Genomic DNA, 240278 nt, shown 5'->3' on the forward strand with positions numbered 1-240278 from the left:
TTAACTTGAATGATTTATAAAAATTCACAAATATTAAAACCTAATACAATACTACCTACATCCTTAACGTCAAAAAATATTTTCAACAACCTTAAAACTGAATTGAACAAAATAATAAAATTGACAAACTTTAAAAATTTTCAAAATAATTACATATGCATTTTCGTTAAATTTATACAATTTTTTTTTTCAAAGTATTTATTTTTAAGCAGCAATGTAAGCCCTTGAGTAAAATACATATAACTTTGAAAATCGATCGTAAAATGCCCCATAAACAATTTCATGCAATCGCACAAAAAGCCTGTTGAATTTTTATCACCGATCTCCATCAAATCTAATCTGTCACAATTTTGTGCTGCGATATAAAATTATCAACTTCATAGCGTCACTATGCGCCATTAATGACAAACACACAGAATTTATTATGTCATTTTAATTACCCACTGAGATTGTGTCTTTATCTCGATTGATTGATCTTTTTCGGTTCCAATCGTCGGCCGACGCTACAATAACGACGGCAGCCGTTGAAAAATTTAAAATCTCCTATTTATCCTGAGTGATGGTGATGGTTGCAGCAGCCGGCATGCAGCATACCAAATTCCAAAGCCTTTAAGCTGTACACACAATAATTTATAATTATTAAAAGCGATTCGGGATTGTTCCAATTTTATACTATTACTTTCTATAATAGGCCAGTGTAACAGTGCCCCAGAGCAACATTTGCATTATAAGATGAACGTACCTCGCTGAATCCAGTTGCTGGGACAAGAGTTGTTGGCCACTTTTTTTTGTGTTGCATGCGCGGTCTCCCAAGTAGGGAAAACAACACGAACAAGTATCCACACCGTGCAAGCAACACAAAACAAAAAAAAAAAACGTGTGTGTACTATGTACACGCGACTGAAGTTATAACTCTCACTCAATCTCGGAGATGGCGATCGCGAGTGGTCAGCTGATAAATATTTGGCTATTTTTTATTTTGATTTCTATTCGCGCGATTATTCAGCTTGAAAATAAAATAAATTTGCAAGAATTAAAGTTAGATCGATTGTGCAAGTACTATGCAACAATAAAAAACAGGAATTTGCTCAAAAGAAACAACTTCCTCTTTTCAATATTTTCATATTTTTTTTGTAGCTGCTTTGGCAAGCTATCTGGATAGCTTTTCGTTCAAAGAGATATTCCAGATACGGGTATCCCAGATAGCCTATCCGATAGGTCTTTGAACGTGCCCATTAATTATAATAATTAATATTTTTTTCTTTAACGTTATATGAACAAAAGAACTTTGTTTTGAGAACTAACTTGTTACTTCCACCTTGGATTCCATCAACACAAGAATCTTCATCTAATGCACATTGTAATGCATCAGCATCTTTTTTGGCCCGACATTCGTCTTCATCATGTACAATTTGTAATATTTGTGTAGCTCTGTCTTCTGAATAATTAACACTTTCTAGAGCCATGGATATTATTCGTTCAGCAATTTCTTTGAACTTTTCTTGAAGTCGAATTTTCACTTTAGTTTGAGGGCAAAAGAAATAGTTAATTTAAATTTTAACATTTACCACAAGTGAACAAGAATATCTACTTACTTTGGTTCTTTTCTTCCTCGGTGTATACCATCGGGCGCAATGGAATTATTTTATTACACTCTTCATCTCGTTTGACATAGCCCATCGCAATAAGTGTTTCCGAAGCCTTTTGGACATTATTGTCAGAATTGGCAAGAATATCGAGAAGCAAAGTCTCATCAGCTTTTGGGAATACATTCTTCATATATTTAAAAGAATAGGATTTGATAAGTAGATTTATACTGTACTCTTTTATGGTCATGACATGCGTTGATTTTGAAAAACAAAAATAGTATAAAAACTAACACAGAAAATAAATTCTATCACTCGACTCGAATGACAGCTTTTGCTGTCATTCTTGTCCTTCTTATTCATTGGTCGGTTCAAACTGTGTTATCGACGCACGACAGGGTGACTCTAATTTTTTTTGTTTCTGTTTAATTTTTTTAATTGTGGATGGATTATTTAAAATTTTTTTGGAGCTTGTGAGTAACAATAATTTTGTTAGTTTTTCATACTTCAACGCTCCAAAAGAAGTAAAGCGGTCATTTTTATAAGTCTTTTACTCATCTCAATTTTTATTTGGCACGTAGACATTGGGTTTGTTTTCTTTATTTCCCAGTATTAAATAAATTCTTATTTTTACCCATTTGACTCCTTTTGACAGTTATTAGTGTTTTTCTTTTTTAATTCAGAAATGAAACCCTGGAGTCAAACTACGGCATATGTTCGTTAACGTTTTGACTATTGCTCTCTCTCTCTATTTAATCAGAAGAAAATGATAGAGAAATAAAATGTCAATACGTTAACTTACGTATGCCGCAGTTCGACCTCTGAGCTGTCAAAAAATTGTGTTCCTTTTTATCTCATTTTTCGTTCTGAACATGTTCAGAGCGCGCTCTGTGTGCTCAAAAATAGCTGAACAGACCGATTTGAATGCTGAAACCAAACATTTGTGAAATATGAGGATGCTCATTTTCTTCAAAAACTAAAAATCTTTTTTTCAATATAACTAAAATGAGATAAATTCGCAAAACTTTCTAACTTCGAATGTCAAATCTTTGAGACAATTTTTTGTTCTATACGATTTGACATTCAAAATTAGATAATTTGCGAATTTATCACATTTTAGCTATAGTGAAAACAGCCTATTAATGATCATTTCAAGATCAAGAAAAAATTAAAAATTTTATCGAAATTCAATGTTCTTCAAAATAATGCAATGGAACATGACTGGAATATTAAACAATGTAAACCAAGTTAAACGTTTCATATGTCATCCCTGTGATATTACTTCGACTGTCACTATTTCGATTGTCAATTGTCATGTACTGTTTGCCGTTTGCGCACCACAAACAAGAGAAAACCTACCATGTTTGTTTAAAAAGCATTTTTCGTGAAAGAAAAAGTGTGTGTTATGCAGGGTTGGTACGAAGCTCAAAAGTGAGCTGAGCTCAGCTCACAGTTCAGCTCAAATTTTGAGCTAGCTCATTTTTGAGCTAAATACCATAGCTCAGCTCATTTGAGCTGACTTGAAATTGAGCTGAAAGTGAGCTGATCTGAAAGTAAGCTGAGCTGAAAGTGAGCTGAACTGATGGTTGAGCTGAGCTGCCGAACTAACATTTCAGCTTCGGTTAAGGTATTACAAAAGCTACATTTCAGCTTCTTTTAAACTTTAGTAAGGTTGTTGGCCATGGAAAAAGGAGAACGTTATACAAGTTTGATCTTCTATAAGAAGTTTAAACGAAGCTTTACCGAAACTCTACCGCAGCTTTGAGATTTGACAGATAGTTTCGGAAGAGCATGTATAGCTCTTTAATACATGTCTTATCGAAATTTAAAAAAAAAAAAGCAATCACAAAAAATAAAACTGGTTTTTATTTGATTTTAAATCATGAATTTTATCTTTTGACCTGTGCCTACGTTCTGTAACTTAGTCGAGAACTTTTCGCATCGAAAAATTGTGAAACAAAAATTCCATACGTTTCTATTTTATAACGTTTGTCATCAACAAACGAAAGTGGTGGAGGAGAAATTAAAAGTGAGGTTGGATATAAAAGGAGGGGAAATAAAAGGAGGAGAAATAAAAAGAAATTAAATTGTGTTGCATTTATACTGATTTTTATTTTAGTATTAACTTATTTTTATAAACCAAGTTTATCTGAGGAGCTAGGTTGATACTAATAGTATAAAAGAGAAATACTCTAAACTTTACACCAATTTTAACTGTTTTTATATTTTATTTTAAACTATTTAACACACAAAATAATTACAATAACGCACTTGAGAATTTTTAAGTTTGAATAAAAATCAAACACTTTCCAACTAACATTATTGTATTATGACACTGTAAGCACTTCCCAACATCATTATAGTGTGACACTAAACAGAAGTCCAGCGAAGCTTTATACAATGCTTACAGAGAATTTTTCATCGCACCTATAATCCCACTATAAGATACTCCTAAAAAGTTTCTTAGAGGTATAAATATCAGCTTTTACTGATATTTTTTTACCGTGAGTAGTATACCAGTTTTATAGGTGCGAATAGCCCTTTGAGCTCGAAACCCGTAAGCAAAAATGTTAGTTGGGTTGTGCTAGTTGGGTGTCGGTGAGCTGAGCTGTTGGGTGAGCAGAGCTGTCGGTGAGCTGAGCTGTTGGGTAAGAGTGAGAGGTGAGGTGTAAAATGTTTATAACGCGTTTGGTCCATGTCGTGCAAAATGGATAGGATGGGATATGAAATGGATAGGATGGGATATTACTGTCACGCGTTTATTTTTGATTTTTGAATGCGTTTTGTGGTTTCTCAAACAGGTAGTTCGATAGATTATAGGGGTTGAAATATTAAAATATTATGTTATTTATTATATCATAAACAAATATATTTTGTGGTTTCTGAAAACAGGTAGTTTTAAGTGTGTGGGGGACCCAATACCAAAAATATATTTGTCTTAATAGGTGTGTTTTTTTGTTTATCTATATAGATTTTGTGCAAAAAAACGACATCGAGATTTTTGAAATGAAAACAATTTACGTGTTAATTACAACAAAAACTTTATCTGTATAGATTTTTGAAAAATCCAGATAATTATCCAGATTTTACTTTCTCTCGATAGAAAACAGTACTGCCAAGGTACATTACACTTATTAAATGTCAGATTCCAATAAACGACAGCTGCAGTTGACAGATATATGACAAAAAAAAATTTAATATTTAAAATTGAATTCAATTAGGAATAACAAACAACACAAATCAATGTAAGTATAAGCATATTTTTTGGAAAAAGATGAAAATTGTGCGATAAACTTTGGTTTTTTTTTTTAATTTAATAATTTTAGGATTCACGTATTTGCATGAGTGCGATATCTTCCCCAAAATTAAAGAGAAAAACCGGAAAAGGAGATGGAAAGTAAATCAATTTATTCTTACAATGAGCTAGCGTATTTATCTTTTTTTTCTAGGAATTATTTCACAAAAGAAGAATTCTGTGTACTGTGCGATTGGGTCTTAATCGTGTCGGTACCTTCAACCCTCACAGTCAAAATGTAATGTAAAATGTTCTTGGAATGCCCGCTCGTTTGCGAAAACGTCTATTCTTAGACGATCAACATGAATAAATGATAACAAAGCTCTTGTTGTTAATAAATTGCCTCATTAGAATGCCCACCACAAAAACAGTCTCTTACATTTTTAAAATGATACACGTCATGTATGTGCGCTGCGAAGAAAAGCAAATACAAACATACCTCCCGAAAAATATTCCCCCAGGAAACACTTTTCATCCCAAACAGCAGACAGCAACAAGCAAGACAATCCTAACATTGCATTATGCAGCTCATTCAACACCCAAAAATCCTTCAGCTCCCGTTGATGAAAAACCATTTTATAAGAGATCGCTTCACTGCGTTCAAACTTGTACGACATGTGCATGATAAGTGAAGTGTGGAAACAAATGGCATGTGAAAGTGGTAATTGTTTCAGAGCATCATTTAGCTCCCCAATTGGTTGCAGGTAATATTTTTATTGATTCTCCTTTTTTGGTTCGATATATTCCTTATGTACTCTGCCTGCATTGATGTCGTTTTGTTTCTGTAGGACATGTCTTCTACAAATGGGTCTAAAGCCCCCATCGAGATCCCGAGAAAATCTGCATGAATCTTCTTCGCAATTGCTTTCCCCTTCTAAACAGTTATGCAGAGGGAGGAATTAAGGCAAAACACATGGATTCCCAACCCAACTTAACCAACCCTACAACTGGACATCCGGGTCTGAACAACTCGAGTACAGCAGACTTTTTAAACTAAGTTTATCCATGTATTATATTTGTTTATATTTTATAACTTTGTCATTATTATTTAACGTCAGACCCCCTTTGTGCCATCAAAATTTTAAATGTATCTTAGAAATAAGTTATTTAATTATTAAATTGCAAATTGCAAAATTAAAACGTAATCCGTTCTGCTTTTTCTCATTAAGATTTATCTGACAAGTTTCCAATCCGATATGAAAATTAATTGAACAAATTTGTGCGCGCCTCACTGCATAATCTCGGAACTGCAACATCAGACTTACAAAATGTTTCCATAAAAAATTCAACACATAACTTTGTATTAGTTTTTAGAAATAAATAACATACTCAAAGAAAGAATTACTCAGCTTTTGACTAAATTTACCTATATATTTATTTAACATTTAACATTTTTGTTTCATGTTTTTTTTTTTCATAAGTAGGTACCTACTCAGTAAATACTCTTTTACTAATTTTCATTATCATACATACACAAAAAAAAAAAAAAAAAAAACAATCACCGATGCCGAGGGCACTTCGGTATTCCATAAATCAAGGCGACCACTGCCGTCGACAGAAGCGAACAAGGCGGGATGAATTGGAGACCATAACATAATTTGAATTTTCTTCAAATGAATATAATGGTTTAGTGTCCTACAAGTAAATACAAAAAATGTAATACATATTGGTCGTTATAGTAGATATTAAATTTCACCTTAAGACTCCATAACTTAATTGTCCAATCAATGAACGATGTAAGAAACAAATCATCAAAATCTGTTGTAGATTGATTTGGATGAGTTGATATTCCCGTCACTGGACCCAAATGTTTCTCATAGACTTCAGACACACCCGAACGTATTCCATGTCGATAAGCTTGAGTAGAAACAACAATTTATTTATAAGCAAATGGAAAATCACAACAAACTTTTACCATAATAAACATTGCCATCTTCACTACCCATAACCAGATTGTTAATCTCATTCGATGGAAAGGACATGCAACTGATAGCAATTGGGTTCGATTGCCGTGGCTGCAATTCCAGTGTATCTTGCGGCATCGACAACATATCCAAACTCCATGAGCAAAGCTTGCCATCGGCTGAGATCGATAACACATTGTCTGCATTCTGTGTGCCAACCATTTGCAAACAATACACTGGATGCGTATGTGCAGTTGCACTTAGAGGTGTCCTCTGGTCCTCTGTGCGCTTTTCCACTCGATTATTCCATAATACAATATGACCGGAATACGTTCCACCGAGTATAAGGTTTTGATTGAATTTAGCAAAGCATGTTGACATAACGGCACTTTGACAATGGAATATATCTTCGGGTGTTTGTTTTTTATATTTTGTGTTCCAGACCATTACAACACCATCTGGTTCATTGTGACTCTCCTTAAAAAAGTTAGTGGGTTTTAGATAGAATCGTGGAAAAAAATACAAATGCAAACCTCATTATTGTGATATGAAACAACAACCAGTTCAGGAAAATGTGTTGACCAATCCATTGAAGTGATGCATCGATTCTTAGACCATCGGTCTTCGTGGAAATCTCGATTCAATGACAACCTAGCATGTGTCCTCTCATCGTTTGACTCCTATCACCACCTCCAATGTATTCGGTGTAGATGTCGACATTCTCAGATAGAGCCCTTTCGATGACACGTCCAGCGGGTAAAACAAACCTTTGAAAGTCCGCCGACAAGATGATCATCTGTTTTTGTTCTTCCGATAGTTCCTTAAGTGAAAGCACAAATGTTAAATTAATGTAAAGAGAGGAGAGAAAAAATTCACTTACTTTATTTTTCTCTTCAGGTTCTTTTTTGTATTCAAGTGGTGTTATGGCTGATGCAACTTCCTTCATAGTGGGCAAACCATGTGGTAGAATTCCTGGTGGTAGTTTGGAATGGAAACCATTGTCGATGTGTGGCAGCGATCTCTGTTCGTCATCTCCTTGGGCATCATAAGTAAGCATAGGTAAAACAGGAACAATTCTACGATTTTTTTTGTTTGTTTTTTTTTCTCTGATTTTGTTTAGAGCTTTGTTTTATTAAATTTTAATTTTTTAAATAAAAAAGCAAAAGCAAACTTTTTGACAGACAGTTGTCAAAGTTAATGTTCAGTGCTGCCAAACTTTAACACGGATTCCAAAAATCCCGATGTCGTTTTTTTGCACAAAATCTATATAGATAAACAAAAAAACACACCTAATATCCAGAAGTTTTTTCGCGCCCCCAACTTCCAACGCCTATATCTCGGAGTTTTGAAAAAAAAAATGAAAAAAATGTTTGATGCCAAAAGGTAGCGGGGACTGTAACCTATATTTGGGTACAATTCCCATCACTGTAGGTTCACGCGTTCTCAAACCGGGAGAACTTAAAGGTAAAAAAAAATTTAAGCCCGATTCTGAAAAAATAGGCATGATGTGGCGGTTTAACATGGAAGATGATCTTTAAAAATCTGACAATGTGCAAAGCGTAGGCCCATGACACAAGCTATCATTTGGCATCACTCCCAAAAATTGCTCTCAAGTGGTTTAGCTTCCAGGAGCGTTCAAAGATTCGGGGATTTTTCGAAAAAAAATTTTACCCCAACTTTCAAACGCGATTTTCTCGGAATTTTGAAAAAATCCAAAAACAGGATTATACCCCTATCGGGTAGCTGAGTATATTAACTTTCATATGAAACCACTCCCATGTCTTTAGGACAAAGCGTTCAGCTCCCAGAAGCTTTTTCGCGCCCCCAACTTCCAACGCCTATATCTCGGAATTTTGAAAAAAATGAAAAAAAAAAATTTTGATGCCAAAAGGTAGCGGGGACTCTAACCTATATTTGGGTACAATTCCCATCACTGTAGGTCCACGCGTTCTCAAACCGGGAGAACTTAAAGGTAAAACAAAATTTAAGCCCGATTCTGAAAAAATAGGCATGATGTGGCGGTTTAACATGGAAGATGATCTTTAAAAATCTGACAATGTGCAAAGCGTAGGCCCATGACACAAGCTATCATTTGGCATCACTCCCAAAAATTGCTCTCAAGCGGTTTAGCTTCCAGGAGCGTTCAAAGATTCGGGGATTTTTCGAAAAAAAATTTTACCCCAACATTCAAACGCGATTTTCTCGGAATTTTGAAAAAATCCAAAAACCAAATTATACCACTATCGGCTAGCTGAGAATATAAACTTTCATATGAAACCACTCCCATGTCTCTAGGACAAAGCGTTCAGCTCCCAGAAGCTTTTTCGCGCCCCCAACTTCCAACGCCTATATCTCGGAATTTTTTTTATGATAAAAATTATCTGTTTTTTTCTATAAAAATATCCATGTGTTAAAATAATTCCATTAATAACTAGAACCAAACATCTTAAGCAATGGTGTTTTATAAAAGTTTAAAATATCTTCATATTTCACTATACTTTCCAAATAAAAATCAATGTAACCTGTCACCCATCACAGCTCAGCTCACTTTATCTTAGGTCACCCAACAGCTCAGCTCATTTTCAGCTCAGCTCAGCTCACTTTCAGCTCACTTTTAGCTCACTTTCAGCTCACTTTCAGTTCACTTTCCTGTGCTTTTAATTTAAAGAGAATTTGGTGTGGAAAGTTATATTTCCAAAATAAATAGTAAAATATTTTGTTTTATTATTCTACAATTGAAATTTTTGTCGTAAAAAAAATAATAACAAACAAAATTTTGTAGTAGGTACCATCTAATAAGCTAGATGACAGTTAATCCTTGTGAAAGTTCTTTACAGAAGAGTATATTTTCATCCGTCGCCGCTAAATAAGTGTAAAGGCTTGGCCACACCGAAGGATGCGGTAGCGGTACGAAATTTATTTCATACAATTACCCGTACCGCTCCCGCATGTACCCTCCGGTGTGGCCAAGCCTTTAAAGGCTTGACCACATCGGAAGGTATTTGGTAGCGGTACGGGTAGCGGCAAAGATATTCCACATCTGAACGTTGATGTGTCAGTTTGGATTGGAATTTTTTTCATACAAAGTATCCGTACCGTCATGCCGACTTTTCACGAGTCGATTTTAGCCGCACGATATGTCGGTCGAATAGGATTTTTCTATAAGGAATGTCACTTTATTCGCCTGCGACTTACGTTCACACGAGTCGAAAAGCTTCGCCGCACAGCAAAAATCAAGTCGTGAAAAGTCCCCATTACCCGTACCGCTACCGCATACCTTCTGGTGTGGCCAAGCCTTAATTTCAAAAAGATTATTTGAATCACCCTATGTTACTACCTTGCCGACAATTTTTTGTGTTGATTTCATGTGATTAGAAGCACCGTTAATCCCTTTGACATTTCTTGTCAAAAAAGAAATTTTTACTCCATCGCCGCTAAAGAAGTTATAACTTCAAAAAAAAAACAAAACAAAAGACACAAAAAAAAAACTTATCCACAAGATACAAGATGATGTACCCTCCGTGTTCAATGGTGGTGCTGAGAAATTATGCCAGCCATAGTTAGATTGCATAACTATCGAATCGGCGCATATTGAGACAGAGAGGTTAACTCAACGCCAGCACCTCGGAGTAATTCAACCTACTCCAACCTCCAGAGTTTGATTTTTTGTTTTGTTTTGCTGCCAAATAGTTTTCTCATCGAGGAGCTCTGGCTCCATATTGGCATTACTACTCCAATCCACTCAGGTTAGGTATAGAAATTGTTGTAGGTGTTCAACACTAAACAAGGCTTCGTCTGGTTCGTTTATTTTAAGGTCTAAACATAGATTTCATCAGCGCACCAGCACCATGCACCAGCTAGAGCTACACAAATGGCAATAAAATCAAACAAAAGCTGCCTAAAGAACATCATTTGAAGATTTGATTGCAACTGTGTGCTGATGATGGTTGCAAAGTAAATAGGAGGCAAGAGGATCAACCAACTTCATCAATATAACATCGACTTTGGAATCGATTGAGTGCTAATCAATACCGAGATCATTTATTTATTTTTTTTACATTTTGGAACAATTGAAATTCTTCTTGAGATATTTGCAAGACTGACGAAGGCTGTTGAAGTTAGTTGAAGATCTTTTGTTGGAGGAGACCTGCTAACAGTAAGCAGCATAGACAAGCAGCTGGTGTTTTGACGCATGTTAAATGAATGAATGAATATTAAAGTTAAATGCCAGAATTATGTTTTTTGTGAGGAGATTATTTTATTGAGCAGTTAATTATGAAGAAAAATAAGTTTTTTTGTAGGTCAAACTAGCTTTTATGATTGTCTTTAGTTGTTTAAATTGCAAAAAAAAATGTATGAAAGGAATTCAATATGAATGCGTCTAACCTTATGACACTTAATTAAACACGAACCCTTAATGGCAAATAATATAAATGTCAGTGTTTTTAATGTGGTTGATGTGGATTGTCTACTGAAAAGGGTATTTACAGGATCGCCCACACACACAAAAGATATTTAAGGCTCCAGGCCATCAAACCATCTCAACAACTGCTATCTCAGGGTCAAAATGCCGAAAACCCTAAGACCGAAATCCCGAAATCCAAAATCTAGAAAACTAGAAATCCAGAGAATCCTAAAAAAATCCACAAAGCCCATAATCCCAAAAATCTAAAGCCAGAAAACCCAAAATCCGAAAAACCCAAAATCCTGAATTTTGAGATCCCATTCAGGACTTTGGGTTTTTCAGAAGAGGAAAAACTTTTCGAGCAGTAAAATTGTTGTTAACTTTTAAAAATATGTGTGTAAATAAGTTTTTTTTAGACATCAATAGAACAACGACATACTTTTTTTTAACAAATCTTTGTCAAAATATTTTATACCAAAATACGTGTATTGGTAAAATAAATCAATTCCACTAACTAAAGGACGTTTAAAGACAATATCCAAAGATCCAAACATCTGGACTAACAAGCTTTACCATCATTGACATATCGACTGATTGCATTATATTGGCCTTATCTTTTATAACTTAATACATTACAGCAAAACTTTAAAACTTAAAAACGATTTTTTTTAGCCATCTGACAGATTAAATTATGCAACAGTGTGGTCACGATTTTCTAACAAAATTAAGAGCTATATCCACTTTATCTAAACAAGAATTCAAGAAAAAAAAAACTGTCCAGACAAAGTCCGTTAAGCCGACAGAGTTGTTTTATATGTTCCGAGAAGAGTTCCACCAAATGACATCTAAACGGATTTGTCGTCGGTCGTCGTCGTAGTCTCATTGCATACTATGATTATTTTGTATCCTCTTGTTCATTTACTTGAATCACGATCGACTAAAGATCATGATGTTTTATTTTTGGTTTTTTGTTCTCAATGCACGAGATACATAATTATATTGGATAAAGTTCACAAGTTAAAGAGTGGTTTCCTGCTGGTATTACCAATGTCATCATCGTCTCTTTTATAGAGTACAAAAAGCATACATGAATTATAACAAATATGCCAGATGATAAATTTGCATACAAAATTAAATTCACAATAAACATATTCTAATAAATGTAGATATATCGTTGAAAGCGTGACCTTAGTTCCATTGAATTGCTAGAAATAATATTTGCTGTTAAGTGAACACAGCTGATTTTTATTACAATTTAACAGGCTCGTATTTAATAGCCCTGTTCCATTGATGGTTGAAGTTTACTCATGAGTAGATCTAGTACTACAATTAACACACGATCTTCTACTCGATTAGATACGAAAGTGTAGTTGTTGTACTAGATTTCTACTCACGAGTAAACTACCATCTCCAATGGAACAGGGCTAATATTCGTGTTCCTTTGGAAGTGGTAGACTACTCATAAGTAGAATTCTAGTACAACAACTACTCTTTCCTATGTATTCTAGTAGAAGATCATGTGTTAATTTTAGTACTAGAGCTAGTTATCTACTTCGACTAATAGTGCCGTTCCATTGGAGGTTGTAGTTTACTCATGATAGTACAACCATACATACATAGTACAACCATTAACACATGATTTTCTACTAGAGGAGGTAGGAATGTGTAGTTGTTGTACTAGATTTCTTCTCACGAGTGTCAAAATGGAAATGAATACATTCCACAATAAATCTGAACATTTAACTATAACTGTCACTTTTGGTTTGATTCTTAAAAAAGTGAGACTAAGACGTTCATAACTTAAGAGTAGACGAGACCACACGTTATATCAATAGTAGCCCCGTCCCGTTCTTTTGGAAGTGAAAAACTACTCAAGAGTAGATGATCTAGTACAATTCCAACGTCTTGACTCCGTGACGTGTTTCTACAAAAAAAACACTCTATCAACGCGCTGTCAATGTCAAATACCAAAATTGTGTTTCAGCACGAATGTCAACGCATTAGTCAACGCGTTGACCGATTTCGTTGACCTTGTGATCCTACCTTAAATCTGTCAAAGTCAAGAAAGAATATTTCTGAAGTATGTATTGAAAATATGAAGACAAACTGCAATTGTCAAATATGTTAATTAAGCAATTTTAGTTTCCTCTATTTTAATCAATGTCAAAAGTAAATCCTTTAAAATCTCTTCCTCCTATAAAACATTTAAATGACAATGCCTGTGTATAGTTTATTTTTACGATCAAGTTGAAAAAAAAACCTTAATGATTTATATAATAATCTTCTTCACACTCATAACTTGCATGCAATTCTACTTATAACTTAAGGAAATGCTTTAAATAATTGCTAGCAATTTGAGTTGACTTCTGTAAGTTAATTATCGTGACTATAAACAACTATTAAAAAATAAATGACGGTTAGTTAACCATCATTTGGCTTCTGGTCTTGATGATTACCCACGTAATGTGTAAGCTTGTTAGTTCATATAACCTGAAAGTATGGATGATAATCAAAGGTAATATGAATGTAATTAATTTCAATTTAGATATAAATTGCATACGCATTTTATATACATAGGTATATGAAATTTTTAACTAAGAAGATCGATCGGATTGTCAATGCAATGCTTGTGGGTTCCGTGTATAATACTGTCATTGATAGCAGCGTTCCTTTGAAGGTGGTAGACTACTTATGAGTAGATGAAAAGTAGACTACTGATCTTCTTCTTGAGCATATAAGAATGTGTAGTTTTTGTAGTAGATTTCTACCTCCAAAAGAACGTGGTTAACATAATATATTCTTCGAATTTAACTTTTTCATTAGGGGCATTCATGCAACGGTGTTAACTCTTGGTAAACCTATTAAAATGGTAAATGTGGTAAACTAACTGTCAAACCCATACCAAATTTTGACACATTTACCACTTTCATGAATATCCATATTGGCATTTAGCTTCACTAAGCTTCCAAATAATCTATTAAGCAATGAACTATTTTCGCATGCCTGAACGCAGCCATTAAAAGCCGTAAAAAGTGGTAAACTACTCATGGGCGGATGACCTAGTACATTTACTACTACTCATGCTCTTGTGCCTAAAAAGATGTGAACTTCATCGTTTCATCAAAAGTCCATCCCATTGAAAACCCTAGTAAATTACCAGCAGTAGTTTACCTACTCCAAAGGAAAGATTTGTTTACCTCGAGGCATTTCATTTTTAACCACATAAGTTAGGTATGCAATCACGGAAATAGCACCTCATCTATCAAATCAGTGACATCATTAACTTCACTTTTTTAATTGTCTTCATTACCTTAATGACCAATTCATGGTAGGCTGTGGAACTTTTTAATATGAGAATGAAAAACACATTTCTCCTCTTTTTGATGTGCATATGACTTTATATAAAAGACTGTTTGACAGATTGTCTTGCAGTTTAATAAAGTTATACGTAAGAAAAGTCAGATGATTTGCCTGAACGCAGACATCATATAACCTATGAACCTAGGTGTGTTCATTGTACTGTCAAGAACTGCTGACTGCATTAAATTATTTCTAGTTAACGGTCAAATAATGTTAAGAAGTAATTTCAAGAACTGGGCGTGGTTGAATTAAACACCAAAGCTTGACAATAGATACACAAAATGGCCAATTTAAGTAAAGTTTGTAGAACATTTGTACTAAATCAAAATGTCAAAAAAGGAAAAGTTAAGTTTTACAAAACCATTTAACCTACTTTTCCATATCTTTTGACATTTAAACTGATTTCAAATCTCTATAATAAACCTCTCACTCAATCAATATAACCAACTCAAAAAAAAAAATATATAAAGACCAAAATTAAGATAACAACCAACGCACTTTTGCTCTCAAAAAGTAGTTATTATCCACGCAATAAATGGTGGTATAGAGAGGCTGGTTAACCAAACTAAGGCGGCAACTTTTACGGTCCTTGAATTGACTTCTATTAAATCAAATCAATCTATCACACAGCAACCTCAATCTTTTTTTTTTAGTTAAAAGACCTTTTTGTATAGAGCCTCAAGAATACGGTGACATATTGCTTAGGACTTGTATATAACTCGTTAGAGTATCGAACAGTTCTTTTTTTTTATCTCGGTTGCAGTTCATATCTTGTTGTAGCACTCTTAATGATAGGCTAATTGCAAAGTTTTCTTGATTATTTAACACAGATAGGTGGATACCATGATTCTCCAAATAAATCACCTTATACATGTGAAAAACCTAGATTAAAAAAAAAGATAAGCCTCATGGCGTATAACGACACACGATGTTGTCGTCGTACCCACACTTTTAATATGTATCCAATTCGAGTGCATTAACCTAAAAAATATCATTTTGGGGGCTCTACTGAAGTTGGCTTTTTTCCCACACATTAAAGAATAGATATCTCTGCGAGGTGCACTGTATTGTGCAGCCTGGAGGTAAAAATGAGCTACATAACCATGGATAGAGAGTTACACAGTATCTGAATGGCTTTCAATTAACAAAGTAACCTACTAAAATTGATTTACGATCCGTTCAATTTATCGGGGTCCCCCAAAAGACTTAGCGCACAAAAAACCAATATATACCTTCCTCGAGTCGAACGACGACGGCCGATCTACGATGGTAGAAATAGGTATGGTTTAGGCTTATAAGAAAAAAAGTTCAAAACTTTTGCGATCGTCTATATTCCTATACGTAATCAAGTGAGTATCTTTGTGAGTCTATTCCATTATGTGAATCAAATTGCAAACAAGCCTTTAAAGAATGAACAATCCGAATGCGTTTGGAGTTTTAGTTCTTTTTTTTTCGTGCAGTCTTTTTTGTGTTGGCCCAGATTAAAAGTCAAACAGCGGTACATTTATATGGACTTTGCATAAAGTGCATTTGAATATTTTTTTTTTTTGTATTTTGCATTTGACACATGTAGAGTGGCCCACTGCGAGACCAGATTTATGGTAAATGATTTCGCTGTTCGGACAAATATGGCATCGAACTGTACCTGATCTAGAAAGAAACAAAAAAATATATATTCACATTAAGATTTAGCTTGAGCCGGATTGAAGGTACGCACTTTTGTGTGGTTGGTTGAGGAGCCTAAGTAGAGATTTGCACAGCGGGGCTTTTCGAAAGGTTTCCGTTGGTTTTTATTCCATCGGGGCTATGTCAAAGAATGTCAGTTGATTGTTTGCTATTTGTGAGCTGCAATTAAAAGAACAAGAATTACATGATGGCCTTTGGTTATGGCGGGCGAAATAAAGGTTAGGTTTTCTAAATAGAAAAAAGTGGCCATGAAACCATCACGAAAAAAATATTTATAGACCCATTTCGATATCCATATTTGAAAGTACATTAATCTTTGTACTTTTATTTTATATGCCTATACTCAGAGGGCAGTCTTATATTCTTGCTTCTATAAAGCTTAACAGATGGTACAGAAGCTCCTATAGAGATTTATAGAAGCATACTTATTAGTTGGGTGTCTTAGATTTCATACAAAATATCACAGGAAATTAGAAAAAACTTGCAAGAAAATCAGACAAAAACTTTTGGAATGGGAGAAGTGGAAATGTGCTACCGGTAGTAAAAATTTGTATTTACCTTCATATACTCGAAGAAATTTTTAACACAAATGACTGTCAACTGAGTTCGTCATTTTACGAGAAAGCTTGCACAAATTACGTAAACAGTGTAAATAAAGCTTATTTAGAAATTTGACAGCTTCTGTCAACGCATCTTTCAATTTTAACCTAGAAACAAGTTGGCTTCAGTGTAAAGACTCAAAATGGTAAAACTAGCTAATATGATAAATAAAACTTGAAGGAAACTGTAATTTCGTGAAGCGTGTTTGTCATTTACATAATCATGTTGGTTGTCAAAATTTTGTGACTGCAAAAAATACCAGTCTTATCTCTTTTACCAAAACCAATCTGACAATTGATTATTTGCTTGTATTGCTATCTGGCACCAGCGTTTTAATTGAATACAACCATCAGACAAATGACACTAATCAAAAAAATATGTGAATTAAAGTATTAGTATGCCTTTAATTGATTTCAATTAAGATTTAAAATAATGTTATTTTAAATCCCTATCGAATGAAACCAATCGAATAAATCCCAATAAGGCGTTTGATTGCTTTTGACCTTTTTAAACAAACAGTACTTTCAAGTTGAATTTAATTTATTCTGCAAATCAACCATCCAATAGATGATTATGCAACACGCACAAATGTGCTGTCAAATGTTTTTTTTTTGTATTCACTGCAAACGAACAAACCTTCCACCATAATACTAAACAAACACAACCACCTGTTCAAATTGATTAACGCAAAATCGAACAGTAAATTCCTTCTAATTGCCAAGTTGTACATAACTCACATCCTTCGGTGCGTCAAGTCTAATTGACAGTTGTAAATCACAGTACACAATTCCCAGTCAATACCCAATTCTAGGATCTCAGCGGATGCCAAATCGGTTTTTAAACCAAAAAGCTAAACCGAAAAATTCCAAAAATGGCTTCAATCAAACAAACCTACACACACACATCTGTCACATTCTGCTCTGCTTCACTCTTTGCGTGAACTAGGTCATGATATTTCTTCAGTTTTTTTCATTCCAAGCCGAATTATTTAACTTTACAGATCAATGGGTGCTTAGAGAGATCACTTCAACGCGTCCATATTGTGCGCGACCCGTGCGACTTGAGATTCCAAAATTAAGTCATTATCCAAGTTTGCGCGAGAGGTTGTCTTTTGCCAGGAGGCCTTATGTATACGTCTGCAAAGCTTATTGACGCATTCTTATGCAGATTTGCTTGGTGTTTTTCAGACACTTTTTTTTTGTAACTTCTACCTAACGGTATGTCTTGTAAAACACACAACTGACAGAAGCTGTTTTCGATCCTTTTAATTGGCACATTGTCCATATTCAGATTCAAATGCAAACTGTCATTTCTCACATTTGGGCTGATTGCACATTCCTGACGTAAACGTTTTAATTAAACGTCAAAGTGGCTGTGCGTTGTGTGTATGACAGCAGCGCTGTTGCTGTAAATATCACACAGAGCTTAAAGTCAAATTGAGAAAATATGTGTAAATTAGAAAAAAATTAGGGCTTTTGGTTATAACTTCATATATTTTTGCACAAATCGAGGGGTTGGAAATAAAATTTAGTATACGCACACCACATGACAGTGCCAAGCAATTGGCTTTAATCGCCCACTTAAGCCTCTGGCACATACACGCATGTGAAGTATATCTAACTACAGAAACAGTACACACCATACAGATCAAATGGACCAATTAATTGCAATTTTAATGCGCACCAGCTTGTTTTATGGATAGGCTTGTGTAAGAACCCGACCGACCCAAGTCGGAGTCGGATTCGTAGTATGCCACGCTGCTGCGTGATATATTTAACTTATGGCTTTTCTCGCCATTTAATTGCAAACGAAATATCATTTGGGTTGTGGTTGTTTGTGATAAATAAAGTGATTCGGCACTTAAAAGCAAATACCACTAAAAATGTGGTGCTCCGTTTTTGTGGTTTGGTTAAAAAAAAATATGCTTTGAACAAAAACGTTTATTTTGATGATAGATTGCAGAGTAATATGGAAGAATGTATAACAAAAAAACATAATTGTAGTTTGAGAAAAGAATTACTAAACAACTTGTATAATATAGTTGATATAATGCAATTGCACAAAAATGTCATTTTATTGGGAGTTTTTTGTGTGAATGGTAGAGGTGTTGAAGGTCATTTTTTTTTTTTTTTTTTTTAGTGCTGAATGCACTCATTTAAGCTGATTTAAAAAACTTAATAAAAAACTTGTTGTTTAAGTGAAACACAATTGAAATTTTGTAAAAAATTAATTAACAAATGCCTCAAGAAATTAATCTTTCACGGACCAAAATACATAAGGTTACTATAAGTTTTAATTTTATTTACAGTTAACTCACTAAGTGCGTTCCACGAAAGGAACGCGGCGAATGTAAGCAAATGTCATTTTGAAATTTGTCAAAAAGTGAATTTTCAATCTGATTTAATGCCGATGAAGAAGTAAAACTTCAAAAATTAGCAAAATTGGACCTAGAACATCACCTTAGGGGTCATATCAAATTGTAAAGACGCACAGTGTGTCGTCCCCTTATGATAAATCCTTAGAGGATATAATATATGGAGTGCTTGTTCCTATACCTAATACATTGTAACGCCATATGCATGGATAGGGGTCGCTGCCTTCGTTTTTCAGTGCGAGTCCGGTTCCGCAGCTGTAAATAAACACGCTTGTTGATGACAGCCATCAAATGAAAATAAAATGGAGGCATGCACTTATCGAAAAACTTAAAGAAACTAGAGCCCTCTATAAAAGCTCACGGAACTAACAGCACAAGCACTCCATATATTATATCCTCTAAGGATAAATCACATTTTTTTTTTGTTAAAAATATTTTTGCTATTAAAATATAATTTAGAAGTGTCAACTCATATGAAAACATATTTATCTTAGAAAATAACCCAGGTTATGTATTCAAAATAAGATCCGAAACATGAGTACCTCGGAAATCGAAAATATTTTGAGAAATTTATGCAAATCTTTGAGAGTGTATATTTCACGTTTGGTAAATGTTTGAAAAATTTTGTTAATGTTATTTTGTTTATTTGAGTGTTGTTGTAAAACGTATAACAAAAAAAATTTAAATTTATAAAATTATATATGTATGAGTTATTAAAATTTCTTTGATAAATGGCCAAAAAAGAAAAAAATTAATTTTAAAACTTAATTTAAAAAAAAAAAAACATATAAAATCATATCTATAATTTTTTTATATTATTTTGCCTAAGGCCTATACTTAATATTGGCAATGTTTGGTCTGCTTCTGTTTGCGATTACCAGAGATACATATTCACATTTATGTGCTACGAGTCAAGTACTCAAAATAATTCATTTTTTGAGAAACAGCTTCAAGGGGATCACAAAAATGAAAAAATCGATGTATTTAATAATATTTAACCATACACAAGTAACAAAAAGCTAATTATGTAATTAAAAATATTTTAAGTATTGTTTTCAACACGAAAAAAATTATATTTTTCTGCATACTAAATTTTAAATATAATTACTTGACCCGGCCACGCTCTACTGTGTATGTGTATTATAGCTGTATTTACCAACCTCACCGATAGAAGAATTTACGTAAATACAAATAAAACGTTGTTTCAAAATTTGAAAGCCATTGACAAAAAACTATTCGAGATTTGCTATGAAACGCAAATATACACACGATTTTTTTGTATAGAGAAGATAAACAAAACAAGTTGACTTCAACTTAAGTTTTCTCAAAGTTGAAAAAAGATATTGAAAAGATTTAAACGGGCTTTAAAAGAAAACATTTAGTTCTTTTAGAAACTGTCACAAATTTATTTAAAATTAATCACCACATTCAAGAACATAACCTCAAAAACAGTTAAAAAACGACATTTCAGATTTCTAACTAGAATATTTCAAAAAAGTGATACGATTGAATTTTTCTGACTTCGGATTCGAGTTTAGCACACCGAAAACCTTACGAAAAGTATATTTTTGTTTATATAACAAAAAAAAAATTATTTTGCTCACAAGTGGCTTCTTCAATAAATGTTAATTTCATAAATTATACTAAAAAAAAAGTTATAGGTTGTTTAATTTGTTAATTTGTAACTTTTTTTCTATTCCTTCCATAAACATACAAAAAAAGATATAAAAACTCAAAAAACTTAGCTGCAAGTATTTATGATAAACTTTTGTATGGGCTCGACACACTGTGAGACAGTTAGATTTAAGTTTTTCAACTTTTAATCACTACCTCAGTGAATATTGTATATAATGAATTTTCAACTAAACATAACCTTTACAAAGTGGTTCATGAACTACAAATCCACATCTCTCATGGTCGGCTTACCACCTGCACATTAACACCCATTAATCTGTACCACCTCCTGACTACCGAACAATAGAAGAATTTTTTCTCATAAAATTCCAGATGTTTCTCTTGTTACCTACCAGCCATGCTGAACTGTGCCATCAAAAGTTCAATTCCATTTGTTCATTCAAAAATTTTTTTTAGCCATCAGCATGGTAGTTAAATTTTGTTTAACTCCCATGAGCCTTTACATTTATGCATTTGGCGGCAGCTTGTAAATATTTTAATTACCCACGTTGTAAAATCTATTGAATTCGTATATCCTCTATAGATCATCAATATGTTGTGTTCATTATATAGCTGGTCTTAGTTGTCTTGTGAAGGTAGGTAGATGTGTACCCACCTCCTTTAGGCTCTCTGAACACACAAATGGAGATAAATTAAAATCTTTTGAATTTTCGATTGATTGCATTTTATGTGCAAATCGAATTTATTGCATCTTTTTGAATATACTCGTACTCGTACCTATAGGCTATGTTTTTTTTTTTTTTGTATATCTTTTTGCAAATGCCTATATTGCTTACAGCGGTGCCTATTGAATAGATTTTTTGAATTAACGAAGCAAAAGAAGAAATATGACAAGACAGCTGGACATATAGAAGATTTATGAGAATTTTTCATCGATGTTTTGTTTGGCTTTAGTGAGACACGCAGATAGTTTTTTTTGGATTTGGTTATTAACTTTGTGGCAATGGGTGGGTATATAGGGTTAGCGAGTATGTTGACAAGCAACATAATAAATTTAATTTGAACCAAGTGTATTTTTGGATTTGAAATTTGAATAAGTTTTAAATTAAATCATTATGAAATTTATTGAACATTTTTGCTATGCTGCGTCCCCATCAGGGTTAAAACCTTTCTCCGATCGGAGCAAATTTGCTCCACTTTTGAGGGAAAAAAATAATCTACTCCAACGCTCCGATTGACAAATTGTTTCCTGAACTAACTTTGCTAACCATATTGGAATGTTTTAAATCGAAATTGTATTTATTTCAGAATTGCAAACACATTTTTGAACCACCACTTGCATTAATGAGGCTAATAAAAGAATATAATTTGGTCCAAGGTGAATTTATCACAAAATAGTTCTTTTTTATGAATTGAATTGACTTTAATTTAAGACTTATAATTATTTCTTATTAAGGCCGTGTGTGAATTGCGTTAAATAGTTAACACCGTGTAAAATTTTTGACACTATTGAAGTGAACAAAAAAAATTTCAGCTGTATGGCTTATGTTTAATATTTTTCTCTGCCTCTTTTCTGCCATAAAACTACTTTTTAATAAAAAAAAAAAACCAAACCATCTGCAAAAAAAAATTTAACTCAAATTTAACCAGGTCCCAGAGCCCAATAAATTTTTAACAGCTGAAAATTTTTTATTCACCTCAATAGTGTCAAAAATTTTACACTGTGTTAACTATTAAACGCAATTCACACACGGCCTAAAGATTTTTTTTTTGTTTCAAATCTACTCCGGAAATTTTGCATTTGCTCCACTTTTTTTTTCAAATTTGCTCCAAAATTTCATGACCGAGGTTCGAACCCTGGTCCCCATTTTGTTGATCAACACTGTTTTTTTTTTGTATTGTTAAACAGCATGCTACTCGTTTACACTCTCAGTTAAGTGTTGATTTTAAATGTCAATGCAGTGTCAGTTTTGAATTCAACAGCCGTTTCACTATCAAAACATCGCACTCATCGCAACATTCTTTGATCTTTATACCGCCTTCAATTGGTTTGCATTCGGGTCAAAAAAAGTTGAGCAGTGCTATGATCAACACGTCAACATTTACCCCACTTTGTTGATCAAACGAGTTGATCATTACAAATCAACATAATCTAGACGCAGCCTAAGTCTTTCAGTTTTTGTTGAAAAAAAAAAACTTTTATTAGGGATCTCCAAAACATGAACATGACTTTTAGTTATTTCTGAAAAGTGAGGGATCTCCAAAATATGAACATGGCGTTTATACTATAAAGGCGGTGTTCATGTTCTTGAAATCTCTGAAAACTCACTTTGATCATCATAAAGTGAGAAATTTAACGCCCAGAATTCGATGAAAAAATAACGGTAAGAAGTTTTTCCAAAAACTCAGCTGTCAAACTGCGTCCCTTATGAAACTCAAAATCTTGTTGGAAAAGCCCAGTTCAGTTTTTTGCAATCTCAAGAAACTGCTTTCAGGAAAACTTAGTTGAATTATTTTACTTGTTTCATATCTTTTATATAGAAAAGAAGATTACTGAAATCTTTTAAGCATGATCAGGATAATAAGCGAATTGATTGGAACACCCATTATTAAAGATTACCCCACAAGCTGCTCACCAAACATGTCCCATTTATTTTTTTTTTGCCTCATGTTCCCTATGGCGCCATAAAGCCTCTCGTGTGGTTTGACTGATACATATTTTTGCTTTCATAATTTTTCTCGGACTTATGGATATGGAACTGTGCAGCACAAACCTACAAAACTACTATCACCGTGTCTATACAGCCAACACCCAGTCGTTGACAAGATTCTTTATCTAATGGCAACGCAGGCGATTACCTCAAATGGCATGCAATTTGGGAATTCAAAAACTCGTATATGTCTTGAAACTGTGAGTGTCTGGACTGAACTATATTAAAGCTTTGCGCTCTGATGCGAGATATCTTCTACAAATGTTATGTATACACACAGCCAGATACCCGACATACAACATGCAGCAGCGACGACGACGCGAGAGATACCACTTTCGAATTGCAAACCAAAATGATTGCAACATGTAGGTGCACATAGAAATGCACATAATTCAATTAAAAGTTGCTCCAGAAAAGTGGATCAGATTTAAATATATTTTTTTTTACAACAACCTATTTTTTTTTTTTTTTTTTTCGTTAAACCACTCTTTGTTTTTTGTTGTTGGTTGTAAATATATTTAAGGCAACAGCAGCACCGTGCACGACTTTTGATTATTTCATCCCGAAGTCAGATAGAAAGACTAAATCGCAATGGTCAGTCGTGTCTTGAGGTTTGTATCTTTTACGGATTTGCTGACTTTTAGTTTTCAATGTATCTTAAAGTCTTTTTTTAGAACGATGTATGGGAAATATAACTAGGACTACACTGCACCAGATAGAGATAAGATCTTCGTGGTTTGTCTATTATCTCAAGTCAATCAGGGCACTTGTTACTATATCGTTCGAAATGGATCTTAATATCATGAAGACATTTAAATTTAGATTTCTTCTTAACTTCCGACTTTGGTAAATGTCTGATTTATTTTAACTGACTGAGATAAGTATCGTTCAAATGTTAGTGGTTTGGATCTAAAGATATATTTAAGTAACAGGTTGCTTTAAGAAAATTTTAAAGATATTTATTTTAAGGTTCACAAAGTCATGTGCATTATGTAACGATGATTTTATCGGAAGAAACCATGATGTGAACTTCTTACTCTGTAAATATGAGCCTGATGAATTAATTAGGAAGTCATTTTTCTTTGTTTGTATAAAATGTATCGAAAGAGCAATAAGATATTTCAATATAAAAAAGTTACACATACGCCACAGTGGCCCACAGTTAGAACGCAAACAAAATAATCAGTTCACTTATGTTTACCATTCAATAAATAACAACACTTTACATACCTATGAGATGCTAAGATTTTGGAGGCATTAAGTATCGCAAAAGAAAATGGGTAAAGTATTTTTTACCCATTACCTAACTCATGCAGAAAACAAATCATTAAACAAAATGGCGGAAGTTGACGGAACTGTTTATTTCCTTAACTGATACTATGAAAATTATGAAGTACTAAGTTTTTAGGTGCCAAGGGCTTCTATTATACATACCTAATTTTTTTCTTTTTCAGCTTTCGTGAAAAAAAAACACTTTGAACTCTCACCTTTAATGATCAAAAAAGAAACTCTCTCAGTTAAAAAAAAAAAAAAACAAATAATAAAATGCACAACTGGGTCACACGAACTTGTTTAAGGTACTAAAATATTTAAGACTTTATATATAAAAATTTGGTAAATCCATATGAAAAATAGAAAATTAAAAAAAAAAACTCAAAATTCGTTTTTTAAATTAAATTTAGAACATCAACATGTTGAAATTGAGCTCCAAAATAAGAAGCATCTTTTTTTTTTTTTTTTTTAAATTAATGAAATTGGTGTGCAATTTTGTAGCTTCTATTAATCAACACCTAAAACCAAAATTTCAAACAAATTCATTGTCACGTTTTCGAAAATTTGATTTTTCAAAACAAAAAATTCCCATTTTTTTTTTTATCCAAAAATATTACTTCATCAAAATATAACAAAAACAAAGCAACGGCACGTCACGTACAGACAGGAAATGTTTTAAATGTTTGGAGACTTATTGTTCCAGCAAATCTATAAGACTTAGATGTCTTAATAAGTTCTATTGTAAGCCATATTCACAATTAAGTAAAAAAAAAAAACAATTTAAAACACATCATAGTGCATCGTTTTCCAGGTCTCTCAGTCAGTTTTGCGCGAAAAATTTAACAAAAATTCTCTGTCTTACATTTTAAAATAAAATAATAAAAAAAAAAGTTTGGTACAAGCAAAAAAATTCAACAACTTTTGCAATATGTGATTGTGACATGTAAAATAATTTAAACCACTTTGCTTGTTTTTTTTTTTTTTTTTTTTGCTTTTAACCCCTCTCATGCACTTACTCCTTTGGATTATATTTTCTGCGTCATATTGTGATTTAATTTCAATAAATATTTTATTACGTGATTCCATTGGTTTGCTCCATAAATTTGCAGTAACAAAGAGACTCTATACGTTTAGAGCATATATAGATAGAGACTACAGTGAAGACTTTTTTTCCAGCTTTCCCAGTGCAGCTGTTTCATAATAAAATAGTGCAAAACAGTGTCCATCTTTTGAATGTGTGTATGCCTCACAACTTGCCATAGCACACACGCGACCAACTATAGACTAAGCATTTATATATTATTCCTTTTTGAACCCAATTTATATTGTCTTGGGGCTCACAAACAAAAAGTGAGAAGCACTCCAATATTTTCGGTATGCGAACGAACTCACTGAACCGTGACGAAATGCGATTTACTTCAGTCTCAGTCTGTCTGTCTGGTCTGGTCCAAGGCCGCTAAATCTGTTGGTCTAGAGCTACTGGACTCTATAGTGTTTGATCCTCTTATATTTTTTTTTTTCTACCAACTACTACAAAGGTATAAGAGAGACCATGATGCGATATGTATAACGACTGTAGTGACAGTTTTTGTAAGCAATGGTGTTTATTGATGGATCATAATTAAAGTTGAAAGAATAATGAGCTTTCAATGGGTTTGCTAATAAAGTTGAACATTAATCTACTGACGGAAATGCTTATTTGCTTGGAAGCGTTTTGTACATAAGTCAAAGTGGGTATGTCAAAACCTCTTTCAGGTCTTGAAGGATTTATAAAAAGGTGCCATAAAAAAACTAAACGTATTGATACCGAGAAACACCTTTAAAAATCACAAAATGTTATTTTAAAGTTCGTACCTCAGCTCTTTTGTTTTCTTTCTTCAAAAATGAAATATCTCTCTTAAAGCATTCTTATCTGAAATTTCTCATGATTTATGACCCATTCAATTAAAATGTTGACTATTATAACATTTCCGGACTTTATTTATCTTAAAATCTTAAAAGTCACGCTAATAATCTTCGACCTCTTCACTGCTATCATCATCATCTTTCTCCTGCGATTCATTTCTACTCTCGGATGATGACTTCCCACCATCATCACTGTCATCATCTTCTTCTTGATACTCACTAGCATCTTTTGAGTTTGAAGATTCATTGTTTATATCTTCTGTCTTCTTCGGTCCTGCACCTTCTTCTTCATGCGATGTCTTGTCTGGGTGCTGCACTTGAATATGATGATTGGGACGTGGTTCAATCTCGTCCTTGGCGTTCACTTGATGATGTTCATCATCACCACCACCAACAACACGACGACCATCATCACTTACTAATTGCTGCGGATCCGGATGAACAGCAACAAGTGGATTATCTTGACCATGATTTGTCGAGACTCCATTTGAGATGACCTCAGCTTGGAATCCATTAACATTGTCCGCGGTATACTTAACCACTCGCAGGGAGCCATCAGGGTCGACCACACTGCAATGAAATACACGCATGTTTTGCATTAATGACGGTCAGCGGTAATACGTCAAAACATGAAATAAGATCCAAAAGAACAACAAAACGGCACGCGTTTCGATTACCTTTGGCGAAGCCATCATGATGAGTTTATGCCCACAGAAAATCAAATTCACAAACACACAGATAACAAACAAAAAAATGTAAACAAAAATACGTAACAGAAAAAAAATCCTCCCATCGCCATCACAGACTCAGATGACTATATGGAAGCTCAAGCAAGATTACCCAATTTACCTGTAGACACCTTTTACAGCATCGCCATTACGGGTCTCCCGTCGATTTTGCAACACTCGTGTCTTGGCATCTTCGACTCCATACGCGAACTGGTACTCTGGTCTGGCGACGTAATCCACACGTCCCCTGCCGTCGTACCGGTCGTGAACGATGATTTGCCTCTCCGGTCCACGAACGGGTCCAATAAATCTGGAATACGAGTAACCAAATGCTTGGACCATCAGCGTTTGTTGGAGGAGGAGGAGTACGAGGAATGCGGTAAGGACTTCGAATGCCAACAACTGTGAAATTAGCAGATTGAATTTTTGGTTAAGTTTTTTTGTTAGTTTTTTGTTAGTTTTTCTTTTTTTAAATTTAAACACGAATTAAAAAATTTCATGTTAACATACGCGATGTGTAATCATGATGATGGCTATTTTTTTTCCCTGGATGGTGTTTCTTTTTTTGAAAATGTAAGCCGCACGATACGTTTTCGGAAAGAGCACACTAACTCAAACAACTGTCATCTGAAGAATATTTATAGACACCAGTTGGATGGAATAATTGTTTGTCATGTTTCCCTGGAGGAAGTAATTTTTGTCACGCTGTGACGCATTTATGCAACTCTGAAAACCAACCGCATCGACATCGAACAACTACAACAACTAAATAGCCGGGTATATAGATTAAACCACAAAAATTCAAAAAGTTTATGAACCTGGACCATGGTGGTAAGCTAATTTGGTTATGGTGGAATATTGTAATAGATACAATGTTTCTACAGGAAACCAAAAATCAAATCAAGGCAAGTTGAGTGGTTTTGAATTTTTTATCAAGAAATCAAAGATGATGGAACATTAACTTACAACAGACAGACATTTGTAAGTGTTCAATGGAGCTTCGCAAAAAAATGGTGTCTGCATCAAAAGTCTATGAACAAAAAAAAAACAAAGATTTCGTCTACGAAAAAAGGCGGCTCCAAATTAAGCATAATATTTTGTACTTGTACATTTTCTAAGCAGAAGACTAAATTAAAAAAAGGTTCCTTAAATGTCAGGACAAAACTGAGACATTTTGAAAATCGACACAGAAATTGGGAAAACAAACTAATGACAGGACTTTGTCGCATAAAAATCGGGACATCCCAAAGTAACAATTTGGCTTACATAGGGTTCATTTTTGTCGATTTGTCAAGCTATAGTATGTATAGGCTTCCTTGCGCAAGTCTCCCATTTTGGAAAAAAAAGAAGGTCCTTGAAGGCTTTCTAGAAGTGGTCAGAGGACGCCTTGTAAATTTAAGTTAAAGTTAAATAAAATTCTGATAATTGGTCAAATAACTTTCTTCTAAGAAATTTGTCAGGAGACACGTCCGGGACACGTCCGCGACATGTCCGGACATGTCCTGGACGTATCCCGGACATGTCCGGGACATGTCCGGGACATGTCCGGGACATATCCGGGATACGTCCAGGACATGTCCGGGACATGTCCGGAACATGTCCGGGACATGTCCGGAACATGTCCGGGACATGTCCGGAACATGTCCGGGACATGTCCGGAACATGTCCGGGACACGTCCGGGACATGTCCGGGACACGATCGGGACACGTCCGGGACATGTCGGGGACATGTCCGGGACATGTCGGGGACATGTCCAGGACACGTCCATTACACGTCCGGGACATGTCCGGAACATGTCCGAGACACGTCCGGGACGTGTCCGGGACACGTCCGGGACATCCGGGACATGTTCGGGACATGTCTGGGATACGTCCGGGACATCCGGGACATGTTCGGGACATGTCTGGGATACGTCCGGGACATGTCCGGGATATGTCGGGGACATGTCCGGGACTTATCACATGTCCGGGACACGTCCAGGACATGTCCGGGACATGTCCGGAACATGTCCGAGACACGTCCGGGACATGTCCGGGACATGGCCGGGACATCCTTGACATGTTCGGGACATGTCTGGGATACGTCCGGGACATGTCCGATACATGTCCGGGACATGTCCGGAACATGTCCGGGACACGTCCGGGACATGTCCGGGACACGATCGGGACACGTCCGGGACATGTCGGGGACATGTCCGGGACACGTTAGGGACATGTCCGGGACACGTCCCGGACATGTTCCGGACATGTCCCGGACATGTCCCCGACATATTCCGGACATGTCTCAGACATGTTCCGGACATGTCCCGGATGTCCCGGACATGTCCCGGACGTATCCCAGACATGTCCCGAACATGTCAAGGATGTCCCGGACGTATCCCAGACATGTCCCGAACATGTCCCGGATGTCCCGGACGTATCCCAGACATGTCCCGAACATGTCCCGGATGTCCCGGACGTGTCCCGGACACGTCCCGGACGTGTCTCGGACATGTTCCGGACATGTCCCGGACGTGTAATGGACGTGTCCTGGACATGTCCCCGACATGTCCCGGACGTGTCCCGATCGTGTCCCGGACATGTCCCGGACGTGTCCCGGACATGTCCCGGACGTGTCCCGGACATGTTCCGGACATGTCCCGGACATGTCCTGGACGTATCCTGGACATGTCCCGGTCATGTCCCGGACGTGTCCCGGACATGTGCCGGACGTGTCCCGGACATGTCCCGGACGTATCCTGGACATGTCCCAGACATGTCCCGGACATGTCCCGGACATGTCCCGGACGTATCCTGGACATGTCCCAGACATGTCCCGGACGTGTCCCGGACATGTCCCGGACGGGTCCCGGACATGTCCCGGACGTGTCCCGGACATGTCCCGGACGTGTCCCGGACATGTCCCGGACGTGTCCCGGACATGTTCCGGACATGTCCCGGACATGTCCCGGACATGCCCTCTCCTGACAAATTTCTTAGAAGAAAGTTTAAGTTATTTGACCAATTATCAGAATTTTATTTAACTTTAACTTAAATTTACAAGGCGTCCTCTGACCACTTCTAGAAAGCCTTCAAGGACCTTCTTTTTTTTTCCAAAATGGGAGACTTGCGCAAGGAAGCCTATACATACTATAGCTTGACAAATCGACAAAAATGAACCCTATGTAAGCCAAATTGTTACTTTGGGATGTCCCGATTTTTATGCGACAAAGTCCTGTCATTAGTTTGTTTTCCCAATTTCTGTGTCGATTTACAAAATGTCTCAGTTTTGTCTCGGACGTGTCCCGGACATGGCCGGGACATCCGGGACATGTTCGGGACATGTCCGGGATACGTCCTGGACATGTCCGGGACATGTCCGGGACACGTCCGGGACATGTCCGGGACACGTCCGGGACATGTCCGGGACACGTCCGGGACATGTCCGGGACACGTCCGGGACATGTCCGGGACACGTGCGGGACATGTCCGGGACACTCCGGGAAATTCCGGATTTTGGCCGGATTTTGTCCGGGACATGTCCGGGTTATGTCCGGGACATGTCCGGGTTATGTCCGGGACACGTCCGAGACACTTCCGGGACACGTCCGGGACTTGTCCGGGACATGTCCGGGACACGTCCGAGACACGTCTGAGACATGTCCGGGACACGTCTGGGACATGTCCTGGACACGTCCGGGACATGTCCAGGACACGTTCGGAACACGTCCGCGACGTGTATGTTAATTTTATCTTGGCTAAAATTTAGCTCGATATGCGTACCAGGCTTAAGGTTTGGCCACACCGAATTGTACATGCGGTAGCGGTACGGGTAATTGTATAAAAATTTCCACATCTGAATTTTGATGTGTCTGTTTAGAATTTTTTTCATACAAGTACCCTCCTATGTGGTCTAGCCTTTAATATGGAATTTTTCTCTACATCGGTAGTGCATTTCAATTTAACCAATTCCCTATGAATATCAATGGGTGCGTTCACGTACGCACAGATACCCTATCCAAGATACCTAAGTATCCACTACGTTTGTGAACATGAATAAGCTGTTCTTCAAATCTCCCATAAGATACACAAGAATCCAGAAATTTTTTGGATACCTTTTGATTTTTTTGCTTTTCAACACATGTGTTCGATCAGCTGAGATTTTATATGGGATTACAACAACACAAAGGTATCCGGATATCCTTGGATCGGTACGTGAACAAACCCAATGAAAAAAAAGAACAGTGTGCACATACCATAAGAGTGAACACAAATGTCAAGATAAAATTTTGGTTTTTACTGTACACAAATCTGACAGTTCAAAAGATGTGTTCAAACTGCTGCAAGATTTATAAAATTTAAATTTTCATTTTTGTTTTAAAAGTAACCGAATTGTATGTTTTAGTATGTTTTTAGGAATGTTGATTTAATAAAATAAACATAAAACAAATTATCTTCATAATTTCAATAGAATACATTTTAAATTGCACGCATTTAAACACCTCACCCAAAACCACAATCCTCACCGCAAATCTGTGATAGGAAATAGCATAAAAAGTCAGTTATATGAACTGATCTAAAAAATCAAACAAAAAATTTAAACAAAACTTCGCGCAATTTTTGTTTAAAAACAGAAAGAAACAACAAATAATTCATGTCTACTAATCTTTTGTGTTTGCTAAATTATTAATCTTTCTAACAAAATACTTGTCTTTGTTTATTTATCAACAAAATCGTTATCTTTTTAAACACATTAAAAAAAAAACTTTCCAAATGGTAAGAGCAAATCCACTTTTAAGCAATCTATTTGTTCTTATTTAAAATTTAAACAATTCAATATTTATCAATTAGAATCATTATGTCTCAAGAGTCCCCCAAATCTAAACCTAGTCCAACAACTTCTCTAAAAAACATAACAAACACTCAGCCACAGCGGCAAACAAAACGAAATTGCGTTGTAAAAATGCAAAAAATCGATATGCTCCAAACAACAAACAAACCAACAACCAAATTGTTAAAACGCAAAGCCAACAAAAAATCCGATGAAAATGTTGTTGCGCCAAAAAAAAAACCTCTTGTCATTGTCCAACCGGCAACAGCAACTCCCTCGACAGTTGTTCGGGAGCATTGCGTTGAAAATGTGATAAAGAAATATGAACAATTGCAAAAAGTTATTAGCAACAAATATGTCACTGTTGTGGATCGTCTCAAACTCAATTATGTTCCATTGTGTTGTGAGAATTTGGAGTTCTGTCACAGGAAACATTACAAAAAAGCTCCACCTCCTAAATTACCAAGTGTCAATCAAATGAATTTTATTAGGAATTCCCTGCAACAATCAAGGTACAATGTCTTCATAAGTCTCGTTTGGGGACTGTGTCATAAGGAACAATTCCCTGGGGACATTGTTTTAACAAATATTGTTAAATTGCTTCTTGTAAGTATAACGACTAGGGCGTTTCAAAAAAATAAAATGATGAACCAAGCTCAAAAGGTGAGTTTAGTCCGAAAAACATGTCCCTGAAAATTTGAGCCCTGCATCGCACTTCTTTATTTCCCACACACAGGAATTGTTTTTTACTTCTGATTCTTATAAATAATGAAAGATTAATTCCACTGTCATGCGGATGAAAGACTTTTGTAGAGAATTGAACGCTCTACAAAAAAGGTATACGGGTCAAAATCATGGAGGTTGAAAATTTGATGTCCAGTCATTTTTTTTAAAATCAAAATAACATTTATTTAAAGGTTTTTTCTCCTTGACCAATTTAAATAATAGGCAAACATCTAGGAATATAATTATATCGGCCCTATTCTGCTATTCGATTCACGTGAAAGTCTAAAATAAGAATCCTTTAAATGGGGGTTAGAATTAATTTTAAAGCTAATTTGTTTTCCTTAGAATTTCTAAGATAGCGGGACACATCGCTTTGCTTTCGAATAGTTGAGATTTTTGATAGCCTGTTTGACGTGATTAAGGAATAAAATCTTTCGATTCACGTGAATCGAAGAGCAGAGTAGGGCTGTATGTTTCGGTTAGAAAATTTTGACACTTTCTGAAAATTAAACATGAAATATTAAATTTATTTTTTTTTGTTCATTTCAAATTTTTTTTATTTTGCATAGATATAATAAATGCTTTTACTAAGCAGTCCCAATCTTTGACCTTCCTTTGATATTCGTATTACCATTCTCTTTACTTATTTAGTTCTTTTTAATTTGTTTTTACCTTCAAAAAACACTAAAAAGTGCCGATACGATAATCATCCGCAAATGACTTCGTACTCGGTGAAAATGGACCCCAGCGCGTGCGGTATCTTGGGGGGGGGGGGGGGGGGGGGGGGGAAAGAGGCGTGGGAATAAAAAAAAAAAAAAAAGTTTCCATATCTTTTTTATTGCATCTCAAAAAAAAGCGTTCTCGGACATGTCTATAACTCAAAAACTGAACTTCAAATTGCTTAAAAAAACATACTAAAATCAACTATTTTTTAGTATTTCTTTTCTTAACACCACTCATACAATATACATACTCTGTACAAATTGTACATATTTTACAAACAAATTAAATTGTATTATTTTTTATACATTGATAAAAGTTGTCCCAAGAAAAATTACCCATAGATATTACCAACATTTCTAAAAGTGTCAATATTTTAATCATCTAACGTACAAATGGTGGTGCAAGCAGTTTTTAAAGTTGACAGTATATGATATACTGTCAATAAGTCAATATAAATGTAGATTACACTGGTTTACAAGGGTTTTGTTGCCGAAACAAAAATATACTTTTCTGAAGGTTTTCAGTGTGAACTCGAATTCGAAGTTAGAAACAACAAATCAGCTCCCGTTTTTGAGATATTACCGTTAGAAAATGCAAAAAAAAACGTTTTTTGAGTACTTCGGACCTTATTATTTTGTATAAGGAAAATTGTTTGAGCATATTTTTTTTCTATCTTTTGATACCTGTTTAAATCTTTTCAATATCTTTTGGTCACAGAGAGTACTTGCAGTTCTGCTTCATAACAGGTGTTATAAATGGATCTATATCATGTCCATCAATTCTAGATCGAATATGTTTCAATGCGAGTCAGACTAACTTAAGAAGGAATTTACCACTTGGAACTATTTTCAGCAGATCAAACAACGGCGCGAATAATCCTCTTAATCAGTTAATTAAAAATTTTAATAAATTCTTTATTCTCATTGGTTCTACAAATGATAACTTTAAATCTGTAAGCTTTAAATGTAAAGTTTTTGCTCTGAGTAGTTAAAATTTAGTTTTAAGTATTTTTTTTTTTTTTTTGTAATTTTTCCATTAGTATTTAACGTATTGAATAAATAATAATGATAAATATATTAAATGTTTGTTATAAGGTAGTTTAATTTTTAAGTAGCGTACATCAATTAACCGTCATTCTGGGAACGCTTATTTTGGGGTATATTTAAACAAAAATTTATTTTTTTTTTGGTAAAATTATGATCAACAATCAAGGCCACTATAATTCTCAAAAATGTTTCGTTTCAATTAGAGTGAGTTCTGTTTTGAAATCAAGAGGAGAATTTTTATTCTGAGAAGCGTTCTTTCTGTCATGTTCATGCGAATAAAACATTTTCAGAAGGCTTCTGAATGATTCCTGACGCTTCCGGAGAGCCAATCAAAAACGACATTAGTGACATAAAGGTAAAAATAAATTAAAATCAAAACGTCATTTCCCGGAACGTTCTTAGAATCTGAATAAATAATGTTGTCTTAAACACATAGTTCTGCATTTTTTGAGACTAAGTATGGCTGTATTATATACACTTTTATCAAAAAAGTTATCAAAAAAGAAAAGAAAAAAATTACTTATGGCCTAAGTATTTCGGACATGCATAAAAAATATACGTTCCTGAACCGAAAAATTATAGCTTAAGCGAACATTTGAGCATGAAATTTTTAACATAAAAAAACTAAGTTGATTTTTTAATGATTTTGACCCATACAGTGTTTTTCATTTAATCAACTCAGTCAGAAGTTATTTGAGGTCAAAGGTTAATCTACTTACTTCAACCGTTTTTTTTTTTCTAACAATACTCCAAACTTTATAAATCTATGTATACATGGTGCCCTATATTTAGATAAAGAAAATTTTAGGAATGATTTTTGGGTATATTCTAAAAAAAAAAATTCTTAAGTAACGCTTTATCTGCAAAATGGATGATTTAAAAAAAACTCTTACTTTAGTGTACTTTTACTAACTTTACGGATAATTTCTCTGTTAATTCTAATAGTAGAAATTTGAAGAAATGTTAATTTTGGAAATACGTTTAAAAAATGTTGATATCATTTTTGGTTGCTCAGATATTCAGCCCTATCGTGAGTTTCACGTGGAATTTTTTCCGCCGTTAACATTTTCGTTCTCACGGAAAAGTGGAATTCAATTTTTCCGGGTGGAATCTTTTTCACGTGGAACTCACGATAGGGCTGATTAATTTATTAAGGACGTTCACTCCCATGATAATTTTTGACTTTGAGGCCAATTTTCTTTGAGAAATGTGTGATAAACATAGTGTTTTATGAATTAATTTTTATGAAGAAAACAATTATAAGCGAAAAAGTTATTAACATGCAAATAAATTATATAATTGTACAGAAAACAATTGAATTAAGAATAAATAAACTTTCGACCTCGAATAACTTTTGACTGAGTTGATTAAATGAGAAAACTTTTTTGTAGAGCGTTCAATTCTCTAAAAAAAATTTTTGATCTCCATGGCAGTGGAAGTCATCCTTAATTAGATGTATAGGAAATAAAAAAGTGCGATGCGGAAGTACTTAACATCAAATTTCAGGGACCTTTTTCTGGGTCTAAACTAATCTTTTGAATCTGGTTCCGAGAAAATCAAACAAATTTTTAATTTTTTTGAAACGACCTTATAGCCACCCTCCTCGTAGGAAGCTATTGATTCTCATCCTCTCTTTTAAGACTTTGAACCCGGAAAGCAAACACAATGCCTTCCTGCAGAGTATCATTGACCAGCTACTCTGCCTATTCGATGTCATTCTTAAAACCTTTCCACCATGTTGGTTGGCATTGCGAGAGAGCTACATTCGTTTCCTCCGCAATACTATGGAAATATCCAGCCTCCTTCCCGACAAACCTCTCAACGCTGAAAATACAATCTTCGAAATTGTCCTCATGCTACTGGAAGACAATCTGGCCGATGAAAATTCCAAACTGAATCGCAGTGCCAAAAGAAGGAAAGGTGCAGCTAACACTTCCGCCTCGGCATCGTCGTCGTCCTCATCGATTCTAACTCATTTCGACAATGAGTACCACAACATGCAGCATTGGGAGAAGAACGACAATGACGAACAGACTTTCTCGGCTTTGTCAAAGACCACACGAATTGAAAGACTTATGCAAGTTTTACATTTTTTGGCCAAAATGCTGGAAATGGACATGGCCATGTGGATGTTGCGTTATCACAAGAATCCTACCAAACATATTTATAACCCATCGGATCAACCGTTGGTCATAGAACTCTTCTCATTGTCCGAGTACAAATGCTCCTCGGTACTGGTGAAGAAAGTAATGTCACTGTTTTCGCTGTGCGTCGAGAAGAATCTCCATGAGAACTATCTTAATGTGATGGATGTAAGTTTTAGATTCTTTCTTTTCAAGGAAAGTTAAATGATTTTTCTTTTTTTTTCAGCGTTTTATCTCACTTTTGGCAAATGTTCAAAACCTGTGTGAAGTTGAGAACACTTCGGCAGGCATCAAGTATCCACATGTTGGACCAAGGACGTCGGCATTTACGATGGATCTTTATAAAACCGCTGAAGGTAATTTCACTTATGAACCTTCTTTCTATTTAAAATAAATTGCAACTTTTAATTCTAGTTAATATGAAAACCAGTGTTGTCACTTACATGCGGTTAATAAAGCATCTAAGCTGCCCATTTGTGCGATATGAGTACATTGATATGTTTTTGAAACGTTTAAACCCAGCTGCGGGCAAAATGAGTCCTCAAAAGATATTCGAAAACTTCCGAAAAAGCCGATGGTTGGAGTGTGAGCTTGATGAAGAACGTTCCGCGGATGATTCGCATTCGAAGAAAAAGTCAGTAGTTTATCGTCAAGATTATTTGACGTTCATCTTGGAAGCCCTACGAAGTTATTGTGATTATTTTGCTTTGGAAGTTTTTTTTAAAGAAATTGTCATATCCTCAACTAACGAGAAAGAAGACAATAATAACATTTCCATAAATCAAAATAAATCGAATGGAGATCAAATTGATCTTTCGAAAATGACAGAAAATATCGTAGAATTGGAAAAAAATTTGGATATGTCTGTAAAACTTCGTGTTGAAAAAGTAGAAATTCCAACTTTAAATATAGCCGTTAATGCCGAGTTACTGGCTCAGTATCGAAATGATTTGAAATATGTTGCAAATTTGCATTCGTATATTTCAGCATTGCAACGTGAACATAATGAAGATTTCTCAGAAATGATTGAGTTTCTTAAGAAATTTGCACCGAGCTATTGAACAACTTATTTGTTTTCTTCTTTTTGTTTTTAAATCTTTGCCGCATGTATTATATTGATATTCCAGGTTTTTTTTTTTTTTTTGTTTTTAATAATCAAGAAGATTTGTTTTTTCTTTGTTCTTTAAGTGAAGTTCCTTTTTTCGTCTGGAATTTGAGATTCGGTTTTATGTTATTTAATAGTTGTTTTTATGTTAAGAAATATTAATATATATAAATCTTCTCAAATACAAACTTGTATCTCAGTTGGATCGAACAAATAGATTGATTGTTTTTTTTTTTATAAATAAGTAAAATTTTCTTTTCCTTGCTTAATGAACTTCAAAATGTTTTTCAACGAAAGCAATTCTTCCATTCATATCAGAAATTTGCTACAAACTCTGCAAAAAAAACAATCATAGAATCCGTTCGTAGAGACATTTGTCTGAAATTTTCCGTACGAACGGAATTTGTGATAGGTTTTTTTTTGTTGGGATTCGTAGGAAATTTCTGATACGAATGCAATCGTGTAATGGCCGTGTATGAAACAGAGAATATCGAAAAGAGCGAAAGCGAAGGTGATCTCCTACGACATCAGATGCAAAATTGGAGACCTATAGCTGGAAGAAAAACTGATAAACAATTTTGACGCACTTAGAGCTGCAGTGCCATAACTAGTAAGTATTAATTTCAAAGGAATGAAATGTCGTATAAAATACCCTCCCTAATCCAAATTATATGTAGACCAAATCGCCCACTTGAAAAGTTATTGCCAATACCCAGAGCTACCTTACAGCCTCTTAAATAGAGTTTTAACTCCAATTTTTTTTATTGTCCAAAAGTGCCTCTTTTACCTCTTTTTTTGCAACTATCTATTCTGTTACCTCTGCTTATATTTTTATTTTTTGCGGCGAATACATTAACCAATAATCAAAATTCTTTAAGAACTGAACCGTTAATGTAAATTATTGAACAGTAAATTCTAAGCAGAGATTCTTATAAACGGAATTTTAAGTGAGCGACTCTATTAAAAAAATAGTACTATTAGTTTGCAGCTCAAATTAATTCATTGTTTAAACACTAAAAAGTAAATTTAATCATATTTTATTAAAGCAAGTTTTTCAAATCATGGATAGATCGGTTTGAATATTTGAAGAGTTCAAAACCTTCTAATATTCAAACAACAAAATCCATTACACAGGCAGCATCATTGCAAGTATAAAAAAGATTTCTTAAAAAAACCTCTAGTTATGAACGTTTAATACCAGTGTTCAGAAAATTTAATCGTTTTCAGATTTTCAAAGTCTCTACTGTCTATTCCCATAATAACGATATTACTGCACCGATTCTTGATTTAAATATTTCTGAAAAGTATTTGACTATACCTGTTCGGGATTCTTATTGTTAATCTCGGGCAAGTTCAGAAAAGTTAGGGACTAAATATTAAGTCAAGGGTCGCTGATTAGTTAGCTATCCAAGAAAATCCTTCCAATTTAAATAGTTTTATTGGAAAGTTGACTGGAAAGTTAGGCTAAAAAAATCCCCTTAGCTCGATTTACTCGTCTACCTAAATTTCCGTTTAGAAAATGACGTTGACTTAATATTTGGTCCCTAAATTTTTTTATTATGCTACATTCTTGTAATTGCCTTTTACACTTTCCATTTGTAAACGGAAATTTTATGAAGATCGGTAGATTACTTCATTGAAAATTTGAAAAGACTGGTATATGTAAGTGTCCAATTAATTCTCCAACTTTTCGTTACTTGAGCAAACAAACATACATATTTGCTATATAAAACTGAGTAAAGTTTAGCAACGCAAACAAAATTTTAAACTCTAAAGTTTGTTTTATATATTGAAATTATAAAAATAAAATAAAAAATAAAAATTGAAAAAACAACCTATTGACATTTTTCTTACAAACATATTATATTATTTTTCTGATAATAATATTACAAATAATAATAATAATTTTATTTTGTTTTTTTTTTTTTTAAATATTATAATAGTTAAATCTCCATTTTACATCATATCATCATCAGTTTCATAAATAAAAAAATTATGTTTAACGTTTCTTGTTTTTTTTTTTTTTTTTTTGTTTTGTTGTTCGTTTATAATCATCAATTAATTAATAATAGTTTATTGTTTTGTTGAAAACATCCTTTTTTTTTCTTTTTCTTTCTTTGTATATATATATAATGTTTATATAGATTAAGAATAGCTTGCTTCTAAAAAGCGCATTTAATGTTTTTTTGTTTTGTTTGTTTTACTTTTATACACATCACTTTTGTTATTTTTCGCTTTAAGTTATTATAATTATAATTTAATAATATAATTATTATTAACTTTTTTCTTTTGTTTTTGTTCATTGTTATTTCTATATATATTTATTATATATAATTTACCGCCGTTTGTCTCACTATTTAAAAATTTTTATTTTTTCAATTTATTGTTTACACTAAAGAAGCAAGTATTTTTTTGTTTTTTTGTGTGTTATGTAATTTATGCTCTTTCAACGAATAATAATTACAAATTTTTGTTTTTAAAATAAAAGAAATGGTTCACAGAACTTTTTTTTTTGTTTTGTTTTTGTATTATTTTTTTGTGTTCTATTTTTTACGTTACTTTTTTTTTTTTTTATTTGTTAATTCTACTAAACTTAACTGCTATTTTACTAAAAAATAAAACAATATTTATTTATTTTTTTTTTCTTATCTTGTTTTTTTTTTTTTGTTTTCTTGTATTTTGCCGCACATGTGACGCCCTGTAATTATTATTTTTTAAATTTTATTTTTATTTTCATACGCTAAATTTTTTAATTGTATATTCATATATAAATATATATATTTTATATTTTAAATATTTATAAAAAAAAATCGAAGGAAACAAAACAATAGTTTAAAGTCTTACGAGCTATCCTTTTTATTTTCAAAGGCATTATTCCACCTTTATCCTTTGATTTTAAGTTTATTATATTTTTTTGCTTTTAAATTTTTTGTTTAAAATTTATTATTATTTTTTTTTTTTTCTATACAAAGATTTCTAATCCATCTAAAAAAATTTTACAAATTAGCGCCGGGCGGAGCAGTATATTTATTCTTTTTACTGTGAAAAGTTTTTACGTGAGCTATAATTTTATGTTTTTCTTTTTTAACTTGCACAACTGTTTGAAGCTTTAGTTTAATGTTTTTTTTTTTTTGTTTATGTCGATTTTATTTGTTAAGTTCGATTTAATTGAAAGAGAAAATAATTACAAAATTCAGCTTGGCTGAGGTTTTTGAATTATTTTCATCATTTTTTGTTTTACTTTTACGTCTCTTTTTTTTTAGAAAATCTTCAGTTCGTATACTTAAATATTTGTTGAATTATTTTTTTTTTAAGACAAAAGCAAGCAAAGTAATTTTCTTTTTTTTTTTTGTTTCTTTAAGAAATTATACAAAATGTGTTCTTGGGACATTAGAATATAAAATATATTATTTTAATTAAAAAAAAAAAAAAAGTGTCTACCATCATTTTTTGTTTTCTTTATGGCAAAACAAAATATTAATTAAGTATGTATTTTTTTTATAGGAACTTCTTTTATTATTTATTCTAATGGCACACATTAAGGATTAGTAGCTGTGTTTGATGTTTTTTATTTTTTGTTCTTTTCTTTTTTTGATTTTATTTTTTTTTTTTAAGATTTTGGAAAACAGAAATGATTTTTTTCTTCTTTGTTGTTGTTTGTTTTTTTTTTTTTTTTTTTTGTTAAAGCAGCCCAAGTTTTGTAGAGATTTTTTTAAGAAAATTATATTAGAAGTTTAATATATGTGTTTTTATGATTTTATTTTTAATATTTATTGTTGTTTTTTTTTGTTGTTGTTTTGGCATAAGACATCTCTTAAAAAGGATAAATTAGTTTCGAGGGAAATCGTACGAAAGAAAGAAACAGTCAGTTTTTTTTGTTTTTATATTTTTGCTTGGAATCCAAGTTTTAGGTCGTCGACTTTATTATTTTTTTTTTTTTGTGTGTGAGAGCGTTGGACAAGTTCATGCATTGTATTTTGCTTAAGCTTCATGCTGGCGATCAACTTCAGGTGGTGTAAGTAACTTTATAAGCTGCAATTAAAGAACACACGAAGCAAGTTTTGTTGTTATGTGTCGGTGATTAAAGAAAGCAATTTTTTTAAAGACTTAGTCTAAAAAGGTAGGTAATGTGTTAAAATATTAGTTTTCTTTTGAAAATAATGGTATTTAAAAAGGTTAGGGTTTAAAAATGAAGTTTTATATAAGTACTGAAAAGTCAAATGTGTTCAATGAGTTACTTATTTTTTAAAAAATATTAGTGAATCGAAGGTTAAGGCTTAAAATATCACAAGCATTGTATTATTGTTATTGGTTCAAATAAAGCATGGATGGGTCTGTAAATTATACCCTAGGATACATAGAACTTAATGTTAAAACAAATGTTGCGGAGTTGGTTTATCTAACAAAAATATTACCTAAAGAATTCTATTTATTCACAAAATATCTGTAAACTACAAAATCTTTACTCAATCAATTACTTATCGCATTCTATCAACTAGTGCTAGTTTTATACTTACTTGGCTGTTTAAAAGAACTAACTACAAAATACGAAGAATTCTTTTAGATTTCGTTCTCTTTTTTTAGCATAACAATAAAGAAAAAGCTCAAACTCAAACTAGACAAAATTAAAGAAACATTTTTGGTAATGATTCTCAAATTTTACGCGTCACTTGAATAGAAACACCAATTTTGCTTAAGAAAAAACAGACTAAATCTTTGGTCAGGTAACTAAGCACGTTTTCGGTTTGCATTTTCAAAGAGGCCCTATTTGGACTTTCGAATCGCTACAAAAAAATAGGTGAATGAAATATATTGGATCGATAGGCGTGTTTTTTTGGCAAAGCTATCCGCAGTAGAATTTTCCAATTATCAACACTGAACAAAAATTTATATGCACGAACCAAGAGAAAGGAAAACGTAAACTTATACACATCGTCAAAATTCTATGCCAAATTTGGTTTAGCTTCTATTCCTATCGGCAGCTGCGTGTTGTTTCTGTAATGCCAATGTAAACGCCAACTGCAGATACGGATAGCAATGCCAAAAAAACACAGCTCATTGATGATATTGATGCATCATTATTTTATTTTGGCTGTATTACGAGGAGAACGTCGAACGTCTGATCGGAACACTAGTTTTCTAATCATTCGACTTGAGTCAAACATTCTACTCGAAAGCCATAATACGAGTAGGACCATCATTCGACGAGTCATGAACTTCCATGTTTGAAACAATCGAAACATTTTCAGATTCCAACAACAAGGACAAGAATCCGAACTGGCTGGACTACTTGTATAAAAAACACTATTGAAAAACTATTCGATTTTAACGAAGTTGGAAAGATATGATTTTAAACTCATTTCGTTCAAGTCATTTTCTAGCTCATTTCGTGCAGATGAAATCGAAATTATCTCATTTTCAAAATTTAAATTTGTTTGGGTCCGAATCCCAGTCTCGACCACATAAACATTTACAAAAATCTATTTATCTAAATTTAAAAGTCCTAGGCCTTTATCACTATTGGGTACCTTTGCAAGCAAAAGTTTATCTGCCAAATAAGTTCCTGACTAGTTGGCCAAAACAATTAGGCTTCTGTCAAATATTCTTTTTGGACATCGATTTTGATCAAAATTTTTACGTCTTTGCATATTTTCAGTATGTATTTGTTTTTTCTTAATTTTTCTATTGAAAAGCATTTTATATAGAAAAGCTGATTTTTGTTGTTTCATCAAAATAGGTACACATAAAGAATGATGAAAAACTAGACTTTTAAATAATCTTAACCGTTGCTTTTTTTAACAAAATAAATTAAAATATTATTAGGTCAAAAGCCACTATTAGGTATAAACAATCAATGAACATTTGAAAAGTTGTGTCCCTATTTTGTTTTAAAGGATTACTGGTACAAGTTGCGTTACACAACAAAATTATATTTTAAAATGTTTCGAAATTGCTGCAATGAGTTTTTTAAATGAGGGATTAGAATAAGTAAAGTATGAGTTTTAGACATAGAAACCGTTCTTTAGGTTAAATATTAAAAAAAAATCCTTGAAATAGCAGGAGTAAGTTATACAAATTCCAGAAAGAAATGGTGGAAAGAGAATATCAGAAACTAAGTAGGTTCACCTTGGACGTGGGAGAAGTGCATAGGTACATTTTTTTATAATAATATAATAATCTTACAAAACGATATTGAATTAAACTTAAACTCAGTACTAGGATAATTTTGACCTTTTACAAATAAGATCTCCAAATGCATTCAGCTGACTTGCCTAAAAAGGCAAAATCTACAACAGATAACGTGTCACTTTGCTTATTGAAGATTTATTTCATTTTATTTTTTTCAAGATAAAAGTATTTTCAGCTTTTACATAGAATACTAGATTTTCACTTATTTTTCTTTGCATACAAATTAAGATTTCTTCTTTAAATAAAAGAAACAAAGAAAATCCCCTAAAAAATTTGAAAAAACTCAAATCAACTCAATGATGAATTCGATGGAATATAGATATATGGGTAGAAAAATAGCTTTTCAAAAGCAGTTCAACTGATAAAAAATTAAAAGAAAAAACAATCAAATCAAAGGGATAAAGAAAAAGTGTATTTTTAATTATTTTTTGCTTGCTTTCACTTTAGTTTACTTTCAACAAAATTTCTATAGGTACGTTTTTATCTATATAGGATTGTTTTTTCATCTTCTCTTCCTCCTCTTTTTCCTCATCGTCATTTCTATACATACACAGCTTTTAAGTCTTTCTGATTATTATTTTTAGGAGTAAAGCCAAAAAGGATATTTTTTGTTTCTAAAAAAAATAAAAAAAAAAAAAACAATATTCAAAAAAAGGAGAAACAAATAAACTATTGAATACAACTATACACTACACATACATATAAATACTAAATAGTAATAAGTAGTAAGTAGGATAACTGATTGCAAAAAAAATATTATAAAATGTCTCTAAAGACTCATCCTTCACCTGGAAATTCGCAGTCCGATTGTACGCTATTCACCTCGATCTTCACCACGTCAGCTGCAGAGATTATGCCCTCGGCTAATTGCGTTGCATCCAAAACAACTTGGTGTGTTTGCGTTTGCTGTTGTTGCTGTTGTTGGAGCTGGAGCGGAAGCTGTTGGAGTTGAGTTTGGTGATTTGGCGTGGTGACCGGTGTCTGACCATCGGCCACCATTTCTAGTCATCCCTCTTCCTCTTCGGTTTTGATCTTCACTGGTATATAAACCTTGTCCATGACATGGATCTTTATGTGATTGTTGAGCGTACTCGATTGGCGGAATTGTTTCTTGCAAACGGCACATTCGAATGGTTTCTCGCCGGTGTGGATTTTGAGGTGATTTGTGAGTGTGCTCAGCTGACGGAACTGCTTGGGGCAGAACGAACAAATGAATGGTTTTTCGCCGGTATGGATTTTCATGTGATTCGTTAGGGTGCTCGATTGTCGAAAGGTTTTGTCGCATATCGTGCATTTGTAGGGTTTCTCGCCGGTATGGATTTTGACGTGATTCGTTAGTGTGCTTAGCTGTCGAAACCGTCGCTCACAAATGCTGCATTGGAATGGTTTCTCCTGACTATTGGCTGGATAACGATCCAATTGCGGCGGTAATGTCCCGGCCGCCGTTTGCACTTGCTGCTGGATGGCTTCGGTTTGCAGCTGCAGGACTTGCTGTTCCGAGCTTTGTTGCAGTGGCGCGAGGTGATGAGTGGTAGTTGTGACACCAGTGGCTGAAACTGTTGCCGCTGAGGTTATCACGTTGAAGGGAATTTGAATGTCCGTTGCTGGTTCATCAGTTGTCGCAACGATAACAATTTCACAATTAGTCATTGTGCAGGGAGAATAGCGAAGAGGTTAATTCTGTAGTTTTGTGTATTTGAAAGAGAGTGTCTTGTTTTGTGTGTGAGTGTGTGTTGTTGTGTACGTCTCAAGTTTGTCTGAAGTTTTATGAACTTCAGAAAAACAAGGAGAAGTTGCGTTCGATTCGATTAATTTGTAAGGCAACAGCCGCAGCATTTGGTAATGGCAAGCATTCTGTCGTGATGCCTGTAAAAGAAAAAAGATGTTCGATGTAAGTATTTAAAAGTTAAAGAAAATAAATAGTTTAAATAGTTTTTCCAAGAATTACATTTTTAGAAAAGGTAAAATAGGCATTAAATAAAAAAAATTATTACCCTCATGAAATTTGGCAGAAATGTTTCTTTTGTAATAAGGATGAAGGATCAAAAGTGTTTTTTTTTTTCGCAGAAGAGAAGGAAAGGTGCAGAGTAAACAACATTATTTATGGCATATAATCATAAGACACATATTTTTTTAAGTTAATTTTTGGTGCTGAATCTAATGAGAGCAAAATAGAAAAAGTCAATACAATTGGTAAAATATAACCAAAACCCGGTGTCGGCCTTTTCCCTTAATCGTTATCGTTAATGGTTAAACCAATTTTGTTTGTATAATAATAAAGGTTAATGGTTAATGATAAACTAATAAAAAGGTACTTTGAACTACAAGAGCAAGTTGGTGCGACCCAGTCGTGCATTTTATTTTTAACGAAAAAATTAAATTCAGAGTTAGTTGTACCCCCAAAAACTATGACAAAAATGATACCCCAATGAAAATTGGGGACTAAGAAGTCTGTATAAATATTCCAAAAAATAGAAAAAATCCGCGAAGTCCCTCAAAAGCAATAAATAAATCAATACAAACAAAATAAGTTTACACACTTTTTTTTGGGTGAAATGGTGTTTTTTGAGGTGAAGAGAAAAAATAAAACTTATTGCAAAGACCAGCAATTATGTTACATTTGAAATTATAAACAGGAATGACTTTACATTATGTTCTATCCAATAAAGAATAAAGAGACTTTATAAAAATATTTTGGTGAAAAAGTGTTTTTTTTTCGAGGAGTTACACCCTCTTTCTGTTTTCAATCCTAAAAAAAAAATGGCAAAACTTTTAATAAACTTTTTGAGATCGAAACCATGTTGCGAAATAATGGTATACTGAAAAAATACTATGTCTGTTTGGGTACTGCCTAAAACAGAAATATTGGCAGATTCTCTCCGTGAAAATCATGGCTTTAAGTTTTTGGAATAGGGAAAGCGTTTTGTTAACCGATAATAAGGTTAGGTGTCATTATATATTATAAAAGGCTTCAATTTTTAAGAGCCAATTTGAGACGACTGCTTTACAGAAGTTTGGGTTCGGTAAAACACTTGGCTCTTCTGATTATATTTTATCCCAAAACCTAAAAAAAAAAAAACCGAAGAAATTTAACGACCAAGAACAGGAGAGGACAAACAATTTATTATATTTCTACTTTATTAACTCCTTGACAAATGTTTGAAAAGCATTAGGTTTCGAAGAGAATACCAAGATTGTAAAAGAAAAATAAAAAAATGTTAAAGAAGAATGCCCAAAAAAAAACAGAACAGATTAAAATGAGACCTACATTATATGGTTTGAAATCATAAATAACAAATATTAAATTTATTTCTCATAAAACCATCCCCGGAAGTTGCTATGACGATTCTTATTTTCAAATTCTAAACTGTTTTTCATGCAAAACTATTTTCAGGGAAATCAGATTTTCAGCATCCAAAAATACCCTAAGATGATATATGCCATGAGCTAGGATTATTTATTAAATTTTGTTTGCTTGTTTATATGCAAAATGCACAGTATAGACTAGCCCACAGCCATTATTTGGATTTGGGTGATAACATAAAATAATTGCCTAGTAAGGTAATTCCAATGCAATGCATTGCATTTTCTTAAATAAGAATGATATCTAATCAAAATTGTTGCCACGTGATAGATCTTCCTTAGTATCGTTAAAGTTTAACGAATGCAATGGTCTAGTTATACTTGTAGTTGAAGAAAAGCCAACTATAACAACGGTGAATGTATTTCTGGCAGCTAAACCCGGGACAAAAAATTAGTTTTATAAAATCTTTAAATTTTATAATAATTATAAGATAATTTATAAGAAGAAAGAAATAACAAAAAGTCAACAACGTAACAAACTCAAAACTAAAGACAACAAAATGTATTTAAGCCTTTTATGAAATAAGGCATACAAAAATAATTGTATTCTTATTTTATAAGAAATTTTAAAATCATAAAAACATGATTTTGATATTCAATTGAAATACCTACGCCATTTAATTATTTCTTATTTAAAAAATTAAAAATCATTGGAGCTGGTTATTAAAGTAAGTTTTTTTTCTATTTACGAATGAACGAGTTTACGAATGAACATTGTACATGTACATAAAGGTTTAAAAAAAAGTTGTTATGATGTTCTTAAGAAAAATATAAGCTAACAAACAAAAAAATTTGATTTTTAAATAAAATAATTAATTTTTCTTTAAATTAATTTTCTTAATTATTCCTAGTGTATATCAAGGTAAACGTTTCTATGGGTAACATTTTCGTTGTAATATTAAGTCGGTTACAAAATAGTCAGAAAAAAAAAAAAAAAAAAAAGGTTCTGCTGTTAAAAAAATATTTTTTTTATCAAAATCGCGAGATCTTTAGCTTTTATTTTATATGATTTTGAAATTGTGAAGCCTTAAATTTTAATTAATCTTTTAATATATCCTTGAAAGCTCTTAAAAGAAGCTGGTTTCTTTATTCGTATTGTTCATTATTGAGAAAAAAAAAAAAGACTTTTTCTGGTGTAGCTTTTCAAACTAACAAAATTAAGCTGAAACTGGGTACCTAATTGACGAAAATTTATTTAAACTATTACTTTAATCTGAAAAATTAAGGAAACTTTTATTTCCCAACCACTTTATTCTTGTTCTCCATACAAAGTATTTAAAATTTTGAATACAAAAATCAGAGAATGTGCAAATACGGGACAGAAACAAGACAGATTGCAAAATACGGGACACTTATACGTCCCGGGTTTCTTAAATAAAAACCCGGGACAAGCTACAGAAATACGGGACAGTCCCGTGTAAACCGGGACGGATGGTCACCGTAGCTATAACCTTAGCTGCAGCTTACAATTCAAGTGCTTTTGTATAGATTTAAACAGTACTACAAACTACAGGTACATTTCTTTGCCGCCGGCTACAAAGGGGTTAAGTCACAAAATTGCACTTTCCGGTTTTCGATGAAATAAGAATAACTTCTTTTTTCTCTTTTATTTGGTATCAAAAATATAAATTTAGAACAACTCTTTTCTATAAAAATAAGAGGATCAATGCTCAAAAGTTCATCGATTAGCTCAACTTCACATTTTCAAGCAAACTATCAATTATGACTTAACCCCTTTGTACCCGGCGGCAAAGATTTATCCTCTTATATTGAGCATGTAAAGAATGATTGATGAACAATCTGAATTTAAAAAAATGTACTTATAGATTTCAATGCCCAATAATTTTGTTTATATAAAATGAAGCTACTTGGTAAATTTCTTAAGGGCACAGTGCTAAAGTATTGTGTAAATTCCTAAAAATCTACCAAACCTTTAGCATATGAAATGTAAACGTAGCGCATATCAAGCCGCAAGAGCCAAGGTCGAATGGCTGAGGTGGCTTAAATAATAAAGAGTAAATAATAGAAATTAAATCTCAGGTTCAGACAATTAAATCTGTCCCCGAAGCAACACAATAAAGAAAGACTATGAGTCAGGAAGCGTAACTGGTGGATCAGAATGATGTAGCTGTGGCTGTAGAATTGAACTATTTATTTTCAAAACTTGATAAGTCTATAATTTCAAATTTTTCAGGAGAGGAAAACAACGTTCTCATTTCTTATTTAAGTGTAGCAAAATGTATAAAAAATACATATTGTAGAACTTTTTCCTAGCTACAGAATATTTACGGACCGATACACTGTGTAGGCTAGAACGCTATTTTAGCTGGAATTAATTATAGAAATTCACGAAATCGTCTAAAATTGCAATTTAATGCATTAAAATGGTGTCGAATGATATAATAATGATAATTTTATGGCACAACAGATTCTAATGGTAAGAACAACACCAAAAATAAGCGAGTTATTACGTAAAATGAGGTTTTCAAATTTACAACACATAGCATTGGTCTAAAAAACAAAAAATTGGGTTCTTTGAAGTTTGAACGCATCAAATTCGAAAATGGTATCATTGAAGCGAACAAAAGTTGTTTTTGCTTATTATGGAATATAAAATGTTAATGGAAATAACAAAATCGTTATTTGAAAACATTCAACTCGTTTTCTTTTCATCGTAAGTAGTTTTTCTGAATATTTTGCTCCCTATACTTTCGGAGTTACAGCGAAAAAAGTTTGCTCTTGTAGGACATAGTTTTATATAAAACATACAGCCATATAGGCTAGCTACTTTTTAAAATTATTTCTAGAGTGTGCCTACGCGTGTCTTTTTTTTAAAGCTTAGGAACATTCGTTTTATATGAAATCGGTGCTAGTAACATACTTTACTTTAAAATGTATACACAAAAGTTCAATATAATAACAATTTATTAGCAAATACTATATTAAGATACATCACTCATTGATAAACTAGCAAAATTTTCACAATCAATTCGTTAAAATAAACTCAGTAAACGAATATCTGGATAGAGGAAAAAGTGGCCTTTTTCGTTTTTTTTTTCGAAAAATTGCTTTCGACTGTGTTTTTTAGGTAGCCAATGAATGTTTTGACCTCAACTTTTAATGAGAAATTATAACTAGTCCATTTATCTATCGAATGAGACCAAAATTATCAATTTTGGAAGAAGTTGACATTTTTAATTAATTCCAGCTAAAAAAGCGTTCTAGCCCACAGTGCGATAGTTCAAAAGATAAAAAATTAAAACGCTTTTGGACTTATCATACTTTGAAAACAAACGAATGTGAAATTAGTTTAAAAATGAATATAAAATTTTTGTAAAGCCTAAGTCTATCAAACAATTGCATTTGGGAATAGAATATAATGTTGCGAGTATTTATTTTACTTGAAAGACGCTTTCAACTCAAGATTTTGAGTCAGTAGTCAGCTTCATTATGTGTAGTCAATTACTCATAAAAAAGTTGCTATTTATTTTCAAAAAATGATGAGTCCAGGACTTTTATCATGTTTTGACGACAGTAAAAAATTTTTTTCGCGTAGCTGTAAAATCGAATCTAGACTGAGTAGATGCTTCATATTTCGAAGGCAGGTGTGACCAGCGTTGCCAGATTCCCCGATTTTTCGTATTTCTCCCGATTTGTTGAGCTATTTACGATTGCCCGATTTTGTGTTTAAAAATTAGGTTTTCTCCCGATTTTCAATTCAAAAAAGAATGTGCTACCTTAACATCGTCACTTTTTTCATAGAAACATTTCAAATTTTATTTTAAAGTTGGCAGAACTTCACTTAAATGTTTTAAAAATTCCTTTCGTCTTATTTGTTTCCTTTTTTTTTATTTGTTGGTTTTAATCTATCAAGAGAATACCTGAGTAACAAAAAGGATCATTCCACAATTCATTATCGACAGACGATATCGTTATGACGGTATTCTTGCTTCACTTAAAAGCGATAGTTAACTTTTATCAGACGACATCGTTTTGACGATTGAAAAATTTTTTTCTGTCTGGTCAATAATATTTAAAAAAATGTCTTTAAAACGACAGCGCTTATTGACGATAGGTAAAGGTCTCGTTTTCATTTATTTGTTTTTTTTTTTTTCATGGATATTTTATATTCGATTTAACCGAAGTTTTTAGGATTGTATTTCATTATTACACCAGAGCGGGTTTTTAAAATATTTTTTATAAATGCATTTGTCTTCCATTATAAAAAAAATTGCATTGAAAATAATTTTTTTTTGCAAATGAAATAAAATTGCGTTAAAAAAATGTTAATAAATTTAAATTAAATAATTTAAATAATTAAAATTTAAATAATTAAATAATTTAAATTAAATAATTTTTAAATTTCTTTCAAAAGAAACGTTTTAAAATCGTTAGACAATTCAAAAAAAGCGACAAATTTAATTAACTTTTATTCTACTAATGCAAACAAGAAAATTCTCATTTTCAAGGACTATTTAATTTAGAAATTTTTTTACACATACAACATTACAACATTATTAAACTTTTTCCTGTTTGGGTATTCAAGAACTTTGAAGTTTTAAAGATTTCAAATATTTTTGAAGGTTCTCAAACTGTGATGTGGCAAAAAACTTTTTGTGAAGCAAAAAAACGGGCAACCACGTTAAAAATAATCGTTTTTTTTCGATTTTATCAATTCAAAAATTACGGAACGACACCCCCCAGTTTAAAACTCAAAATATTTCAAAACGACAAGCAAGGTCGAAAACAACAAAGAATTCATTTTACTCTAGTTAAATCTTAAAACAAAACCACATCTCAGCCTTTGCTCATGAAATAAAAAATGTCTAGGCCGGAATTTGATGATTTATTGTTATTCAACTCAGAACTTGATGACAATGCTATACAGGAAGTTTTCTATCGAAATTAAAGATTCTGTTTTATTTAAAATCTGTTTTATTTAAAGTCTTGATTTTTTTTAAATTTTTACTGATTCCCCGATTTTCCCCGATTTTTAATGTGGTAATCTCCCGATTTCATAAAATATTTTATGGCAACACTGGGTGTGACTATCCCCAAAGAACATATTCAGATAAGAAAACGAATTTTGAAAAAAAGTGGACTTATCATGTTTTGAAAATAAACGATTCAATTGTCAAAGATAAAAATATGAAATTAGTATATTGGTGCCAGAATACGTAGCTTTGGCTGTAGCAAGGAAATTCGCTGTGGTACAAGTCAAGTCAACTCTTTCTTCAAGCTAAAAGCTCAATGACTTTTGACGTTTCTAATCGGGTTGTTTGGTTAAAATATTTTTATTTCATCTGTTCATCTTTTCTACATTTTGAGCGATTTTATTTGACATGCTGTACATCGGCGATTTTCTTTGCTATTCTGTTTCACCAGCAAGGAAGTAAATCGGAACAATAGTCCCATTAGACCTAAACTTAAAAGAAAAAACTTCACAGCAAAAGTTTGCATATATGAAAACAAAAAAAATGTAATTTAAGTTGTAATCTTATATTATTATGTAATTTACACAATGATTAGGCAGCAATGTGCTCGAATGTTTAGTTATTTTCTTAATTCATTCTATCTATGAACCTCAATCTGGATGTCAAGAAAACTACTCACATCATGTTGTTTATTTAAGTTTTATTGAACTTCGAACACGAGGCATTGTAATGAACACCGGTTAGGTAGGCCCTCAAAACATATAAGTAGCTTAGCATATAGATACACAAGAATATGTAATCCGCGTTAAGCGAAGCCTCAAATGAGTACCCAGACTCAATTCAAACACATTTCTGTGGTTTTTCAATATTCCCATTTTTTCAATCATAAAATAACTATCTACAAAACATGTGAAACTCTCAAAGCAAAATCATTAGACCAACAAAATGTGGAGATATACACAATTGCCTTTCCTATTTTCCTAACCATATTGTCCATCGACAATTCATTGCTCGAGCATGTCTCAAACTTTCGTGTTTAAAAATTCGCTTTTTCCCGATCATTTAAACACGCGAACGAATGGATTTTGACTAGAAAAAAACACATTCCCAGTTAGATTCGACCAAAAAGAGAATTGAGACTTCTTCGTGCTAGCCTGGTTACTGGCTGCTGCTTCCCGATCCGATTCGATCCGCCCCAATGAGGTTAGGTTGCTTTGCCTAGTGCCTGCCTGCTGGGCGAAACGAATACGAAGAAGAAGAAACTTCGTGTCTATCTCATTCGATCGAAAATGTGAAACAGAAAAAAAAAAAAAAAAGAAAAATTCCAAATCGCTGCCGTGTGCAACGTCAGAGATAAAAATCACACAAAATCACACTCGGCTTCAATCGACTTCGCATCGATGCGAGGGCGATTTGCGATGTCGCGATGATGGGTTCAAGAAATTACATAAAAATCACTGAGTAAACAAAAATTTTTTTTTTGTGTGTGTCCTTATTTGCCAAGTTGAGCAGAGAGCACTTTTCACCTTTGACCTACCTAAGGCATCCCTTTGGTTATTTCCATCTTTTTTTCATTCAATTGTGTGGCCGAGGTAATTTTTTGTGTCCGAATTTTTGGAAGCTTAAATATTCACCTTTCGTTTGAGTGGGATTTTGTTAAAATAATAAATTCCAAATGTGTGCGAATTATCCAGTTGAAAGTAAAAAAAAGTGACGATTTTTTTTCGTGAAAAATCAAAATGAATTTTTTTTTGTAGAAGTTTTTTTTTTTTTTTTGAGAGAACACGACTTTTGACAGTTGTTGTTTGTTTAACGCCTGTAAAAGAAAAGTGCTGCATGCGGAAAAAAAAGATGGAACATGCTATGGGATTGTAGTAGATTTGTGCAGAAACAGAAGAAATTTGAGTAGTTTTTGTGCGCAAATTTTGGAAACAAGTTGGGATTGTACAGCGGTGGAGTTGCTAAAAATGAGGGGATGTGTTCGGGAATGTTTTGGATAATTTTGGGTTAAGGGTTAAGCCTGGTACGCAGCTCGAGCTAAATTTTAGCTCCCATACAAATTATCGAAAATTTTTATCTGAGCTAAAATGGATCCCATACAAATTATCGATAACTTGTATGGGAATTTTATCTCAGCTAAAATTTAGCGCGAGCAGCGTACCAGGCTTAAGTTTAGATTTATATTATATTTTTTTGGAATAGTTAAGGCTTGGCCACACCGAAGGGTACATGCGGGAGCGGTACGGGTAATTGTATGAAATAAATTTCAAACTGACATATCAACGTTCAGATGTGGAAATTTTTTCATACAATTACCCGTACCGCTACCGCATGTACCCTTCGGTGTGGCCAAGCCTTCCCAGCAAACGTAGAACTACAGAAAAAACCGACGAAATATGTACGTCAAAGAAGTACTTCTTTTCCACTGAAAAAAGATAGGAGCTCGGGAAAAAACTCAGTTATATACTTTCTGTATATAAGAATACGTGAAGCATCTATCTCTTTCTTGCATGCAAGATGAAATGAATTTCCCCTCCTATAAAAGTACAGACAAGTGTACTTCAAAACTACATCAGCGAAGCACATCTGGAAGTGCTTCTGATGTACATTTTCCAGTACTTTTTTAGCTACAGAAAAACTACTGAAACTCCATATGGCTCCTTGAATCTAGAAGTACGTAATTAAGTGGTGAAATATGTACGTAAGAGAAGCAGTAAATCTAAACCTTTTGAAACTACACATGAAATTACAAATAAACTCTGAAGTTAAAACTTTGGTTAGAGATTTAGATTTATTCAGTCGAATTATATATCAAAACATGAACGTCTTGTGAGACACTTTACTTCAGACTTCTATGAGGAATGTTGGCGTTGAATTTCTCTTAAATCTTACATCTACGTCAGGAATTTTGGAAATTCTTTTTCACTAAACGAAGGAGAGTCGCTTCATGCACACAACTGTTGAGGGGAACAAAATGCTTTCCTAGCAATGTATTTGTAATACGAACTTGCACATCTTGATTGCCACTCGAACGGACTGCATCCAATACTGTGGCGAGCAAGGAGTCTCTGACGTCATTTTTATACTCGACATTATTGTTGAATGTTGGTTTTGTCTAGGATTAGAGCGAACACATCAACAAGTGGTAGGAGGGTGCAGACCTGAGAAAAAAAAAAATAGTACCATCAGCTTCACAAAGAGCAGAAGGGAATCTCTTTAACTTACACTACAAGTCTGTGAAATGTGGATCACACTCAAGTTTTGTAGTCTATACTAAACATTAGATTCGTTTCACTCGTTCTGGATGGCGTGGAGGAAAATTTCGAACTGTAAACTCAGTCATTGATGTCTGGAATTGATCTCCACTAGAAGACAGAAAAATCAACAATTATATAATTTATTAATTTTAAAATAAGCATACCTTTATTTTCCAAATCCATTGGTGGTGGTTTTGTATCATTTTTTTTATTTTAATTTTTCTAAATGCACAAGGCTAAGGTTGTGCATTTTGATGATGGAAAGAAATGGTGGTGGAATTTTTGTGGCGTGCCGAAGAATTTGTGCTACTACACATTGTGTATTGAAAATAATTTTCACAAATAACACTGATTAAGACGATATTTATTTTTTCAAATTAAATTGTTTTATTTTGGAGCACAGAAATTTTTTTTTTTGCTTAGCTAATGTTGCTGTGGCTATCAAGGTTTCACTAGAAATGCAGGAAAATGGCGAGCCACCATTACAAAAGAGAGAAAACCTTGAGCATTGCATACATCGCACTCTTTTCCTCCCATTTACCAATGAGTTTATTTTTTTCAGGAGAAACAAAACTACAATATTTTGAGGGGAGAGGTTTTGGTAAATAAGGAAACACATACATCTACAAAGTAAAGACTTTGTTGGTGGTTGTAATTTCCCCTAAACTACTGAGGTTTGGTTTGCAGGGTTTATTAGAGGTGTGTTTTTTTGACCCTACAAAGCTGCAATGAGAGAAAAAACTCCACAGTGCTTATATGTAGTAGTTTTCCCATGCATTTTAAATGGCAACAACACATTCGACTGTGGAGTTTTGCTTAAAACAATTTAAGTGCCCAATAAGATGAATAAATGCATAAAATAATAATAAAAATTCAAAACACGAACCTTTATTTTTATTTTTGTACATTGAAAGGTGTGTGCATTCAGTGAGTTATTTAAGCTGTTCAAGTTCATACACAAACCAAAATCATGTTTAAATTCAAAGCACAAACCTGTATGCGAGGGCATCAATTGGAGAAAGAAAGGAATTAATCGCATTATACCTTTCACACGTATTCACAGATAGGAAAAGAAGAAAAAAATAAGAGAGATGTATACTATCTGAAATTAAATTTGATGGTGTTTTAGGCAAGGGGGTACGAGTCGGCCATCTAGGTATTCCTTCCTCTACGGGTATAGCTGAGATATAGCTTAAAAGTGAAGTAAGCGAATCTGTCAAAGACATATCTGACAACTCCCACTTTGATGAACACGACAAATAGGTACCAATTTTAAATTTAACAAAACACGGGTATTAAAGGCTTTAGACCACACCGAAGGGTTTATGCGGTAGCGGTATGGGTAATTGTATGAACAGCGCGTAGCGGTAACGACAGTGGTTGTTGCTACAAATTATCGAAAAAATTTAGCTGAGCTAAAATGTATCCCATACAAATTATCGAAAACTTGTATGGGAATTTTATCTCGGCTAAAATTTAGCTCAATCTGCGTGCCAGACTTGACTGTTTAAGGACTCTTGTTAAATTGATTTTTTTATAAAAAAAAAATTTAACATTTCCCATAAATGCTTTCTAGTAAAAGCCTGGTACGCTGCTCGCGCTAAATTTTAGCTCCCATACAAATTATCGATAACTTTTAGCCGAGATAAAATGGATCCCATACAAGTTATCGATAACTTGTATGGGAATTTTATCTCAGCTAAAATTTAGCGCGAGCAGCGTACCAGGCTAAAAAAACAAATGTAAGGACTTTACTACATTCACCTATTTTTGAAAAAGTACAAAAAGTGAAAATATTTTTTTCTCGCTAGCGCAAGTTTTTGTTAAGAAAGAGTTTACAAATTGATTTTAAAAAAACCATACCAAAATGCGTTTGAAATTTTTCACTTTTGTACTTTTTCACTCTTTGAGTTAAGACTTAAGGCTTGGCCACACCGGAGGGTACGCGGTAGCGGTACGGGTAGCGGCAACGATATTTGTATTAACAAAATTCCACACCCGAACGTTGATGTGTCAGTTTGGAATTTTTTCCATACAAATACCCGTACCGTTACCTGTACCTCTACCGCGTACCCTCCGGTGTGGCCAAGCCTTTAAGTGTCTTCAAAGTGGACAGTTTGACGTTTGAGCACTTCTTGCTTAAAAGCCCTATTCAAGGTTTATATATGTGTAAAATTTTGAACAAATGCTTGAACCAGAGCAAAAATACATTTTGCCAATTGCCCCCTTTCATTGGAAGTAGTAGAAGTTTAAACGTGTTTACATGATCTAGTACATTTTTCTACTAGAACTACTCATATTCTTCTTTCCGAGTAGATGAGAACAGCATTGATCTCGTTGGAAGTGCTTTCCATTGAAAAACGCTAGTAAATACTAATAGCCGTTGTTTTATTATTCATGTGGACCCGTAATTGGATAAATTATATACGTAAAACAAAAACAACACGTGATTCTACTTTCTATCTGCAATCCGTTATCTGTCTTTAAGCTGTTATCGGTCTTTAAGCTTCTCTACAAATTATCGAAAATTTTAGCCGAGCTAAAATCTATCCCATTCAAATTATCGATAACTAGTATGGGAATTTTATATCGGCTTAAATTTAGCGCGAATAGCGTACCAGGCTTTAAAGAGTTTTTTTTTTGTGTGTTCGGTCGTCGTTGATTTGTCGTTGCTACAGAATTGAGTTGGTTTGGGAGTGCTTTAAGCTGCTACTGCTAACTTGATGAGCACACTACCTTAATTTGTAGTAAATCAATTGTACTAAACTAACCGCTGTATTGAAATTTTTTCTTTATCATGTTGGCAGTTTGGCATCTCTTGTCACTTTGACGTTTTGTAAAAAAAAGTGTTCAAAAAGTACAAAAATATATTTTTTGTTTTGTTTATTTCTTCAAATAAATTATTTAAAAACCACATTTTTTTGTTAAATAAAAATAATAAATTTATTTACCCTCGAAAGGTAAGTTAAAATAAAAAACTTGTCTACATTTATTTATTTTTAAGACAATACATAAATCATCACTAAATTAAATTCAATCAATAAAAAAAATTTAACGAAAAATTTATAATTTAAATGCTTTTCTTTTCTACAAAATTGTGCAAACTTTCGAAGTTGCATCTGGTTGTTGAGCCAATTCATCTACCGGTGTGTATTTTGGTGGTTCATCTGCAAAAAATAAACAACAAATATGTTTGTTAACTATTTAATAATCTTAAAGATTTCACCTCTAAGAACTACCTGCAACTCGAACTGCCTTCTCATCTCGACACGAAAAACGTCTTCCTTTTGCTTTGATATCGCTGAAAAATTTTGCTACCCTCCCCTTGCCACTTTCACTTGTTGTTTTTATCTCATCACTTATTGTTTGTTTTACATGTTCAAAATCTTTGCCATCCTCATTCTCATTGTCATTGTCAAAAGGGTTTCCTGTTCCATTTAAATTCGAGTTGACGGAAGCAGTTGTCCTTTCGTCATCATCAATTTTAGACCCATCCTTTGGCGTGTAGGCTTCTTCGGTTGTCACTGCTGTGCTAAGATTTGAACTAAGATTTGGACTTGGTTCTTTGTGACCGGTTATAAAGTTTGTCAAACTTTGTTTAGCATCGTCGACTTTTGTTGATATCTTACTTGTCGTTGTGTTGACTTTTTGAGAAACCGATGAGATTGTATTATCAACGCCTTCGGAAACCGTCGAAGCTGTTGAATCAAATTTCTCAGAAACCTTGCTAACTGCACTATCAACTTGAGTGGAAACTTTTTCCACTCCTGAACTGACTGCAGTCGATATTTTGCCACCAATTCCTTCGGCTTCGGCTGTGACTTTTTCAATTGCTTTATCTTTTTCGGCAAATAGTTTTTCAATTGCTTTATCCTTTTCTTTGGACAGAGTTTCAACAGTTTCTTCAGCTGTTGTGATGGCAGAAGTTTTTGCTGCATCAGTAGCTTTATGAATTGCTTCACCTGCTTGGTCGAGAATTTTTGTAGGTTTCTCTTTCACCGGAGTATCTTCTGCCAAAGCCTTTTTGGAGATGTCTGTGACATCAATTCCATTGTTAATAAATCTTATTTCATTTACGACTGTTTTGTCTAAAAGTTCTGTGGAACTTATTTCAATTGCTAATTGTTCATCTTCTTCGCTTGATAGTAATGCTTCGTTATTTCGAACAATTGGAGTTAAGGCTCGTTTTTTTGTAGACGCCTTGCTTTTGGAACTTCCGCTTCTCAGTTTGGTTTCTGAAATAAATGGCAAACAAATTTTGTTATATTTACAATTAAATAAAAAATGCAATTAAAATTAAAACCAGAGACGAATAAAACTTTAAAATACTCAAACAAAAATCCTAAGTAAAAAAAATTCTACTCGTTTTAGTAAAAATAATAAAATTTTTCGTAAGTTTAAATTAATTTTTTTTTTGTTTTCAAAATATGAAAAAAAAAACTTCACAAAACCAATAATTTTTCGATGTGAATTCGGGGAAAAATAGCACATATCAACTTTAACCAATTTTGGAAAATACCCAAAAATAAATTTAATTCCACATACAGTGGTAGAAAACTTATTAGAAAACCCCTTCTTGTTTAGAAAATGCTAGTTATTTCTTAATATGATTTTTTTTTAGCAAATCCCTGTAAAATATTAAGAAAAGAATGTAAGAATTTATCCAATAAAAACAAAATATTCCAAAAATCCAAAATATAGTCCCATTTTGTGTGTTATTTTGTTGGGTTATTAAGAAATAAAGGACATTTACCAAACATGGGGAATCAATTAAACGTTCAATTAAAACCAAGAACTAGTACGAACAAATTTCTATAAGTTAGTTTATGGGGTTCAGTCCTCAAATTCATGTTTCGAACAAAAAAGTCCTTAACAATTCCTGGTAGTCCCTTATATTCAGGATGTACTGAAGAGCAGATCCGAAATAAAATACAGAGTTAGTCAAATTTCGTTGGTTAGAAAATATACCTAATATTTTGTATTTATATGAAGAAAATACTGAACATAATATCGCACATGTAGTACAAAAGTGTCACAACTCAAAAATCTTCATTTTTCAATAGAGGCGATAAACCAATTTACCGAGAATAGAATGAGTATATTTATTAATTAGTTAATTTTTAGAAGAGGAAATATACTTTTAACCAAATTCAGACAACCAGCATCATTTAAATTATCTTAAACCTTGGAAATTCACGTTTTTAGAGTTGTGACAATTTTGGTGATCTTTGTACACAAAAAATAATGTATTATTTTGAGTTCAGCCACTTTAGACAAATTTTTTTTGAGTTGTGACAGTTATGATGTACTTGATTCTAAATAATTAAATCAAGTTTTTTCACCGCTTTCATATTTTGTTAAGAATAAATTATTGAATATTATTTCAATACAATGTCGTTTATTCATCACACCTCTTTTGGAGCCTTTCCTTCTCTTAAACTGAAAACTTTAACTTTATTTGGAATAGGATATTATTCAGAAATTCTCTTTGGTAGCACCGTCGTAAAAAAAACATAGGTTTAAGAAAACTATAAGACCGAAGCACAAAATTACATTATATAAGAGATTTCGGTGAGATGAATCATAACAGGGATTTGAGATACTCACGTTAGGAAACCACAAACATTTCTTTGAGACTAGCTTCATAACCTATAAGCCATTGAAATATTTTATTCATCTAACTCATGTCAAAATATTGTTTAGAACACAACGAACGAAAAAATTTTATTTTGGATTTTTAGGCGAAGTGCTAAAAAATTTCAGACTTATTTGAAGTCAGCATGTTTTTTGTAGCTAGAAGTTTATTCGTCTAAAGTGTCATAACTCGAAAAACATAAAAAAATGTATGAAAATAGGATTTGTTTTGAGTTGAAGTGTTTGTAAAATATCTGCACTAGCTAGCTTAAGGTTTGATAAAAAATTGGAAGCATTTGGGATTTAATTGAGCTTTAAAAAGCAATATTTTAAAATAAACAACAAAACTGTATTAACTCTAAATTTCAACTTTTCATTTATCTAAAGTGTTGTAACTTAAAATAATACAAAGGGGATACGGTAACCTCAATCAACTAAAATGTCACAATTAAAAATGAAACAAATGTTTTGCCCAGAAAATTCAGCAAAAGTGTTTCAATTCAAAATGCAACACTAGATTTTCTTGAAAATGGTACAACTAAAATGACACAATTCAAATTAAGACACTTTTAATACTTATGAAACAACTTTTTCCATCAAGAATCACGTCGCAACTAAAAATAAGTCATTTTTGTCAAAGGACTTTTTATTTCAAATGAAACATCTAAAACGACATTTTACCTCCTGGGATAAAAACTATTCAAATTATATCAATGGCAACTAGATAGATTTGTCCGGGAAAATTTCAAATATTTTTTTTTATCAAAAACTAAAAAAACGTGTTTTTTGAGTTGTTACACTTTTGTACTACATGTGCGATATGTTAATATAATAATATTATTATTTTTTGTTTGTTTTTTGAACGTGCTAAATTTGGTTAATTTTTTTTTTTTTGTGTGTAAAATTTAATGGGGGATAAATGGTAACATTGTTTCAGAATAAGTTCTAACGAGTTAAAACTAATCCGTTTATTTAACCCTCTGTCGGCACACGGGTGCGAATTTGGCAGGACAAAAATAAAAAATTACGATTTTTCAAAAAAAAAGTGGTCACAAAAAAGTCTCTTTATTAGGGTGAAAATATTTTTTTTCGGAATTGTGAAAACAATATTCGAATTCCTCGGAAGATTCTACATCAATTTCATGTTAGATTCTCTATAAAATATTGAGACTGAAAAAAGTTGTAGCGAAATGTATGCGAACAAAAACTATGAACTCACGGCTTTGTTCTTATTTGTATTGCATTTTAATACCTATTTTGACCATAAAAAGGTCTTAAATTCCAGGAAAAAAACATTTTTTAGTCTTTTCATCTGGAGAACAAGATAAGCAACATTTATATTTATTTGCAAAGACACTTTTCAGTATTTGATAAATAAAAATGTTCAAAAAAATCCTGTTTTATTGGGTCCGTTCACTTATATTTTTGCATAACTTTGATTCAGATGGAGGTTTTGTGTTTTACAACAAACGATGTTTGCTTGAAAAAAAGGTATTTGTTTGAAAGAAATGAAAAGTTAGATTTTGTAGGTTTAATTTTATTTTGGAACAATGTAATCGTGGTGTGCGTGATTACATGGTATTTTTTGATTTTTTTAGATGTAGACTTTTTTTTTTAAATTAAAAAAAACACACTTAAATCATGTACTATATGATCCCATTGCTCTGAAATTAAATTAAAGTTATAAAATTCAACTTTTCATTTTTCTCAAAAGAAAATCCTTTAAATTTGTTTGGGTTGTAAACTCTCCCATTTCCAAAATTTTCACACATTTTTCAAAAATGTTTTGTTTTTTGTTGAAAAATTTAAATTTAATATTAATACTATGGCTTTATATAGAAACTTATGTGAAAATCGGTATTTACGAGAAAGAGAGGGAGCGAAAAAAACCGTTTTTTGACAAAGTACGGATGGTAAAAATGTAAAACAAAAAACGACTTTTAAAAATGAAAATAGGGAGATGTCATATTTTGTTTTTTTTTGGAAGATATTTAGAAGATATGTATGATGTATAAAACATTTGGTTAGGCTAGACTTCATAAGCTTTTTTTCACTTTGACATAGATTTTTTTTAAAGTTCAAGTGACCTCAACTCCAAAGCGTTTCGCCCAGGTACGACATTGGGCCCACTGAACTTTAAAATTGAATTATATTCAATCGCTTCACTTAAAATAAAAATAATTTTTGTTTGTTTTTTAATTATTTTTTCTTCGTTTTGTTATTTTTTATTTATAACAATAAACAAATTCAACTTCTTATAAAAATCGGTTGAGAATAGAATGAGAATAAACAGGTAAAACCACTAAAATTAAAACTCACCACTTGGAGCCGTCACCACAGCTCCTGGTAAATTTTCCAAGCTATCATGAAGAGCAGGACTTGTTTTATCCAGTGAATCATCTTCGTTCTTTCCAATCGATTTTATTGGTGTTCCATCTGGATATGGTGTTTTGGGTCTTGGTTCACGCCCAGCAGAAGTCACCTTTGCTATTGACTTCTCATCAAATCGAATTGAACGAGAAGAACTTATCCGAGATTTCAACGATGACGCTGGTGTAGAACTATCTGCATTTGCTGTTAAAACAGTTTTCTTAGATGGTGTCGAATTATTGCTATCCCATTCGGAATCGTCTAAACGACGATATGTGGATGACTTCATTGAATTTGTGGGAGAATTATCATCATAGATATCTAAATCCTTTGATGATGAAGATGATGATGGACGATTGCCATTTAATTTTTCTGATTCTTTTACAGGAAGGTCGTCCTTTTTTGTTGTTGAGTCTCCTTCTGGTTTTTTATCTTGAGTTTCTTTAACTTCTGCCACTTCTGTCACTTCTTTAATTTCGATATTTTCTTCTTCGACTTTTTCTTTTACTGGAGTATTGGGCTTTATTGTTTCCTCATGATTACCATTTTCCTCAATTTCTTCAGATTCTTCTGGAATATTCTGCCCAGCGACTATTCGACCAACATCCGATATTTGATGTCTATTCGAATTCGAATCTGGTCGAACTACAAAAGTCTTATTGAGCACTTTATTAGCTGATCTTGGAATGCCATGGACCAAGATATGTTGATCACCTACAACCATGTCCAGAGTACGAAGATTTTTAAATTTGGAAATCTCTCTAAAAGTCTTCAAATGATGACCACTCTCTGAGAATGTTGTATAAAACTTATTTGCCTTTGTGAGGGCAGCAAAAAATGATGTCCCACGTAAAAGTTTTACAATTTGGCCATTCTCCTCGCTATCGTAATCATAGAATCGCTGAAATATCAAACTATTATGCCGGGTGGATTCGAGACTTCTATAAATGCCACCCTCAGTGGTCACAATATAGATTTCACTTGCTTGTGAAATATGCATAAAAAGAATCTCTTCATGAGCTGAGAGATTTTTTTGAAGTTCAGTGAATTGAGGGAATGTAAATTCACTTAGTTTCCCAGTTAAATAGAGATTTCCGTTTTCGGTTAGAATCAAAGTCGATGATGGACCACAAACAAATTGTTTGACTTTTGAATCCAATTGAACTTCATAGGGTTCAGTGAGGTCAACATTATCCGAACCTAGTTGATGATGTTGGTTAGATCCCCAGCCAATTAAACGACCAATAGCTGGAAAGAGAGAGGAAATAGTTAAAACCACAAAAACAAATTATGAAACCAGGAGTGATTTCTAAATTATTATGACTTCCAATTTGAAACACATGATTAATTAATATCATCGACCAACTGTTGTGACCGCGGATCGATGAATACATCCTTCCTAGTCACAAAAACCATAATTTTATCCATATAATAATCAGCCTATGTTTACTTTTAGGTTTTGCACACATATCCGGAGGCCGGCAAAACGTGTGGCGAATAATAATTATATTGCTCCCGAATCAATCAAATATTTCCCGCCCTCAAAACACATTATATTCTAAATATAATTTGTGTGAGGCATTGGCTGCTAATCGTCGACAATAAAAATGGAATATACTCCTGTTGGCCCATAAACCACCCTCCCTTATCCACACGATGAGACAGGACATGAAGCTCGATTAAATCACATTTTCATGTCAACTGCCAATACTAATCACGCGATGTGCACGACAGACAGAAGTGGTTATACATTTTGTTTTTTGCTTCCTTAAAATTCCAACACACTATAAAGCGATTATATTTCATTTCAACTAGTAGCTTTATAGTGTGTATATCCTGAAGGGACAATTTGGAATAGAGAAAGCACGATATATTCTCGTTACTTTGTGACAATTCCAATAGTCCCAAGAGGTGATTCAGTTATATTTTCTAAGAATTTGCATTTTTAGATAGAATATTTTCATACTTACATGTCATTATGGCGAAATGGTCATTTCCAGCTGAAATACTAACAAAATTTTCTGGGTCTTCACTGGTTGCAAGACAATCATCAAGTTCATCTAAACGAAATGGTTTACGAATGATTGAATACTTTTCGTTGCCAATGGTGGTATTGGTGAAATTTTCAGCAACTTTTGTGCCAGTGGAGAATATATTGCGACCGGTGAAGAAGACTTCATTGGAATCTGAAAATGTTGTCATAAATTAAATTGATGATAAGTTCTTGTTTTGCGGAAGCTTACATGTTAGAATTACTGCCCAACCATGTCCAAATGCTATGTCGGCAATTTTAAGACCAAGTGTTTTTAATGACTTGACACATGTTGGTTTTGTTATTATATCATTGTTATTGTTGTTTGTTCCAACTCCCAATTGACCAAATTGATTTTCACCCCAAACAAATAAACGTCCTGATTCTGGGTCGGAAGAAAGGAAAGAAAAACAAAAATTAGGGTAATTTTATTTAATTTGTATACATTATATAAAAATCAATATAATTTACTTTAATTAACGGTAATTATTTAGTGTTTTTTTTTTATTAATTTTGGAAGTTGATACAAATTCATTGAAAAAATTGGTTTGAACAACATAAAATATATTTGGATTTGAAAACCATTAAAAAACATTATGCAGCTGGGCCCTATGTTTTTTTTTTTTAGAATCTGCTTGTATCGGAATGATTTTGTTGAAAGTTTGAATGCAATCCAAATAGAAACTTGTGTGAGCGTGTGAGAACAAAGGATCTTTTGATCCTTTTTGAATAGAAAGGTAGTTTTTTTTGGGTAGAGGGTGGTATGTACATACATATAATAGGATGGGTAAAAAAAATCGATTTTTTTTTGACTTTATACTCCCAAAAATCGGTTGCTAAACACCTCTCAAATATACACACCAAATATGAGCTCTTTATATTAATGAGAAGGTGCTCCACTTCGCAATTTTCCATTTTTACATCAAGCTTTTACTAAAAAAATAATTTTTTTATATATCGACTTTTTAGCAAATTTCTTTACATTATGTATTCTTGTAGGAAATTGAACGCTCTACAAAAAAGGTTTTAAACGCTTATTTCGTTTATCTAACCATGTAATAGATATGTATTCGAGGTCCAAAAATCGAGAAAATTTTTAAAAAATCATTTTTTTAATTTTGTACTAATTGAAAAATTATAATAATCAAAAGTGCAAGACATATTCTTGTAGGAAACAGATTGCTCCACAAAAAAAGTCTTGTATACTTTTTTTTTTATTAATCTAACCATTTGAAAGATATTCGAGGTCAAAGTTAAAAAAATTATAAAAACATTTTTTTATTTTCAAAATTTTCTAATTCAGTCAAAATTCATTTTTATCAAATAAGCAAGATGTATTCTTGTAGGGATTTAAACGTTCTACAAAAAACTTGTTGGCATTAAATTGATTTCTTTAACCTGTTTAGAAGATATTCGTATATTTTTAATTATCATAAAAAGAAATTTGATGAAGCGAAAAAACATTATTTTAACATATCGTCGGCGTAAAGCAAAATTGTTCTAAATCCACTTTTTACCGAAAATGAGTTAATGATGCAGTTTTACTAATTCGAGGGTGCTCTTTCCGAATTTGAAAACCGTTTTTTGTCAAAAAAATTTCATTCCGCAGATAATATAATTTAATGGGACATAGAACAATAAAAACAGGGAAGTAGCCTTTTGAAAATGAGCCCAAGTATTCTTTATTGTCCTAAATTTTGTGACTTAGATCAATTTTGCTTTACGGCGACGATATGTATATTAAAGTGAAAGAATATTAAAAAAAAAAAATTAAAAAAAAATACATTGAAGTATAATAAGATTCAAGCTTTGGGTAGATTGTGCAAATAAGTATGAAGTACTAATAAAATAAAGTTCTAATACAAAAATGCCAAAAAGGGAAGCCTAATGCAAATTGGTACAAATGTTTGACTAAACATAAAAATTAAAAGTTGCATAATATTGAGTATTGCACGTGTAAGTTCTGTATTGCGCCTTTATCAGTTTGCGCAGTAAAATGTGTAATTTTAAAATTTCCGAATAATTTTGCAAACAGGGTGCCCGACATGAAAAAACGATGGGTTTGAAAAACTTATGATGTAATTTTTTCAAGGGTTGTTATATTTAAATAGCTATATCTTCGCAAATTTTGGTTAAAAAGAAATTAAAAACCATTTAAAATTGTCTTGAAATTTTTATCAAAGAGGATTTTAAAATGTTTTCTTCTTTTTTACTTTTACATATATATCTAGTTAAATGTATTCCTGAGCCAGTTAAGAATTCCTTAAACAAAAATCGAACTTGAAATGCCAATGAGACATGAAATTACGATGAATTAAATGAAAATGAGAAACAAGTGGGTTCCGTAACTGTGTCTGTCTCTATATCAAACTATAACCAAACGACTGAGGTGATTTCCTTCAAACTTTGTAGTCAAGGGTTTTGAGTGATTCCCTAGAAGAATTTTTTTTAGGACAAAAATTAAGGGTAGGTACTTGCTATAAGACAAAAATGCTTTCCCAAAAAAAGGCTTTGAGTGAAAAAAAAAATATAAAATATGGTCCTTCTTTTTAAATAAAAAAAATGTATGAACTGTTATTTACGGTACCTGCCATAGACCAACTTCAAAAATATAGTTTGTTGGAAAATTGTCTGGAAAACTTTAAATTTTACTTTCTACGTTTTTTGTATTTTTGGCAATGGGCAGGTTCAGAAACGTTAGGGACTAAATATTTAGTCAAGTTTCGCGTCTCTGATTGGTTACCAGTAAAAATTTTATTGATAAGTTGACTGGAAAGTAAGGCAAGAAAAATCTCCCTAAATCGATTATCTCGTCTACTTAAACTTCGAGTCCATAAACACACGGGTTGTTTCGATAGGTTCATTGATTAAATAACAATACATATCTGAAATAGCCGATAAAGTTTCTCTTTTTTACTCTCGTAATTCCGAGTGGGAGGATCTGAAATTCATCGCGATTCATATCGACGACATGCCATCTACATCAGACAGTCTTATTTCCTATTTAACCTTTCATTTACCCATGCGATGACTTTTCGTCTAAAAAATTGATTAAAAAATGATGAGGTTCTAAACGTTTTCTTCAGGTTAGCAAGTGATTCAAAAAAGAATCCATTAAACTCTTAATGACAGCTTTTACACGAACATGTTGAATACAAACCAAAACAACAAAAAAAAAAGAAACGAAAGAAAATCTTTTAAGATTATAACACATTTTGTAGGTCTAAATATTTAATCTAACTTAATCACGAACAAAAACAAACACAGCGTCTGACCCCTGGACACAAATAAAGCTCTTAAGTGTATTTTGTGTTTATGGCTTTCGGCTTTCACTTTTCTTTAAGGAATCGCACACGTGAGGGGCGTACAACATAGCTCCATTTTCTGTTGTTCCTCAAGGAGTCATAGAATTTACCCCATGCACTTCGTGTTCATTAAACTTTCATTTTTTTCGTGAATTTCATTTGCCTTTACGTTCGATGAAAGTTGTTCCTTTTTTTATTCGCTTCGTTTTTTTTTTTTCTGATTTAACATTTCACTGTGACCTTATTTGCGTTTTTTTCTTCATTTCGTTTAAAAAATGAAGTGGTCGCAGGCCGACGTCCATTGTTGGTCGTCGGTTGTTCAGTTTTAAAAGCAAAGGACTTTTCCTTTTTCCATTAAAAGAAATTACATTTTTAATCGAAAAAGAGTATCAAATAAAAAAAAAAAAGTAAAGAAAATGAAAAATGAATAGAAATGAAACAAAACTCTCTTGCATAGCTAAATGATTCAAAAGGATTGTCCTCCTTTTTTCTCTCTTTTTCCGTTTTAATGGAGACGATGGTGGAATTAGAATTAAAGTGGTTTAAAGGACAATAAGTAAAGAATACTGTTAATTGGTGTTTTTATGTAATTTATTGGAATCAAATTGGTATTTTACCAAAGGATAGTCTAGAAATAGGGTCATTATCTGATTTTTTAATCTTTTAAATGACTTTAATAAATGCAATTTATGTCCATATTTTAAAAGACTTTTATAAAATAAAGATTGAAAAGCTAATTAGTCAAAGAAAGTGGTTTGAATAAGAAGACAAAGCCACAAATTTACTATAGGTTATGCCATACATAATGTACAAAACAAAGCAGAACGCTTGAGAAAAGTTACTTTATTGATTGAATACAATATCGTTTTTGCTTGGCCGTCCAAAAGCGTCGGATCGGAAGCGTTCAGAAGCCTTCTGAACTGAAAACCGACCATTGTTGCCTTTTTCTCATAAATTCACCAATGGATTTAGTAGCATTTGTTCATATACTTATAGGAATTTTTCTTTGTACAATTTTTTTCATTTTTTATTATTTTCGGGACCTAGATTTATGTATGAATTTTGAGTTTTTGGGATTTTTGGGTTTTGGAATTTAGGGTTTTTCGGATTTTGGTTTTTCTGGATTTAAAGTTTTCGGAATTTGCCTTTTCGGGATTTTAGGCTTTCAGAATTTTGGGTTAACGAGATTCTAACCCCCAAACCGTTTTTTTTTTTTCTTAAGTATTCAGAGTGTTCCAAAAATAAGACTGCAAACTGAAAATGATGAAAGTACGTTTTTTCATTTTGTTAAAACCAATCATTTCCAGTCTGATAAAAAGGAGTTGTTCAGTTTTTAGCCCCAAGTAATTATTCAAAAGCAAACAATAAAACGGGTTGGGGTCAAAATTCTTTTGTCAAAATTCTGCTTTCAAAATTCTGCTTTTCAAAATTCTGCTTTTCAAAATTCTGCAAAAAATTAAAAAAGGGTTTTGAAAATGTTAAAAAGCGCGCGCTTTTTAACATTTTCCAAACCCTTTTTTAATTTTTGCAAAATTCTGTAAAATCATCTTCTTGGAAAATTATCTACTTATTTGATTACTTACCTACATAATTTGTCATTCTTTGAATGCATATTAATTTTTGTTTTATTAATGAATAAATTTGAAAATATTAAGAAAAGTTTTTTAATACTAAACATTTCCGAAAATAATTCAAAATTTTTTAATTTATCAAATAAAGATGAATATTCAAAAATTTGTGTAAGAAAAGGAATATTTTGTATCAAACAACATATCGGTTCCAATAAGTTATAGATTTTATTTGAAAGAAAGTCAGTCTATTCATTTTAAAAAATATTTGCGACACTTAAACAAAAAAATTTAGGAAAGTACCAATGTTGAATAACATTAATGAGGTGTATTTTTCTTTAGTCAGCGCATATGCCAAAAAAAAAAAAAAAATACAGAATTGGCAGAATTTTTTTGTTCAAGCTAGCATTATGCTAGCAGAATTTTGAAAAGCAGAATAGAAAAAGCAGAATTTTGAAAAACAGAATTTTAGTTAAGAAAACCAGAATTTTGAAAAGCAGAATTTTGAAGCTAGAATTTTGACCCGATCCCAATAAAAAACTTTATTCTTCAACCCAATATTCGCACATTTAACCATGAAAACCATTATCCAATAAAGAAAACCATCTTAAGCACAATTATTGTTGTAAGAAATGTTTAAAAAACAAAACATTTTTTTCAAAAAAGCTAGAAAGATATATTTAGCTTTAATGTCAACAAAATATTTTGGTGGTTCGCACCCAGAGGGCGGTTTTTGGATTTTGGATTTGATTTGGATGCATTGTAAAATGCATCTGCAAAATTAACTTAACCTATCCCTTAAGTTTACAAAAAAAATAGATGAAACAAAAAATAACAAAAAAAAAAAAAAAATCAAAAATTATTTAATTTTTTTTAAACTCCGCCATGAAATTTTTTACCAAAATTTGGTTTATCTAAGACCAGTTTTATAGTGTTGATGAGTTAACTCCAGGTTAATTGAAACAAAAAAAATAATTTTTTACGTGTTTGTTGGGCATTTATGCATTCCCAACTGAAAACCCGCTCCTTGAGTTCACTGAAGCGAAGTACATTTGCAGGATTAACAAAATAAGATTAACTGAAAAATTGGGACTTAATCAGCCCTATTGTGAGTTTCACGTGGATTCCACCCGGAAAAATTGAGTTTCACTTTCCCTTATTGTGAGTTCCGGGCGAAAAGTTGTTCACGTTCGGACATTTCCTTGTATTTTCAGGTTATTTGCGAGGTATTCGACAGCTCTTCTCTTACTAAAATTTTGGTGCCGAACAAGAAACTAGTTTAGCGGTAAAATGTTAATTCCCTTCAGGTGAAACTCATGATAGCTTTTCAAATTCCGGGCGAAGAAAAATATTCCACGTGAAACTCACAATACGGCTGAATCTATCAACATTCCGTTCTAAGTTTTTTTTTATGACAGGATTTGTCCAATAAAATTTTGTCTTATAAAATTTTAAGATCAAATTTTGTAATTCAGAATTTTAAGGATCATAAATATATCATTTCAATGAATTGAAAGATCCGGCAAACTATTCCTTAAACATACAAACAAAATTCAGCTCATTTTAAGAATTATTTCCTTGAATTCGGCTGTCTTAATACTTAAAAGAATACAAAAAAAATAAAAACAAAATATTTTAGAGCCCATTTACTGCAATAATTTAAAGAATGAAAAATTTCCAAAAAGGAAACGTTTAATTTGCAAAAAGAAGATATTTTCTTTTTTTTTTTTCTGGCTATCGTTCTGAATCGGAATCCCTTAATCCAAAAAGGATTCCATTAAATAAATAGTTCAACATAGTTTCCACTACCTACTTAAAATTACTAGGTCTGTTTTTTGTTCTTCTTTTATTTTTTTAAATCCCCCCATTGTTTACCACAAATAACGGCACTCTGATTTGCACCGGAAGTCAACCTCCTAACCGGGTCATTCTTTATGTAGAAATAGCTTTGTGTATTCTCTGCTAAATGGGATTTCCCCAGAGTAAAAATGGCTCCTGTATTTGGTATATCCATAATCTTATCCGTTTTTTTTTTGTATCTTTTAAGTTGATTTATAAATTGAATGAAAAACACAAAACAGAAACAAAAATTATCCTATTTTCGTTTTCACTTAAACAATACGTTTTTCGTTTTGTATTGTTTTTCACACCAAATATCTATGCCAACGATTTGTATATAGCTGCTCTAGAGCATTCTACATTCTTTAACACTCGACACGGTGACGACGGTATATCCTTTCACAATCGTTCAAATATCGATTTTAAAAAAGGCTAAGAGAAGACTAAAAGTTAATTCTAATTTGACTGCGAGGACTTGACTTCGGCGGAGTTGGTTCGCGAGGACTTGTGGTCAGTTACCCGGTTACTCGAATACTGGTCAAACAATTGCCGCAAGCAGGTGCTGACCATTCAGGCTATACTCGCGGCGCGGCGGCAGTCATTCATCCTTCCAAGAGGGTGCATTAGAAAGTTCCAATTCCATAGTTTTGTTGGCCGAGTCGTGGTTGGAGTCGAGTCGAATCGAGCCATGTCGAGAAACGATTTATGGGAATTTCATTACGATCCAAGGAATTCGCGCCGCTAAGTGTGCAAAAAGGATTTGTAGTTTTATATGCTTGGTTTGGCTTGGTGATGATAGTTGTTGTGTGCGTGTTTTTAACTTTGGTTACAAAAAAAGTTCTCAGTTTGATTTGTTTGGACACAGTGAGTTATATTTTCAGAGAGTCCTTTTTGAAGAAGGGACGGTTTTTTTTTTGATAGATTGATTTAGTTTTGTTAACTTTGAAGTTCGACAAATTTAATGCTTGCTTAGTTGGGAGGTAATAGTGCCTGTGAGTTAATTAGTTCCACAAAATAAATAACAGAGCGAGAATTAAGTGTAGTGAGTGTATTTATAATTATAGAAGCATTTCCTACATAATCCTAAATTAATATATTTTACTCTTAATTAAAGGCTAAAGTTGACAAGCTTTCATTCAACTTTTGTCCATGTACGTCATGGATGTGCTGTTGTGCTGTGTGAAGTCAAGGTGAGTCGTTGGCTGCCATTTATTTTAATTTGGTGATTTATTATTGTTTTTTTTTTTTGTTGTATTTCGTTGGTTGACGGGGATCGATTGGATTATAGCAAAACTCTATTTTAACAGCTTTGTTTTATTGTACACATAATAATAGCCTTTTTGTGCGATGTAGGTTAATTTATTCAGAGTCGATAATGTCGACATAAGCATAAGCTACCTACTCTGTAGAATATGTTAATGGTTTGCAATAAAGTATATTGACATGTAATATTTGTTAAATATAGTAGGTTTTAGAAATTTACATTGCGGGTAATTATTTGAATGTGTTGGGGGTTTTCCGAAGCTTATTTTAGAAATAAAATAAAATTAGTCATTAGGGAAGAAGTTTTTGTTGGTCACAAAATATTTATCCCTATTCAACACATACAATTTTGCTGATACACGTTTTGCTGATGAAGGTTTTGGAGACGAAATTGAACAAAGTGAGAATGTGAAAAAATTTTAGAAGAATTTATGTGTTCTTCGATGTACTTAATCGCTTATGCAGCTTTTTCAAAGTTTGTTGTTAAGAAATTTGAGCCATTCTAAATTACACATACTTTCTCATCGAGAATCTTTTTGGGTCGGTATCCTGTATAGGTATAGGTCATAAACATAATATACTGTTTTTAAAACACTGTACCTTTTTCAGCAGTTGGAAATAAATACAGAACTTCAAAAGGACATTTTTATAAAAAACAAAATATCATCTTAATTTGACTTCTACTACAGCCGACCAAAACGGTCATTTAAACTTCAATTGCAAATATGTACATATTAAAGTCTTTGAAAAGATACAAAGATACAAAAAATCCTATTTTTTTTTTTTTTTACCATAATCTTTTTACTTACCAATGTACATTAATTTGTTCAGTCACCAACTCCATTAAACTGTATGACCATTGAAAACTTTCACGAGTATTTAGGCATTTTGTTAAGATTCTTCGGAATTTTGCGAAAATGCAGCATTTTTTTTATCACAAAATTTCAAAATAATGAATTTTGAAATACGGATTTTTTCCGTATTTTTCAATTACAGGATTCTGCATTAACAGTATCTATGTATTTTAAAATACAGAATTTTGTACAGTTGTACAGTCTTATGATCATACAGTATCGTACAGCATTATAGAAAATTTTGATCATACAGAATTTTGAAATACTTTAATACGACCCGCTCTCAAAATAGTTAAGATATTTTTCACATTTCAGTTTTGAAAAAAAAGCGAGATTATTTTTGCAAAAAATTTCTAACTTAGGAGGAAAACTGCAGCCAAATAGATAGGTCAAATTTTGGTTCATATTTTCAGACTCCAAAAAAAAAAAAAAAATAATCGTTAAAAAAAATCATTTGGTACTAGTTTACAGAAAAATAAAAAAAAATTGTACACGAACTAGCGTTTTACATTTCGTACAGATTTTAACTCAAAAAATAGTGAAAATTATATCGACTCTTTTTGTTACTTTTCGACCATCCGTCCCGGTTTACCCGGGACTGTCCCGTATTTCTACAGCTTGTCCCGGGTTTTTATTTAAGAAACCCGAGACGTATAAGTGTCCCGTATTTTTTAATTTGTCCCGTGATTGCCCCGCATTTCCACATTCTCTGATTTTTGTATTCAATATTTTAAAAACTTTTTTACGGAAAACAAGAAAACAGTGGTTGGAAATTAATTTTTTTCTAGTACGCTGCTGAAGCAAAACGAAAAATTTTCTAAGTCTCCAAAGTAAAAAAAAAAAAACGATTAAAAACTCTCCATATATTCTAGCACAGGTAAGAATTTCGTTGCCTAAGCTGCGTACTGTGCAACGAAAAGCAAAATTTTCGTTTACGATTTCGTTGTTCTGGTTTTGTATGAAAATTTTCGTTTTGCCTCTAGTTTTAGGCTTTAGTTTTTTTTTTAATGTTCGTCAATTATTTAGTTCCAGCTTCTGTTTGTCAGGTTAGTACACCAGGAAAAATGTTTTCGAATAAAGAACAACATAATGGAAGAGTAAAGAACCCATATAAGTTTCATAACTTTTAAGGACATGTTAAAAGTTTTCTTAAGGTACAATTTCAAAACCATTTTTTAAATAAAAATGTTAAAAAACAGATCTCCCGATTTTGATTAAAAAAATATTTTTTTAGAAGTTATTAACAGACATTATTAAAAAATTATTTTCTTGATTTCTGATTTCTTAAACGACTTAAATGATTTCAACAAAAACGCTCCCATAAAATCGTTTAGGAAATCTTAATATCAAAAAAAGGAAAAACTATGAAAACTCATTTAAAAATATTGTAAATTTTTTTTGAAAAATCAATACTTTCAAAACGATCCAACGAATTTTTTATCCGTCCCGGGTTTGGCTTTCAGAAATATGGTCACCGTACTTATAATAATCATGCACTGTAAAGTAGCTCTAATGTTAAAGCTTTTTTTATAAAAAAAAATGGGAAAAATTATATTTTGATTATTTTTAAAAATTTCATATGTAAGTGTTGTGAAAAATATAAAATCTATTTTTATTATTACCTTACATAAACGAAACGTCGTTTTAAACAATTTTGACCACGAAAAAAAGAATTCCATTTGATTTCTTCTTAATCAACACTTAAAAAAGAGCTTTGGAACAATTTCATAAAAAAAATTTCAGAAAATTGAAATATTTAAAAAAAAAAAAAAATTTTTTTTTTTTAATATTTTTTAAATTTATATATTATAGGATTTTTTTTGTATGATTTCTGGCAAAAGAAGGTGTCCTTCCGGAAAAAAAGCTTTATAAGTTGTAGTAAGTTAAAATTCTATAACTTTCAATCTTGGTTATTTTTTACATAACCTCAGAAATATAGACGAAAATCCAAAACAAAAATTGTTGCTATTTAAATCTTACTTTGGAAGAAAAAAAAATTGATTTTGATAGAATGTACTTTCTTATATTTCAAGTACCTAAGCTGTATCATTCTTTGAAGCAAAATTATAACTTTTCAATACAGTGAACATTTTTAAAATATCCTAACTAACAACGTAAAACTGGTTTGCCGCCGAACTTTTGCTTAAAATATTCATACAAAAAATAACAAAAAATGTCCGTGTAGGGATTTTAATGATTACAAGATATCATCTTCGTTTTTAATAAAGATATTCAGATATTATTCAAACAAATTTTTTTCTCACCTAAGTGCATCGACTTTAAATTTTGTATTTCTTGAGAGAAATCAGTTAAACGATGTTTAAATCGTTCCACACTTAAATTTGATTGCCCAATCAGAAATTCAATGCACTTATTTGCAAATCAATTTGAATCTTAAATAAGGGAAATGAACAAATTGACCCTAATTATTTATACACAATTTTATAAAATAAAATCCAACCGGACGCGAGGGCGGAAAGTAACATATATCATAAAATTAAATGAAGTCAACATCGTTTTACCGTTCCCAACAAAACCCATCTATCTATGAATATATAGTTACTTTTGTGGTTAGACTAGTGCACTATAGAGAGTCAGAAAAAGATACTAACTCCGTTGTATTTAGACCACCAGCCAGTAGTTGGTTATATTCCTCCTTTTATCCTTGTTTTCAGTATTTGCATAATAATTTTTATTCATTTTTTTTTTTTCAACTTTATACTTGGTAGCTGGTAGCTTACTGCGGTCATGTCATGAATTTAAAACTTAACTAGGACAATGTCCTAACGTGACCACTGTATAACCAAACAAGACTTTTCCAATCTCAATCAACACACTATACAACACGACAGGCCTATAAAAGAAAACACATGCTACTACTAGCCAAATGCACATCGCTCTATTGGCCCAAACAAGGTGCAAGTAACATGAATAAATATAGACAAGAGGAATAGGTGCAATGTACAACAAGTGTAAGCCAGGGAAAGTGGGAAACCCCTATGTGTGTTTCGACTCCTTCTCAAAGCTATAGAAGACGAACAAAAAAAAAAACACTCTCTCATGTTGTCTAGTTGGAGTTTGATAAAGTGGATCGTATGTGGAACATATACAAATTATGAAAGGACGAACGAAGAAAAATGTGTACTCGTTTATTATTCTAATCGATAGGGGACGGAATGAATTAGCAGACTTGCGAACGGGTGGGTTACTCCCATTCCCGTAATAGCTACAATTATTTACAAGAATTACTTTGTGTTGTGTTGCCTGTGTGGCAGTTGGACACACGGACATGTCTTAGATTTTTATCAAGAAAAAGAGCTTTCAATAAATCTATGAAAATGGATAAATATATGTTACAAAAGGGTCTGACCATAAAATATTTTTTTTTCCTTCTAAAAAAAGAACAACAGAAAATAAAGAGTGTCTTCTGACACATGTCAATTGGTGTCTGGACAGAAATGTTCTTTTTCACTTAATAGAAACGTTCCAAGTAGTAGGAGTAGGGTTAATTTTAAATCAGGTCAAAAACCTTTTAAACTTATTTAACCCTCATTATCTTTAGTTGTGTGCCAGTTGGTTGATTTTTTTTTTTTAGTGCAGTTTGACATTTAGAATGAAAGATATACTCCATTATAAGCACATATCTATTTCTATATTTTAACCTTGCAGAAAAGTTAATTTATGGTGATATTCTTGGAAGTTTATATGAAGGAATATTTACTTTGATTCAAAGATTATGATCAGAATTCAAATACTTGATGGTGGATTTTACAAAGGGAGAAAATAGTTTCCATAATTCCATGAATATATAGAGGGTATAGTAGGTATAATGTCACAATGTCATGGTCAAGTTATTTTAATGATTTCTTCGAAATTTGGAGGTTAAGAATATAAAAAACATTGTTATACACGCAAATAATCATGAATTTTAGGCTTTAAAAAATTAAATAAATTATATTCAAATTACGACAGAGTGTAGTAAAAAAGAAATAAAGTTTTAGGAGAAATTTCCGTTTTAAGGAGTCTCGATTGTTTTATTGACCTTAGGTACCTATACCAATAAGTCTCAAGGACGTTAATAAATAAATATTTCTAGAATATGTTTAGGAAGGGTGTTGCGATAAAAAGTATCAACATTTTTACAGCATTTTGGTAAATTTTTATTATAACCTACTATTATTCTTCGGAAAAATTCCGCCCCTCTGAAATTTGGTACACCTGTTTATATTGTTATAACACGAAAGCTGGGTTAAATTCATATAAATCTGACTATCATAAAATAAAGAAGATTTTAATTTCAAATAATGTGAATTTAATACGGAAGTTATCTTGTCAAAAAACCATTCAAAAATCCGCTTGTTTTTTGTTGTTAGGTCTTTTTCTTTGTGTAGATATTGTATTCTTCAATAAAAAAAAATTAAGTAAAACGAACCCGTTTATTTTTAGTGTTGTAAGACTTTTTCAAAACAAATATGGAAACAAAAATTTTCAGCCACATCTTTTTACTAAGCGGTCACTGTGGTGTATGCGTAACATTTTTTCTACAGAAAAAACTTTAAAAATAATTTATAGGTATGACAATTTTCCAATCTTTCAAATAATATTCATAACTGGTCGTTCATGCAAAAGTTATTTAACTTGTGTAAAAACCCTTGATAGACCAGGGCCGAATCCTTCAAAAACCATTAAAAGTGAAAAAAAAAAAATAATAGTAGGATGAAACCCTTTAGAAAAGTTAGGGAATATGATGAAAATGAAAGTAGTTTTTAATAGTTAAAAATGGTTTATCTCAATTTCCGGCAAAACTACAAGTCCTATTGAAAAAAGTTACATAATTGGAAATAATGTTTGAAGGTAATTAAAAGATCTACAACTTTTGCGTTGACAACTTTTTCACATAACCTCAAAATTTATGTGAAAAATTCAATTAACCAAGTTTTTGGTTTTTTATTTTTATCTTATTAAAAAATAATTTTTTTTCTACGAAATTTGGTGAAAACTTACCTTATTACGTCCCAAATATACTGTTATTTATTTGATTTAAAATATTTATTTTTTTCATCTTATTTTGATTTATAATATCAAAAAACACCCTAATTTTAAATCGAAAATTCTTAAAAAAATATCAGCTTTTTTCAAAAAGTTGGTGGGCATTTGTTCTTTGAAATCTTTATTTTCTGATACTATACTATATTAAATGTTCTCAAGAAATTCAAACAAAGAAAAAATCTTGAATTCGAAAACCGTAAGATTTCATGTAACATTGATAAATCTTACGGTTTTTGAGTAATTAAAGTGTACATTTCAATTAAGAGCTCAAAATTGTACATACATAATGATAAAAAAAATGTTCAAGATATTTTCAGTACCTTTTACTTTTTGACAAAGATTGGAAATGGATTGTTCGTGAATTTTATAAGTAAGGATAACATTTTAATAAAATAAAAATATTGAAAAATCCCCTGAAAAAAAAATAAATTTAAGTTACACGGTGCAAGTTTTTTCAAAAAAATTTACAAAATAAACAAGAAAATTGACTTTTAACTGGTAGCCCAGGGAAATTAGTAATTTAAATCGCATTTTTCGCGGGACAAAATTTTTTTCATGGAATGTGTTCGGGTGGTTGTCCTTATCATAAAAGTCAATTTGTTGGGATAATTGGAGGTTGGGAACAGCCGCCATCTTGGAAAAGAAATTGGTATCGTTTTTATTGAATAGCTCCATTGTTATTCATTTTAACAAAAAATGACAAAGGTAAGACTTATTAACAATAAAATTATCTAAGAAATGATATACAAAACAATTCCGTGAGTTGATTAAATAAATTTTATAGTTGGTCAAAGTGCGGGTTTGTATCGCAAGGTTGGGACAAAATGACATTTTTTCATATATCTGACGAACTTTTGATTTGTTTGGATAATTCTTTAAGAATGAATTGTAGTACTTATAATTACCTATAAAATGAGCCCACAATCGTTATTGTCACCATCGTATTGTAGAAGTAATCTAACTCCGAAAATCTCCATGTACTAGTCAAAAGTAAGAAAAAAGCTGTTTTTTTGCTAGTAGGCCGAGAAAATTTTGGGAGTAGAGGTATAACCAAAATATAAGTACGCAGTTTTGCAGCCATACGCGTGTTAATGTCGATTTCAAAGGTCTGACAACTCTAATTTTGTGCTTTATACGGTTTTTGGGGGGTTAAATAACGTAAGTTTTCCAGTTAATGTGAATGGGCTAAATTTATACTATTTGAAATTATAAATATACAAGCTGATGCTCTATTATTTTTCCTAAATCTGAACACCCCAATCTTGAGGATGTGACCAATAAAACTATATATAAGCCGTTTATACGATTATGTTTTAGAAGCTTTTTTTTTAGATTTTTGTTTGTTTATTTGAATTGAAAAGCCTGATATGGTTAGTTAAAAAAGCTTATATCGTGAGTTCTATTAACCCCATAGCCGAGATTGAGGTGTCCAGATTTAGGAAAAATAATAGAGCATCAGCTTGTATATTTATAATTTCAAATAGTATACATTTAGCCCATTCACATTAACTGGAAAACTTACGTTATTTAACCCCCCAAAAACCGTATAAAGCACAAAATTAGAGTTGTCAGACCTTCGAAATCGACATTAACACGAGTATGGCTGCAAAACTGCGTACTTATATTTTGGTTATACCTCTACTCCCAAAATTTTCTCGGCCTACAAGCAAATAACAGCTTTTTTCTTACTTTTGACTAGTACATGGAGATTTTCGGAGTTAGATTACTTCTACAATACGATGGTGACAATAACGATTGTGGGCTCATTTTATAGGTAATTATAAGTACTACAATTCATTCTTGAAGAATTATCCAAACAAATCAAAAGTTCGTCAGATATATGAAAAAATGTCATTTTGTCCCAACCTTGCGATACAAACCCGCACTTTGACCAACTATAAAATTTATTTAATCAACTCACGGAATTGTTTTGTATATCATTTCTTAGATAATTTTATTGTTAATAAGTCTTACCTTTGTCATTTTTTGTTTAAATGAATAACAATGGAGCTATTCAATAAAAACGATACCAATCTCTTTTCCAAGATGGCGGCTGTTCCCAACCTCCAATTATGCCAACAAATTGACTTTTATGATAAGGACAACCACCCGAACACATTTCATGAAAAAAATTTTGTCCCGCGAAAAATGCGATTTCATGCCCATATTTTGACTAATTTCCCTGAGCTATGGGCAAAATGCTTAAAATTATTGATAAAACTTCCGAAAAAAATTTGGCCGATAAATCGAAAAACTAATGATGCCAATCGATTTCTTAGGTCAGAAATTGGGGCAAACAGTCAAAAGTCAAAATCTTGCCTAAGATTTCGACTTGCACAGTGTTATGTACTTGCATAATATTATACTTTAGAAACCAAATAGAGTTTTTGAGATAGTCTTAAATGAAAAAGGATTTTTTTAAAATATTAATTAATATTAATATTAATTAATTGAGTAATTTTCTTCTCATTTTCCCAAAAACCTAAGTAAACATATTCTATTGACCCATCGAAAAAGGTCTTTTTTGTGAGCATTGAAATTAATTGTATTAATGTTTTGTTTTAATTGCATTGAAACTGTGTTTTTTTATATCAAAAGTCAGGAAAACTGCAATCTTTGAATGATTTTTGTAGGAGCAAAATTCGATTCATTTTCGTTTATAGGGTGAACCTATTTTATTGACCGCAGTCTACTTCATAACGCTTGAATAATTGTTATAGCCAAGTTCTCTCATTGTTGAAAAATCTCCATTTAATATTTCTCTAAAAATTAAATGCATTTTATGTTTAAATTGAAGTAAAATAAATATGCCACCTCAGACATATTATAATATTCAATTGAATCTCGAGTATTAAGGTCGTTCACTTCTATTGATTTCGGTATACAAAAAAAAAAATCAAAATTAACAATTCCTTAAATTGACACAAAAAAAAAATCTTCCCAATGAAATGTTATTTAACTGATTTGATAACAATTCAATAAAATATCTCTTCTTTTTTAATATCATGGTAAAATGTCAAATGTCACGAGAGAAGCTAAAATACTTGACTTACACCTGCCTTTTTTCACTATTGAAAAAGCTGTTAAAGAAAATAAAAAAAAAAATAAATACTTTCTGTCGTTAAAAGGAACTGATAGCTAAATAAAGACATATAGATAAAAAGGTTTCATTTCTGTGGAATTCTTAATTTTCACAGTCTTGTATCAATTGAGAAAATTTTTCTCTGACGTAGGTTTTTGGTAGAATGATTTTGATAAAATGGCAACTTGTTTAAATTGGGTTTAGTTTATTTAACCCTCATAACATTTTCAAGGCCATAAGAGAGAGGGAGAATGCTGTTCTAAGGGCAAATTGATGGCTTAATTTCAAAATGTCAGCATGCTATCTCATAGGTTATAGAAATTCTTTGAAAAGGATTTTAATGTTTTTTTGTGTTGAGTTTTACTTACTTTTCTGTTAGATAGCCAATATTGATATTTACCGGACATTTCAGTTTCGTAGTTTCAACAATTAATTATCAGAAAGTTTATTTTTCAAGGAACTAAATGCGACCTATTCTCTTTTTTCCAGATATGTCAGCACGAAGATGAGTGAACAAGAAGTAACTAACGATATTGAATCCGAAACTACATCAGTAGATTCTGTAGAAATTGACGAAGTTGAAAAAGCTTCTCCGGAAAATATTCAAAAAGATGGTACCATTACTGTTTCTTCCGAGAAAAATCAAAATCCTTCCTCACAAACAATAGACGATAGTCTATCGAAAACGCCTGAAACTGAAACTTCTTCAAAAACTGAAGAGTCTCTAATTAAAAGTTCTGAGAAAAATCCAGAAGCTACCGAATTAGAACCAAGTAACCCCTTGACCTCTATCGACCATGCAAGTGCATCGAAGGAAAAGGACGAAGAAAATCCTTCATCCAAAATTGCCATTAAAACGCACACGACAGCTCCTGGTCAAGGTTTGTTGCCAAAAACAAAAATTCCAAAAACCACTACCTACCCAAAAATCAAAGTACTCATAAGCTCAATAGACAAATTTGTCGATTCTGCGAAAGAATTAGCCAAGGACTCTTCAAAAGATTCAGTTGAAAACGAAAAACCCGATGATGATGATGCTCCTACTGCAATATCCCAATTCCAACAACAAGAAATTAAAAGCTCTTCTAATGAAGCTGAAAAAACAACCCAATCAGACGAGCAATATGCCGACCATGTAACGTACACCGAAGATGGCACAGCCATCTATGTCGATCCGAAAACTCAGCACAAATATAAATGGTGTCCAGCAAAAAACGATTGGATCGCTTTCGATGGTGAAACTACAAATCCTACTGCCAACGACGACGAGAACGAGGAGACCAACAAGAAAACAAATCCCTATGAAAATGAACATTACCGTTGGTGCAGTGAAACAAATCAATGGATTCCGAAAAACACCTCCACCTCATCCTCATCTAGTCTAACTGAAACCGAACACTATCGCTGGGATGCGGAGAAGAACGAATGGATTATGAAGAACCAGGTACCGTCGCTGGATGATGTAACCTATGGCTATGAGGATGGAGTGCGAATATACACGGACAAAGATGGAATGGTATTCTTTTGGGATGAAGACAAAAAAGCATGGTTTCCGAAAATCGATGATGATTTCTTGGCGAAATATCAGATGAGCTACGGATTTATTGATAATACTTCAGCACCTGCATCTGATTCTGTGGATGCTGAAAAGGTGAGGAAAGAAGAGGAGGAAATGAAAAAAATTGAATTGGAAAAAATGGCAGAAGAAATAAAAAAGAATGATGCTGCTGCTGTTGCTGCTGCTGGCGGTGGTGTAAAAAGAAAAGCTCCACCAGAACCACCAAGTAAGTAAATATTATTTATACTCTGATGTATGTATTTTGGATTACAAATGTTTTTCTTTTCTCCTTCTCAATTTTCTCTCTGTCAATATTAGAATGGTTTGAAGTAGATCCAACACAGAACACGAAAGTTTATGTGTCCAATTTGCCATTGGACATAACAATGGAGGAATTTTCAGAGATTATGTCCAAGTGTGGGATGATAATGAAAGATCCACAAACTCAAAAGCAAAAACTTAAATTGTACGCTGAAAAAGATGGTCAGTTGAAAGGAGATGGACTGTGTGATTATATTAAGGTGAGTTATCGATTTTATGCTATAAGCAAGACTTTTATTTTGTCAACTTGAAATACATGCATTCCGAATGGAGTAGGTATTTGTTGCTATAAAGATGAGATAATTTGAGATAGGATATTGTTAAAGACAAATCTCTGCTTTATGAATATTCCATTATTAAAAATAATTATCCATTTTTGCTTTCCTAATGGTTCTTCATATTCAATAATTTTCGGTAGGATTTAAAGCTTAAATAGGTAGGATTTAATGCTTAAATAATAACTCAATTTATTAGTTTATAGAGTCTTAAGTTCCATTTTTCGATTGTAAACGGCAGTGAACTTCTTTTTCTATTAATCGATTCGATTTTCCAAATTTATATCTATCAAGCGAGAGTTTCGCTTCATTCAAACTTCATTGCAATTTGAGATAATTCTTTGATACAGCCCAATACTCATAATCGGATCACCATGGCGTGTACGCATCTTTTTTTGTTAATATTCAAATTTCTTGGGACATTACCTCCTATAAATAGTTTCTTACACATGTAAGAATGGTGGGGGAATTAAACCAACATAAATTATTGTAACTAGCATCATTTTCATCCAAATTGGCATGACATCATCGAGATTGTAGTTTGATTTTATCGATAAATCGAAGATTTAAAAAACAATTAATTTGATGCCTTACATTTTCCGTTTTGAACCACACCAATTGATTAAAAATAAAAAGAAACAATCGTTTTGACGTGTCTAGTTTTACCAGCGTCTCCGATCTTGAGAAAACTATGTTAAACTTGCTTCAGTAGGGTTAGGATTTGTTTCGGTTCGCGTATTGAGTCATTTTGGACAACTCTATTTCTGTATTAATTTCTGGGACGCGTCTTCAGGATGTTTATGCTCTGAAAAATCTTAATTAATTTAATTAATTAAAGTAGTAGTATTGATTGCAGACTAGTTATCTATAAATATTTTATTAATTTCTTTCAAACTTGAAGAGATATTTTGACAAAGAAAAAAACAAAATATCATCAAGTAGCCAAAATTTGCAAATATTTCATTCTAACAAAGTAACGAAATAAAACCATTGCACTGAGCTGATTAGTATAAAATCAAGTCGGGAGCTTCAGAAGTAACCGTAATAGGTGAAACAAAATTTTGAGACTTTTTTTAGTTTTGAGCTTCAAAAAGTTGCAGGCACCAAGTTGAAGACGCTTTGGACCTTACTTCTGTAACAACATCAAATTAGCTCTGTGCAATTTGTTGCGACCTAAGGCGATTTTTTTTTGTCTAAGTTGACTGGCTTTTTTATTAAAAAAAAAATTGAAACGAAATCAATTTTTCTTCATTTTTGTTTGCGGTCTCTAAAACTAGAGAAACAGTACCTAGCATTAATGTCAAATGATTGTACAGAACATGTAAGAGAAATTTTTTGATGATTAAAAAACTCTATCTGGACTTAATCCTTGACTTATGTACCTATGTACATACAATTAGCAAGATCTGAACTGATCTGGTCAATATCGAATATAAAGCGTCTTAAATTGTGGATATCTATTAAAGCTTTTACTACGTTCAACAATGTGGGTGAACAAACGTCAAGAGCATTAAATAATTGTAATGCCCAAAATCATAACGCAATTTAAACAAAACAGGTGCATACCGGATCAAAACGAAAGGTCACTGTACTTATGTACATCATACTCCTCGAATGTAAATGTTATGGAAAAGTTTATTTTCTTAATTTATAAGATGTTACACCATACATCTCAGGCACTTTTGCACTTTTCCATTTTGGTCCAAGATTGCTTAGTGGAAGTGCATTTTCAGTGCAAGCCAAAATATCTACAATGCCTAAATAATGTCGAAATTCCACTTTTATATATGTACTTAAATAAATTGTTTGGAACTCATATATGTAGGTGTCAAACTATTACAGTAGCGAGCAAAAAAAAATGCAAACGAAAGAGGTTTAAAGAGTTTTGAACAAGAACTAAGTTACCAAATTTGGTATATTGAAACTGTTTTATTTTCATTAAACAGAGTCAATTTGTGGAATATTTTACTCCAAAACCATTATTTTGTCAAAAGTCTACCTAAATATGCGTTTTTAGACGAGCAAAAAAATGCAAATGTTTTTATTGTTTGCATTTTTTTTTTTTTGCTCGCTACTGTATGTTCTTTGTTGTTTTCTAGGGTCAAGTCTATTATTGGTCCTTAATATTCATTGCCTTTTTTTAAGGCGATCATTTTTGTTGTCATTCCGTTTTCAAAATTTTGTTATGGAATTACCTTACAAAAAAATTCCCTTAAAATATGAGCTCTTAAAGTTAATATTTAGTTCTCACCCGCCGCGTGTGAAGATTTCCCATTATTTTTTATATTTATATAATTCAGCGGCATTTTATGCAAATTACTCCAAGAGAAGATAACAAATATTTGAAGGCAATAAAATGTAGTTCTCCCAGGTTGTTCTTTATATTCAGATTCAAACAAATAAAATTCCATTTTTTAAAACAAATTTTTGTGTTAATTGTTTTTTTTTTTTTTTTTTTATTTAATTTCTCTTCTTTGTTTTGTCATCTTTTATTACATTTTAATTCATTGTCACTTATGAATGAACTCACAATTGAGGTAATTAATTACATGTTTTTTTTTTATGTATGTTAATTTTTTTTTTCTAAGTTCTAAATGTTCATTTTATATTTTTAATATATATTGCTTATTTGCTGGTTATATTTTTAAATTTTTAGTTTTTTAATTTAACTTTATTATGATTTTTTTTTATTAAGTATTAACAATTTATAATCGATTGCATGTGATATGATATTTTTTTTTATTTTTTTTCGAAGTGTATATGGTGTTTGATTTGCAGTTTCTTCATCTATTTTGTAAAAAAAGAACAAATAACAAGCATTTTATAACTGTTGATGAATTATGTGTGAGTTCTAAGAAGAAAAATTATTTAAATTTATATAAATAAAACTTTACATAAGAAAATATGGAAAAATTAAATCTTCTTCCTTATGTGCACTTGGTTTATTAATGTTTATTTGTATGTGTGTGGTTGACAAAAAAATAATTAAAAAAAACAATTTCGTTTTGGCTTCTATATTCACAAGAAAGTAATACAAAAATATACAATTTATACTTCTAGTAATATTTTTATTTTATTTTTTTAATTTTCATTTTTTGCATTTGTTAATATTTTTTTAATTAAATTCTTATTTATAAAAAAAAAAATACAAGCATTCAAATTGAAAATACAACTTAATTGTAAATAAAAAAAATCCTACTTCTATATTTTTAAATATTATATATTTACATTTACATATAAATCATAATATTTCTTTTTTATTTTATTTCTCTTGAATATTTTTTAAATAAAAATACGACTTGAGCGAGGACACATGTTTTTTTAATATAATAAAAAAATAAAGTCTAAATAATATGTAGAGAAAATAACAGGGTCAAAAAAGGTGGAATATTTGAGCAAGGAACTTTTTTTAGCGAAGAACTTTTGAATAATAAATTGAGCTTGACAGCTAATAACAACGTTAGTTACGTGTAAATATAGAAATACTGCTATGAAACAAAATCTTTTAACGAACTTCTTAATGATTTGACATATTTGGGATTCGTTAAGTTTTTGACAGTCGAACAGTTTAAACAATTTTCATCAATTAAGTCATTCTGTACCTTAAAATTTATATTTTAGGTAAAAATATCTGTGAAAGGTTGGGTTAGATTTCTTTCGTTAAGTTAGATTCTCATCTTTTATTTTGTTTATTTTTTTTTTTTTCTTCTTTAAAACTATTTAGGTATTTCTAATTATCATAAATAACTTACTGATGCATGAAAAACGTAAAAAAATATATAATATTATGTTTGAATTGATGAAACAATACAAAACTTAACGAAACATAAAATATCAATTTTTAGCAGCACAATGGTTATTGGCAGAGGAAATACATAAATGAAAATGATTTTTTTGAATTCTAAAGAGAGAGAGAGATACATATATAATATTTTTTTAAAAACTTAACGAAGAACTAATTTTACGTACATTATAAAAAAAAACTTAAACATCTCGCATTTTATGACTCGATAATAATATTAATTAATTAATTAATAGTAAAAATAATTTATAAAATTTACTTTCGCTCTGGAATGGACGCTTCGTTATCAGAGTTCTTATTCTTCTTGCGATTGCGTCGTGCTTCGATGAATTTCCTTTGCATTTCTGGTGATAATCTTGAAATGCGTTCGGCATATTTTCGAATTTTCTCTTTGCGTTCTTCTTTCTTTTCTTCTTCCAGCTTTTTAGTTTCACTATCGAGTTTTTCTTTAAGTTTTTCCACCTTCTTTCTGCGTAGTTCTTCTTTTCGTTCAATTTCTAATCTCTCTGCTTCTTCTTTTCGTTTTTTCTCTTCAATATCACTCTGTAATTCTTGTTCGTGCATTAATCGATCTTTTTCTTCTTGTTGCCTTAATTCTTCTTCGAGACGTTTCTCTTCGACCAGTTGAGCTGCTAAAGCTTCTTCACGGCGACGAATTTCTTCTTCACGAGCTTTCTGGGCAGCTATACGCTTAAGATTCTCTTCTTCCAGACGAGCCAGCTCTTTTTCTTGTCGTTTTCGTTCAATTTCCATTCGCTGAAGTTCCAGTCGTTTTTCGTCTTCTTCTTGCAGACGTTTGAGTTCTTCTTGACGGGTGGCTTCCTCCTGCTCTGCACGACGACGATTTTCCTCAGCTACTTTTTTCTCTTCCTCCAATTTTCGCTCGCGTTCAGTTTGTTGTTCCTTAAGTCTCTCTTCGTATTCCAATTGTAGACGATTTTGTTCATGGAGACGTTCTTTGCGAACACGTTCCTCTTCTTCTTCACGTTTTTCCTTTAATATTTTCTCCTCTGCCTCTTGGCGTTCTTGTTCTTTTTTGGAATTTTCTAGTTGAGATTGTAATTTTTGGCGTTCGGCTAAGGCTGCCTCTTCATCTTCCTTAAACTGTTTCTCTTCTTCGGCTTGTTTCAATTTCAATTGATCAATTGCGACTTGTTCTAGCTTCTTTCTCTCTTCTTCTAGCTTCTTACGTTCCTCTTCTTGTTTCTTCAGTTCCTCTTCTTGCTCCTTCTTCTTACGTTCTTCCTCCTGTTGCTTAGCCTGTAGACGCATCTGTTTACGGCGACGATGTTCGGCACGTTTGCGTTCTCGCTCTTGTCGGCGTTTTTCTTCGTTAAGTTTATCAAACTTGGTTTTAACTCGTTTGCCGCCTTGTGGTGTTGTTCTGGGTCTTGTCTGATCGACAGTTTCGTTATCGCTTGATGGGGCGTTCGTAGGGTTTCGAGGTCGCTTGGTCGTTGTGTCCATATAAGCCTGGGCAGCCTGCACATTACCATTGTCAATAGCCATATCGGCAGGTATAAAGTCCATTGTTAGTGGAAACATGGTAGCTGGAAGAGAATTGCGATAGCTCACGTCTCCATTGATATCGTTTGTAAAGTAATTGGGAATGAACTTGACGTTGATATCGTTGCTGGAGGTTTCCTTTGGTGGCACGTGGGGTCGTCGACGTTGCTTGATTGGTTGAGATGAACGTCTCGGAGGCATTGGGTAGTTCTCTCCACTGTCAATTGGTTTTACTCTTCGATTAGTTCTGGAATTATAAAGAGAAGTAATAATATGTAATTTTTTTTCTCTTTCAGGTAGAATCAGTAGATTTAGCTTTGAATCTGTTGGATGAGAGCATAGTTCGAGGAAATAAAATCAAAGTACAACGTGCCAAATTTCAAATGCGTGGTGAATATAATCCGTCTTTGAAGCCAAAGCGGAAAAAGAAGGATAAAGAGAAGCTGATCAAAATGAAAGAGAAGTTAGTAGCGAGAGACATTTTTTAACGAAACTCTTTTGGTAACTATTTTCGTTATATTTTTTTCAGACTATTTGACTGGCGCCCGGAAAAAATGAGAGGAGAACGATCGAAGCATGAGCGAACGGTTATCATAAAGAACTTATTCACCCCAGAGCTATTCGACAATGAAGTGCAATTGATAATTGAATATCAAAATGATTTAAGAGAAGAATGTTCGAAATGTGGTACTGTTAGGAAAGTTGTGATATATGATGTAAGTTAAGAATTTATTCTTCTTTCTGCCAAAAATAACCTTTTTATTACAACTTTTCCAGAGACATGCCGAAGGCGTTGCACAAGTCAATATGGCTGATCCTGAAGAAGCTGATTTGGTTATTCAAATGATGAATGGGCGGTTTTTTGGTCAAAGAAAGCTAATAGCTGAGACTTGGGATGGAAAAACAAAATACAAGTGAGTTTAGTTTGAGTACTGGAGAAGCAAATTTAACGAAATATTTTTTTATTTATTAGGGTTGCTGAAACGGAAGAAGAAATTCAAGCAAGAATCAACAAGTGGGATAAGTACTTAGAAAAGGGTGGAGTCAAGGAGGAAGAAGAAAATGATGAAGACGATGATGAGATTTCTAATGAAGCAATTAAGAATAAAAGTGATGGAAAAGAACAATTGAAAGTTGTACCAATTGCGTGAAATATTGAACTTGTATCTGAGATAAAAAAAAAAACTAAAATAAAATGAAAAGTAATATTTAACGAAAACTCAGTTTTTTATAATTATTATCAGTTTAATAAGATTATAAGAATAAGATTTAAAATGAAATGGGACAAAAGGGTAGGGATAAGCATTAGATCTTTCATGATGTTTCAGCTAAATAAGTACTTTGGAAAGAAGTGCATTAGATTTTTCATGTTAACGAAGAAATTTTAAAGTTAGAAGTGTTGAGAAAATAACTAGAAAACCTTCGGAAACATAGTCACAATTAGAATCAACGATGGATAGGTTTGGATTCGATGCTGATGTCAGTAGTTTTTCACAGTTACCCAGGCCTAGTTCAAAAATTACAAATCTATTCTTTTTTTTGATTTTCGAAAAAAAAAAATTCAAGGTTAATCTCTTGCATTTTAAAAAATTTCTTCCAAATCCATTTTAGACATTAAAAGAAAGTAAATTTGTTCTAAGCAGGCTATAGGTCTTTTTGCTATAATTTCGTAAACGTTTCGCGCGGGTTAATAGCAAATCATCAAATAAAGACTGCCTGCTCAAAAAAAAATTATTTTATCCAAAAAGGTCACGAAAATAGGAACATCATAAGAAAGTTTCTTTGAGGTCCAGTTGCTGAGTTATTTGCTTTGCAATCGTAATGTTTTGTTTTACATTCGGAAGCAGAAATCTTTGGATCAAAGTCTCAAATATGTTTTGGTTTAAAGGTGTCACAGTGAAGAGACGACGACGTTATAAGAAAACGTGCGGTAGAATTTTTTTTAAAAACATCAATCCAAACAATAAACAGTTCCAAGTTTTATAGAAACACGCCGAAAATAATTTGTATGGTGTGAATTGCTGTTTTCCAAAAATTTTAAAAGTTTCCAAAGTTTAGTTGGATGGAAAAATATTAAAATTTGAATTTAACAAAACAGGGTTTTTCAGAGCAAAGTTTTTTGTTTCAAAAAACAAGAAGTGTCAAAACTTCTATCACAACACGTTTTTGAGAAATTCATGTTAGAAAATCAGAAATTTCGATTTTTAACAGTTGTTTTTGAATTTATGTCTTAGGCCGAAGTTATTTTAATTTAAGTTTAAATAGTTTCTAAAAGAAATAAATTGTTCCTTTTAAATCTTTTAAAGATTTCTATTTGTCTTTCAGAAATCTAAAGTTGAATACAACTTGTTTGGTATAATATCTTATGTTCATTTGCGTTTAATAGAAAATCTCGAAAAGTTCTTTATCGATTACTTTCAAATTTTGAAAAATTTCCATTTGCATTCTCGAAAGTTTTTACAATCAGCCCTATTCTGCTATTCGATTCACATGAATCGAAAGATTTAATTCATTAACCACGTCGAATTGTCTTCGATAAACTTATGTCTTTCGATAAGTAATACGTTGATTCTGCTTGTTTTAGTAATCCTTAAACACAATTTTTTTGTGAAAATTTAATTTTAGCCGCCATTTAAACGCATGTTATTTAAGACTTTCACGTGAATCGAATAGCAGAATAGGGCTGATTGTTTCAAACAACAAAAAAAATATATTTTTCTAACTAGCAATTTTTTAATTTAACTATCTGACCAGCCACGTTTTGACTCGTCGCGCGTCGCCGATACAAGAAATTACGGTAATGCAAACAGAATGTTATTCAAAAATTTGAAAGTGATCAGTAAAGAACTTTTCGAGATTTGCTATTAAACGCAAATGGCCGGGCTTAATTTTGGATTCAAGCTCAGAACGTCCAAATCCTTTAGAAAAGTATAACTTGCTGTAACAGAAAAAAAGTTTAATTTTATTGACCCAATGTTATCTAACTTTTTATGACAGCTGACCAATCAGGAGAAAAGAGTTCCTAAAGTTAAGTACTAAATGTAAAATTCTGTCTACTAGGATTGATTCAGTTAAGAACAATCTAGCGGTTAAATTTAACAAAATAGAATTTTTAAAATTAAACGAAAAAGCAAGAAGAGCTTTTTGTCTTTTTCGGTTGTAAAAATGCTTCCCTTCTACTAGATTTATTTTTTCGTCAAACTTAAAAAAAAAACTCATGCATTTCCAAAGCTTTAAAAATAGATCCTTTACTCACCTCTTTCCATCTTTTGTTTTAGTATCAATAACTTCCATTTCCACTTCATTGGCCATTTGATTTGGATAAGTTTGATTCCAACGATCGTAGACTTTGAAGCGATTCTTTTCGCTAACTTTTGGCATTTTGTGTTGGCATATGTAACGATGCTTGTCAACGCATGAACGTGCCGACCATCTATAAGTTTTATCAAAAATAAAAGAAAAAACAAACTATTAATTCAACTATCATTCTCCTTTGAAATGTTAAAAAAAAAATTAATTTGCTGAACGATGAATGAATATTAATAATATATAAAAAGCCAGTGGTATTTATGTTTTGTTGCGTGCAGACAGTGTGACAAGTGTTTTTCAAAATCTACTTGCATTATGCTTTGTACATTTACATGTATTTTTTTAAATAGGTAGGTAGGTCTATGAAAAGGGAAGTGACTTTCCCTTAGAGTGTCTATGTCTACTAGCTACGTTTTGATTTGATGGCCAAGAAGACCATCAACTTGCATTGAACTGTATTAAATTAGACATTTTGTGTCAATCAAAATAAAGGTGTGTTTGGAAGGAGAAAGAGTGTGAGATTCTTTATTAACAACCTTTTAAGTGCATATGAAATAGAAACTATTATAGTGTAGTAGAACATACAAGAAAAAGGGTGTCAGTAGTGTGACAGGTACAATAAATCTGCATATATTTACAAACCTGTGTGTTGTTTTTGACGTTTTCAGTGGGATACCGCAGGGTTCCACTTTAACGTTTATACTTTTTACTTTTCTTTTTTTTTCTTTTCTGGTGTATGTATGTGTTTGTTTGTTTATGTATAATGGAATATAGATGAATTAGATTTGACAAGTCACATTGGCTTACCTGTATTTCAAAGATGGATTAAGCACGGCACAATGATATTCCAGATTTTGTCTGCTCCTGCAAAAAATGCTCATAAGAAACTATTCGAAATGTTTAACTTACTATTTTTATTAGTTTTGAGTAAAAAAAAAAGTTTGAAAATAAACATTACTCGGGATCCAGTCGGCTAAAAGCATCGTAGCTTAAATTCTTGCCACTAATACTCCATTGCCAAGTATTTATGTGCCAATCGAATGTTGCACCAATCCAGATTTCATCAGTATCTACAAAGGAAGTTATAAATAAGAATCATGTTTAGAGGTCATGAAAAGACTATTGCTAACCATGATCCATTCGCTGAAAGAAAGCCCTCAGCTTTCGATCTGATTTATTATTTGGCTCTGCTAATTTACTGTTTTTATCCTTGCACTGGAAATGAGCCTCAAGCCAATTGGCTGGTTGATCTGAGATTGCGTAACATTCGGAACCGATTCGTTGAAATTTTGGCGGACACATCGCATACATGCGGCGTTTTATGCGAATGTATTCTTGTGATTGAATTACAGTGAATACTGGAAAACAAAATGGAAATATTTTTAAAATTAATATTTGGAACTCTAACAACATTAGTCAGTTCAGGTTTCAAAGATCTAAGAAGCCTCAATTGATATGTTATATAAAAAAAGGTTACTTACACACTGTTAATGTGACTAAAGTTACTGCCGCTGTGAATAAACCCATTTTGAAATTTTTGCGATTTCAATAATTTTTCTTTTTTTTTTAATGTGCGGAAAATTGCCCTCTAGTGTATTTATATTTTTATGCTGGCTCGATTCTTTTTTGGAATCGATGTTGCTATCTGTAGTTTTGTCGGATTGACAAAATTAATTTAGAAAAATTTGCGGGTGCCGCAGTGTGATAGACTAGCTGAGTCCATGGCAGGCGGGATAAATAATCTGCAAGTAAAAGAGAAAGAAAGTTGTTATAAATTTGTATTAATTTATTTTAAATGTTTTAGAATTATAGTTTTCTTCATTTTAAGCGAGTTAATGGAAAAATGTACAGAATGTACGCAATTATGTAGTTTTTGTTTAAATTAATTTTTTATTTTGCAGTAAATTTCACTATGTACGTAAATATGAAGAAAAGGTTCAAGAAAAAATTTCGTGGATTTTTTACAAGAATATTTAATTAGTTCATTTACTAATGTACTCATACAAGAATATGTAATGAGTTCATGTACTCATCACATCGGTTTTTTTTTAATAGGGTTATATGTGATGAGTACAAACAAACGTACTCTGTACGAACAACATTTATTTCTGAGTACAGATTTTTCAGTAGATATTCAGCAATGACTTTTATGTACTAATTATAAAGTTTTTATGCACTTAGTGCAGACATATTTTTAGTGTTTACTCAGTAAAGGTTTTTATGAAATCGGACTGAATACATAAAATCATATGTATTCATTTCAGGCAGCATGACTAAACTTCATTTTTTTTTCTGTAAATCAACAGATTTTTACTTGCGATATAGGATTTTAAAAAAAAATCGAACTCGAGATAACAATTTTACATGACATTACGATGATGGAGAATGCCAAAAAAGTGGGTCCGGCAATTCTGTCTGTCTGTCCGTCTGTCTGTCTGTCTGTGTGTACCTCGAGCTACCACATAAACTAATAATAGAGGACAAATTGAAATTTTTTTTTTAGGACCAAAACTAACGGTACCTTTGATATAACGGAAATAGAGAAGTTAATTTTTTTCAAAAACGGTTCTAACGATTTTGACTAAAATTTTTGTGTATTTTTGGAAATAAAAAAAATAATTTTTGAACCGTTATTAACGGTACCTGCCATAGAATGGTTTTTTGATTTATGAATTTCTCGTAAACGACAAAGCATATTTCGACCAAAATTTTTGTACAGAAACGTTTAAACTATCGTTATTTAAAAAAAAATTTAAATTTTTCAAAAAAACACATTTTTGAATTTTTAAAAAATATTTCAAAATTTTTTTTTCAAAAATCAATTTTTTTGGAAACGGGTTGGTAAAAAATTTTGAAATTCCGTTTTTATGTGTAAATTATTTATTTCTTAAAAATGGCATACCAACTTTTTTTTTGAAAAATGTTAGAAATTTCTCTAAATAACTCACGCAAATATTACTCAAATCATTCATAAGTATACTCAAAAGTTGCATCTAATGATTTTCTACTTGCACACAAAAATAATTCCAGATATTCCATTGACTTTGGCTGGTGAATGAGAATGTACCTATGTTTTTTGGCTCAAAAAGTCAACTTTTTTTTTTTTTTTCAAGATAAAAAGTTAAGTTAAAGTTAGAAGTAAAAATAGTTAACATTTACTCATACAAATTTTATTCAAGTTTGTCAATATTAAAAAAAATTTAAGCTATCTTGTGGTTAACAAAAGTTATTTATTATTAATTGTGAAAAAACGTGAGCGGGAGACTTGAACCATTTTTTTAGGATAGGAGAGACTTGACCATATGGCAATAACATGCTAATAATTAACTTTTTACTGAAATACCTAAAAAATAAGTTATTTATTCATTTTTGTTATGATTTTTATGAATTTTTTATGTTTCGTTTACTTTTTTATACTTTTTTACTTACTATGAAAGATATTTATGTGTTTTTGAGTTTTTTTAAAATTGTTTTTTTTTTTTTATTTATAATAAACATTAAAAAGAGTTTTTGTGTTCATTCAAAACACCTCAATATATTAAAAATTAGTTTTAACAAGATATGAACTGATTTTTTAAACTTTGTTTTTAAAATCATGTTTTTTTCTGTAGAAACAAGCATCGATGTGAACATAGCCTAAGAATTAACAAAAATTCTTCTCTTTCCACTGCGACTATTTATTTCCGTGGTTGCCATTCAATGTCAAAGTTAAGTTATCTCAATGTGACACATTAATCAATTGGCACATGGCAGTCGGTATTCTGTGTGTGTTTCTTATATAAAAGTCACTTTAATTAACGCTCACCAACATGTTTTTTTTTGCAAACTATTTAGATATGTTAATTTTGGCAAATCGAAGGTATTTAAAACTTCTTATCTGCGGGCCTTTTTGCATGTTGATCTTTTCAATCAAAGTCAAATGCTGATTACATGTCAAGCCAGTTAAGCTTAGTTAACAAATTGATAATTAAGCACGATACCTAACGAATTTAAAAAAAGATGAGAGTACTAAAGGTTGACAAGAATTAATATTAAGCTTGAAGATGTCGTTCTGCGATAGTTAAATGTGACCTTTTCAAATAAGGTCTTTGTACTTGTTGTAACTCATGATTTTGTTTACTAAAAAGATTTTTAATTTTGTTGTAATTTAAATTAATTAAAACTTTGTGCTCACAACAACATAACTTTTCCATTGGCTTGTGCAATTTTTTTTAAAAGCTTTTACGATTAAAAACACTCTTGTCAAACAAGTACTTTGTGTAGTTTTTTATTCAAATTGACAGATTGGAGGTATTGGTTTTTCTAAAAAAAAATAAAAACGTCATAATAAAAATAACAACCTTTTTAAAGTGACATTTGACAGGCAGTAAATCAATTTGAATGTTAGGTTGCTTTTAAAGTTGTTCTTTTGAAAGCGTGAATTAGTTCTTAATGTTAGCTTTGGTTTTTATCACGAACCTTTATATGTAGAAATTTGCAGTTGGGCGCCATTTTGCTTTTAACGGTTTTATTGAAAAAACATGCTCTTAGTTAAAAGATTGTGAAATGTGAATGGCTAAGCTTGTCAATTTTGTATTAAAAAAAATAAACAAGGTTTGATCTTGAATCGTGATCCCGTTTTGAAAGCTGATCATAAAGCCTTTTTAACTTCATTTTTCTAGTTCCACTTCTCAATGGTTTTTTTTCTTCACTTTTCATGTTTTTTTGTACCGTTAATAGCTTATCATTAAGCAATAAGCTCATAATGGTTAGCATTTAATTAGGAAAACTAATCAGATATGAATAACGACGCGTGGTTACAAGATACTGCCACTGCCTGCTCTGTGCGATCAGTGTCTTGTAAGCCAATAATGTAGTTAAAAGAAGTGGTCAAACACCCTGTTGTGGTGGTCGATTGGTATCTATCGCATAATTGATAGTAATTACGCGACTTTGAAGTTTCGAATTCAACGTCAAAATGTGACAAATAACTTGAAAACCATCGAGAGATAATGGGCTTTGGGTTACGCGCTGAATTAATAATTGCAATTCCTGTTTGGGTTTTTAAAAAAGAACTTTTATTTAAATGAACTTAGATAATAACCTAAACTACAATTTTAGAACCGGTTTGCTTGATGAGTATCTATGAACTGACCATATCATCCACTTGATGTCGATGGATGATTCAGCTGATGGTTGATGATCGATGATCCATGCTATACGTTCTCATTGGTATCATATTACCATGAGAACTGTTGAAGATGTTTATTTGACGGATGTCATATTTCCGGTAAATTTTAATAACACTTCAAGATGATTCATCTTGAATAGAATCGAAGTGTTAACTCCCCCCTTACTTCTATAGTGATCGTCCCGATCGCTCTTCTATAGCTTTTCTTGTTGCTGTTAAACATTTAATTGTTGCTTTCTTAAATGCTAAATTATTTTTCTTTTCTTCGTTTCTTTTATAAATTTTCAACATCTTAATAACTATTACAATACTAAATATTAATATTATATTTAAAGTTATTCCCCACAATATTGGGTGTTCTTTTATATCTTCAATATAAGGTTTAATTAGATCAATGTTTCTGAATTTTAATTTTTCATTTCTTGATTCTAAATATTTCAAAATATTAATTTCTAATGGTACATTCATTTTAAAATGTTTTACAATTTTTGTTTTTTTATTTTCATACATTTTAGAATTAATAGTTACATTATTTTTGAAATTAATGAGATATGTACCCTTATATATTTTCCTATTGATTGTGGTTTCTCCACTTACAAAAATTATACCATCTTTAATTATTTTAATGTCTGGATTCTTCTCCTTTATTTTATGACAGTTTGCTTTCTTGTTATTTAATAAATCTGTTAGACAATTAGTTTCATTACTTATTTTACAATACATATTGTTTAATTCTTGTTTACAATTTGCCATTTTATATTTTTCTTCGTACAATACAATTTGATTTGGGATTTGTAACTTGCCATCACCTATATTAATGCTTTCTACAATGAATTTAGTGTTTATTTCCTTAACAATCGGGTATTGAATGTATAACATGATTATTTCCTTATTTTGAATAATTTGAAAATCTGATGCATCTAAAACATCTGTAATTGAAACTGGCATTGTTTCTGTTTTTATTATTTTCTCTAAATCTTCTATATTTAAAATCACTGTATTTAAAATGCCATTTTTTCTTAAATTGATGGTATTGATAATGTCTCTTAAATCTTCAATTATAAATTTTAAAATTAGTTCGTCTTCTTTGTCAATGTTATTGTCCTCACTGGTCAGTTTTTCTATTGTTTTAAATAATATTGAATTTGTTTGGTACTGTTTGTTGTTAGATTCAATTAGTTCCTGTAGTTTTGTTTCTATCTTTATTTTGTCATCATGGTCTGGACTTCCTGATATCCATTTCCATAGAGTACCGATCTCATTTATTCCTCGTCTAAATCTATCTCTTATAATAAGTTGATTAATTAATTTGTCTGCAGTTTCAAGATTCGTCTTAATTAAACTGGTTACCCTAGCACCTTTACCTCTTATATCATTTAGTATATTTTTGTAATGTGTTAAATTTATTATGTGATAAACATCACCTCTTTCGTAGAATAATGCAGCAGGTCCGTCCTCTATAAGAATGTATTCCTCTGTACTATAGTTTGTTATTTGCACTTGCGCAAATGTCGTGGCTAGTAATGCCAAAAATACTAGTATGATACTGTTAGTCATCTGAAATAGAATTGGTGTTGAATTTGAATATATTATTTTTTCAAATTATCTTTGTGTATGATCCTATCCTTACTGTCTAGTATAACTCTTCCTCTATCTTCTTTTACTATTCTTTTTTTATACAAAGGTTTTACTTTCCCTTGCCTTCGTGTCGATTTTTCGTGTACTTTTTGTCCTGGTCTAAATTCTATTTCTGTCCTGTTTTTGTTAAAGTACGCAAGATCCTTATCTTGTTTTTCTTTTAATACATTTGTCAAACTAATATGTTTTTCAAAGTTATGAAACACGTCTATTGGTCGGAAGTTAGTCACTGAATGAATTGATTCATTATATTTTTTAACGACAAATGGCATTATTTCATTTGTTTCCGCATGGATATCTGTTTTCGTAATTCGTATAATTTCAGTCAATGTGCTGTGCACTCTTTCTATCATACCATTCGTTCTACTATGGTTTGGAGCTGTTCTCTCATGTTTGACGCCTAGTCTTTCTAATTCTAGTTGTGCTGATGGTGTGCAAAATGTCTTTTCATTATCAGTTACAAGTGTTTCAACTCTGCCAAATATTGGTATTGTTTCAATGAGTTTATCCTTAGCATCTATTTTACTTTCAATATGTCTTACTATGAGAAATTTTGAAAAAGAATCTATCATGGTTAAAAATTGATCATTGTCTATATAGTATATATCAGCATGTATTCGTTCCCCCCCTTTCTTTGGAATTGGAGCCTCTCCAATCCTATATCTAACTGGATGTCTATCATATTTGTTTTCTTTGCAAACAGAGCAATTTCTTGTTAGATCTAATAATTGTTTAAAGCATTCAGGCCAGTAATATTTTGTTGTAATCTGTTTGAAATTCTCTCTTGAATCACGATGCGCTCTATTATGTTCGTTTTTTAGAATAGTTATTTGTGTGTCTTTGTCAACAATGTCTTCTACTATATTTGTTACATATGCAAACTGAGTAGTGGGGTATTCACTTAATAACTTTGGTTTTAGTTTAAATAATAATTCCTCGCTGGAATGTATTGCATTAATGCCTTTCCTAATAATTTCTTTAAAATCACTAAATATATTTTCATCTTTATATATTACTGTGTGTCGCCAGTATCCTTTATGTACTTGTTCACTACTAATACTATTGTTATTTCCTTCTTTAATGATTAACTGATTCCTAAATCTATTAATTATACCTCCTAATCTTTTTATTTCTTCAACTGGACTACTTTGAGTACTATGTACTGTTGCAACGTCCGAGTCCATCATATTTAATTCTTGTCTGCTTAAAGCATCTGCTACTACATTCTCTCTACCTGGTTTGTATTTTATAATAGGAGAATATTCTTCTACAAATTCCCTCCATCGTTTCATTTTTGCGTTGGGGTTTTTATCTGACATAGCGAATGTTAATGGTTGGTGGTCCGTATATATATGGATGCCGCTTGTTCCATAGAGGTAGTTCCTCAAATTTTTCAAACTCCAAACAATTGCTAATAATTCTTTTTCATTTGTTGCATAGCCTTCTTCGGTTACACTTAATCCCCTACTTATGAAAGTTATTGGTTTGTTATTTTGACTAAGCACTGCACCTATGGCTGAGTTACTTGCATCAGTTGTTAATTCAAAACCTTCTTCAAAGTTTGGCTGGTTCAATATTATATTTTCTTCTAACTTGTCTTTTAAAATTTGGAATGCTCTTTTCCCCTCATTATCTAATTCTATCGGTATAAATTTACTTTTTGTGTTTGCGTCTTGGTCTCTTAAATACTTTGTTAATGGCTTGCTGATCATAGCGTAATTTCTTATGAATTTACGATAGTAACCGCTTAGTCCCAAAAAAGATCTTAACTGTCTTAATGTCTTAGGTTCTGGGTATTCCTTAATAGTTTTTACTTTCTTTGGATCCGTTTTAATACTGTTGTAGGAAACAACATATCCTAAAAATTCTACTTCCTGCATAAAATACTTGCTTTTTTCACTACTTATCTTCATGTTGGCTTCGCTTAATGCTTTAATTATGATTTCTATGTGTTCCAAGTGTTTTTCTTCCGATTCAGAAAATATGATCACATCGTCGATATATACGTGGCAAAATTTCCCTATGTAAGGTCTTAGAATATCATCCATAGCTCTTTGAAATAAAGAGGGTGCATTCTTCAACCCGAATGGCATACGAAGGAACTCGTATTTTCCATTGTTTACGCTAAAAGCTGTTTTTTCTCTGTCTTCCTTTTTCATCATTATTTGGTGGAAACCACTTTGTAAGTCTAGTGTCGTGAAGAATTTAGACTTTCCTAAATTGAACAAAATTACTGAAGTATCTGACATTGGATACTTGTCTGTCTTAGTGAATGAATTTAGCTTTTTGTAGTCTATGACTAATCTGTGTTTTTTGGATCCGTCTTCATTAGTACCTTTCTTATCAACTACCCACACTGGTGAATTATATGCAGATCTGCTTGGCGTTATTATATTATTTTCCAACATATTATTTATTTCATTGTTTACAAAATTGCTTACTGCTTGCGGATATGGATATGATTTTGACCATATTGGATCGTCTGTTGTAGTATCTATAGTCGCTACTATGTTCGTATTATATGGAAGATAATTCGGTTTTTCTGTAAAAATACCTTGAAAACGTTTTAAAATTGATTTCAATTTTTCTATATAGGTTTCATCTGTACTCATGCAGATTGCCAAATTGTTCAATAGTTCGTCATTGAATAATAAAGGTACTATGCCTTTTTCGTATTCTAATGTACCATCGACTATATTTATTTTGCCTTTAATTTTCCTGAGTGTTCTTATTCCTACAATTATATCATAATCTTTTAATTCTTTAATTTCGTAAAAAATATCCTTAATTCCTAACATATTTATCTCCTGATACTTGTTTATAATGCTTGTCCCATGGACGCTTCTGACCTTTGTAGTCCTTTCTAAATCTTTATTTTTGAATAAACCTGGTTTAACGTAACTATGTGTTGCACCTGTGTCAATTAAAATTGTAAATATACGGCCTGTCTTTGGATCTGTTCTTTTTATAAAAGGCAGGTCGTTCCTTATTCTAAAAAATTATCCCCTTCATCTAAATTATTTAATCTCGGTGTTTTTACCGGAATCTGTTCACTTCGTGGCCTATCGCGCTTGAAAGGGTTGTTATTGTTTCTTATTTCGTTATTAAAACGTTGGTCCCTATATGGATTGTTATGTAAATATCTGTTTTGATTGTAATAATTGTTATTTGTTTGGGGCTTAGGAGGATGGTAGTTTCCACTTGCTAAGTCCATTCTTTGCGGTGGTGGAACAAATTGATTATTCTGTCTCGGTATGAAATTCTGTCTGTTATTATTATTATTGTTATTATTTGTGTACCTTGGTATAGGTGGAAGCTGAAGTTGAGGTATTCCTCTATTATAATCCATTCTATGTGGATTTGGATTTATATCCCTTAATCTTTGATTCTGGTTTACCTCAATTTCTTGAGCTCTGGCCAACGCATTTGGCAGATCACCAGGATTAAGAGAGAATACGATGTTACTCATGGGTTGATTTAATCCCATTATGAACACTCTCAAAGCGTTCTCTCGGGCTACATTAATGAGCACATTAGTTTCGGCCGTTCTAGGCCCATAACTCATTATTGTTTTATTAGTTATTAATGTCAGTAACTGACTAACTTGATCATAGAACTGTTGCAAAGTTTGTTTCCCCTGCCTAGCACTCGATAGTTCGGTTTGTAACATGTGTACTGGTCTTTTATCTTCGTAAGTTAGGTCTAATCGTCCTATTATTGCATTGACATTCAATGGCGTACCATGAGATGTCAGCACGTCATTAGCTTTCCCTATTATTTTGTTTCTTAATATGTTAACTGCTGTAAAGTAACTTGAACTACCTTTACAACATTCATAAGCTTTCATGCAGTGGATTACTGATGTCCGCCAGCTAATATAGTTTTCCCCATCAAACTTTTGCAAACTTTTAACTAACTCTAAACTTTCTGTGGTTGTTATAAGTGGGTCTATTGTAACGTCCTCGTATGGTTCAATGTTATCAATGGGAGCTAATCTACCTAATAATTTCGTCAAGTCATCTATTTTCTTATCTAGTTTGTCCGTACTTTCGGCTACTGTCTGAGAAATCAACGTATGTATCTGATCCACTGTTAATGCCATATTGAGTTTTTTTGTTTTATAGATATTTATATAAAATTTAATTTTATAAATAAAGATTCTTAATAATAAGTATAGTAATTTTTTTTTTTAATTTCCTTAATTAATTAAATATTTTTTTTTTTAAATAAAAATTTTCTTACTATATAATTATTGTTGATTTGTTGATGTAGAGTTGAATCTCTGCTTAACACTGATCAATGATGACTTCGTAAAAATATTTGTTTATTCTTCACTTCCTGTCTTTCTTTATTATGAGTACTGAATATATTTTAAAAAATTTTTTTTTATTTTCTTTATTTCATTTATTTTGTTTTTGTCTTTCTTCTCTTTCACTCTGTTTGTCTTTATAATTGTTCAGTTTCACTTCACTGAATATATGTTTATAAAAAATATTTTATTTTTTTTGTTTTAATTATTTTTCTGATTTTCTACTTTATAAGTATACTTCTCATGATCTGTTGTAATTAAACTTTTTGCCTCTCAATGTTTTATGTTGAGTAGGACTACTGAGTTTTTAGATTTAGTACGCAAGTTAAAATTGTTGAAAATTTTTCTGCTGGATTTAAAATTAAAAAAAAAAACGTCACTGCTTGATTTTAAAATTAAAAATCGTCACTGCATTACAAAACTTATTTTGTTAATTAAAACTTATTTATTCACTTTAAAATTTCACACGCGGCTAGAGGATACTTTGTACTGTTCTCCCCTTTGGATGCACTATAGCTTAAAATTTTGAATAGTAAAATTTTTCGATGCTGGGTTTTAATAACCGTCACTGCACTCTTAGCAAAATTAAACTTCAATTAAAAACTATTCGCGTGTCCCTGCTCGGGCGCCAATTAATAATTGCAATTCCTGTTTGGGTTTTTAAAAAAGAACTTTTATTTAAATGAACTTAGATAATAACCTAAACTACAATTTTAGAACCGGTTTGCTTGATGAGTATCTATGAACTGACCATATCATCCACTTGATGTCGATGGATGATTCAGCTGATGGTTGATGATCGATGATCCATGCTATACGTTCTCATTGGTATCATATTACCATGAGAACTGTTGAAGATGTTTATTTGACGGATGTCATATTTCCGGTAAATTTTAATAACACTTCAAGATGATTCATCTTGAATAGAATCGAAGTGTTAACTCGCTGCAGTGCGTATGGAATTCCATTCTCCATACCCCATTCAAACTATCTCCATTTGTTTTTGCGTCTTGAATGGCCATACACCAAAGAGTGTGTATAGCATGCATGATAGCCGCCAAAACAAGTTTCTAAGGCTCTGTTCAGACTCGGAGTAGGCACTACTTTGATTTGGATCCGCATAGGCCGTGTTGTGTTGTGTGGTGTGTTTTATTTTGTGGTGTGTTGTAGACCACATGTCTGCACAAAAAGATCACTATCGGTGGCACTCAGTCACTCAATCAGAATTCAAGTGCACCGCGCATGGTGTATAGAAAGAGACTCTCCATACATTCAAACACGAGTAAAAGATCAATGCGATAAACTTAAGAAATCTATTTGTTTATTTTATGTGTCGACGATTGACTGTCGTCTGTCCAAGTCAATTTACATGAAAGGTATTTTTTAATTGGCCTAAAGTGTGCTTTGGTGCAGAATTAATTGCATTGTTTTTGTATTTGATGGTAAATCAATAATATGTAGAACTCGTAGGCAAGGGACAGTGCAATTGATATTACAGGGTTTTCAGTTCGAAACGATCGTTACGATTGATATATTTGCATTCAATTGATCGAATACATTTACCTTCTCTGAGGGGGAATTTTTATGCTAAAAGATTTGTTTTATTTTTTATGGTTTATTATTATGACCCACGGTTTTAGTTGAAGGTTGAAATCAGAGATATTAATTGAGAAAAAAGTTGATGGGTAAACAATTAATATAAGTTGACATAAGTTAAAAATACTTTGTAGCTGAATATTACTTTGTAATGAGAGTGTGGGAAGTTTTTTTCTTATAAGAGATTTTTTTTTTTTTGTTAGATAGTAGCAGGTGTCATGTTGTGTGATTGTCCACAAAAAATACTATCAACGCCTTATGTGGCATATTTTTTTAGGTAAAAAAGTTCACTATAAAAAGGTATGTTTTAGGATTTATTTTTTAAGTTATAATTTTGTATGTGTTTGTATCAAAGTTCTTGAGACCAATTTACCCTATAATAACACCTACATACATATACAAAATATATTAACTCACAGTAATTTATTTGTAGAGTTCAGACTTTAAGTTAGAACTTTTGATACCCTTTTTGAATACAAAAGCGTAAAAATAAATTCTTTTTACGAGTCTATTTTATCGTAAGAGGTCTCAAAAGCTGCGTATTGAAGAGAAGACTCTGAAAGTATACTTACATTTTAATTTCGAGATAACTTTTGGGCCTCTGACAGCGATTAGGGTAAAAGCGGATGAGATGGCATACCTTTTTTGCTTTTGGCATATTTTTCAAAGTCAACCACATTTCACATTTCTAACAATGCAAAAATCTTCTATATTCAATATCCAACATATTAATTGTTTTACAGAATTTTATATTTTTAATCACAACAAAAACATTACTGTTAAAAAAAGAGCCAAGTTCCCCTATGTTGAAGTTATGCTAGCACAAAAAGTACTGAAATGTAAAAGTGTACCAAGTTCTAAAGCTTGGCTTTAAATTTGTATAAATAAAATGTCGATTGTTCTCTTGACAATTTTTTTTTTAAATTACCGATTTTTAAAGCTATTTGAAAAGTTGCCAAGTAAACAATCAACATTTTATGTATACAAATTTAAAGCCAAGCTTTAGAACTTGGTACACTTTTACATTTCAGTACTTTTTGTGCTAGCATAACTTCAACATAGGGAAACTTGGCTCTTTTTTTAACAGTAATGTTTTTGTTGTGATTTCACTACTTTTTGCAAGGTATTGCTCAGAGAAAATGGGCGGTTACCACTACCCTTGTCTAAAATTGTCAAATTTTAAATTGTTTCTTTTGTATAAACTACCAGGTCTACCATTCTACCAAATTTTAATGTTCTACGAAAGTTAGAAATGCTCTAAAATATTTAATGAGAATTCAGCGGAAATAGGCAGTTGCCACGCCCCCCTGGCTAAAATTCTCAGATTAAAAATGTTTTCCTTTGTATAAACTACCAGCTCTACCATTCTACCAAATTTCAAGATAATCAGAAGTGCTCTATAATATTTGATGAAAATTTAGCGGAAATAGCCGATTGCCACGCCCCCTAGCTGAAATTCTCAAATTTTAAATTTGTTAATTTGTATAAACAACCAGCTCTAACATTTTACCAAATTTCAAGATTCTACGATAATCAGAAGTGCTCTATAATATTTTATGAAAATTCAGCGGAAATGGGCGGATGCCACGCCCCCTGAATTGAAAATCTCAAGTTTTCGATTTTTTCCTTTGTATACACCACAAGTCCTATCACCGTGTAAAATTTCAAGTTTCTACGATATCGGGAAGTTCTCCATAATTTTGATGATCTGTCAGTGAATAAGTGAGTCAGTGAGTCAGTTACGGTTTTTGCGATTTTTAAAGCCCTATATCTCAGAAACTACTCATCGTAGGAGGCTGAAATTTTGCGAGGTGTTTGATTTTGACCAGCTCAACAAATGTAGCGAGTTTGAAATTTCTAGCATCTTTGGTGTGGAAGTTAGAGGGGGGTCGAAAATGGCCTGAGTTGTTTCCTGTAAATAAGGGTGTAGTGCCAAAGTTGCAAGAGAACTTGGCTGGGCACTACCGTGCCCCTTGATTTATATTTTTAAATTAATACAGCATAAAAGTTAAAAAAAAAAAAAAACCTATAGGGTGTGTGAAATGGCGTACCCTGGTAGGTGAGATGGTGCATGAGTTTGTTTTAGGTTTCTATTGCCACATTCATTGCACAGATGGTTTAACAATGTGCAGGAGTCAAGAAACAATGCATGCCATATAATAGATTGCAATTAGTCGTCTTTTTTTTATAAAAATGTTGGAGTAAAAAGTTGGATTAAATATGAAGCTAGCTATTTAGTTTTTGCCTGTTTTTTTTAGTTGAAAGAATGTTTAGATAGATACTAATTATGTAAATGTAAAGCAATAAATGTACAAGATATTTAAAGTGCGCCATCTCACCCGCTTTTACCCTATATAAATACCCTATTTTTATCCTTTAAAGACTTTTAAAGTCCGAAAAGTTATGTTCAAATTAAAAAGGAGGATCATAAAAGCTACTCGTTAATACCTAACTTTTAATACCTCTTTCAATTAAAGAGAAGAAAAACAAAAATCATCATAAAATGACGGAACAATCTAGTGGTAATTGGAATTCTTAAGTGAAAGCATTTTTGTTGGAAGATTTTAATGACATAAAACAAGAAAATATTAGGGGTATTCACGATCCGGTGCAACGAAAAGGTATAAAATTGCTAAATTGCATTTACTTACTACTACAACTACAACAAACAAATTTTTCACCATTGTATTTTATTTTTCAATAGGGTTAGGGTATAAAGTGTAAAAGTTATAGGGTATAAAGTGTAAAGTGTATAAGGTGTAAAAAAAATTGTAGTCTGTATATTTGGCTGTTTAAGTTAAGGAATCGTGAATACCCCTATTATTTGTGGAAATATAATTGTTTCAAAAATAGGATGGTTAAGTCTTTTTACCAATTTTGTTCAAACATTTTTATTTTTTATGAGTTTCTAAAAAAAAGCACGTATACACCATGTTGTCCCAACTCTGGTAAAAATGTTAAAAATCCTTGTAAAAGTGCACAATATAAATTCTTTTAATTTTATTTTTACTTTTTGATTAGACAATACTTATTGGAACATTTTTTTGATAACAAACCTAAATTCTTGAATTCACATTAGTGTCAAAAGAAAAATTACGTGTGAACTACATAATTAAAAATTTATTTTGTTTTTATTATTAAATCACCACCGTGTTCACCTTCCAAATTCCCTAAATCATTTAGCTGTTCCTGAAAAAATTCTCAGAAATCAACCTACAAAAAATGTTTTAAATATGATGACGAAGGTTATATGTTGCCTCTCTTAACAACTATAAATTACAAAGCCATCTCGTCACTGTAAAGTTTTTTTTTTGTATATAGAAAATATTTTCATTTCTATTGAAAACAAAAAATCTAAAAAAAAAAAATGCAAATAAATTTATTTCCACATCAATTATATTGTACCGCTGTCAACCTTAACCCAGACAGCTTATAGTATTATAAGCCCCAAAGTAAGTCCCTTTTCCAAATAAAATTCATTCATTCATTTAAATTTATCTATAATACTCTCGCTCTCGTACCAAGAAATAACAACAAGAATAGAATTATTTATTACCTAATTTCTGGAACAAAATCAAAATCTCTTTTAGCCAGCAGCCAAGTTGCTTCTTTTTTTTTTTTTTTTTTGCTTCCATAGTCATAGCGCATAACAAAATAGCAACACGAGCGTGTATTTTAATTTACTACTAGCCAAAGTCTTCTGTCGCCACCATCATCCACACAGAAGCCGGCCAGCCAGGCAGAGTAGCATCGTCTCTGCGCTTAAATTAGTTTGGAACAATAAATTTTAAAATCATTCTCTGTTGTAGTAGAGTGTCGGTCGTCTCTCTCACAATCTATACCGAAATAGCACACAGAATTATTATAAATTCAAGGTGAATCCATTACACCACTCAACTGGAAGAGCTAAGTTGCCATCGAATGGTTGACACACAATATCCAGCTGGAGGATTCCCAAAACAAAAAAAACTGAACTGTCATTTATCTGGGAATTCAAAATTAAATATCCATCGTCATTGACTAATCCGCAAGTTTATTTACGAATTACGACGCCCAACGACGCCACGCCAAAATGATGACGATGATGCCACCATGTCCCTGACCTTAGTTCAGCTGAATTCGATTGATCTAAAAACTGCCTACAACAAACATTGGGCACTCCAGCCAGAGTGCAGCTCGAGTGGATGCCAATTGCATTGGTCATACTAAATAAACCTCAGAGATGCAGCTAAAGATTTATCTGCGGTTTATTTCGAGGAAGACACATTTACAACAAATTTCTTCATGCTTACAAATACTCGATAGTTGAACACTTGTCATTCTTCAAAGTTGGCAGGATCTATGTATGTCTCTCAGACTGAGCGTCAGCCTCCAATATCTGAGTCATACAGAAAATGCTGCTCCATGGTCATAAATTATGTCTCAAGTACCTGTCAGTTGGCGGAGGAGGAGGGTGGTGATGCACATTCGCCTTTAAATAGTCTTCCCCCATCGTTTAGTGCATCGGAAAATTATTATTCCAGAAATATACATAAATATGGATTGGGTAAAAGGAGGATTTATCTCACAAAGATAACTTGTAGTAGAGGAGGCATCAAGTTGATGGCTCATTTACTTAATTAGAGCTAAGGATATTTAATTTGATGTTAAATGTATAATATACACACCCGATATTTGTATGTATTAATGGACCGACAACGACTATAACGATGACGATAAGGACTTTTGGATCTTTGGAGGAGGAAATTGAATCGACGCCGTGGAAGGTTGAAATGGAAGAAGATGCTCTTAGACGTCATCATCATGGCACACGATTATATTGTGGGCGTGTTTTAGTTGGATCAAAACAATAATTATGCAAATCGTTTATGTTTTTTTTTGTTGATTTTGTTGACTGTTGGATGTTGATTTCCAATTATCGCCATTCTGGTATACACTCTCTCATTAAGGTGTTAAGTGGAATTTTCAATTAAGAAAGCTTTTAGAAATTATTTGTCTTTGATATGACATTTCTTGAACGAAATGATATTTAAATTGAATTTTGAATGGAAACAGGATTTGAATGACGACGTCAATGAAATTCAGTCAGGTATAACAGCAGATAAGAACAATAATTTTATTAGAATTAAAAGGTGTTATTTTTAGAATTTAATTAACTTTTGGGTGAATTATGAAAACTATAGCTTCTTTTATAAGCTGTATGAAGTGTTCACTAATTTAATTTATGAGTGTGCAATAAAAAGATTTGCAAAGTAAGAGATTGATCACGTTGGGAAAATCTCTATGTAGCATTGAGTTGAACCAAGGAGAAAGTCCTGTAGTAATACGTTAGAATTATTCCTATCTATACGTTTGAGTCAATCAATAAGTAGAACCAATCGACTAAAGAAAAATGAATTGCTAAGCCATTACTCAAGTTTGGTAACCATACGTAAATTCCAGAAATATTATATTTTTATATTTGGATGTATCAAGAAAATAATGCTAATTTGTATTTGGATCTTACGACACTACAAACAACACCAAATTTGCATTAAATTCATTCATTTCGGGACACTGTGGTGTATACGTAACCTTTTTTTGTGTGCAAAATCTTAAACGGTTTGTTCAAAATTTCTATCGATATACAAATAATCTAAGGAGTTGCATTTACTATCTTTTGGTAATCTTTTAAAAGGTGGGTCGTTAAAAATTTTACAGCAAAGGTGTAAAACTCACAGAACCAGACTAATAACTGTAACTTTTTAATGAATAAAGCGGAACTTCGATATTTAAATTTTTTGTTGTGATCAATTTCTGTGTTAATATGTTTACATCAATATTCATGCTCTTTAAGGTTTTTGTTGGTTTTCGGTAAAAAAAAAAACTAAACTTTTGATTTAAGCGAATTTTTTGCATTTACATATTTGTAAAGTTTACCTTAATTGTATGTAATGTTTAAAAACCTCATTCTAGAAGGTATTTCGAACCCAAGCTATGAAAATCAATATTAAAAAATGTTTTTTCAGTATTATCGTGTCAAAAACATCACAACTAAGAAATAAATAATAAATAGCAAAACTAATGTGTTATTCTCATGTTACATGTAAGTAGCATACACTGCCTATGACCACCAAAAAAGTCGGACAACTGAGAAAATAACTTTTTATGGAACAATAATGTATGCTTCTTCTTCTAAAACAAAAAACAAAACACTTTCTGGATTAACATTTTTTATATCTTTTTTTTTTTAAATTATCACCATTTATAAAAAAATTAAAAAAAAAAAAAAAAATTTCAGTCCCTTTTTCGATACAAAAAATTAAATGTATGATATTTGACTAACTTTTTGTAATAATCCAGTAAAAAGGCATTATTATCTTTCAATTAAGCCATCGAAACCTAAAAAATTATTTAATGGAATATTTTTCACGAATTTTTGAAAATATGTTACATGAGAGTAACGCTGGGTCCGAAACTGTTAAATAAAAAAATTATTTAAAGGAGACAATAATAAAAGTAAGCCAAAAGCCGATTAATTTATGATTTTATATCTTTAGAACCACTATTCCGATTGACAATAAGAATATGTGCTGATTTTTAAGTTTAAAGCCATTATATTATATTATGCAACAAAAAAAAAATGTTGGAGAGGTTTTTTTTAAAAATATTTGTTTTTTTATAAAAATTTTCAACATTAAAGAAAAAAAAACTGGTATACCATTTAAATAAAATAATCAATCGCTATTATAAAGATTGAAAAACAGACTTAAAATTTTTTTTATCGAAATAAGTGCTTTTCAAAAATTTTATTTGCATAAATTAATTTGAAGATTACTAAAAAACTAAATCGTTTACGAGTAAGTCAGAAACAAAGAAAACGGTTCAAAAAATATTTTGTTTTATATCAAAAGTACGACGATAACACAGGTCAACACGAAATTTGTGCTTGGGTTATGACTATGAAATTATGATAGATATATTGATACTCATCTGGAAAACATTTTTCTTTTTTTTTTAATTTGCTTTTGAAGTCAGCAGAGCAATTTCCAGTATTCAAGAAAATCTGTCTTTTACAAAAATTGTCGAACGTAATTTTGGCAAAAACTCGAGAACGTCTTAACCGATTTGGCTGATTTTTGTTTTGTTTTCTTCATTTTAATGCTGTTTTCATATTCATATTCAGAAAATTAGAAGAAAAATGAAAAATTAAATCGAAATTTTCGTTTTGTTCGAATTTTTGTCAAATGGGAGCTTGAGGCATTATTTGATACCTTCTATTTTCAATATTTATGGTAAATGTAATTCACTCTGATGGTACTTTTAATCTACAAAAATAACTGTATCCAAACTGTAGCCAAACTAATTCATATTGAAATTCTTTATTTATTGAAAAGTTAAATTAATTTGTTTGCATAGTATTTTTATTATTTTGTTGCATATACAGGGTGTCTAGAAAGTAATGAATCAAACGAAACTTAAGATCTCTCAGAATTTGGTAGCTTGTTCAGCCCAAATCCTTACAGTTTTCGACTAAATATGCAGTTCTTGTGAAATTTCCCTACTTTGCAAAAGTATTTTGCTTCCTCTGCCCATACTTGATTTTTGTTTTTTACAATTCTTTCAATAAAACATTGCTTAACAATAAGAAACAATTAATTAATAAAAATATTTTTTATTTCATTCGCCATTTTCCTGCAAATTAATTAACAGTTTCAAGTTTCGTAAAAACTCAATTTCTTACTTTTATTTCAGAGCAACAAGACGAAAAAAATTTGTATTGTGTGACTCTGGATTATTGTTTTTAAAACTCATCCCATTATTGCAGTTTTTAAAAAATTATAAATTTTCCAAAGTTGAAGTTAGATCAAAAAATATTACAGTTTGAACTCCAAAAACAGGGTTTTTCAGAGCAAAAAACCCTTATATTCAGCATAACTTTTTTCTTATAATTTAAGTCGAATAAAGTGCTTTAGCAAAAATGTAGATCTTTCAATTATCTACATTTTATACCTTTACAGTTTTTTTGTACAATGCACGGTTCTTGCACTGTAGCTCATAAAACTCGAGTTAGACTCACAGGGTATGAAAATTGTATTTTTGCTCCCAACACTACAAAAGCAAATCTTAGGAGGGGAAAGGGTGATTATCTATTGTTTTGGTTTACCATGAACCCAAAAGTAATTGCTACAAATTACACAATAAGTTTAAACAAAATCTTTTGAGCTGTATTCTGTTGACGAAAAATGAGAACACTCGATAGAAAAATGTTAGTAAGAAAAAGTTTAGAGAATGCTCCAATTTATCTTGTTAATTTGTCAATTCAATTCTTTGTACTGAAAACGAAAATTTCAGTCAGGATTTCTGTGGACCAAAAATTTAAACACTCGGCGATAGAAATTAAAAACTAAGTTAGATTGTTTGGAAAATCTTCTATATTTGCTTCTCGGATACAAAAACAAACTATTTGAAAGAATTCAGTATAAATTTCCAAAAAAAAAGCAATCCCAGGATTTGTCTCTAAGTGTCGACTATTTTAAATTCATTTAAGATAAAAAGCAAAACGTCACCACCATCCATAGCTAGTATTTCATTATCATTTAAAGTTATGCGCATTTTTGATAATAGTCAATTATGCAAAGTCACATCCTGAATGAATTCCTTCAACAAACTTCATCTCGCTATCCTTTCCAAGAATTTTCGACTTCCTATAAATTAACTAAATAAATCACTCTATTCATACATTAAATTTTGTATTAAAATAGCTTCTAGATATAAATCTCCACTATGAAAGTTCAACTCTAAACTTAGGAACTATAGCTATATAAATATTTTCCTGTGAGTTTCCGGTTGCCATATTGGATATCAAACATAAAATCCCCTTTTGGCTGACATTTCCCAGTGGGATGTTTTAAATTTCACATTAAAGTTGACAGCGAAATCCGAGAGTAGTCAGAATGGTACACGAGTATAGTATCTAGTACTGTATAAGGTGGGAGGAATTAAACCAGCATGCACATGTTTTTAGTCCAGGATGTTATGAGTGGGTGGGTTGAGTTGATGGCAAGTTCGTTTCGTTATCCAATAGCACATATTTTAAATTCCTTAAATTTGTATTTCGATAAAGTGTTGTTATCGATTTTCGCATTCAGCACGTTTTGTGTGTTCTTCTACAAACCACCCACGGACACACACTCACATTAAGCACAAAAAAGGAAAAGTTATTTATAAAACTGCACGCATAAATCGTTAATGCGTGGCGTGTATTCGAGGACGCGTTATATAGACGTCAGTTTTCATTTTCTATGTGGTCCCCTTAAGTTCAACGGTTTGGGTTAAGTTACGCCACTTATTTGCAAAATTTTACGCCCGAGCTAAAATCATCATCATAATGATGATGGTGTATTGAGAAGAGAAGTGGTGGCGCTTGTGTAAATCACAGAAATTAAAATGCCATTAAACGTGGCGAGGCGAAGAGGCGAGGGTGAAGCTAACGCGTTTTGCTTTTGCTAAAAGGTTCAAGTTCAAACTCCAAGTAAAAAGGAATCTACATTCTACACTACATCACTTTGGAAAGTGAGAAAAATTTAATTATGTATTTACTTTATGGCTTTACAAACGTAATTTAGCGGCTTACTTGAGAGCAGGTTGATCCTTGATGGCGGTGGCGGTTTTGTATACTTTTTTTTTTGTTCCTTAGCTTTGTTTTGTGGCTTGTCAGGGTAACAAAAGACTCTTTTGTGGGCTATTTGTTGGATTATTTTATCGTTTTATTTTAGGGTCTTGTTTTTTTGGAAAGATGTAATCTTTAGGAATTAAGGTTTTTCTATAGATGAAAAATTGGATTATTTGCTTAAGCTTATTAAGTCAATTATAATGGTTACAAATGTGTGGGTAGTAAGTTGATGTTTAAAATTTTTGTGTGTGGGATATATATTTTTTAAGTGCTTTTTTTTGATGGAGAATAATAAATTTATGTAAGAAATTTGTGCAGGAACTTTTGTTTCCGATGAATCCTTACAAAAATATACAATTTTCTACTCGTAATAGTTCTTTGAATTTTCAGTTTTTTTTTTTTTTTTGTTGTTTCATTGAAAATGTAGTTATTGTAATATATTTTCCCTTTGAGTTATTTGTTCTACTATTTTATTCATTTTGCAGTTTTGAAACAAAAAGTTATTCTTGGAATATGTTTTTCTTGGAATAGAAAAAATGCAAGCATTTGCATTTTCCGTGTGCGTATAAAATGTTGCATACATTGAGTTTTTGAACTTTTTATAGTTTATGTGCATTTACAAGGTTTACTACCTATATAGTTTAGTTTCAAAGAAAGTGGGTGTGATGCCATATAATATAATATAAGAGGAATCTTTTTAAAAAGGTGGGAAAACTAAAAAAACAACATCATCATTTAAAGGTTTCGTGCTCACATTATTAGGAAAAGAATATAATTCTAAACTTTTTAAAGAAACTGCGACTGGATCATCTCGTTTCAGTGGAAATATTACATTTCAGAGTGTGTAAGTTTTGAATTGGCCTTCAGTGAAAATTACCTTTTTTGATAATTGTTGATTCAATAATCAAATTTGTGACTCCACTAAAAATAATAGTTCGACATTTCTTGTTTTTGATTAAAAATTCACATTTTTTGCAAATCAAATTCACCCTCTTTGCAATTATATTCCTTTCGGTTAGAAATCGCTGTTTTCACAAAGAAAATTAGCTGTTGAAAAAAATCACATCCTTCTTCAGTTCGAAATCAAGACGGAAAAAAATGTAAATACTGAAATAATGAATCAGTTAATTGATTGACTGATACAACTCGGTGCAAAAGAAATGTTCTTAGAAAATTTCTTGAAAATTTCTCAAAGAACAATTATTTTAAGTTGTTTGTTATGGGTGTTTTAGTACAGGTTCTAAATATTCGTATTTTCTTAAAAAATTAATTTTATTGATTTTTTAATTTATACGACAGATGAAACAACAATGGCAAAAAATATTTGCGTAAGACTATTTGAAATAGATTTCGGGTTGAAATAAAGGATTTTTTTGATATACCAAAGAAACTTACTAAAAGGACTATAATCCTTTGTTAGTTTGTAACATTATTATGAAAGGGTCACTGTGGTGTATACGTAACATTTTCATTCAAAAAGTGTGCTTACAATTTCCTATAATTCATTTAATATTTACAAGTAAATAATTTTTGAATTCATTTCAAAAGAAGAATTAATTAAATACTTTGAGCTTTTTTTTACTCCAAATCCGATGTGTTTCATTGTTCATCATTCTATTCAAAATACTGCAAATGTGGACTCTTAGTCTAGGAAACATTATAACCACTCAACAACAAAATTTGACACAAAATATGACTCACAAATTGTGTTTCATTAAAAAAATAAATTTAATTTTCAAATTAGTCACACAAACTGACTAATGCAAAAACATAAATTAAAAGAAGACTTCTTAAAAATAATAAATTTTAAATTAATAGCAAAGATAAATTCGAGTGACAGTAAATGCATACGAATGACATTTTTGACATTTTGTATTTAATTTTGTCAACCTTGGCCACCCCCAACATGATAATAATATAATTTTATCATAAAACATTTAGTAAAAAAAAAAAAATAAATAAAAAAACAGAAACAAAAACTTGCTCTACCTTAAAAAAACACAGACAAATTTCTATCTTAGGTTAATATCATTCAGACAAATGTTCTACCTCTTTTTTTTTTTTTAATAAAATTCACTTCAAAGGCAAAAATAGAAAAAACAAGACAATATTTATATACAAAAGTTATCTCATGCGGATTGTGGATATGTTCTCAACTAAATGTTTCATGCATTCTTTAACAGAAGGCAAAAGTAAAAACAAAAATATAAAAATAAAAATAAATAAATAAGGAAAAAACAAAAAACCATCAAGAACAATATATTTTGTTGAGTGCGGTACAAACATTAAGGCAAAAAAAAAGATACTCAGATACATCAGTGTTTTTTTAAGCAGAACGAACGAAAAACAGGAAGAAAAAAATAAAAAAAAAAAGTAAAAACAAAATTCCATTCCCCTGCAACAAACACGTAAACATTGAACACGTAAGAACACAATTTACCTATGTGGGTTAGTAGGAATATCTTTAATTTTTGTATCTCGTTTTGTTTTGTTTTTTTTTTTTTTTTGTATCTTCCTGAATTTCAAGGTTAAATGGAGAAAAGGTGCAGGAGATATGGAAGAGTGAAATGAAGGTGGTAGTAAAGTGCTTCTCAAATCCGTTGATTTATAACAACACCAAAGGAACTTAAGTGAAAGTGCGAACCAAAGGGATGTGGGTGACAATGACGATAGAGTGGAAGGATTTTTTATGTGCGAATGTTTCTGTTTTTTGTTAGATATTTTTTGTTGATAGTAAAAAATCGACTTGCTGTAAGGGTAAGTGATGATTTTCTTGCAAGCAAATCGAGAGATTTTGAACCAAATATAACAAGTTTCACAGGAGTATTTGTTTAATGTAGACTTAAGACGAATATTTGAATATTATTTGAGAGTAAAAATACATGTGAATTATCGTCAAACTTCTTGAGAGCTGGGTAACTTTGTATAACAGTCAATTCATAGGAAGCTTGACTGTCGCCAGTTTTTTACATCTCATATGTACAGACACCCTTAGAACTTAAAGTCTACCTTTTTTCTATAAGTCTTGAAGATAAAATCCTACAGAAAATGCTGTTATTTACTGGTCACTATGGCGTATACGTAACATTTCTATTCAGAAATATACATTTTTTTTCAACTGTTAATGTTTTATTTTATTTTATTTTTTTTGTTTTTAGAATGATGACTTTACCAAATAAAGGTTTCAATTGAATTTGGAGACGGTATATTGTACAGATTTTGAGTTTAATTATCCTTTTTAAATTTTTTTTATTTGGAATTTTAAATCTTCTTCGTCCAGGATTTTTCTTTTTTCTTACTGTTTTTTCCTATTTCCAGATTTTGGTATTTTTTGAAATTTGTAATTTCGAAACTAAAAGCTTTTTTATTTTTGCCGGCTATTGGAGATTTTTTTTGGAGGTTTTGTTTATATTTTTTGTTTTCTCAGTTTTGGGGATTTTAATTTTTGATTTGGAAATTAGAGGTATTTTTACTAATATATTTTTTAAGTAATCAGTTTTTGGCAAAAAGGTTTCCCAAATTAGTTTGTTCTTTAGATTTTCCAGTCTCAAGTTTGGGCTTTTGTAATTTTGAGTCCTCAGGATTTTATATTTGGTGGCCTGTTTATGGTTTTCCGCTTTGCGTTTTAATTCTTATTCTATGGTTTTTTGTGTTAAATTTGTGTGTTTTTTTTAGATATTTCCAAATTTTATTCTCTTATACATAAATGTTGTTTTTTGTGTTGTTTTTCAAGTCCGACCGTGAATTCGATTTGGAGTTTTTCGATTTTTGTGGTTTCAAGTTTTTGAGCATTCTTGAGATGATTTTTCAGATAGTTTAGTCCTCTACATTTGGATTTCGGATGAAAGAATTTTAATTTTTTACTTGCGATATAGGTACTATAGGGCAAATTTAGGATTCGTAAAAAAAATCGAACTTGAGATAACAATTTTACATGACATTACGATGATGGAGAATGCCAAAAAAGTGGGTCCGGCAATTCTGTCTGTCTGTCTGTCTGTCTGTCTGTCTGTCTGTGTGTCTGTCTCTATCTGGAGCTGCAGCCTAAACGAGTGAAGTGATTTTCTTCAAACTTGGTAGTTAGCAGTTTTTGGTGATTCCCTAGAGGGCAAATTGAAATTTTTTTTTATGACCAAAACTAACGGTACCTGCCATATAACGGAAATAGAAAAGTTAATTTTTTTCAAAAACGGCTCTAACGATTTTGATTAAAATTTTTGTGTTTAGTACTACACATAAGAGCCAACTTTTTAAATAAAAAAAATATTTTTTGTACCGTTATTAACGGTACCTGTCATAGAACGGTTTTTTTCGTTTCTGAATATCTCGTATAACATTAACCCGATTTAAATGAAAATTTTTATACAAAAGTGTGTAAGTAAAGATAATATTAAAATTTTAGAAAATTTTCAAAAAACGCATTTTTGGATTTTTTAAAAATATTTCAAAATTTTTTTTTGAAAAATCAATTTTTTGAAAACGGATCAATGAAAAATTTTGAAATTTAGTTTTTATGTGTAAATTAATTATTTCTTCAAAATGGCATACCAACTTTTTTTTGAAAAATGTTAAAAAATTTTATATATAAAAATTTATTTTTTTAAAAAAAAGCTACAATTTTCGAAAATTTTTTTCTTAAAATACCTTTTTATACAAGAAATAAAATGGCATATTTGTTTTTTTTTTCAAGATAATTTAAAACGGAGTTTAATTAATTATAAAAACAGATTTAATTTGTTTATACTACTTATGAAATTTCTTCATAATATCAAATTTTAAATTTCTTGAATAAATAGCTTTAACATTATAGTTACTTTAAGCATAAGAGCAAGTACGTGCGACCCCAGTCGTGCAATTTATTTATTCTGTTTTAAAGTTTTTTTCGATTTTCGACTTTTAAAAATATTTGTTTCCACAAACTTGATAGGTTTATCAGTTTTGGAATTTTCAATAAAAAAATATATGTTTTCTGAACTCGTTCATTCGATTTTTTATGGTTTCCTGATTTTTTTTTTTTTTATCTGGATTTTTTCACTTTAAGGTTTTCGAAATTGATGAAAGTTATAGTTTATTAGACACTTACTTTTCAAAATTCAAGATTTTTGAGGTTTCCGATTTAAAATATTTAAATTTTTTTCAAAAACTTTAAGCTCTTAATTATACGACCAATTGGTGCATAAGATTTTTATTTTTTTATAGAACATTTTTACTTTTAAGACAATTCAAGTCCCTCTCACACAAAAAATGGTTACAAGTTACAGGAATTTATTCAAAATTATACTTAAGTTACATAATTTGTTGGAATTTTTTTATTCGACTTTTTTCTTATTTTTTTTTACATCAAGTTCATTAATAAACAGAACGCGATTCAGTTACTCGTTCATTTTTGTGTCAACATTATGCTTTGCGCGTGACACCACAGCATAACTAAGTCTAGTAGAACTGTTTTTTTTCTTTTTTTGCTAAAAGAGAAAAATGACATAGGCATAGATACACGTACCGAAAGCACGAAGGATGTTACGTTTGTTGTGTTAAGTGTGGTTATACTTCATATTCAAGGAATGGATGGAGGGATATATATGTTCTTGTAACACAAGTGGAAACGATTTTTTTTCTTTTTCCTTGTTTTTTTTTTATTCTGAGAAACATAAAATTTTATGAACGTGTAGTTACATTTGTGTGTATGTTGGTGTGTAAAGTGTTTTGAGAATTGTCCTTGTCAAACGATGATGGGTTAGATATTGAACTAATAAAACCTCTCGTGAAGCTGGATGTACTCGTATGTAGGTTAGGTAAAGGTAAATGTTTCTTTTTTTTTCCCCTTATGACTTGGTTTTATCTCTGTTCTCAGTTAAATATAAGTTTTCTGTTTCAATACTGTAACTGTATCTCTACATCCTGTTCACATACTTTATATATCAGAGTATGTATATGATGAATGGAAGAAAAACACTCAACTGTAGATTTTATCGTGTGCCCTTTTGAGATGGTTCAAGATGATTTATGACTTGTTCAAATGTGAATGTGAAGGCTTCTTTGCTGGAAGATTACATTTCTTCAAGAACTTATTGATTTTTGGTTTCAAATGAAAGGTTTATAACCTAAACTTGTGTTTCGATTAGTATTATGGCGAATTGTGGGAAAAATTTTGATGAAACGTTTTCACCCTTTTTGGGAGTTTGAGCCAATTTGAAAACAAACAAATTGGCATTCAAAGAAACTGAATGGAAAAATTATTTTGAAAAACACTAAAAACAAGACCACTGTAGCTGTTTCTGTATGCCTGCACAAGACATAGACTTATATGCCCATTTAAAAATAACTGGCAGTGGTCTAACTGTCATCTGTCAATTTATTTATTAATTTTAATTTTTTAAAAGGACCAACATCAAAAATATTTATTTTCCTATAAATTTATAAATTAATAATTTAAATTGACTTATTTAATTACACACAACATATAATTTCAATTTATTTTAATTCAACAGATTCTATTGCAATTGTAAATTACATCTCTTTTGTAAGTTAAAACGAAAAGACTATTTTAAATTTACACTTACAATAAAATAAAACATTCAATTACATGTAATGCAATGTTTTATATTTGATTTGTTATAATCAATAATGCGAATGTTTTTTTATTTTTTATTTGATCATTTACGAAATTAAAAAAAATTGCATATTTGTGTGTGCATTGGTGATTTATTTTCCATTTAATTTATTATAATAATAACAGTTTCCACTTCATTAAGATAATTGTAGGCCATATATAAAGAGAAATTTAAAATTCATATATTCTATATAAAAAGAAAAACAAAAAAAAAAAAACTGGAATAATAAATTGATTCATTTCCATTTAAATGACCTACATCAATGTGTTTTTTTTTATCACATAAAATTAAACTTTGTGCATGTTAATTTTGACGTAGTTTTTTTTTTTATTTTTATTATTGATTGTAAATGATGACGAAAAAAGAGATTACATGATTTAATGAAATATTTGTGTGAGTTTTTTTTTTGTTGATGAAATGAATTAAAAAAAACAAACAAAAATAAATAAATGAACAAACGAATGAAATGTAAAATGCAAGATATTATAGCCCTGAATGTTCTGTAATCTGATTGGTGTCATAAAACATTTTTTTTTTATCATTCATCACAACTTATAGAAAAAAGTTTAAAAACTCAGGAAACATCTTATAAGGAAAACTTATGTTATTTAGGAAAACCCAACTTCCAACGACAAAAAATCTAGAAAACCCCGACAAAAGAGGTTTCCGCAAACCCAAAAACTTCAAAATTATGTAGAGCTAAAATGTGGATAGTTTCACAAAAAACCAAAATTACGATATCCTCAAAACCCATAAATCAAAAACAAGATCCGAAAATTTTTAAATCCTAAAATCTAAAAAACCCAAATTTATAAGAAAAAATCAAAATCTCGAAATCCAAAAAAGTTCAAAATCCTGAAAACTGTTTTTGCAAAAGCAAACATTCGAGGAGTAGAGTAAATCCTAGAAATAAAAATCTAGAGAACCCAAAAAAACCTAAAATCGCAAAACTGCGAAATTGGAAAAATTCAAAATTTGGACAAACTAAAATTACGAAATCTCCAAAACCCTAAACTCCTGTAAACCCTTTTTGCAAAAGCCAACATAAGAGAATAGTAAATCCTTAAAACAGAAAATCTAAAAAGCCCTAACCTACAATCGAAAAAACCGCGAAAACCAATGCTACTGGAATAAACATATATAAAATGATCACAAACTTCAAAAAATGTTAAAATCCGGATAATGTAAAAACTCAAAATTCCAAAATAAAAAGAATTTTAATTCGAGCTTAAATTTTTAATTCTACATTCTGAAGAAAAAAAACTCGAGGTTGGAAATCCATCAGTTTCATGAAATTTAAATATCGAAAAACACAAATTTCGAAAAACCAGAAGTTTTTTAAAAAATACCGAAAATCTCTTTGAAACCTAACAAATCCTTTAAAGTAAATAGTAAAGTAATAAGAACTACAAAGCCCAAAATAATATTAAAAAAAAAACTAATTGAAGTATTTATCAAATTTGGAACACTCCAAAACCCCAAAAGCCTTAAGACAAGAACGCCCCAAAACGACTAGCAACAGAAAACTATGAACTAAAAAAAAAAACAAAAAATCTTTATGTGAAGAAGCTTTAAATTTCGAAAAAATTATTTCGAAAACAAATTGAATTAAGTTTTTTATTTTTTTTTTTTAAGTTTTGCGTCATTTCAATACTCGATTCAACAATAAATGAACAAGACCCATTAACTATTGTTAACGCCTCATACACAAAAATACCTCTTTAAGAAATTTAAAAACCTTAAGCTAAAAGAGCTAAAAGCTAGTTAGTACAAATGCACCTAACACTCCTTACGCCCTCCCTATTAACAGATGTTTAATCTCTTTTACTATCCCCCAGTCTAACTTCCTGGTTGCCTACTGTGAGAAAAAGAGAACTAAAAGAAAAACTTCGAACCGGATCCAAATGGAGAATGGCTAACTTTCTGCAACAATGAAGATAGCACTTCAATTTATTCCCCCATTTTTTTGCCCATTCACCTAATGGAAATTGAATTTTCTTGATTTTATTTAATGACGTTTGACTTTTAGGAATTCCCCCTACTTACTCTTTTGTGTAGTTATCCCATCATAAGTGTATAAGAATTTTAAAGAGAACAAAAAAACATAAGGCGTCACAGCTGTTCCACACATTATTTTATCATAGACCGTATTTAGCGTATGTGTGTGTGGAGGTAAACGGAAGAAAAACGATAGAACATCATTATCTTTGAAAGCAAGGCGGAAGCATTGACAAACTGTGCACACCCACAAGAGTGTTCTGTGTTCTCGACACACTACTCGACTCGTGAGCCACCTCCAAAGCAAGAAGGAGCTCCTTTCAACACACACTCGCTATAAACATTCATAATTTAAGTCCTCCTGTGTTGTACCTACGAGAGACCTACCTACTCCATTGTTTTAAAGTTTATCTGCGTTTCCACCTTTTTCGTGTTATATAGCAGCTCTCTTGTGGACACCTAGATTTGCTAGATTGAGAAGAACAGCAAAATTCTTGTGTGTTTCGTTTCGTGTCAATATGGAAGGAACCCAAAACAGATTGGTTCGACATTAAAATTTAACACTTTTGTCCCCCAGAAGACGGAAGGAATATATTTTTGTAGGCAGAACGAACAGAACGAATCTACTACAACGTGACCTGGTCATGTTAGAGGGTCTACAGGGGCACCAAATGCCAAAATGGTGGTGGTATGTTGAACTAAATTTACTTTTCCATCGACCGAAAAATGACGTTGAATCACGATGATGCCAAATCTCCTCTTTTTGGAAAACATTAAATCCAGTAGAGTAGAATTGCCTATGGCTATGATTACGGTTGTTGTTATTCCCTGGTGCTAAATCTTATCCATCTTGTTTAACCTGAATGACTGACATTCATCGTGTCTTGTTTTGTTGAATGTAGGGACTAGGGACATCAATGGCGATGTGAAGTGCAATAATTTGATTTCACTCCGTCCAAAATGATCAACCATCATATAAATCAAACATACCTCTATTCTATCGAGATAGAAAGAGGATGATTTGTTTGTATGTAAATATGACTCTGTCTCATGTGTGTGGTGTAGACATAGAGTGTTTCTCTGTCAGTCAGTAGCTATAAAGTTGAGTGTGATGAATGATTTCAGTAAAGTTTCTCATAGATAAACGGTGGTGATATATGAATGCATTTTGTCTTGAGAGTGAGGAAAGGAGTCTTTTGAGGCTATAAATAGGTACAAATATAAATCTTGAAATGTAAAGTAGAATCACGTAGGAGTGGCACGTGAAGAGATGTCAATAAATGCTTATTTACTTTTTAGAAAATCTCTTTCACAGACTTTTAGAGTGATTTGTCTAACAGTTTATTGGTGTTTTATTTTTTTTTGCATTGAATGTCTTACAAGGAATTTGTCACTTAAATGTTTATTTATATGTCAAGAAAACAACTTTTTGATGCAAAACAAATATTTTTAAGAAGATTCGTGAAAAGTTTTTTGAAGAAGCCTTAAAATTGAAGCGTTTAAAGAAGTTTATTGGCGCCCAACATCAGTCCCTCTTATTCTAATAAAACATGAAAAGAATTAAACCGGTAAGATGGCTTAAAAAAAATTGTTTTAAAAAGTGTGTGGAATGGTAGTCATATTCGTAAGCAAATTTGGAAGTTTTACAATATAAAATAACTTTAAAAATGTTCAAAGAATAAATAAAAGTGGTCCAATTTGCCTTCCTTGTGGAACTCCACATAAAACCTCAACTTGCTTAAATATACTTGAAGAAAGGACTCTATTAGCTTTTTTTGAAACCATAAAAAGACGAGGTCGATTTGAGTGACTGAATGTATGCAGGTCTTATTAAATTTGTCATTGCTTTTAAGCAGAACAAAATAAATCGCCACTTAAGACCTGCAAAAAGGATCATCAAAAACGGATCTACTTTAACATCAACACGTTTAGTATTTTTTAGCTACTCACATTAAATTTGCATCCAATCAAAAATGTTCCGATAAATGCGTCCTGCAAAGAAAAAAAAAACAAAAATATAAATCTGTCAGCTTTTCATGTCTAAAATGTTATAAAGATAAACACACAGAAAAAAGATAATATCAAAATTAATGACTAAATTAACAACATAAATTAGAACACACATTAAGTTAAGTCAACAATAAATTTAAAGATCTCTTTTTCCTCTGCACTTTAATCTCTTCAACAACAAATTAGTCTCCTCTATACGCAATTCACTTCGATCTACTTGGGAACGCTAAAAAATCAAACAGATCCGCGCTCTATAAAAATGTACAAGTATAAAGAGTATGAAGCCAGCTAATCTTTATTAGGGAATGGGAAAATGTATAGAAGTACTTTAAAAAGCCGGTCGGGTCGGAAACTTAATGGATACTTTGACGGGCATCAAACATAAAACTTAATTTATACAAATTGACAATGTGCACTATATAAGCAATAAATAAATCTCCTTGTGTGTGTCAGATCTTCAGCAGCAACCAAAACGACAGCGACATCTCAGCCATCAGCCATCAAGACGATGATGACGACGGACGCACGCACGACTTATGTATAAGCTGCAAGTTCTGACAGCCCAAAGAGACAGAAATATACAGTTCGCGCGCGATTCACGAGATCAATTCGCGACTCACGAGCGACCGACAACGAGCTAGCGTTATGTGTGTGCGCGTGCAGTTAAATCAATTATGCTTGCAACATGCTCATGCGGTGTCAGTGATCCTTCTGTCAATCATTGCGCTTCCAGCTGCATTTTTTTTTGTGCGGTACTGCTGCGGCGCATCCAAACGAAACAGAGGTTTGATGTTATGTAATGCAACTGGAAGCATACTTGACATGCTTCCAGATTATGCGACATGCGCGCGGACACAGATAAAGATGTTCGCCTATTTTTATTGAATTAATCGAATGTGCGAATGTTCTTGGATCGTCTGTCGTCCGTCGTTGTGGTCCGTCAACGTGCCCTAGAGACTTATAGGGACCAAGTATTTGAAAGGAGTGTCTGCGCCTATTAAATTGGAGAAACTTCTATGATTAATCTAAAAAACATTCTGTGAATAGATTGTCAATGAAAGGAGTGAGAGCAGCGCGGTTTTGGTCGCTTAGAATGGGACAATGTGACGATTATTTCGCTCTGGGAATTACATTTGCACTTCTGAACTCCTCCAACGACATAGGATGGAGTTTTTTATGTCTGATGCATGGGTTAATGAAAGCATTTCTCAGTGTGACGACGTTGTTCGCGTAACACAGTAACCCCAAGTGACTTGGTGCGGCTTAAGTAATTGACCAACGAAGTGTGTCTATTAAGATTTAAGCGAGCGATATTCGCGCAGCAATGAAGAGTGTTGAGTGTAGGTGGAGGAGTGCAACCAACCAACAACGTGCTATACCGTAGGCGGATTCTTTTGCTTAAACTGATGGTCGTCGTGACAAAATTTTTCATTGTGATTTTAGTTCTAGTAAGTAAGAATGAGTTGGGACTAAGTAGGCAGTATTTGCTGCCTGGAGGATTTGATTAATCAAATCAAGAAACGGGAAGTAAATAAGTTGCAAACGTTGAAAGTTAGGGTCAGTCAGTGCAAGAAGATAAAAATTGTTACGTGGGTATATTTCTTTTTATTGTTACTCATTTAAACAATTTGTTTGTCTGCAGGATACATTTTGCAATATTTAATTTCACTGATAAAATAAAAGTAACCATATTTAAGTTGATTTTATTTTAACATTGAAAGTTTCTTTATACCTCTTTAAATTTCAAACTTAAAAGTAAGGAGCTAAGAATGCCTACACGGTTAAAAATTCTGTCGTAGTTTTTAGTACAGCCTTTGGAATTAGGTCTTTTTCAAAACAAAAATTATTAGTTTTTAATCATTTTTTTTTTTTAAGTGAAAACTTCTTTAGTATCGTAGTGATTTGAAACAAGATGAAACGAAAACGCGACACGACTTCAACTTGTTATAACTTTTTTGTTTTAATAGATAGATGAATGAAATTTGTACAGTAAAGAGGTAATTAAATAAATTATAATTGTACAAAATTTCAATTAATTTCATATTCAAAATTCGGAGATAACGGTAAAAAGATGTTCTTTTCCAACACACGTTATATCTTTTGATCAAGTGCACATACAAATTTGATTTAACTTTAATACGCATGCTGATAACATAACCTTTTATTTGATATATCACACATAACGGTACGTGCTCTACATGTTACACAATCTTAAATTGAAAAATACCTCAAAACACCTGTGGAGATCTGTTGGCGATGAGCAGCTACCAGTGTAGGAATTACCGTGATCTCAGTCTGGAAATTCGACATGGTTGACTTTAAATAGTTCTAACTTCTCTTGTAGACATCTTTGAAATAAGATTTATACATCATTATACAAGGTGAAACAATAAGCTTTCACATGGTATTTTTTTACATTTTCACATTTATAGGTTGTCAAACACAAAAAAATGAATTAATAGCATGAGAACATAAAAATAAATGTTTTTTTTTGCTTTTTTTGATGAAATTTCATCGAGTTTAAAAAATTTTAGCTCTTTTTGTAGATGTCTCATAGACTTGATCGATATATATATTTTGAGCATGCACAATAAGTTTTCCGATGGTATAAAATTTTGAGCTAAGACAATAAGCTTTCAGATGTTGTAGGTTGTTAAAGGTTGTTAGGGAAGAAAATGGATTTAATAGCGTGAGAAGATAAAAATACGTATTTTTTCGCTTTTCTTGATGGAAATTGATCGAGTTCAAAAAATTCTAGCTCTTTTTGTAGATGTCTCATAGACTTGATCGATATATATATTTTGAGCATGCACAATAAGTTTTCATATGGTATAAAATTTTGTATAGGTTGTTAGGGAAAAAATGCATTTAATAGCGTGAGAAGACAAAAATACGTGTTTTTTCGCTTTCTTTGATGGAATTGATCGAGTTCAAAAAATTCTAGCTCTTTTTGTAGATGTATCATAGACCTGATCGATATACATATTTTGAGCTTAGAAAATAAGCTTTCAGATGATATAAAATTTATATAGGTTGTCATATAAAAAACAAGGATTTGAAGGTGATAGAATAAAAATAGGTAAATTTTTTCTATTTTTTTTTTTTTGCAAGAAAAATGATTTTTTAAGGTTTCACTTCTACCACGTGTGAATTGCACACATGATTTTTTTTTATTAATTTCAAATACAAAAAAATTAAAATGTATTAGTTTTAAATACAAAACATTAAAATGTAATTAAAAGTATTGAAATATTTTTTAAGAAAATTTGAATTTTTAACTAATTTCTTTGCATCTAAATTATTGAATTGACATTAAATACTCTTTTTACTTGCTCAATAAGGCAAGTATTAGTTTCGTGTCAAAAAAAAATTTCGAGGTTTTAATCAAAACTAACATTACGATAATCGAGAAGTCCAAAAAAGTGGGTTTCGTCATGACGTCCGTCGGTCTGTGCGTCGGTGCGTCCGTGCGTCCATCTGTACAAGTAGCTGCAGCCTAAACGGCTCGGCAGATTTTCATGAAATTTGGTACAGATAGTTTTTTCGTAATTTCCAAGGTTGGTTTTTTTTTTGTTTTTTAATATCTCGCCTAGAACGTATACCTCCCATACAAACTTTTCGAGGTATTGCAATTTTCTTAAAAACGGCTCTAACGATTTTGATTAAATTTGACACAAGTAATGCTGAACGTATACCTATGTAATATAACTGCGTTATTAGTTTTTCTCAAAAAATACGGATAGTGTAAATATGACAATTTCTTTTTTTTTTTAATCGCTAATGTCGGCTCTTCCCGTGTATCGTTAGTGAGTTATTGCAATTTTCTCGAAAACGACTCTAACAATTTGGATTAAATTTGGTGTTCATTATAGTCTTAATGATTCTAACAAAACTGCGTTTTTAGTTTTTTCACAAAAATTTCGGAGAACGGTATGGCGTTGCCGTTTTCTGCCAAATTGATGTATTTTTTAGTTAAGTCGTATATTTAATCAAAGGCTTAGCCAATTTTATTCAAAATTTGCAGACAGATATTTCTTGTCATTTTGAAGTGTAAAATGTAAAAAAAAATATCAAAAAAGTTTAAAAAAAAATTTAAATACTTTTATTTTTTTTTTTTTTTGAAAATTTAACGAAAATCTTTAATTTCCAATACTTATTTAAGATATAGATACTTTGAACTACAAGAGCAAGTACGTGCGGCCCCAGTCGTGCATTTTATTTTTTTTAGTACAAGAAAATCAAATTTTGATCAAACTGTATTAGGTAAAAACTTAAACAAAAATGGGAGCCATTTTAAAAATGAAATAATTTTTTTTCGTGCCTGGATGTAGTTATCGCTTCCTGAAAAGGACCTATATAAAACTATTTTGGTTCAGGAAAATACATTTGGTGACATTTTTCCTAAAAAAAAATAATTTTGGTGTTGCCTCATATTTAACCCAAATTTTCGTAGAATCTACACCAAAATTTTTAACAGTGTACTTAAAAGCTTTTTACTTGATTGTTGCAGTTAGAAGGAACCAAGTGAAATGTATTGCACAATATTTTTGTTTTGTTATCTTAGGAGGAAGATATCATTATTATTAAAAAAAACTGCATTGTTATTTTACTTTAACTTACAAATGCATCCACTACGAATTGCAAAACTTGTACATTTTATACGTACATAAATAAAACTCCTTTCAAAAATACCAGTGATTTTATGTTATCACATAAAATCATAAGGAGGGATTACAAATATCTTAAATATATTTATTAAGCTACCAATAACGGTATAAGCCCTTCATTACGTTCTATCTTTCTCAATCGACTAATCCGACAAAACCATTGATTAATCATCATCGCATATACCAAATAAAAAACTCTACTTGACATTTATCTTTGATTGTACAATATGAAAAGTTATCTTGTGTCAAAATAAACAATCTATCACCAAAAATGTATTTAAATCCAATTCGGATCCGGAAATTTAGAGGGCTTATCGAATCCAACACTCTTAAATCTGATTAATTACATTTTCGACAACAGAAGGCGTTATTTGTCTTGAAGTTCTTTTTTTTATTTTCAGAGTTTAACAAGATTATCTTGATTGACCTTGCCTAATTTATCGAATAGAAAAAAAAATCCATACCACACACTCGATTGACATAAGACTGTTGCCGCAATACAAAACCAACAAATGAAATTTTTTTTTTCGAAATGACTTGGCTTGACATTTCACGCGTATTTGAACAACTATAACAGATCTCTCGTGGTATAACTTTTTTATAACACCTCGTATAGAATTTTTCAAAAAAAAAAAAAAAAAAAAAACGAGAACATGTGTTTTCATTATTTTTGGTTGTTTGTTTGCATCCATTGTATTCAAATTTGTCACACCTTGAAAACACATTATCTCACCTTCGAACAATATAAAAACGGCACACATCAATTTTATACACCTTAGCCAAGTTACTAGTATGTATTTACCAACTTGAACCTTTTTTATATGTTCAGCGCGTGAATCTAAAAGCTATCACGTATCCTATTATGAAAGTAAAGAATCACTTCACTCTTTTATACCTCAATCAACTTGATCCCAAACAGTCTCTACTCCAGGAAAAACAAGATGACAACAAGAATAAAACACCAAAGATGGAAAATTCACTTGGCTATAAGATGACGAAGAGACAGAAAGAGACTTATTCATCGGCATGGTCTGATGAACGCAATGGAACCATGGATGAAAATCCGCACCGTAATCTGTCTTAATGATATCATCTTTGCGGGCCTTTTTTTTAAACTGTCGCGTCGGTCGTCGGTCCGGTGACAAACTCTTCTTAAGATTATAACATTCAGCAAGGGAGAGAGCTGTGAAAATACTCTTGATGTTTAAAAATGTCGTTCTCCTTTGCTTCTATGACCAGAATCCAGGGTTTTAATTATAAAGCCCTCGTGGAATGAGAGACTATCTGAAAGCAGAAGAAGTTGTAAACGACTGGTATTTTTGCGACAGTTTTTAGTCTTCTTTGCCTTCATATCACTTGAAAGTAAGTTTTTTTTTTTTATTTTTTGAAAAAGATGGTGATGTTAGCAAGACGAAGATGATGACGATGGGAACAAACACACTTTTAAGCTGATTAATGGCTTAAAATGGGGGAAAAAGTGTGAAAATGATACCGTGACGAATAATTCCCAGATGGTATTTGGTTTTTATTTATTTTGTATCTTTCTTATTTTTTTTTGTCAAGTTAGGATGGGACATCAAAAACTGTCAGGAATATAATTGCAAATGATTGCAAAACGACTTAAATTTTTATCTTTACGGAAATGGGCAGTAGTGTAGAATTATAAGAACAAAATTGAGGGGGATATATTCTTAAGACATAAAAATAAGGCTTTTTTTTATGAATATCAATTTGTATGTTTAAATTTATTAAGAACGTTACTCTAATAAATAGGACTGATGCTTATTAAGTAATTTAGTTGCCACAATTAAGTTCGCAAATCGGCGCAGTTTTTATTCTTGCTTTTTGACAGTCATTGGGTGTACCTATAAAGTTGAAATGATTTTTTAGAAAGTTATGTATTATTTTGAAAAGATACTTGTGAATTACTTACAAATTGCTTTAGGCAGAAACCTTTTTCCCTCGTGAAACATAGTTGTTTTCAATGCAAACTGGGCCATGCAGAAATGAGCTTGAGTCCATCTCTAATCGACATTATTTTATTTGTCAACGATTTTCAAACCGTTCTAAGAATTGTATAGAGTCTTTGACAAAAAGCTTGAAATACATCTGAACAAATTTTATTTTCTTTAAAAGTGTTCTCAATGACGTCGGACATTCTCTTTATGAGCCATATCTCTTTGGTAAAGTTTTGTTCCATGCGGCTTTTTGAATCAACTCTATTTTCGATATCGTTCTCAAACAGTGGCGTACGTTGAGTAGCCAGGGCCCCGGGGCCTCGGGGCAAGACTAAATTTTGGGGCCCCTTAGATAAAAAAAAGTACGTATACGCCGTACTTTTTTTTTGTATGGCTTATTTATTTTTAGGTTTATTTTAATGTTATAATATGTTCGTAATGCACTTTGCCATACTTACTTAAAATTTCTAGTAGTAAATACTTGTACTAGGGGCCCCCAAAATTAAATATTTAGAGACCTCTAAAATAAATTTTTTTTTAGCTTAGAATTGATAGTTGTTGGGGCCTCTGTTCTGAAGTAATATGTACCTACACATTTGATTTTCCATCATGAAACATAATTTATTTCTTTTGGGGCCCCTGAAAAACTATTTTTGGAGCCTCAAAATTAAGTGCTTAGAGGCCCCTAAAATATAATATAATTTTTTTGGTGCCAAGAATTAATAGGTATAGGGGCCTCTGTTCTGAAGTATAGTATTCGGAACGCCACCAATAACGTAATGTTTTTATTTTGGGCACTGATATATTAATGTTGGGGCCCCTGAATTGATATTTAATTTTCTATTTGATTGTTTTGAACCACTGAAGTAATAGCTTTTGAGGATCGTCTAATAATATTTGTCATGCCATCAGAAAATTTGATGAATATTTTGGGCTCCTTAGTAATAGATTTTGGGACCCCCAAATTAATATTTGATTGCCTCTCAACTAACGGGGTTCCTGAAAAATCATTTTTTGGGACCCTTCATATAATATTTTTGGAGTCCCGAAGTCATATTTTTTGGGGCTCCTAAAGTAATATTTAGTAATCCATCAACAAATGTAATTTAATTTAAAAAACATTTTTTTTTTAATTTAATTTTTTTTTTGACGCTCTGAAGTAAAGGCTTTTGGGGCCCTTGGCCTGAAGTTGTTTTTTTTTTTGCTTTTTTGGGCCCTCTAATGTATTATTTGTGGTTGCAAAGATTTTTCAAGTAATATTTTTTGGGGCCCTAAGATAAAATTATAATTTTTCTTTTAAAAAAGCAGTTTATTTTGTTGGGACCCCTTGGGTAACCTTTTTATTAAATTAATATATATTGTGTGGCTACCATTGCATTATACATTACACTGACTGACATAATTAGTCTCCCTTGTATCCGAAGTGATTCAAATACCTACATTTTAATTTACTTCGTAACTCAATTTATGCTAACAGTGTCCTTCTCTGTAATGTCTCCAGTGGGGGCCCTGGGGTCGGTCGGGGGCACCGGGGCGCCGCCCCGCTTGCCCCAAGGGAGTGTACGCCCCTGTTCTCAAAACATTCACAGTAATTTTTACAGTTTCGATTTGATGGTATTCCCCTGACCATAAAGAAATCAATGAGGTCAGGTATTTTCGAGGTATTTGCCGGCCAAAATGGTTGGTTGACATGCTAACTTGATATGACAGAGTAGTTTAGCTATGATCCCAAAAGGAAAAAAATTTAACTACAACTTCTAAAGGCATTAAATTAATTACTTTCTGTGTTAAACCTTCAAATTATTATAAAAATTAAGCATTCTAAATGGTTTTTATCCCTCTTTATGACTTTATAAATTAATACTATACAAGTTAGTATAATACTTTGGAAGCACATATATCAAATTAGCCCTTGAAAACTTATAAATTCCTCATAAAAATGTGTATGAATTCTTCAGAAATACTTCAAGTGTCTGTTAGTAAAAAAATCGAAGCACATCTGTTTTAAAATCTTCTTAATAAAGGTCATAAAGTTTTCATTAAATTCAGTAACAAACTTTTTCAACATTTAAAAGTACTAATTGCCCAGTTTTATGAGAAGCAACTAATTAGAAAACAATAAAAAACGAACATGAACAAAACAAAACATATAAACATGTATAACTACCTATTTTGCTATAATAGAACCTAAAGAAAAGAACATAAAAACTTTTCAGCGTGAACTTTTATGTTTGAACTCTGAATTTGAGTGTATCTATCTGATAAAAAAAAAACTAAACCAATAAATACTTTCAAAATTAGATTAGCAAATAAAAAAAAATTAAAAAACGTTTTCAGTTCATGTTTTCTTAATAAACCACATGTGGATATCATATTTGTATGTGTGGTATAAGTAAGAAGTTTTATTAAATAAGAATTATTTCTGCAAAATCATTTGATACAATGTTAGAAAAAGGCCACAAAAATACATATCCAGATCAGAGAGACAGAATCTACTTTGAACTACAACCAATTTATATTGAATGGTTTATCTTTTATTTTTAAATCTTAAGGCTTATTATTGGTTTTGTTAAAAAAAAAAACTCAACTCCTAGAGAAAAAGGTTACATTCCAAGAAAGGCTCATTTCCAAAAACAATAAAAATGTACGAAGTTTTATTAATCCTTGAAGCTTTTAATTTTGAGTGTAGTACTCATGATGAATTTAAATATTTATACAAAATCGAATGCTTAAACATCTGATAAACAAATACTGAACGATATCAATTCTCAAAAATTAATCAGGCTTATTGACTTTGTATAACAGGAAAATTCTGTTTCAACATTAGTTTTTAAAAATATAACATACGTGAAACATTCTTGTGTGCTTTTTCTCATTAATATGCACTTACCACAGTAAAATGTTAAAATAGAAACTTATTAGTCTAAGAGCCAGCGACCTAAAGTTTGCAGGTAATTGCTTAGTATTCACCCCTATGAAATATGTTTAAGGACATCCCCAGGCATGTTACTGCAAAAGAAAAAATCTCGTGACACGTGGCAAAAACAGTCTGCCAAGCACTTGAATGTGAAAAAAATTTTAAATTAAGAACTCGACCTTAAATCAAAAAAAAAATATTTAAAGAGAACGGCAACACTTACAAAACTAAACGATACCTTTTTTTAAAGGTAAAAAGGTATACTACTTTTTGGTTTTTATATAAATGTTTTTTGATGAATAGTTTTTGAAACAAAAAATTTCAAACTCAAAATTTTGAAAAAAAATTCAAAAAAAGTTCAAACAGTTTTTTTTTTTCATAAAATTTACCCAATCAAGTATTATTTTTTTTTTGTTTTAATTTCTCTTATATATTTTGAGTCAAACACCGAAAACTAGAAGTCAAAATCTCTTTTACTTTTCGAGAAAACTGAAAATTACCAAACCTTCTATTTTTTCACCAACGCCAAAATTACGGCTATTAATTATGTCTTTCAGAAAGGAAGTAAGATGTTCACGGGTTTTATTGCAGGAATCGTTCAATGGGTTATAAAAAAGATAAAACCGCGGAGTGCTATTAAATGAGAGGGTGGGAACTGGAGATAGGGGTGCAAAAGCCCCCTTTTTGGTTTTTTCAATATATCTCGTAAACAAAGCATAATTTTGAGATATTGTTCTTAACAAATTTTGTAGAGAATTAAATTTCCTATAATAATAATGTTTTTTAAAAATTTATAAAAAAATTTCCTTACCAAAACAGTCAAAACAAACAAAAAAAAAAAATTTTTTTAAATTAATTTTTTTTAGTTTTTTTACTTTTTTGGTTGTGTATTAAGTCATATGAAATATGTTTAAGGACATCCCCAGGCATGTAACTGCAAAAAAAAAGTCTAGTCAGCCGTGGCAAAAACGGTCTGCCAAGCACTTGAATGTGAAAAAAATTTTAAATTAAGAACTCTACCTTAAATCAAAAAAAAAAATATTTAAAGAGAACGGCAACACTTTCAAAACTAAACGATACCTTTTTTTAAAGGAAAAAGGTATACCACTTTCTGGTTTTTATATAAATGTTTTTTGATGAATAGTTTTTGAAACAAAAAATTTCAAACACAAAATTTTGAAAAAAAATTCAAAAACAGTTCAAACAGTTTTTATTCCAAAAAATCTACCCAATTAAGTACTAACTTTTTTTCCAATTCTTATTTCACTTATATATTTTGAGTCAAACACCGAAAACTAGAAGTCAAAATCTCTTTTACTTTTTGAAAAAAAAAACTAAAAATATCGAAAACTGTGTTTTTTTGTTCGGGATCAGTATTCTCAGGGATTTTTTCTGAATTGTTTTTTGACTTTTGGCTTTTTTTAGCACAGGCCATTCCATTTAAAGGGAAAGAAAGTCTTAAGTACACTTGTCATTCCACAATGTAAATATTTTGTACCCTAATCCAGTTAAAGTCTTCATATTTATTATTGGCATGTATCAATAGCGTTACAAAACTTACCTTAATCAATATCTAATCCCTCTAACGTTATGGAAATGCCAAAATTTTTAACAAGCTCCTGGATATTCATATAAAAATTGCAATATATCGAGAACAAGGTACATATTGAAAAATTCATCAAATACAATAAAATATTTTATTAAAAAGTGCTTGGCAGACTGTTTTTGCCACGTGTCACGAGATTTTTTCTTTTGCAGTAACATGCCTGGGGATGTCCTTAAACATATTTCATAGGGGTGAATACTAAGCAATTACCTGCAAACTTTAGGTCGCTGGCTCTTAGACTAAAATATTATGTTGTTGCATTTAACTTTTTAGCAAAATTTCTTAGTTATTGTTTGTGTGTCTTGCTCTCCCCTAGTAGCATACATTAAGATAGTTTTCTGAAGAAAATTTGGAAACCGTGTAAAAACAAAACACTGTAATTTTGACGTGTCGGTGAAAAATTAGATGATTTTGTAATTTTCAGTTTTCTCAAAAAGTAAAAGAGATTTTGACTTCTAGTTTTCGGTGTTTGACTCAAAATATATAAGTGAAATAAGAATTGGAAAAAAAGTTAGTACTTAATTGGGTAGATTTTTTGGAATAAAAACTGTTTGAACTGTTTTTGAATTTTTTTTCAAAATTTTGTGTTTGAAATTTTTTGTTTCAAAAACTATTCATCAAAAAACATTTATATAAAAACCAGAAAGTGGTATACCTTTTTCCTTTAAAAAAAGGTATCGTTTAGTTTTGAAAGTGTTGCCGTTCTCTTTAAATATTTTTTTTTTTGATTTAAGGTAGAGTTCTTAATTTAAAATTTTTTTCACATTCAAGTGCTTGGCAGACCGTTTTTGCCACGGCTGACTAGACTTTTTTTTTGCAGTTACATGCCTGGGGATGTCCTTAAACATATTTCATATGACTTAATACACAACCAAAAAAGTAAAAAAACTAAAAAAAATTAATTTAAAAAAATTTTTTTTTTTGTTTGTTTTGACTGTTTTGGTAAGGAAATTTTTTTATAAATTTTTAAAAAACATTATTATTATAGGAAATTTAATTCTCTACAAAATTTGTTAAGAACAATATCTCAAAATTATGCTTTGTTTACGAGATATATTGAAAAAACCAAAAAGGGGGCTTTTGCACCCCTATCTCCAGTTCCCACCCTCTCATTTAATAGCACTCCGCGGTTTTATCTTTTTTATAACCCATTGAACGATTCCTGCAATAAAACCCGTGAACATCTTACTTCCTTTCTGAAAGACATAATTAATAGCCGTAATTTTGGCGTTGGTGAAAAAATAGAAGGTTTGGTAATTTTCAGTTTTCTCGAAAAGTAAAAGAGATTTTGACTTCTAGTTTTCGGTGTTTGACTCAAAATATATAAGAGAAATTAAAACAAAAAAAAAATAATACTTGATTGGGTAAATTTTATGAAAAAAAAAAACTGTTTGAACTTTTTTTGAATTTTTTTTCAAAATTTTGAGTTTGAAATTTTTTGTTTCAAAAACTATTCATCAAAAAACATTTATATAAAAACCAAAAAGTAGTATACCTTTTTACCTTTAAAAAAAGGTATCGTTTAGTTTTGTAAGTGTTGCCGTTCTCTTTAAATATTTTTTTTTTGATTTAAGGTCGAGTTCTTAATTTAAAATTTTTTTCACATTCAAGTGCTTGGCAGACTGTTTTTGCCACGTGTCACGAGATTTTTTCTTTTGCAGTAACATGCCTGGGGATGTCCTTAAACATATTTCATAGGGGTGAATACTAAGCAATTACCTGCAAACTTTAGGTCGCTGGCTCTCGGTCTATATTTCAGAATGGCGCCCAACGTGAATTTACTTAAATATCTTCCGTGCTGCTTAGTATTTAGCAATTTCTATACTTATTTTTCATTGATATTCATTTATTTACAAAGTTAAATATTTTTATAAAACGAATATTGTAATATATTTGTATTCATTTTGCTAAGCAGTATTGAGATTTCTTACCAAACAAATTAAATGGAGACAAACGTGAAGCTTTCTAATGTGCTTCCTTTCTCATTTACATTTATTAAATGTGAGAATTTCTGTAATATCTTCCTTCCTTAAACAGTTTCCATTCGAAGCTTTCATTGACATTGATTACTTTACTAAGTCTTAATATGGTAAGATGATTAAGAAAAAAAAACAAAGAATGGCGCCCAACGTAAAATTTGCTTCATTCCTTTTATTTCCCAATCACTCAGAACAACTTCTTGCGACCCATTAGTTGATTTTAAAAATTTTGACAATCGATGTTATCTCATTTATGATTCCTTAGAATTAAAACTTTATTTTCTTTAGTGTGGGTGTGCGTGTGTGTTATGAAAACTGATATTGATATATCAAACAAAAATTCTTGAACTGAATTCACAATCAATTGTTTTGTTTATCTAAAAAATAAACACAGATACAATATCTTGAGGAGAGAATACTCTATCTAATACCTCGGGATATACTACTATTTGTGTATAATTTGCAAATTAAGTTTATTTGAACTGGGCCCCGAACAAACTGTGTATGATGATGTGTCTATGAGTTGTTGTTTATTTTATTGCATTGTAAAGGCAACTTGCTGTTTAAGATACATGAAGGAGTTATTGTGTGTTTATTTGGCAATTTTCAGCAAAGACATAATAGACTCATTTCATTTTCTATAGAATTTTATTATCACCATCATCAACATTCTCATCTATAAAGATTTGCCGGCAAAGTGTGATAACAACAATTCACAAAAATTATTTTAAATTTGCAATATCATACAATATAGTGTATTCAGACACATAGTCGTCGGTCTTCGAGAAAATTTTTGTTTGCTTAAACATTGATCTCATCGTTTTTGTATTCTATTAATATTATTTGCACAAGAGATATACTTTAAAGCTGATTCTATTTGCATAAATATGTTAAATAATTTTGTATGTATTTCAATATTTTGACAGAAATAGAATGAAAAGAATTTCTCATGAATTGACTGAAATGAAAACGAATTTGAAAAATTTCTAAAATATTCAAAAAAATAATAATATGTAATTAGTGCAAAGTAGCCATCAATCATAGAAAACTGACAAGTGACAAATCTACTACGAATTTTTTTGTTGCACGTTGACATTATTAAGATGAAGGATTTTTGTCAAAAGAGCGACTTTTCATTGTCAAATAATTGATAAATTTATAAGTTAGTTATATTACTGTCAAATTTTGACATTGTTGTCAAATTACTTTGACAGTAAACTGTCAAAATTGTTCATAAAACATTGACAGAATAGACATTTGAACAGGTCTGAAGGAAACTTGATTGCAAGGATTTATGTTTCAAAAACAAAAAAAAAAAACAATGAATGGCGACCAACGTGAAATTTGATTCAATATATTTTTGTTTTATTTTAGTTCATTTTGGAAATACAATTGTTTTAATGTTTAAATCCATTTTTCCTTAATATTATTATTGCGGTTTGTAAGGAAAGTAATTAAATTGCACCCAACCACCCATTTATATTCATTAATTTTTATAATTATGGAATACAGTCCCTTTACTTACAATAAATACAAATTACCTCAGTAAAATGTAGTAAAAACTAACTTTCAAGTGGCGCCCAACGTGAGCATTTTTTTGAATATCTTCGTCGTCTCTTTGTTTTCAACAATTTATTTTCTAAGCTTTAATTAAAATTCATTGCTACTATTTAGCGAAAATATCTTAAGCTGCTTCAACAATTAAAAGGAATTTTCAAATGGCGCCCAACGTGAAATTTTCTTAAATTTTTCTATTTTTATTTATGTTGATTAGCTTTGAGGTTAGGTTATCGACCATAAATTTTGATCATTTTTACTTTTTACTATCAATTAGATATCGTCGGTGAAACCAGAAAAGTGTGTAACTCCAAATTTTCTGAAAATTAGATTTGAATGCCATCTGTTAGACAAACCTAATATCTACCGTTCCTTAAACTCAGAACCTCCTTAAAGTTCATAGTTTTTATTTTATAAGCAAATTAGAAAATGAAAACTCATACCAATGCCTTCAAAACGATTTTGTTTTTTTGCTCTCCTATAAAATTTGCTAAAATGGAGTTACACACTTTTCTGGTTTCACCGACGATATGTAACTTGCCAAAAAGTACGAAATGGCGCCCAATGCGAGACTTTCTCAGATCATTTATTATTTGCATTGATTAGTTTTAAATAAATTTTGTATCAGATGTATAAAAAAAATTACTACTAATGAGTGTTATAAATGAATGGCGCCCAATGCGAGGCTTTCAAATCGATTCCAATATTCGATGATTAAGTTTTTAAGTTGGAAATGAATCCATCTGACTTCGTTTTATTTTCATGTCACACTAATTAAACTAGGAATAAGGTTTCGACATGGTACATACATTTATTAAGTTTCATCAAACAAAAAAAACCAACAATTCACCTTGAACTAAATTAAAAAAAAAAAATAACTCAAATCCATCAAGTTGTCTAGTTCCTTTCCTCAATTGAAAAGTGTAAAATTTGTTGTGCTCCATTATTCACCAATTTTGTACATTTAACGCTGCGAAATTCCAATTTCCTTGCTTGACGTTGGCAAACAAATCATTCGTTCAGTTTTTTTTCAACAAATCAAAAGCAAAAAAAAAAGACAAATGCACGAATAAAGTACTCTACTGTGTTCTCGGGATCACCCAGTGAGCTCTTTTAATTTGATGACTTGACTGGCACACATTTATTTGGTATGCAATTTATCTCATTTATATCACGGGCACACATCTGGATTGAGTCGTCTGCATACAAAAACACAAACGATACATTCCTTCAATCAAATTCCAACATAACATACGCACCGTCACGAAATTGCTTGCTATCGTACTGCAGATATACTGACCTATTGAGATACAAACCGCACTTTATGTATAAAACGCCCTCTTCATGTAGATACATCAAACTGCAGCCCCCATCCATCCAGCCCAAAACCAAACCAAACAATCCAAGTCATCGGTCGTCGGCAAAACTTCAACGCATTTAATGCAACTGACACAGAAAATTGATGTTTGTCCGCCGAGTACGAGTACCTACTTACACAATGATGTCATCATAAAAATAGAGAGACGATAATATTATGCCTTTCCATTTCCAGTGTAAGTTAACCAGACTTGGGGCTATTTGCTATTCTTCAAGGCCTGGTTGCAACTTATTTGAAGCTTTAAAAATGTTTACTTTGATTTTATATTTAAATTGTTTTCACACTTGGTTTGTTTTTGTAAGACAAGGCGCAGTGAAAAGGAAATAATCTTTTATTTTTTTACAAAGTTTCATAAAATTGTAACTTGCAAGTTGTAAATAAATATGTAAACATTGTAAACCTTTCAAATAATATAGTATGGAACTTAAACAATTAAGTTGTTAAGTTTTTAGTTTGTTGCATCTTCCGACAATGTGACGTCAATTGCGCTACAAAGTATAAGAGAGCAGGCGATCCATTTCAAGATCTATTTTTATTTTTATGAAATATATTTGTGTCATGTGACACCAAATTGAAATTGAGATGAGGATTGCGATAAGATAAAGAAACTATTACTAATTGTAATTGTTTTTAGACTTTCGTGCAGATTGTACGGAAATTTCTTTCAAATGAGATTGAAATTTTATTGAGATAAGATTTAAATTTAAATGAGTTGAGACTTGATTGTATTGAAAAAATGAATTGGAATCTTATAATAAAAAAACGTCTCCAGCGATATCACTAACTACCAACCAGTTTAGTTGTTTCTCATTTCTATCAATTAATTTGCATTTATTTAATATATAAACATGTACCTAAGTCAGCAAAAACCTGTGCTATTAAAGAATTTTTTTTTAATGGCGCCCAACGTGAGACTTTATTTTGTGTTTTAATGTATACATAATTTATATTAAATAATGGCTTTTGTTGTCAAACATCAAATACTTATATAAATTATATATTTTAACTTGATTTTCGAATGGCGCCCAATGTGGGAATTTCTAAAGTTTGTTCCTTTCTTGCTTACATATTTTCATAGCTTTCGCTGGCATTCATTACTATTATCAGGCTAAAATTACAATTTTTATAAAATATCTAATGGCGCCCAACGTGGAACTTTCTTCAATCTTTTCATTTTTATCAACTGTGTTAATTGATTTGATCGAAAAGTCATTGAATTATTTCATTTAATACTAAAATTCAGAGCTCTTTTGCCAAATAAAAGAAGAATTTTCGGATGGCGCCCAATGTGAGAAATGCTCTTTTTCTTATTATTACATATCTTCATCAGTTTTTGCTCATAGCTTTCAATGTAATTCATTAATATAATGAGCCCAGAATTATTATGGAAACAGATTAAAAATGAATGGAATTCTGCTACCAAAAGAAAGAATACATAAATATATGGCGCCCAACGCGAGACCTTCCTTTTATCGTCCATGGATGGCGTTCGCCCAATGTGAGAATTTCTGAAATTTTTTTTCTCGTTTAGTTTAGGTGATTAATTTCTGCTCATAACTTTCATTGGCATCTATTTATTACTATCTTTAAGCCAAATTTATTTTAGAAAATAGACTCAAAAAAAAAAAATTCTAATGGCGCCCAACGTGAAATTTTCTTCAATTTACCTTTTATAATTGCCTACAAACTTCGATCAATTTTGCTTTACTGTCATTGATATGCAACAAAAATGAGAAATGGCGCCCATTGAAAATTAGAAATTAATTTAGCATGTTTAAAAGTCATTTAGTAAGTACAAACCAACTGATTTAAGCCAGTTCCACACAGCACACATGTACCTACCGCAAACCATTTTATTTTGTGAATAGAAAACAAATATGATTCATGAGGAAGTCCAACCAAATTCTTAATATCATATAGAACCAAAACACTATTTTATCCATGTTCATATATTCAGTAGGTAGAAGTTAGACCATGTGGCATACATAACAAAATAACTTTTAATCCGACCGTGAAACCAGAGCATGTTGTGTGGTGGTGGACGTGCCACAACAGCATCTTTTTTTTCCATTCACTATTTGTTTTTTTTTTTTTTTTTAATAAATGAATGTATCTCTAGCTATCCAAACGAAAATTTTAAAATAAAGTAACGACTGCAACATGAAACTCTAGGGAGGAGTATGAGACTGTGAAGAAGAATCATTTTGTGAATTCTACGCTCGAGATACGATGCGACACGGGATAAACTTTTTATGAGTTTTATATCCACCGTATAGAAGCTATTTTTTTTTTTTTTTGTTTTTTGCTAAAAAAAGAGCCAGAGCATAAATGAAGAATAAAACATTTAAAAATGGAAGCTAACGTCATTGATGTAGATTGTAGAGACTACAATATAACAACAATGCGGCTTCAGCAGCTTAAGTGAAAAAGTAGATACGTAGAAGAATATCTGCCTGCACCTCATTCTCTAGAGAAATAAGAGTTTCCTCTTTCTTGTCAGCCTCTATAACCTTATAGATAGATAGATCATCATAGCAAAGAAGCAAAAAGCCCTTGTAAGAAGAAAGAAGGTTTTCTTTCTTTACTTTTTTGTTTGTACAATAATTTTGCAGGTCAAATTTGACTTCATCGTTCAAATTAAATTGGATGCTTAAATGTTATTTGAGAACGAAATTAATTTGTTTAATCTATGTAATGCGGAAAGGAATGAATAGAAGGTAACGTACTTTTATACTTTATAACCTTGGAACGTTTTTCACTTTCTATGAAAATGTTATACTCAAAAAAAAAAAAAACATTTTATAAAATTTTTGTTTTTTCTACGAAACAGGTGCTTTTTATTTGCAAAATTTTGTTTTTCATGCTTTCAGGGAATATCTTTTCAATAGAATTTATGTTGCAAGTATACAGAGCAGCGTTGAGTATAGTCTTGCCACAATGGAAAAAGGAAATAACGTTTTGTAAATGAATGTTATAAGTTTGGTACAACTTTAGTTAATGACTTTTTCCATTGATGCTGATGTTAATTGAGGCACTTTTGAAAATTACTTAGTTTAATTTTCAATAGAAACCTTTGACTAGAATATATAGGTAAATGGCTTGCAACTATTTTGAAGATTTATGAATAGAAAAAGGAAATTTGGAGAGATTTTCGTTTTTATTTTGTATAACTAGTTTTAGTAATAAACTGCAGTAATTGCATGTCAAAGAATGATTTCTAGATAAAATCTAATAGATCTTCTGTCTTTTGATCCGTAAATATTCTTTTCTGTAGTTTGTATGAGAGTGAAATAAATTTTCACTTTTTGACAGATGCCAAAATGACATTTGCTTACATTAACTAACATCAATCAAATCACGAGTAGAAATCTAGTACAACTACACAATTCTATCTACTTGAGCAGAAGATCATGTGTTAATTTTAGTACTAGATTTACTAATCATCCAAAGGAACGCGGTTTTATATTTCTGCAAGAGATCATAGTACAGAGATATGTACTAGATTATTGTTCATCTGCTCAATTTTTTGTCAGACCCCTTAATGAACATGATTTCATTAAGTACTCGTAATAGTACCAAACATTACAAATGAATATATGAACTTAAGTTTTTAGCTCTGTTTGCTTACTTAAACCTTAAAATTTCTCTATCAAACGTCATACTTTCAAATCTCTTAGTATATGTATCATGCATATTAACAAACTTTTTTTGACTTTTCTCTTAAACAAACTAAATACAATTTCATACCAAAATGTCATTTGGCACCTACTTAGATAATAAAATTTATCACTTTAGTGCAATTATAATGAAATGTCATTGAAGACAGTGTTGTGGTACTTTTGACAGTTAAAACACTTCGTGCAACAACATTTATTTTATAGTTTCTTCACTTTCACTCTCTATATGTTTGACATATTGCAAAAAAAAAACTGAAAGTAGCACACGAATTGCAAAGTGTGTGAGGGATTATTTGTTTTAAAGTTTTCATTTTTTTTAAGTACCTAGTGTAAAAAGCTTTTGCACTTTAAGTCATACACATAAAACCTTTAAAATAAACCGCTAAAATGACAATGCAAGTTCCCGCTACCATATCTTATCTTATTATTATTTAAAATTTAAATGAATGAAAAATAAACTCTTAGCTGTCATTTGTTTTTTTTTTTTCGATTGTCATAATTTGTATGATATTTTTTGTGAGTTCATTGACGTAGTACTTTTTTATTTATTTTTGCAAGTCCATATACAAATGTTAGGTGGACATTTTTGTTGATTTATGTGACTGTTTATTGAATGTCATAAATTATTATTTTGAGATAAGTAGGTCGTGGGTATTTTTAAAAACTCACGATTAAGAGAACAAAATATTTTTTTTTGTTTTAGAGCCAATTTTTCAATCTTCTAATAAACAGTCAGTTAACTGTTCGACGAATAAAGTTATTAGGCTCATAAACAATCAGATAAAAACATTGAATTTTTCAATCAAGAATAATTTATTTTACAGAATAACAAAAAAAAATTGTCAAATTCAAAAATATTTAAAATTAAACGTCATTTTTATTCATGATTGTTTTTGTTTTCTTGTTTTCCACTGTATTTTTTTCAAAATTTTTCAAAACAGCTTTGACAACTGACACAATATTTTTATTGAAATTATTCCTTAGAATAATTTTATTCGTCTCTGAAAGAAGCAGATAGAATTATTCTTAGGAATAAGCTATATCTGCCTGTTGAAAAATTGATTTTTTCTCTATCCTTAGGAATAAGTACTAACTGACTGTTTAACTGACTATTGAAAAATTGGCCCTTAGGAAAATGGTTTTAGCATGTCAATAAATATTTGATTTAGAGCCGATTTTTCCATCTCCTAATAAACAGTCAGTTAACTGTTCGACGAATAAATTTATTAGGCTCATAAACAATCGGATAATAACATTGAATTTTGCAATCAAAAATAATTTATTCTACAGAATAACAAAAAAAAATTGTCAAATTCAATAATATTCAAAACTAAACGTTTTTTTATTTATAATTGTTTTTGTTTTCTTGTGTTCCTCTGTATTCTTTGTCAAAATTATTTCAAAGCAGCTTTGACAATTGACACAGTATTTTTATTGATATTATTCCTTAGAATAATTTTTATTCGTCTCTGAAAGAAGCAGATAGTTTCATTCATGGGAATAAGCTATATCTGCCTGTTGAAAAAATGATTTTTTCTCTATCAGGAGAATAAGTACTAACTGACTGTTTAACTGACTGTTGAAAAATTGGCCCTTAATAAAGATAACATAATTTCGGAGAAATTAAATACATTTTTGGTCAGTTTTTGTATTAAAAAAATCTATTATAACAATGCCCACTTATAGGACTGAAATCAAACTACTTTAGGGTGCATCCATTTATGATGAGTTTTCACAAGTCAATTTTTTTAGTAGGGAGAACTCCCAGTCTTTAGTAAATGAACTTGTCTAATGTAATAGATTCTTACCTGCATAAAAACTAAAAAAGGGTTGTTTTTCGTACATTGGGAGCAGGGGAGAGGTGGCAATAAATGGTTAACAACTAGTGAGTAAATGATCTAGTACAATTATTTTTAGATCTACTCATGCTCTTCTACTCCGATGAATTGCTTTCATTTAAAGTGCGTTCCATTGAAACTCCTCAGAAAAGTACTAGAAGTACTTAATCACTTTCAAAGGAACAGAACTATTAAATCTATTACATTTTGACACAGTTTATGACCTTAAAATACCTTTTATAATCCACGTATCTAATTTATTATTAGTATTTCAATCTTTTCCACGACTGATTTTAATTTAAGTGCCCTCCATCAAGTAGATCATAAAATAGAAAATGCTATTGCACTCCAAAATCCACTTAATAATAACCACAGACCATGTGTTTGTTTTTCTCTAAAAATATTATTTTTTTTATTTGTTTTCTATTTCAGTTCTTTTGACGTATATAAAGTCTCATAAAATGCCATTGAACTTTTGCAACTTGAAAAATCGATGCGAATTTATGTACAAAAAATACCACTTAGGTACTTATAGGTTCTCTGCTTACATACGGAGACACGGGGAGCCTGGCAAATACTGAGAGACCATAAATTAGACAATTTTCCAGGAGGTGAACTCTTTCGTTGAGGGTAACTCGATTCTTTGGATATTGTATGGTTTAGTACAATTAACAGTACTTTAGGCTGCAGTGGAAAAATTGGATCCGCATTGTTTTTCTTTCTAACGGGCATTTCAAGTTGAAAACTCCAAACATCTCCCCCTTTTTCCACCCATCAAAACCGTCATAAGCAGTTGTTGTCGGCATAATATTTACGATACAAACCTAATATCTCGTTTATGAGGTCTTATTAAGTGGACGCGATATCTTTGATGCAAGATAACGAAGCTAAATGCACCCAAAAGGCTTCTGAATTTTCCGCTATCTTCATAGTCGACTTCGTATAGCCGTCATAGAATAATAAAAAGCCTGAGATTCAAATCAAAAATTGAAAAATCACCCGCTCGGTTCATATCTATTAGTGAATGGGCTTTTGTATCGCATGCGAGTGAGTTGGTTTTTTTGTTAGCTGTTAGGTATTAGAGTGGCTTTGACTGCACCCGTCCGTGGTTTACTGAAATGAACATCACCGATTGGTATCTTGTTGTCTATTTTTTTTTTTATGGTGCACCAAAAACAGTTAACAAAAAAAAAACATCATCCAGAAGCAACAGGAGAGTAAACACAATGTGTACCTATCTCGGGAAAGCCAGCTTACAATGGATAAATGAGGCAGGAAGTGGTTCGCATAGAATGCACATCACGTAAAGATAGATGCAATAAATTGTATCTATTGATTGGAAAATGGGAAAATCGTTTGTGACGTGTTCTGCTGCAGTCGCAAATTATAAATTGGGAATACACAGGTTTACTAGAGTTTGGGTATGCATGGGTGATGCTGTCTGTGTGTCTTCTTGGGTTAATGACAGAGACAACCACTGCCACCGACCGCCACTTAGAGTTGTGCGGTTAATTTGGTTGTGAACTTTTCAATCAAAAGACAATTGACTAATGGGTAGTGTGGTATTGGGACAATTTACGACATTACTTTTGAACAAAAAAAATTCTAAAGTAAAAGTATTAAGATAATGAAATCATTAAGAGCTAAGGAGTTTTTGTGGTAAGAATAGGGGAAATGAATGTGCATAGGTTTTCATGTTCACAAGGTTTTATCTGTTGAGTTTGGAATGCCTGATAAAAGAGAATGAGCTTTAGAAGTTCTTGTTGCTGGTCTTATTTAAGGTGGCATCATTCTGTTGCCGACAATTTGAACTTCCGTAATCGATAAAACTTCTATTGATAAGAATTTACCATTCGGATCGGAAATAAATATGGACTACCTCAGGGGTCCGTTCTATGACCAATTCTTTTTTTATTTTTATTTTATCGTGTGTACTAGTACTTTAAGTTTTTTTTAGACTAATAGCTATATTCCGGCCATTTGTTGCCTGAATATACATTGGAATGTGAGATTGATAAGTTTGTCTTAAGCAGCAGAAGGCGTCAAATGAAGAGCCTTTCCTTAACTTGTCACAATAAGGCAATAAATATATCAAGGCTGTATATTTTGGCTGAAAAATAAGTGTTTTAGTGTGTAAGTAGGGTTGCCGAGTACTTGTTCGTATTTTAGAAATGGCAACCGACACTTGATAGATATAAGAGGGTATCATACAAAATCTGATAAATGTTTTAGCTTTAAACTCTTTTAATCTCAACATGCTTGTGTGCAAAATTATTATTCCAAAGGTTCTCAAAAATAGGTAATAAAATAGGTTTCCATTCCAATGACATACCTATTATAATTAGCTTTTATCTAAAACCTTCCAAAATTGTCTTCACAATTTACCGACCATCCTACTTGCCCGAAGAATTTCTTAAAGCTTTTTTCCCAAATATCAATAAGACTCTGAGTGTTTAACAATTATGTCTTTTATTTAATTCAACACACAAAAACGACAAACAAGCACCATCATTGATCAATTTTGTAATTTATATAATAATTTTTGAGTGTTGTTTGCCTAACACCTAAGGCGTTCCATTATTCAAGTCGTAATTTCCTTCTTCGAATAATAAAAGGAAGACACTGTGTTTTCTTTTCAAAAGATGCCATCATCCATAAGCAAAGTGTGTATATCTTTCTTCCACAGCCGATGGTGGAGTCCGAGTCCGAAACATAATTTACAATGTAAACATTTATTTATGAGTTTTATATATTTTTTTCTGATGCCTGCTCTCCCCAGACATAAACTGAATTTAATTACAACTGAACCCGAGGGCTAACAAAGAGGAGTTTTTAATCATTCTATACAGACTTAAATAATAAATAAATTAGAGGCTCGTTTTCAACTTTAATAGCGAGTCCCAAATAAGCCCCAAAAAGAAACATTCAACATATAATATTATTTCGAAATCGATGTCTTGTATACAACTCATTTCTCTCCATTCTTTCATGTCAGCCAGAAAAAATAAAACTATGAGTAGACGGCAGGTCTATGAATGTTTTAAATGCAAAAATGCTTCAAATCTTATGAAACTTTGCCAAAAAAGTTTTGTTTTATTTATACGAAAACTTAAAACGCGTGTGTTTATGCGTATAAATTCTTCGAAATGATTACTCAAAAATGTATAATTATACAAAATTTTACTATAGTTTTGTTTTTGTATTTGAAATGTTTTTTTTTTTTTTTTTGGTTTAAGTCTCTAAAAACCCTTAACACATTTTCAACATAAATTAAAAATAAATTTGCAAAATTTATGACTTGAAATATTATAAGAAGCATAAAAGAGAACATTTAGATTAAGATTGAAATGACAATCATGTGGGTGTTGTTTTCTTTTTTTGTTTATTTTATTTAATGGATTGAAAAAATTAAAAGTGATAAATTACTAATTAATCAGGAGAAAAAAAAATACGAACATTTTTAATAGAATTTAATAAACAATTTAACTTTTTACCACTCTTGTTTAATCAAAGTTAATGAGGTTTTCCATTCAGGTTATAAATTAAATTAAATTGATTTATTTGAGAGCTTTTTTCATTTGATAGTTTAAACAAAGAGCATGAAAATGTATACATTCTCAAATGAAGGATGCATACAATGTACATAAATATTTGAAGATTTTGTATAAAATCTAAGTAAAGAAACCTATAACCAATTTTGCATGTACATAAACTCTAAAATAAGTTTTCTTATTATCTAATGGGAGTTTTAGAAACAAGAAACCCTGAGAAATTTTTGGAAACGTTAATTGACTAACATGCATTCATATGTAAACTATACCATATACCCACAGGATATTAAACACTACAGAAGACCTTGAACAAGAAGAGTGTTTGTTTCAAAGCAAAGTGTACAGAAAATGTTCAGTAAAAATGACTCATGAAAATTATAATAATTAAATCATCACTTGGAATAAGAAGAAATTCTGTAAGGTAGAACCTGTTTTAGGTCTTAAGTGTTACTCATTTGGATAGAAGATTAAAGCATATAAGTTATGTCTTGAAATTTAACTCTTTAGCTTGAAAAACACATATCAACTGGTCGATTTACTTGGTCAGTAAAAAGAATATCCATTTTTGTTATTTATTAAAAAAAATGTTACGTATACGCCACTGTGACTATTTGAATTTCATTGAATTTTAAAAATTATTAAACGAAATTCTATGACCTTTAAATTTGTATAGTTGATCAATTGCAATCTTGCAAACATATACCTATGTAAAGTGATATAGGTAGGTACTATATGGCAAGCTTAGGATTCAGCTGTCTGCCATACTTGAGGACACTTTTACACTTTTTTCAAACAAAGTATGCAATTCAATTTTCCAAATTCGAGTCCAATTTTAATGAAACCAGTTTTTTTTGGTTTTAGTTTTTTCGATTTTCTGTGAAATGACAAACAGATTTTTATTTTTATTTTAATCACTCTGATTTTCTCGTAAACTATTAAACCGATTTCAACCAAAATTTTTGTACGAAAAAAAATTTATTTAAAAATTTAGGAAAAAAAAAACAAAAATATCAATTTTTTTTTTGAAAACTTTCGAAAACTTTTATATACAAAAATGCACGACTGGATCGCACGTATGTACTTTCTCTAATAGTAAAAGTTACGCTTTTTATGAAAAAATATTGGGAAAATTATAATTTTAGTTTGTTCATTCATTTATTGGACAAATTGCATATTACAAAATTAAGGTTTTCCAGAATTCACAGAAATTCTTCAATAATTCATTGTCAAATGAGTTATCAAAACCCATGGTAAGTTGTGTCACTTTTTTTTTAATTTACAAAATGTTACCTTTGAATTTCATGAACCATAGTAGTTGTTGTTTATTGAAAATTACCTAAAAAGAAAAGAAAACAAAATTAATTTACTTAGAAACAAATATTTAAGAAAAATACGTGAACTTGATTTCTAAAAGTAAATATCCAAAGAAATTTTTAATGAACCATGTTAAAAGAAAACAAATCGATTTCCTTAGCCCTAATTGAAAAGTAAAAAAAAAAGTACATTCTTCATTGTAAGAAAAGTGACCAGAGATAAAGAACATCCATTCTCCTTGAAATTTCATGATTCTATCCGGTGCTGATTGTAATCTTATAATAAATAGAGATTCATTTTTACTGATTGCAACTATGAACTTTGAAATATCTTTTTACTCAAAATCCTTTAAAATAATTCAACAAAAAAGTAAATAGCATTAATTTAAGGAAAAAAATTGACTTCAATTTCTATGATTGCAGTTTTTTTTTTTCAACGTTCTTTACTGTTGTAAAAAAAATCAGTGAATAATTCCATACAAAATTCTATTTAGCATTCAAAATGAACCTCGACACAAACCTCGAAATTTTTCCTGCAGCAATAAATTTCCCCAGAATACGAATATCATTGTATTGGCTTATATATTTTCTTCTCTCTCTCTCATCTCTCTTTTGCCACAATTTATATTTTTTAAATTCACTTATTTTGTGCATCGATAAATATCATTGACCAAATGGATGTCAAATAACGATGGAAAGATGTAAAATTACACTGAAAAAATTCACTGAAATTTTTTTAAGAACAATTATTCTGTTTGTTATTAAAAAAAAACCAGTAATTTATTTTTTCAAAGCAGATATTGTTTTTTCTTTCAGTCCCCAATAAGCTTTCTAGAATTATTTTATATATTTTATTGCTCATTAAATGACATTTATTGCTCATTAAATGACTTCGTTTATCTGCTATAAGTGTTAATGGAGCGTTACAGGTGCAAAATAACTTATTTTCCCGATATGGAAGCAGTTTTGCAATATTAACTGCTTGAAACCATTTTTAAACTAATTTTCAATCAATTTGAAACTACTTTGCAATCAACGTTGAATAAGAGACTTGAAGCTTGAAACTTTCCGCCTTTCAAAAACAATTTTTTATCCTGTAACACTTCTTTAAAAAGATGTTAATTTTTTTCTGTGTACCTTCATTCCTTTGAGGGACATGATTTTTATCGAACCTTCAACATTTTCCCCCATTTAAACCGATACGCTCTAGTCTATTGAAATAAATAGTTTATGGGGAAAAAATAAATCAATATTTATCCTCCCAAGCTAACGACATTTATTGATATTTATTTAAATCCTTTAGCAAACTTCCACCCGCAGGGAGAAAGAGCAACAGAAAATTTATATAAACCACACTGACCTTTCTACCCACAAATTCATTGTCCACTCTTGCTGTTGCTGCAGCAAATAGAGGAAGTGAATTTTTAAAAATGTTCCTTTTATAGAAAATAAATGTTGTAGTATACGAATCATCATAAATTTAAAACCTTTTAATACAAATCCATTTATGCATTATTGAAGAGAGAAAGATAGTAAGAGATATTTAGTATAAGAACGCATAGAAGCATACCAATGTCCTTAAAAGATTTAGCTAAATAAATTGCAGACAAAGTTTTTGCCGCAACCAAGTAAAAATAGAAGACACACACACAAAAAAAATATCCTTTAAAAGGGAAATTCTTGAAACCCTTTATTTTATTTCTATTTAAAATGAGAGAGGCTTAAAATAACACACCAACATCATCTCTCTCTTTGTACCTATAGCTCTTTAGAAAACTAAGTTAAATTTTACTTGAAACTATTTTCAATTTAAACTTTATAATCCGAAGAAGAAAATGAGTGAAAAAAAAATATTTTCATAAACTAATTTCACCTAAAGGAGTTATATCAGCTTTTTTTTAACTTCAGCCAGGTTCACAGGACACACACATACACCGACAAATAATTCCATCAACCTTCACTTCATTTACCTTCTTTTTCTATAATATGGCATCATCTTCGAAATCCTAATCCTCTTTGGCAAAAGAAAATTGCAGAGGCATAACAGCAGCAGCCAACCAACGATCTGGCTCTCAATCTTTTGTTATCCTTATGCTCTTTTAAAATACCTTCAACCTCACACTTTGTTTAGATTGCAAAGAATACTGAAAATGGGTGTGGAGAGGTGTTGTGTTGAAATAGCTAGATCCTTGAGCCTCTTTTTCTGGTGAAAAACAATTTTCAAGAATATTGTATATTTTGCTCGATTTTTGATACGAACGGAATGTTCAATTAACCAGTCTAATTCAATTTCCACGTTAAGTGTCGTATATCTCTTTTATAAACGAGTAAATTTGTTCTATGTGTTTGTGTGTGTGTGGGTATGTATGAAGAAAGGACGATGACAAAAATTGCTTAGAAAACCGAAAGTGAGAAATTCCTTTACGCTAATATTTTTCTTATTTTCCTTGTCGTCGTTTCGATGTGGATATGGATGGAGAGATAGTAGGTATGAGGATTTATATTTTCCAGTTGATTGGGTATTGGGACGGCTTGGCTTGGTTTTTTCTTAATCTTTGAATTCCTTATTCGATATTGGTATGTCTTTGTTTTCATTTAGAGCGGAAAATTAGCTAAGATGTCGTTTTTGTGTCGACGAAGAGATTTAATGTGAGGTAAAATTTAACGGGTTTTAGTTTAAAAATATAGATATGAGTGGAGTTTAAAAATTTAGAAGTTTCAAAGGAGATAGATGTTTTGATTTCCCATTAAAAAGTTAAATTTGCAATATTAAATGTTTCCAGATATTTATTAAATAGCGTTAAAAAAAAACAATGTCGGTTCTGTAGAATTAATGAAGAATTCATCTTGTGTTTTTTTTATTTTTCTCCCTTGGAATTTCGATTATTTTCTATTTTATTTGAAAAATCTCAAAAAATATTATGACTTTTAAAATGGCTGACTTCTAAATTAGAATTGAAAAATAAACATTGAATTTGTAAAAATATCGATTTTGTAGCAATATCGATTTTGTAAAAATATCGATTTTTTTAAAGTATCGGTTTTCTATAAATATCGATTTTTTAAAATATTGTCTGAATTTGATTATTTCAAAGCTGATGTTGTCAATATTTAAAAAATCAAAAATTGATATTTGGTTAAATAACGAACCGAGGTCTATCGATAACTCGATATTTTTTAATTGATACTATTATCGACAAGGTTGTGTGACATCCAACAAAATATTATTTACTTTAAAATTAGGATAAAATTTTTTCAATTCCTATTTTTGTTGATTTTTTTTATTAAAGGACTAAACGTTACGATGCAGCAAAGTGAATTTTCAGAAATCCTTTTATTTTGACTTTAAAGAACTTTTACCGGGGGAAGGTTTGAAACCAAATAGTCAATACCTATGTACATACATATGTAAAATTAAAATATTAAAAAGTTAAATTTGAACGATCAATTATAGACCTTTTTCGTGATTTTTTAGCCCTGTAACATTTTAAAGAAATTGTTTTTGGCTAGTTCAACAATCAAAATGAATTTCAATAAAGTTTTGGTCCTCGTAAATAAACTCAGTTCGAAATTTGAAAACTAGGCTGACTATTTAATCCTTGGTGTTTGTGTCTGTATATTTTACTTCAATTCAGCAGTATTTTTCTTTTCTAAAATAATCAATAAATCGTCATTTTCCATAATTTCTTCACAAATCGACAATTTTCGATTTCGATAATTTTTTGAAAATCGATAAATCAAAAGATGTATCAAAATTTTATCGATATTTTTTCCACTCCAAATTAAAATTCATTTGTATCCTTTGCATAGCATTTAGATGAAACTAAATGTATAGCGATAACTAAGCTCGGTTTATATATTTTTATACAGTTTAGTTCGGACTCTGAAACTTTTGACTTTGCTTCTTTTTTCTTTTATGAAATACGTCTGGCTTTGAATACGTTTCTAACCTTTCAAGCGTACCTACACCAATTCAAAAAGTGAATTCTAAGTCTTATATCAAACATAGAAAAAAATCCCCTTTGAATAAATTACCATCCAACTGACCTCATAAGCTTAGCACATATAAGGTCTTTGGTGTTTTTCTTTTTGTACTATTTCGTTAAACAATTCTTTGAATTAAAGTTTTTTTCCTTCTTTTTGTAGAACTACATGTTTCGTAAATCCAACTTCTTGTCATTCAGAATCAAAGAGATTCTTTAGGAATAAAAAAAATATACTAAATATATGCAAAGAATTTCTCACTACGTTCCTTCTCAAGAATGAAAATGAACATAAATTCAAAAAAAAAAAAGAAACCTCACAAGATAAGATGAAGTTTCTTCTATGTTGTTTTTTTTTTGTTTGTTCATTTTTTTGTATGCATTCACATTATTTCCTCTTCCTCTATTTCGAAATGATTTTGAATTAAACTACAAAATAAAATGAAATAGAAAAGAAAATACAACATGCAAAATGCAAATTTTTAACTTAAACCTATCTTTTCTGTGGCCTGACACTGAGATATATTCCATGCCACAAACCCATCAAGACTCGACTCGACTTGCAACCCTGTTCTCATTATTTATCAATTCAGAGTTTTCACTTTTTTTTTTTTGTACTTTTTCTGATGAGCATATACCTACTCGTGTATATGAATGAGAAGCCTATATTTTGTAATTCTGCTGGTTCTGGATTTATAGGATTTTGTTATTCCTTGTACTTATTTATTCATTCACTCTCTCGAGAAATCACTTTCCATTCGCTAATCCTTTTTGGGTTTCTATTTTCTATTTTTTTTTTTGTTATTTTTATTTTTTTCTTTATTTTGCTTAATTCAATGGGAACCTCTAGAGGAGCTACTTTAGTTAATGGAACTTTATGGTGAATAAGTAACACCACTTGAAATGCTCAATGTGTATAGAGAGGAAGCTATGGCAAATGGCAGGGAAAGGTAAAGTGGTGGATGGTATAGTAGTTCATCAGGGAAAAACCACAAGGAAAAGAGCTTTGTTGGCAATACCACCCATTTCACCCATTGCAGAAAAGATCTGCTATATATTACACTACTCCTATAGTAGCACTCTTTCTGGATGAAAGTTACGAGTAGCTAGATATTGCTATAATGTGGTTTTGCTTAGAGGTTTGTTGAATTGGGTGGATTTTCTATTGAAAACTTTGATATACGGCGAGTTAGTCAGCAGGTTGTTTTAAAATGGCAGAATAAATCTATAATGGAAATCCAGGTTGTTCTCTGTTCGGTTTTGAATTCAATTTTCAAAAGTGTCCTTGATATTACCTACTTGTAAGGCGCAAAAGGAATTGAAAGTGAAAGCTACTGGATTAGCGTTATTGAAAGATAGATTTATAGGGCAGGAGTAGAAATTTAGTATTAAATTGATTATATTTTATAATAAGCATGATCCGTTAATTATTTTTGATTATTTTTTTTATTAACCTTAATTCTTGTAATCTTAATCACAACAAAAACATTACTGTTAAAAAAAGAGCCAAATTATCCTATGTTGAAATTATGCTGGCACAAAAAGTACTGAGATGTAAAAGTGTACCAAGTTCTAAAGTTTGGGTTCAAATTCGTATCAATAAAATTTTGATTGTTCTCTTGACAATTTTTCTTAACCATCGATTTTTAAAGTTATTTCAAAAATTGCCAAGTAAACAATCAAAATTTTATTAATACGAATTTGAACCCAAACTTTAGAACTTGGTACACTTTTACATCTCAGTACTTTTTGTGCCAGCATAATTTCAACATAGGATAACTTAGCTCTTTTTTTAACAGTAATGTTTTTGTTGTGATTTCACTACTTTTTGCAAGGTATGGCTGTAGAATATAAAATCTCTTTATTTGATGAAAATTCAGTGAAAATGGGTGGTTGCCACGCCCCCTGGCTGAAATTCTCAAACTTTAAATTTTTTCCTTTGTGTAAACTACCAGCTCCACAATTCTACCAAATTTCAAGATTCTACGACATACAGAAGTGCTCTATAATATTTGATGAAAATTCAGCGGGAATGGGCGGTTGCCACGCCCCCTGGCTAAAAATTCTCAAATTTTAAATTTTTTCCTTTGTGTAAACTACCAGCACCACCATTCTACCAAATTTCAAGATTCTACGACAATCAGAAGTGCTCTATAATAATTTATGAAAATTCAGCGGAAATGGGCGGTTGCCACGCCCCCTGGCTGAAATTCTCAAGTTTTAAATTTTTTCCTTTGTGTAAACTACCAGCTCTACTATTCTACCAAATTTCAAGATTCTACGATAATCAGAAGTGCTCTATAATATATGATGAAAATTCAGCGGAAATGGGCGGATGCCACGCCCCCTGAATTGAAAATCTCAAATTTTCCTATCACCGTGTAAAATTTCAAGTTTCTACGATATCGGGAAGTTCTCCATAATTTTGATGATCTGTCAGTGAGTCAGTGAGTCAGTTACGGTTTTTGCGATTTTTGAAGCCCTATATCTCAGAAACTACTCATCGTAGGAGGCTGAAATTTTGTAAGGTGTTTGATTTTGACGAGCTCAACAAATGTAGTAAGTTTGAAATTTCTAGCATCTTTGGTGTGGAAGTTAGAGGGGGGTCGAAAATGGCCTGAGTTGTTTCCTGTAAATAAGGGTGTAGTGCCAAAGTTGCTAGAGAACTTGGCTGGGCACTACCGTGCCCCTTGATTCAGCGAAAAATAAAAGAAAATAATAAGCAGCATTTGTTAAAAGGTTATTTTATGTATTTCTAAAATGTTGTGTTCTTTTGTTTCTTGTACAATTTACAGAAATAAATAAAGCATGAAGCCTGCAAACTTGTCTTGTTCAAGGTTCAACTAATCACTGCTAGGATTATTAGGGTATTTTCTTAACGATAGACTACTGGGTAATCATTTCCCATAATTGAAGTTTATCCAACAAACGAATCAATTTCGGTTAAATATACATTTTCGACCCGTATAACGCTTTAATACTCTTTTTCGGAAAAAGGTATAACAAATCAGGCGTTGAACTGCTGATTACTAAAACTAATCTCAAAAACTTGAGAGAAGGATTTACTGATGGCAGGTTCTAAACAGGTTGTTAAAACTATAACACAGTGTAACGCTACATTAAGAGTGGTAAAGGTTTTGTAACTTGTGTAACGCTAACTGTATATATAGATAGATAGATAAATTCTTCATTTGTTTTTTTTTTCATCATAAGATTTTACAAATATAATAATTTGTAACCATTTCAGCGGTGACGCTGCGGTAACGCTGCAGTAACGCTGCGGGAAAAAACACGAACAGGTTCCCAAAACACTGCTGCGTGCTTGCAGAATGGTTACATTTATCGTAAGATTGACACCGTGACACTGCTTTTGTGTATGATTCCTGTAGAATCAAATGGCTGTGTTATACGTTGGAAAACGCTAAAACTGTGTCCATATGATAAAGTTTCAATTGTTCTCTTAAAGAGTTGAAAAACCTTTTTGCTTTTGTTGCATTAAATTCTTTTCACATGGTATTCATTAATTGGTAACATATCTTCGCTTTAAGTAAAATAAAACAAAAATATTCACAGATTGTTTATATTTCAACACTGATAGCACACCAACCATATGGGGATTGTGATTCAGCTTTTAAATCCTCTTGCATATAAATTATATGAAAGATAATTTGCAATTGCATTCACTCCATATGTTGATGATAATATTAAACAAAAAAAATACTCCTTTCAACGTTACAATCAATATTAAATATTTTTAATGTATCATGAACCGCGATCCGTATTAACGGATAACAAACATACTCGTATATCCGCTCTATACCCACTCACTCACATTACATATTCACCATTTTCATTCGATGCAGAAATTTAATTTCCCCGATATGGCGATAAAAATCTTTTGGCTTTATTTTGTACATAAATATAATTATATCGAATTTAATTATTATAATCAATATTTTCTTTCATTTTATAATATTTTCACAGATTTTAAAATGATATTGTTTTAAACAAACAGAAAATGAAGGATGTGTTAAAAAACAAAAAAAAAAAAGGAAATAACTTCCACATCAGAATTGTGTTGTTGGACGGCAAGTGCATCACTATACTAACTAACTAACTTGTTAACCATGAAAACTTTCTGGCGAAAAATTCATATGCATTCATTTTTGTGAATTCATTTGGGTACTTTTCATTTACTCTCTTTATTTGAGCATTAAAATGCCACATAAATTATTATTTTACAGTCAGACACATTTTTGGTGTTGATTTATTAAAATGTTGAATGAAAATATTCTATATATATACATCAACGACGTAATATTTAAAACTTTTTAACTGGTAGCAGTAGCTTTTTAATTAAAAGCAACCTTCAAAAATGCCTTGATAATACTGCCGTACTAAGCAAAAAGGGCGCATGAGCCAAAAATCCGAAATTGAGTTAAAGGCATATTTGACATCCTGAAACAATGCTTCATTTATGTGTTAACTAAAAACAGCGCATTTTCAAATCCAAGTGGCTCAAAATAGTCAATGAAGATGAGCACAACGATTTTACTCCTCTGTATTCCTCAAGAGAATAATGCATTTATTACTAACTCTAAAAATTAAAAAAAAAAAATTAGATACACATTTGGGAAGCTTGAACAATATATAATTATTGTGTAAACTAAAAATTATAATTTTCCTACTACACGTTGCTTAAAATCATTTTTGAAATTGAGCACATTTACAATTCTCAACCTTTTCCCTTGTCAGTGAAATGCATTTATCTCAAAACTACAAAAATGGATATGCGCCCTTTTTGCTTAGCACGGCAGAATAATAAAACAACTTTTTATATTTTTACATGACATAATATTGTAGTATGGATTCAGGATATATTTATAAGGAAATACAGAATAACCATAAAGCTTTTTGCTGATATTATTGTGAAAAGAAAACTGTTTGCAATTTTCAATTAAAGTTGATGTTTCTATGTAAATATCCAGAAATAGCTTCATTAATAAGAGTTTATTTATAGAAGGATTAAATATATATTCCAAGGTAGAAACACGGATTTGAACAACAATTAAATTATAACTACAATTAATATATAAACGCTTCTATAAGGTTTCTATAATGCTTGCTTCATAAACAATTTACTATCGAATTCAAAATATCGTTTACAACTTTTTTTTAAATTTTTATAGAAGTCCTATTGAGTTTTGAATACAATTATAGATTTGTGCCCTTTAGAAGTAAAACATTAAACAAAAGTTCGCTATTATCATCTCGGTATAATACGATAAGACTTGTTCATGCAGTAATTATATTTTTTTTACGAATTAGTTTTCTAAACTCATAGCTTCGTTAAAGCTTCTTATATTCATCTCAAGCTTCTTTAAAGGTTTTTTTTTTAAGCATTTTGAAGCACTTAAATATTGACTTATTTGCGTAATAATCTTCTAATAAAGGTTTTTACAAAATGATACTGTTGCTTCTATTATGCCTTATCGAAGTTAAAATAAAAACTAAAATAATTTTCGCAAAGAAAAACTTAAAACTAATTATCAAAAGTGGATAAACAGCTTATCATTCAAGAACAGGTTATCCAGCAATAAGAAAAGCAAAGAAAAAAGTCAGAAAGGAGGTAAAAAATGGCGAGCTTGTTGATTGATTTTGAAAAAAAAAAAAAAACGCTTAATAAGGTGGCAAATAGAAGTATTTTGCTTTAGTAAGAATCCACACAGGAACCTTTCGATATTCAACCACATTGCTGTTTTTAAAGGACTTCAAAAAAAGAGGAGGTTCTCATTTCTTTTGACTTTTTGAACCGATTTTAATAATTATCTTGGTATTCGAATGCTTGTGCTTTCAATCTGGTCCTATTTTAATTAGGTCCAGTGTTTACGGAATTCATGAGAAAATCATACAAGTTTAAGTTTCGATCCATAGAATTCTTTGTTTCATTTTTCCCCTTGAAACCTCTGTTCTTCATGATAATACCTACATACATATTCTATTTTTAGAAAACTCATGTTTTTGGTAAATAAAATTGAACAAAGATTTCTTGGATTTCAAAACCTTAATCAGCTTATTTATTTTATTTCAAGAATAAATATTTCTAATTATAAAACTGACAAAAAACCTTTACTTTTATTACTAGTCTTCTTTTGTCAACAATTCTGTTAAAACAAATAATATCTTCTACAAATTTTGACAGCAAAAGGTGTAAAGAATTTCATCTCACATAAAACAATTCTCAGAATACAATCTCCCTCTCTCTCTCTGTGAGGTATCAGAAATTTAACCTATCCAATTTATTTATTGAAGTGTGAAAATCAATACCTAGTCCATTTTTTTTTTTTTGTTTTAAATGGCAAACCCTCTTCTCATGACCACTTGATATCACTCAAAGTTTAACCTTGCTCAACAGGCATACAATCCCAAAAGGGGGCAGCTAGCTGATGAATCAATAAACAAAAACATTAACCGAGGTCAATCACGCAAACATCCTGTAGACATGAAAAGAAAAATTTAATTTTTATAAATCAATCTCAATAGCATCAAAAGACCCGAAGTTCGCTAAACAAAATTTGTGCTGATCTATTGATTTTGGAAATTTTATAAAAAAAAAAAATTAAGAAACTCTTCATTTTTTCCCACATTGTTACTTTATCAACCATTTTGAAACTAAAAAAAAAAAAGCTTTGCGATTGTTCCGGACTTTGGCCCTAATTGCCTTCTTCTATAATCAGGTTGCACAGGGGTGGAATGAGGGTAATTTTAAGAAAAAGAATCTGAAGGTATTGTTTGATTTTTCAAGAAGTAGGTAATATTGCGGCCTCAAATGACAATTTTGCTTCTATAAGGCCTTACATGAGCTAATGTATCATCTATAAACCTTTATACTTTGTAGAAGCAAAATTGTTGGTTGCGACACCCTGTAGAAAGAATTTAATAGTATTTCGATACAAATTGAATAATCCCAAATCAAAAAAATAAATTTGGCTTATGTATTCCAATCCCCAAAACGACACAATTCTTTCTGACTTTAATGTCAAAAAACCTGCCAATACTTTTCCCCAAATGCAGTCCCCAAACGATTGAACCTTTTTTTTTTTTTGTCCAAGGACGTCCTCGACAATAGCCACTCTAGCTGAATCCTAAATAAACATATGATACCAAACCAACATACATTATATCGTCCAAAGCTATAAAGTGTTCTAAAATATTTTTTTGGATCAAGTTTCATTATTTATCCAGCAATTAGAGCAATAAAGCAGAAGCAGCAGCAAAAAAGCTGACGCAATTGAATGTGAATCCATATCCTCGTGAGAGGGCCAGGCTGAATGGAACAACAAATTAGTTTTGTTAGAGGACAATCTGTATGTGTGTGAACCTACTACAGTCAGGATCCTAAAAATAGGCTTAATCTATAGCCAATATTTCTTTCTTTTTTGTATTGTATCTCTGTGTATTTTGTGTAGAAAAGGATTGGATTACCCCAGCTGGAAGCCCACATATTCAGCAGATTCTTTCAAGAGAATTCTATTGATGTCAGCAATGAATCAGCCAAGTGCCATATGAACATATAGAATATACATATGACGACAAACAAAACAAAAAAAAAAACAAAAAAACAACACACAAAACGACAATGAGACTATACCATAGAGTACGAGCTGAACGACGACGATGACAACACAAAAAGCCAATTGAATGTCCTTTTGATTTGTGTCCTTGCGCAAAATTGGAAAATGTTTTTCTACCTTTTTTTTTTTTGTTATTTTCTTCATTTCTCGTTTTTGTTCATTTGGATGCCATGGTCTTTTCAATTTTTGTGTTTTTCTTTGTCTATCACTCGTTCTAATTGCCACACAGTTCACAGTGAATGTGTTTGTGATGAATACGACGATGAATGTGATGTCTTTTGGGGAATATAGCATGCAATTTGGTATGTCACTAGGCTTTTTGATGGTTCAATATTCAATCAAAAGATTGGAAGAATTTCCAGAGAAATTTATAAATATATATCTCGTTCGGATCAAAGTGATTTTATTGAAATGTAAATGCAAATAGCATTTTTGGAAGACAGAATGTTTTCTGGGGAAAAAGTATGTAATGTAAATTCTTTAGAAGGAAAACTCTTCTGGATTTTATTGAAGTGATAGAATGGTATTTGTAAGCAGTAAAAGGGTAACGTGTCTATCTGTCTATATGGAATTTTAAATTTGATAGTTGTTATGGGATTTTCCATAGAACTGACAAGGAATAATATGAATGTTTCCTATTCGAGTACCTATTAAAAATACTTGGGAATACCAACAACAAAGTCAGTGAACTCTATTTTCTATTTTTATTTCTTTTGAATTGAAAAACTATTAAAGTTTATCATCGAAGATGACTATACAGATCTATTAAATCTTCTTGGGCATAACTTTCTTGTTGGTGGAGACTTCAATGCGAAACACACTCATTGGGGTTCAAGACTTATATCAACAAAAGGCAAAAGACTTTTCCAAGCAGGCCGTAAATACAATTGCGAATTCTATTCCTCCAGGTCGCCTACTTACTGGCCTTCCGATACTAACAAAATACCAGACCTTATTGACTTTTTCGTAGCTAAAGGAATCAAACGAAATCACATTAGTGTCGAAGGTAATTATGACTTGTCATCAGATCATACTCCAGTGATTCTAACACTAAGTGAATCGGAAGTAATAGAAAAAAGTAATCCAAAGCTTGTAAATAAGAAAACAAACTGGAGTGATTTTAGAGAAAGGCTTTTAAGTTTTATAAATTTAAGATCTCCCATGGATACAATCGAGCAAATTGACCATGAAGTGGAACAATTTATTGCTGATGTGCAACAGGCCGCTGAAGAAAGTACTCCAACATTTTCTAATATAAGACAAAATGAAATAAAATATCCTTTAGAGATAAGAGAGTTGATAATAGAGAAAAGAAGAGCTCGAAGAAAATGGCAAAATACTAGATTTCCAGATGATAAAACAACGTTTAACCGTATAAGCAACAATCTTAAAAAACAAATTTATAAATTCAAAAATGATTCACTCAGTACATTCCTAAAGAATTTAACGACTGATGCTTCAACCGATTTTTCGCTATGGAAAGCAGCCAAGCGCCTGAAAAGACCGCAGTTACTAAACTCTCCCTTGAAATCTCAAGATGGGAAATGGATCGGTAACCCAAAAGAAAAAGCTAACCTTTTCGCGGAGCATCTTGCGAATGTTTTTAAGCCATACCCAACAAACGCGGCTGAAAATAGCTTACAGCTTGTTGATAAGATAGATGAAAGTGAAATACCAATTGTAAGATTAAAAGAAATAAAAAGTATGTGTTTACATCAACTATCAAATAAAAAATCACCAGGTTACGATCTTATTACTGCTCAGGTTATGAAAGAAATGCCTTTGAAAGCCTTCATAAAACTCCAATATATAATAAATGCATGCCTTAAGCAACGGTATGTCCCACACCATTGGAAAATTGCTGAAGTTATTGTCATACCCAAGCAAGGTAAGCCACCTACAGAAGTGACGTCTTACAGACCAATATCGCTCATACCAATTATGGCAAAAGTTTTTGAAAAACTGCTTCTGAAGAGACTTAGCAAAATTATAGAAGAAAGAAGGTTAATCCCAAATCATCAGTTTGGCTTTAGAAATAAACATTCCACGATAGACCAAGTTCATAGAATAACGGATGTAATAGAAAAAGCATTAGAAGAAAAACAAGTCTGTTCAGCTATTTTCTTAGATGTTGCTCAAGCCTTTGACAAGGTTTGGCATGAGGGACTTGAGTACAAACTGCAAAGGGATCTTCCCAGACAGCACTATGAAATATTAAAATCGTACATCTCAGACCGATTGTTTAGAGTAAGGTACGATCAAGAATATTCGGAATTGAAGAAAATAGAAGCCGGTGTACCACAAGGAAGTGTCCTAGGTCCTACCCTGTATTTACTATACACAAGGGATATCCCAGTTGGGAATCACACCATAATGGCTACTTTTGCAGATGATACCGCAATTTTGGTTCCCGACAAATGTGTCTCTAGGGGAGCAGTAAAGCTGCAATATGCCGTCGACACAGTCAGAGATTGGACCGAAAAATGGCGTATCAAACTCAATGAAACAAAATCTTCACATATAAACTTTACAAATAAAAAGATAAACAATATTCCAATATTCATTAATAATCAAGCTGTACCTTACGCCAATACGGCCAAATACCTTGGAATGACTTTGGATGCAAAGCTAAAGTGGAAAGAGCACATCAAAAAGAAAAGAGAAGAACTAAACTTGAAATATAGAAAAATGTACTGGTTACTTGGTAACAACTCTGATTTATCAACCCAAAACAAAATAATGCTGTATAATCAAGTACTAAAGCCTGTTTGGACCTATGGTATCCAATTATGGGGCTGTACAAAGAAAACAAATACCGAAATCATCCAAAAATTCCAAAACAAAGTCCTTCGTGGAATAGTTAATGCACCTTGGTACATAAGAAATAGCGATCTACATCGTGACTTACAAATAGAAACGGTTACAGAAGTTGTTAAAAAATACGCTGTATCCCATAATCAGAGACTGCAATGTCATACCAATTCTGAAATGGTGTCCGTCTTGAATACTAGAAACCATGTTCGGAGATTAAGAAGAACCAAGCCTCATGAGCTTATGGTCTAAAAAAACATGGGAAAGTATTAAAAGTTTAAACTTCCCCCAAAGTGATTTTACAAAGTTAAGAAAGAAAAATCTGTTGTCGATCTCTCAAGATTGGTCCTGATAAAGAGGTGGTTTTAGTGGTTAAGAGTCCCACACTACTTGGTGTCGAATACTGCCAAGTGTCTTTTGAAGATTTCCTCCCGTCAAAAAAAAAAAAAAAAAAAAAAAAATTTATCGAAGTTCTTTTTCGGAATGCCTTAGGCGTGTGTATACATAAATTTTTATGTGTAATTTCTAATCAATAAATAAACATTTGACATGTTTAATACTTTAACTTGATCTTATGTACCTTTTTACGCCTTTAAACCAGTAGAGCTCGAAGGCAATTAAAATAAAGTCAAATTTGCTTATAGCCCTATTGAATTGAAATAGTGATAGATATTTAGCAAACATATCACGTGTAACTAACTTTCTGTCATAATATTCATGGTCAAATTTGTCAAATTTATTAGACATAAACAATTTAAAAGCCTACTTTTTTAGATGTATGTCTTATCGGGTTTTTTACAACTTAAAACTATTTTGATAAAGTTTTGCCGATCATTGACATACTTGACAGAAATTATCTTAAAGCTTATAATTTCACAACTTTAGTCTAATGACTCAGAAGATCGAAGAGATTTGTTTATTTCTATGATATAATTTATCAATATGGTTTATCAAATTCAGTTCCAAAGCCGAACAGCGTAAACGAAGAACTAACAATCAGACGTCAAACACGAAAAAACAAAAGTTAAGTTCTCTTAAAGGTACTTAAAGAACTTCTTCGCAACTTGAATGTATGATTTTAGTGAAAAATGACACAGTTTTTTTGCATTTCGTCCAGAGTAAGTGTGCATTATATCGGTGTTATGCGATTATTGTAATGCATCGTAGTTTCTCCTTTTCTTTGTTTTTCGCAAGACATGCGTTACCTTAAAGCATGACGCCAAAAATGAAAGAACACTTTTCTCTCCATCGACCAATGTTCATCCAAATTATTATGGATATAGGGTCCCATTTATTCACACTTCATTCTTCATCGATATAAACTGGATAACAAGCGTCTGTATGTCCTCTCCGTTCAGTGGCGTATGCAGAAAAAATTTTGGAGGGGGCTGGAAAATTTTTCAACAATTTTTTTAGAGGATAAATGTGCGAAAAAAAATTCTCTATTTTTATTCATCTTTGATCGAGGGTGAACCGCTGTGCTGTGATACTGAAAGTGGTACCTATAGTAGGATTTTACTGCTCTCGACAGATTCGTACTACTGTCTCCTCCTTTCACATTCAGAGTACCTAGAGTGTTTTCAAAGTTCTTGTTTCCCAAACATTTTACACAAACAGCAAGGAGTTGAGTCATCCTTAAAAAAAAAAAACACTTTATTTCGTTCGAACTTTGTCATGTGCTGAATCGAAAACTGTTTACAGATTTATTCCTATCACGTCAACAGTTTTTGAGCTATATTCACCACTATTTTCGATATATAGGTACGCCCATGTTCCGCAATTCTACCAAAAGTATATTAAAATCTCTTTTTAATTTCACGTGAAATGAAATATCAATATTCTTCATTTCGATCGATTTCGAAAACTTCCAAATTGCTTCGAACTGTCAAAACTGAAAGATATTAATTTTTTATTCTGTTTCTAAAGTGAAATTACTGCTGCTTTTTCAATTGCAGATTCATTGAAAACGGCCCAAAATTCACGAACAGAAACATAGTGAATTGAATACGATCAGAAAATCTAAATGAGTGAAAAAATGCAGAACACCTAATTTCACTTTCGGCAAGTGAATGCGCAAAAAGTGAAATGCAGAACGTGAAAGTCTCAAAAAATTATTTTGAATGAATTTCTTTTTGATGTTTAATCCGAAATATATGTTTAGATTTGTTCGTAATATGTTGCTTTTTAATCCAAATCAGAAGCGCAAACTGGAATTTGCTTAAAGAAACCTGTTGACCACTTAGATTTTGAAATATAAAAAAATTTCTATTTCCAATTGGTAGCTTTGAGAAAAATATTATTTAAAAAAAAGTAAATATAAATAAGAAGTTTTTCAAAATTAAACGGTGATTTAATTCGGCGTCCAAATACTAAAAAAAATGATCTGAAGAATTCGGAATTGGAATAACATCCGAAAAAAAATTACCTCAACCCTCAACGTCAGCTAAGGTTCATACTCAAACAAACACAAACAGCTGTTTCAGAATTTGGAGGGGGCTCGATCATCTGTGCTGCCTCTAAATCTCTAAGATTTACGAACACGTTTCAGTTAATCATGTACATTATGATGAAATCAGCAAAATAATAACATGATCTTGAAGGCTTGGGGGGGCTTGAGCCCCCAAAGCCCCCCCTCAATACGCCACTGTCTCCGTTACTTTGCAATGGCCGATATGTCAAATATATTTATTCGTTTAATACTATCGGAATAAACTTAGTCAAAGTAAGAAGTTAATTTTGTGCTTACCTTGGGATTTGTGGAATTAGTCCGATGTTATATCGCAGCTCGGAGACTGGCTTAAGAAACCTATGGATTGGGGTCAAAATTCTATATGTGCCAAAATTTGGATTCCAAAATTCTGTATTCCAAAATTCTGTAAATGATAAAAGAAAAACTGTTTTGATAATGAAAAAAGTGCGCACTTTATTTTATTATCAAAACAATCTTTCATTTATCATTTACAGAATTTTGGAGTACAGATTTTTGGTATTTTCTTTGCAGAAAATGCTTTGCAGTAAAGTACCACCCCACTTAATTTGCATATGGCTTACAGCTATTGGATTGAATTTGAATGACATACCTTGAATACCAAAATACTAGTAATATTTAGCCAAGAATCTGCATATACAATACATATTTCATCATTTTTTTTTTTTTTTTTTTGTCTTTTTGTCTTTTTTTGTAAGGTCTTTTAGGGCCATTTGCTGAAACGAAACTTAAATATTTATGTAGAACATAAACTCTTATTTCCTTATTTTTTCTCTGTGTAAACTATTTTTTTTTTTTTTTTCATTATCAAAACAATTTTTCTTTTATAATTTACAGAATTTTTGAATACAGAATTTTGAAATCCAGAATTTTGTAATTATAGAATTTTAGAATACAGAATTTTGAGTTTACAGAATTTTAAAATACAGAATACAGAATTTTGGAAGCCAAAATTTTGGCCCATACAGGATTTTGACCCCAGCCCCTTTAAGTTTGGTTTTACCAAACGGCTCGAATATATGTACACTGTTGTACTTAATTTCTTAATTGAATACAAATTATTCAACAGGCAAGATAAAAATGCATAGGTTTGGAATATACAGAATTCCAAAAAGCAGAATAATGGATTTGCTGAATTTTGGATTTACAGAATAATCGGAATACAGAATTATGTTCATACAGAATTTTTTATTCAGGTACAGAATTTTGTTCATACAGAATTTTGTTCATACAGAATTTTGGAATACAGAATAACGACCCGTTCCCGAAACCTATTCCAGTTGAGTGTGTGATTTGTTCACCTTTCATTGAACTTAATTTGGTTCATGCATTTGGTAACAAGTTGATTGGTTTCGAAGAAAAAAATCAGGTATTGTGGTAAACATGTGCTTTTACAGAACCAAAATAAACTAAGACTGCGGTAGTCTTGAATCTCTTTCCTTGATGACATTGCAATATAACTTTCACCAAAGGCATACCTATACAGATTCTTGCTAACTTTTCACTTAGATTATATTGAATGACTAAACACTTTTCAATATTTTTCTTGGTCATAACTTTTCAAATACATAACACAATCCTATTAGCTTATTTCAATGTCAAAACAAAGATGATTTCATATTATTGCAAAAAAAAAAAACTTGAATTGAATTCTTTTTTCCAAGGAGAAGGAGAAGACCCAAATAAATAAAAAAGAAGTTTCAACTTGAATACCAAAAATATGTCGATGAACTCTTTTTTTTCCACAATACACATATAAATTCTATCCCATGCCATATATTTATCGTATCCTCCAAAACTCTAAACATAAAACTATGAGATAATCTACCATCAGCAACTTATCAATTTTATCGGAAATGTAGGTACCTCTATTTAACATGCCCAAAAGGCAAAAGCAAAGGCATGGGCAAACATTGATCCCTAAATACTTCAATCCATAAATATTCAACAAACATAACGCTTCAACGTGACCTAACTCCTTAAAAGCAATAGAATTGTGTGCAAAAAAAAAAAGAAGACGAAGTAGTAAATTTTAAGTCGAAATAGGCTTAAAGGCAATAAAAGTGAAGTCAAACTTGTTGCCGAATAAGAATACGCTTCTGAATTACTTTGACTATATTAAATGTGTTGTCGAAGGAGGAAGGGAAGAAAGTTTTTATACCCATAAAAACCCATCCCGCAGCAGCAAATATTCATGATCAGAATTGCCAAAATATATGAAACGGACAAATTAAAGTCTGCTCTGAATGGGATTGAAAAAGGTTACCACCATCATCAGGGAAAAAAAAAATAAGGAATCCCTTCCAAAATCCAATAGCAATAAGTTATAGTTTTTCATGTTGGATATATTTAACAAGAATGTGTGTAGTAGATTGTTGCGAGCTATATATGACTTCTTTTTCAGCAATATAAAGGATCAATGAGTTTATTATTTCGTGTTGGGTGTTCTGGAGGATTAATTTGTCTAAATGCCTTGTATTGCTTGAAGCTAATAGCAATCGATAGCGAAAAAAGTTTTTTTTTTGTATTCCTTCAACAAAATAGTTTTATTCTTAAGGAGTAATAAGAACAAGCCCAAAGTGATTTTAAATGGACTAGGAAAAGCTAAAATGGCTTTTCATATTCTTTAAGAAAAAAAATTTAGTGAAATTTGAAAGGTTGAAGGTTTTAGAAGTTCACGTGAGTTGATCGGTTCAAAAATGTAGTAGAATTTCAAAAAACTGAGGCTAAAGACTTTTGTGCTGTCGTGACACATTTTATATTTGTCTTTGTCTATTCATCGTTAAAAAGGTTGATAGAATGATAAAATGTGCTTTAAAGACACTTTTGCATGGATACAAAAAGAAAAGAAAATTGGTTGAAGTATAGACTTTTGCGGTACTCCAATTATAGTTATAAGTACACGAGACCGTTTCAGTCCAGTTTCGTTTTGTTTCTTGTTAATTTTGTTGCTCTTTTGGATTTTTTTTTTTTTTTGTTTTTTAAAATTTAGGATAAAGCAAACAGCAAAAAATAAAATTCGCTAACTCCATATAAACTTAACGAAACACCTGAAGGGATTCTATTTAATTAGCAATTCTTTTTTGTTTATCTTAAAAAAAATGCGTGAATAATAAAAAGGGAGCTCTAGGGTATACCAGTTTTGACCGCTCAGAAAGAACTTCAAAGACATCGAGGGCATGCATTTTTATTTTGTCGAGGGTTCCATAATAACGAGTTGCTTCATTAATTTCCTTGCAATTTTGTATCCCTTTTAAAGTCTGCTTGGAAACAAAATGAGTAACTAAACTAATATTTTTCTTCGATTTAACTGCCCTTAAACTTAACGAAACTTTTTTTACGTAAACAAAATCTATTTTCTAAAAAAAATCAGTCTAGACTTTAAAGATGAAAAGATGAAGGTCTTAAATACATTGCACACCACCAATAATGCATGAAGTGCTAAAAATGGCTAAAACATGTATGTAAACATGGCTTAAGTTTAGTACACATTATGATCAAGATGGTTTAGCTCACATGAAATTTAGATAAATGAAATTTTCAATGCTAAAAACCAAGTCGAAGGCAATTGCATGAATAACAGTCTCGAAGACAGTTACCTCTCTCAAGTTTAAAGCCTTGAATTGTCCTCCATTTGTTTCTTTATACCAAGAAGCTTTGAAACTTGTTGTTTAGTTTTTACGTTTTTGTTTTATTTTTCAAAATATTGTTCTTTACTCTTACATTGTCAGAAGCAAAAAAAGACGAGAGGCTTATCTCCATCCAATTCACCCACGTAAATGACAAATATTTAAGTCAATATTATCTTTAATGTGTCGTTAAACAAACAAATGTAAGCAACCAATGCAAATTCATACAGAAGAAAAAAATAAATAAAAACAAAAAAAAAAAATTCCAGAGCAACCCACGTTATCTTATATTTTTGTTATGCAAATATTTCCCCACACCTTATTTAGCGCATCTCTTATTCTTTTATACCTCTTCTAGATCCATTATTCATTCTTTTTTCATTCTGAAGTACATATAACTGTATCGAATTCGCAATTTAATATTATTAAAATGACATTAATATTGTCATAAAGTTGGATTTGTAATATCCCACTCACTGAAATTAGTAAAGCTTATTGATTCTAAGAATTAACCAGACATACATATACTTTTTTAATTCACAATTTATACAAATATAGAATAATTGTAATATTAATGAATGATACAATCAATTCAAGGTGCTTTTGGAGCAACAAAATTACATCATCATTTGCATAATTACAATAATTTTGAAATGAAGTCAGTTTTAATTCGTTGTCGTCGTCGTCGTCGTCGTCGTCGTGTGTCGCTGATGTCGTTGGTTGGTAATAACTCAATTACGAGTTTAACATCATCTCGTATTTATTCTCTATAGATAAAGCTTGTTTCCATTTTAATTGCCATCATTTTATGATATGTGTAAATATATGATGACTTTTTCCATAAAAATAAATGTCTTCCTACCTCTTCTTAGAATTTAAGTAGAAGTCTGTTTCAGAGAGGAAATTACAAACTTCCCGCTAGAGTTCTAACTTCAGGGTTTTACTCTTTTCTTCATATTGGTTGTTGTTGTTTTACCTTTTTTAGTATCTTGTATCTTAGATCTGATTTACAGTCTCATGAAAAGTTACCTGAAAAAAAAAAACAGAAAATAATAATCATTAGAACAAAATACTTAGGAAATGATGTAATTTTAATGATATAAGTATAAAACTGAGCTGTTGAAAGTACTTTTTAAATAAAAGTTGTTACTTATTTGAATATTAAACTACTTCTGCATAAATTTTTAAACCTCTAAGGCTCCAGCTTTGAACACAAAATATATAATTTGTATATAATATAAACATAATATTTTTGTATCCTGCATTAAATTTATAACGCGACTTTAAAGAGCTTATTTCAAATTTCACTTTCAATGGGTCTTAACCCTTTCGAACCCAAGCTATGAAAATCAATATTAAATAAATTGCACGACTGGGGTCGCACGTACTTGCTCTTATGGTAAAAGTTACTCTAATGTGAAAGCTTTTCATTGAACAAAATAAAAGAAAATTTAAAATTTCATATTTTCACGGAACTTAATAAGTGGTGCAAAAAAAAACTAAAATCAGTTTTTATAAATAATTAAATACCGCTTTAAATGATCTTTTACAAAAACCTAAGTACGCCATTTTATTTCTTGTATAAAAAGGAATTTAAAAAAAAAAATGTTCGAAAATCGTTAGAGCCGTTTTTTAAAATAATAATTTTTTATATATAAAAATAGAAAAATGTGTTTTTTGAAAAATTTAAAATTTTTTTAAATAATGATTGTTTAAATGTTTCTGTTTAAAAATTTTGGTCGAAATTTGTTTTGTAGTTTACGAGAAATTCATAAATAAAAAAAAAAAAAAACAGTTCTATGGCAGGTACCGTTAATAACGGTACAAAAAATATTTTTACTTGCGATATAGGTATTATATATCAAGTTATGCATTCGTACAAAAAAAAAAGTTGAGATAACATTTTTCCATGACATTACGATGGTAGACAATGCCAAAAAAGTGGGTCCCGGAAGTCCGTCTGTCTGTCTGTCAGTCTGTCAGTCTGTCAGTCTGTCAGTCTGTCAGTCTGTCAGTCTGTCAGTCTGTCAGTCTGTCAGTCTGTCAGTCTGTCAGTCTGTCAGTCTGTCAGTCTGTCAGTCTGTCAGTCTGTCAGTCTGTCAGTCTGTCAGTCTGTCAGTCTGTCAGTCTGTCAGTCTGTCAGTCTGTCAGTCTGTCAGTCTGTCAGTCTGTCAGTCTGTCAGTCTGTCAGTCTGTCTGTCTGTCTGTATAAGGAGCTACAGCCTAAACGGATGGACCGATTGATGTCAAACCTGGTATGCAGCGTTATTTGGCGACTCTCCAGAGGGGTTTTTGGAATTAATTTTTTTGGACCAAAAATAACGGTACTTGTCATATACCGATTTTAGTAAAATTGAAATATCTCGAAAACGGCTCCAACGATTTTGTTTAAAAAATTCAAGTGTTAGTTTAAAGTTTAGGTCTATCTTCTAATGAAAAAATTTTTTTTTGAAAATCATTATTAACGGTACCTGCCATAGAACCGTTTTTTTTTTTCAAATCCGATTATATCCGAAACTGCTTATTCGATTTCAACGAAACTTTTTGTGAAGAAGCATTTATATAATTTAAATATAAGCCAAAAAAAAAAATTTGGAAAAAATAATTTTTGGATTTTTAAAAAAATTTTGAAAATTTTTTTTTGAAAAATCAAATTTTCGAAAACGGTACATTTAATTCTTTTGAAATTTTGGTTTTAGATGTTGATTAGTGATTTCTACAAAATGGCATACCAATTTTATTTTTAAACTTTTTTTCCAAAAAATTATTTATAAAAAATTAGTTTTTTAAAAAACGGCTCTAACAATTTTGAAATTTTTTTTCTAAAAATGCATGTTAATATATCAATAAAAACTGCATACTTGTTTTGGAGGGCAATTTTATTTCAGATTTTATTTTATTTTTTTTTTAAAACGAATTTTATTTTTTTTTCCTAATTTCTATATAAAAAGTCTTAAAAATTTAAACAACTTTAACTCTAAGAGCAAGTTCGTGCGACCCCAGTCGTGCATTTTATTTTTATTTCCAAAGAAAGCTTTTATGTGCTTAATTACACACAAATATTTTAATCAAAATCGTTAGAACCGTTTTTGAAAAAAAATTAACTTTTCTATTTCCGTTATATGACAGGTACCGTTAGTTTTGGTCCTAAAAAAAATGTCATGTAAAATTGTTATCTCGAGTTCGATTTTTTTTACGAATCCTAAACTTGCCCCATAGTACCTATATCGCAAGTAAAAATGTTTTTTCAGTATTATCGTGTCAAAAACATCACAACTAAGAAATATGAATAGCAAAAAATTATTTTCCAAAATGATAAATAGCAAAACTAATGTGTTACTCTTATAATATTAACTCCTAAATGGGCTTGAGGTCAATTTTGTTGATCCTAATATTTATTCGACGTTTCGGTTGTGTCACGAAGATAGAAATAATTTAGTGTTACTCTTATGTTATAGTAAGTAACATGCACTGCCTATGACCACCAAAAAAAGTCGGACAATAACTTTTTATAGAACAATAATGTATGCTACTTGGATTACCATTTTTTATATCTTTTTTTTTTCAAAATTATGACCATACACCGAAAAAATTATTATTCTTAAAAACTATGAATCTTGTCCATAAACCAAAATTCATACATTTTTAAGAAAAATTCATTAAATTTAAGCACAAATTCTTTAAAAAAAAGTTTAGATTTAAGAAAAATTCATACAATTTAAGAATCAGTTTTCATAATAACCATTTTTAGCAAAAAAACAAAACCGACTTCCATGGATCAAAACTGGGTTTTTTGGTTTTTAAAATAGTTCCTATGGCTAAAAATGAACGAAATTGAAATGGGACCACACTGCAGCCACCAGCTTTCTAATACAAAAAGAATTATGAAAATTGGTTCACTCAGTCCAAAGTTATGCGGTAACAAACATAAAAAAAAAAAAAAAAAAAAAAAAAAAAAAAAATACAGACGAATTGAATACCTCCTCCTTTTTGGAAGTCGGTAAAAATTTTCATATGGAAAAAATTTTTATGAATTTTTTTTAAGAACAAATACGAAGGTTTATGAATAAATTCATAAACTTCTAGCTCCAATTTGAAAGAATATTTTACTGAATCTTAGAATCTAGACATACTTTTATGAATGAAATTCACTATTATTTTCCATTCAGTTGTATTTTGAGTTAAAATAATTTTTAAAATTGACTTTTTTCCCTTAATAATTCTTAAATTGTATGAATTTTTCTTAAAATCTAAGAAACTTTTCTTGAACATGTTCAAAACTTTTCGAATTCGTTTATGAACAGAATTCTTAAAATTTAAGAACTTATTCTTAATTTTTAAAGAAATATTCATTCCCTTATGAATTTGTTCTTAAAAAGATTCTTAAATTTAATGAATTTTTACATTGGCTCATTTGCCATGAATTTTTACATTAATTTAAAGTACAAATTCATTAATTTTATGTACCTTTTTGGTTCAGTGTATATAAAAAAATAAAATTTCCGTTCCTTTTTCGATTAAAAAAAAATTAAATTTGACTAATTTTTTGTATTGATCCAATAACTAGGCATTATTATCTTTCAATTAAGCCATCGAAACCTAAAATACTATTTAATGGAATATTTTTTTACGAATTTTTAAAGATATGTTACATGAGAGGAACGCTGGTACCGAAAGGCTTAAAGAAGCTTTTTCGAGTTTTTATTTAGATTTGAAGTGTTCTACGTTGGGCGCCATTTTAAAAAAAATCAATTGTTGAACCCTGAGTACTTTTTTTTTTCTTTAATTGAATTAACGGAATTAATGTTTGTATACTGCCAATCCGGAGTCATAAGTAAGGTGGAATCAAATCACATTTTGAACCGAAGAAACTATTGGTAGATATTCCCTTCAAGTCACGAGCTCCTACACAACTAATACAATCTTTTTGATTTCATCATAAAGCTGTAGGCATGTTTCAAAATATATTTAAATCTTGATTTTATTGCGAAAAAGAAAATTGGCAGAAAAGTTGAACTAAATTTTCGTGGAAAAACGTGGTAATTTGTTTGAAATTCCTGTTTTGAGTTAAATTTAATTTAATTTCTTAACTTTTCCTTTTGATGATAAACTTTTATGAATATTAACAACACGTAGTTGTTCAAACCTCCTAACATAAATAATTATACTTATTCGATTTTCTATCAAGACTTTAAAAACAAATTACTTCTTACTTATAATTTCCTCACGTTGGGCGCCAACTTTTTCTTTCAAATATAATCTACTCCCATAAAACGATTCAAAAAAATAATCTGCACCTGTCAATATAGATTGAAAAAGTACAAGCACGTGTAATAATTAGAATTTGTATTAAATAGAATTGAATTTCCACCTTCATATAAATGTCATTTCAACTTCTACTGTCAATCATTATGGAAAAATAAAAACTTTCCTGACATATAAACATCAGAGATATTATATTGTCTCCCAAGAAAATTTTCATTACAAACAACAATTTAATCGACCCCAAGCTATTTATTTTGTCATTTAGTTAAAAAAAAATTCATTACATTCTTCTTGATTCACTTAGTTCTCCTGAACAAATGAAGAAGAAAAACAACAAAACAATAATCGAAGACAGAAGAACCTCTATTAGAAAAATTACATAAACAATTTACACAAACCACAATCTCTCTCAAAGAAATTGACATTCACAAAACGAATCCCAGAGAATTATTCTGAGAATTCTATTTAATATTACTGACGGAGGCAAAGAGATGCCCCTCAAGCTTCTTATTGTATACATTTTTATATTACGCAAGTAAATTGACCCACTTGAACACGTTGAATAATCTAAATCCATTCCGAATCATTCATTGGAAATCACTAGTAACCAAAACAGAGCGAGCCCTAGCCATGCCATTGAACACAGATAGGTAGATATGTCTCTAAAATATACTTTTACTTGGTTGGAAGTCGTCTTTCTTTTCCTTCTTGTTATGGAGATATCGATTTCACATCTCAATACCGAAATTGAAGGAAATTCCAGATAAGCGGAACGAACGACGAAGAAGCATCACTAAGTCTAAAGACACCATCAGCATCACTGCTGCGACCACACCAATGACAATAACTGAATAACTGAGAAAAATGTCGTTCGTCGTCGTCTTTCCTTGTGCTTCCTTCCAAGGATATAATAACCTTACCTACTTTCGAGGATACTGGATATGGAAATATACACCAAAGCATCCAGGCAAGCATCGTCGTGAGCGTTGTTGGTTGCGGATGCGGATGCGTATATTTCCTGAATTAAACGAAGCAAATCGCAATTTTCTCATCGTTTTTTCCTCTGTCTCGTCCTGGTTTTGTATATAGTTGAGAAATAGATGGCAATCTTTTATCCTTTAGGAGGCGAATTATATTCAACTCGGAGATTATTGTGGGTGGTTTATATATATTTTATTTATATTTATTTTTTTTTTTTTTTGTCTTGAGAGTAAAAGGTGTATAAAAGAACTTCCTGGACGCAGTTGTTTCCTTTTTAAGATATGGTGACAAAAAAAAGTTATCGAAATGGATTATTGGTTGCGATAATGAAATTATATATCTCAAGGATTCACTTGTGTATAGTTGAGCACTGTTCCGTTTGTTGAATATTGTGAATTCCGTGAACGAATTTCGGAGTTTTTCTTGTGGAAATCATTATTTCTTGACCAAATTATTGACTCGTAAAATTGTCAACAGTTCGAAGAAGAAGAACCAGAAATTTTGAGAGGCATCTGGTGAGTTCCATAGTTGCTCTACTCCATCCATTTCATTCAATTTGAAGGAAAGAGATGAGTTCTTGAAATAAATGCCAAAAACTACTTCAAAAACTGGATATATTTTTACCTCGAAGAATGGAGTTGCATATTTGTATGCAACTTATAATGAATCTTAAGTGGACTTCATTTGTCTGAAACTTCAAAAATGATAAACGCTTCGAGTTTTTAACTCAGAATAAAATAAAAAATTTTGAATGTTTTTAAAAGAAACAAATGCAGATCATTTCCAACAAACAAATTGTTAAATGGTAACCAACTTACACTAAGGGTATTCACGTAACGAGATAATTTTCTACTTTGCAGAAAAATAGAAAATTCCGCAAAAGGTTTAAATGAACACCCCAGCAGAAAATAATTGCGTAAATAAGGGAAATAAACAGCTGTTTGTTAAACGTCAAATTGAACTTGTTTCAAGTCAAGCTAATTTTGCAAATACTATGCAACAATAAAAAAAAATGTTATTTGCTCAAATAAAACAATATTCTCTTTTCAATATTAACATATTTTATTTGTGGTTATCTGAATAATAAGACATAAATCGCTTTCAAAAAGATATTCCAGATAGCCTATCCGATAGGTGATTGAACACACCCAAAGTTTATCTGATTTTTTTTCTACGGTTTCTGCTTCAAATTTGTGAGATAAAATTCTATGATTTGCGGAATATTTTTCCCATACAAATTTTGACAGCTCATTTCTACCGATAGAAAATTCTATAGTTTCTACGGGTTTTCCGCGTTTACGTGAATACCCCTACTATTTCTAAGCGAATACCTCTATGTATAAAAAAAACTTTTTGACTAGTAAAATCGAACAGGGCAGAAAAAATCGAATGCCCTCTTCGATTTCACTAGCCAAAAAGTTTTTTTTTATAGAAATCAAAGTATATTTTTCTAATGGTTTTTTGTGCGCTGAGCTCGAATCTGAAGTCAGAAAAATTCTATCACATCACGTTTTTGACATATTACCATGCCAAAAATCAGAAAAAAGTGTTTGGGACGTTCAAAATATCTCAAAAACTTTGCACGTTAGAGCTATTCTAGTGCTTGATTCAAATTAAGAAGGTCAAAGGCCATTAGCAAAGTATAATTTGGTTTCTATGGAAAATTATTTCTCCCCAATATTACTGTCATTTACGGAAAAATCAATCTTAAAAATCGTTTTTTTGTTTTTTTCAATTTTTCTCAATATTTTCTGAAACAAAAGTATAGTTTTTCCACACAATCTTAAAAAAACGGTTTTAAGCTAAATAATTGCATTCCAAACTTTTCAAAAATCAAAAATTTTTTCGGTAACTTTTTTGATTGAAAAATAGGCTATTTTTTCAAATTAAATTCGTCAAAAATCCAAAAATTAATTTTTTGCTCAAAAAACATTTTTTATTGATAGAAAACATAACAAAGTAATTTTTAACCAATATTGCTAAAATCCAACTATTTTTGTACAAGATAAAAATAAAAAATAAAAAAATCGTATTTTTGCATTTTTTTCAATGTTTTTGAGGTTATAGAAAAAAATTGTTTGAGTAAATGTTGTAGACATTTATACTACCTACAACTTTTGCATTTGATTTTTTTCGATAGGACGTCTAATTTTGACAGGAATCGTAAAAAACCAAGATTTTTGACACCCACCCCACTTTTTCGCCCACCCACCCCCTTTCCCCCAATTTTTTTGTGGGCAATTTATTTTTCCCCTTTCATATACCATTTATCCTAAATTTTCCCACCACCCTTATGCTGCTAATAATTTGTTCAACTTTTGCCTTCTGAAAACCGGATTGGCACTGGTCTAATAGGTATTAAAAAAAAAATATTTTTAAATTAACTATAAAATATCCCTCAAGCTACAGCATTTCTAGAATAGTATTTATTATTTTTCAAATGGTGCCCAACTTAGACCATTTCTAAGTGCAGTTATCTTGTTTTCAAATGGCGCCCAATGCAGGCCATTTCTAAGCAAATATTATCTGTTTTTTTTTTTAATGGTGCTCAACATAGACCATTGGCTTAAAGACATTTATTTAAATGTTTGTTTCAAAAAAAATTAAAGAATTTATATAAAAGTATTCTACGTTGGGCGCCATTTAAAAAAAAATAACTTTTGTTTTCTCTGAAATTAAATTGAAAGAATCAATGTTTGTAATAGTAAGCTGCTTATCCAGAGTCAAAAATTACCCACGAGCTCTTACATCAAATTCAAATGTACACAAGGATCACAAGTCTATTAAATTATCCAAAAAAAAGTCACGGATCTGGGTAAAATAGCTGTTTGTATCACGGATAACTCCCTAAACTGACAAATTTCATTTTGTTTGTTGGACCAAATAGACTTTGTTCAGTTTTTTTCAAAGATGGAACATGAATTTTCCATCTGGAAGAGCCTTCGTATAGTTGTTCTTATGTCACGTGATTTGAACTAAAGCTAGCTAAATAGAAGTCTTATAGAAACCTTAAAGTGTGCGACTTCAATTTTTCAACTCGGCTTATGTGGTTTTCAGTCTCAATTACTGCCTACAAACGATTCAAAATAAGGAATACGTTAACAATGTCTGACTTTTTGAAATGTCTGATTTTCTTGAATTGTCGTGAAAGCTTTATAGAAATCTTATAGAATCAATAACCTGTGAAACTTCAATTTGTGTATTAATCACTAAGTTGTTGATCCACTTTATGCAAACGCTGCAGCACCTTCACAACAACTCTTCTCCTGAAAGAATTTTATGTTATTTGATATATATATTTTATTCAATGTTTTTTTATAATATTTTCTTGTAAATGGTTCACGTTGGGCGCCACTTATTGATTAAAAAAAAAACAATACGCCATGTCTGTTATATTTCCTTGTACAAGGTTCCACGTTGGGCGCCCGCCACTAGGAACGTTGTGCTTTAAACGAACATTAACATTAGGTATGTAATCAACTTGATTTCCCACACAGCAATCACATTTAAGATTACTAAGATTAAAACCGACAATTATTGTAAACATGTAACCTTACAAAACCAAAGTTTTTCCAATTAAAAACAATACGACAGCACTGTGTTCTAAAAAAGATTCAAATTCTAAGATAAATAGATAAAATGCAAGTGACAAGTGGAGGTCATCTCACAAGCGGCAATTCGTTTGTTTGGTCTCGAAGTTGTCATAGTCGACGTCGTCGTGCGTCTGTCGGCGTCGGTAGTCGTTATATTGTAACATTTACTGTCGGTGTGCGCCATCGTCTGGCGCCTGAAAACTTTGTTTCCATGTGAATTATTGATTCTGGAACAAGAGCCGCAGTAAAAATTGTTGTTAAATTGAGGGTGTAGTACTCAATTCGAACACTCAATTCAAATAGTTTTATTTTTTTTTCTTTCAAAAAAGTAATAAATCTTTTAGGTATACAACAAATATCTATTCATGTACGCATTTTCAAATTGCGTCAGAATATATTTTTAGAATTATTATTTTATTTTATTTTGCTAAAAACTATCGAAATTGCATATGAAGGCAAAAGCTGCAGGCGTGTGCTGTTTTGAGAAGATTTTAAACTTGCCACAGATGCATTTTATTAATATTTATTTTTCAAAGTTTTGTTTTTTTTTTTTTTTGAAGTAGCAATTTATGAATTTTACAAACTGCGTGGAAATGAGCATATTTAATAATTACTAGCTAGCGTGTTTCGGTATCGAAATAAACTGATTGAATTTATAGCTGGAAATGATATTAATCTATAGGATTTATAGAAAAGAATGATATGCTTTAGACTTGCTAAGAGAAAAGTTACATTTTGTGTTTTCAAATATCTGGCACGAGTATTTTTTGAGAAACGAGGTCAAAAGCCTATGTGCGGATATTTTATGGCCTTGAATTTAAATATTCCGAATTATTGTTCTTCAATCGATTATCTAGATTTAAGATATTTTGTTGCTGCTGGTTTTGATGTTATTAGTTTGAAATAACAAAAACAAAATAGTTTTTCTGCCAAAATGTAAAATGTCTAAATATATTTAAATTATTGGCATTTTTTGAAGAATTAATCTATAAGGGAAACGGGTGGTATTTTCTGCGTCTGTTTGATCTATATGAAGTGTCTAAATGGTGGAATTGATAGCTTTCAAGATCAGTAGGGGTCTCTCTCTCTCAAGTTTAAACAGAAAATTGTATTTTTTCTATTCTTGAATTATAAAGTTTATAAACAAACACGTGGTAAATGGATAAAAGTTTATTTATGGAGGCGCTCGCATTATATTAGTTTTGACTTCTATAACGACGACTTGACCTCTCATAAAAGAATGGTGTTAGAAGTGTTAAAGTTTCTGTCCCGAAAAGAAGTTGCAAAAACTGATTTTTTTTTTAAATGGCGCCCAACGTAGAACACTTCTCAATTAATATTTAAATTATGTTTTTCAAATAAATTCTCATTTAAGCAAATGTTTTTAAATAAATTACTTACGTTGGGCGCCATTTGAAAAAAAATAATTGCTTGGAAATGGTCTACGTTGGGCGCCATTTAAAAAATATATACATATTTACTAATTAATGTATTTATCTATTTGCTTTGGGGCCATTCCAAAACAAAAAAAGTCAATACAGACGCTGTTGGGCGCCATTTTATAGGAAAAAAAACAGTAGGTATTTATGTAGATTTTGGTGTACCTGTACATTGAGCGCCATTTAATTAAAAAAAAACACATAGAAATAGTCAACATTATTTGTGATAACGTCTTTCAAGTTCAAATTTACTTAAAAATATGCTCATCTTTGTACTTAGCAGTCAATTCAAAGTCTATGTTGGGCGCCATTTATCTATCACAACAAAAAATTCTCTAGGCATACAAATGTCTTCTTTTTATTTATACACATTTCATTTTACATGCAACATAATGTAATTAATCTTTTTTTCAAGTTCAAAAGCCTCACCCTCAACCTATAAGCTTGTGTCTGAATTTTGAAGTACCTTATTAAAAAGCTTAAATAATTCTGATTTGTATCTATTTAAATTTGAATAAAACAAATCTACAAATAGGTACAAAATACCCAATTCACTTATTACGGTATTTTTATTGTCTAAAGAAACCAAATTTTAATGGGAGAGCAAACACCTCAAACACGTTCTTAACTGCCATCTCCCATAAACCCCCTTCCATCCGCCATAAAGTCCCCATCATCATCCTTTCAAATAAATACAATTCTGTGCAAAATAAATCCGTGCTTGGAATAATTTCAAATGTTAAATAAATCATTAAAATTGGGAAAAGAACAATATTCCTTAGAGAAAATAGACACACATACATAAAGCAAGAAATTTTGTTTAATTTTTGGGTTTGGTTCGTTCATCCGACTTTTGTAATTTATGTAACGTCATTCAAATCCACCACACACCACAACGCAAATAACATATCTAGGTTTTAGAGATAGATTTCCTGATGATTTTTGATGATGAACACTAAATTTATGTCAACTTTCAAGGCACGATTGCTCATTTGAAATGCATGACAGATAAAATACTCGAGTCGAGGTATTGTTATAGGCTAAAACTCTTATTTGCAATTTGTGTGCTAAAAATTACCCAAAAAAAATTTGTAGTTAGATTTTTATCATGATTCATGAATCATTGCGGGTGGTGGTAGATGGTACATACTGGTTTTTGATGAAAGTTTAAAGATGACTAAAAAAAACTTTCAATCTATTATGTTCATCATCTAATGTTTGTTTGTTAATTTTTTGCTTATTGGATTCAAGGAACTACAACACTCTAATGGGGTCGAGGTAGTTTGGCAAATAGAAAATTTTAGGTTTGTTTTTTGGAAACACAATAAAGTGAGTTAACACTTTCTGAAGAAAGGCAATAAAGTACCAAACATTTTGTGTTTGTGGAAAGGAATAAACTAGATGAACTTTTTTTTTGTGTTAACAAAAAAGTCTTTTCAAAATGAGAGCAGACTTTTTTGGGTAAGAAACTTTTACTTTCGAAAGACAAACAGCAAAGTTTCACACCCCCACACTCATAGAAAATGAGTAAAAATCTCATTTTACACAAAAACCTTGAACTAAAATAGGAATAAGAAAAAAAAAAGTGTTTGAAATAAACATCAAAATTGCTTCCTTATTTTAAAAAGAAGGCTTTTGAATTAGAAAATAAAGGAAAAGATTCTTTGATATTTTTTTATTGAACTCGAAGAAAATTTGACATCCGAATTGGTTTGAGAGAATTTATTTTTTTTTGTCAGAAGATGTGGGAAATTAGACATTAAATATATTCTACTTTGTGCTTCCGTGATCTTAGGATAACCCTGAACTCGTAAATCACAGCCAACACTTCTAAATGAATAAACTTGGTGATAAAACCCAACCTTGAGGGATCCCAACATTTTTTCGATCGGTTAATAGTTCCCCTCATAGGGGAATTAAATGCCAATGGCAAACTCTATCTCATGTTTCAGAAATATCCAACATTTTTCAATAAAACAATCAATGCAAATATTTATTTTCAGTGGTATTCTTGCTATCAGGATTTTACTGTAGGTCATTTTCATTGCATTTCAAATGCATCAAAAAATAAAAGGAAAATAATTTGAGAACTGTGAAGACACTAGGAAAGAAAAATAAGTTTCGGCATTTACATGTTATGATGTGCTTAGAATGATTCAACTTGATGGATCTTGGTGACTCATAAAATGTAGAATAGGCAGTCAAATCATCATCATCATCAACAGAAGAACTAAATCTACCATTTCCACATTTTACATTATTATCTTGACAACTTTTGTTTAAAAGCCATTTAGCCCTTAATTTATTTTAATTGAATTTTTTTTTTAACTCAATAAAAGTGTCAAATTCAAAACAAAAAAAAAGTCTTATAACTTATCTATTGTTTGAAAACTTTTTAAAACTATGGAATCATCCAAAATAAATTTAATAGTTAAATAGATGGATAGGTAGAGGTAGAAGAATGCCTAGATTTTTTTTATCACCAAGGTCTAAAGTTTTTTTTTTTTTTACAAAAACAAAATTTGTCAAAACTTATGGCCATGTATCAAAAATAAAATAACGATGATCTCACAGTTTAGAACTAGCTTCAAAATTAAATTGAAAAACAAAATAAAACAAACACAAGAAGAAAACAAAAAACACAAATAGATAAACAATTTTATAATTATGAACCAGATAACGCATGCCGGCAAAGACAACAACAAAAAAAGTGTCGTAGTCGTGACGTTGTACAAACTGAAATTTATTCTTGTACATGATTAATAGTTATAAAAAGTTCTACATTTATAATTAAAATAATACAGCATCGTGACAATGTATTTATATACATATGCCTCTACCGGTATTCTAGTTATCTTCATCAAAAAGTTTAAAAATAAAATTCTGAAAAATACTATTTTTCGATTTATAATACTGCCACACCCTTTTACGCATGTTGTCATCATCAATTTCCAAGTATTTTGCTTAGCTCAAGCTGTTTTGTTTTTACTTTATTTTTTTTTTTTTTTGTATAGTTTCATTTTTATCTAGAGATTTTACTGCTCTTCAATAAAAATAAACTCACTCTGCATATATGCGAAAATGAGTTCTAATGTCAAAATGAATTAACGACATCAATTTGAAAATCTCACCACATGCGGTGCAATGGCAGCACCAGCAGCGGCATCAAGCTTCACAGCAAGCACACAGCAGTAACGGCAGCGGCAGATTGCTTATAAGTAAATTTAGCTAGAAGCTATATCATCCTCAGGTATATATTATTATAACTATAACTATTATACTCGTAGAATCTGCAGTCGTCGCGTATCATTATTATTGTATCTTTTACTGCACGCCCACGCCAATCAAAAGTTACGAGATTCTTGAAGATTATTCTTGCAAAAATAAGAAGAGAAAACAAAAACTGGGATGCAAATAAACAAATGCCTTATATTTTATGCAAGTATAACAGACCATGACAGGAGCTTATTTAAAAAGGGGATTAGTGAAGGCCGCAAGGCGTGATGAAGATGTTTTTTTTGACTTTATTTTATTAAAGAATTAAGCGTTTTCACAGAATATTTGAAAAATCCACCTAATTTCATTTAATTGCCCTATTTTGAAAACAAAATGTTTTACACTTTTGAATAAAAAAGCACTTAAAAAAAAATAACATTTTATAACAGAATATGTCAGTTTTTTTTTTGAAAAATAAAGTACCCAAACAGAACTTACAAACAAAACAAAAATGTGCAGTTTAAAAAAAATAACATTTTATAACAGAATATGTCAGTTTTTTTTTTTTTTTTTTTTTTGAAAAATAAAGTACCCAAACAGAACTTACAAACATTTTCCTGCAGTGTAAGCGTTCAGCCCCCAAATCAACTTCAGTGTTCAAACCCCATCAAACGTTTATATGAACAATCCATAGATCGAGTTCGAGTTTAAAGAGAGGGATCGAATATTTCGAGTTAATTTCACTGAACTAGTTCGCAGAAAGTCAATTTCTACTTAATCTAGGCACAAGGCTTACAAAAGTGTCGAAACGTTATTCAAGATCGCTTTAACAAATATTCTATGTCAAATCAACGTATATTGACAATGTCAAATTTAAAGCAAAAATAATCAGCTTTAACAGTTGTTTTTCCTTCTGTTCGTTTACTAAATTTAAAATTCTGGAGTGGCACTGTTTTTCGATAAAAACTGATCAATTTCAAAATTAATTTTGAAGAATTTGTGCTCGAGTTTCTAGATTTCAAGTAGGTACCTATTAACCCCTTATTTTAAATAACAAGTATGTGTAGAAAACGATGGAAATATTCAAACATGGATAACACTCAACTGATTGCTAACGATTAAATGTCATTTTAGTGCTAAAAATTAAAATTGGCCACCGATGACTTGGATTTGTGTTACAACCAAGGACGGGACTATTTCTGGAATAAATCATGACATCTTATCTGAAATAAGAAATGTCAAATTTTTTTTTTTTCATGAACATTGACAGTGTTTCAAAGTTCTGTCATTGGATTCTGCTTTTTAGTTCTGTTCGTTTAGTTTATTTTAAAAAAAAACTGTCAGAATCTATTATAAAACGATATTTCGTATTTTTTACTAATCTATGTATGTTTAAGGAGAATTTGCTGAAAAATATTGCATAAGCCAGATTTGCAAGTGCAAATGATTAGATATAACGAAGTTATGGCTTCATTTATTTATTTATTTATTTTCAGAGCATATCTTCCTATGAAACAATTACGGCCCTGACTATTAGCCTGGTTGCTGGTGATTCCCCAGTGTCTGTGCTGGCCGACGAAGACGGCAACGTTTTATAGCACGCCGCATCTATTGCCACAAGAAATTATATGCATTTCTATATACATGTTACTCTTCGGATGATGAAAATACTTTCGCAAAATATCATCCGAAGGAATGACAACGACACTACGACCGGTGCGGTGGTGGTGAGCGGCATAAAGTGACGATGAAATAACCGATTCATCCTCAATCCAGAAACATTCTTCTCTTTTCTATGAAGAGTTTTTGTTGATTTCGCTATAGAATATCAGATTCTCTAAAAATAACCCGAGTAACCCCAATGGAAATTTAAAAATATTTCTGCACATTCTCATCTCATCTCCGACAACTTAGTTTCATCTTGTCTCAGCAAAAAAAAAGATGAATAAAACCTATCACATCAGGCATTCACATTGAATAGTCAGTCAGTCTGTCAGAATTGGACATTTCGCACTTTGACAAGTTTTGTTTGTTTTGTGTGTGACTTGATGGCGGCCCAGATAATCGATTCTTTGAATTCATGCCGGCCAAACGAACTGTCAGTTATGATGACTCTATTGGTAATTATTATTAAGTTCACAACAGATAAATATTCTCCTCAAACAGTAGTAGATTAGGTATGTTTGGTTCGTGATCTCGAATATATTTGCATATAAGATAGAAAATTATTTTGTTTCTATTCTAATTGGAGCGAGTAAAGATAAACAGCAGATGCAACACATTAAATGGACATTTTTGCAAAATATGAGAAAGGTTATAGGAAAATTCCAGACTATTTACCTGAATGAAAATTTGCATACAGCAAACTGCAATAATAATTGTTCTGACATTTATGATGAATAATAATGAAAATAAATCGCATGAGATAAAAAATTAAACTCAGTTTTATATTGCGAAAAACTGTGCAAAAAACATTAAATTCTCTTCATGAAAAAACCCACAAATGTTTACAAAGTCTGACATTTGTTTGGACAAATAGCAAGTTTTATTTTTTCATTTTATTATTTTGTTTTTACTCTTAAATGTTGGTACAGGTGTAGGCGCATGAATAATGCATTTTTTTTTTCATCATAAAATTCCTATAAAAGAAATTGTTTAGAGGTGAAACATCAGGCAGCATTCGAAATGTACTGCAGCTATTTTAATATGTGTAAACAGGGACCATTAGTTTGTGGTTTGTTTAGGTGAAATGATGTCACTTGAGGTACTTAATTAAATTATTGTTAGTACAGTAGCAGCAACAACAGCTGGGGAATATAGATAGAAATTTACACTTTAATGCACTTGACATTGTTTTTCTTTCTTTTGTTTTCGACTTGCATTTGTGGTATTTCATTTGATTGAGATCATCAGGTGAATTAGTTATGACTGAATAGTTTCTGGTTGTTCAAATGAAAAACAAAACAAAAAGAAAGTAATTAGTCGAACAGGGCTAAAGGTATTATTAAATGAAAAGCTGTCAAAATCAAATTGAGTGAAATAAGGAAGGCAAACTTAAAAGACATAGCAGGAAACAATAAAGTAGATAAAATGCCCCCACGATAAAAAAAAAACCAAGATAAGGGTCGGATTTACCAATCAATTAAATTATGATAACTTAGTTTTTAGTGAAATAAATTAAATTCAATTCTCTGCGTTCTGAATTTCTGTATTGGGACTAAGAATTAATTTAATTGAAGATTTCAACTTTATGTGTGGCAGTTACTTCAGCGCCGCCTAGTGCAAGTTGTCAAGCATCTATTTTTAACTTTTCTTGTGAATAAAAATTGTGATTGCCTATCATAAGACTGTCACTGTCATCTGTCACTGGTTAAGGTTAAGTGCAAATTCTGACCCTTGTAGCACTTTTCAAGTTAACCTATCCACAATATTTTGAGGCAATTCTCTAAGATCTTTTTATCCTCCAAAGTAACCAAAAGCCTCCACTTTGCAAGCAAGCTCAAAATAATTAAGAAATTAAAACGATATGAACTCTTAAGATAAGACTCTGTCATATTTTTTCTTTCGGTATTCGATTTCAAAACATAACATATAACGTTCGTACGGTTAAGGTTTTATATTTCTCATAATATGTTCTCTCATTTCAATCAAAATCGCAGGCCAAGCCATAACTGTCTTAAAAATTAAGAATAAACCCTCTTTCATACATATATCCAATGACAGAGTGCATGCTGCATTTTTTTCAAACAACAATGGTATCAAGTGTCAACTTATAAAATGCATCTTTGAAAGGGGAGTTAGTTGTTCATTGAACTTATTCTGACAGTTCATCTTGTGTGTATTTTTTCTTCGATTATTTTGTCTAAACTCTTTTATTTTTATTACCCTTCTCAAATATAAATAAAGTATTTCGAATAAATGTTTAACGATTTATAAAATTGTATCTTAACTTTGTTATATACTTTATCAATCTAAAAAGACTGATGGTTTTATATCCTTTAAGAAATTCCATTTCTTTGAATGAAATTCTCTCAAATAACGAAATTATCCATATAAATTGTCTTGTAATTTTTCATGAAATCGTTTATTTTCCCAAAATGGAAATCAATAAAATTAATGAACTGATCAATTTATTTATTTTTCAAACAAATATAGATATATATGAACATTGAACATGTTAAACAAATATTGTTAGAATTTTTAATTTGTAATTCCTCTCTCATTAAAAAAAAAATCGATAATTTTACAACCAACAATAAATAAATACGCTGTCTAATTAATTACAACAAAGTCTCAAATAAGCATTTATTTTAAGTGTTTTTAAAATTTCAAACAAACAGTTCCTGTATTTGCATATTCTGGCGCCAAAACATTGGGGCAATTTGACATTAGAATTTAAGCAAAAAATCAAACGGAACAAATTATGACAATTAAGTTTAATTTCAATGAGGAAACCAATAATAAAAAATATAATTAATTGTGTTCACACCTTAATCGTGAAAATTTGTTTTGACAGTTCCCAGTTTGAGTTGTAATTTGGTTCTGTTAGTCTACTACACTTCTACAAAACTGGCATAATCTTTTATAAAACATGATTTTAGGCTTTTGACAGCTGACAACTTGACCAAAACGCCATCTTTTGTAAAATAATCTTAACAACTAAAATAGAAAGATATATTATGAAGACAGCTTAAATAATGAACTAGATTAAACTAAACAATTTAAGTCAACTTTCTCAGACCAAACACCCCAAAGTTTTACTTCAACCAATATTTTGTTTAAATGCACTGCAGTTTGATTAAAAGTTTATTTTGTGCCTCAAATTAATTTATTCCAAAGCATTCAGTATTGGGTCGCAGTCAGCGTTCAGTGTTGTTCTACTACAAAACACACACTTGTCTCCTCCACTTTTTTGGCCGTCACACAACGCCACACCGTGTGAAATTATTTTAATTACACTTCGTGAATTTTACCCCGCACACACATTTACACAAAATCCTACCGTAAGAGGAGTAGTTCTCATTCATTATAATATGTATTATTGTTGGAAGAAATTAGTCAACGCTAAGATGAGTTTGTAATTGCTTTTGAAGCAATCCAAATGCCGCGTGTCAGTTAGTCTCGAGATATACACATTCCTTCTGAATTAAAATTCCCCTGAGGGAATTCCATTTTAGTTTGAAATTTACGTTATAAATGAATTTTAGCTTAAAAACAAAAACAACAACAACAAAAACGTGACTTTCCGACGTTGTCGTTCATCGTCGTCATCGTGGAGGTGTCAAAAACTTTTTTGCCGGCAAAACATCGTTACTACTAGATGCCGCCACCTCCGCCGCCGACACCACCACCACCGTTCTGTGCTATACTTGGCCACAAACTTAAAGTTTTTTATTGAGATCAAGGTTTTTGTTTTTGTGATTTGTTTATGTTTTGTCGTTGTATGTAAGTTTTTGGCGGAATTTTCTGTCTAAACTTTGAACTGCGAAAGGTGTAAAATGGATTTTTAATGTAAATTTGTTGTAAATCAACCACCACACGAGTCATGAATTAATTATATTGAAATTGTTTTTTTTTTTTTTTTTTGTCTTTTTAATTTGTTTTAAAATATTCAAAGCTTCAATCTACTCATTTGATAGTGATCTAAGTTCTTTGGAATTAGTGGTGTGGTGCTAAATACTACGAGTAAACACCAACTCATTGAACGCTAAGTAAGTCACTAATAAGCCCTTGAGCTGCTCTGGTGCGCTGCGCTGCTACTGTTAAATGAGCGTTGTGTCTCACGCTGTTTTTAAGTTTAATTGAATGTTTGTATAAAAAATAGCATACTATTAAGTTATTATACGTTTACGATACGTTTAATAGACGTTTAATTACAGAACTAGACTTTATGGGCTTGGAAGTAAGTTATGTTTAAGACTTTAAAGAATTTTATATATTAATTGGTTTTAATAAAGATTTTAGATTGAGTCATTTATAAACGATGACATTGACAAAAGTGACGTAAGGTGTCATAAATTTTTCAATGGCCTAGGTCGGGCTTAGGTTTGGATTTATTGATGATGGGTGTCTATTTCAACAATTCTTGCAATAAAGAGAAAAGTCGATAGCTCACTTTAAAAAATAAGACTTTGGGATCACTTCCGATCACGTAAATTGACAGTTCAAATTCCAGTAGTAGTTGTATAACAGTTATAACATGACTTAAATAGAGAATTGCCACTTCATCCGCGAAATTGTGTCACAAAAATGGGATTAAGATTATGTGGATCCCAAAACATGCTATTCAAAAGCATGTATAACAGTATAACAGTTCATATTTCTATTGTCATCTCCAATTGGAGTTTTAAGATCGAGGTTGACAGCCCACTTTGCAGAAAAGTCTCCGGAATCAATTCAACTCACGTAAATGGACTATTCAATTTTCGACAGTAGTTGTATAACAATTATAACATACTTTCCACGTAGAATAGCCATTTCGGCAGCGAAAATGTCTCCGATTAAAATTATGAGGACCCTAAAGCATATGCTATTCAACAGCATAACAGTTCATAGGCTTTTCTAGTTCTTATGTTTTAGCAGCTTTTAATTTACCATCTAAACAACGACTTCCAGTGAGACCGATGCGACCATTTTTTATAAGTGTTATACCATACATAATGGCAACTTGAACAGACCACATAGTTGGATGTATCATAGAGTTGGTATAAGCCTACTGACACAAACCGTAGGTATACTAAATTATTGTCATCGTAGTACACTTACAACCATTACATTTCATTCAACTGTCAAATTCAATTGCAGTTGCAAGAAAACTGTTATAAATTGTAAAAAAAAAAAAAAAAACTACTAAAAGTGTATTAAGGACATCAGTAATGCAATGCCTATAATTAATGGTGATTTCATCGTAACAATGTGAGTACCATCCGTCATCTTCCGTCATGTAAATTAATTTTGACAGGTGAAAGTTTCGCTGTCACACCGAATGTTTCGCATTGCTAAAGCGCCCTTAATATTGATTAATTAATTTTATAATTTAAACCGAAGGCGTCGTAGGCTTTACATATAATTTCACACAAATTTAGACAACCAGTTTTAAAATGACGCAAATAATAATATATTCAGCTACTTAAAAAAACATGTGCACAAAAGTTTGCTATTTTAAATATTTCATATCCGAATTCCAAAATATATTATGATGTATCATTCTACTACTTCTATACTGGTTTTATAGCGATCCTGTTATCTATACGAACATAAACAAAAAAATAAATACAAAATAACAGTTTTTCCTAGAAATCTCTACACAACCACGCCATCTATATGCAAATTTAAATAACATATTCAAAACAAACATCTCTTATAAGCCCCATATAATTAATACCTAAGAGCCAACATTATTATTTTATGTAAATCAAAAAAGTATAATCACAAACATAAAAAAAAAAATAAAAGAAGCTTCTCCAAATTGAAATATTAAAAATTTAAATGAACTCGCAACCCCCATCAGTCACAGTCACTGTCACTTGACACTACGAGAACTTTGATTTGAAGCAAAATCAATTGGATTGACTGCGGACTCCTAAATAACAAATCAAATCCACATGGCTATAAAAGATAAACAAAAACAGGAAAAAAAACCATCGTCCTGTTCTTGATAAACAATTTGAATTGAATTTTACTAAACTGTAACGGTTCTTTGCTTTTTTTTTTTAAAGCACTTCAATAAAAACAATATGGACACCAGAAAAAAACTTGACAAGGGTGCAAAAAATAACTGTTTGGGGCATCATATAACAGATAGATAGGTAGGCTCTTATATTTCTCTCTCTGGACATTGTACATTTTCATAGTAGAATCAGCAATAAAAGCTATCCTTTTGGATCTGTTTGTGTTTACATTTCGCCCAAACAAGCTGAATATTAAAAAAAAAAATACATCCACACACACAAAAATGCCTCATAAAATAAACAAAAACCACAAAAGACCCAACCTAACCTCAAATTTCAAAGAGTGTGATGGATATGAAGGTTGGTATGCCTTGCCTACATAAATATGACGCCTGCTGTCATTCTTAACAAAGGACCGTAGGGTTAAGGTGAGCAAATGAATTATTATATCCAAGGGCGTTTTGACATTTCGTCGTTTTGACGTTTCGTCGTTTTGACGTTTCGTCAGTTGTAGCACTTGTGGGTGGTGTCAAAAAGTGATAGCATTTTCCAATTAAATCGACAGACATTCATTGGAATTTGGGGCTTCCTCTAGATATCATAGGTGGAAACCAAACAGGAAAAAAAAAAACTTGTTTCCATGTTTATAGATAGAAAATATCCAACCAATGATGGTGACATCGGTCATTGGCTTCAGATTCAATCCAAAAACCAAGGCCAAGTTAAACACTGCCTTGTTTTTTTTTCTCTCTTCTGTATTGTTGTTGGCTGTGATCTTCTTTTGAAAGTTAATACCTCACCCGTAGGTCGGGTCCGTCATGCTGGCCGCCACACCAACCAGGCTTAGCTTATTCAATCGGATAATGGAGTTTGCCATTTTATTTATTTTTTTTTTTTTTTGCTGTCGTTTTGATTTGTTTTCATTCGAACTCAAAGTGACCACTTTATGTGCCGGGACCGGAGGGGTGATCTGCATGAATGAATGAATTATTATTGTTCAAAGTGATATAATTTCTGTTTCTTTTTCGGACATCTTGAAAGAAGAATTTGCAAGGCGGGAAGAGCAGGGGGTATAACAAATTTAGTTGGCGGCACGCTGTGAGTTCTTGAGTTAATTATGTCTAAACAGTCTTGTCAGCTTATAACTATAGTCGCAGGATTATATTGTGCGTTACTTTTTTCACTTTAATAGCATTCTACGGATAAAAGAGATACCTCTATGTAACGTTATAGGAGCATTAAGATAGAGAGAGGTATTTACTCGTCGTATACATGCGGATTTATTAGAGGCTTCTGTCAAATGATGCGTAAAATTGGGATTGTCTGTTAGTTGGATTTAACTTGTTGTTATACTCAAACAGTAGTTTTTCGTTGTTATGACAAAAATAAAAAAAAAAGAAATACAAAAATAAAACTTGTTGACATTTTAGAAGAATTTTTATATTTGCATAACATTTTTTTTTTTTGGCTAATTTGGAAAGTAATTTGTTAGATGTTTTTTTTTAAAGCTTTTTTAATGGTAATTGTCAGTTTGTATGTTGAGAAGAATGTTGAAAGATGTTTAATTTTTATTGACATATGACAGATGAGTATAATATGTTTGAATGTCAAGAAATTGGCAGAACATGTTATATACGTAGACATGCTGTAGATAAATGTGTAAAGAGTGTAATTTGCGGTTTTATATTCTTAACGTTAATTAAATTTAACAATTTATTTTTTTGACAGATGGTAATTTAAAAGAGTGGTCAAACAGATCATGCTAAGAACTAAAATACAAAGACAAAAAGGTTAAATTCAGAATACTCTTAACTAGCAGTTGAAAGTGGCCGGAAACTGGAAACGGCCGCAACTAGGCAACTCTACCCTAACAAAGGATTTTCGAAACATTAATTGAAAATAAGGCACAATCACAACACCAGTGTTCACCATCTGAAGATATTAACCTAATAAATGTTCTACCGGAGTGACATATTTTTTTTTTTTTCAATGATTTAAGTGCAGCAGCAATATTAATGGAGTCTTCGTTTGATATCCAAAGGTATATAATGACATATTTAGATAAAACATATTTTTTTTTTACCAAACGAAAATCCCATAAAACAATTCTGACATTTATGATGTCAAATGTAATTATTTGAAGTATAATTGTAATAGATTTGTTCAATAAACCGAGTTTAGTTACACATTGCAATGAAAACGTCTATGAATAGCAGCCGAGTTTATTTAACTTATTTAGCTTAAACTGTGGACTCAGAAGTCATCACTTAAGTAAATCTTTATGAATATGGTCCAATGTCCTATTTTTATAAAAACGCAAATACATATGTTAAATAAGTATGTTGCATTTTTTCATGGATGAAAATGCCAACTGTCAAATATTTCTTCCACGTAAAGCACTTGTCCACTTTTTTTTTTACTTCATATTATTTAAAATGTATTTTCCTTTAAAAGAAATGGTATAAACTTCTGATTTCATTGCAAATATACACGGCTATAATAAGTACCTTACCTTAATGCTTAATACAATAAAAAAGCAATATAAAAAATGTTTAAATGCTTGAGCGGTTAACCACAAATAAAGAAGGGAAAATCTTGTTGACAGAACATGTCAGTGCATTGTCAATCCTTAGTATAGCTTCTATCTTATTTTTAGTTTAATCGATATTCACATTGGACTCACTGAACCGATTTATTTTTACGTCAATTAAACGTCATTTGTTTCGGTAAAGAGCAATATACTAAAGTGAAACAGATTTTATTTCGAACGTTTTATAGTTTTGTATTGGAATTTGCTGTTATCAATTTCAGACGTTATAAACAACTGGTTTGTGTCTAAAAAGCCGGCTTCATCTAACGTCAAAATATATCGCTTGAGAGAACCCAATGAAAAAATCGTCATAGAATTATTGTAGTGCCAAAAATGATAAAGCACTCAAAATTGTCAAAATAGGATTGTAAGATATAGTGTTTACACGATGCGAATTTAATGTCAATTTATACCAAATAAAAAATAACACCATATTGTGTTAATTCATCATGCCTTTTTTTTTTTTCTTAGAAATAACAATGTTTCGCTGCTTTGATGTCATTTTTTTTCCATGGTCATGTACTCTTTTTAAAACATCAAACACAAAATTCGTTTTAATTCTTAAGTCAATAAAGAATAATCACAGTAAACGATATTTTCATTTTAACTGCGACAAATTATGAGAAATTTCTTTTCATCCCACGTTAAAACAAACAAAAATGTTTATGTCTCCAAACTTTTTTTTTAATTTTTTGTCATTTGACTAAAAGGGCAAAAGATCAAAAGAAAAATATATCAAATCCATCAGACTAAACAAAATCAAACCCAAACCAAACCAAAACACCAAAAAGAGGGAATTTTCAATGAATAAATTATCCATACATAAAACGTCGTTGGTTGTCCCTTCATAAAAAAATAAACTGATTACGTTCACAAAAGTTCTCAAAAAATAAAACATACTTGTACAATGTACGTACATCGAAAAACAACACAAGTCTGACCCTAAAGTTATTCTGTTAATCAACTTTGTATGAGAGTTGGACTTTAATCCCGCACCCGAATAATTTATATAAATGTTGCATTCTCGAGGAATGTCAAACGTACGAGTATAACAAAAATCGCTCATAGCACACAATCGATTGATTTGTAAAGAGCATAATATAAACCAAAAATTGATGAACCGGCATTTCGATATCAGATTCAGAACGAATAACCATGTGGGGGCCAGAGACAGAAGGTCATTTCTAGCTTTGAACTTGATCTAAAGTATGTTCATGTGCATGTACACATTTTAACAAACTGACTGTTATACACAATCACACTCACCCTTCTTCGCAGAGAGAAAAGACTGTTTTAATGGTACTGGCATTTTATTAGGAAGGTGGAGTGAGTGTAGGCGGGATATTGTTCCTCATCGAGCTCGAATATCCAATTTCAGGGTTATTAAACCTCAAGTTCAATCGTTCAATCTAACCAAAGCTCCATATCGCAATGGGCAGAAAGAAAGAAAAAAAAATACAGAAATATCATGAATTCGCCCAGAGCCAGGAGAGAAAAAATAACATTGGCAGCAAAGTGAGTCAACAAAAGTGGGAAGTTTATACAAAAAAAAATAAAAACCAGGTTACCTAATCTGCACTTAAGGGGGAGTTGGGTGCACTTGAGAGAAAAACACAATTATCGTTATAGATAATATAGGAAAATAGGTTTGTTCGAAACATGTACTTTTCATTTTTTTTCCTTATCTGCAATGTTTTTTTAGCACAATTACAGAGAGTAAAATGTGTATAATGTTTCACCTTGTAATCTTGAGATATATAAGTATTGCTGTTTAACAAAGTTATCACTAATTTGTTGCAACGTTAAATTAAGTTCATTAATGAGCTTCTGTCAGTTACAATAAAAAGAAAGCGATCTGTCAGTTTTGTTTTTATATTTTCTTGAAAAATCGTAAACGATTTAAGGAAAATATACAAATTTGATAAAATATTTGCGATAGTTATTTTTTCTTTCTAATTTTAAGCGCAATTAAAATGTCAAGTGAATGATAAGAAATTCGATAAAGCACACGCATGATATTTATGGTTTGTTATCAATATTTCATGTGTGTTTATTTGCCAGTTGGGTTTAAATTTAAGAAAAAGTTGCAATAAAGGTGTTGACATATTGAACTTTGATCAAAAAAATACTTTGACAAAAGGCTTAAGGTCTGACCATAATAATCATGAGCTAACGTCAAAACCAAAGAAACTTCTTTGAAAGATATCCCTTTACCTTTTCTTCCATTTAATTTTCAACCACATCTGTCAAAAAAGCAATTTGCGGTAAGGATTTATTTATTGGATACTTCATTGAAAGTGAAACTGAATCCGATGCAAATCAATCTTTAAATAAATTCTTCAGTTGGAAACGTCAACGTCAAAAGTGACAGATATTGCTGAAACTGACAGATGCAAATATTTTAACTGAATAAAAGTAACTTTTTATGATGAAAGAAATTGTTTTGGTATCTACTAATTCTTTTTAAGCAATGGATTTGAGAATGATGCTAGGTTTAATTATTTGATAAATAGTGTCAATTTCAATACAGTGATTTATTTTGACGTTTGTGGTTTGTTTGGAATAGAGATTATACATAATATTATTATTTGCCCATTTTAGAAGGAAAAAACAAATTTTAAACCGAAGTAATATCATTAAATCAGGACCATTTTGGCAACTTTTAAGCTTATTTAGTTTTTTTAAGTAAATCATAAACAAACGTCTTTAAATTATGTGATTCACTGTGTTGCCTATTAAAATTAATTTTGATTTGAATGCATTTATGGATTTGTTAGTTCATTTGTTAGTTTTATTAGTTTATTTAAAAACATAACAAAAATCCATATTTTTTTTTCATTTTTATGTACAAAATTTATAAGTCTACAAATAACCGTTATTGTTGTTTAATTCCTTTTTACTTTATAAAGTCAATGTTCATATTTAAAGTTGATAATAATTTATGTGTGTCAGTTAAATTGTTCTGGTTTGAGAATTTATTATTATTCAATCGTCATCAGTTCGTTACCATAAATGATGATACACTAGAAATCACACTATACTTTTAAGAAATAAACAAATAAAAGTTAAGTATAAAAACCAGTTTTGTAGAAAAAAAGTAATAAATAACTAATTAAGTAATTAAATTCTATTCGATTTTTTATTGATATTGTAGACTTGTCTCAAAACATTTGGTTTAATCTTGACGTAGGTATTTTTAAATTATATAGCTACAGATAAATGTACTTCGATATTTTTCTCCATTAGCATTTAATTGAATATATTCTGTTATTGAACACATGTTATTTGCGGTGGCTCTCAATTATTATCCGTGGCTATTACAAAGACAAAAGAAGAGAACAGAAGCAAAAACGCGGAACCTTTAGGTACTCGAGAAATGTTAAGGTGAAAATCTAACTCATTTTTTGTAACTAAAACATCTACCACAATCGTACTAAAATATTTAGGTTCCTAAAATAGGTTAGTTTAAAGGCCGGTGGTTTTTCGTTTTTATAATGTTTTACGTTAAGTCATTTACCTGCTAAGTTGGTAGTTATATGCTAGATTACCACGCCCACTTTTAAGCGGAGTTTTTTTTTACAAAGATTTAGATTATTGAGGTCAATATCATTTGAAATAATTGTAAAGAAAACATTTATAACAATATTTTGTGAAGAACAAAAACTCTGACACGCCCTTTGTTGAAATGCATTTTTGGCAAATTCAAATTATATATATGTATCTGATGAAAAATGGGGCGTGGCAGTGGAAGTTTAAACGTAATCATTAAATTAATGTAAAGGCATTTAGAATACCATAATTCAGATTTATGTTCATATCATTTCTTCGGTAAAAAATATTTAAGCCCAAGCAAAGAGAGATTTAACGTCGGAATGCATATGATATCAAGCTATGAGTTAATGTGGATTTCTTTATTTCAACATTCTACAAATACCTCTAAAATTATATGAAATTAAGCTTCTCATAAATACTTAGATGATTTTTATTTTATGCCATTTGATTTTTTGCATACAAATTAATTTTTAGAAAAAAAAATTGAAAATCTTAAAAGCCGTTTTTGTATAGGTTAGGTAATTATATTAAAATTTTCTAATATTTTTAGTTGTTATCCCATTTTTAAGAAAATGTTTATCAACATATAAAACCAAAATTTGTGAATAATTCATCAACCCGTTTTTTAAAAGTTGGTTTTTCAGTTATATTTAAAAAAATCCAAAAATATTTTTTTTGAAAATTTTGTTTAACGAGAATTTCAAAAATCAAAAAAACCGTTTAATGACAGGTATCGTTAATACGGTCCAAAAAATATCTTTTATTTTAAAAATAAGGTCTTATTGGTATCATTAATTAGACACATAAATTTTAATCAAAATCTTTAGATCCGTTTTTGAAAAAAAAAAAAAATAAATAAATCATGGTTCTTTGCGTTCAACTGTATCTTTAAAAACCCAAATATTTATCATATACTTGTACAGGTACACTGTACAGTAAATAATTTTTTTTTAGAAAAATATAAAACAAGATTATAAAACACGTGAACTTTCAAGTTTAATGTTAATCATACTCCAGAAATAAAAAAAACTTGTCAAAAACGTTATCAATAATCACAACTGATTAAAAAATTTGTATAGTAAGTTAAAACGTACATTAAGAAACTAATTACTCTAATCTTTACAAATTGCTACTAATCCAAAAAAAAAAACCGTAAAAACTTAAGTATCTTTCAACCCAAATGTGCATACCTATATCTGCAATCAATTGCAATCTTGAAACAATTTACCTATAAGAAATTTACTAATCTTAAATGGGTATATTTTTTGCCAGATAAAAACCTGAAGGTTAACTAAACTTATAAACACATGTTTTTTATCTCTCTCTCAAGATGTTTAAAAATATAAGATAGGAAATGCGGAAGGTAATGTGCCTCAAAGATTACTAAAAAAATAACAAAAATTTTTTTTTATATCTGAGATTATCTATCTCAATCCATTAAATCTTGACAAAAATTATATTCAAGACAGATTAAGCCCTTTCATCTTTATAAATAGTAAACTATCTAATATTTTCGCCCACAAACTATTTTTATTATACTTTTTTACCTCAAAACATTATGACTCAAGTTTTATTTTATATTTACACCAAAAAAAACGACAAAATATATGACCAAAGTTTATGAATAAAACATAAACCACGCACAGGTTATCGTAAATAAAAACTTTTTTTATAACATCATTTTAGCTCATAAAAAATATATTCCCGCCAATTTTTTTATTTTTTTCTGCAAAATAAAATCTGATTTTTATCCTTCTGTTTAAAAAAAAAAATTCTTTCAAAAAAAAAATTTTTTTTTCAACTTGAAATTTAATTAAACCAAACTGCGAGAAGGCACGTAATAAAAAATAACCACACTATGCTTACCATAAACTCACCAAAAAACAAAAAAAATTCAAAACCCCAGGCTCTTCTCCAAACCCCACATAACCAAAAAAAGTAGGTATTGTGCTGATCACACAAAAGGCATCTTCAAGGGCCAACAACATGCCGGTACTCTCATCTATAGTACCTATATCCACCGGTAGTGCCCCTGCCCAGTGGAGTGGTAGATTATATTGCCTCATTCACTCAGTCACACAGGTAGGTTGTATATGCCACTCGTAACTTTTGCATGCCGCCAAAACATTCAAAACCAAGGTTAAACCAAAAATAAGATTAAAGGAAAACAACACAACCGACAGGGAAAAAAAACTATAAAAATCCAAAACTCAGTCAACGACGAAAAAATACCCACAAGTATCTCTCTCTCATCCTTCGTTTTATTTTAGAACCAAGCCAGTCGCACACAATGCCATTCCCTTTTTTTTTTCTTTCCTAATAACTTCAACTTCTGATTACCAACTGGGAATGTGGCGATGTGATTTTGTTGTTCACAAAATCATCGTCTGCGATTCCCAAAATACACTTCTTCTTCCAGCCAAAATGCAAAAAAAAAAAAAAAACATCCCGAAGGAAGCTCCCTCCCTCTCTACATGGCGACTGAACATACATAAATATATTCCTTTGAAGTAGTTAGGATTTCACCGAGTGGCAGTAAAAAAAAAAAAAAACTCTAACGAAGTCCTTCTCGAACGTGGTTGGATATCCTAAGTGGTACTGTGCTCCTTGAATGACAATGAAATTTTAACTTTTTTAAAAGTTACTCCAAACTAAAGACAACTTGAGTAAAAAAAAATATATCACTCTACTACCGTAAAGTTGTAGTAGAATCCTTGTAAAATTAATTTCTCGAGGGATTGGAAGTTGCATATAAAAAAAAAAACTCCTAAAAAGGGGCAAGAAACAATTTTCTACTTTGTTTCAAAGTCTCCTTAGACAAAAAAAAAAAAACAACCTTCCCAACAGTTTTATTTGGTCCTTGGCAGCCAGCAAAAAAAATATATCATAAACACGCACCTTTTTTTTGTGATTTATCCCTCGTGGTTCAGGAACTTGAAGGACCTTTCAGCGCAAACAAAAAAGAACAGAAAAAAAAAAACGAAACAGAAAAAAGTTGATGGAATTCAAATTTATCCCAAGATATTTCACTTAATTTATCTTTTTTTTTATCTTCTTCCACTTTTTTTTCTAATTTTTCTTAGAAAAAAAATTCACACCACATCAAATTGTTGTCGTAGACTTTATATCTTTTTATTCTAAATTTTATTTATTTAAGCTCCCGCACTTTTGTTAGAAAAAATAAGACCAGAAACAAGAAGTTACTGCGAAAAAAGTCTAAAAAGATACTTTTTTTTAGACTTTGAGATACTCTATCTTTTATTTGACGACTATAATATTGTAGTTGTAAGTTGAAAAAAGGCTTTATTCGATTTATATTTGCCAAGACATAAAAACATACACGTTCTACTCGAAACGAGGGTAAAATCGCAACTGAATAAGCTGGCAGGCACAACAGCAATCGAATATGTATCTCTAGTAACTAACTCTAACTACACGAAATAGATACGGATACACGGGCTGAACTTAACGGACGCGTGCCGGTTGTTGTTGTTGTTATTGTTTTGCTGTCGGTATGTTGCTATTGGAATCTGTTCTGTTGTTGGCGAAAATCAGTCAGTGAATAAAATTTATATCCAAGAGTTCGCGCAACATATCTCAAAACTCTCATCACTTCAAAAGTAGAGAGATTTTATTGAGAAGAGTGTGTGAAAAATAGTTTGGCAACATTTTTATGCACATAGAGTTGAGATACATTGTTTTATAGAGAGAAACATTTTTGTTGTATGTTGCGCAGAAATCATGTGTACCGGTTTTGCAAAAATAGAGCGATAATATTGGGCATGATGGGGTTTCACGATTTGGGGGTATAAAAGGGGTATTTTTTTTTTATTCGGGTAAAGCTATTACACAGACAGATAGGAAGCGAGCATTGATGAGATCATTGTCTGGATATGTGCAAATGCTCACGATGGATGCTTCATGGCCAGCTCATTATGATGAGTTTTTTAGGTTTTGAATTCCTTTTTGGCGATTGTTGTTCTTTTTTTCGATTTATTTTTGTGCATTTTTATAGCTGCGAGGATTTATTAGCTTCCCATCAACAGAATTTAAAAAAAATTAAAAATGAGAATAGTTAATTTTTTGGGATATCAAAATAAAAATATGAATGTTGTTGATAGTGAATTTATGTGAGAGGATAAAGTTTAATTTCTTTATTTTATAAATTTAGAAAACGGGTCAGAAATATTAAAATGATTTTTGTGAGATAATCGTTTTTTTTTTAATAGAACATTATACAATTTTGGGTTCAGTTGTTGAACAGTTGTTGCATTTTTTAAGATCTTTAAGATTTGTTAAGATCTTAAAAAGATAAATTATAAAATTTATAAATTTAAGGTGGGGTTTTTTTGAATCATCGCTAAGTATTTCGAATTTTGAATTGAATACAAATTGGAAGTACCTACACGTATTTAAAACTATCATTTTGAAAAAAAAAAAAATGTAAAATATGTTTGGTTTCTAATCTTTGCCTTTTCTAATAACAAGATAATAAGACTATCCTTTCATTTACATTGTTTTTTTGGTAATATTTGGTTTAAACAAAAAAAAAAATTCAAATAAAAAAGTTTTCCTTATAAAATTTGACGAATGTCTATTGCTGAAGATTTACCAACTTCAAAATTTATCATCAAACTCAGAGTTTTGTATCCCAATTTTGACCAGCAGAAGTACTGTCCTATTTTTAATATACACAATATTTGTATCATTTTGAACACTCGGGCGTATACGTAACCAAAAAAATTAAAAATTATATTTTACTTCCTACTTCTCATTGGCATTTAAAGTTAGGGATCATATTGAACTAGTATTATATTTTGGATTGATAAATTTAGAATCTCGTGATACTTCAAGTTTTTAAAAGTTATTAGGGAAAATAGTAATCCAAATGCATTCGATTGAAATTCCGAACAATCTGAAAATTTGATGAAATCCAAAACGCTCGGCACTTTAATATGGGGATTAAAAATTAATCGACCTGTTTTCACCAAAAAAGTTAGAAGTAAATTTTTAATAAAAAAAATTTTTTGAAAATTTTTAATTGATCGGCCTGTTTCAAAAAATTGATTTTTTCATAAAAAAAAAATTAAAAATGAAAGTTTAAGCCTTAATGAAATGACTTCATATTTAATTATTTTCAAACAAATTTGAGTTCTGTTAACGTCCACACTGAATTGCAAATTGTTAAATAACTACTTTAAACTGATGTTTTAAAAATAAATGAATCGTAATGAGATCATGAAGGAAAATTTAAGCTGCTTTTTAGGCTGTAAGGTGATATCGATTTTAAGCCTTGATTACTATAATTATTCTTTTTCTTACTTTTTCAATATTGGTATACATATTATTGGCAACCCTCTTCAACCTACCCACCAATTTCAAGAATTTTTTTACCTTATCATTTTTATTTTATTTTTTGTATTAAATTTTTAAATCTTGTAAGCTAGGTAATATCTGGCAACACTTCATAAAAAATTACAATATTTTATACCAAATTTTTATTCCTGTATCGATGTTTTTGTTTTATGCGATTTACGTTCTTTAACCAAGTGGCGTTGATATTTCACCACTGACAACAGGATTAACAGAATTGGTCACTCGGGCGTATGCGTAACAAAAAAAAGTGAACATAATTTTTACTTGCGATATAGGTAGTATAGGGCAAGTTTAGGATTCGTAAAAAAAATCGAACTCGAGATAACAATTTTACATGACATTACGATGATGGAGAATGCCAAAAAAGTGGGTCCGGCAATTCTGTCTGTCTGTCCGTCTGTCTGTCTGTCTGTCTGTCTGTCTGTCTGTCTGTCTGTCTGTCTGTCTGTCTGTCTGTCTGTCTGTCTGTCTGTCTGTCTGTCTGTCTGTCTGTCTGTCTGTATGTACCTCGAGCTACAGCCTAAACTATTCGAGTGATTTTGTTCAAACTTGGTAGTTAACAGTTTTGGGTGATTCCCTAGAGGACAAATTCGAATTTTTTTTTTAGGACCAAAACTAACGGTACCTGTCATATAACGGAAATAGAAAAGTTAATTTTTTTCAAAAACGGCTCAAACGATTTTGATTAAAATTTTTGAGTGTAGTATTACACATAAGAGCCAACTTTCGAAATAAAAAAAATATTTTTTTTACCTTTATTAACGGTACCTGTCATAGAACGGTTTTTTTTTATTTATGAATATCTCGTTCAAGACCACCCCGATTTCAACGAAAATTTTTATACAAAAGCGTTTAGGTGAAGGTGATATTAAAATTTTAGAAAAATTTCAAAAAACTCATTTTTGGATTTTTAAAAAATATTTCAAAATTTTTTTTTGAAAAATCAATTTTTTGAAAACGGGTTTATGAAAAATTTCGTTTTTATGCGTAAATAAATTATTTCTTCAAAATGGCATACCAACTTTTTTTTTGAAATTATTTTTTTAAAAAACGGCTCTAACGATTTTCGAAAATTTTTTTCTAAAAATTCCTTTTTATATAAGAAGTAAAAATGCATACTTGGTTTTTTGTGAAAGGTCATTTTAAACGGTATTTAATTAATTATAAAAACAGATTTTATTTTTTTTAATTTCTTGAAAATATCAAATTTTTAATTTTCTTAATTTTCTTGAATAAAAAGCTTTAACATTAGAGTAACTTTAAGCATAAGAGCAAGTACGTGCGACATCAGTCGTGCATTTTATTTTTTTAAGTTTGTTAATTCTTAAATACTTTTTTATATGCTTTCATAAGTCAAATTAAAATTATACAAATAGTCAAATTTAACCCTTACTTGCTCTATTTGTAATTTAATCATTCGTGGAGGTAAAATGTAATTTTCACATGAAATTCATGTGCGACTGAAATCCAAACCAAATTTCCCGGTAACGACATCGTTACATAATTTTTGAATGGGGATTTTCGTTTTACTTCAGCTGATGCATAAAAGACTCAGTTGTGTCATTATTCAATGAAATTGACGTTTCTTATCAATTGCGTTAGCATATTAACTCATTTAATATTATCGGAATAACTTTCACCACATCCCCAATTCCTAAATGTGACACAAAAGTCAAAGATGTGTCATATACAATTTGTATACAAGCCTCATTACTTGAAAATGCAAATCGTATTTAAACAAGTGCTATGTACGTGGTTTGCACAAATTAATGATTAAGCCATCCAACCACCATCATCACCGATAGCTATTTGAATGAATAATTCCATTTGACAATTAATTAAAAATAAAATAATTCATTACGTGTCAAATTTTCCTGGAAATTTTCAATGATTCCTCAAACAAATTCACCCACCCTTTTTTTATTATTACATCTCTCTATTCCGCTTGCGATTTATAATCGTCACCAAAATAAATTTTATGACATCACTTAAAAATTCACATTCCCATCAGCTAAAGCACAGTACCCTCTAGTACATGAAAATAGCGACACAAAAATGATGCAAAAATAAAATAAAAGTAAAATTAAAAAATATCTAGCAACATTGTTATAACAGTTTTGTATCTGACAATTGATGTTGTCATGTTGTCTGTGTTTTCTCAATGAAAATGGGAAAAGCTTTTTATGTTTTTTTATCTCTGCTCTCTGTGTCTGATATCAAAGAGAGTAGAGGTATAATTCCTAATTTAATATCAAGTTAAAGTTTAATCAGCTGTTTTCTGTTGTTTTTTTTTTTTTATTTTGTATTCTTTTTATAGTAAAACAAAAGAGATATAGAAAGGCCTACGCCATACACCGGCTTAACGATTTTAAATCGATTTTTTATTGTTTGCTTTTTTTTTGATAGATCTAGGAAAACCCCCAATGGGCCACAGCAGGCTGTCAATCTGACGTATTGTCTCCTATCTATCAAAATGAGTGTTACCATGGGACATTTTGTTGTATGACTGGATATGGTTGCAAACACCAACACATGTTGCGTGATTGCCATTTTATGACAGTTCTCTCAGTTTTTTATTTTTTTTTTGTTTTCATGTTCGCATTAAAATTGCGTTGTTATCAGAGAGATAACACTTTAAACCTGGAGGCAGGTAAGGGTATATGAACGTTGCTCATTTCACTTGTCATTGTCGTTGAGAACAGAAATAGGTTTGAAATTTTATCGCTTATGCAATCGAGAGAATGAGAGAAAGATAATATTTTTACCCCAATATATGCGTGTTCATTTAATTTTTATACGAATAAGTATACTCATTTTAATGTAAGCTTAAAGACCCAGAGTGATTCAAGCACAAGATAAGACTACTTCGGAAGTGAATGGTTAGGAGAGGGGAAATGGAAGTGAAGGTTTTGTATGTAGAAAAATTATCTAAAACACTCTGTGAATGAGTACAGTGGTGCAAGTAGATAAAATACTTATGAGATATTATGATTTGATTGCGTTCTCGATTAGAAAATCTAGGTCGCGGCAAATTGCAAAAGCAATTGGAATGTATAAACTGTTGAGAGGCTTTTTGTTTGCTAGCTTAGATTTTGTGCATTAAAAAATGTCTGGAGTACTTGTGAGGACAGTTGGAAATTTGATAAGAGGAAGATTATTGAATAGGTATTGTTGGCAGTCACTTGAATATTAAGACAAAGAATAATTATAAATAATTGTGGCATTACGATTTCAAAATAAAGGAATATCTAACTTTATAGTTTATTTTACTGAAGTCAAAATCGGCACTTTGATGACATTGGAGTATACAGTTTCTTAACATCCGTCTGTCAATTTTCGCCAAGTGGTTGTTGTAACTTTTGATCTTGACCGCTTGAAATGTCATATTATTATTGGTGAGTTTTGTGACATAGATGGCGCATCACATGCAAGCCAATAGTCAAGTAGTTGGTTCTGTTTGTTTACTTGTTTACCTGTTTTTGCAATTTATTTGATTTGAGGTTATAAGGCCGAGTCCTTTTGAGAATGGAAAACTATTCTTGAGTTAATATTTGATAAAGTAATACCTTTTACACAATCTCTTCTGTCCAAAAAGATTAGTGTGTGTAGTTGACAGTAGTAGATTATCTTTAATCTACTTATAAATAATCTACTACCTTGAAAATAACGTGTCTTATGACTTTTAATTGACAAATAAACTAAGTCCTACTCACCAATAATAAGTCCTCTCTCCCAAAAAGTAAATTGTGGAGCAAATTTGCATAGATATTAACTTGCATCAGAGCTTTTTTACTACTTTAAATTACTTAATTTGCTCATGGTAAAAATATATTTTGAAGATAAGTTGACATAGTAAAAAAAAACTTAAGTGTTGCTTATCTAAATACTTCGTAGAAAAACGACTATCAATTTTTTCTAGTGACAGCTAATTATAGATATCGCATTCGGAATCAATATAAAATGCAAACCAAAAAGTTTATGAATACTATTTGCCGAATAACTATAGAATCTTGTCAGTAAATTATGTTTAGATCTTAGCCCGTTATCAATTTTTTTCACCCTGAAGTGTCAAAAAAAAATTATCATTTTATAAAATTTGATTAACATCCAATTCCTGGTGGCATTGACGATGATAGAATACTCAGTTCTATATTAACTTATCCAAATTCTTTAAATGCATTGATCGTAAAGAATATTTGCCTTAAGTTGAAGGTTTACATGAACGTTTACTACAATTTTTCCGGGAAATGTTATACAAATCAATCAACTTAAACGTCAAATATTAACAGTTTGAACATTCTTTGGCGGAGTTTTTCATTTCGCGGAAACATTGCTCAGATGTTTAATCGCGAAGAACTATTAATGCACATGAGACATATTGGTAAGTTCCATTTTAAGAGTTTGAAAAATTTGAAAAATGTGAACGAATGAAACACCAATTCTCATAGTTTATTACCCAAATAGAAATACCTAACTAGGGGTATTCATGAAACGGTGTCAACGATTAAACCTGGTAAACGTCTTAAAATGGTAAATGTGTCAAAATTTTGTATGAGTTTTACAGTTAGTTTACCATATTTACCACCTTTACCCAGAGTTACCACCGTTTCACGAATACCCCTACTATGATTTTTTTTTTATCCGTCAAAGTTAAAAGTGACATTCATAACTTTGCAAAACTTGCAGGTGCAAAGAGTAGCGTGGAAAATAACTGTATAGATTTTAAGTGCTCTTTTACTGATAACATGAAATACATCTTGTACGGGTAAATCAATTTAACTCAATTAAAATACTTCTGATGATCAAATTAATAACCTTGTAATTAATTTCGAAGTGAAGTGCATGCAAAGCTTTATCGCAAAATAAACGAAGATAACGCATAGCATTCCGATAAGACAATTATATCGTTGGTATAATACGGTGATATGTCAAAATTATTAATTTGTATGACAACAAATGATGAATACAGATGATACCACAAGTAGTTTCTTAATTACGGGACTTACCTCCAAAATTAAAATCAAACGATCACATTATATGACGCATATAAAGAACAATCTACGGAAGTAAATCCTATCACAACCAATTATTGAATGTGATTGAAATAGTGTCGCGTCAATCTGTCAAAACACTAATTACTCGCAAATTCTAAACACGAAATTTATGTGTTAACAAATCCGTGTTGGTTGCAGTTAATTAAACACCCTCACACACGAGTGATTTTGCAAAAAAAAAATATAATACTGTTATCGCTTTAGTAGTTTTTTATCATAAAATCTTATTGAATGCAAAATAAATCACATAAAGTCTAGTTCGTGTACACGAACACGTCGTTATATTGTTTTAGCAAATTTTTCATGGTCGATCTAAATCTGTATAAAAAAATTGAGTTGACTAGTGAGTACCTCTTAGAAAAAACATCATATCTAAAATTATATATTTAAACGTCTCTTATCAATCAAGACTCAATTATTATGCCGCATTTACAAATATTTTCAATCTTTGGACTTTAATGACATTCCATCTATTTTCGCAGCACTGAAACCACTTCAAATTATGGTTCCACCTTAATTTAATGATTAAAAAGGTGTGAAGTTAACTGCGGTAGTTTACCACCCATTTTGACGTCTTATTATTACAATTTAATCAAATTATCTACGAAAAACCTCAAATGAAAATGTTGTAATGGTCATTTGACGTAGCCGTCGTCTGCAAGGAACACAGATAATTCTGATTTAATTTTATATTTTTCCTATAGCCCTCTGTGCTGCTGTACTGCACTGGACATGCCCTGGGCGATGGGCCAATTAAAAAGTCAGTTTAAACTCAAAACACAAGCACACACAATTACTGTAAAAATTTCAACGCATGCAATTGTAACATACAGTCCGCGTTTTATGTCGTGTGGTCACGATTCAGTTATTTTAACGAGGTGTGGAGAAATCATTAAGAGTTCTTATATTTTTTATTTTATTTTGACACAAAATATGTTTTTTTTTTTGTATTTTCTTATAGAAATATTCTGCAACGGAATTGTTTCTTTTTTTGTATGTGCATTTAATGAAATTGTCCTCAAATTAAATTGGAAGTACGAAAAACTGAGAATTTGAGCAATAAATTAAATTAATAAGTACGCGAACGGATCTAAACAGTCAGTGGAGGCAATAAAGAAGAAATCATTTGACAATTATAAATAATTATAGCCGCGTTCCTTTAGAGGTGGTAGACTACTCATGAGTAGAAATCTAGTACAGTAAGTACACATTCCTATCTTATAGAATCAGAAGAATATGTGTTCGATTGTAGAACTAGATCTAATTCTCATCTACTTATGAGTAGTCCTCAACCTCCAAAGGAACGCATCTAATGAGAACGTGTTCTTTTGGATGTGGTAGGCTACTCATGGGTAGGTGATTAGAAGATCTAGTACTATAATCTCCACATGATCATCTGCACAAGTAGATAGGAATGTGTAGTTGGTAGTACTAGATTTTTTCTTATGAGTAGTCAAACACCTCCGAAGGAACAACTTCTATGAAACAAACACCTTGTAGAGGTAAATCAGCTGCTCATTAAACGTCAAATTACCGTCATTAAAAGTTTTCTCCATTTATAGTTTTGTGGTGAAGATTTATCATACAAATTTTGACATTGCGTTTACGACTTTGACAGTTAACCACTTTGACAGTTAACCACGTACACGATGAGTTTCCAATGTTGCATGAATACCCTTATTACATTCTTGAGAAATTTAACTAATTGCTTACCAACATTCATTCGTGCATACATTCATGTAAATTTACAAGATCTAAAAGTAAAAAGACACAATACCAGAAACTACTACATTTTTGTACTCTTTTTATAGAAAGAAACCCAACAATAAATTTAAAAATTCTTCCTCTCTAATTAGAGTTAACCATCAATTTACAATGGAATTTGGCACTCGTCGGTTCTGCATGCTCCATTGGTCTTTGTGGACTACTCACCGCTTTTCCTAACCACAGATTCAACATGACACTTAAATCTCCAATTAATAATTCTACAAACATGGAGTTGAGGCTGTAAAATTGTAATTACGACCACACCGCTGCTGTTTATTATGCTTCAGCCAAAAAACCAAATATCGTTTTACAAAAAGCTAACTCAATGTATGCACATTTACCTTCTTTTTTTATTTAAACATGGCACACACTCTATATGCAGTCTGGCCAATGTAATGACGTGTAAACTAGGCGCTATAAAACCACAAATTACATCCCAATGACATCATCACGAACATAGTAGGTATATACTCGTACAGCGTTAAATGTACTGTGGCTGTCTCTCAAATGTAACTCATCATCATGCTCTTTACCTACTACTATATGCGGTATGTGCTGATGTAGTTTGTAGTTTGATGAAGCTTTTTTTTTTACAAAACCATCACTACACTAAGCCAGCACACAGTATGTGGTGATGCTAGTGGTGGCACAGCGTAACGTCAAATTTGCATAATGCTGTATAGAAGTAGCAAGCAGCACTCACTCAGACTCACAGTTAGATTTGTTTCTTACTTAAATGCACCTGTCAATGGATGTTGCATTATATGGATTTTCAAGAGAGTAACGATTATCTTCTCATTGACATGCCGCATATCGTATGTTTTTATACGAAACGTTTATGAGTATTCTTGTTCGTAAGCGCTATATAAGATAAGATTAGCATTGAAATTAAATTAAAATCTATGTTAAAGCTACTGCATTATAAATTTCATGATTATGTTTACTTTCACTTTGAATGGGTTTTTTGATACGAAATGTTTAGAATAACTTGATTATTATTTTAGATGGTAGTTGAATTACTATTTTATGCTAAAATTGCAGAGTTGTTGCCGCTGGTTTGAAAGCCTTAAAAGGGGTTGAAGACATGAGTTTGTTGCAACAACGTTGAAAATCAAATTTAATAATATCTTTAAATGCATTAAAATATTCCTTTTCTCTTGCAAACACCTATAACATGCTAATAGCATAATAGCTGTAAAGTTTACTTTAACGCTCAAATTAAATTCAGTTCTTTTAGATATTACTCCAAAGGAACTGATGATAGTAAATCTAGTACTACAATCAACATTTTTTTATCTTTTGCTAGAGTAGATAGGAATGTGTAGTTGATGTACTAGATTTTGACTCATGCATGAATAATCTTTCTATGTGAGAAGATAGGAATGGATAGTTATTGTACCAGATTTCTACTTTTGAGTAGTCTACCACCTCCAAAGGAACGTTGCCATTGTGGTTGTGCCCTTAAAAGAGATTTATTAACCGTTTCACCAACTTACATATCATGCTCCCAACTAAAAATGTTGCTTCTAAAAAGCTTTACAGAAACAATGAAACCATCTGTAAGGCCTTATAGAAACAAAATTGGAAATGTCTCATCCTTTTATTAAAATTGGGTTGCTTATACACAATGAGTCATAATCCATAGTAAGTATGGGAAAGATCTTATTACTCGCACTCATTCTATAAAAAAAAATCACAACTGTCATCTAATTTATGGGACATCGACAACGTGAAACTGATTGCTTCACGAAATGTAGAATCTTGTTTTGAATGAGAAAATATATTTTTTTTGCAGCAGGTATACCAATTTAATGATCAAAACTCTTAAATTTATTTCTAATATTCCTGTTTCCTCATTAGAATAATAATGAAATGGTTTCTCAAGGACTAAGACCCAAAATACTTTTAAACCAAATCATTATCAAAAACCTCTCCCATTTTATTTTTGGTTTTTTTGTTTGTCTCTCAAAAATCATAAATAAAAAATATACAACAAAAATGTGATCAAAATCTTTTTTAATGTTTTTACACGACCATCACGACATGACACAAAATGACATCATTCTTATATGAGAATGATACAAATTTTTACAAATTAATAAACCGCTATTTGGTCATATAGACACATTTCGCCATTCATAAATTGACATTTTATTCTGAAAATTTTGCTATTCTTTCTATATCTACACCAATCAAATGATCTCTGTCATTGATCAATAAAATAACAATTAATCTATTCACATGGCTTGTATTTGACTATACATATAAAAACAATACAGAATAAAGCAATAACAATTAAATGACGTCTGTCTTCTTTTGCTATAGCATAGACAAAATGACAATTCATTGACTGCAGCTATTAAAAAGTTGATGTCAAGCTAAAGCCTTGAAGTTTTAGTGACAGCTAGCTAATTGTCACAGTGACCTACTGTCACTGGAAATAATAATTTCCTCTTAAAGTTCTGTTTGATTCTCTAAAACAAAAAACTGTCTATAAAAAATGATTTAAGAAGTTGACATATTATATTTAAGGGTGGGTGAGTAGTGGTCCCTTGACTTATGTACCTTAAAAAAAAAATATTGGAAGCACATGGATAGCATAAGTATGAAATATAGTAACGATTTCATGATTGTGTTCAATCAGTTCCGTAATGGCCGCATGTGTGTGCGGTTAACGACATTTTTGTCGCATGCCACACAGAAAATAAATCAATCATCTTTAGGGTAGGGGTATAAAATTTATTTTGTAATGGTTAATAGAATAGTGCCTGATGTAGAATAGGAAGATGATCACAGCTAGAGATGTAAAATAATAGCGTCATCCGGCTTTTAAAGCGAGGAATTTTTAACAAATTTAACCTTCGGTTAGCAAATGTCTGTATTTAATTAATTGCCAGATCGATTGATAGAAAATTGTTTAAACCATAGATTCTACATAACCAAGCAGAGAAAAAAAAAGAATTAAGGTTTTTCGTTTTCGCTTGGCAAAAGATTCATGTTGTTCAGTATGTTTAACTAGATACGAACTAGATAATTGAGCCTATTAATGGGATCACAAATCAAATGCAAATTTATTCTTAAAGTGGTGATAAATCAGTCGCACGATTGGTTTCACTATGACTCTGACTTATTGGTACAGATGCACAAAGCGTTAACAAGCGGCGACTTGTGGGTGTTAACGCTATGAATGAATGGGCTTGAAATAATGTGAATGCACTCATGGTCATATTGTTGTTGTAATACGGTAACCCTATCCAACATCAGCCGTTGTGTCTGGTTTATCTTAGCATTGAAAAAGAATGTAAGCTGATATGAAGTTAGAATAATAAACAGTTACATTCCAACTATGTGTGTAGGTAACACAATGAAAGATATAAGATACACGAGTGCAGATAACATTGAAAGAATTTATATGACGTCACTTTCTAAGTTCTGTCAAATTTATTAGCTCATGCAGCAGCTGTCATTTTCCATTTTGCTGTGTTTTATAACTTAAATGACTAAATTATTGTTATATAGAAGTCAAACGGCAGTTAATTTATTTTCTGCGCATTGGCAAACAGGTCTAAAATGTAACGATAGCGTGAATGTCAACGCGTACTCATGAGTTAATGAAAACGATAATCTAGTACTTCTATCAATACAATACTTTCCTGCATGAATAGACGGGATTTGCAATTTTGCATAGATTTGTGCGTTCGATTTAACTTGTAAACCGGCATTTCCTTCTAAAATAAATCATTAACTTCTGGTGGACTAGCCGCGTTCCTTTGTAAGTAGTAGAATACTCATGAGAAGATATTAAGTAAATCTAGTACTACAATTCACAAATGATCTTCTGCTCCAGTAGTTATAATATGCTTAGTTCATTGCACTAGATTAACACTCATGAGTAGTCTATCAACCATCACCTCCAAAGGAACAGGGCTTATATAAACGCGAATAAAAATTAAGGTGGAAACGTAATATAAGTTAATTAAAGTCTGTTTTGTAAATTTTATCATCTATCTAATCCTTTTGGAACTAGATATTCAATTTTGGATGAATCACGAAGTAAAAAAAAAACTTTCCATCCTACCATGATTTATCACATCAAAATGAATTCATTCATATTTCCATCGCCAGGTAACACCGACATTTATAATAATTTTTTAAATTCATATTTCTATGCAAATGCTTTCAATTGAAATATCTTTGGATTATGTCACGTTCAGGTGTTGCACTCCCTTTTTGACAGCTCATCCCCATGCTAAAGTGAAATTATGTATAAAATGTTCATGCTTCATATGTGTAGCATAGAGACAGTATTTTTGCTGCATAAAGGTACAAACATATTGCCCCAATGACGTTTTCGTATGACATTCGATTTGATAACTTTTTTTTTTCATTTTTTACAAACTTGTATGTTTACACCATGAATGGAAGTGCAATTTTTGTTGCGAAAGACTTAACAACATGTGCGCCAACAAAATATTTATAAATATTTTCATGGTAAAAAGGAGCGGCGATTTATTATTTTGTAGATGACATTCAATGTCTCTATATTTTGATTGGTATTGCAAGCATTAATTTGCATACATATATTGAATGAGTTATACAATAATAATTATATTTTTTGAATCTAAATTTGAACTCTAAACATGGTTATGGGTGAAGATTAAGTATTTTTTTTTTAAATGAATGGTTATTTTTTATTTTTGTATTTAACAATGACTTTGGCACCAAATTGACCTTGGAGACTTTTGGAAGTTATATTACTTGGATAAATGTTTGATGTGTCATTGATAGACCATATATAAAGGATACTAGGTGGCAATATTCAACAGATTAAGGAGTGTCAAAATGGGAAGAAAAAAAGAGATTTATTGTTATTGGGTTCTTTATTAACAAAAATGTTTTTTTCTATTTGCATAACAATCATGACGTTAAGATATCAATAAAAAATGCTGAATCCGTTTCATGTTTTTGGTCAAATTTGGAGGTGGCAAAGTTCTATTAGTATTTTACTTACGATTTTCAATGAATAGTTTTTAGTAAATGTACTAGATGATCTACTCAGTAGTAGTTTTACAAGGGAATTGGGCAACTTTTAAAATAACAGCCGTGTTCCTTTGGAAAGAGGAGACTTATCATTTGTAGAAATCTAGTACAATCATTCATATATATTCGAGCAGAAGTTCATGTGTTGATTTTAGTACTAGAACTACTTATCATCTTCTCATAAGTAGTGTACCATCTCCAAAGGAACGCGACTAAGGAAATGAAATTTACTAGGCGCGTTCCACAAAGAGATCATTTTTTGACGTTGGCAGTCAATATCTCTTGTCAGTTTTAAACTAACGTCAGATTTCAAACCACTAAGCAATAAATGTACGAATATGACAGATATTGCGGTAATTTGTCAATGATAATGAGCAAGTTTCTGTCATCGATATATAAATGCAATATATATTGTAATAGATACTCATGTAAATTAACTGAAGTAAAAAGTATTCAATTTCATATTAAAAACCACTTTTCAAAAAAGCATGTGTTGCTGACAATCATCCCACGCCGCAGCAGCTCTTAAATCATTTACCAAATGCACAATAAGACACTTTTTAAATTGATTATCGTACCTGGAGTAGTGGCGATTGCGGTTTGTGAAATAACAAAATGGATTCACGTGTTAAGACTAAACCAGTTCTTATTGTCAAAAAAAAACTACAACAAACATCTAACCACATTAAGCAAAAAATAAAAATAAAAAGAGAATTCAATTTACAAATGCACTCACGACTGCGATTGATAAATATTCCATTCATGTGTGGCATTTAGAAAATAAATACAAAAACTCATTCCCACGGCGGAATCCAGTGAATGAATGAAAGTTGTTGATTGAACACTGTGTGAAATGGTGAAAACCATATATTTACCCCAAAACGAAGCCAACTTCAAGTGGTTGAAGTATGACAGAACCGGAAACTATCACTCATCTTTTCAATTTACAAAAATGTTATTCTTCTGCTGTAGCACCACTTTTCGCGATTTGAGTTTTTATTTTATTATTGTTGATGCTCCTTGCCACAAAAGCGCATTCATCATCAACAAAATAAAAGCAAAAACCACGACTATGGAAGCTGACCTTACCCCCATCTGTCAACTGTCATCTCGTTTGCACTTTTCTTTTCTTCCTTAAAATTGGTTGCCTTCAGTTATGATTAGCCCGGGACGAGAGAGGCCTTGGGCACTTATAGTTGTGCGTGAAATATTCGTAGAATTGAAATGACTTTACAAACACTTACTCACGCTCTTAATATTTATGAATTGACAGTTTTGCATTTTGAGTGACAGGCTGAGGCTGCAGGGATACCATTTAACTATAATGAATCACAATACTATTTTATTGAATAAAGTGTCACTTATCTTACTCAAAAGTACATTCAAATCAATTCACTTCATAAGCAAGAGCTTACAGGATGTTTGAGCACTACGACTTAAGGTGATACCACAATGGTTGGTTTATCTGGTTGTAGGATTATTTAGTCTGAAATGTACTGATGTGTAAGAAATGGATGTTTACATTGACTCAGTTTTATGTTTTTAATCGAGGCATCTTCCCGTAAAACTATACTTTGCGGTAAACTAGCTTATCTGAATTTCCTGTTTGCAACAATTTACCTAAGAAGCCCTCAATGCAACACATATTCGATGGTGATCAAGTTTTTTAGGTCGTGGACTACATATCAATATATAATCGGCTTAGTCAGTGTGGTTCTGTCAATTTTAATCTTAAATGAAATCATTTTCATAAAAAAAACTGGAAAAATTATATTGAATTTGAAATTTGAAGTCATTTTTTTTCGCAGTAAGTGTTGACATTTGCAATGAAAAATTATGACAGCAAATGCAATTCCTTCATTTATTTCTATCATCGACATCATAACCTCAATTTCTGCTATAAAAAACCATCAATAAATTATAAACTCAAAATTTTAGTGGATTTATTTGCATTGAGTGATGCATTTCAAAAAATAGAGTTGGCACATCATCTTCTAGCTCTTAGCGCAACCAATATTACAAATTTAGATTCTGACGTTTGCAAGTGTCATAAAAACCATTGTTTATGTCAATCAGTTGCTACAGCTCCGCAACACAAAAATGACAATGTCGTGATGAGGATGATTCAAAAGAATCAATGATATTAACTTTTATCACTTGTAGTAGCTTAAACGAAATATTTTCATTGATGATGTAGCGGCCACTCATCGTTCTTTTTTCCTTTTCGTTTTGTTTAATTTTTTTATGGGGTATTTGCTAGCGATTGATTTGGTGAAGAACGATTTTATTGATCACTTTGGGGAATTGATTATGGCGGGGCGAGATCGTTATTTTTTTCTTATGGTGTGCGACTTTGTCGATGATGGCTTTTTAGCTATGAAATCATCTTATATAATTTTTCTTTTTTAAGAAACTGCACGACCACCAAGAGGTGAAGAAAGGATGGTGTTTAGTATTCATCGATATGACCTTGAAATGTGGTTGAGGAAGATGATGCTTTTAGATTTTCTTCTTTGTAAATAATATTTTTCGACAGCGTTCTCTTTTTTTTTTTTTTTTGTTTGTTTAATATATTTTCTTATGGTTTTTAATGTTATTTCTTTGAAAAAAGAGTATGTTTGATGTTAGCATGTGTTATTTGTTTGCCACTGTTGATAGAATAGTTCAACACTATGTAAACATTGTTATAGATGAAAACTAAGTTTTTCTGTTTTGAAAAAATAGGAAATATTCTAAAATAATATCAAATGACGATCACAGAGTGGTTTTCTTTTAATCCCCCACATAAAACAAAGTAATAGTGATTAGTTCTCTGACAGATAGAACTGACGTATTGATCTGTCATTTATGTTGATGATGTCCAACATTTATTATCACACAATTTCTATATCACGATCTATTACAATTTCTAAGATTTAACTGTGCATCTGGTTGTGATTTGTCAAATTCAATTCGATCCATACGATTGTTGACACTAACACAGTCTTAGCTGTTACTGTCAATTTCATTCGACAGTATCAAATTACCTAAAACAGTTGCAAAAGATGATTTAATCATTCATAGGCATTTTTTGTAGAACAATATTTCAAATGACATAAAATTTGATCACATCATTGATCAAATAAAAATGCAGCTGGTCGCTGAACACACACTTTCGAGGTGACTCAAATCATCCAAGGTTTGTTTGTTTAATATCTTAATAAGCTGTTCTGATAGTTAACTCGAAAATCGCTTTGTCATTGATGATGATCTTAATATTATTAGTTTGTAATTGTTATGGCCAGAAACGATAGTTTTGTTTAAACAATTGTATGCATCATTTTATATACTATCATCGCAATAAAGTAATCTAAATAAAGACAATATTTACAAAAAATATAAGTTCTGAGTAATTGCTAGTGTATTTATTTGAATCATCTTTTTCGAATTCATATACATAGGTATATGCGGCAACTATTTTGCATTTTGCAAATTAAAATGCAATTAATGTCTTCTTTACTTGTCATTGACAGCACCCTCATAAATCAACAAATGATAGCAAAGTAGGTCTGTGTTTGGAAGTTATAAGAACTGACCGCTTTGCTGGCCCTATAAGTTTATTTTTAAACTTATTGACAGTTTTGTCACGTAGAAATGTAGGCAATTCATCAACTGCCACTTTGAAAGATTTGATAAGATCAGACAATTTTTTAAAAGGGATATTATGATTGTTTATATCATACAAAAATTACGTATTTAATAATATTGAGTAATATAATTGCCAGTTATATCAGAAGTTTTGTTCTGCGGTCGATTATGAGCTTATAAGCAATGTAATGAAATGAAAGTTTTCAAGTTTTGACAGTGAAATGACAGCTGAATTCAAAAATGACATTTCACTGACATTCAACATCAACAAAGTCACGTCTACACTTAACTGGAAGTGGGGATAATACCACGATAATAGTTGGTCAGCAGAAACAGTAAGGCTGCGGCCACATTATGTTGGTCAACACTGTTTTTTTTTTTAATTGTTGACCAGCATGCTACTCGTCTACACCCTCAGTTGAGTGTGGACGTGTTTTTGTTGATGTTGAATGTCATTGAAATGGGTATGGTTTGTTTCGCTTTTCTTATTTCGGTTTTTGGTTGTTTCGTCTTAGTCGATTCGCTATTTTATTGTTTCGTATTTTTGTTGTTTAGTTTTTTATTTATTTCGTTTTTCCTTATTTCGACAAACTTATACTCCGTTTTCTTATGACTTCGTTTTTTAGTTTATTTTGTTATTGATTACTTCGTTTTTTCATTATTTCGTTTTGGAATTAAGTCACCTTTGGACTTTTATTATTTCGCCACCAATTGTTTCGCCCATTTTTTTGGGGATGTTAATAGCCTAAGGGCGTTAAAATTCGCGCGAATTTTAACGCCCTTAGGCTATTAACATCCACAAAAAAATGGCGAAACAAATGGTAGCGAATAATTCGCGTCATTTTTAGTGCCTGTTAATTTTAAAAATGCCCAAAAAATAAAAAAAAAACAACGAATTCGTTACAAATTAAGGTAACAGATCTCTTATATTAAAACGATTTGCTTATCTTTAATCCAAAAGTCTTCAAAACAATCCACAAAACTGAAGACGGAATAACCAGATGCCAAAATAAACTAAAAGCGAAATGAACCTTGGCGAAACAACTCATTGGACTTGTAATGAAAATGCGAAATAAATAAAAATCAAGAAGACAAGGCGAAGTTATAGTTGGGCGAAGTGATCGAAATACGAAGTAAACGAAAAACCAAATAAAGGATGGCGAAATAATCAAAAATAATTGTGTCAAAAACGAAATAACAGAAATCGAAGTAAAAAGGGCGAAACAATAGGCACCCCATTGAAATGTCATTTTTGAATTCAACTCCATTTCACCGTCATCAAGCTGGAACATTTGCAACATTCTGCCTTCAATCGGGTTGCGTTCGGGTCAACAAATGTTGAGCAGCGCTATTGAGCAACACATCCACACATTGATCATCACAAATAAAAATATTGTGGAGGCAGCTTAACATTTCAACTGTGAAATTGGGTCCCTGGTAGCAATTATTGTTGCTCACAGAAAATATTTTCAAACACCAGCTCAAGTGGGTATTTTCACTTCAGAAAACTGCTTATGTATCTTTCGTAAATAGTTTTACCCTGAAAACATTCTCATTTAACTATCCAGTGCCTATACCCAAATCTTTTATTTGAAAATTCACACTTTTGCTGTTTAAATGTCAATTTGCATGAAAATGTTAATACAAATACATAATTTGACAGCTTCTATTGAAACATACAAAATCCGATCCGATACAACCTTAAATTTAAATCTCTCCTGGTGAAAGGATGAGTATCACTTAAACTTCCGCATATCTTTAGTCTTTGTCAGAAATTTGTCTCTTAAATAAGTCATTTCTGTCAATTATCGCACTAAAATTCGTGACTCGATGTCATTTATAACGATACAACAATTTAGGGCGTACCTGCTGCAAACAAATCACCTTTCTCTTTAATCCCTCTGTCTCCAATTTCACTGAATCAATTTCTTATAGTCAACGAAGTATAGATGAAAGTCAATGGATAAGAAATGCAACTAAAAACAATGTCACTTGATCTTTATTTCGTTTTTTTTTACCAAAAACAAATACAACGCAACATAAACTCAATCAGGAAACTTGTTCTTTTTCATTTCACGCATTTATGGAGAACATTATTAACTTTGATGAACAAAGAAACACCCTGGATGTCCTCAGCATTTATTTCCTCATTTATCTTGTCAGTTGATATTCAAAATGCCGCACGACAAATCGATTAGCTACGCCATCTTAACCTGAGATGCAATTGCAGCAATTCTTGGCACAAATGTACTCTAGAACTATCATCCAATCCAATCAAAATTGTGTTCTTCCTTAAAAAAAGATTTCCAGCGCGGCTTCGCTTGAAATATGTCTAGTCAAAGTTAATTATCTTGTCTCCACTTGCTTGTTGGAGAACAAGCTGCTACCGCTTCTCGCTTAGTTGCATCAGGTGTCGTCGTGTAAATGATCTTGGCATTCTGCCTCAACCGAAAAGAGTGGAGACTATCATTGCGTTTGTCACTTGAAGTGTGCATATCGCAAGTGTACCAATGCACCTTGATGTCGCAGAATTGGCATCATCCTAATCATGTTTTAGACTTCGATCTCACGTGGCAAGATGTTTTCACCGTGAGTGCCCCTTTTTTTTTTGTTAATTACCTGCGTTGCACGTTTCTGCAGTTCAATATAGTATCATGATGCTGATGCCCCACAATATGCACTGACAAACATTCGCAGCTGTTAACCCAGAGTGACATTTTGTCATCTAATATTAATTGTTCGCCAAAAATACATCCCAATAATACACGAGTGCACTACATCAAGGAAATGAACCGAAAATAAAATAAAATTTGTATCGCGCGCGAATCATAGTCAGTCATCGAGTTTAAGAATAGATATTTATTCGTAGAACTTGTTAATGAGAATTTTTGTTTCGTTTTTTTTTTTTTGTGAATGTTGTAATTGCGGGTGAATTGGGAAAGGGGATAACGACCTTTAAGGCGCCTTATAGAAGCAAATTATTGTAAAACACCAGCTATGTTGTCGAGTGTCATTTACTCATTTGCGATCAGATTTTTTTTGGTTCGATGCACAAATAAATGTGATGCATAATTCGAATAACAATGCGGTGGGAGAATGAAACGAGAGAAATTTTAAGAATTAGATTTTGGCAAAAGTTGTTATGGTTGCGATGATTTTGTAGAAAACAATTTTTCAAAAGAAAATCAAAATAGTCGTGAAATGTGACCATTTAGTGTGGGGGATTTTCAGAAAAAATTTATTGGCATTGCAATTAGCCAAAGAATTAAAATGAGATGTTGACAGATAGGTTGATATAAAACATCTCTTAAAATAGAATACATTTTACTACAATTCATAAGAAAATTAGGCAACAATGTCTTTTATTTACATACATTTTTGTACCGGTATTCCTATAAAATAGATCTTTACTAATAATGGGGTTTTTTTCGCGTTGACGTACAGTCCTACATTTGCAATATTTCATTAAATGTGGCGAAACTCAATAAAGAATTCATGTTGGAAACATCTAAAAATACTCTCCAAAAAATGTATTCAACATCAGTTCATCTCATTTATAGCCTTCTTTAATTGTTTCCATTGACTGCCATTATAATGTTGAAATTTGTTTTGTAACAACAGCTGAAGAGGTCACCAAACAGAGTTCACTTTACACTGGGAGATAAAAAACAAACAGAACCTAATGTCTACGTGTCAAATGGAAATTGACATTTAGCACAAATACCTAACATAAAATTTCAAAATGGCCGCCCAAATGTAGATTTTACTTGTGTATAACTTGCCAAAAGTCTTTAGAAACTGTTTTGAATGTCAAAATGCTGATCTGTGATTTACAGCAGTTAATGTGTTACAAGATGGACAATCTTTTGTCAGATACTCCAGCTGAATGAATTTTTTAGTACTTTCGCAATATAAATTGCTTTTTCATTCTCGCGATACATATCTTACAGTTAATTAATTTTTTTTAAATAAACAGGGGAATTAATAAATGTGTTAACTAAATAAAGACAAATTTAAGTATAGTTTGACACAAAGGGAAGAAACGTTTGGTTCGTTTTTGACACCAAAGTTCGTTTGCTTCCGGCTACATATTATGTTTAAACCTTTACATGTATCAGTCCGCAAACAAATTCATTTGCAACACATGTAGATTATTTTATAAAAAAGTTAATTTATTCTCACCATCGCAAAGTTTGTATTTTTTTTTTCTATTGAAAAGAATAATTGTTGTTTATGTGCGTTTGTTAAAAACTTCGTAAATATATCGAATAAAATTCTACAATAACGTTTATTTATTTTTTGAACTATAACACGTTATTAATCAACTGATAGTTAATAAATTAAAAAAATACATTAAAACAATGTTCTTTTATAATTTTGTTATTATTTCAAATTCCTAGACTAAAAAAATTCATTGAAAAAAAAGAAAATAAGAAACAATATGTTAATGGTTAAGAAGCATAAACAAATTGTTTTTTATATCTTTTCATATATGAATCTTGTTGGTAAATTAAGATTAATAGTCATAATTTTTTTAATAAACCTTTATAGACAAACAAACATGTTCTTTTTTTATTATTTTTGGTCAGTTTGAGTGATAATTTGTTGACACATTAATTTCCCTTTGATGTGTTAGTCTTTTTTTTCTATTTTAATTTGAAGCAAATGATTAGTGGGTGTCGTCGTGACTCAAGTTCAAATTGATAATAAAAATTAGCTGACCAATTTTTAATTTCATGCGTATTTGTGTCAAGGTCATTAAATGAAAAATTCTGTTTTATGATTAAGAATAAATTTTGAGTATTTAACTTACGTCATTTGAGTATTTTTTGGAAATTCATTAACTTTGTTTGGCTCATGTGAAATGGTTAGAAGAGTATTTTGGAGAGATTTTAAAGATTACATATTGTCAGTGACGAACGCAAAATGTGAAACTCCATTTTAGTATAAAAAAAACTATCTATTTCGTGTTATTCGTCCCCTGTGAACATGCGTTTAATAACTTAGCAGTTTCACACAATAATTATACACATGTAGCAGCTGTGTTAAATGCACATGTAGCAGCTGGGTTATAGTTTGCAAACGTCATTTTCACATATATTATGTCAAAAAGTAAATTTTTAAGGATCAAACACAATGAATTCATAAGGGTATGTACCTAATCTCCAGTAAAACAAAAATTTAGCTTTGTTCGATGCGTTTTTCGTCCGTATTTTACCTCCAACAAAAAATATAAGTTTTAATAAAAATGATAGCAAAGCCTCCTTATACTTGACATATATGATTATTTGAGCACTGATAACAATAATCAAAACTTTGAACACAAATTAATTAAAAGCATTCCTTTTCTTGATTATTTTTTTTATAATCTAGCTACTTTAAACTCAATTACAGAATAAAATTAATACTAACTTGAAGTATTTATTACTTAAAGGTGCTTAAAAATGTTGATTCGATATATTATTATTTGTCTTGAGTTGTAAATTAATTAAAATTTAATTTTATTTTATCTTTGTCTCTCTTTTACAACAACTTTGTCTAGTCCACTTGATGTCAATTGCGCTTGATGCCATCACATCAAAATACTTTCATTCTCAATTCATTCAATCAAAAATAAATAAAAATAAAAATTTAGAATAGAAAACAAACCTCATGCCTTGAATTACATTTTCTTAAAAATACAACAACGAAGGTCATTTTTGACTTTCAGTCTTTAGTCGTCGTCGACATTCCGTGTGATGGTTTAAATACACAACAATAGTTTGTTGTTTACAATTTCATTCAGTATTTTTATTTAGCGTTAATTTGAGGCGAAATGTTGTGCAACCAAAAGTGCAGGGATCAGCGTCTTCCTTTCACATTTAATTACCGAAATATTTCGATTGCAACGCCACGCATTAGAATTTTTATGTTTAGACGAGATGCGGTGCCATGCTGCATCCGTCCACCAAAGCCCAAGCAAATTGGCACGAATTTGCAATTGAAATAATACAAAATATTCATTCAATTTCCGAAGATCAATGTTGGCCATTGTCCACATCACATACATATTTTAAGAGAAACAGAAAGAGAGAGAGGAAGATTTACTAAATACTCGAATACAATGATGAGATCATCTTGAAACAGATCCTCGCCGCGATCGCGATCTTTATCATTTACATTTTCTATAAATACATTTTGTAGACTAGACGCCCAATAGTTTAATAATTAAAATATTTAAGTCGATAAAAACATTTCGCAATCAAATGTTAACTGTGAATATGTATAATAATTAATTCGGTCGTAATTATATGATTAAAGAGCGCTTACAGAGCAACTCTCTGTGTTGTTAGATAAGCGTAATGTCAATCAATTATTTATTCAATTACATGCATGTATGATGCGGCTCTTAGATTGATGCAAAGTGATAAAGAGACAAATTGCGAATGTAATAATAAATTTTATAGAAATATCTATAATCAGAAATTGCAAGTACTTAACTTCTGTTAACGTATTTATTGCATGTCAAATTATTCTATTCACGATTTTCCTCTTATATGAATTTTAAATGCGTTTGCGTTTTGAAATATTTATGTAAACAAGTGTCGTAGGTTATTTTATAGAATGACTCGGAAAACCATGAATCATTTCGAAATGATTTGAGTGTTAAAGGAGATGATGATTATGATGATTTTTCTCTTTCACACCCTTTATTAATAATTCAAAAATAATCATTAAACTTAAATCATCATGTAACTATTACATTGTATCAATTAAATTACAAAAAGAAATATTAGAGAATTTTCTCAGTGAAGTATTTTGATATCAAAAGTAGTAAATCGCATTCAGATAAATGAACTGGCCTATTCTTCTAATAGCCCTGTTCCATTGGAGGCGGTAGTTTACTCGTGAGTAGAATCGAATTCATAGGCGGTGTTCACACTGGCCTCACTCCACCGATATATTTTGACATTTCTGTGTTGCATTTGCTGGTGAGAAAGAGATAGCCAAAAGAGACAGAAAATTTTAAACTCGTTTAAAATCTTCTGACTCACATATGTAGCTGTCAAAATTAATCGGCGGAGTGAAAACCGTCGTACGATTGACAACTTTGCATTCAATTTGTCACTCATCCGTCAAATGCTCTTTTTATTATAATATCACAGAAGCAGGTTCATTCTTTTATGGCAGCTTGTCAGTATTTTAGAAAAAAAAAAAAAAAACGATACAACAATGGAAACATTTTGACAAAAATACCTACTGAAAAGTTGCACTCGACACTCGAGATTGACCTTTGACATTCATAGACGTGTTCAGTAACCTGTAAAATGTGGACAAATATTACTTCTCTTTGACAGATTTTCCAAACCTTACTTCTAAAATGTTGCTTGTAAGTCATAGTGAAACGATGAATATTTTCAAAATTTAACGATTGTGAACCAGAAATATGACAATATTTCTTTGCGATCGTTGAATTTCGAAACTCGTCACGTGTTTTGAGTCACTGTACGTTGTAACAGTCGACTGTTACAACGGCTAACACATCACCTGTGAGTCATTCCCTGGTTTTGTTTTATTTAAAATGTTTTCAATTCAATTATACACATCGTAATCTGTTTTGGATATACTAATGCAATTTTTTCCTTATGAAATCTCTTCTCTTGAGATTGCAATCGATAAAAATCGGAAAAATAAATTAAATTGATATTACATAATATTATTTGTTTAACTGGGTCATAAATCAGCAAATCAAGCTGAAGCGCCGTCGTTGGTCGGTCGCCATTATTGCTGGTTGGCGACCGAGTCCACTTGAACTTGCATTCTTGCACCATCAATAAATTTATTAAGCATCGCTGGGCTGCCGATCAATTAACGCTCTCATGTCAATTCGAATTGAACGTGTTCTCAATAAGGAATAAATGGTGAGTGGCAAACGGCGGCGAACGGCGCGTTATATAGCACCACCATCCACCACGCACTCATTTAAATATTTACTTACATCGTCATCCAATGTCTGGTTTAACTCTCTGTCTGGCCAATATTTAGTTCAAAAACATAAAGAAGAAAAAAAGGCCCAAATTTTAAATTTAACTTAATTAGCTTTGCTTGAATATGATCCAGGGTCATTGGTGCATATAGCCGCAGGTCGTAAAAATTTTGTTCGCACTTCAGTGAATGCAAACAAGTCCCGAAAAAATATAATTTTGTTTGTTTTCATCGAAACCTAAACACTCAAAATATTTATGTGTGTTCAAATTCTTGAAATAATTATACTAGCCAAAGAAAGCTACATGTCGCATATGAATTCGAAGATGCAACCAACCACGAAAGGGGTATTATTGTTTGTCTAAATGAAAATTATAAAAATTAATGATAATTATTTCAAATGTGTGTCAGTCATAAAAATGTTTACAACAAAACACTAGATTATATTGTTGTGGGAGTCCATAAGCATTTCTATTTCGATTGTTTTTTTTTTACAGAGAGTGATTTATACAATGTATTATATGAGCACATATTATATTGAACACTGACATTGCATCTCTCTTCTGACTTCTGATTAAAATTCTTATCGTTTGTATTTTAATAGCATTTTGTTATGATTTGAAACTGATCGGTCGGCCGGGCGCCAGTAAATTAGAATAACAGAATTGATATGATTTTATGTAATAGATTTCTGTTTTTATTGAAAGTGTTTTAGATTAGTAGATAAGATCTAATAAATAACAATATTGGCTATTATACGATGAATCCTTGACCTTTAACACTTTTCGAACATAGTACGTGTATAGAAAAAAGAAACTAATTAAAGACGGGAAACATAAAATTAAAATTTTCGAACTCGAAAAAATATTTCACTTATTGAATTTTTAGCCTAGTAGTATTTTACGCATCTAGCGATTAAAAAATCTTTACAAAAATCACTTGAAGGCGAAAAACATCGTTATAATTTTAGTTTCACGTTGCAAGGTTTGACAAGCGAATTTGAGAGTAGGCAAAAATGTCCGAATCCGTCAAAGTCAAATGTGATAAAAATGACAGATACAAAATTGCAAGGTTAATAAAGGGCTGGGTTTTAATCATGAATTTAGTCTCGGATTCATGATTTAAATAATTGATTTGTTCCATTAAAAAAACTATACATTTTCTGTACGTTTGAAAAGCGTATATATGAGGCCTGTTCCACACTTTTTGAGCACTAAATTATTAAGAAATGATTTTAAAAAAATTTTACGCATACGCCCGAGTGACTCTATTATGTCGCAATTCATAACTCGATGAGAAGCGTTAACTAATTGTGTATTTCTCTCTGAGACTCTCTGGGAATGAAGGCATTTTTGTCCTTACCTTAGAAAGTACAAAAAAAAGTGGTACCAAATCAAAGCGGAGAGTAGGTGCCTACAGAGAAACTATGAACTTTTTTGAAAATCGTATAAGAGGTTTTGAAAAATGTTTGATTTATTTATTAACATAACTAAATTGCTAATTATTTAATTACAATACAACTGTGAAGTTCAAAAAATTTAAAAACCAAGAACCTACTATATCCACACTACCACTAGATTACCAGTCGAATCTCCTTTAAAATGTGTATAAATCTTTTTGGACTAAGGCTGAATTTAAATTCCAGACAAAGTTAAATTGAAATTTATATTTTGATCAAAAAAAGCATCTTATAGATTTCAATTTATAAAAAAAATCTAAAATGTGTCTCATTTGTCTTTAAATTAAAAAAACGCTAACTTTTGTCATTTTTTGCAAATCACGATAAATTTTAATTTAAGCTTTCAAACAATCTTAACTCGCGTTCATCTGTCAAAACTGTCTATTTTAATTTTCAGAACCCATTAAAATGAATTATAAAAAATATTTGAAACTATGAATTCAAAAAAAGTCTGACTGTTTTATTAGTTCAACCTTTGAACTGTCGCTCGAATCTATAATTCCCAGAAATCAATATGACACACTGAGAGTATCTACTGATGTCCATCGCTCTGTCGCGTCACTATATACTCAAATGAAGTCACCATTTGCTAATAACTCATAATTTAGTATTTTAGTGAAGCAAAGGAACCGATTTTATGAATGCAAATTCTTCAACTATCGTTTTATTAAATTGGAATATTTTTATCTTAAGAATTTTATAGTTTAAAAACCTCAAAAATTTAAATTTCTTCATTCATTGATAGTCAAATGAGGCTCAATTGAAATTCAATTTAAAAAATTGAACCCTTCTTCACCATTATGACACAGAGTACTGACCCCATTTTTTAGAATGCTGGAAGCAATGCGAGAGGCTCCAATTAAATTAGTTTAGGAAGCTCTTAAAATATACCCTAAGTCCATTTACAAGATACCTTAAAAATATCAGACATGTAGCAAAAACGATAAGTGTCTATTTTAATAGACTTAAATGGCATAAAAGTCTATACAATGGTTTAATGTCCATGTTCGTCCATGTACACACATAGGTTACCGGATATTCGGGCTGAATTTTTTTTCTCTTTGTTATCTGAAAGAATATTAGTGCGGGAAAAAATTCAGCTTCCATGAATCTTTGTGATTTGTTGAATTCTCTCTAAAGAAGAATAATATTGGAGTGTGAAAGAAAGTCCAATAGAGATGTAAATATAGTCGATATCTTAATCGACCATATAGGGAAGTGGCAAGTGATTTAATGGGTTTCCTATTTGCTATATAGCAGCGCCTAGGGAATTATGTTTAATAGAAGATACTTCACATAACTGGGGTGGTCTCTAGTTTTTTGGTTAAAGTTTATGGTTTTGGGAAGTAATAGCAGTCATTATATTAGATAAGATAAGAGATGGGGGAATTTAATTCAAGAGTTATAAGTTGGCTTTTTTTCTAATGCAGATCGATATAATGTGTACTTATAATGTCTTTACATTAATGTATTGTAATGTAATGTAAAAAAATGTCATAAGCATCGGGATTGGACACGAAATTCGTTTAAAAGTATACACTTTTAATTTGTTAAGTCCAAATAACACATTCGTTATATTAATTACAGGAAACATTGACCTTACACCTGATTTAAAATAAATTCTACATTAATCGGAATAGGTACTAATCTCACAAGTACATATAACTACTTTCTATTTATCTGTTTCCTCAACGATTTCATTCTTCAATTTATAAACAAAATTTGATTAGGTTAGTTACATTCAGTTGAAGTCTTTGAACTACAAATAACGAAGCAATGGGGATACTCGGGCGTATGCGTCCTTTTTTTATAAATAATTTTCTCAGTTGTTTTTTTTAATTGGAAATTACACGAACATTTTTTTTAATCAGCTACAAGTTTGTAGAACATAATTTTTATATACAACATATTGTTTTTAATGTAAAAAAAATTATGCCCTTTGATCCTTTTGTAAAGGGCTTAGCGGAAGGAGGAAAATTTGACGAAATTATTTGCCGGGTATTTTCAACAAAATTTTTAAACGGGAATGAAAAACAAAATATCGTCATAAAAAATACACCCATTCTTAAAAAAAAAACTTTAAAAAAAATTATGAATTTATTTTCAAAAAATTGATAAGTACCGTTATTTATTTTCCTAAAAAATTTTAATTTAGGTACCCTCAAGTTAATCACACAAAAAAATTTTTTTTTGCTGATAGGAATGAATTGGGAATGAATTGATTATTTCGTGTAAAGAGACCACAAATAGAATTTTACGAAAAATAAAGTCATTTAAAGTTTCCTCAATCAATTTTGTTTTTTTTTTATAATATCTTTTTTTTAAACATTTTTGAAATATTGCAATCATTGCAATATTCTTGAAATCGACTGCAAAGATTTTGATCAAATATTTTCACTTATTAAATTTTTAAAGCAATACACAAAAAGAGTATTTTTAGTTTTGTCTAAAAAAAAAACCTAGACCTAGATTAGGTCTGTTCGTTGTTCCCCGCTCCAGGGCACTCTGAGTCATGTCAATCAACTGTCAAAAAATATGAGTTTCTCGAGTTTTCATTTTACATCGAACACCTCAGAGCTTAAGTTTCATCAGCTGATTTCTGTTTTGACATTTTTTACTTTATTTAGTTTCATGTTTCATGAATTTTGTGAAAAATCTCATATTTACCACACAAATCTTGTATCCACAAATCAATTGTTTTTTTCTAAAATGACAACAGCTGGATCTGACAAAATACCCAGAGTTGTTCAGGGTGCGTTCAGAGCGAACATCGAACACAGAGGAAATAACTCTGGTTGAAAAAGGAGCTACAAAAAACTTTTGACGACGAAATCGGAGCGACCCAGTGTGCCCTAGATTTCACAACAAACAAACCTATTAACTACCATCTGAGAGCCGTTTATTAATTCAATTTTTTTTAAATCGATAAAAACTTTCAAATTTAGAATTAAATGAGATCACTCGGTCGTATACGTAATTCTATATTTGTTTTTATTCTTAAGTCTGTATAATTGTTTTTATTTATAGATATTTAGCGGATTTCACATTCAATTCAAACTTTGAAGCCGTTTTACTCAAAACTATAATTTTGCAGATTCGTAGTTTTGGCTTTGTGCAGCTGGGTTAATATATGTTAATGTCAATTGGACACATTTCAAAGAGTAAAGTTTTACCTAATAACTTCAACAATATGATTTTATTATAAACTGCGTTCCTTTGGGAACATTTATATACTGCTTAGTACTTAAAACTACTTTGAACTACATTTACTCTATTGAAAAAAGTAGTTCAAAGCAGTAGTTAAATAATCCCAAAAAAAACGCAGCTACCAACAGCGTGTTTAAAAACTGCCAAAGTAGACAAAAAAAAAAATTTCATGATTTTTTAAAATAGTTTCGCTTTTATCCACCAGTCAAAAATCCTAACCCAAAAACAACATTGGCAACACTTTTCTATCAATTACAATTCTATTATCCGCCAGATGGCTACTTGTTGAATTTCATCACAAAATGCAAAAACGTCAAAAAATAATAAACAAAAACAAATTCCCCAAAGGCATTTATGTTATTCCACTTCACAATGAAATGCAATCACAAATGAATCATTTTTTTAATCTATATAAATCAGGTAACCCGCAATTATCAATTTCATAGTTAATACTTTTCTTCATCGAGAAAGACTACACATATTTTATTTAAAGTTCAAATTTGTTTGGCTATGACCAGATTTCATCATGATATAACTATTCCCGAAGTTTACAATCACAAAGTGGAAGAAGAAAAAATCACAAAATTCTGGAAAAAAGAGAAAATATTTGAAAATTTAAAGAAAACCCGTCGAGAACAAAATGACGGCAAGTTCTCGTATCACAGTATTCCACTTTGTCCCAGTGGACATCCTCATTCTGGACATATTTTGAATAGTTTGATAAAAGACGTTATCAAACGTTATAATTATCAAAAGAATCTACGAGTAGAAAACTCCTTCCGTTGGAATGATCATGGTTTATCCATTCAATATGAAGTGGACAAGAATCTAGGAATTACACTTCCTTGGGATTCACAAAAAGTTGATATTAAACTTTATAATGATCAATGTAAAGTGTTGGCAGAGGAACACACTGCCAAGTGGAATTCAATCTTTGAAAGACTTGGACACTGCTTTGATTCCACAAAACAATACAAAACTTCAGACACTAGATACATGGAAGGTGTCTGGAAAGTATTTAAAAAGCTCTATGATAAAGGTCTTGTCTACGAAGACTCAAAAACTCTTCCTTACTCAACTGGTTGCCATACCCATTTGTCCCAATTTGAAGCTTATCAGAACATAAAAGAAACTTCTGAAATTGGTTATACAATCACCTTGGGCATGGTTGGTTCTAGTCACAAACTCCTAATCTGGAGTAGCAATCCCTTGACTTTAAACTTCAATTCGCATTTCTCTGTGAATCCAAATGATTCCTATGTTAAAGTCAAGGTCAAGGAACAAATTTGCATTGTTTCCAAGAATTCTCTTGATTTTGTTTTTAAAAATTCATCCGAATATACTGTCCTTGAGGAAGTGGAAGGTAAATCATTTGAAATGATTCCTCTAAGTAATCCACATATTCTCAATACTCGAGAAGTCAAATATAAGAAACCGCATTGCGTTCAGACAGGAACTCCACTCATCGACAAACGAGTTGATTCTTGGTTTGTTCGAGTTGAAGGTTTAGCTGAAGAGTTGGTAAAAAACATCTCGTTGGTCAATTGGTTCCCAGAGTCCTCAAAAGAGGATCTAATAAACTGGCTTAGGGAACACCCTGAAGATTGGCCTGTCAGTCAAAATCGAAATTGGGGTACTCCACTTCCCATATGGACATCAGCATCAGGTGATGAAATTGTTTGTATTGGAAGTCTCGTAGAACTTAAGACACTATCAGGAAAGAGAGCTATAAAGGACTTACATAGAGAATCTATCGATTTAATTCGAATTCCATCGAAAACTCCTGGAAACCCTGCTCTTCGTAGAATTGCTGATGTCTTTGATGGTTGGTTTGAGTCAAGCGTATTGCCATTTATTTGGAAACGGTCGGAGCAAGCCGACTTGGTTGCGGAAAGCATCGACCATATAAAAGGATGGTTCTATACAATGTTGTTAATGGCAACTGCTTTGTCAGAGCCTCTACCATTTCGGAATGTATTAGCTCATGGAATGACTTTAGAACCAAATGGATCAAAGGTGAACAGACGTAAACACAATCATAATGATCCGATGAGATTGTATGATAAATATGGAGCTGATGCCTTGAGACTTTATCTACTAAGTCACTCGGATTCGAATTTCATCGTTGAAGAGGAAGGAGTTGCTCAGATGACAGAGACAATCATTCAACCACTTTATAGAATTTTCTATAAATGTATGAGTCAAATGGGATCTCCTGATTGGATCAACTACGGTTACATTACAGACTGGACTTATAGTGAACGAGATCCTGTTGATCAATGGATTCTATCTTTAACAGATTCTCTTTTAAAAACATACATCGAAGAAATGAATTCATATCGAATCAATACCATCCTGCCGAAGGTGATAGAGTTAATTAAAACATTGGAAGAATGGTACATTCCATTACGTTGTCCAGAACCATTTCGAGGAGATAAAGAAACTTATTCAAATACTTTGTCAATAGATCGAAGTACGACAATGTTGTTTAATGTGATTTATAGAATAAGTCTAGTTTTAGCTCCATTTGCTCCATTCTTGACAGAGTTTATTTTCCAAATTCATAGAAAATGGATGGTTTTTTATCGTCGACCAGAATCGTTGCATGGAGCTCAGATTTTAACGCCTGATGAACGTCTTATGAAACCAGATTTAGAGCTAAATATTGAGCGAATGCAAAATATAGTAAAAATCGTACAGCTTCTTAGGGGGCAATATATGATTCCTTTTGGATATCAGATCAAAGAAGTTATTGTTATTCATCACAGTGAAGGCTTTCGGCAAGGAATTGTTTATGTTAAAGAATCATTTAAGAAGTTACTAAATACACGAGCTATAGAAGTTTCAGATGATTATCGGCAGTTTGAAGCTACTTTAAAAGTTGATCTGAAAGAAAGTGCATTTTCAAAGAAGAAACAAACTATCTTGAACGAAATGAACGAAGAAAAATTGAATGAACTGATGAAAGGAGATTCTGAGGAAGGGATTAAATTGGAAAACCTTGAAATCTCTTATGAAATTACAAAGAAAATCAATACCAACTATGTAATTCATTCTAGTGGAGATTTTCTTGTAGTCATAAAAATGAACAAGCCATTATTTTTCTATGAAGAAGGAACAATGAAAGCACTAATCCATCAGATTTGTAATTTGAAAAAGAAGAAAAACTATTATCCAAGTGATTGTGTTGTTATTTATTATTCAACGGAAGATGAGTGCCTTAAGAATGTGATAGCCAAGCATGGTAAACATTTAAATCAAACTGCTAATTGTGATTTAAAAATGAAGGATGTAGATGAGACTGCAATTAAGGATGGAAGATGTCTTGAAGAACTAATTCTTGTGAAGGGGAGTACCATCAAAATGTATTTAGATGTTAAATGTGAAGAAAATAAAATTTAATTTATTTTAAAATAAAAAAAACAAAACAGCTTTTTTTTTATAGGTATTGAAAAATTGACTATATTGATGAAATATTGATTTTGCAGCCTTTTGGATAGTCTTCTTTTTAACACTTTAGGCTAGCGAGAAGCAATTTGGATTCTGAATTTGGTATAGGTGGGCCAGATACGGCTTAATTCAAAATATACTGTCTTTCTCAATTTGAAATGTCCTTTTTTAGCAAGAATGGTTTTTCTAATTCGATTTTAATAAATGTTTTCTTCAAAGCAATTTATTTTTTTGCAATATTCTTGGCGATTTTAAATGAGTCCATGTGGCTTCTTAGCATTATTTTTTCACACTCCATTAAATTTACAGTTGCTGTTTAAAGTGGAAGTTTTAAAATTTTCATACGAGTAGGTATATCCGATTTGAATGATCTCATTTTTGATGGCGACTTTAAATTTAAAAGAGTGTGAATAAATTGGTCCTTGGAGAAATACTGCAGCATTCTGTCATAATAGAAAATATCTTCCAACACTCTTTTTATCACGACACTACGACAAGTCAAAATACATCTTCACCGGTAACTAGAAGTGTGATTTCTTTTTTCGAAATGTTGACACTTTCATGGGAAAGAAATATTTCAATCAAGAAGCATTCGGTTCAGGAAAACTTGTTGGATGCTAAAAAACTGTTGTTTTCGTAGGAATGAATATCCAAAAAACATACAATTGGAACGTATTCACCTTTTATAGTTAAATGTTTTATTTACAAAAATGATTTTCAATAAAAAAAAATTGGTAAGCCATTTTTGAGAAAATATAAATAAACACCTTCAAAAAATTGATTTTTCAAAGACAAAATATAACAATTTTTTCTTAAACCCAAAAAACAGCTTTTTGAAAATTTTTAAAATGTTTCTATTAAAGGTTCTTTGACTCTTCTGTTTTATTTCGTTTAAGAGAAATTCAGAAATCAAAAAGTCGCTCTATTTGGCAGTATGTGTTGAACTATTCGGCCGAATGCCGGATTATCGGCTTAATCGTAGCCCAATTTTTGGAGGATCTCTATACAGCATAGGTAAATCTGCAGTACGAAATCTTGAAAAAAAATAATCAACACTTTAAAAATTTTGCTCCAAACTTTTATAAGGGCCAATTTTATAACAGTCAGATAAACCTCAGATAGAGCTTATTCCTAGGAATAAAAGTTTTTTTTTTATATTGACATTTATTCCTCTGATAGTCTAACTGACGATTGAAAAATCAGGGCTAAATAAAGTAAAGCTGTCTGTTCGAAAAATTTGGTCAAACATTTTTATAACCCTTTTCTGAGCATTTCTTGGAATTTATTAGTTCTCCAGGGTTTTTCGCAATAGGTAGCAAAACCTAGTTCAAATACTGCATTAAAGTCAATGTTAATGTGAATAAGAGCCGAAAAAAAATTAGTAATATGTACTATGCAGCTCGGAGTGCAAGTATAATATCGATACCTTCCCGTAAGAATGTATTTAGCGACATTTTTTTCGAAAATGACTTTTTGATGTGGAAATATACTTTGAGTTAAGCGCAACATGGATTAGCAGCAGAAACAAA

At 31.2% G+C, this 240278-nt stretch overlaps 8 protein-coding genes, 1 long non-coding RNA gene and 1 pseudogene across 13 annotated transcripts; 4 read left to right on the forward strand and 6 right to left on the reverse strand.

Moving 5' to 3' along the window:
- Positions 1 to 882: 882 nt before the first annotated feature.
- On the reverse strand, positions 883 to 2215 carry LOC129912792 (uncharacterized). 2 transcript variants are annotated; one of them, XM_055991226.1, is made up of 3 exons: positions 1818 to 2215; positions 1596 to 1757; positions 883 to 1519 (listed from the first exon to the last, which is right to left on the reverse strand). In XM_055991226.1, the coding sequence occupies exons 1-3, from the start codon at positions 1834 to 1836 to the stop codon at positions 1236 to 1238; spliced, it is 465 nt and encodes a 154-aa protein (XP_055847201.1). In that variant the 5' UTR covers positions 1837 to 2215; the 3' UTR covers positions 883 to 1235. The 2 variants fall into 2 exon arrangements, with proteins under 2 accessions (XP_055847201.1, XP_055847200.1); XM_055991225.1 differs by lacking the exon at positions 1818 to 2215 and having other exon boundaries at positions 1596 to 1806.
- A 2354-nt stretch (positions 2216 to 4569) lies between these two features.
- LOC129912799 (uncharacterized) lies at positions 4570 to 6026 on the forward strand. The gene is made up of 4 exons (XR_008771903.1): positions 4570 to 4831; positions 4913 to 4983; positions 5036 to 5585; positions 5670 to 6026. It is a non-coding gene; the product is annotated as an uncharacterized LOC129912799 (long non-coding RNA).
- Positions 6027 to 6356: 330 nt separating this feature from the next.
- On the reverse strand, positions 6357 to 7904 carry LOC129912784 (cytoplasmic dynein 1 intermediate chain-like; annotated as a pseudogene).
- Positions 7905 to 26834: 18930 nt separating this feature from the next.
- Positions 26835 to 28206, reverse strand: LOC129912745 (uncharacterized). The gene is made up of 3 exons (XM_055991139.1): positions 27972 to 28206; positions 27583 to 27863; positions 26835 to 27303 (listed from the first exon to the last, which is right to left on the reverse strand). Exons 1-3 carry the CDS (start codon positions 27984 to 27986, stop codon positions 26835 to 26837), a joined length of 765 nt encoding a protein of 254 aa, XP_055847114.1. The 5' UTR covers positions 27987 to 28206.
- A 3810-nt stretch (positions 28207 to 32016) lies between these two features.
- Positions 32017 to 38233, forward strand: LOC129912780 (uncharacterized). Its single transcript, XM_055991193.1, has 5 exons — positions 32017 to 32216; positions 32292 to 32877; positions 36407 to 37078; positions 37137 to 37266; positions 37325 to 38233. The coding sequence occupies exons 2-5, from the start codon at positions 32299 to 32301 to the stop codon at positions 37969 to 37971; spliced, it is 2028 nt and encodes a 675-aa protein (XP_055847168.1). The 5' UTR covers positions 32017 to 32216; positions 32292 to 32298; the 3' UTR covers positions 37972 to 38233.
- Positions 38234 to 44992: 6759 nt separating this feature from the next.
- On the reverse strand, positions 44993 to 54329 carry LOC129912787 (adult enhancer factor 1). Of its 2 annotated transcripts, none has more exons than XM_055991212.1 (2): positions 54136 to 54329; positions 44993 to 46070 (listed from the first exon to the last, which is right to left on the reverse strand). In XM_055991212.1, the coding sequence occupies exon 2, from the start codon at positions 45852 to 45854 to the stop codon at positions 45210 to 45212; it is 645 nt and encodes a 214-aa protein (XP_055847187.1). In that variant the 5' UTR covers positions 45855 to 46070; positions 54136 to 54329; the 3' UTR covers positions 44993 to 45209. The 2 variants fall into 2 exon arrangements, with proteins under 2 accessions (XP_055847187.1, XP_055847186.1); XM_055991211.1 differs by having other exon boundaries at positions 54039 to 54309.
- Positions 54330 to 58583: 4254 nt separating this feature from the next.
- On the forward strand, positions 58584 to 91423 carry LOC129912777 (uncharacterized). The gene is made up of 7 exons (XM_055991188.1): positions 58584 to 58718; positions 83244 to 84538; positions 84631 to 84833; positions 90513 to 90679; positions 90746 to 90932; positions 90994 to 91130; positions 91190 to 91423. The coding sequence occupies exons 2-7, from the start codon at positions 83260 to 83262 to the stop codon at positions 91365 to 91367; spliced, it is 2151 nt and encodes a 716-aa protein (XP_055847163.1). The 5' UTR covers positions 58584 to 58718; positions 83244 to 83259; the 3' UTR covers positions 91368 to 91423.
- Positions 58786 to 72792, reverse strand: LOC129912771 (X-linked retinitis pigmentosa GTPase regulator). Of its 2 annotated transcripts, none has more exons than XM_055991175.1 (6): positions 72543 to 72791; positions 66006 to 66179; positions 65733 to 65948; positions 63712 to 65010; positions 58998 to 59993; positions 58786 to 58925 (listed from the first exon to the last, which is right to left on the reverse strand). In XM_055991175.1, exons 1-6 carry the CDS (start codon positions 72679 to 72681, stop codon positions 58846 to 58848), a joined length of 2904 nt encoding a protein of 967 aa, XP_055847150.1. In that variant the 5' UTR covers positions 72682 to 72791; the 3' UTR covers positions 58786 to 58845. The 2 variants fall into 2 exon arrangements, with proteins under 2 accessions (XP_055847150.1, XP_055847151.1); XM_055991176.1 differs by having other exon boundaries at positions 58834 to 58925; positions 58985 to 59993; positions 72543 to 72792.
- Positions 88091 to 205235, reverse strand: LOC129912778 (trichohyalin). 2 transcript variants are annotated; one of them, XM_055991190.1, is made up of 8 exons: positions 204703 to 205235; positions 126453 to 126494; positions 95007 to 95267; positions 94656 to 94883; positions 94484 to 94595; positions 94333 to 94383; positions 93473 to 93649; positions 88091 to 90463 (listed from the first exon to the last, which is right to left on the reverse strand). In XM_055991190.1, exons 3-8 carry the CDS (start codon positions 95050 to 95052, stop codon positions 88966 to 88968), a joined length of 2112 nt encoding a protein of 703 aa, XP_055847165.1. In that variant the 5' UTR covers positions 95053 to 95267; positions 126453 to 126494; positions 204703 to 205235; the 3' UTR covers positions 88091 to 88965. The 2 variants fall into 2 exon arrangements, with proteins under 2 accessions (XP_055847165.1, XP_055847164.1); XM_055991189.1 differs by having other exon boundaries at positions 88092 to 90463; positions 94333 to 94389; positions 204703 to 205233.
- Positions 205236 to 210593: 5358 nt separating this feature from the next.
- On the forward strand, positions 210594 to 238701 carry LOC129912750 (isoleucine--tRNA ligase, cytoplasmic-like). The gene is made up of 2 exons (XM_055991144.1): positions 210594 to 210635; positions 235921 to 238701. Exons 1-2 carry the CDS (start codon positions 210594 to 210596, stop codon positions 238699 to 238701), a joined length of 2823 nt encoding a protein of 940 aa, XP_055847119.1.
- Positions 238702 to 240278: the final 1577 nt, after the last annotated feature.

Source organism: Episyrphus balteatus, chromosome 2, assembly GCF_945859705.1.
Source record: "Episyrphus balteatus chromosome 2, idEpiBalt1.1, whole genome shotgun sequence".
Lineage (NCBI taxonomy): Eukaryota > Metazoa > Arthropoda > Insecta > Diptera > Syrphidae > Episyrphus > Episyrphus balteatus.

Bases quoted from the DNA above. Each gene is read 5' to 3' on its own strand.
- LOC129912787 (XM_055991212.1), bottom strand. From the start codon at position 45,854: ATGACTAATTGTGAAATTGTTATCGTTGCGACAACTGATGAACCAGCA.
- LOC129912750 (XM_055991144.1), top strand. From the start codon at position 210,594: ATGGCGCATCACATGCAAGCCAATAGTCAAGTAGTTGGTTCT. The intron at 210,636-235,920 runs GTTTGTTTACTT...GAAAATTTAAAG, and splicing joins ATAGTCAAGTAGTTGGTTCT to AAAACCCGTCGAGAACAAAA.
- LOC129912771 (XM_055991175.1), bottom strand. From the start codon at position 72,681: ATGGATATACCAAATACAGGAGCCATTTTTACTCTGGGGAAATCCCAT. The intron at 65,949-66,005 runs GTAAGCTTCCGC...CAACATTTTCAG, and splicing joins TTGGGCAGTAATTCTAACAT to ATTCCAATGAAGTCTTCTTC. The intron at 58,926-58,997 runs GTAGTTCTTAGA...TATTTTTTGCAG, and splicing joins GAAGGCAGTTCGAGTTGCAG to ATGAACCACCAAAATACACA.
- LOC129912780 (XM_055991193.1), top strand. From the start codon at position 32,299: ATGTCTCAAGAGTCCCCCAAATCTAAACCTAGTCCAACAACTTCTCTA. The intron at 32,878-36,406 runs GTAAGTATAACG...CTCTCTTTTAAG, and splicing joins ATATTGTTAAATTGCTTCTT to ACTTTGAACCCGGAAAGCAA. The intron at 37,267-37,324 runs GTAATTTCACTT...TTTTAATTCTAG, and splicing joins TCTTTATAAAACCGCTGAAG to TTAATATGAAAACCAGTGTT.
- LOC129912778 (XM_055991189.1), bottom strand. From the start codon at position 95,052: ATGGGTTTATTCACAGCGGCAGTAACTTTAGTCACATTAACAGTGT. The intron at 94,884-95,006 runs GTAAGTAACCTT...TTTGTTTTCCAG, and splicing joins TTTAGTCACATTAACAGTGT to TATTCACTGTAATTCAATCA. The intron at 90,464-93,472 runs GTGAGTAAAGGA...TTATAATTCCAG, and splicing joins AAAACAAAAGATGGAAAGAG to AACTAATCGAAGAGTAAAAC.
- LOC129912745 (XM_055991139.1), bottom strand. The intron at 27,304-27,582 runs GTAAATTGGGTA...ATTTCATTGCAG, and splicing joins GCTGTAAAAGGTGTCTACAG to TGTGGTCGACCCTGATGGCT.
- LOC129912792 (XM_055991225.1), bottom strand. From the start codon at position 1,779: ATGAAGAATGTATTCCCAAAAGCTGATGAGACTTTGCTTCTCGATATT. The intron at 1,520-1,595 runs GTAAGTAGATAT...CTCAAACTAAAG, and splicing joins CGAGGAAGAAAAGAACCAAA to TGAAAATTCGACTTCAAGAA.
- LOC129912777 (XM_055991188.1), top strand. From the start codon at position 83,260: ATGAGTGAACAAGAAGTAACTAACGATATTGAATCCGAAACTACATCA. The intron at 90,933-90,993 runs GTAAGTTAAGAA...CAACTTTTCCAG, and splicing joins GGAAAGTTGTGATATATGAT to AGACATGCCGAAGGCGTTGC. The intron at 91,131-91,189 runs GTGAGTTTAGTT...TTTATTTATTAG, and splicing joins GATGGAAAAACAAAATACAA to GGTTGCTGAAACGGAAGAAG.